General features: G+C 40.9%; 5 long non-coding RNA genes across 6 annotated transcripts; 1 reads left to right on the top strand and 4 right to left on the bottom strand.

Annotated features, from left to right (window-relative positions):
- Nucleotides 1-20,302: 20,302 nt before the first annotated feature.
- Nucleotides 20,303-22,273, bottom strand: LOC109500079. Its single transcript, XR_002157742.3, has 2 exons — nt 22,065-22,273; nt 20,303-20,498 (listed from the first exon to the last, which is right to left on the bottom strand). It is a non-coding gene; the product is annotated as an uncharacterized LOC109500079 (long non-coding RNA).
- Nucleotides 22,274-58,676: 36,403 nt separating this feature from the next.
- Nucleotides 58,677-62,418, bottom strand: LOC109500076. Its single transcript, XR_002157740.3, has 2 exons — nt 62,200-62,418; nt 58,677-59,285 (listed from the first exon to the last, which is right to left on the bottom strand). It is a non-coding gene; the product is annotated as an uncharacterized LOC109500076 (long non-coding RNA).
- Nucleotides 62,419-120,623: 58,205 nt separating this feature from the next.
- On the top strand, nt 120,624-219,784 carry LOC123385608. Its single transcript, XR_006598484.1, has 4 exons — nt 120,624-121,281; nt 212,600-212,764; nt 218,344-218,419; nt 219,564-219,784. It is a non-coding gene; the product is annotated as an uncharacterized LOC123385608 (long non-coding RNA).
- LOC123385610 lies at nt 212,764-219,470 on the bottom strand. 2 transcript variants are annotated; one of them, XR_006598490.1, is made up of 5 exons: nt 219,421-219,470; nt 218,319-218,406; nt 216,245-216,381; nt 215,760-215,912; nt 212,764-214,174 (listed from the first exon to the last, which is right to left on the bottom strand). It is a non-coding gene; the product is annotated as an uncharacterized LOC123385610 (long non-coding RNA). The 2 variants fall into 2 exon arrangements; XR_006598489.1 differs by lacking the exon at nt 215,760-215,912.
- Nucleotides 219,784-269,101, bottom strand: LOC123385613. Its single transcript, XR_006598493.1, has 3 exons — nt 269,069-269,101; nt 220,484-220,676; nt 219,784-219,977 (listed from the first exon to the last, which is right to left on the bottom strand). It is a non-coding gene; the product is annotated as an uncharacterized LOC123385613 (long non-coding RNA).
- Between the last annotated feature and the right edge of the window lie 19,257 nt (nt 269,102-288,358).

Here is a 288,358-nt window from a genome sequence, read left to right as displayed (position 1 = left end):
TGTTTGTGGAATACCTGCCATGTAGCAGATACTGCTCTGAAGTCACTTACATTGTCTTAGTTAATCTTCCCCACCATTCTGTAAAATTGTAGGTATTACACGTATTTACATCTGGGGAGAAAAAAAAGAAAGCTATAGAGGAATTGTGGCTGTCCTAGGGTCCTATGGTGAGTTAATGGTGGCATGGGAATTTTATGACCCGAAATAGCCAGATTATTAAATTGAGCATTGGTCTTTCTGTTTTTGAAAATTAAGTTTCAACCACATTGTTGTTGTCATAAGGAAGTATATAATTGAGTGGCATTTTAGCACATGATATCTGAAGTCAGAAAGAGAGATCACTGAACTGTGGAGGTTACTGGCCCTGTGAATTTGGGTACATGACCTATTTTCCTGTGCCTGGTTCCTCACTTTTAAAGAAAGCCACTAAATCCAACTTAGAGGGTAGTTGTGAGCAAGACATGAGATAATACATGTGAAGTTCTCAGCATTGAACTTGAGACTAATACAGAGTACGTGGCAGCTGATTCTCTTCTTTTATCACCACTCTCATTTCTGCAACTTTGTCTCTCAACAAGTATCTGCAGAACCAGTCATACGTGTATATGTGAATGCATGAATGCACACGTACACACAACCTCTTCCATGAACGTGGAAAACTCATGCCTCGTAGGCACAAAAGAAGTCAATAATACAGCATTGTGCTCTTGGTGGGGAAAGATGTGGAATGGTGGATGAAGAGAAAAGTTGACAACGTTAACGACTGCTATGCACTAGAACCCTTTCCAGTTCTATTAAGCTTAAAAGCTGCTGTTTTCTCGCCAAAATCTACGGCTGAAACTATGTAAATACTTTATTTTGGAAAAATTTTAGTTTATGGGACACTCGCAGAAATAGTACAAAGAGTTCCCTTATATTCTTCACCCATTTGCCCCAGTATTGACATTTATATAACCATAGTATATTTTTTTTAAGACAAAGAAGTTAATATTGGTACAATACTGTGGACTAAACTATGGATTTCATTTGGATTTCAACTGTTTTTCCACTACTGTCCTTTTTCTATTCCTGGATCCAATCCAGGATCCCACATTGCATTTAGTGTGGTTGATTTGGAATCATTCTTTTCCTTTTATCTCTTACTTCCTCCTCCAAACCACTTCCTGGCTTTTCAGAACAGAGAGTACCCAGTGCAGAGAGAGAGAGAGAGAGTCTGCACACAGCACACTCAGGTTGAAGAGGTCCTTCCTGAGAAGTAGAGAGGTAGAACTAGTGATTTGGGTTGCCTTTATGTTGCAGTTTTTGCAGCGGTGTGTTAGGAAGAAGGCTAGCTTGGACTAAAGAAATGTGGTTGAAATGAGGTGGGGGGGAAAATAATATAAATATGAGCAATGCTTGCTGTTTGTAAAGTTTGTTTCAACATATAGGTTAAAGAAGTCTGTACGTTAGTTTATAGTTAATTTCTTAGTTTCAGCAAATATACCATGGTTATAGAGATGTCAACAGTAGGAAAAAATATGAAACTCAAATGGTTATATAGGCAAGTTATATTTAATGGTCAAGTCTCTGAATGTTTCTCTGTTACATAAAACCTTCCATGGCATGGAAGCTGCAGGAAAAGCTTCTCAACCCTTTCTGTAAGGGTACTGTTACATGCACACACGCTCTAGGCCAATCTCACTGAAGAACAAAGATACAAATACTTGAATAAATTATTAGCTAATTGAAGAATCACTTCATAACGAAGTGTTTTTTGAGGGATGTAAGAATGGCTTAACATCAGACAACCTATAAATGCAATTCATCAATTAATAGATTAAATAGAATATTAACTGGAAACACCCATTTGATGAAATAGATTCCTAAATAACTTGATTTGATAAAATTTTGTTCTCATTTTTTAATTAAGAAATATTTACTAAGGAGTAAATCAAACACATTACCAAAGTGTAGCAACAAGTATCTACTAGAAACCTATAGTAAGAAAAATATTTGATGGTAAATCATTAGTAGCTCTCCCACTAAAGTCAAGATGTACAGAAAAATACTTATTATCACCCCTCGTTTTCAACACTGTACTCAAGGTCCTAGCCCCTGTAATAAGAAAGAAGTGTTGAGGTAATGATGTTGGAAAGGAAGAAAATAAACTCTCACTATTTGCAGACATTAATTTTGGACCTAGAAAATCCATAAGGTTGAAAAAAGTACATTAGAGATAGGAAGAGAAGTCAGTAAGTTGCTGGATATAAGATGCATATACAAATACAACAGTTTTCCTGCTTGTCAAAAATAGTCAATTTAAAAATGTGCTGCAAAACAAGCCTATTTATAATAAGCCAAAAAACCCCCACAAAATATCTGAAAATTAACCTAACAAGCAAGGTGTAACATGTGAGGAAAATTATACTTCTTTGTATTGATGGATAGTATCAGGAGCTGATGATGATGTAAGGCCTAAAAGAAAACTTGAACAGATTGAAACATTTTTCCTTTTAAATATTAATCCCCATAAACTTCTGTATATGTAATGCAAACCTAATCCAGTCCCAACACTTTTGATAATGAATATTGGCAAATTGATGAGTTTGTATGTTAGAGAAAATATACACAGTCAGTGATATGTTTTTAGATTCAGATACAGTTGTTACATAACATTAGTTTTAGGTATACAGTATAATGATCAGTGTTAGTATCTATTGCAGAATGATCACCACAGTAGTCTAGTTAACTTTCATCACTATTCATAGTACAAATTATTTTTCTTGTGATTAAAAATTTTAAGGTTGACTCTCTAAGCAGCTTTCAAATATACAGCATTATTAACTATAGTCACCATGTTGTACGTTCTATCGCGTGATTAGTGGAACTTTGTACCTTTTGACCACCTTTGCCCATTTCATCCACCCCCTACAGTCTGTGATATTTAGAAAGATAACAAAGTAGAGGAATTGTCCTTGCAACTATCAAAACATACTTTAAAATTAGAGTAATTACAACAGTGTGATCTTGGTACATGAATAAATATATAGATCGTAAATGGAATAAACAGCCTGGAAGCAGATTGTGTTGAAATAATATTTTTGAAAAATGTAGAATTTCATATCAATGGGGACCAAATAAAATACTCAATACATAATTTATGGCAAGTGGATAGTAAAATTAGGCCTTTAGTTTCCACTTCACACAAGCAAATATCTGTTGAATAGAAGACCAAAGCGTGAAAAGTATGAAAAAAATAACATAAAAGACTATCTAGGATTAAAAAATACCATATTGAGATGTATATCATCTTGAGTTGATAAAAGATGGTAAAAAAAAAACCTTCCTAAGTAAGGCAGAAAATCAGAAAATAGGATAGATTTGACCTGACAGAAATATGAAATTTCTTCACCGAAACTACTGTCATCAACTTAAAAGGCAAGTGAGAGACGGAGAGAGAAATAACGTCCACATAGTTCACAGACCCTGGATTAATTTATGGAATATGATAGAACTCCAGAAATACCAACTACAAAAAGACAAAAAAAATTTTTTTAATGGACTGATGATTCAAAGTGCAAGTTGAGGAAAAATTACAAAGAAATGGCACACCTATACAAATTTTTCTCAACTGCATTTGTATTCACTGTAATGCACGTTAACAATAGTGAGTTAATGACACCATTGTATTGATGGATAGTATCAGGAGCTGATGATAATGTAAGGCTAAGTGCAGCCCTACAACACCATTGATATGATAGGCAAAGCCATTCTGCAGAAAGTCAGAGCAGCGTCTATCAACAGTTGGAGGCTGTGACTCACAATTCTCCTAGCAAGCTCTTCTGTGGAAAACCACACCCTGTAAATGTATTCCCAGAGCTATTCAGATGGTATCATTTGTCTTTTCAGAACCATCGCTTAGGAAGGACTGGCAAAGAATTAGAAAAATTGTAAAAATACATCAATAGGGATTAAATGCCTTCTTATATTTCTGTATTTGAAATAATACTCCATCATTAAAATAATGAGATTGATCTTTATGTGCTGATGTGAAAAGACATCTGAGGCCTTAAAATTTAATTGAGAAAATGTCTACAGCATGATTCTCTTTAAGTTTTTTTTTTTTTTAAATCCTAATGCTTTTGTCCAAAAGAAACTTCTAAAAAGGGGAGCCAACTGAAAACAGCATTTTGATGGGCAGAGGTGTGGAGGGGGCTTCCGTGTTCAAAACTTTCATGGTGAGAGGGTATTTCTGTAACTTATTCCTTATATAACTTAATGTTTTTCATAAAGCCCTTTATACTTTAGAGCTACCATAAAACCAATTTTTCCCATAGCCTGTAGTCAAGCTAAGACCTTTCCAGCAGGGTGGTGGAGGGAGGGAGGGAGGGAGGGAGAAGGTTGTGCGTTTCTTTATTTTTATTTTTAAAACTTTTTTTAATGGTTGTTTATTTTTGAGAGAGAGAGAGAGAGAGCACAAGTGGAGGAGGGGCAGAGACAGAGAGGGAGACACAGAATCTGCAATAGCCTCCAGGTTCTGAGCTATCAGCACAGAGCCCGATGTGGGCTCGAACTCAGGAATGGTGAAATCATGACCTCAGCTGAAGTCAGGTGCTCAACCCCAGCTGAGCCACCCAGGTGCCCTGAAGGTTGCATGTTTCTGCGTACTCCCTGGAGGCAGAATTCTGAATTTGTATTGGCATCCATTGATAACTTTCTTTTGCCTTATTGGTTACCAAGTAGAAGTTTTCTGCCCAGTTGAGTTATAGAGACATGCACAGCAAAATACGGATGTCTACACATACGGGCTATTTTTCAGGTATTTGAAGGTTTTCCCTGTTGCAAAGATGCAACTTACCTCTTAGCAAGGGAGGATTGCTTAGGTATGTTTTACTTAGGAATTGTGATCCCGTTCTATGGTCTGATGTATTTCCAACAGTCTCAAGATTTTACCTGGTGGTGCTGCTTATTCCGAAAACTCTGCGATAGTAGACTTTTAATAAATTCAGATCAGATGTCTTATTCACCCTGTATCTCCACCAGTGCCTGCTAGCTGCACAACAAATACTTATTGGATACATGTTAGTGAAAAATTGAGTAAATGAGGAGAGGTGGATAATGGAACCTTAAAAAATGGATTTGCAGAATATAAGTATATAAACATACATATTAGCTCATATATAACAATGAACATAGTTCACGATGTTAGGTGAACTGTGTACAGTTGATTCCATACTTATTGTCTTTCAAAATCACATGTAAAGAAACCCTCCAGGTATTGTTAAAGATTGCTTCTTCACTCAGGTGTGTCAAAGGGAGAAGTGTTAAGCAAACCTCACACCTCGAGTCAAGAGCCCAGGTGGGCAATACTCCTCACTGCCAGGAACTGTGATACCTTCCAAATTAGCTTTTGGGTTACTTTATGCTTCGTAGATTTCACATTTTAACACTACGAATGTCTCCCAGATTAATATACCAGATATTTTCTGTTTGTCTGTTTTCTTATTCATTTGAAAAATTTAACAAGACAGTATTTTCCTTACTTATGTTGGCCCTGGCAAAGGGAAGCAGGAGAAAGCAAAGAAACCTGATGTCTAAGTTTTATTTCAAGATACCCGTGGGAAACATTTTGAAAAGGGGGTGAGTTTACTTGTATCCCTCATCACTTCTCTTTTAACATTTTATGGCCACGTGACCGCTTCCCTTAATGGATAGTATCGCTAGCGGGCTAATTACTGCTTCTTAGATTCAAATCTGCATAGCATGCTTTTTTTAAATCGGGTATTTTTGCCCCCTAGGAATGGTTTTTGGGGATTCATTCTACTCATAGGCCGAGAGAGAAACAGTCATGAACTTAGACTCCCACCTAAAAACCCTGGATTGTTTGCTTAGCGAGGGCGAAGCTCTCTGTAGCAGATAGACCAACAGTTCTGTTATTTATTTATTTATTTTTATTTTTTTTTTTAATTTTTTTTCCAACGTTTATTTATTTTTTTTGGGACAGAGAGAGACAGAGCATGAACGGGGGAGGGGCAGAGAGAGAGGGAGACACAGAATCGGAAACAGGCTCCAGGCTCTGAGCCATCAGCCCAGAGCCCGACGCGGGGCTCGAACTCACGGACCCCGCGAGATCGTGACCTGGCTGAAGTCGGACGCTTAACCGACGGCGCCACCCAGGCGCCCCCAGTTCTGTTATTTAGAGTGCTCTAGATTCTCTTAAAAAAATTTTTTTTTTACATTTATTTATTTTTGAGAGACAGAGACAGAGCGTGAGCAGGGGAGGGGCAGAGAGAGAGGGAGACACAGAATCTGAAGCAGGCTCCAGACTCTGAGCGGTCAAGCACAGAGCCCAACGCAGGGATTGAACGCACAAACCTTGAGATCATGACCTGAGCTGAAGTCGGACGCTTAACTGACTGAGCCACCCAGGCACCCTGAGTGCTCTAGATTCTTGTTCAAGGTTTACCTTTTACTATGTACATGGCTTCTGAGCTTTAGCTTCCTGTCCTATAATGGTAGATGGTAACGCATTATCTCCTAGGATTACTGTGAGGATTTACATAACCCCAAGGAGTTTTAAAGATCCTTGGTCCATGAGTTTAGTTTTTAAGATCTTTGCTCTTGTTTTATTTATTTGTTTGTTTATATATTTTTGAGAAAGAGGGAGAGACAGGCAGAGAGAGGGAGACAGAGGGCGAATGGGGGAGGGGCAGAGAAAGAGGGAGACACAGAATCCAAAGCAGGCTCCAGGCGATGAACTGTCAGCACGAAGCCCAGAGCGGGGCTCGAACCCAGGAGCCGTGAGATCATGACCTGAGCCAAAGTCAGATGCTTAACCCACTGAGCCACCCAGGCGCCCCATTGCTTTTGTTCTTGGCACTCCTTTGGCTGTAAGAACACAGAGTGGCCGAACCCCCCTCCCGTAGACCCACACCAAGCCCACCCCCAGCTCATTATCATGGGAAAGATTAGCCTGAACTAGTTGTATCGTAAGTTTATCTCTGTGCCCACCAGCCTACAAACAAACCCATGTATCTCTGCAGTATTGAGATTCGTCTGAAAACATGAAGGACGTATGAGCAGATTTTAGTTCTGAGAAACTCCATAAACTCCTATTACTTTAGCTCAATGAAAAAGTCTCGGAAGCTTGAAGAGAAAGGTTTCATCAAGGGCAAGAATGCAGGCATTCTCTTGGTATAACACTTCTCACATTTCCTTCTGTCTCCTAAGTCATTAAAAAAAAAATTATTCATCAAGTTGTTTTGATCCATCTGGATAGGCTTTTAAAATATGTCCCGAGCTAAATCTTAAGACGAGGAAAGAAATAATTGTGAATTAGAATGATTTCAGAAGTCTTGTGGACGAGTAGCACAGACAGCAGAGTATCTAAAATGAGTATTTAATTGAGACTTCAGTGGTCAAGGGCTCTAAACATTGCTTCTACAGCATTGATTATTAGGAATGGTTATTGAATTTTATTAAGTAATATATATGGAGCTACTCCTTAAGAAAGTGGAATTAGCCAAGCAATAAATACATAATTAAATTTCTATTAATTTATAACAGTTGCATGTTTTTAGGCATATTTAATAAGTTAAAGGCAAATTCATGTAATGGAGCGGTATTCCTACTTTGACAATAGACATGCACTGTTACATGCTGTTGTGATATTGATGAGATTTGAGCTATATATGTCATGATTACATAATTTGGGATTTGCTACAGAGTAATGAGATTGGCCTTTATAACAATAATATCAGGGTGTTTAAACTTACTGGGTGTAACCTACAGCTGGTCCCATTCTAATAATGCTTCAGGAGTCTGAACGCACAGTTGAGCCTTAAAAATGCACACCACCTTTCTTCTTTTGGCCAATAGGCTCTTGTAATGCAACTCCCTGCTAATCCTTGCGTACCAATGCACAACATGCAGAGTACTTTAAAAAATTCTTAATTAAAATCTAATGAAAATCTTGTCATGTAAACTTAAAAAAATTTTTTTTAATGTTTATTTATTTTAGAGACATAGCACAAGCAGGGGAGGGGCAGAGAGAGAGGGAGACACAGAATGGAAGCAGGTTCCAGGCTCTGAGCTGTCGACACAGAGCCCGACGCGGGGCTTGAACCCACGAACGACGAGATCGTGACCTGAGCCAAAGTCGGACGCTCAACCGACTGAGCCATGCAGGTGCCCCTTGTCATGTAAACTTTAATCAACACATAGCATGATGCATAATGGGTATAACACAACCACAGCAAATGCCTCCGATAAAATATATCATACTCTAGTATTGCAAAAGTATTTTTATGCTGCTTTTATGAAATTTGCCTTTGTTTATACATATGTATGTATAGGTACATAGTAACATATTTACTGTATGGCTTGTATTCTCAACCTCTTTTAACCATAAGGGTATTTAAGGATTATGACTTACTCAGCTGGGCATCTGTGTGGTTTCTACAACAGTGTCTTCTCTGCTTCGGATTCTGTGTTTCCCTCTCTGTGCCCCTCCCCAGCTTGCACTCTGTCTCTCTGTCTCTCTCTCAAAAATAAATAAAACATTAAAAAAAGAAAAAGGGGGGCTTCTGGGTGGCTCAGTCAGTTAAGCGTCCGACTTCGGCTCAGGTCATGATCTCACGGTTTGTGAGTTTGAGCCCCGCATCGGGCTCTGTGCCGACAGCTCACAGCCTGGAGCCTGCTTTGGATTCTGTGTCTCCCTCTCTGTGCCCCTCCCCAGCTTGCACTCTGTCTCTCTACCTCTCTCAAAAATAAATAAAACATTTAAGAAAAATAGAACAGTGTCTTCCAAATAATTGGAGTTCAATGAATATCTCTTGAGTTGAATAAACAATTCAAAGTCTTTAAGAGATGAAGCTGTATATGTGATGGTCCAGGCAGAGGTAAGTACAGGCTACTCTGTAATCAGTGCCTAAATACATGTGTCGTTCATGGGTAGATTTTATCTTTCTTCCTTTAACATCATAATTACGTCTGAGGCAAATCTGAAGGCATGCTTTCTAATGGTAGCCCTGACTCATTTCCAATTGTGTGTGTGTGTGTGTGTGTGTGTGTGTGTGTGAGAGAGAGAGAGAGAGAGAGAGAGAGAGAGAGAGAGAGAGAGAGAGGGAGGGGGGGAGAGAGAGAGAGAGGGAGGGAGGGAGGGAGAGAGGGAGAGGGAGTGAATTATGGTATGTCTGCACATTCTATAAAATCCAGCTCCTCTGCTGGTTTCTGCTAATGAGGACTCTGAACACAGAAGAAATGTTTCTATAAATCCAACCGGAGAGTGATTTATTTGGAATTGATGCCTTGTTTTGAGTCTTTCCTCTGATGTGTAAAGCATCACCTTGTATAAGCTGCTGTTTCCTCCTATTGGTTGTCAGACATTCTCATGAGACTGAGCTCTGCAGACTGTTGGAGAAGAAGTTTCCCAAAAGTAGAGCAATGTGTTTCTAAGAGAGAGTGGGGAGAGGGTGGAGAGGAAGAGAGAATCTTATCTAGGAGACAGAATTTCTCCAATTAAATGGAAGACTCTCTTCCTCGGTGTAAAAATACACAGGTAAAACCTCTCAGCTACAGACACCCTTGGCTGATACCGTGGGTGCATTTCTGACAAGAAGAAATGAAGTCTGACGCAGGGATGACTTAGGTCAAGATCATAAATAATTAAGTTGATTTGGAAAAAAAAAAAAAAAACCTTTCTGTTTTTTTCACTCTGTGAAACTTAACAGCCTTTCATACTTGACCACTCACTTCAGACACAGAGTCTGAACACGCACATATTTTCATGTCATCTGCCCAGAGGAAGGGGATTACCGTAAAACTGAAAAAGAGGCAGATGGAGTGATTATGAAATAGATCACGTTCTTTATAAGATGAAGATTAGTCGTCACATGGAAAGTCACCCAAAAGGAGAGGGTAATGTTAGCACAAGTCTTGGCGGACAGATTAGATTATTTGCCGAAGAGTGAGCACGACACTCGAGACTGCTAATGAAATACATTCACATCCTCTCCACAAACAACATCGAAGCGTTGTTATTAAGTACCTGCTCACTTCTACTTGGCCACCTTTTTATCTGGTCACAAATAGTTCTGGTTGTTTTTGCCACAGAAGAATACAGAGCATTTAGAGAAAAGGCCCTTGAAAATACCCTAACCCACCCTAGACTGGGTACCCCATGGTTCCGTGTTTCCATTCCTGTGGAATAATAGCAAGGCCCCCAGAGAGGACAAGCACCCTTAACGCTCAAAATAAACAGAGATGAGAACCTTTTCCTAATAAAAGCCTTGGTTCAGCTGCACTTGCTGAAACCAAATAAACAATCTCGAATTGACAGTCAGACAGAAATGTGTATAAATTATTCAGAATGAAATGTTCAAGTAATATTAACCTAAAGGTATAGTCATCAATTTTGCTCTGACGGATGGCATTGGGTAGTTAGTATTCAAGTGTTACTACATAAATAAAATTGATTTATGCTAACGGAGAAGCCTGAGAAAAATTTTTATCAGGATGCCCAAATTCTGTTCCTTCTGGCTTGATCAATCACCTCCCTACTGAACTGTGTATCGTTTTCTCGCAAAAGTCTTAGCCGAGAAATTGGGCTAAGGCAAAATGAATAATACATTTGCTGCAGTGTTAGACTAATGACCCTTAAGTGCTTTAAAAAAAATGAGCAGTGATGACTGCTTCCCTTATATGAACAGATTCTGGCTTTTCTCTTGCTCTCGCGCTCTCTTTTTCTTAGAAAGAAAATAATTAAGTCTGGAGTTGGCTGCCTGTTTTGGAGGTAGAAGTGATGAGAGGGTGAAGGAATCAATAAAGCCAATCAAAGCCCATATGGAGTAACAGCCATCGGGTTTCCTGTCTTACTCCTTCCCCCTCCATTCTGCTGCCCCCCTCCCCCGCTTGCCAGGCCTATTTTGGGTTCCAGAGCTCTCGTTTGTGTTAATCATCTTCATATTTCCTTCTACTGTTTTTATAACGCTATTGTGTTATCATAAAGACATTGATCAAACAGTGACAGGCAAGACAGAAAGCTATTTACTTTGCAAAAGTAGAAGGGCTCTCCGACAGGGAATGCATAGTTAAAATCGGTGTCGGCGGGTGCTCGTAATGTGTGAACAGTCTTCATCTCTCCCCAAGTGGGTCCCCAAAGAGACACGTAGAGGCTCCAGTTCCAGTACCCGAATGTCTTTTAAAAATTTGCATAAAGCCACAAAGGAAAGACAAATGCCTATATTAAGCATGCCTAAAAAAAAGAGCTCGCACAAGCGTAATTAAAGGGAAAGGCAAAACCTCTGGCTGAATAACATAGGATTACTTTGAATTAACGTGTCCTAAAGTCACTGCAACAGCACTTGAGGTGGAAATGAAGTATTTTGGGATTTAGAAAGGAAGAGACGCAGCCCCCATCGCGTGCGTGTGTGTGTGTGTGTGTGTGTGTGTGTGTGTGTGTGTTTTGAGAATGCAGTTGGGTAGGCAGCTGCTGAAATAGAATTGTTCACTAAGAAAGTAGTCATTTACAAACTAGCGTGGGGTCAGGTAACCTCATTATTCCCTTTGCGGTTGCCATTAGGTCAAAATAACAATCCTCTTTCCACTCCTTGCCTCTTAAGAAGCATGGGCTAGTTTTGCCCTTTTAACTTGAGCTTTTCATTCTCGGGAAGGATTAGACACCCCATCACCCCTGTTTCTTTTTCATTTCATTGCCATTCTGTCTTTAGGGGAAATCAGCCACACACTGTGTTATTCTTATGTCCCTCAGTAATGTTTCTCAAAAACAAAACAAAACAGATGAATCCTTTTCAGTGAAGCAGCCCCAGTTGGATGGAGCTACCAAAGTAAAAAGAAACCAAATAATTTCACTATTTGAAAAAGGCACAGGGCATTATGGCTGTCAAATCCCCAAGGTCTCATGGTGAAGTCATTGATGCATTATTATTCTTAGGCTCCTCTTCTTTCAAATAAAAATGTAAAGGAAATGATTTAAAGCCTAAATGACACAACTGGATAGGAACTAAAATACATGTCCTGTGTTCGCTAATGCTGCAGCTCATAAAACATACAGCCTAATGGCCATGCAGCCATCAGGCCTTGGAGTCCTCTTGGTCTCAGCTAGAAGCACTTATTCACAAACAGGCAGACAGATAGACACATACGTATATACACACACCACTAAATACACACACAGCCTTTCAGGTGGACCTACTCCCTCGTCTTGCCAGAGGCTACTTCCCCACTTCGCCCTGGTGCACGTAGAAGAGAATATCGGCAGGTATTAAACTCGTGGCATAATAAGACCTTCTAGCTACTAGTAACACAGCAACTGCCACCGGCCTTTCCACGGAGCTACATAAATGTCTTTCAAACACCTGTCTCCTCCTCCAGCTTTCTCGTTTTCATCTGTCATTACGGTCTAATGATTTTGTTATAAGGGTGAGTCTTTCTGCAGAGGTTGAGTCTAAGTTACATATAATGATATCATGGTGGGGATGGCAGAAGTGAAAGTCCTACTATAAATGCATATTTTGGGAAATAAGAAAGATAGACTATTAGCCAGCTAAGCATCGTACAAAGAGGTTAAGATGAGGACCAACAACAAGCAACCTAAGGCCAAAGAAAGAACAAGAGAGGACATAATCAAACTCTGAACAGTTCCTATTTTCTTCATTTATAAGGAAAGCAACAGAGGAGGTAATCAGCTGAACCCAAAGCTAGACCTCAAAATATCATTAAAACAGACATTTTGGCAAGATGGGACCGGCAATAAGAAAAGAAACAACATGAGAAATCAAAATAGGGGAAATGAAGGATTGCTGGTAGGAGACAGGAGGGAACAGTCTGAAAAATCCTCTCTTGACTGTTCCACCTCTACAGACAGGATTGTTGCAATGAACGCTAACCTCCCACTCCCTGAATTTGTCTTGGAAAAACAGCAAGCAGCTTATTAGAAAGCTGTACCCAGCTCTGCTGCTTTTTAGACAACCCAGGCTAGCACAGTAGGTGTTAACCGCAGAGAACAAACTGGGGGTTGCTGAGGGTAACATGCAGGGACAAGGGAGAGGAGAAAATGGGTGGTGGGCATTGAGGAGGGCACTTGTTGGGAGGAGCACTGGGTGTTGTATGTAAGCGATGAATCACGGGAATCTACCCCCAAAACCAAGAGCGCACCATATATACTGTATGTTAACCAACTTGACAATAAATTATATTAAAAAAATTTTAAATAAAGAAATAAAACAGCAAAAAAAAAAAAAGAAAAAGAAAAAAAAAGAAGTGATGCTAGGAGTAATTGATTTACTAAAACCCCTTCCCAAATTCCAAACAGTGTAAGTTCCTTTGCTGAAGTTATTCCTGATGAAAAAAACTCTTATTAATCTTTACTGAAATAAGTAAAGTATTACCCAACTTGGATAATACTTATCTATTATGAGACCATGTAAAACATCAGTTATAGTTTCGTTTCTTAACGCCATTCTTTTTGGAAAGGACAGATTTTTTTTAAAAAAATTTTTTTTACGTTTATTTTGAGAGGCAGAAAGAGTGGGGCAGAGAGAGAGGGAGAGAGAATCTCACGCGGGCTCTGTGTTGCCAGCACAGAGCCCGACGGGGACTCAGACTCACGAACCGTGAGATCATGACCTGAGCTGAAACCAAGAGTCAGATGCTTAACTAACTGAGCCACCCAAGCACCCTTGGAAAGGATAGATTTTTAACCCGATAACAAAATCAGTTCTCAGTTACCTCTGGTGACAAGAAAGCTGGGTTTTCTAAGTGTGTGGGGGGAGATATAAAAATCTGACATAACTCGGCATTTCAGGGTTTTGTTTTGTGGGTGGACTCACCCGAGAAGGAGGAAGGTCAGTGGGTCTTCTCCAAGAATGGGAGAGATGGATGGTTTTGTCCAGGGTTTTAGTGTTTTGTTAAAGGAACACATGATTAAATATAAATCACTGAAACCCCCAGAGATTTTTTGGAATTTTATTGTCATTCTTCTTGTAATTTTATCAAAGGTGTGTCCTAAATGAGTATCTCAAGTAGTAGTGACTGGAATAGAGTTCTCTGTTTTTAGGGAATAGGATTTTAGTCCCTAACATCTAAGAAGTAGGTGTACCTGGTTGCCTCTTGTGGGCAGCACAAGAGCCATATTTGAGCTCCATTTAATTGAGCCATATTTGATATATAGCATTGCATACATTTAAGGTATACAACATGTGGAGTTGATGCATTTATGTATTATAATGTGATTTCCCTGTGGAAGAAGTCTATCCTGCCGTCTGAGAAAATGCGGATGGACCTTGAGCATAGGATGCTAAGAGAGAGAAGTCAGAAAAAGACAAGTACTGTGGGAAGCAGGGTGTGCTGGTGAGACTGGCTGCTGGTAACGTGGTCGCTGTCCATTTCAGAGGAAAACTGACCTAGTCCCATGAGTTCATTTCCTCCCATCCCACCGCGTCATGCAGAAAGTTCCTGTCGTAAAATATCTTCGTGGTAGCCATTACATCGGTTCAGTTGCATCTTATTTTCGCTCAGTGTTTCCTAGAGGGAAATTGCAAAACCTTCCAGTGTTGTTAAAGTGTTGGAGATGCCTTCATCCTACCAGCAAAGCATACACAAACCCCCTCTGAGCCCCTCTGTTGCTTTGCCTGAGGCTCATCTTTGCCACTGTGTGTTGAAGTTCATTGGCTTTGGTTTTAGAGGTATCTTAAAATCTTGTGTCCAATTCAAAGGGCCTTCACTCTTGTGCCTAATGTTTTCCACTTTACACACACAGACACACACACACACAACTGTTAGAATAAATGAAATAAACAGAAAACCATGTGATGCTTGGAGGCAGAAAGACTAGCATCCAAAAGCATTGTTGGTATTCTTTGTGGATCAGGATTCAGTGCAATTTTTTAACCTCCATGTGGCTTCTCCAGTTGAGATAACTTCAGCCTCCCACTGCTCTTTTCTGCATACCCCATTTTGCTGTTAATGGTCTCCAGCTGTAGTTGGCTTACTTGAACAGTTTATTCTTGTGCTCTCATCTCTCATCTCGGAAGTAATTGCAAAGACAATGGACTTGAGACACTGCTTAAGTGAGGAATTAATGATAAGTTTGTCCCCTGGCTAAGTAGCAGGCCACCCTCCAGCCTTACCTGCTTTCATAAATTATACGAGAAAACAGAAGCATCCAAGCAAGAATTCTTGCTTGTCCTTACTCTGCAAAATAGAATGTCTAGCCCTTTATTAATGTTATTGAGAACACATTTGACTATGTGCATTCCTTTGACGGTTGTACATTGAAGCTGGGCAGTGAATGAGTATGGACGCTAACCCCAGTGGATGCACAGACGGTCTCAGATGTTTCATGTTTTAAGACTGCACACCATTGAACATCAAGTTTTGCAAGCTTCTTTTTCTTTGCTCACTCTTGGAAAGTCATTGACTCTATGACTTGCACTTTTATGTGTTAGACAACCATTTACTGATGCTCCATCAAGGGTTAGGGACCATTTGGTGTACAAGTCCTACAGACATGAACCAGTGGCTCAAGAACCCTCCCCTGTGGTGGCTTATAATGTGAGGGCAGACAATGAACTTACCAAGTTATAAATAAATACAGTGATTTCGGATAGCATTAAGTACCAGGGAAAAAATAAAACGAGCTGAGGTTGCAGAAGAGGACTTGGGGGGATGGGGAGGGTCTACTTTAGATTGGATGGTCAGAGAAGGTTGCACAGAGGAAGTGATACCGAGAAAAAGTGACATGCGAATGAACAAAAGGGGGAAGCCAAGTGAAGATCAAGAGAGAGAATCTAGGTGTAGAAAATCTCTATGTGCCAAGAGTTTAAAGTAAGAAAAATTGGAGTGAAAAAAGAAATAGGGCTTTCGAGGGAGGATTTTAAGTGGAGAGTAAGAGAAAATGAGGTGGAAGAAATAGTCAGGAACCGGACTGTGTCAGTCCTTGAAGCCTCGTTCAGGAGTTTTGAGTTCTACTTCAGTGGAAATGAAAAGCTATTGGAGTATTTTAAGTAGAGATGTGCTGTGATCCTGAGTTAATTTGGAAAATGTAATGACTACCGAGAGACTACAGGCTGATGACAGGCTATTGAAGCAGTCTGGGCCCGAGACGATGGTGGCAACCACAGGCGGTGAGAGTACAGAAAGTGAGTGGATCTGGACCTGTTTTGGAGTCAGATTTCAGAGAAGTTTCGTGTGGTTGGATGGTGGTGCCATTTGCTGAGGGGAACCCTGGGGGAGTGTCAGTAACAGACGAGGGCGGGGATCAAGACTTATTTTGAACATGCCCAGTTGAGGGAACTCTTAGGCACCTGAGTGGAGAGGCCAAGTAAGCAAGCATAGAGACCGACCTGGCGTATAGGAGATGAGACCCTTTTTAAGGTTTCTCTCAACTAATTCTGTGTATTTTTTCTTCACTCTGTGCCTAGCTTCCTCCTTTGATACTTGGGATCCTCCTGAAAATGCCTTTTGCCCGTAAAGCTTTGTCTAGATTTAAATGGAAACAAAGTGGGGCGCCTGGGTGGCTCAGTCGGCTGAGCGTCCGACTTCAGCTCAGGTCGTGATCTCACCACTCGCGGGTTCGAGCCCCGCGACGGGCTCTGTGCTGACAGCTCAGACTGCTTCGGATTCTCTGTCTCCGTCTCTCTCTGCCCCGACCCACTCACATTCTGTCTCTGTCTCTCTCAAAAGTAAATAAACATTAAAAAAATTTTTTTTAAATAAATAAATACATAAATGGGAACAAAGTGTAAGTGGTAACTCCCTCTGAAGTCTTGATGACAGTATGGTCACTAGTCATCCATCAGATACCAAGACAGTAAGGTCTAGATACATGATAATCAGTAATTATCCACATGTCATGCCTTAAGATGGTCCAGTTGGGTATTTATATCCCACCCTAGGCGTATTTCCTATTGCAGTATGTGTGTGATTCTAGTATGACTTGTGGAGACTGGTGCAGTCTTGTGTGTGAGGAAGTATAATAAATACTATTTAATACAGACAGTGATAAATGAATCTAAATAAGTAGCTTACAGTTTCAAAAGGGCCTTCAAAATATTGCCTTCATCAAATGTAAAATCCAGTTTGTTTGCAGTATGCTTTTACTTTGAGTCACGGATAGTTTTTATTAAAAGTTTGTACAATAAGGAGTCTTTTATCCCCACATTTGGAGGAACAGAATTGTTTTTAGGTTACTTACCAAAACAGTTGCTTACCTACTTTATCAAGTAATGACTTATTCCAAATCAGCAGGAGAATGAAAAGGACTGTACCACCTGTGTATTTTTATGAAGTTAAGCAAACGGATAGACTTTTTTTTTCACATTTTAAATTTATTAGCAATCATTTCTCCTGGTTCTGCTGGCTTGCCTCATCCTTGCTGAGTATTTCTAATGAGCATCGTATGGATTGTAATTTTGTAATGAAGAAATTAGCCAACAACATTTCACCCTAATACAAAGCACACATCACTTTTAAGCTCTCTCCTTGCCCACCTCCTTATTTGCAAGGCTAATCTAATATGGTATCCTTGAAGAATGACCAGGCGGTAAAGAATTTAGTATAAATTTCAGCTTAGGCTGTTGTTGATGTAGTAAGAACTAGCCAAGGCAAATATACACAAGTAAAACACTTCACGTACAGGAGTGTGCGTTTCAACCATGGCAGAAGATAATGCCACTCGAGAGACAGTGCTGGAGGAAGTGAAATTCAATGGAGCTGAGCCACTCGGTGAAACAAATCATTTGACTTTCAAATGAACAGTCTGGTCTCATGACTTGCAAAGAGTTGCCGAATCTTGGAAACTTTATGGAACCTAGATTTTGTAAAACCATTGTATTTAGTGCCCATACTTGAAGCCATCACAAGAATACTGGACATGTCCCAGTGTCACAGTAGAAGGCACTAAATGTCAGGATGGACATTCTGAAAAAGATTTGGAGATCTGTGACCTGAAGGCAGCAGAGCATTTGGGTTAAGAGCCTGCATTTAGAGATCTGCTTTTTTTAATTTTTTTTTTAAGGTTTATTTATTTTTGAGACAGAGACAGAGCATGAATGCGGGAGGGTCAGAGTGAGGGAGACATTAGAATCTGAAACAGGCTCCAGGCTCTGAGCTGTCAGCACAGAGCCCGGCGTGGGGCTCGAACTCACAGACCACGAGATCATGACCTGAACTGAAGTCTGACACTCAACCGACTGAGCCACCCAGGTGCCCCTAGAGATCTGCTTTTAAATCTTACTGTTTTCAGGGGCGCCTGGGTGGCTCAGTTGGTTAAGCTGTTAAGCGTCTGACTTCAGCTCAGGTTATGATCTTGTGGTTCATGAGTTGGAGCTCTGTGTCAGGCGCTGTGCTGACAGCTCAGAGCCTGGAGCCTGCTTTGGATTTTGTGTCTCCCTCTCTCTCTGCCCCTCCCCTGCTCACACTCGGTCTGTCTCTCTGTCTTTGTCTCTCAAAAATAAATAAAAGTATTTTTAAAAATTTAATCTTGATATTTTCACTTACCTGCAGACACTCGTTCTATACCCTTCACAACCTCAGTGACTCTCTCACATGCAAGGTGGAGGAAATACTAGTACTTACTTCACAGATGTATATGATAGTTAAATTAGACGTTGCAATGAGTTGCCTATCACAGTGTCATACACATAGCACTTATAAATGTTTATTACTGTCATCATTAATTATGCTGACTGGACACTATAAGAGGTCATTTTGAGAGAGAGAGAGAGCGCGCGCGCGAATGAGACTGGGGGAAGGGCAGAGAGAGAGGGAGACAGAGGATCCAAAGTGGGTTCTGTTCTGAAAGCAAAGAGCCTGATGCAGGGCTCAAACTCACAAACTCTGAGATCATGACCTGAGCTAAAGTCGGACACTTAACTGACTTGAGCCATCCAGGCATCCCATAAGAGGTCATTTTGAGAATGATCTTAAAGCTTTTGAACTCTAAGAAAATATTTAAAAACTCTAGGTAGGAGACATTCTTTCATATACATGGTTGAAATGTTTTTGTTTTGTGTTTATTGTGGACTTGCCTCTTGAAGGTTTTCTTTGCTGCCACCAGAGTTGGACATGTATTCAGTTAACATCCATCTGCTCTGTTTATTAAGAAAGATCAAGCATTTATGCTTAACCTGAGATAGATCATGGTAATCCCAAAAAAAGCAGAACTGAGTTTCTTTCATGTAGGAACTAAAAGATGCGGAAGGAAATTATTCGAGTTATATGAGAAATGCTCTAATTCAAAATAAAGTGTTAAGGCAACACAGAAAGGCCAGTGCTTGATTAATTCTGCAAAGGGATGTAAAGAGAACCTTCCAAGGGAAGTGATTTTTAACCTGAATGTGGGAGTTTGCCAGGGAGACGAGAAGAAAAAGGCCGTTTCTAGTAGAGAAAATATCACATCCAAAGGTGAAAATAAAAGCAAGTTAGTGGTTTGACCTAGCTAGAGTTAGGTGGGGAAGGAAGAAGGAAAACTGGAAAGTGAACAAGGACAGATCTGTGTTTTGTTCAGGAATTTCAGCTCTGTTCTGTAGCGACTGAAGATTTGAACATAGGAGAGACATGATCAGGACTGAGTCTTGGAAGGAGCATCCCGGCCCCCGAATAAAGCTCTCATAGGAGAGAAAAAAAACTAACAAACATAAAGGGAGTCCAGGTGAAAGTTCATAAGATTCTAACCCAAGGCTCTGGTCGGAATGGTGGAGAAGTGGTAATTGAGATAAATTTAGAGAGGAAACAGACAGGACTTAGTCATTCTTCGTTTAAAATATTTGACAGAAAGTGGAGAGTCAGAGACCATTGCCTTCTTTGTTGGGTACAAGTCCAGCAAGTTATGGGAAAAATAACTATTAAAAATGGTTTTGATATCATTTCTTTAAAAAAAATTTTTTTAACGTTTATTCATTTTTAAGAGAGAGAGCGAGAGACAGAGCACAAACAGGGGAGGGTCAGAGAGAGAGGGAGACACACAGTCTGAAAAAGGCTCCAAGGTTTGAACTGTCAGTGCAGAGCCCGACGCGTGGCTCGAACTCATGGACCGCAAGATCATGACCTGAGCCAAAGTCAGACATTCAACCGACTGAGCCACCCAGGCGCCCCTCTCTTACTCTGTAGACAGTAAGAATGGCAGGAAGACCCTGTTCCCCTTTGCCCAGATCCGCTTTTCATTGTAAGCATCAGCCTGAACTAATGAAACTAGAGTTTTGGTTACTATTCCCCCCCCCCCCCCCACTTTGCTCAGCTGTTTTAGTAGACACATGAGCTATGCGTTTGGGCACAAGTATAAGGAATTGAAGCAACACACAAATACAGTATCAACTTACGTACATGTTATTCACTAGTGAAGTAGGAGAAAGACACAAACCTTCAACATCATTGACTCAGGGAGGTGGGGTGGAGAGTAGTGCCGGGATTCAAGCTGGCTGGGATTCAAGCAAAGGGGAACATCGCTGGAGAAGGCTCAGGGGGAGAAGAGGCTCCCCGATAGCCTGTTGCATGGGATTCTGAGGAAAGAGGGAAGAGATCAGCTGAGGCTTACAGATGAAATCTGTCATTTAGATCTAACCTCCCCCCCATCCCCCACCTCAGACAACCTCCATATTTTTCTTTGCCTCGTGTCTCTTTTTCCCTGAAACAACAATCAACTTGCGACTTATCATTTCAAAAGGAATCCTACTAGAGGTTGTCTGAACCACTGGGAATTCCTGGGCTCAGCTTGCTAATTAAAGTAATCATAGGAGCGCCTGGGTGGCTCAGTCGGTTCAGCCTCTGCCTCTTGATTTCGGCTCAGGTCACGATCTCACGGTTGGTGGGATCGAGCCCTGTGTCAGGCTCTGTATTGACAACGTGGAGCCTGCTTAGCATTCTCTCTCTCTGTCCCTCTCCCACGCGCCCTGCCCCATCAAAATAAAATAAATAAACTTTAAAAAGGTAATCATAAACAATAAATACATTTACAACAGAGAGAAGTTGTAAATAGAGAAATGGATGACATTGCCAGAAAATAAATGAAGGAACACTTTCCACTCTGTGTTGGGAGAAAGGAAATGGGTTAGGCCAAATTATTCGAGAAACTGGGACTCTAGTTCAGAACCACAAGGAGAGAATTAATGAAGCAGTTGGGAGCTGACTGAGTACGATGGAACAGGGACAGAAGTACAAACGAACTTGGTCTAAAGGACCCCATACATGAAAAATCTTCACTGAAGAATTCCCAAAGGTTAACAGGCTGGACATAGTAGATGGTGAGCACCCGCTCTAAACATTTTCCCAGAAAGTATGAGTCGCGCATAGGGATGCTTTCCATCAGCCTTCTCTCAAAAGTCGCACCCTGAGCAGAACTGTCTGAGCTATGGGACATAGAATAACATTCGCTGCCTGTCTTCAATGTGAAGAAAATTCAAGCATCGCTTGACCAAGTCATCTACAATGAGAATATCAAAAGTAAACAACCCCGCCTATGTATAAATAGACATTTAAGGTCTTAAGACTCACACAAATGAAAGCGTTCCTAGAAAGTGGAGAGAAAGAAAGTGCTAAAATACTAGGAGCTTATTACTTTCCAGAGTGCTACGTGGCTTCTGGGAATAAAAGCTCGAAGAACACAGCAAGCAACAAACAGTACCGTGCTTGGTAAATTTTAACTGTTACTCAGATCTGCGCTTGGCAAAAATGAAAAAAAGAAAAGGAAAACCAAAACCTTGCTTTTTCTGGGGGGTGTCTGGTTGGCTCAGTCGGTTGAGCCTCCACCTTCGGCTCAGGTCAAGATGTCGCGGTTTGTGAGTTCGAGCCCCGCGTCGGGCTCTGTGCTGACTGCTCGGAGCCTGGAGTCTGCCTCGGAGCCTGTGTCTCCCGCTCTCTGCCCCTCCCCCACTTGTGCTTGCGCATGTGCTCTCTCGTAGATAAATACACATTAAAAAATATTTACAATAAAATAAAAGGTCCCTCTGTACAGCGTGTTGGGAATGAGACAGTGTGAAGCTCTGCCTCCTCTCGCAAAGGAGGCAACAGATACTGATTTGAGCATCTGGAAATCACGCCCGGGGGAGACCATCAAAATGTTTTGTAACCTTAGACAGAGGGCAAGACGAATGCCCAAGAAAGTGCTTCTCTGGCTCGTGCAGCCTCACTCGGTGCGCGACATTGCTGACGGTGGCAAAACCTGAGGAGAAACAGAAACACGAGCTCAAGGTGGGTGAAATGAACTCTTATTTCAGTCAGCAGTACTGAAATGATTTTCATCTAAAGAAATCACCCACCCCACGACTCTTCCGATGCTTTTAAGGAAAGTCTTCGAGATGGTGTGTCTTAAGGTGAAGAAGCAGTTGATGGCCTGTGTCCAAGTCTACAGGAAAAGTCCTCATACGCTCAAAAAGATAGACCCTGCAGAGGGAGAGTAGGTGTTCTGTGACAGTGAGATATTCCCCAATTAAATGAGCGAACCACCTGATTTTCGAGTGGATTTCAACCACTAGATCGAGGTTGATCTTACCCCTCCCGTGATAGTGACATCAGCCCAAAATTAAATGCCGCATTTCCATGAACACAGAGATTGATTTTTAAATTGCTGTCTGTATGAGGTATGATTAGCACTTCTTTGCGAGCTGAGAGGCATAAACTCAGGGGCAAATTCAAGTGGAAAATGCTGTGCCATGACGTTTAGTGTTGATTCGTGTCAGATGAGTGATTATAATGCCGCCCGTCCCACCTAATACTGCAGACTGTCAATATGGGGTGAGCGAGTTGTCTGTGGCTCCTGGGCCAGGCTTTCGTCTGAGACACCCAGGTGGTGCCTGGCATCCATTTCACCATGAGCCCGAAATGGTCGGGCTCCTGGGTATCAGACTGGTGATAAGCCACATTGTCTCAGTGACTCAGTTACTCCCTAACTACTGGTAGACAACGTAGGGAAAATAGTGCTTAGTCTTCCAGTTGACCAGGCTAGCATTTCAACAGGTTTTCATTTGAGTAAATTGTCTTCGGTGTACTGAATTGTACCCTGGGAGATTGGAAATACTGAACAGAGCTTTCTCAAAATGCCTTGTTGATAATCAAGTAGGAACCGAGACATTATAAGAACGTGAATCTACCGAAGAACAACAGAACCGAGGGGTTGCAAAGACTCGGTCCACTTGCCCCATTTTTCCCACCTCCGGGGACCAAGCAGGGGTTCCCTCTTTGTCCATTCACTTCCTCACTTACTTGGCCTGTAGCTCTGAGGCATGTGGCTCTATAGCTAAACTCTCCAGCGTTGTGTCCTGGTACCATTTGGAGCCAAGGCAAGTATTTATCTTACCTGTGTTGTGGTTTTCAACTGTGAATAGAAATAAAAGCACATTCCTAAAAAAGTTACAGTTAAAACTAAACTTGTCAACATGTACAGCTCTTTGAGCATGGTGTTTGATGAGTGTCACCTGTTATTGATCGACAAGGATTTATTGTGCACCGATGACACACATTTACTGACAAATAAAATTTAGTCTTTAGAAGTCCCCCCGGGTCTCTGTTCCGTCGTGATACCCATACCTTCTTTCATTTAAATGTCATCGTGTTTTAAGTAAAGTTTTAAGATATGTATAATAAATGAGGTAGCCTGTCTTTGAAAGAATGTTATGTCTGATAATCATTTGGGAGGGGAAGAAAACTCAAGGTAGAATTTTATAACCGAATGAAAACTTGTCATTCCGATATTTAACGGTTCTCAGATAGTTGTGAAGTTTCCGGTAAGAGTCATATGATGGGAAGAAACAGTCCCCTTGTGTTGTTCAGTAGTCATGATCACTCTGTAGTTAAGCACCCAGGGAGCCTGGAAAATGATCCTCATATAAATTTCTCTCCCTTCTATATCATAACTTACTTTTGTCCCTTTGTTATTTCTATTTTTACCTCTTTGGCCATGTGCATAGTTTTGTTACTTGAGGATCAGTTGGAATTCTTTGTGTTGCAAGGGGCAGAAAATTCAACTTCAGGAAAGAGAGTTTCCTGTCTTAGGTACATGTGAAGTTTAAGGGCAGGGTTGTTTAAGTGCCAGCTCATATAACATCACTAGGACCCAGGCTCTTTGCTTCTGTGAACTCTATTCTCTTCCATGCTGGCTTCATTCTCAGGCTTCCCATGGTGGCAAAGATGGCTGCCGGCAAATCTAGGCCCACCTCCTCGTAGATTTGGGTCTCACAAGAAAGACGGTGTACCTTTCTCCCAACAGTATCAGCAAAAGTCTCCTTGGCTCTCCTTGGCTCTTTGGATCACATGTCCATTCTGAAGTAGGCTTGGTGTTGGGGAAAGTAATCCTTTGGGTGTCATGTCCTAGCCGCAGAGCTGCCCTTGGAGCTGGGGTTAAATGAATCCCACCGGAAGCATAAAGCCCAAGATAGGCGTAAGGAAAATTTACATAGAGGAAAACTAGTGGCAGCAAAAGCAACCTTGACTCACCATATCCATCCTGTAGTTGGGATCCTGCTGAAGCTCTACTGAGAGCGCCCAAATGATCCTTTTTACCTCTTGCATAAAATCCAGGGTCTTTATGTGGCATTCAAGGCTTTTGGCCATCCTAATTTGTTTCTTACCATATTGTCTCTTGCATCATGCCCTCTAGTTTGTTTCTTTTTTTATTTTAGAGAGTGCGAGTGGGAGAGGGGCAGAGGAAGAGAGAGAGAATCTGAAGCAGGCTCCATGCTCAGCACATAGCCCAACACAGGGCTCAGTCTCATCACCCTGGGATCACGACCTGAGCCAAAATCAAAAGTCAGATGCTCAGTCGACCGTGTCGCCCAAGTGCCCCGAGAAGCATGGATTTTAAGTCCAGTGGGAAGCCATAGACAATTTGAAGCAGGCATGCATATTGAGATTTTAACAAGATGATTCTGGACGCCAGGCAAAGGTGGCAAGCCTCCTGTCAAGAGGGAGTTGTCTAGTGGAGGGCTAGAAGGTAGAGGTGGACATGACTAGAGGTGGACATATTTGAGAACCATTTGAGAGGTAGTATCTAGAGTGATGTCTAATTTCTTATCTTTACTAGGAAGTTTGAGAGACCATTTACTAAAAATCATGTCTCAAAGTAGTCACATCTTTTTTTTTTAAATAACATTTATTTAATTTGAGAGAGCGAGTGCGTGGGGGAGTGACAGAGAGGGAGAGAGAGAGAATCCTAAGCAGGCTCTGCATTGTCAGTGTGGAGCCTGACACGGGGCTCAAACTCAGAAACTGTGAGATCATGACCTAAGCTAAAACCCAGAGTCAGACCCTTAACTAACTAAGCCACCCAGGGGCCCCAAGTCGAAAGATCCTTAATGAGTGGGGCAGGTAGTCAGATCCAAAGTACATTCATTTCCCAATGAATGTTCTATATTGGATTCCCCTTCTAGTTTTGAATAAAGACCACATGCAAGAACTTGTTCTCTGGCTCCTGGAGTGGAATATAATCTTTCCCAAACTGATCCTTTCCTGCCTCCACATTGTTTTCCTTATAATTTCCGGCTGAGAACCAGCTGGAGAAACAGATGCTATCTGTACTGAGAGGTTTCTCTTGAAAGTCATGACATTTACTGACAGTCCGCATATTAGAGTGGTCCACGGTGTTCCCATCTGCGGGCTTCCCCCAGAAGCAGCTGTCCCTAGGCTTCTTCCAGAAAGGTTCGTTCTTTGCTCTTAGGCCCTCTGTGTTTTATCTGGCTAGTCTGTCCCTGCCCAGTGGGAACAGGTATGTGAAACTCATGTTTCAGCACGATTCTGAACTTGTAACCACACTTTGTTTGCACAAAAGACTGATAACCTTTCCTCATTTCCCTCATTCTAAAGATAAACCCTTGTGGATTTATGTTGTTCTGTCTGAGAAATTCTGATTTCATTTTAAGGAGGCATTGTGATTAGGACTCTGAAATAACATCTTTTGTAACTGGCTCTGACTTTATAAGAGTATAACATTGTCAGAAAACGATTAATAATCCCAGTATTGTGAAGTTTATAATTCTCTCTCATATACACTGTTATGTTCTTGACTATCTCCATAATAATTAATGGGAGACATTGGTATTACTAATTTTATGAGACATTTGAGTCTCAGAGGGTCTAAGTGAACTGTCCAGTGTTATGCAACTATAAAATGTTGTCTCAGGTTTTGAATTCACCACCAACTCCAATGTCCTTATTTTTTGTTTTGCCACAATAACTCATTTGCTGTAAGGGGTGAAGACGTTTTTATTGCAAGGTAGTCTACATTCTATTTGGATGTCAAGTTTTTTTTTTTTTTTTTTTTAATCAAGGCCTCCAGAAGTATTCATAGCATTTTCTGTAATGGTTCTAGAACATTCAGAACATTGGACACAAGCTCGTAATGCCTAGAAGGGTTAGTTCATTTTGAACCAAGAAAAACTCTCTTCCACAAGCAGCATTCTTGACTCTTCAGGTAATTATAAATGTGTTTCTTATTACAAAAAAAAAAATAGGAAAAGAATGTAGGCTGTGTACTCCAGCCAACAAAATTCAGAGTACAAGCTTTACAGCCAGTAGGTGAAATATTTTCATGTAGCAAAGGCCACACTTCCCTTACCGCATGTCACAGCCGCTACCTCAACTCACGGGAAACAGTAGCCATTAGGACAGCCTCTGCTGTAGAATGCAGAACATTGCTCCAGGGAAATCTCACCAACCCTCTTCCAGAAGTCTAAATTTTATTTTTGCTTTCCATGTTTTGAAAGCACGTCATATGAAAACACCTAAACTCTTTGGAAATAAAGCCGTGTCTTGTAGCACCTCCGAACGTTTATGTTGTTATTGCAATGCTCGAAAATTATTTTAATGTTACAATTCGAGTAACGGAAATGTGGAGGTGAGAGTCTGACTGGGATTGTAGAGATGACGTCATCTCCCTGAGGAAGAAGGCTGTGCTAGAAGTTGAGTCCAGGAATGCTGAGCTCTACTCGAGTAGCCCGAAGGGTGAGAGTGGGTGGCAACGATGAATATGTTAATACAGGTAAAGTCGATGTTAGTTCCTCAACTAGCAAATGGACATACCTGCGTGATCTCTTAACATCATTAATTACTTCTAAAGATTTTTATATATAATCCACTTGGGACCCCCCCCCCCCCCCCACCAAAGTGTCCATATTAGATTGAGAGGAGATATGTTTAGAACAACCAGAACTATTTCAGGAGAGTTCACCATAGGCCACGGTCAAGCATAATACTCTTTTTTCTTAAATGGTTATTTTTGAGAGAAAGAGAGAGGGAATGCGAGTGGGGGGAGGGGCAGAGGGAGAGGGAGGCAGAGCATTCCAAGCAGGCTCCATGACATCAGTGCATAACTCGCAAACCGCAAGATGATGACCTGAGCTGAAATCAAGAGTCTGACGCTTAACCACCTGCATCACCCAGGTGCCTCTCAAGCATAATAGTCTAATGAAGCCTGTTCGTTACCACCTGTTGTGATGGTTACTTTTTGGGTGGCTGGGCTCCGATAGTCATTTATGTAATCAAACACTAATGTAGGTTTTTCGTGAGGGTATTTTGTACATTAGGTTAACATCTACCTACCTACCTACCTACTTGTCTACTTATCTATCCTTCTCTTTCCCTGGAAACCTTAATTTATAAAGATTTTGGTACTAAGAGTGGTTCTAGAAGGACAGAACGTTGTCAAAGAGGAATTTTCTGAAATAGATCTTGAGTGTCTGGAATTGCTTCTCTAATGTGATTAGCTTTGAAGACAGTAATGACTGTGTCCAGCGGCAGAGAGGACCCTGATGGTCCATGGTTTCATATGGAAAAAGAGGTACACAAAATATCACCATTAGCTACTCCTGGTCAAACATAAAAGGCAAGGCTCCAGGCGGCTGTCGATCTCCTCAGGACCTATCCCTACTACCCCCCCTCCACACCTGCCTTTAGACCTATAATTGGACTCAAGTCCCAGGAGGTTCCAAAGGGTGAGATACTCCATACTCCAAAAAAAAAAAAAAAAAAAAAAAAAAAAAAGCGTGTTTACAATATGGAGGCAGAAGGCTGGGGAATATATGGGGGAATGGACACGAAGGGTGTGCAGTAATAGTGGAAGGAATGTAAAGTTGGACAAGGCTGACTTGATGGCTGTGGGAGCACTAGGCAGAGATCTTGAATTTAGTGATGCAGCTTGGGACTGTGGCATTAGCATTCTGATAGTTTGGTTGGTGGGCTGGCTGAAACTTGGCACCGAAAGTTTGGTACACTGTACAGGAAGGGATTCAGGGGCTTAGGAAGATTGACTTTTGGAGTGTATTTACCATTTAATACCTGCTCACTCACCATGGAAGGGTTCAGAGGATGCACCTCTCACTACGTCTGTGAGAAAGACATTGTGAAGGGAGCCCAGTATCCTTGAAGTGCTCCTTGATCGCTCTTCTTGTCATAAATTATAGTGGGAACTGCTACATCTGATTGAGGGAACCTAAATGCAGTGGGGTTAACTGTATCCCCGGGTGGTGGGGCCGAGTGGCAACAGTTGAGAGCCGGAGGCAAGGTGGACATAGTTTCTGTAATGGACAGCAGAGTCAGACAACAGTGAGAATAGTCTGACCGATAAGGACCTGTAACATCGGCTAGTTGATCATGGTGTTCGTAGAAGTGAAACCCATAGCAAGCCTACTAAGTCCTTACTTGATTCGTATCAGTGGAACAGTTCTAGGTCAAGGCAACAAAAGTCTAACTTGAATCACAAAAACAGAGTCAGGGCTCCTCAACCAGTCCACCCACTTGAACCAGTTCTCAGACCCAGAACCTCTTGAATAAAGGAGGTGGTGGATCCCCTTGAGGAGGGACCATAATGTGCTATCAAAATGATACCATTAATCTTTATCCCAGCCCTCGCAAAGGGACTGGCAGCCTTTGACGAGTGACTGCGTACTGGGGAAAAGGGATCGATCAGGCCTTTTCCCTGTACTGCTAGATAGGGGCTCTGAGCTGACACTAATCCCAGGAGACCAAAACTGTCCCTCTGGTCTGCCAGTCAGAGTAAGGGTTTATGGAGGGCCAGTGCTCAGGGGTGTTTTAGCTTGGGTCTGTCTCCCAGAGGATCCAGTGGGTCCCGAAGCCCATCTTGATGCCTCCTAGAAGGCATAATTGGAAAAGATGTATTTAGCGATAGGCAGAATCCCCACATTGGCTCCTTAACCTGTCAGATGAGGGCTGTTAGGGTAGTGGAGGCCAAGTGTAGGTCATTTAAATTAATTGTTTAATTTACATTTACACTTATAGATTACTTTTATGAAGGTTAGAGCAGTGTATTGTTCTGTCAGTGAAGTATATATCCCCATGTCCTTACCAGCTCTGGATGTTAGTTTTCAATGTTATGAATAAAAAAAGAGATCGTGTTTGTATTATATTTTGAATGTCCTTGGTGCCAACACGATTGACCACATTTTCATGTGGTTAAGAGCCAGTTGATATTTCTTTTTGTATCACTTGTTTCTTCTTTTCCTGTGCCCATTTTTTTTTTTTTTTTGCATAGTTCTACTTGCCTTTTTGTACAAAAGCAGTCTCCAAGAGACTTTGGTCTTTGTTGAATATGGCCCTTCAGTCTACATAATGTATCCATAAGCATGAAGAAATCAGGTCAGTGTTTATGTAGATCATTGCAGTCTAATTGCACTGACAACACCCCCCCCCCCCGCCCCGGTGAGAAACAAAAGGACCAGCAGGAAGGTGATGATGTGGACCTTGAAATTTCTGTTGGTGGCACGGCAACTAAAGAAATTCTCAAGAAAAATCATCTCGTCAACTTCCTCAAACCAGAAATGTATTTAGACTGCAATATAGATCGAATGCCCAGCTTGCAGAATTGCAGAATTTTCCAATTTGGTCTTGCTCCAGGTTAAAAAACATACCAGCTGAAAAATGTGAATTGGAATCATTTGCCATCCGTTCGTAATGTAATGACTGATTTCCCACTCCAGATTCAGTGAGCTGCAGGCGGTGGGTTTGAACCGAGTCCAGGTGGAAGGGGGCCAGACATATTAAATTTAAGGCCTCTATTGCACAACTCCCTACAGAAATTGTGCAAATAATGTAGCTGAAGTGCTCTCTGCATGCTGTGTAACCCAGCTCTTTGGGCAACCTGATTAATTCCTTGCCCTTTTCTATACTATGCACAGTTAGGAAATATACTAAAAGGTGACAGAATCCATAATAGAATCTGTCAACGTTATCCTCTTAATTTTCAGGTTAGAAAAAAATTTTTTCGAAGTAGTCCTCTTGAAGCTAAGGTATAATAATTACCCACCAGTGCTATCTGCCTTTGTTAATCCCGCTAATGTCGGTCATGTCTAAGTCCAACCCAGAGCTGCTGGTTACTCTCCATTGATGTTGTATTCTACAAAGATAAAGATAAATAGACACCCAGGCTCATAAAACAACTGGCCCCATCCATTTAAAACAGCTTTTAATTGGACTACTTGAAATTGGACCGCCAACCACGTCAATGCCGATTTCTCCGTATAGTGTAAGCGTATACACACAGCCTTCAGAGACTGAACTTCCACGAACCCTGACCCTGATTTTCGTGTCTTCTCTCAAAAGGAGGCCATGAAACAAGAGTAACTTGTGGGCATAAGTAATGAGATACATTTAATCCAAAACTTGTGGTAACTCCAGCGTGAGCCTTTACAAAGACGGAGGTGTTGATGCTTTCAAGGTTCCAGGGAGAAAGGCATGCTAGGAATGACCTACCCAACTCTACTCAAGTCCTTGAAAGCTGAGGCATGTCAGAAGGAACTCATGTGTTAAGTGGATACATTTCTTCCCCCAGGTAGGAACATTTTAGAGGTGCCTTCTATCCTACTCCTTTTTTACTTGTGAATTCTTTTCTAATTGCACTCTAGGAACCAAGGGATAGTTCAGTATTTGGCAAACGAAGTCTAACATGACTTAGAAGTCAATTTGGCAAAAACAGGGGTGCAGTGACTTGGTGCATTGGTGATCTGGGGTAATGAATGTCTTGGCAGCTCGACGGAGGATTGTGTTACAAGTACTGGCGGGATTTAGCACCATTGGAAGCCGAAGAAATGAGTCAGGATGGATTTTATTAAGGCAACCTGTAGTCAGAGTCTGGTTTTGCTTTTGTTTTCTGGATTTTGATTTCTAAATGCTTCCTTAAGAGCAGGTGACTTAGTTTAAATGGGAATGAACAAACAGCCCCAGGAATTAGTCCCCAATTTGCTTTTAAGTGTCATATTTCATGTTATACTTAACAGGTATCACATGTTCGTGCCGGGCTTTTTTGTATATTGACGTTGCTTAGGGGGAAAAGGAATTCCAAATAATAAAGCGCCGGGACACGTTGAGATGGTGCGCATAAATCGTGCTTCGCTGTAATAGCAGTGTATGTGTGAGATGTAATCATGCAGCATGCCACGAAATATTTGCGTGCGTGTGTGTATTGTGTGGGTGCGTGTGTGTATTTCATGTCTGAAAACGCTCTTCTTATGCAGTGTTCTAGCGGCGGCTTGCTGACCTAAGGAAAAACATCTGGCAATTAAATGGAAAAAATTGTAGGGTTAATTGATAGGGGAAGACTAATAGGATTCTGGCTGTGCTTGGGGTCAGAATGTGACCTCTGAGATATCATGAATTGGAAACTGGAAAACATTTTAGTTCTTGCACTTGAAAAAATATTTGAAGCAGCCCAACATGCCACAGCTAATCAGCGTCAAAATGTATTACTCCGTGTCTTCCTCGTAGAGGTAAGAGGTAAGGGCATGAAAATAAGTTTGGTCTTTTGTTGTAGACTGAGTTATGTTCCCCGGCCCCCAGAATTGTTGAAACCCAAACTCCCAGTGTCACTGTATTTAGAGATAGAGCTTTTAAGAAGGTATTCATGGTTATAGGTAGGTTGTGGTTAAATTATGATAATCATGAGGGTGGTGCCCTAGAACTGGTGTCCTCATAAGAAAAGAAGGCATGTGGGTGGCTCAGTCAGGTAAGTGTCTGACTTTGGATCAGGTCATGATCTCACGGTCCGTGAGTTCGAGCCCCGCGTCAGGCTCTGTGCTGACTGCTCAGGTCCTGGAGCCTGCTTTGGATTCCGTGTCTTCCTCTAAATATCTCTTGCCCCCTCCCCCACTCGAGCTCTGTCTCTCTCTCAAAAATAAACATTAAAATACAAACTTTAAGAAAAGAAAGAAAAGATGCTGGGGATGTACACACAGAGAAAAATCCATGGGGGACAGAGAGAGGAGGCAGCCATGTGCAAGCCAAGGAGAGAAGCCTCACGGGAACCCAGCCTTAGCCAACATCTTGATCTTGGACTTCTAGCCTCCAGGACTGTGAGAAAATAAATTTCCATCACTTAAGCCATTCAGTCTGTTGTATTTTGTCATGACAGCCCTGGCAGACTGATTAATGTACCCCTACCCTTTTTTTTTTTTAATCTGGTTGCCTGAAAACAGGGCCTAAGGCACTATGGGTAAATAATAATATATTGAACTATCTGTGGTGCCAAAACAGTCATCTTGTATTATGGTGAATTTTCTGGAAGCGGACACAGCTCTGGCACCCAGCTCGAAATTCTTCTGATAGTGTTCAAAGTGTCTGTAAATGTAGTCAGAGGAAGTTGAGTGGGCATCTCTGTTGTTTGCTTGCTCACATGTGCTCGGTTGTCCCTGATTCCATCACCATGGCTTTCCTGTGAGGAATGGATCCTGTCTCGGTCTTAGCCCACATGATGTGGGTGTGGCTGATCCCACGTGATTCAGACCACCAGCCTCTTGCCAGAATGATTCCTCGGGAGTGGATATGTGACAGTCACAGCCATGTAGCATCAGCCCACCCACTCGTACTGAAACTCCTGCAAAAGAGATGTGCACGTTTTGCTGGATTCACTGACCCGACATGTTATCAGCCTGGACCCACTGGTGGCCATTTCTCAGAGGATCAAGTCAGGGTAGAAGCAGCCCCAAGTCAAGAGGAGGAGAAAAGTATGTTTCTGTTAGCATTCTTAGAGAAACATCATTAGGTCATTCCTGGGCTTAAACTTGGATTTTCCCATTACTGGAACTCATCAGTCAGTCTGTTTGTGAATAAGCTGTTTGTGTTAGATCCCTGGCTCTCACCAATGTCTCAGCCAAAAAAGCCATTCTGGCCACTATTGTAGCTTCAGATGAGAAGAGAGATTTAAAGCTCTTGCCTTAAATGTCCGTCTCCTTGGTCTAACTCATCCACACTTCCGTTAAGCTCCTAGTAAGGCTGAGTTCAGGTTCCATCTTTGCTTTGGATGGCCTCCTGTAGTCTTTCACCTCCTGGTACCAGTCTTGAGGTGCCCAGCCTATGCTCCCTTGCTCTGTTATTTTGTGTGTGTCGATGTCCTGAAGTCCACAACCTAGAGTCTTGGAATATAGATAGCCTGGAAAATCAGCCGTGAGGCAGTTCTCTGCAGTTTACGGGGATGGCGGGCTGAGGACAGATGGAAAGGGAAAGCCATCACTGGACAGAAGAGGGTGTCCTCAGGGCCTACATGCTATGTAGTAGTGGAAGCAAAGCCATTAGAGGCTGATATCCACAGTCTTGCAGAAAATCAACGGGGTGTTGCTAGTGGAGGATGCATGTCATTAGTTGCCTGGATGTGGGGTACAGGAGACTTCAAGAGTTCAAGAACTCTACGAATAGACATGTACTTATTGTAGTGGGTTGAACGGTGATCCCTCCCAAATTCAGGCCTGCTTTGGAACCTCAGAATATGATCATATTTGGAAATGAGGTCTTGGTAGAAGTCATCAAGAGGCTCAAGACGAAACCGTCCTGGATTTTGTTGGGCTGTAAATCCAGTGGCTGGCGTCTATATGCAGAAACCCAGGGAGAGGGCCATGTGAAGACACAGACAGAGGCTGGAGGGATGTTGCCCTGAGTGGAGGAACACCAAGAGCCAGCAGGATTTGGAAGCGGCAAGGAAGGATTCTCTCCTACAGCGTCCGGAGGAAGCACAGCCCTACCCAAACCCTGATTTTGGACTTCCGGCCTCCAGTACTAAGCGAAAATAAATTCTTACCATTTGAAAGGCCTCAGGCGTTTGGTCATTTCTTACGGCATCCATAGGAAGTGGGTGCCCTCGTGCGCCTGTAAGTATGGGAAAGTGGGAAGAAAGTTGGAGATGCCGGAGATGGCTTTTCTAGAGACGTGGGAGTTTGTGTCACATTTCATGAGCGCAGAGATCACAAAGACCAGTGCTGTTCCCCGTGTAAGTTCTACCTTGTGCGAAAAAGTCCTCGTTCATCAGACGCTGACAAGCCTTGTATGGTACCTGCTAGCCCTTCCCTGAAAGGAAAAGCAGAGATTTGCTGGGCGCTTTTTGCATTTTTTGAGAAGGGGACGGGATCCCATGAAAGGGAGCACAGAGCACAGTGATTTTGCTGTGGACCTTCTGCTGTGTGCTCTGGCATCGTGACAGTTTGGCCATCTGTTTGGTGGAGGCAGCCCAGCTCCGTCAAAGAGACAATATAATTTCTGTCAACTTCTTAGAAAAGCACCCTTGTAACACAACAGCCATTTAGCGGGTTCATTGTACGGCGGCGTCCACGTGCGTGACTAGGGTCACCGTTGGGCCCCCTGGCCTCCCACAGTCCCAGTTTACAGGTGTTGTCTCTGCCTAATTAATTACAGCCCTCCCCGTTTCACTTGGAAGACTGTCCCTCTTTGGATGGTAAGTCACATAGCAACCTGACACAAGCCTTCATTTTTTGGAAAGCTCTAAAACTTCGCCACTTGCTTGACTTTCGTCTTCTCGCCAGCCCCACAGATTACAGAGTTTCAGTGGTTTGAAAACAAAGATGGAGGGTTTGTTTTGTTTTGTTTTGTTTTGTCTTTTTTTGGGGGGGGGGAGGGAATTTTGCTTGGGAATGAGAAGAGGGAAGTTGTGATTGATTTGTTTCCTGAAGACTGATGGGTTCCTCCGGTCCCCCGCTCCTCCCCAGCCCGCGTTCCTCCCTTACCTGCTGTTGGCTTTGCCCTGCCTCTTTCCAGAGGAATCTGGCCGCTTCAGCAGGGTGGCCAAGCACACACATCCGTGTCTGCGAAGCAGGTGTAAGCTGGGCCTTTTGCCCAAGCTTGGCCAGACAGCTTCATAAATCCTGCCCTTCCTGCAGCCCCGAATTACTTTTCATGACACAAAGCCAAGCTGTGTTATTCACCTAATGCCCCGATTTACAGTTCCCAGGACAAAAGAACGTACAGATAGAGTTTCAGGGCTCCGTTGGCCTTCACGTTTATCTAAAGGTTAGTTTCAGGTCAGGCTCGAGAAGCCTGACGAATGGTGGTGAATAAACCTAAAAATAAATTACGTGCAAGTGGGAAACTGAAGCATTCCTTGTTCTTGTGCCAAAAGCACACTCAACCCAATTTACGTTCTTTTAATGTCTGAGACAGGCTGCTGTTCTCTCATTTGTGGCGTGCTGGGGAATTAGCATGCTCCCCTTCAGCTCACGCACATGTGCACGCGCGTCTGCACAAACGCGCGCGTGTACGCACACACGCGGGTCTGCACAGTCTCCATTTGGGTGTTCGTTCCTGTGTCTTCAAGGGCCTGACTCACTAAGTGGCCTTAGCTAGTTGGAACAGAAGGAGAAAAGCGCTTCTCTGGAAGGGTGCTCTTGGGGCCCAGGAGTGCCACCCACTGTCCGGCCAGGGCCAGGAATAAGAGGACTTCAAGTTAGAGATCTCATTACTTTAAAAATAAGAACATCGGGGGCACCTGGGTGGCTCAGACAGGTAAGCATCTGACTTTGGCTCAGGTCCTGAGCTCGCGGTCTGTGAGTTCCAGCCCCGCGTCGGGCTCCGTGCTGACAGCTCGGAGCCTGGAGCCTGCTTCGGATTCTGTGTCTCCCTCTCTCTCTGCCTCTCCACCATTCATGCTCTGTCTCTGTCTCTCTCTCAGAATAAATGAACATTAAAAAATAAGTATCAGCATTGTTAGCCCACGTTTTGCTCCCCTGTGTCTCGCCTTAGTCTCTCTCCGTCTCCTTTCTCCTCACCATCCCAGCTCTCAGGAAGCATTCAGATGGTAAGATAAGGAGAAATAGGATGTAATTAACAATACCGTATTAACTCATCTCTGGGCAGGGCCAATGATTTTCTAAAAGTAAATAAATGGAGGCCCTGCAGCCAGTGAGCCTCTTAAAATCAGTCTCCCTGGCACGGGAGCATCACCAGTTGCAGATGCCCCTGCGGAGACCTCAGGAACCCAACAGAATCCACCAGCAGGCTGTCCACCCCCAAGGCGCTGCTAGGACAGCACTGAATTCTCCAGGCCCGGCTAAAGAGTATTTCTAAGAAAGACAGTAGCCAACAACAGAAGTCCACTTTCCCTCCTTCAGAAAACTGCAACCAACTTTGAGACTGATCCTACTACTGCTAATTTTTCTTTCTAGATGCATGCTTTCTCAATGATGTAAAACTTGCCTTGTTCCACAACCACACACCCCACCCTGCTTCATTTTTCTGTTCATGGGATTGGGATAGAAATCTAAGGGAAGTAACACATTTGTAGGGAGTAAACGCACTGATCCCATCCAGATTTCACCGTGGGTTTGTAGATTCTAGCTTTCTTCATTAGAGAGCTACAGAATAAGCCCAAGATTTTTTTTTTGATGTTTATTTATGTTAGAGAGGGGGGGGGAGGGACAGAGAGAGAGAAGGAGACACAGAATCTGAAACAGGCTCCAGACTCTGAGCTGTCAGCACAGAGCCTGATGGAGGGATCAAACCAACAGACTTCAAGATCATGACCTGAGTCGAAATTGGACACTCAACTGACTGAGCCACCCAGGGGCCCCCCAAGCTATTTTTAAAGTTTTATTTTGAGACAGCAAGAGCAAGAGCGAACAGGGGAGGGGCAGAAGGAGAGAGAGAGAGAGCGAGAGAGAAACTTCATCCAACAACCCTGGGATCATGAGCTGAGCTGAAATCAAGAGTCAGATGCTCAACCGACTAAGCCATCCAGATGCTCCCAGCCCAAGATTTTTTTCTAAAGACCAGGTCAGGTGAAACGCACCACAGGCAAACCTCTGGGGGCAAAGAGGAAGTGTGGCTGATAAAGGTGTTGTAGTACCTGGCTTGGTAAATCTGCCCTGGGACTCGTGGACGGTAGCATTTGGAGGGAAAAGGAGCTTGTTGAGTGAATGGTGTGAAGGAAAGATGTGTCCCATGTAAAGATGTGTCCCATCCTGCACAGGCTGATGGGGTTCTGCAAACCCTCGTCTGTCCTCCTAACAAGTTCCCTTGATCCACAAACAGTACAATGAATGAAATCTCAGGGGAGCAGCCTTTGGCCTCTGGCTCGTGGTGGTTGGAGAGTGAAGTGCCCCAAGTGTGGATAACGGAGATGCGTTTTACACAGGCTCCTGACACGTCCCAGTGGGAGTGCATCCTCATTGCTCACGACAGTAACTTGCTCTCTTGTGTTCCCTGTCTCATTTCCCCTCCCCACTTCGGGAGCTTCATGGATCCCCTCACAAATAAAGTTCTGGTATTCATACTGTTGTCTGGGTCAGCTTCTGGAGGATTGCAATTAATGAAAACCCAACATATTTGTAGAAGGGCGAGATGAGACCATGGGCCTTAGGTGGCTTGTTTGTGATCCTCATAGTAGATTTGGAAATGGCACAGAGGATGTGGTCCAGGAGTGTCTAAGTAGACGGGTAGGGGTTACATAGAATGTTAATTGCCAGGTCGAAATGTACCAATAAAAAGCCTAGTGTGTGTGTGTGTGTGTGTGTGTGTGTGTGTGTGTGTGTGTGTGGCGTGTTCACGGGCAAGCAGGAGCGGGCGGGGGTCTTCTGGGGGGAGACTAGGTAAAGATTTCTAGTCTTCCACTATTAGCACCATGACAGGGAAGACAAAGCATCGCGTTGAGATTTGTCTTTGTGTTTGAAAAGGCAGTTGAATGTTATTAATGTATTCCAGGAAGTACTGAACACCAACTTGAAGCTTTTATCAGCTTTTCTTTGCCCTAATTTCTAAAGCAAAAATGCCTTCCCTCCAAATACTCTATTAAAAGAACATATGAAATTAATGAAACATATCATTACTTTTACAATGGCCGAATTGTAGATTTGTCACAGTACAGAGACAGAAACTCATTAAACCATTGTGCTTCTCCTTCACATTTTATAGTGTATTAAAAGAAAAAGAATTTTCTCAACTCACCAAACCTTCTTTTTTTTTTCCCATTGTTTCTCTGAAACTTCTTTTATAGTTTGAGCTGCAAATCATCTGACTTGTCTCTCCTGTGCCTTGCCTGCCGGGGGAACAGAAATTAAGAATGGATGTGGCTGAACAGGAGAGACTCCATGTGGGCTTGTGGATTTCGTGGTTTATTTGAGAAGTAGGCTGGAGCTGACAATCCTTTGCATGCTTTGAAAGCAGAGGCTAGTAGTATTCTTCTTTAACAACCCGTCACAGCCCTTCCCTCATCTTTCAGGTAAACTGAATAATTTATCCCATTGGGTTTGGGCGTTTTAGCAAACGTCAGCACAGTTGCAATGGAGCCAAGCTGATCAGTTACCCTCTACGTTATATTGAAGAGCGCTGCATCTTTTGAGTGGATGCTGTGGATACAGGAAAGAGTGATAGGGCAAATCAAATGTGAATCAAGGTGGAACCAGTCCGTTTTCCTTGGAGACTCCATCCCTGTACTTAACTGCAATTGAGCTCTTCGAAAGAATGTGAAAATCCTCTTAAACCTATGCAAACCAGGGCTCCTTGGTTGCCTTTTATTTGTCAAAGTCAGTCTGCGTTAAAAAAAGTGCAGCACACGAACAGTGTGGCGTGGATTACTTGTCAATATTCACACACCCTTTTCACTTTGGAAAAAAAAGAAAGCAAACAAAATTTCTCACGAGGCGCTTGACAGAAAAAGCATCTTTATGACCCTGATCATGGAGCTCTGTCCTTCTTGTCTTATTCTGGAAAGTCGTCAAGAAAATGATCTGTTGAAGGAAAGTAAAAAAAAATGTCCTTTGGTCTTTTTCTTATTCTCTGGGTGGCCTTCAGTTACTTTTTGTATCAGTGAGAGTTCTTCAGAGAGACAGTATGGATGTAAACTGAGATATACAGTTATAGATAATATACAGAATATATATGTGCAGAGATATATAGAATATATATATATATATATATATATATATATATATATGCAAACTATATCTCTATGTATCTCTTTGTCTCTCTGTTAATTGAGAGAGATTTAAAGTACTTGGTTCATAAGGGCCAGGAAGTCCAAATTCCATAGAGCAGACCAGCAGGCTGAAAACTCAGGCAAGATTTCTGTGTTATGGTCTTGAGACAAAGTTCCTTCATCTGTGGGAAACCTCAGTTTTTGCTTTTAAGGCCTTCAACTGATTAGATGAGGCCCACCATGCATGTTATGCAGGATCATCTACTTTACTCAAAGTCAACTGAATGTAAATGTTAATCATATTTACAAAATGCCTTTACAGAAACATCTAGACTAGTGCCAAAGCCTAGCCAACTCACCAAACTGACACATATAAGTTACCATCACATCGTTTGTAAAAAAACCAAACCAAACAAAACAAAATTTGCCTTTGTGCTTCGTGTTGTGTTGGAAGAATATGGTATTGTGAGTGAGAGGGACTTGGATTCAAAATCCAGGTCTGCCCCTTCCTGTATGTCCTTGAGCAAGTATAAAAGTTCCTTGAGTCTCAGTTTTCTTACCTTGAAGAGCATGCATTTCAATTAAGATTCCTTCTATTACAAGTTACAGAAAAGCCAGTCTACACAGGCTCAAAAACAGAACAGGAAAGTAGTGATTGCAGATTTGAGTTGGCATGAATTTGGAATTCACTTTGGTCCAGCCCGCACATGTCACAGGGGCTCAGTTAGGGTCCTGTTCATCTCTCTCCGATCTCAGCTCCCTTTGCCCTGTATTGGTTTCCTTGTCATACATTTCTCTTGCTCTGGTGGTAAGCCCTTACTGGCTCTTCCATATACAACCCTTCAGGTTAAAGATCGTTTAAAGGGCACATTTCTTTTCTTTTCTTTCCTGTTTGAATATAATTTATTGTCAAGTTAGCTAACAGACAGCATGTACTGTGTGCTCTTGGTTTTGGGGGTGATTCATTGCTTACATACAACACCCAATGCGCATCCCAACAAGTGCCCTCCTCAGTGCCCCTCACCCATTGTCCCCTCTCCCCCGCCTCCCATCAACCCTCAGTTTGTTCTCTGTTTATTTAGGAGTCTCCTGTGGGTTTGCCTCCCTCTCTGTTTGAAACTATTTTTTCCCCTTCCTTTCCCCCGTGATCTTCTGTAAAGTTTCTCAGAGTCCACGTTTGAGTGAACATATATGGTGTCTGTCTTTCTCTGACTGGCTTATTTCACTTGGCATAACACCCTCCAGTTCCGTCCACGTGGCTACACATGGTGGGATTTCATTCTTTCTCATTGCCGAGTAGCATTCCACTGTGTATATAAACCACATCTTCTTTATCCATTCATCAGTTGGCGGGCATTTGGACCTAAAGAGCGCACTTCTGCGGTCTCAAGGCATGCCTGTCCTACCACTTTGTGTCCTGTGGCATGAAGCGTTTAGCATGGCAGGGCTTGGCTACATTGTTCGTTTCCCGGAGCTGAGCATAGAGCCCTGTCCAAACAGATGGCCTAAGCATAGGAAATGGCTGGATATACAGTGAAATTTTGGAGCCTGCTTGTCCAGAATGGGAGAATAGATGCTGGGGAGGCAAAAGCAAGTGTCCACTGCATGATGATTGTAATGCCTAACTCACAGGGTGGTTATCAGAATTGGATGTGTTTTGATAGAGCCCAAGGAGAATAGTGGGAATTCAGTGAAGGGCTGTCGCTGTTGTGGATATGCTTCTAATAGTACAAGCTCGGGGGCCCTCTGAACTGGTACCTCTCAGCTCTGCCTCTCCCACATCGTTCCCTTTCTTACTCCCCGAATGTCTTTCTGAGATATCTGGCCTTTGAAGTTCAGATTCCTTTCATCAAATCAGCTCCTATTGGCCTATATACCTCCCTAACTAAATATTCTCAGGCAACGGGGCATACTGTGTTAGGACAGGAATGGATTTTAGGGGAAAAAAAAAAATCTCAGATGTGATTTTTAAAAGATGAGCTATTAGGGGATTTGTCTTAGATAGTCTTACCGAAAGATGGCCAACATCATCTTGGTATATCATGTATGTGTAATCAACCTGTCCTCAAGAGAATGAATAGAACTGATTGGAAGTGAAATTTTGGCAAATTGAAATGACAGTAGAGGATAATTTTTAGTTGCAATTGAAATGAAGAGAGTTCAAAATAAGAAAAAAAAAAAGTGCCATAATGGGAATTCTGAAAGGTTCTGTAATCAGCTTATCTTGAGCGAAAGAATTAAAAGCAATTAATGAAACAGATTGGCTCCTGGGGTAGAGTTAAACACAACGCCCACTGCGCTCAGCTCTGTCATACATTCTTTTACTTCGGTGCCCAAAGTTTGTCCCTACTTCTCCTCAGCAACTTCTTTTTCAGCATTTTTCTCTATATTCCGCTTCCAGTAACACTGTTGGGCTTGTCATTGGCACCTACCCGTGCTTGTGACTTAATCTCATTTTGCCTCAAGGAGAAGTGAAGGGTGTGTGTGTGTGTGTGTGTGTGTGTGTGTGTGTGTGTGTTTGGTGATGGTGGTAGGTCATATTAGACATGCTGGAATTAGAGATTCTGAAAATAAAAAAGTGTTCTTTTCTGAGCACATTGGAGTGGAAAAAACAGTACGTAAGAATATTCTTAGAAATCGACTTGGGTAAGCACCCAGCAAAACCTTAGACCAAGAGTTAAGTGTTCATTTTAATGCAAAACAAAAGGAATATCAGTATTTGTTAAATGTGTATTTATTTATATTGAGAGAGAGTGGGGGAGGGGAAGAAAGAGAGTAAGGGAGAATCCCAAGCAGGCTCTGTGCTGTCAGCACACAGCTTGACATGGGCTTGATCTCACTGTGGGGCTCAGTCTCCCAAACCCGGAGATTATGATCTGAGCCAAAATCAAGAGTTGGACATTTAAACGTTTAACCGACTGAGCCACCCAGGCGCCCGAAGGAGTGCACCATTTTTAACAAGTGCAGCTACAGGAAACAAAGGAGGAAGTCACTTTTAGAAGACAGGGAGCAAGTTGAAGTGGCAAAAGACGATCCATTCCTAGGAAGAGTTTAATGATAGCTATAGAAATTCTTTTTTTAACATTTTTTAAACGTTTATTCCCTTTTGAGAGACAGAGACAGAGCGCGAGCAGGGGAGGGGCAGAGAGAGAGGGAGACACAGAATCTGAATCAGGCTCCAGGCTCTGAGCTGTTAGCACAGAGCCCAATGTGAGGCTCGAACCCATGAATCATGAGATCATGACCTGAGACGAGGTCAGACACACAACCGACTGAACCACCCAGGCTCCCTCAGAAATTCGTTACTGACGTATTTCTGAATACTTTCTCAAGTCATCCTTTTTTTTTGTGTGTTTTCTGTGTTTTTCCCAGTTTTTGAGACTTGAGGCCATTTGCATAGTCAGTTTTTTCTTCTCTGCTGTGCCAACAGCCTGGTCAGATGGGTGAGGACTACCCTTGCTTCCTGGGCTGCTGGCATCAGCCTTCTGGGGGTAGGGACTCATGTGCCCTGAAATACTGACTTGGAAAAAACCCTGGAGTTTTTTTGAACAAGTGTTTAGAAGCAGATCACATTTGAGTCTTCCCAGCCTTGGCAGAGCTCCATGTACATGCAAGTAAATTAAAATCGAGAATAAATCAAATGAGGGGAAAGGGAAGAAAAAGTGTTCAAGGAAAGAACCGTGTCGGTATTAGAGGAGTCATATTTGCTTTCTCGGGTACATCGTGAGTCATAAGTAAACAGTGATGAGTATAAATTCCCATCCCAAAGTGTTAGTCGGCTAGCAAGCACTTCCAACCTTTTATTATTTTCTAAGTATCTCTGCAAGACCTTTTGTCCATCTGGCCTGTTCCAGGGCACCATTGTGAACATGTACCAGCTTGGTCGTGGCACCTTTCATTGGAACAAAGCGAAGAGGTCAGTGTATTGGCAATAATTGAATTTCACCATGATCGCAGCTGCCGTCTAGACAGAAAGCCAGAGAGATGTTTCATTTATATCAACATAAACAGTATTTATGGTGTGCTTCTTAAGGACTCAGTGTTTTTTGTGAATTATTCTAATCAAGATTTATATCGACTATCTAACGTGATTAGAACTATCCCCACTGCTTCAGATGAATAAACTGAGGCCCCACTAGATGAAAGTGATCTGGCTCCTAACAGCGTTCTATCCCACGACCTTCTGAATCCAAAGCTCATCTTTTTAACCACTCAGGCTGTACTCAAGAGGAGACTTTAGCTAATACTTTGGTTTTTAAACAAATCGTCACAGTTGTGGCCTGATTTGGAGATGGGACAAGTAGGCACTTCGAGGTCATCACACTCTTCTTTAGCTGTGGAGGGAGGAATGGAAGGGCCTTTTCCAGCTCACTCGAATGCCCTATTAGTCAGTTTACGGAGTATTTTAATTGTACCTTCCCCTAGTTGAGCTGTGGTGACAGTGCCGGTTTTCTGTAATGAGATCTCGGCCAGATTTCTTGGTTTTGCAGATGTTTTGGTTTAAGACATTCTCAGTTGCTATTGAAAATTCAGTCTTGTTCGTTTTTTAAGATTGGTCTCAAACTCATTCCCGTGCTTGACTCCTTCTCCGCTCCTCCCACCCTTTCTCATATCGCACCAGAGCCAGCCTTGGCTGTGGACATAGTGGGGGGAATGATGGCACAGAGGAGAGGCATGATCTCTTCCTCCATACTTTCTCTAGTAGACATCGTTCCCTCCTCCCTTTGGACTCTCTCTTTCTGGTGCCCCCTTCTTGTCTCATATCAATGAAAAACAGAAGACTCTGCTTAGGAGGCCACAGCATGTCAACTATGGAAAGTGTCACCAGCTTGTTTGAGTTCAGTCTGGTCTGTTTGGTACTGGAGGCCACGATTGAGTTGCAGTCCCCTGTTCCATGGAACAGTATCCTTCTTTCTAGCCTCCCCTGTTGCTAGAACCTGGAAGAACCTTCCTCACCTCAAAGGGGCAGTGAGCTCCCTTTTGTCTCTGCCAAAGCCAGTTAGAATATGCCACAATCCATTTCCTGGGTTAGGTGTCCACTTGCTTGACCCTGTGGCCACCCAGATTCTACACTGTTCCTGCTCTGTCACCCTGAATTCTCTAACATAAGGAGGCATAGGAGGTATTTGCATTCTTTTCTGGGTTCTTCTGAGGCCAGTGAAAACTGGGAAGATGCCCTCTTTTTTTCAGGCACCTGACATTGTGGTTCTTTCAAATCCTGATAGAGTGAGCTACTCCAGCAGCCTCATACTGGTAGACCTCCCTGGGCTAGGTTCTGTATTCAACAATTCTCCAAAATGTTATGGTATCATTTCATGCCTCTCTTTTTCTTTCCACTGGGGCCGAGGGCACGGCATTTAGTTTCACTGGCAATGGATGTGCTGGAAACTGAGGCTTCTAAATATCTTTCCCAACATGGATGTCCTCATGCTCGCCTCTGCTAGCTGCCCCAGGGTAGACCTATGGGTTCTGCACCTCAGCAAGCACCCTTCCAGGGTATGAGGTGCCAGTGTCCCCCTGCTTTCATTACCCCTCCTCTTTATGAGTGACTCTTGGCGACACAGGTGGTGATGAAGGCCATCGTGCTGGTAGTTGGAACACACTGGTCCCCTTGTAGTAGGACACACAGGTGGATAGCTGTTCCTAACTGCTGGGGGCTCACTGGTGTCCTTCCAACTCAGATTGTGAGACAGGGAGCTTATTTTCCTGTGCCTTAGAGCCTCGTTCCCAATTAAAATATAATAGAGGGCTCCTGGGTGGCTCAGTCGGTTAAGCATCCTACTCTTGATTTTGGGTCGGGTCATGATCACACGGTTCGTGAGTTTCAGCCCTGAGTTGGGCTCTGTGCTGACAGTGTGGAGCCTGCTTGGAATTCTCTCTCCCACCCTCTCTGCTTCACCCCTGCTCGCATTCTCTCTTTCTCTCTCTCAAAATAAATGAATAACCTTTAAAAAATAAAAAGTAAAATATACTAGAAGAAAATCTAGTTTGATGTCTTCAGTTTCTGACAGTTTAGAAGATTTTCTAATAAATTACTCTCTGAGCCACAACCTGGTTGTGTTAGTTAGCAAATACTTACTAGATGTATGCTTAATGTGGGATATGTTTTCAGGGCCTGCCACTCTTTAAGGAGGATAACATTTTATGGCGGTGGATGAGCCTAAATTTAACTGTGCTTTTTTTCTGTAATGATCAGTAATCTGGTAATAGTGACACTAAGCAGAAGGGTCCAAGGGAGCCAACACTTTGTATGATCTTCTTTACCCAAGAAGCCTTTAACGTGCATCACTGACATAGATTTTAGCCCTATTCGCTAGTGCTCTTTTTAGAGGAAATTCACCTATAATCGTTAGGCACAGTTAAATATGCATCTAATGTTGGTACTTTTTCTTTATTACACTCAACTTCTACTAATGACCTAAGAAAACATGCTAAAGACCGTAGCCCTGTACTCCCAATGGCTTTCTTGTTAGATTTTCTCTATTATCAATCTAAAATGATTTCTCTTGAAGCTTATGAGACCTAAGAGATGGTTTCCCCCAGAGCTTTCAAAGGTTACCTTCCACTAATCAAACCCTCTGTTTTTATTCTTAGAGTGAGCTAGAGCACACGCACAAGTAGGGGAGAGGGGCAGGGGGAGAGAGAGAGAATCCTAGGCAGGCGCCAAGCTCAGCATGTGATACAGGGCTGGGTCTCAGGATGGTGAGATCATGACCTGGGCCGAAATCAAGAATCAGATGCTTGATGTACTGAGCTACCCCTGCGCCCCAAACCCTCTGTTTTTAAAATTTTTTTTTTCAACGTTTATTTATTTTTGGGACAGAGAGAGACAGAGCATGAACGGGGGAGGGGCAGAGAGAGAGGGAGACACAGAATCGGAAACAGGCTCCAGGCTCCGAGCCATCAGCCCAGAGCCTGACGCGGGGCTCGAACTCACGGACCGCGAGATCGTGACCTGGCTGAAGTCGGACGCTTAACCGACTGCGCCACCCAGGCACCCCAGCCCTCTGTTTTTAAACCACGTTGTTCCACTCTAGGCCACGCGTGTTTTTCTCCACTCTCTGCTTGTTCAGACTCTTTCTTTCCATTAAGGTACCGGTCAGGTGTGACCACTATCTCTGCATGGTTAATAGAAACTACTTCTCTGATGAGGTTAGTGACGTGTAAATGGAAGAGAAGGTTTAGAATATTTGTTGAAAAAAGGCTTTGATCAGTCACTGCAGTTCTTTATAAAGAAAAGTGAACCTGTATCTACCCTCCTGGCACTTTTGCCCTGTTGTTGGCGATAGTTTTAAACATTGCTTTGTAAAGCAAAGTATGACGGGTACAAAGCCATGCTTCAGATTTTCTAAAAGCTTCTGGGAAAGAGACAAGAGTAAACTGGTCAAAAGACAGGAAGGGGGACTAAAAGAAGGAAACCTCAAATGATAGCAACTACAAAGAAAGAAGAACTATATTAATTTTTATTTAAGTTGGAGTAAAGGTACCCGTAGACTGAAAAGAGGCATTAGATAAAGTTGAATTTGATAGGAAAAAAAAAAAAAAAAACGGAAAAGGAAGTTATTGGACTAATGCTATTAATATGGAGCCGAGATATTTGGAAATTTCAAAATTGATAAATTCAAAGATTGGTACCTACACAGTAAACAGTAGAAGTCTTACCAAGTATTTGTTGTTAATTCACAGAAAGAGATGTATTCACATCTAGGCATGGAACAAAAAAGATGTTGGAATGCAAAGCTCACGATAACAAGGCAGAGACTCAGTCTGTTTGAGGGCTTGGACGGGGAGGAGATCACAGAAGTCTCCTGATCTTTGCAAATGGATCAGACCCCTGACTTTGGGAATCCCTGGGGCCATCTTGTCTAGTGATTCTTATTTTGATTCCACAACTAATGATATAATGTATTTGAAGGAAACAAATCAGTACGTTAAGAAAACAATGGAATTATTCTCAAATGGTAGACAGCTGTGAGCCCGAATCTCCAAAATGTCAACTGGAAACAAACAAAAGTACATTAATGTTTGAACAGAAGGAGGAGGAGGAGGGGGAGGAGGAAGAGCACACACTTGCTTTTGGTCAGCAACTTTCTTTTTTTTTTTTTAAAGTTAGAGAGAGAGGGGGAGAATGTGAACGAGCACGTGAGCTGAGGAGGGGCAGAGAGCGCTACAGAGAGAATCCTAAGCAGGCTCCATGCTTCAGAGGCCAACTCAGCGCTTGATCTCATGAACCATGAGATGATAACGTGAGCAGAAATCAAGGATTAGATGCTTAACTGACTGACCCCCCCAGGCACCCCTGACAGGCAACTTTCTTAACCCCTAGTGAGTATTTTTTAAAAATCTTTTTATCTTTTAACCCCCACCTGGGTGGCTCAGTCAGTTAAGCATCTGACTTGATTTCAGTTCCGGTCATGATCTCATGGTTGGTGAGTTTGAGCCCCGCATGGGGCTCCGCACTGATGGCACAGAGCCTGCTTGGGATTCCCTGTCTCCCTCTCTTTGCCCCTTTCCCACTCACACTATCTCTTTGAAAAATACATAAATAAATTTACAAATAGATAATACATTATTAAAATAATAAAATAAAAATCTTTTTATCCTGATGTTTTTTTTGTTCGAAAAAATAATTCCCTTTATATCGATTATAGAAAACCTAGAAATACGGTAAAATACCATTTCCTCTCTGTAAAAATAATCTTATTTTAAAAGTTCTGCCTTCTGCTTTACTTTCCAAATAATATTTTATAATTGATATGCTCTCACATATTCTGTAAAATTTAATTACATTGTCTTCGTCTGCTGTTTTTAGGAAATCAGTTCTCACTCATATTTAAAACAAAACACTATCATGAACATCCTTTACTAAGATTCTTGTTTTCTTCTTTATTTCTAAAAGTTGAATAACTCAAAGATAAGGACATGAAAGGTCTTTAAAGCTCTGACTTTAGTTTGCCCACACTTTGCAAAAATCTTAATTTAGGGCCTGATATGGAAACGTTTTATTCTTTGTTGAGAGTCTTCAGAGTAATTTGGGCAACCTGAAATACCCGAATTATACAAATAACTCATATTCCTGACTGCCCCTCTCTCCGACTCATCTTTATGTGTCTTCCCTCAGAGAAAAATGGGTTGATCAAGACTTTTTGTCCATCGGCAGGCATTCCTTCCTAGAGAAGGAGGTGTTGGTGGGTTAAATTAACCTGGACACACAATATATAGCACTTCCTCTAAGTATTTTGGTTTCGTGAGTAGTTTTATCCACTGGATCCAGGCTTCATGCAGGTTTTGACCCCCTCCCTTTTAAAAATGCCCCCTTGAGGGACGCCTGGGTAGCTCAGTCAGTTAAGCATCTGACTCTTGATTTCAGCTCAGGTCATGATCTTGAGGTTTGTGAGATCAAGCCCTGCATCAGGCTCTGTACTGACAATACAGAGCCTGCTTGGGATTTTCTCTCTCCTTCTCTCTCTGCCCTTCCCCTGCTGGTGCTCATACTCTCTCCATCAAAATAAATAAACTTTAAAAAAAAATTTTTTTAATAAAAAGATACTCTTGATCGTTTAAATGTAAATCTTGGAAGATGTATTCAAATCCACTAGCTTCCTATAATTTTCTCTCAAGTGAGGTATTCAGAACATAGGGAATTCAGTGATGTTAGTAAAAAATTGTATCTTTAAAAGGTGTGTCCAAAAACTGAGTTATCTAACCAGATTGTAGGATATGGGCAATTTAAAATTGTCCATATTTGTCACTGGAGTCCTGACTTAGAAACTTAGAAAGGAAAAAAAAAAAAACCAAAAAACAAAAAAATACCAGAATGTGTTTTGGAACTTGGTTTTTCCTAAGATCTAAACTCAAAGATGACTTTGTAGACAGAACCTTCCATTTACCTCCTACTCTTTGACATATCAAATGCTGGCAAGAAGGCAGGACATTCTAGGATCCATTCTGTTCACTTTTCACATCTGCTGTTCAGAAAGCTCGTGTCTTCTTGTCTGCTCTTACGTATCTTCTTTTAGCCAGTTTGGCTTCCTGCTCTGTTCTTGACCTCTCCCACCTGCTTAGCTTTGCCCCATCCCTCAATCCCAACTGGCACGTTCCTCCAGACTCCCCTCTTGGCTAGTCTTCTTTGGAAAGCAGTATATTCCCCCACTTTGAGTCCTCACATGTGTTTTCTTTCTCCTGTGTGAATCTCAAGACCGTTGCAAAAACACTGTAGCCTTTTCTGTGAGTGGAGTAAATCATCACTAAGATGGACGGTGTCTGACCTGTCGAAGTGAAACCTAACTTGGGGAAGAACAAAAGTCTCCTCTGAATGTTCTATCCTGTATTTGTAACTATATAAGCAATTGTCTAGTTTCCTACCCTGGTTAAAACCAACATGTGAATTCACAAGGCTGTAGACGTAGCAAGTTACAAAAAACCAGGTCTCTGCTAAAATTAAAAGAACATTCCAGCCTGACCTGCTTATATCAGAAGAGTTTTAGTTTGGCTGGATGTAGTACCATGTAGCTTTGAGAGCATATTTTCATAGAACACTTTGCATTTTTTATGTCCACCATGGGGGAACTCTTTCAAGAAAGCTGGCTCATACGGTTACCTCGGTGCTTTTGAAATTCAAGATGCAGAGCAAGTTTTGCCAAATAGAGCACTGTCTAGTTCAGTGATCAAACACCATGTATTTGAAAAGCAGAACTGAAAGTCTGCTAATTGTTTGCCTACATTCATGACAACCAGAGAGAGCATCAGCAGAACCTTTTTTTCCATATGATGTGTTGCTTTCATTTATTCTTTTTGAATAATTAATTCTCTGCATATTTACCTGTACCATTTATTCCACCAAAAAAGGTGTTGATGAACGTCGTCACAGGCACATACCTTAAAATTTTAAGTGGTTGTAAACTTCAGGGCAGACTCTTTTGGTGACGTTCTGTTCTGCCCTGGAAAGTACATGAGGCCTAGGAAAAACACATATATTGATTTATTGATTTTATGTCTGACTAGCAGTCCCTTTTTTGCAAATTAGTTCCTGTTAATTCCCTGTTCCACTTAATTTACATTCTTTCCTCAGTTGCTGAGTAGGTGTACAATTGACATATTTAAGAAGCAAATCCTAGGGCTGTGGGTCGCAAATTGGCAGCCGATAGGTGGAATCCAGCAGATATATTTGATTTGGTTTGTAACACATTTAAAATAGGAAATCTCCCAGCTTTGTCTTGAAAAACCCAAAGGTCTGTCGTCACTCTCCCCACCTCTCATGCATGCTGAGTGGCAGGTGCCTGAAACAGATAAAGGCAGGATTCTTCTGGTGACCCTCGTGGGCCCTCACCCTGGCCTCCCTAGTCATTAATTGCCCATCTGTCTCCTACAGGCTTTGAATAAACTAGTTCTGATTTTGAATACTCGAAGACGCTTGGATAGAAGTCCCCACGAGATAAATCATGGTCCTTTAAATAGTCCAGGCTTTCCTAGCAAGATAGTGCTGATTTGGATCTTCACTTAGATTAGTAATTATAGTCCATAGCTACAATTTTCTGACCAAAAGTTTAAAAAAAAACATTACTTATTATTCGTGATTTGCATTGCAAATAGTCATAAATACGTGGTATTCAGAGCCATGTTTTCTACATCTGTGCTCTACAATTAGAAATTGATTTTACAGGATGGGGTGCTGAAAAAATTTTATAACTTTTTCAGATCTTTAAAGAGAAAGTTAGAAGCCGTGAAATACGATGTTCACTTGGGTCAAATAAAGCCTGTGGGCCTTTAAGGGGGAAAAAAAATCCCTATTCCCTGTTAAACTGAATCTCAAGTGTGTTTCGTGTGGAATGCTTTACAAAATACATCTGTTTGCTTTGGATAATAAGTTGCTAGAGAGCCTACTGGGCATAAATAATTTTGTACTCAGATATCCCCAGTTCATTCAGCAAACTTTGATCTGGTGTACCAGACGTTATCCAAGTTAATAATCCTTAGGCAATCCTATGGCTTTAGTCAGTACATTGTGCTTTTGTTATTATTATTATTTTTTTTATCAGTTTCTAAGTCCTGGAGGATGTCCATCAGCAACCGGGAAATATGTGTCTGAGTGAGCATACCAGAATGCAGGTGTATAAGTTTCAAAAACTAAAATAAACCCACACAAAACCAGTGGCTTTGTAACCAAAAATTTGTCCGTTCACGCAAGTCATTCCAGACTTATTTATAAAAATTTAAAAATGAGAAAATAAGCTAGCTGTCCAGTAAGGGCTTGGCCACATAAATCATTGTGTATTCTTAAGGTGAAATACTCTGTGTATTTCTGTTGCCATGTAACAACGTTAGCACAAACTTAGTGGCGTAAAACAACACGTATTCATTATCTTACAGTTTCTGTGAGTCAGAAGTCTTGGCATGGCTTGGCTGGGTCTTTTGCTTGGGATATAATAAGGCTGCGGTCAAGGTGTCAGCAATGTCTGCAGGGTCATCTGAGGCTTGACCGGGCAGGGATCTGCTTCCAAGCTTACTCAGGCTGTTGGCAGAATTCCAGCTCTAAGACTGAGAGCCCCAGATGCTTGCTGGCTGTCACCTGGAATTTTACCCTCAGCAAACAGTGTCCACCTGCAGTTCCTTGCCACATGGGACACCCACCATGGCCGTGCACTTCTTCAAAGCTAACAAGGGAGAGAGACCCCTGAAAGATGGATGCTACCAAGTTATGTAGCATCATAACATTCACGTACGAGTAACCTCATACACCCTGTCAATTTCACTGTGCTTTGTTGGTTAGAATCAAGTCCCAGATCCCGCACAAACTCAGAGGACACATGGAGTGTGAACACCAAGGGATGGGGATAATGTGGGCTACACTTAGGGTCTGTCCACCGCACTCAGCAACATGAAAATTATGTTTTGAAAAAAAAACATGAGATGTGGCAGATTTCTCCAAGCATGATACTAGGTTATAAGAAAGACAAAACAGTAGTAAGGCTCTTAACAACAGACATTGTTGATTACTGGGTTATAGGCATTGTTTCTTTGTATGTTTCGATGAATTCCACTTTACCTACAGTCAACATAAATTTCTCTTATTATTGGAAATAAAAAAAGGGGTGCCTGGGTGGCTCATCTGGTTAAGTGTCAAACTTTGGCTCAGATCGTGATCTCGTAGTTCATGAGTTCGAGCCCTGCATTTTTATTGTAATTAAAAAAAAGAAAGAAATATATTCTTTTTAAACTCATAATTTTGAGAATTCAAGATTAAGTTCATTTCATTACAAATTTCCCTTATTTTCATTATCAAAATAGGCCAAGATTTTTATTTAGTTTTTATTTTTTTTATACTTCTTTATTTTTGAGAGAGAGAGAGAAAGAGACAGCATGAGCAGGGGAAGGGCAGAGAGAGAGGGAGACACAGACTCTAAAGCAGGCTTCAGACTCTGAGCTCTCAGCAGAGCCTAATGCGGGGCTTCGAGCCAGGAACCACAAGATCATGACCTGAGCCTAAGTCGAACATTGAACAGACTGAGCCACCCAGGAATCCCTAGGTTCCTATTTGTTTTTAAGAGTGTTCTTTTTTAGCTGGTGATAAAGTCAATGTACTTCTTTTTTTCTTCTTTTTTTTTTTTTTTAAAGTTTATTTGAGAGAGACAGAGGAAGAGAGCACAAGCTGGGGAGGGACAGAGAGGGAGACACAGAATCCGAAGCAGCCTCCAGCCTCCCAGCTGTCAGCACAGAGCCCGACGCGGGGCTCGAACTCATGAACTGCGAGATCATGACCCGAGCCGAAGTCGGACACTCAACCAACTGAGCCACCCAGGTGCCCTTCAAGTACTTCCTTTAAGTGGAACACTTGCTTGATGGGTGGAACGTGGTTCTTCCATCAACTGGAGCTGACTCCTTGTCAGATCTAGAAGCCTTTGTTTGTAGTTACCCTTTTTTTTTTTTAAAGAATTTTATGAATCAAATAATTTTGGGGGCACCGGGGTGGCTTCGTCGGTTAAGCGCCCAGCTTCCGCTCAGGTCAGGATCTCACCGTTTGTGAGTCCAAGTGCCACATCTTGTCTGCTGGCACGGCAGAGCTCACTTCAGATCCTCTGTCCCCCACCTTTTCTCTCCCCCTCCCCCCACTCACATTCTGCCTCATCAAAAATAAATATTTTACGAAATTTTAAAAAGCATGAGATAATTGTTTGAAAAAATTAATTTCTTTAGTATGTGATCGTTTGCGGTTGCTGTTACCTCTTATTCCTTTGGGGGTTTCATCCTGAAAACAGTCATGCTGCCCGACACGGACAGGATCATGGGTTCCTCAGGCTCTTGTGTGCGGGACATAAGGTTTGCTTTGGAGATGGTGTCCCGGCGGACTAGAACCCCAGGTGCCCTTTGTTTAGTAGCTCCTCTCAGAAGTGATGAGTACTTTTTTGATAAGCTAATAACTTCAGCTAAACCAGAAAGCACCTATACAAGCATAGCGTCCTCGGGAAAGAGGTATTTCAACACCCATGCTGTCTACAGTAGATTCTTATCATGTGTTGGTGGTTGGGATTAGCTAACCGATAGACATGTATTTAGTGAAAATCTCCAGTATTCTCAGTGACAGTGTGTGTGTGTGTGTGGGGGGGGGGGGGGGGTTAGGCCCTCTAGTTGCAAAGACAAAACAATATGTGATCTTATTAGATAATCGTCACAGAATCTCTATGAAAAGGTCACAAAACTGCTTTTTCTTTCCATTTTTCAAGTTAAATGTTCTAGTCCTTAAATCTCAAAATTATTGCTTTATCTCCTGAACCATTAGAGTATTCATTCTGTGTACATGTCAGGAAAGTATACTTTGTTTCCCAAATCAAGATTTTGTAGAAGAAACAGTATTTTTTTAAGTGTTTATTTATTTTGAGAGGGGGTCTCCAGAGATAGAGGGAGAGAGTCCCAAGCAGGCTGTCTCACAGCACAGAGCCCGACGTGGGGCTCGATCTCACGAACTATGAGATCATGACCTGAGGCAAAATTGAGAGTTGGACCTTTAACCGACTGAGCTACTCAGCTGACCCTGCAGAAGAAAGAATGTTAAGAAAAACAAAAAAATAAACAATAAAGAGAAATTCTTCTAGTTTTATAAAAGTTTTAAAAAATGAACTCAAGAACTCTTTTTGTTGTTGCTGATGTTTTGGCTTTGAGATCTTAAATCAAGAGTTGTTACTTTCCCCCATAAGAACCTTATTAGAATATCGGACCACAGTTCTTAGAAGACACGTTTGGTACCGTTTGGGAACTAACCCTTGTGTGTCAGAGCTTCCTGCCAAGTCTGGTTGTTCTTGGCAATAAAGCAAACGAAAAAGATCACTTGCGTGTGAATTCAGATTGAAGCTGGTGTCCCAAGTCCGTGGCCTACATTTTTGAGAGAAATCGTACAGGAACTAAAGCACCTCATTGATGGATCCGGAATTGTAGCATTTTCTTTTTAAACTGCAGGCCGTTAGAAGAATTGTCCTAATCTATTTTCCTTATTTTTATGCAGTTCCAACTTTCTGAACTTTGTAAAACTCAGAGTACAGGATACTGAATTTCCAGTTGCTCACATATTAATGTTAAAAGGAAATTATCTGTTTGGTTTAAATTAATTTTTCTGTATAATTTTCATCTTAATCATGTATGGCTCCTCCTCAAGTAATTATCCTTTTCATGTGGTTCACTAGTTCCGTCACTGAGTTTTATGAATTGGGGGGGCTAAACAGTAATAGTTGGGTGATATATTTGAAACTAAGAGCCACTGTTTTTCCAGTTGACTAGCGTGTGTCCATGCTTGGCACATGGTAGGCATTCAATAAATATCTCTTAAATAGATGTCGAAAAATGAATGAATGAGTGAATGAAATTACTACTTTTGTAGGTCAAAATTTCATATAATTCCACTCCACAGGGGTATTGGAGGAATTAAAATGTCAGTTGGAAATTGTGTTGGCAACAGAAATGCAAGTAACATTGGCTTGAACAGTTAGGGTTTCATTTGTCACAACATGATAAGCATGGAATTTGGCAGCATGGGAGCGGGGCGTCTACCAGTGTGTGTTTAATATTTTTGGTTGCGAGACTGTGTGCATTACTACTGGTTAAATGAGAAGGAGGTAACGTCTCCTTTTCTGAAAATCTTTTGAGTTGGTTCCTGCTATGTCTCAGAGGCTATTACTGCATATCATGGCCATCCCTTGTAATGGAAGCTAGAAAATTAGGAGATTTTTGGTTGGACACATTTCCACTCCAAACAAAATCAGAGAATACTTACTGGCTGAGCACTTCAAATGTTTGCCAGCGGGTGAAATGCCCAATGGCTGCTACAGAATTACCACTGAGGAAATGGGACCTCTTATTGTTTATTCATCAACCAGTATTCTTTCCTTCTTGCAACTCTCCCAGTCACCAAAACCAGAAGTCTACATTCCGTGATGGGTTCACCTCTTAACATTTTTGCCTCCCATCCATGAAATTCTGGGAAGCCAATGGCATTTCTTAATTTAGCAAATACTGTCGATGTCTTTGCTTTTTCGTTTTAACGTTGCAGAGTATTTCAGGTGTTCAATCTTGTCACTCTTTCCTCTTTTTTAGAAGAAGTTATTGTATCCTTATTTGAACACGTGTTAAGATCCAGACGTGACAGTAGGTACTCAGGTACGTTGAATGTTGAGTAAGACGTGGCCTCTGTCGTATGAGTATGGTAATCCTGTAATTCATTATCCAAACTGGACCCTTTGTCATTGAAAGAGGGAATTAAAATAATTGTCCGGTGTTAACTGATCTGAACGGAGTGAAACCAATACTCGGTCAAATCCCGAGGTAAGGTCGCCCTACTTAAGGAGTTCACGGTCTTTTGGGGGAGAGGCAGACATATAAATAACTAATTATGATTCAGTGGGTTAAAATCATAATATTGGCATATATCAGGTGCTACAAAAACACAAAGGAGGGAGTAAGTGATCCTCCCTTGGGTGATCAGCTTTCTCATTCTAGACTTACTCTTTGTACAGGGCCAATTTCGGCACTACTCTAGATGCACACATTTGCTTGGCTTGCTGGTGTAGCCCTGGAGATAAATGTCACTAGTTTTGCAGAGGTGAGTGCAGGTTTAGAAACCCTTCACGCAGTGTTGGTCATGGCGCATGCGCACTGGCGAAATTAGCGCCCTGGGGCCTCTAGCTCATGCAGTCCTTACCCAAAACAGCCCAGAGGCAAATAGATAAATAGAAGGATATGGACGTTCCAAAGGGCAGACTTGGATCGGAGGGAATCACTGAATGAGAAGGAGCCATCGGATTTGTCCTTTGTCTTCCTTTCCTACAGACAATCTTGAGACACAGTAGTGTGTAAGGCCTCTCTGAGAACCTCCGTCCCATTTGGGAAATCGCCTGCCCCTGTTCTAAGGGTAGACAGGGAACTGTTGGAACCCTCACACGATTTCCCTCCTTTTCTGTCTCACTCCCCACCCCGCTTCCCTTTTGTTCCGTTCCTCTGGGATTGTGTCAAAGCTAAAATATGCCTGTCTTATTCTTTCTATTCTGCCCGTCAGCGCACTAACTCATCTTCACTTTTAACAATCTCTCCAGTGCCTCTTTCCCAGAGAGGACCTTTTACAAGCAGTGTGAGTGCTTGTGGTAAAGGAATGCATTTTCTTTGCATAACTGAGATCTGGAACTACCTGTAGGCACCCTCCTGTGGAGACACGGAGACAGGATACAGAAGTCTCATAAAGATATAGATGTACATGCAGTGGCTGTGCATCCAGATGGGTCTGCTCTTCTCCTGTAGTTTTAGATTCTGCAAATAGGAGAGACCCCAAAAGTGGGAAGAGAACTCTTGGGTCACCGCGTGCCATTCTGAAGTGTGGTCAGCTCTGGAAGAAGCAAATTCAGCAAGCACGCTTTGACTATGGAAATGTTGATAACCAAGGCGGTTTCCTGCCACCCCCTGCCCGATCTGGGCCTCACGTTCTTGTTGTTCATAACAGACAGTAACGCTGGCTAAAATGTACTTCAGAGATTGGTGATAACGTAGGGCAACAAGATTATGAAAAGCAGATGTCTAGGGGCTATGCCAATGTAGTGAACATTTCTAAAACTTGTTTTGCCCCTTTGGCAAAGATGTCATTAGTAGAAATAAATAGCAAAAATTCAATATAGACAGATGATACAAGGTGTATGCGATATTTCATTGCTTTATATAACATGAAGTGTATGCTATTTACATCACTTTAAATGAATTCTATTTATAAAAAACAGGACATGACCTTGAATCACAAGGAACGATTCCTTCTTTAATGTGTTGTTCCAAGCCCCTGTTAAATTTCTGACTTGTACACCTATTTGCTTTTATGTGAAATGTGAACATAGTTGCCCCAAAGCATTTTACAATTTTAATCAGGAACAGTATAATTGGTATAGTATAATCCTCCAAAAAATTTATATGTTATAGACTTAACACAGGCAACATTTCTTATCAAATATTTGAGAAGCAGGGAGTTGGGTTGATTTTTTAATGGAGCTAAGCTCTTTTCAGTAGCTTCCAAACTCATGACAACCTGTCTGAAAAAGGAGGAGAAAGAAAAACAGAGGAGAAATCTTAATGGAGAAAATCAGAAAATTACTTTGAAACTCTAGCTGAGTTTTTCTACTTTGAAAGTAGAAAAAAAGTGTTTCTACTTTGAAACACTAAGTGAAGAAGCAAATATAGAAAAATAGGAGAGGGAAACTGGGTATTTGCTTTTAATTAAGACCGGATCTTCTTCTTTGTTACCTGGTGTGTATTTTAGATTGGTCACATAGCTGAACTATTTTCCTGGTCTTGGGATCTATTTCATTGCTCACAGCAAATTTCAGGGTGGTTTTAACGAGATGTGTACGTCTGATACTGGAGCCATTGCATGTACATCTATATCTTTATGAGACTTGTATATCCTGTCTCGGTGTTTCCACAGGGGGGTGCCTACAGGTAGTTCCAGATCTGATACCGGAGGGGTTAACAGCCTCCTAAATTAAATTCTCAAAAAGGAAAAAGGAGTCCTTTCAGGTAAAATTTCATCTCATTTAAGTGAAACAACTCACAGTTTTCCTTTTCTTAGTGAGAAATCTTTGCTTCCACAAGTTTCCAGTACTGTAGAGACAAAGGTGATCAAAAAATTTACCTTCTTTGTGGTTTCTTCTCAATATCCTCTGCCAGAAATAGTTCCATTTTTAGGTGTCACCTAGGATTTGCCCTAGGCTTGGGGTGTTCTTTTTTTCTTTAACAGTGGTTTACAAGCTGGAAATAACCAATTTGACTTCTTTAATGTATAATTTTCATAATGGGAAGGGTTTTTTTCCCCCACGGAGTATTTGGGAAACTGACCCCAAGAAAATGGGTGTGGCTTCCCTAAACAGAAATTAGAAGGCTTTGGGTCATCATTGACTGGGGGAAAAGAATGGATTTGAAGTTCTTCCTAGAATTTTCAGTTTCCTTCCCAAGGACATAGACGAATCCCTGATACTTACGCATTACCTGGCATATAAGGGATTCTTGGTAAATGCCATATGCCTGGCGCATGAGAGATACTCAGGAAATATTTATTGAACATATGTCCAATGAATAATAAATGATGAGCAAACATTTAGTAAGTGAATGCCCACAGCTTATTTCTTGCCACTGTCTCCTAGAGATCCAGTCTCTTGATCAGGGAAAAGATTTTGCTAGGGAGGACATTCATTCCTCCTGAAGCGGGGAGTCTTAGACGGTCTTATTGTTTAGCTGGTTCTTCTGTATACCTCCACGATATTCTGTCCTTGTCTTCATCAAAGCTTTTTAGCGTCTCTTGTCTTTGCCGGAATATACAGGGGGGAATAGCTTGGTACGGGGTATGGTACATATGACCTGGATGGTATAGTGACTCCTGTCCCTTGAAGGCGATAGCCATATACTTTGAATCTGTTTTTCTCTCTTGGAAAATGTACATACTTTTTCCACTTAGCTGAAGACATCGTGAGTGTATTTTGTAATTTATATAGCTTCCTGTATTTTTCATAGAGGTGTCACATGTTCAGTGGTACAGTTTGGTGAGTGGGTAGGGAATGAAGAGGAGGCGTGGGATTGAATTCACTGTGTGAATCCCCATTTCTAGAATTTCTTCAGGGTGGTTTTTATCTTTTGAATATCTAAAAACCTGTAACAAATTAAGTACCCATTAAATATTTGTTGGATTACTATTAAAAAAACAGATTGAAAAGATTTAAAGAAAAGACATTTTTTTTTTTTAATTGAGGACAAAGCCATATGACTTTGGCCACATTTTCCTACACGTTTGTCTTTGTGAATGAAACCCGTGGGATAATTGCCCAGCATTCTCCTTAGTTTTATCTGTGAAGACAGAGCCACAGTCCTCAGGAATATTATAGTGATTATGAGTATTTACTTAAGTATTTATTTCCACTAAGTGTGATATAGATGAAGATAGTGGAAATACATAGACATAATTTTGGTTGGTAAAGAGGCAACTGATTCCACTTTCATTTCTCATGCTACCGAACTAGCCTGTTTTTTTGGAGCCCACCTACATCTCTCACTGTGAAAATTTGAGTAGTCTCCTTGTCAAGGTCAGGTTAAAAGACACAGCTAGGTTTTTATGCAGGCTAAAAAAAATCGCGGTCATGATGAAACTCCGATGTATTTTTCCACCATGAGTGGAAAAGTGAATGCAAAAACAGAGAAATTAACTAACATGATGAAAGTGGGGGAAACATGAAAAACACCAGATTGGAAAAAAAATAGTTGAGCTGATGTTTTCAGTTCCCTTAACAACCAAGAAGGCAAGTTGATGAATGGTGCAGATTGTGGGCAATTCAGTGGCCACCTGAATGGATATAAGCAGATTATAATCATCTGACAAATTGTGGTCCAAACGAACGTTTGGCTTGCCAAATGGGAACAAGAGACATTAGACACCCTCGTTGAACCAAAGCACCCATTAACCTCAAATTAGACACGTAGAGAAAACAGGTTTAAAAACCTCTACGACACAATCTGGTTAAAATATAGTACTGATCTCCTGCCTTATCAGAAAATAAATTAAGAATAGAAATTGACTTGTAAATCAGAAGCCCCAGGCAGGAAAATACAGATTCTCATCAAATCGTTGCCCTCTTTCCCAGAAACAGGCGCAGGATTGGGCTTACATTTCTGGATCACTATTTGTATATGCTGTGGTAGTTGTTGATTTTGCTCTATTTTTATATTAGCACCCATTCATCAGAAGCTAAGGAGGCCTATTGATCATTTTCTCTAACTGCTAAGCTGCATCACGTATCAGTTGTAGTCTTGAAATAAAAATAAGATAAATGATTTGACATGAATCGTGGCCCGATGAACCAAGAACAAAGATTGGACACATGGTGAATCTAATAACGCCTGCCTTATGTTTAAAATGCACATTTACCAGACTCTTCTGATTTGCCATTTCCTTCATGTTGGCATTCTGAAAGAACTACAGATTACTGAATGGGGAAGTTAAATCCAAATTAAATTGCATATTGCTTGTAAAACAAGAATAAAAGTGCTGGCTAACAGTAATGCTCTTCTTTTTACAGTCTTTTAGTCTTTCATGAAGGAAGTACCCAATCTTGCCTGTACAGAGTACATTAGAGTTATTATTGATCTTATGTATGAGGCCGGCTTCTCTGCACGGTTACTCGGCACTGTGGGCTGAACGATGCATTTGACTGAGTGACCAAGGACTTTTAGTAAAAACCACTGTTTTGTCTGGGTAAGCCCAGAAAAGAACATGTTGCTATAAATACCTTTCAGAAGAAGGATTATTTACCCACTAAGGGTTTATTGTAATTGAATGGGCAATAAAAAATGATTGGGAGACCTTTAAAAATATGAAAGTAAAACATAATGAAATAGCTAATTTACAGTGGCTAACACGAGGCAACATTTTTCATCCTGATTTGTGCAGAGGGCTAAACAGTTGCCCAATGAAACTATGACTTTCTCGAGCACCAACTTGGGTCACTGAGGGATAAACCAGAGTTGTCATTTTCTCATTCCCTTGATATTTTAGTACATGGCTGGTCAGTACATTTGCCATCGTCTCATGCTTCTGTACCCACACACTGTTAATGATATTGCTAGGAGATTGTGACCTTGTTTCTCACTTAGCCCAACTGCCTCCGCATTTTTCCCCAAACACTCCTCCACTTGAAGCAGAATCAGCATAGGCTCGAGGGATCAACCCCTGGTCGTAGATTGTGATCTAGAGCAACAACTTTTTATGCCTCCGTTTTTTTGCATCTGGTACAAGATTAAGAGAGGTTGTGATGAAATAAAAATATCACATGCAAAATGCACATATTCGGGATTTGGTGAAGAACTCAGAACCTACTCTTTGTGTCTCAGGTATAAAGGATTTTTTTTTTAATTTTTTTTTTCAACGTTTATTTATTTTTGGGACAGAGAGAGACAGAGCATGAACGGGGGAGGGGCAGAGAGAGAGGGAGACACAGAATCGGAAACAGGCTCCAGGCTCTGAGCCATCAGCCCAGAGCCCGACGCGGGGCTCGAACCCACGGACCGCGAGATCGTGACCTGGCTGAAGTCGGACGCTTAGCCGACTGCGCCACCCAGGCGCCCCAAGGATTTTTTGTTGTTTTTGAGAGAGAGAGTGAGAGTCAGGATGAGGGGCAGAGAGAGGGGAAGAAAGAATCCCAAGCAGGCTTCATGCTTAGCACAGAACTCTACACAGGCTCGACATGGGGCTCTATCCCATGACCCTGGGATCATGACCTGAGCCAAAATCACGAGTCGGATGCTCAACCAACTGAACCTACAGGTACCCCTAAAAGTTTTTTTTTATATTTATTTTTGAGAGAGAGACAGAGCATGAACCAAGGAGGGGGAGAGAGAGAGAGGAAGACAAGAATCTGAAGCAGGCTCCAGGCTCTGAGCCATCAGCACAGAGCCCGACTCAGGGCTTGAACTCATGAGCTGTGAGATCATGACCTGAGTCGAATTCAGATGCTTAACCAACTGAGCCACCCAGGTGCCCCTGACGGGTTTTAATATAACAGTTGGAGGCTTACATTGGAAGAACCCGAGAAGCAAAGATCAGAAGAATGATCTCTGATATCAGCCTGAAGTTATAAAGCTGTTGGTTCTCAATAACTCCCTGCTAAGCTGCTGTGAATGTCATCACTGTCCATATTTCTGGTTGCCAGTGTTTCAGGAGAACCATGCCCATCCTTCCATCTCCCACTCTCTTGCTGTCATGTAAAAACCACTAAGTTGGAATCATGGAGGGAAGGGAATTCTGGGAAATGTAGTTCCTCCTCTGTGATGCAGAGAGCTTGCAAGGTGTAATAATGATTATGAAATAAGGATGGCCTATAGTTAGACATTTTACCTCTCACAAAATAGGTACTCTGGAGGCATTTGAGTAGGAAGATCTGTGTGGTACAAAAGGCACTGAAGTTAGAGTCAAAGAGGTCTCTGTTACTATGTTGATTTTACTACTCACTACCTCAATAGCTTTGAACTACTGGCCTTAACTTTGTAAGTTTCAGTTTTTTCCATAGGTTACACTGTTAGGAGGATTCAATGAGATAATGTATGGAATGCAGCTTGATTTCGCTGTGTACACATTGTCTGTTGCTTTTCCCGATAGTTAGTGATATCACAGTACTTAAAATCACATTTCCAAAGGCTACTCAAATATTTTTTTAGTTTACATTCCTATTAAGAAACACTTCAGAGGCTCCTGGGTGCCTCAGTCGGTTGGGCGTCTGACTTCAGCTCAGGTCATGTTCTCACGGTTTGTGGTTCGGGCCCCACATCAGGCTCTGTGCTGACAGCTCAGAGCCTGGAGCCTGCTTCCGATTCTGTGTGTCCCTCTCTCTGGCCCTCTCCCGCTCACACTCTGTCTCACTCTCTCTGTCAAAAATAAAATTTAAAAAAAAATTTAACAATTTAAAAAAAAGAAACACTTCAGAAAGTATTTAGTTGCTAATGGCACTGCTGCCATTATTTTAGTTCTTTTTCTTTCATCCCTTCTTTTACTCCGCAAGCATTAGCTCAATGTCTTTATGAGGCTTACATCTAAGAGGGTATAGTTTCCTGTGGCGACAAATAAAATAAGGTCTATTTCAAGTAGATTTGTCACTTTCTCCCCTGACCTCTAACTTCTGAAAAGTCAGTATTTGAGCAGAGGCTTGAATGAAAGTGAGAGACAAAAGCCAAGAGAAAATTTAAGGGGATGTATTTCCAAACAAGGAGAAGAACAAGTGTAGAGATCTTGAGGGAGTGTGAACATGGGGTGTTTGCAGCATAGCACCCAGAAATGTGAAATATTTAGGATTTTTTACTGGAGATATTTATACTCTCTACGGATAATAATAAATAAGTATATATTTTTGTAATTTATTTCTTCTTATCATTTCTTACCTTAGTTTTACAACTTAGAGCTTAGTTTTACATTTTAAAAGTAGTTGTCATTTCAGCTGTAGCTAATTAAATTTACTGATGCATTTTTAATCAGTTTCTCTTTAACATTATTTTATATCCATTAATTTTTCACTTTATTTTTCTTCTTGCTAAAATACATGCTTTATACTCTCTTAAGTTAGCTGTTGTTCTTGTTGTTGTTATTATTATTCTTTCTATTTTTCTTAAGTGATAGATTAGCTGGGTATAAAATTTTAGGTTACTAGTTACTTTCTCTCCGCACTTTGAAGATAGTATTGAATATTATTAGATGGTCTTCTAGCCTCAACTGTTGCTGCCTGAAGATTTTCCCAGACTTAGAATTATTCCTAGTACATATGCAGTCTTTTCTCTTTGGTAGATTAAGGTTTTTCTTTTTTCCTTTATATTCTGCAATTTTGCAATGTGTTTCTAGATGTGGAATTTATTCTTATGTATCTTTTTTTGGCATTCAGAATATGTTTGTAGTATAAAAATTTATGGATTTCTTCAGTTATTCAGCTATTTATCTTCAAATATTGTTCATCTGTAATTCCTTCCTTTTTTTTTTTTTTAAGAAATCAGTTTGGAATTACTTTAGAGTCTCTCAGATTATCCTCTGTTTCTTACCTGCTCTTCATTTTCTTTCTTTCTCTGTAATGCACTTGAAGTGAATTCATCAGTTCTTAAAATTGTCTAGTTCTGCCTTGGTGATTATTTCAGCAGTTATACAGTTTATTGAGACTTTTCTGTTCATTTTTTTCATTCCTAAAGTTTCTAATAAGCTTTTTACATACCCACTTTTTTCATTATTTATTTTTCCACGTTTTATTTTATAATCCCTTTTGCACATCGCAAAAGATGAACCGAACATTATAAGTCATTTTAATGACTGCCCACCAGGCTCCTACCAGATTGTTTATAATGAACCATTGTTTTAGTTGTTGGTTTTCTTGGTTGTCAAAAGGGATTTTCTTTGGCCTCTTTTCGTGATGTGTCTGGAGAGAGTCCTTACTTCAAATTCACTTTAGATATTAAGGTTGGCTGCTGCCTGCCATCTCTATTTCTAGACCTGTTACCCTTGATGGAACCACAATTCTGGCCAAACTGTCCCAGAACCCAGAGAGCATGGAGTTTCAGCTCTACTGCTCCTTTGTATTTCTCTAATTTGAGTACATGGAAATGTTTATATTGTTTTTTGAGGTGACTGATTTCTAATTGATTTTATCTGTCATTGATTTATTTTTTGGAAAAGAGGTTATGTGTTTAAGTGTGAACTTACAGAGCCATCTTAATGAGACATCTTACTGAAACTTATTTAAATGTCTCACGTTTCCAAAATTCATCTTCTTTCTTCAGAGATTTTAATAATTCACGGTCTTTGGTTTCCTGTTGAATATATAAACTGAGCTACACATATTCTGGGACAGTCTTGTTTTTAACTCCTTATTCCGATGAAGAATACACATGTAGTAACTAAATTTGTTTATTAATATCATTCTTTTTGTTCCCCCAAAGATTTTAAATGTAATTTAAATGTTATTTAAGTTGCATTTCTTTCTTAGAATTTTTAAAATGAATTCAAAAATTAGCATGATTTCGTGAGCTAGAATGATTAGACAGAGTATAGGTTTTTTTTGGTTCTGTAAAAATAACTTTATTTAAAATCCAAAGTCACACTACACAGCACTCATGCCCCAGACAATTGTTTTCTCATTGGTCACTCAAGTTTCAGCCCTTTCCACACCAAAATAACCCATTAAGTTGAAAATGGGAGCTCCCCAATCCAGTGAGTGCATTGAAGTCTGCTGATCTTCCATTTCACCAGTAGTGTAGCGTTCACCACTATGAATCATGTGACAAACCAAACACCGCTCACTGGTAATAACTGAATTTGAAAACCTTTTTAGAAAAAAAGATTTATTTTCATCGCAACCCAAGAATTGTACATACTAAAATGGGGAAACGTGACGAGAGATTATTTGGACCTCTTGGTTATTGTCATTTCAGTGCCCTGAAAAAGCAGGTACATATGGGGGCACCTGGGTGGCTCAGTTGGTTAAGTGTCCAACTGCAGCTTAGGACATGTCTCACGGTTTGTGGGTTTGAACCCCATGTCAGGCTCTGTGCCGACAGCTCTGAGCCTGGAGCCTGCTTCAGATTCTGAGTCTCCCTTTCTCTCTCTCTGTCTCTCTCCCACTCTCACTGTCTCTCTATCTCAAAAATAAACATTGAAAAAAAATTTTTAAAAGAAGCAGGTACATATGAACACCTTTAATTTGTGTGAGTAAAGATGTCTACCTCATTTGGAGCAAGTCATCTGCTGCTTTTGGATTTTTTTTAGGTTTTTTTTTTTGTTTGTTTTGTTTTTGTTTTTTTTATCTGTCCTAAATCATTTAGGCCATTCACAATTTTAAAAAGGTAAAAGGTTTTCAAGACATGTATGTATGTCATTTGAGGTAAAAAAAAAAAAAATTGCCATATCATTAGTTGAATGTGTAGCAAACTTTGACAGGCAAATGCATCAATATAAAGGGAGAGATGATTAATTCCTTAAAAAAAAATGTTTGTTTATTTTTGAGAGAGAGAGACAGAGAGACAGAGACAGAATCCCAAGCAGGCTCAGCACTGACAGATACAGGGCTTGAACTCACAAACCATGAGATGGTGACCTGAACCGAAACCGAGAGTCAGACCAACTGAGCCACCCATGCGCCCCTGATGTGTAATTTTATTTTTTTTAAAATTTTTTTTTCAACGTTTATTTATTTTTGGGACAGAGAGAGACAGAGCATGAACGGGGGAGGGGAAGAGAGAGAGGGAGACACAGAATCGGAAATAGGCTCCAGGCTCAGAGCCATCAGCCCAGAGCCCAACGCGGGGCTCGAACTCCCGGACCGCGAGATCGTAACCTGGCTGAAGTCAGACGCTTAACCGACTGCGCCACCCAGGCGCCCCCCTGATGTGTAATTTTAAAAACGTGTTTTGTTTTTGAAGTTGCTCACAATCGTGATAAACAGAACTGTAAGATCTTAATAAGAAGGAATCAGGGAGTGTTACCTTGAATTTCTTGTGATGAACCTGCATCCCGGCCAGAACTTTTGCCTTCATTCTTCAGTGTGTAAAATTGTTAAGTATTTCCCCTTTTGAATACATATTTCTGATTGATCGTGGCCCAGGCTTTATGGTGGAAAAACCTAGCTCAGTGTCTCAGATTAAGGAAAGTGTATAGGATTTTTAGTTTTTTTCATATCGAATTGGCTCGAGTGTCTTAAATGTTTAATGAGCGTAAAGTCTGAGGTAGAACAGAGCTTTGAGGAATCTCGTAGTGTATGTCCACCGACCGTTAGTGACGGTCCATCATTTGTAGACCAGGGGATCCTCATCACTGGGCTCAGCGGGCCATAGGAAACTGCCCGGCCGATAGCATTTCTGTTATCTCTTTTAATAAAAACTTAATTTCCTTTCTTCCTTCTTACGCCATCAGATACCGGCCCCTTATTCATTTTCCTGACAGCTGCCGGCCGGCTCGTGAGCACCCAAGACTTGCCGTGCCGATTCCCACGATTTCTTCTTCCCACCTCCCCATCCTCCTTTCCTGGCCAAGCCATGGGAGAATGTGAGTCTGGGGCTGTTCCCTGGCAGGGCCTGCGGAGTTTCCATAAACATATCCCAGCTTGGCACAAAGAAGAAGCTGAGGGAGCAGCCACAGCATGTACGGCCAAAAAGCACTTGTGGAAATCCGAGGAATGTGAACCAAAAGAATCGCCCCGAGTCCCCACACACTTTTCTCCCGGAACACTTAGCACACTGTGTGGCTGGACAAACGGCTCTTTCAGCTGCGTGGGGCTTTCAGCCTGTGGTTTGAAGCCTGACAGGATGTGGCAGTCCTGACTCTGGATAATGTAGTACGATGCAACAAAATGCATCAAATTAGAAAATGGAAACTTTTCTTTCCCCGAACTGTAATTTAGCTGTCACTTGGCTTTAAAGCAGCTGAAAACAATTTTTTGAAAGTGAATGTTTATTTCCTGAAGTTTTGTGAATAATTATAGGCCTATTCTCTCCATGTTCCACATTCCACCGCCTTTCCCATAACTGTCTGAGTGGCGGGTCCCAGCACAGGCATATGGCGGTCCTTTGCCTTAAGAGGCCGCCATCGAACGCGTGGCCCCTTTGATCTGTGGCTTGTGACGTGCTTTACCTACACCTCTCTCATCAGACTAACACATTCTGTCAGTGTGTGTGTGTGTGTGTGTGTGTGTGTGTGTGTGTGTGTGTGTTTCCAAGTTCATTTTCTCAGTGCCGTGAGAAAGATCTACAGGGAAGATTGCTGATTTTACATCTGTCTTACCACAGGAAGAGAAGGGCAATATAATGAATTTTTTATGAGCCCTGTTGCCTAGTGTTCACTGAGAAACCTTTGCCTTTCTAGGGGAAGCTTTTGACCCCACGTGGTGAGGGGGTTTGTAACCTGATGCTATTGTTAGAATAATTATAGTCTAAGGTTTTCCTGTCAGCGCCCAAGTTAGCTCAGTTAAGGTTATATATTTTGAAATTCTTGTGCCTCGTCCTCTTAAAATACGTGCTCTGCAAAATTAGGTGGCTGAAGGCCAATGAGTTTGTCATAAAACAGCTTTTATGTCGCCGCGAGTAAAGACTTTCATGTATATGTTTGTGTCGAGTTTTGCAGAGTCAGGTGATATATACATGTAATGGAATTATTGATGGCGCATTTATCGGGATTTCCTGATACAGAATTGAGTATTATTTCTGTTGAATATTAAATTAGTATTTGGAAATGATTATTATAATTGAGAAAATAATTCATACCTTGGCATTGTATGGCATTTTAGGTAAGTATATTTTACCGGGGTCTTTAATATAATCTGTTTTCACTACCACTTTTCAGGGAAAATGTTGTTACTGTTTTAATTTTCCAGAGGGGGAATCTACAATGCAGAGAAATTTCATAGGTCTTAGACTGAACGAGCACATGAGGAGATTTTCAGGGTGCTTCTCTTAAAATACTAGGTTGGCTTCCCAGCAAACACCTTTAGCATATCACCAAATCTTGCCTATGACTCCTCGTGTTGTTTTTATGAAAAAGTGACGGTAGTTTCCTGTGTTTTGTTTTGTTTTGTTTTGTTTTGTTTTGCTTTGGCATCCCAGGACAGTAAAGATTTGTTGCTCTATCATGTGTTATTTAGGAACATTTTCTACAGCTCCTAATTATTTAAAGATAAATTTGGGTTCAGACTTCCTGTGCTGTAGAGATAGAACTTTTGACAAAGAGAAGGGGTTGGTTTGTATAACTCTGGAAGATTACAGGTACTTAAAATTGGCATCACTGTATACTGGCTTCAGTTGAACACTACCATCTTGACCTGGTGAAGTGAACATGTACGTTTTAGAAAATCACTCTTTGGGGGCACCTGGATGGCTCAGTCAGTTAAGTGTCCGACTCTGGCTTAGGCCATGATCTCGAGGTTCGTGGGTTCGAGCCCCGCGTCGGGCTCTGTGCTGACAGCTCAGAGCCTGGAGCCTGCTTCGGATTCTGTGTCTCCCTTTTCTCTCTGCCTCCCCCCTGCTCACACTGTCTTTCTCTCTCTCTCTCTCTCCAAAATAAATAAACATAAGAAAAAAAGTAGAAAATCACTCTTAGGAAAAGGCATCCCTAACTTTTATTTCCATAACTGTGAACAGGAGCAGTGTTTTACTTTGACTCATTCATTTTACTGTTGTATCAGTGAAATTGATCCCGTGGTAATACACTGGCATCCAAAACATACATGTTGTAGGTGTATAACATATATACATGCACATATATGTGTACACACACACACATACACATACATACTTACAGGAAAATCTGATCTCTGTGCAAGTAAGATACTGGTACACAATTAGGAAAGCAGACTTTTGACCATTGCTCAAGAACACCCGTAAAGGAGTGATGGATGGTGGTCTTTCATCCAAGTTACTCTCATAGGACCTACCACTTACATTTTCAGGGAAGTATCTTTCTATGATGCTTCATTTTATAGTACTCCACTGCTTTGGAGAAAATGCAATTTGGAGAGTGGAGGGTCGGTTAAGACGTAGATTTTTCTCTTTAGCAGTTATTCACAATACAAGTAGAAGGTGATGAAATCCGATCTACGAGCTGTCTCTCCTCATCAGAACCTGGATGATTTCACACAAATTAGTGTGGACACCGAGCTGTCATATACTGTCGAACTACTTTGCAGTCAGAGAGTGGGTTGCTCTTGGCCACTCTGGTTTAACACCATAACCGTGCTCCAGCTCACATCTTAGATCCAGACTTCAGACTTGTGTATCTAATTCCTTACGCGATGTCTGTTTAGATATATATTAGAAGTTTTTAATTTAACATGCCCCGAATGGAGCTGCAAACCTTTCCTCTGCTATTGGTTCTACCTGAGGGGTCCCTGTTGTTAGTTACGTGGAGCCTGCAGCCTTCCACCTGCTCCAGCCAAAATTCTTGATGTTAATCCTTGCCTCCTTCCTTTTCTCCAACCCCAAGTGTATCTATCAGAGCATTTTCCTTTCTTTTTTTTTTTTTTAAGTAGGCTTCATGCCCACTGCAGAGCCCACATGTGGGCTTAAGCTCGTGACTCTGAGATCAAGACCTGACCTGAGATCAACAGTTGGACGCTTAACCAACTGAGCCACACATTTTCTTGATGCTGCTTTCCAGAATATTCTTAGAATATCTAGAATCTAGGGGCGCCTGGGTGGCGCAGTCGGTTAAGCGTCCGACTTCGGCTCAGGTCACGATCTCGCGGTCCGTGAGTTCGAGCCCCGTGTCGGGCTCTGGGCTGATGGCTCAGAGCCTGGAGCCTGCTTCTGATTCTGTGTCTCCCTCTCTCTCTGCCCCTCCCCCGTTCATGCTCTGTCTCTCTCTGTCTCAAAAATAAATAAAAATCATTTTAAAAAATTAAAAAAAAAAAGAATATCTAGAATCTAAACTCTAAACCTACGATCTAAGTGGCATTCCACTGTCACCAGGGTTCAAGCCACACCCGCCTGTCAACTTTATTACAGTAGCCTGTTCATTTGTGTCCCTGCTTTGATTTTTGCCTCACATAAATAAAGCAGGGTGAATCTTTTAAAATGAAAGTCACACTCTGTATTCCTCTGCTCAGAACCTTGCATTAGCATTGGCTTTCCATTTCACCTGACTAAAACTTCATTTCTTGGCTTAAAATTTCATTTCTTTAATTACCTAACAAACCCACATGGTGATGTACCACCCACCTGGGCACCCATGCACGCACACACCCCTAATCAGTTCTCTCTGCTCTGCCTCTACTCTTCTCCCTCTTGCTGACTCTGCTCTAGCCACATTGGCCTTGGCCTTGACATCTCAGACTTGAGTACGCTTCGGGGGCTTTGCACTGATTGCCACCTCTGCCTAGAACACGCTGACGCCAGCCTGTCACGTGTCTTTACCAGAGACCTGACATCTCCTGCCACTGACTCTCTCTGGTACCGTTGACCCTGTTTTTTCTCTTTTCTCCTCCATAGTCTTCTGTTACATCTTGTAATGGTTTATTATGTTTATGGCGTCATGTGTGCATCATTGTGCTTCAGAGCGAGCTCCCCAGGAGGGGGAGTCTTGCTGTAAATTGTGCACTGATACGTTCTAAGCACCTAGGGTGATGTCTGCACGCAGTAGGCGCCGAACAAATACTAGTTAAAGGAAAGAAGAAATAAAAACGAGCCAGGTTGGCTGAGTCATTTAAGCGTCCGACTTCGGCTCAGGTCACGCTCTCACGGTTTGTGGGTTCGGGTCCCGCATCGGGCTCTGTCCTGACAGCGTGGAGCCTGCTTCAGATCCTCTGTCTCCGTCTCTGTCTCCCTCTCCCTTGATCACTCTCTTCCTCTTTCTCTCTCTGTCAAAAATAAATACACATTAAAAAAAAGTTTGGGCCTGTATTACTTGCAGTTTGGAAATTCCCGGCTAGTACGTTCTGTCACTATTTTGGTGACTATTTTTCACACTCCTCCTTACCCCCTGGCCGACATTAATTGTTCAGTAGATATGTGAATGCTGGTTCACAACTACACTTTTTCCAGTGTGCCATATGGTGGAGATGTAAATTATGACAGGGTCCCTAGTCTTAAAGACGGACAGGCAATTGACAGTCACAAACAAAGCAGAACATGCACTGTACCATGCGGTGCGAAATTTTAATTTCTGTAAGGCTTCAGAGGCAAATGGCATCAGTAATGGTTAGAATAATTCTACAAGGCTCCCTGAACAGGAAAGGATTTTAAAGTTGGATCACACGGTACCTTATATAGTTGTTTTTATAAGGCTGTGTCACGTATTATATTTATTTACTTTGTTGTTTCATGCAACTTGAGTTTTTCATAAAAGGAAACTGGCTGGCAAGGGCCTCTAACCAGAAAGGAAGGCTTGTCAACAGATTCCACATTCCGCTAAAGTTACTGACTTCAATAATAAGCCGTGGGGGAGAAGCAGAAGGGTGTATGTGATTTTCATTTGGTACGAAATCAACCAAATCGAAAGTCCAGGGATATTGCATGGCAAGGAGTATAGGAACCTTAGGCATGTCAAGTGTTCCTTGGAGGGAAGCAGCTTCATCAGGCAAGCACAAAAGCCACATAATCACCATATTCGTGACTTTGAGTTCATCTCCACTGGTATCGATTGGCAAGCACTTTCAAAGGGAAAGTAGTGGATGTCACTCTCAGAGAAAAGCTTAAATATATTAGCTAGTTAATTGAAAGGCTTCGACGCGCACCAGGCTTCAGGCAACCCACGAACAAAACTGGTTGAAATGTATCAAAGGTGGAAATAGAAGCGAGTCAAGATCCTCCCCCAGTGCCTCTGTTTTAGCACTTGTGCCTTTTAAGTGTTCCACCCTGTTTGTTGCAACTCTTGTCTAGTGCGTACGTTTATGAACATTGCCGTAGTTCACTGTGCTTTAATCATAGAACCATTTGGAGCAAGAAAACGTCTTCATGAGAATGCAACCGTGAGAAATGGCTCGACTCAACCCTGCTGTGTACTGGTGGGAATCACATGCTGCAATTTATGGTTTCCTGGCTAGTTAACCTGAATTTAAGTAGCTGGGTGACTCGGTGACCCACCCGAACCAAATGGCTATAATTTATTAACATCATAAAGATAGGAAGTAACTATGGACTTGGTAGAACGGTAAAGACGCTGCTTGGCCGGGGCATAGAATACATGTCCCTTCATTTATTTATTCACTCAACTGATTTTTATTCAGGCCTTTCTTCTGCAACAAATGATTTGATAAATGGGGATGGGAAAAACATGAGAAAGTTCAAAGAAAGGATGAAGAATTAAACATCCTGTGGCTTAACGCGGGGAGTGTTAATATTGTGAACAGAAGGGTGTCTTAAAGGTACAGTGAAGATCCCAGAGAGGAAAGAGGGAGTCTGGATGCGGGGCAGGAAATGGAAAAGGCCGGGCTAGGGATGTAGCCCGGAGGGGAGAGGGAAGGAGGCATCAAACATAAATAGGCCAGAGTCACGATTGCCAGAGAACAATGTGGAATTCGTTGCTGCAAACTAGTAAGAACAGAAGCCCAGTTCCGGGATCTGGCAGGGACTATGGAGGCAGCAGATAAGGGCTGCTTATTTGAGCAGATCAGCAGCAAAAGGGAAAAAAAAAATTACAGCAGTTATCTAGAGAGGGCAGCTGGGTCAAGAGAACATTTTCTAGGAGAAAAGAGAACTCTACGTGTTTGTAGGCACAGGGTAACAGCTGTGGGCCAGGTTGAAGATGCCTGAGAAGGCAGGCAGACGGGCAGAAATTGAGAATTAGGGTCTTAATGGGACCGGAAGGAGAGGACCACAGTGGCACAGAAAGGGGCTCTGAGCGGGGTGCTGGCTGGCTGAGTCAGTAGAGCGTGTGACTTTGATCTCACGGTTGTGAGTTCAAGCCCCACATTGGGCATGGAGCTTACTTTAAAAAATGGATGAGGGGCCCCTTTAAGTTTGCTAAGCATCCAAGTCTTGATTTTGGCTCAGCTTACAATCTCATGGTTCGTGGGATCGAGCCCTGTGTCAGGCTCCGTGCTGGCAGGATGGAGCCTACTTGAGATTCTCTGTCCCTCCGTCACTGCCCCTCCCTTGCTTGCACACACGTTCTCTCTCTCTGTCCCTCAAAAAAATAAAAAATTTAAATTTAAAGATTTTTTATAAAGAGGCTCTGAGCTTCAGGGGAGGAGAGGACTTGTTTCGTAAGGTGGAGACAAGGATACGAAGTGAGAAAGTCCTATCCCTGAGTCTTTGTAACTCAGTGCACCTGCAGATGAAGAGCTGCTCTTACCAGTGATAAAAAAGGTAAAGGCAGCATCTCAGGGGGATAATAACTCTCTTCTATTTTATTACCACTGTATCGTGACAACAAAAGCATCTTCTTAAGCCTATCCATAATTAAAATATATTTTTTCTTCCTTAGTTTGATTTCCACTGAAATTCTTAAAAAAAATTTTTTTTTTTAATGTTTATTTTGAGACAATGCGAGAGACAGCGTGCAAGCAGGGGAGGGGCAGACAGAGGGAGACACAGAATCCGAAGCGGGCTTCAGGCTCCGAGCTGTCAGCACAGAGTCCGACACGGGGCTCGAACTCATGAACCCGGGAGATCATGACCTGAGCTGACGTCGGACGCTTAACCGACTGAGCCGCTCAGGTGCCCCTGATTGCCACTGCATTTCTAGTTCTCATTTTTACCGAAATTTGCTCTCATCAACCGCCTTATTCTTCCTCTTCAGTTTTATCTGTTTGCCCAGCCAGCCGCGTCAGTCTCCCACATGCTGAGTTACCTCTCCCAGAGTCACCTCTCCCTCTCCTATGTTACTCTGGTTCCTTCTCTTCTAGGAAAGTAGTCATCCTGTCTCTTTCGATAAATATCACTAGAAATTAATGTAGTTTGATCCTCACCTGTGTTGTCATCTTGTCTTGATTTTTCAATTTGGTTTGTCCTCGGAGCACAACGTATTGAGGAATTAACAATCGCACTTTCCTTTAGTCATGTTCTGTTTTTCCATTTTCGGATGTAAGTCATGGCAGCCAGTGGGCTCCAGACTGGGGGCACATGGCCCAGTGGGTGAACCAGATGGAATACAGGAAGAAACTATTATAATGTCCCTCTTTGCTGTCTAAAAATAGGAAGTACATTAATTTTTCCTGATTTCCTAATCACCGCGCTTGTGAAGTGACCCAGACCATCTTACCTAGCTCGTACGTCACACTGTCGTGTGTCACACGTGGTGCACAGATGTTCATTGTAGTTTCTGTGTGCCGGGTTTAAGAAGTCCGTGCGTTCTACCACCCACTTTGTTGAGAGACCATTCTTCATTAAAAAGGGCAAGTGACTTTAAGAGGTTATGGCAGAAAAACCATGAAGTAGAAGTTGCAATTGTGATGCAGACCCCAGCAAACAACTAGACATTGGCAGAGGTATCACTGTTGCTTTTCAAGTGAGCTCAGCAGCCGTCAATATTCATTTAAGGAAAAATGCCACAAACCAACCGTAAAAAGATCTGACAAGTACTTAGCCAACAAAATTGGAATTATTAAGAAGACGGTTTCAAATATGGTTTTATGCATATCGTTATTAGAAATGGCTGTAATCTCAAATGTATGTTCTGCCTTTAGATACGAGTTAATAATGATACTACATGCATATAATTTATGAATAAATAAATATGCATGTATTGCAAGATTTTTCTCAGCATCGTTTTCCTTTTAGGCATCCCACTCTCTTTTGATGTTCATTTATTTTTGAGAGAGAGAGTGTGAGTGGGAGAGGGGCAGAGAGTGGCGGAGACACAGAATCCGAGGCAGGCTCCATGCTCCAAGTTGTCAGCCCAGAGCCTGATGTGGGGCTTGAACTCATGAACTGTGAGATCTTGGCCTGAGCTGAAGTCCGGTGCTTAACCGACTGAGCTACCCAGGCGCCCCAACACCATTTTCCTAATAGGTATATACTGTAACAGTTTGGAGACCTCTGATCTAGTGCAATATTTATCGGCGAATGTAAATAATTTTTCTTATGAAATAACAGAACATTAAGGTCCCTCTAGCATTAAAATGTAGGTTTGAGAATCGAATATTTTAAGAACTTTAAAAACTAGACTTATTTCTCCTTAAACTACTGCGCAGCGAAATTCGAAAGCAGCCTCTCTATTGACAAAGATTAGTAAAATGCCCCCAAGATGAGGACAGACACTATGGTGAACTACCACATGGCACAGGCACTGATTTTTTTTTAAATTTTTTTTTTCAATGTTTTATTTTATATTTGGGACAGAGAGAGACAGAGCATGAACGGGGGAGGGGCAGAGAGAGAGGGAGACACAGAATCAGAAGCAGGCTCCAGGCTCTGAGCCATCAGCCCAGAGCCCGACGTGGGGCTCGAACTCACAGACCGCGAGATCGTGACCTGGCTGAAGTCGGACGCTTAACCGACTGCGCCACCCAGGCGCCCCATGGCACTGATTTTTAGGTTGGGTTACTATTCTGTCTGCATATCATGGAATGTTCAAGTAGCCACTGCAGAATGTGGGCTTTGATAGAAGGAATGATGAACACTCTTTAGAAATTTAATTTCCCCTCTACCGTGTTTTCTATGTCCTGATTCTAAAGTAGCATTCTTAGGTGCTTCAATAATAGATATGCCTATCTGTAGCCTCATTTTTCTCTGTGGAACATTGTCAAAAAAAAAAAAAGCCTTCTCAAGGGTGCTGCTGTGCTGGGTGACAAACACTCTAATAATTTTGTCCTCAAAGGGAACAGAGCCCTTACCAAGACCACCAGGCACACTTCATTTTCATTTTCCTGTGAGTTATCCTGGGAGCAAAATCACACATGGGATTCCATGGACTACCATTGTTTCGAGTGGACTAATCACATCTCGCCGGATTCTGTAAACTCTCTTTTTCCTTCCAAGATTTTAAAAGCTGTATGCAGGGTCCCTTGTGTAGATACCATTATAGTTTAAAATTAAAGTGAACCAGTTTTGTATTTTATTAGTGTTTTGTTTAGAAATGGAGACACTAGATCCACGAATCATTGGCTTGTTCTCATCTGCAGGGTCATGAATACTATACAATTGAAAAGACTATTACAATTTTTTTAGTTATAAAAATAATGTTTAACGGAGACAATATTTATGGAAACGACTGCCTAGATTTACATAGTTCCTTTCTGAAAGTTTTCAGGATACTTTAGAGATGTGTTAATGCTCACATTTCTTCCGGGAGTGGATAATGAACAGACGGAGAAAATTGAAGCAATGAAGTCACATGGCCCTTCCAAGCTTCATTAGTAAGTGATGAAGAAGCAGAGAATATAATCAGGAATCACCTTGTGGCAGGGTTCCACTAGACCAAAAAACTTCCTAAGCAATAGAGAGTGTTTAAAATAATGATATTTTAATAATTCTTCACCTAATAAAACTAGTGTCAGCTGGCTTATGTACTGTCAAACCATCATTGTATGGATCGCATGATTTTTAAAAACAGACATCTTCTGAAGTACTAATGTGATGTTATCTCTGAATGATGACTCTGAGGCATATCCTATTAGCCTAAAAATTTTAGTTAAACAAATAAAATAAACCTCATGAGGCAATCTAGACTTTTACATTCGACAGTTGGCCTTGCAGGAGAGCTCGAAGAATGCCCTCTCTGCCCAAGAGATCCAGGCTTTACTTATCAAAAGTTGACCGTAAGTTGAAGAGCTAAAAGAACCAGTCTAAGTCCCAGAGGCCCATCATAAGTGTAAGTCCATCTGCTTTCTCAAGAGTGGAAGAAGTTGGGGGAAGGATTGCAAAATATCTCCTCAGGTACACAAGTCCGTCAGTGGTAAGACTAGAAAGGAAAGAGACTCTACAGAGGAATCCCCCACATCTTGTAACTGGGCAGTAAAATAGGGTGTTACTTACAACAGATCTGATAGCTGGTGGCTTGGCTGTGCGACACAGACATATCTGTGGAAAATTGTCAGTGCTCAGATCTCAGGTCCTGTTGATAAGAAATTGGTAATCCCACCCTCAAAATAGTTAGAGCCACTGGTGGACTGAATCAAACTAAAGCAGCAGTGAAGTCCAGACCCAAAAAGCTTGCCCAGCCCACCTCCAGTAGACTGACCAAGAAAGGAGCCTGCACCTTCTGAAAGTAAATATGACTTGTTTTAGATTCTTGTGTTTTCTTGTATATAATGTCTGGCATATCTTTAAAGGTTGCAAGATACACAACAAGGTAGGAAAATGGCATCAATGGTCAAGAGGTGAAATAGTCAATAGAAACGGGTCCAGAGATGGAACAAATGTTGGAATCATCAGAGAGTGGCTTTAAAATATATATGATATAAAATGATAAAAGACATAGTAGAAATGGTCCACAACATCCACAAAGAAATGGGAGATGCTGGCAGAAATACAAAAACTGTTTTTAAAATCAAACTAAAAAGAAATGCTGGAAAAGAAAAGTGTAACATCAGGAAGAATTCATTAGATACTCTTGAGACCAGATTACACACAGTAGAGGAAGATTCCAATAAACTGGAAATAGTCAATAGAGAATACCTAAATTCATAAAACAGTAAAAAAGAAAAGCAAAGACCATCTGCGATCTGTGGGAAAATAACAAATCGTTCAAGGAGAGGAAGAGGAAAATGGGACGGAAGTATTATTTGATGAAATAATAGTTAAGAACTTTGTAAAATTGATGAAAGATACAAACCACTTAGCAAATTTAAGCAGAAAAAATACAAAGAAAACCACATTGCAGTCAGTTACTAAAAAAATAAATAAATAAAAAGCAGTGCTTAAAAGTTGCCACAGGAAAAAAGACACGTGTGTAATTGAACATCAGTAGAGAGGATGGTTAAGTTCTCAACAGAAATAGTTGAAGCCATAAGACAAAGGAAAGACCTCTTAAAAGAGCTGAATGAACACAATAGACCTGTCAACCCAGCATTTTGTATCTTGCAAAAATATCCTTCAAAAAAGGAAGACAACATATGTATTTTCAAGCGGGAAAAAGCTGAAATAATTTATCTCTAGGGGACCTTCACCAGTGAAATGCAGAAAGAAATTCTTAAGGCTGAAGCAAATAATAATAAATGGAACTCAAGACCTTTTTTTTTAATCCTTTTATGTTATACTTGTGTGTATTTCTTTCTTTAAAAGACCAAGTGTTTAATGCAAAAATAATAACAATGTATTGTGAGGTTTTTAACATATATTAAAATAAAGCAGAAAAAGTGATGGGGTGAGAGGTACATGGAATACAATTTTTATACTCTTTATGAATTGTATACTATTGTATGAGTGAAAAATAAAACTTAAAGATGCATATTATATTTAGATCCACTATTAAAACTACACGTAAAATGTATAGCTGAACTGTCAGTACGTGAAGCAAAATAAAATTCTCAGTAATATCCACTTCTCCTCCAAAATGGCAGGAAAAGAGTTGCAGAGAGGTAAAGAACAAATGGAATAAATAGAAAACAAATACTAGTTGGGGAAATTAAAGCACAATATTAAGTGTTATTACATATAAATCTACCAAATGTTTCACTTAAAAGAGATTTGTAGACTAGATTAAAAAGTAAAACCCAACCATGAGCTGCCTACAGAAAACAAAGATATAAGTGAAAGGGAATGAATGAATGTATTTACCATGTAAATGTTAAATATAAAAAGTTAATGCCTTAATGGTTAAAGACAAAGAAAATTACCAGAGATAAAGAAGGACATTCTATATCGGCAGAAAGGTCAAGTTGTTAAGAAGGCCTCATTTCTCAGGATACAAATCATTATATAATAATCAATTACATTTCTGTATAATTGATATAAATTGATACATATTGATTCTATAAAATTGATAATAACATTGAAGTAAAAATTGAATTTATTGTAACATTAAAAGCATCAAATACATAGAAATTTACAAAACACGGAAAAGTGCTCTTCAATGAAGTTAGAAGACGTTGCTGAATGAAACTAAAGAATATTTACTTCAGAGGTGCCTGGGTGGCTCAGTCACTTGAGCGTCTGACTTCAGCTCAGGTCATGATCTCACAGGTCGTGAGTTGAGCCCCACATCAGGCTCTGTGCTGATGGCTTAGAGCCTGGAGCCTGCTTCCAGTTCTGTGTCTCCCTCTCTTGCTGTCCTTTCCCTGCTCATTCTCTCTCTCTCTCTCTCTCTCTCTCTCTCTCTCTCTCTCTCTCTCTCTCAAAATTAAACATTCAAAAAAATATTAAAAAAAAGAATATTTACTTCAGTGGAAACATACTACATGTTTTGGATGTGTAGAAACAATATTGTTCATTTTCCATAAATTGATAAACATTCAAAACATTGTCAAAATTCCAGCAGACTAATTTTTTGGAAGAAATTAATAAACTGGTTCTATATGGGATGCAAAGTATCTAAAATAGCCAAAATAACACTGAAAAAATAATTCCAGAAAGTTACGCTACCTGATTTTAACATTTTAAAAAGCCATGACAGTCGAGACTATGTACTTTGGCACTATGTTAGATAATAGTTCAATGGGAAAGACCTGGAATTCCAGAAATAGACACATACACATATGGCAAATTGAGTTTTGATCAAGGTACCAAGTCAGTCCTAAAGGAATAGCCAAGTAATTTTTAACAGATGTTGCTGGGACAGTTGGAAATGAACTGCAATCCAATTCTCATTCCATATGTGAACATTCATTTGAGATGGTCCTACATGCAAAGGTGAAACTCAAGAGTCCTAAAACTCTTTGAAGAAGATAGTAGGAAAATACTGTCATTACCTTAAGATAGAGTGTTAATCACGCTTCCAAAACTCAATCAGGAGGAAATAGAAAGCTTGAACAGACCCATAACCAGCGAAGACATTGAATCAGTCATCAAAAATCTCCCAACAAATAAGAGTCCAGGACCAGATGGCTTCCCAGGGGAGTTCTACCAGACGTTTAAAGCAGAGATAATACCCGTCCTTCTCAAGCTATTCCCAAAAATAGAAAGGGAAGGAAAACTTCCAGACTCATTCTATGAAGCCAGTATTACTTTGATTCCTAAACCAGACAGAGACCCAGTAAAAAAAGAGAACTACAGGCCAATATCCCTGATGAATATGGGTGCAAAAATTCTCAATAAGATACTAGTAAATCGAATTCAACAACATATAAAAAGAATTATTCACCATGAACAAGTGGGATTCATTCCTGGGATGCAGGGCTGGTTCAACATTCGCAAATCAATCAATGTGATACATCACATTAATAAAAGAAAGGATAAGAACCATATGATCCTGTCAATCGATGAAGAAAAGGCCTTTGACAAAATTCAGCAACCTCTCTTAATAAAAGCTCTCAAGAAAGTCGGGATAGAAGGAACATACTTAAAGATCATAAAAGCCATTTATGCAAAGCCCACAGCTAACATCATCCTCAATAGGGAAAAACTGGGAGCTTTTCCCCTGAGATCAGGAACACGATAGGTATGTCCACTCTCACCGCTGTTGTTTAACATAGTGTTGGAAGTTCTAGCATCAGCAATCAGACAACAAAAGGAAATCAAAGGCATCAAAATTGGCAAAGATGAAGTCAAGCTTTCACTTTTTGCAGATGACATGATATTATCCATGGAAAATCCGATAGACTCCACCAGAAGTCTGCTAGAACTGATACATGAATTTAGCGAAGTTGCAGGATACAAAATCAGTGTACAGAAATCAGTTGCATTCTTGTACACTAATAATGAAGCAACAGAAAGACAAATAAACGGATCCCATTCACAATTGCACCAAGAAGCATAAAATACCTAGGAATAAATCTAACCAAAAATGTAAAAGACCTGTATGCTGAAAACTATAGAAAGTTTATGAAGGAAAGTGAAGAAGATATAAAGAAATGGAAAAACATTCCATGCTCATGAATTGGAAGAATAAATATATGCAAAATGTCAGTACTACCCAAAGCTATCTACACATGCAATGCAATCCCAATCAAAATTGCACCAGCATTCTTCTCGAAACTAGAACAAGCAATCCTAAAATTCATATGGAACCCACAAAAGGCCCCGAATAGCCAAAGTAATTTTGAAGAAGAAGACCAAAGCAGGAGGCATCACAATCCCAGACTTTAGCCTCGACTACAAACCTGTAATCATCAAAAAGCATGGTATTGGCACAAAAACAGACACATAGACCAATGGAATAGAATAGAAACCCCAGAACTAGACCCACGAAAGTATGGCCAACTCATCTTTGACAAAGCAGGAAAGAATATCCAATGGAAAAAAGACAGTCTCTTTAACAAATGGTGCTGGGAGAACTGGACAGCAACATGCAGAAGATTGAAACTAGACCACTTTCTCACACCATTCACAAAAGTAAACTCAAAATGGATAAAGAACCTGAATGAGGTGAGACAGGAAAGCATCCAAACCCTAGAGGAGAAAGCAGGAAAAGACCTCTCTGACCTCAGCCGTAGCAATTTCTTACTTGACACATCCCCAAAGGCAAGGGAATTAAAAGCAAAAATGAACTACTGGGACCTTGTGAAGATAAAAAGCTTCTGCACAGCAAAGGAAACAACCAACAAAACTAAAAGGCAACCAACGGAATGGGCAAAGATATTTGCAAATGACATATTGGACAAAGGGCTAGTATCCAAAATCTATAAAGAGCTCACCAAACTCCACACCCGAAAAACAAATAATCCAGTGAAGAAATGGGCAGAAAACATGAATAGACACTTCTCTAAAGAAGACATCCGGATGGCCAACAGGCACATGAAAAGATGCTCAACGTTGCTCCTCATCAGGGAAATACAAATCAAAACCACACTCCGATATCACCTCATGCCAGTCAGAGTGGCCAAAATGAACAAATCAGGAGACTATAGATGCTGGAGAGGATGTGGAGAAACGGGAACCCTCTTGCACTGTTGGTGGGAATGCAAACTGGTGCAGCCACTCTGGAAAACAGTGTGGAGGTTCTTCAAATAATTAAAAATAGACCTACCCTGTGACCCAGCAGTAGCACTGCTAGGAATTTACCCAAGGGACACAGGAGTACTGATGCCTAGGGGCACTTGTACCCCAGTGTTTATAGCAGCACTCTCAACAATAGCCAAACTATGGAAAGAGCCTAAATGTCCATCAACTGATGAATGGATAAAGAAATTGTGGTTTATATACACAATGGAGTACTACGTGGCAATGAGAAAGAATGAAATATGGCCCTTTGTAGCAACATGGATGGAACTGGAGAGTGTGATGCTAAGTGAAATAAGCCATACAGAGAAAGACAGATACCATATGTTTTCACTCTTATGTGGATCCTGAGAAACTTAACAGAAACCCATGGGGGAGGGGAAGAAAAAAAAAAGAGGTTAGAGTGGAAGAGAGCCAAAGCATTAGAGACTCTTAAAAACTGAGAACAAACTGAGGGTTGTTGGGAGGTGGGAGGGAGGGGAGGGTGGGTGATGGGTATTGAGGAGGGCACCTTTTGGGATGAGCACTGGGTGTTGTATGGAAACCAATTTGACAATAAACTTCATACCTTCAAAAAAAAGGTAGAGTGTTAATCATTAAGACAAAATTAATAGATTGGGCCTCCTCAAAATTAAGAATATTTGCTCACTGAAAGACACCATTTAAAATGTAGGGACTCTTGGGTGGCTCAGTCAGTTGAGCATCTGACTTTGCTCAGGTCATGATCTCACAGTTTGTGAGCCCCACATTGGCCTGTATGTAGTCAGTGCACAGCCTGCTTCAGATCTTCTGTCCCCTGTCTCTCGTTGCCCCTCCCCACTCATGCTCACTCACTCTTTCTCAAAAATAAATAAACTTTTAAAAAATTGCATAGGCAGTTCACAGACTGGGAAAAAACATTATTGCAGGAAAATTATCTGAGTACAAAAAGATACCCAGGATACCTAACAAGCACTTACAAATCAATAATAGAAAGACAAATACCCCCACCTCACTAATACGTAAGAGAAGAACTTAGGCAACTTGACAAAAGAATATGTGAATGGTCACAAAGCTCATGAACAAAGTCCTCCATGTCATGAGTCATCAGGGAAATGCAGTTAAAAGCATCATGAAGTATCACACAAAGGATCAACAAAGGCTTCTAGAACTATAGAGCAGTAGCTGAGATGGCTCCAATACCTTAAATTTTGATCACGTCTCTCAGTTAACCCGAGAGTCTGATGCAAAGGGGTCAATTGTTAAAAAGAAACCACAGACCACATAGGTTAAGGTCCCCAGTCAGTCAGCTGGGATTTAATATCTCATCTAATTGCAGTTCTAACCTCACCTAGAACTTTAGTCTTAGTGGTCAGTCAGGAATTATATGGTGAGCGCCAATGAGTCTGCCACATGGGCCCTCTCCTACCCGCAAAGGGAGATGAGGTGATCCGTATTCTAAGACCCTCTACCCCCAGGCCCCACCCCCAAGGAAATCAACCTTGCCTAAAATAATCCTTTTCTTTGGCTCATAACTTTCTTACCCCAATCTCCTCGTAAAACCCTTCCATGTATAAATGGAGCTCTTTGGAGCTCTCTTCTTCTTGGTAGGTAGATTGCTGTCCAGCTGAATCATATAGTAAAGCCAGTTAGATCTTCAAAACATACACATGCACACGGGCCACCGTTCCTAGTCACAAGAATGACCAAAATAAAAAAGGAGAAGAGCATCTCTAAATGGTGGTCATTGAAACTAAATTAAATGTTTTTGTTTTATGTCTTTAGGTTTATTAGAAAATAAATTGCTCATGTGTATGCTCAGGCAGATGTTTTAGCCTTTGCCCTACTTCATCAACCTCAGAGTTTCTTATCACTGATAAACAGGCCCGGTTAAAAATCACTGGAAGGTATTAATTTTGTCATTTTAGCTTTTTAGGTCATGCATACACACAAAAGGAAACCATCGCAACGTAAAAATGTTTTTGTTTTATTTGGAGGGTCAAGTACAAGTACTTTGGGGGCACCTGGGTGGTTCAGTCAGTTGAGCCTCTGATTCTTGATATCAGCTCAGGGCATGATCTTGTGGTTGTGAGATCGAGCCCCACATCAGGCTCTGCACTGACCGCATGGAGCCTGCTTGGGATTCTCTCTCTCTGCCCCTCCCCTGCTCGTGTGTGGGTGCACAAGCTCTCTCTCTCAAAATAAATAAAAAAAAATACTTTGTCAAATAGGCAAAGTGAGTTTTAAAACATCACAGGGTAAAAATTTTACCAGAAGTTACTTAGAATTATTTTGTCTGTATGACTTATTTATCTGAAAAAAAAAAAAAGATATATGTGAACTTTGATACTTTGCCCACAACATACAAAAAGAATGGATGAATAAAATGGGGCAAAAAGTGGAAAAGAGTAGTAAATTAATTGTCTTAGAGCTTCAGAGAAGAAAATCAGAAAAAAATAAAAATCATTAAGAACTTAGTGTTTTTATGAATAAGATGAAGATGGAATGAAAGAAAAGAAGAAACAAAGGAAGACTTTGGTTTTCATTTATTCAGAATAGTTATCTTTCTCTTAGTGAGTCCTATTCTCATCATTTGGGGGAAGGACCTCTTAGTTGTTATCTGTAAGTTCACCTAGACAGTGAATCAAATCAGGGTTTGGGACGTTCCTCTGGTCTTGCTCCTTACAAGTGATCTACTACTTGACAAATAATCTGTGATGAGAAATATGAAGTATTTATTAACCCAGAGCTATTCAGAGTTATTGATGAAAAGGAAAGATCCATCATATAATTCCCAGGGCCCTGAAGGAGATTCTACTTTATTGATTCAGCAGTTAATACAATCAGTCATTTATATGACCTGTTAAAAATGATTTATATTTGAATGATGAATTTTATTTGGCCACTTTGAATTTTTTTGAAGGAAGGAAGGAAAACCTTTTGCTTAAAGAAATAATTTGTTCTTTTTTTTTTAAACTTGGTAGTGTAATACACATGACAAGAATGAGTTGAGCAGTAGTTACCACAGTCACAGGAAAGAAACGGGTCTTTAACAATCTTGACTTCAAGTAAAGGCGGGTAACCGGCTGCTGTATTTTGCTTCGATCGTAACATTCACCCTTCCTTTCATGCCTATCTTGCTTTTCATTGTATTAAGTACAAAAACTCAAAAGGGTCCCCAGTCCCGCAAATACGGTATCACAGTGTTCTCTCACAGAAGTAGTTTTATCTATTTACTTTCTCATACTAAAAAAAACAAGGTGATTTTTGGTAGATCTCTCTTATTTGTCCTATAAATAAGCATCTAAATTTGGGTTAGGAGAACCTCCAGAATGTGCTCAAGCGTTGTAAAACAAAAGTTTAGAGCATGCACTTTGTTTCTCGGCAGACCTATATCTGCTTTTGACAACCGTGTGATCTTGGCTAAATCATTTAACTTTCTAGCTCTTTATTTCCCTCGTGTGTAAAATGGGGCCATTGCGGTTGGCTCCCCAACGCCATTCCACTTTTGATAATTCATCTAAGATATTTGTTGCCATGCAAGTTCCTTACCGGTAATTGTTTCATGGATGGACAACCTGTGATACTTGAGGTCAACAAGGTACAGACGAGTGGCTAGTACGGTGGGATGTGGACAAGGAATTATGCTCCATTGCTGGCAGCAGATTTCTCATGACCATGAGGGTGTTGGACTTTAGGATGAAGCCAACGTGTCAACGGAGGATAAAGACAGAAAGCTCTTTGTTGATGCTCTTGAGGAGATGATAAACTTGAAGCCTTCTCTCTACTTCGGGTGATCCCATAGTTTGACTTGCAGTGTTTTTTACTTGGAGAAAAGAGCTTGTGAAGCTCTTAGCTTTATATAGTGTCTAATGCAAAGAAAATTCTCAATTAAATATAATTGTTGCTATTGCTGTTGTTATCCAAGCAAAGAAAACTGGAAAAAATGGCAACTTCTGTCTGATTTTGGGAAGGGATCTCAGAAGAGGAACAGTGTTTCAGCAAGATCTGATCTCTTAGCACCTCTCTTCTCACTTGAAGTAGGACTCTCTGAGGTACCCTATGATCTCACATCGTAATTCTTAACCTTTTCCTCTCTGTTCTGATATCCCTTGATTCCTACTGGGTTTTCTTCTCCCTAGAGTTTTAACTCTGTTAAATGTCTTGAGGTGAACATGGACTGGAGTTAACGATGAAGAAATCAATCAGTGCCTTTTCTTCTCTGCTCCGTATTTTCAAAGAATTACAAGGCGCTTTCTCTCATCCAGGAGATGCAGGCAGGGCTGTGGCCCATAGATTCTTTGCATTTTTATGGGTTGACCTGTAGGGACAAGTGAGTGTTCCTGGGAGTTGTGTAGATCTGCTCCTGTATAACTGCCGGGGATCCACGCCCTCATTCACAGCTCTCTGACCAACCTGTGTCATGACCTTGGAAGCTGGGTTTCCAAGTCCTTGTGGCTGCGCTTGCCATGATACTAGCAGAGTCACTTGCCTTTATGAGAATCACATAAGCCTAAACAAAGAGCATCGCAGTGGCAACCACCAAGACCTGCCATCAGAGGCCTCTCCACAATCTTCCTGGACACACACTAGCCCTGAACGTGCCAATAGGAAGGATACGGAAGTCATAAAACAGTAGCCTTTGCATGCACCTTGGCCAGTGGAGCTTGGAGATGGATTTGTGATTTATTTTAGAAATCGTAAGAGATGTTACATTTCATGTACCTAAAATGACATATGAAAATTCCTACCTGATTCAGAATCCTGAGGTGGCCTGGCCATCTAAAATCATCTAGTGTTTTTAGACTAGATGGAGTGGACAACTCTGAATACTGTTAGTTTTTATTTCATTCTTCTTACTCTTCTTATCTTCCTTTGTTTTAATGACTAGGAAACAGTCAAAAGGAAGATACTGATTTTTTTTTTCTTTCCTTTTTTTCTGTTTTCATGTCTCTCGCAATTTATGAACGAGACTTTAGGGTCAGATATTAGAAAGACAAACCAGTTTTCTGCACACTAAGTGGGAAAGCAGTTATTACACCGTCAGTAACAGATTCCATCCAGAGCATCTCTCTCCCTGACAAAGTAGTTAAAGAGGAAACACTTAGTGAAAGCTTTAAGAACAAAATGCATTTCAGCTAAGGCAGCGTGGTATGCCCTGCATCAAAATACGGAGATTAAAGCACACATCAATTCCTCTCTATCACAAAACTGTCCTGCTTGTCATTTTAAGAAACTAGCTATCACGCATATGCTTTGATCATTTCTAATAGATTCTTCCTGACTGGCTGTCAACGTGGAAATTAAAATGCCTAGTTGAGAAAGCAGAACAGTAACTTTGGTAAAGAAAGATTAATCATTTGTTCCAAATAATAAAGCCACCTTCCCTAGTAGAAATCAGTCTAGTATCATTTGGAACTTCTATTTTCTTTAGAAATCACATAGCACCTGTAACGTTCAAATTAAGGTAAACTAATTTTGTTTAATACCTATGATGTCTTCTTCACCTATAGCGTTCGACTTTGACTACAATACATCAATGTAGTACATTTTGTAAAGATGGTAAATGACTAGTGAAAGGTCCGTTCATGAAGAGCTAAGTTATTCACATGCTTAATTTTTATTGTTAAAAAAATGATTACATCTAATATCTTCCAGTAAATTAAGGAAGTGAAGGAAACAAGATCAACAAACGCAGCATTTAAGTATCGTCCTTCATTGACAGTAAACCTTAAATAATTTTGAAGAATTGGCTTTCTCCAATTTAATTTATGCTTAGAAATTTTTTTTTAACTCAACAAAATTTTATTCAAATACTTACCATATACCTATGTGCCAGACGTGAGGCACTTGGGATAGTGAAACAGATTCCTGCCCACATGGAGTTTATTTGTTCTGTCTATGCCAAAAGGAACTTTTAAAAAAAAATTGCAGTATAGTTAATGCAGTGTTATATTAGTTTCGGGTATACAGTATAGTGTGATTCAACAGTTCTATACATTACTCCGAGGTCACTGACATGAAATTTTAAATTTAAAGGAATGGCCCTACGAAGGAAGGAAAAAAATCAGTAACATGTTCCTAAAGATTTATTGTAACAATTAGAAAGTGCAACACATGTTAGCTAGTTAATATAATCATCCGCTATAAAAAGCTACTTGGTGAAGTTGTCGTGCGTGTTACCTGTCACGACTTTTTTCATTTCATAATTTTACTCTCGCCCAAATGATTCACATCACAGCCCTCATTTAGCACACATGATTCATAAGTGATCACAACAAATGGAAAATCTTGGTGTGTTTATGTGAACATAAAGCATTGAAGTGGTCATCACAGAGAAATAAGGTAGCCAGCTATTTAAACGAGAACACAGAAGATAAGCTCAGTCACTATGGAACACAACCAGATCCATCATTTTCCTTGCCATCAACTAGAGAGAGCGTTTTATATTTTATACCTTCACCGCATGCTTTACCGTGTGTCTTCTCACTAATCGAGGATAGAATTTCTTTTAACGTATTTATATTGGATATTAAACCAAATGCAGCTAACACCTAATGAATAGTTTTCCCCAGGTAGAAAAGGTCAGAGATGAAGTGTTTTGTTTCGTTTCGTTTTTTTTTTTAATTTTTTTTTTCAACGTTTTTATTTATTTTTGGGACAGAGAGAGACAGAGCATGAACGGGGGAGGGGCAGAGAGAGAGGGAGACACAGAATTGGAAACAGGCCCCAGGCTCTGAGCCATCAGCCCAGAGCCCGACGCGGGGCTCGAACTCACGGACCGCGAGATCGTGACCTGGCTGAAGTCGGACGCTTAACCGACTGCGCCACCCAGGCACCCCTCGTTTCGTTTTTTAATAGAGTAACACTTTCCAAACTCTGTGCTCCAGATAAGTGTTCTGTGTTCAAAAGGATGCCATCCATGGTCTATGATGTTGGAGAAATGCTGCGTGATGTTTGCAATCGCAAGGAAATCACATTGTAATGGCAAGAAAAGTTCCAAATAGAGAAAAGAAGATTTTAATGAACGAAATGACAAATCGGATGGGATCGAGTCTTTTTTTGTTGTTTTTTTGTACCTGAGCGGCTGTCTATTCCACACTGCCTTAAATCTATTAGCGATCTTAACAAAGTCTTAACAGCCACACACTGGGTTTGATCTGTGCCCCAGGCACTGTTTCTGTTTGAGAGTCTTTCCAGAATGAAGGAAATGAAAATGCATTTTTTCCAACCCAACAATTGCTCTTCAGCCCCTTTTTAAATTTTTTCTCAAATATCTGGTCTCTCCCACACCTCAGCTAAGAGAAGGCATCTGACACTTCTTACATTCTGCCTGAAAATCATCTGACCACGGTCCCAAGGTCTATTCAGTTGACTTTATTTTCTTCCCCCTTTCTGCCAGAAACTGCCTTCCGGTTGTTTTGCCACAGAGGAACAGGGGGCACCGTTTTTCTAACTTTCAAGAAACATTTTCTCACCCTTTTTCCAACTTTTGCTAGCAGTTTTCTTTCCATTTTTATAGCCATCACTCCCAATTGCATTGCTCTTGTTTCTAATTTTTTTTAATGTTTATTTATTTTTAAGGGAGAGAGAGAGACAGCACACGAATAGGGGAGGGACAGAAAGAGGGAGATGCAGAATCTGAAGCAGGCTCCAGGCTCTGAGCTGTCAGCACAGAGCCCGACGCGGGGCTCGAACCCAAGAACTGTGAGATCATGACCTGAGCCAAAGTTAGACGCCGAACCGACTGAGCCACCCAGGCACCTCCCCAACCCTTTTTAATGTTTATTTATTCATTTTTATTTATTTTCAATTTTTTAAATGTTTTTATTTATTTTTGAGACAGAGACAGAGCGTGAGCAGGGGAGGGGAAGAGAGAGAGGGAGACCCAGAATCCAAAGCAGGCTCCAGGCTCTGAGCTGTCAGCACAGAGCCCGACGCGGGGCTCGAACTCACAGACTCTGAGATGGTGACCTGAGCTGGTCGGACGCTTAAGCAACTGAGCCACCCAGGTGCCCCTATGTTTATTTATTTTTAAGAGAGTCATTGCTGGGGCGCCTGGGTGGCGCAGTCGGTTAAGCGTCCGACTTCAGCCAGGTCACGATCTCGCGGTCCGTGAGTTCGAGCCCTGCGTCGGGCTCTGGGCTGATGGCTCAGAGCCTGGAGCCTGTTTCCGATTCTGTGTCTCCCTGTCTCTCTGCCCCTCCCCCGTTCATGCTCTGTCTCCCTCTGTCCCAAAAATAAATAAACGTTGAAAAAAAATTAAAAAAAAAAAAAAAAGAGAGTCATTGCTGTTATTTCTGTTCCCGCAGTCTGCTCTCTGACTATAGGAAGTTGCCTTCAGGTCTCTGGAATGCGGGGATATTCTCATCAAACTTCTCGCTTTCCTTCTTGCCTGGCCATTGGATGGTTGGTTGGTCGGTCCTCTTGCATGTACTTTCTTTGCTATGTATCCTCAGAATGAATCCCATCTTTTTTTTTTTTTTTTTTGTATATTGACCACATAATTTATTGCCCTAATTTATTCACACCTTTGAAAGTGAACGTAGGCACTATTCATAATTATTCTCAGGTAACAGGCAAAGAATGAGACCCTCCGGGGCAGCACAAGATGTGTGCTTACCACATTTTTAGGAAACCTGGTTTTCTTTCCCCTATGCCAACATTATAAATAGCTGGAGAGAAAATGATGAATATGCTGATACATTTTCTTTTTACTAGAGGGGGAATAAAGCTTTCGAATACGTGGATGCAGTTGAGAGCTAGTTAAGTTTTGAAAAAACAATACTGGCTCCGAATCTTGAATATCTGGTTACAGATCTGGTTAGGGTTTCCTGTACACCTCATGAAAATCATGTATAATTTTGTACCTCAGCACTATTTTCAAAACTTCTGTTTGTAAGTAGTCAGGCCAATCAGGTTCTCCTTTTTTTATTTTTATTTTTTTTTTAACATTTATTTATTTTTGAGACAGAGAGAGACAGAGCATGAACGGGGGAGGGGCAGAGAGAGAAGGACACACAGAATCGGAAGCAGGCTCCAGGCTCTGAGCCATCAGCCCAGAGCCTGACGCGGGGCTCGAACTCACGGACCGCGAGATCGTGACCTGAGCCGAAGTCGGACGCTCAACCGACTGAGCCACCCAGGCGCCCCTCTCTCCTTCTTTAGATAGTATGTTTAATTATGAGGAAATCTAGAGATGATAATAAAGTCTGAACACATTAAGCTCAGTAGGGTTAGCAAGAAGATGATAAGGCATCATTTACTGTATTAATAAATCTCAAGAAATTTAATTTTATCATTTGATTAACCTGGCTTGCCTTCCTACCAGAAATCTGAAGATACGAGAGTAGAAGATAGTACCATGCGGAAAGAAAGGCATGATTCAATCCAGACTTCTTACTGTCAGCATTCAGATGGCTCAGCAGAATATGAGAACGTCATCTGTTTAGAGTAAAATGAGCCAGCAGAGAGTGGATTCTCTATTCCCATCGCCTCTGTGCCAATGCTAAGTGCTCACAATCCTATTTTTCAGAAACTCTAGGAACTAAGATTGTTATGTAAGAGCGTATAACTTTGTGAGAACATTCCTAAAGTTGCTAAACGCATGATGGACCGGGCATTAGTCTGCATTTCCATGTTTTATTCTATGCCATTTGATTATAGTAGCTTCCGTATATGCGTGTGGTGCTGGGAAATCCGTTGCATGCCTTACGTTGTATCAGTGCTTCCGGGTTTGGGCGAGTAAATGTGCCGGTCGTCACCTGCTAGAGGAAGCAATTTTGGCTGACAAAGCAAACTGTTGTTTGAGGAGATGAGTTTCTATCCTGGGAGGCGACCTGGACGCTGGAGAAAGAATAAATATGGAAGAACTTAAATTTAGGTGCAAGTTGCCTTATCTGAGACACAGCGTTACTCTTTCAGAGTGGCTGAGAATTAAGGGCTTGATAGTAAAGCATGGTCTATCTGTAGAAGCATGATTGACATGTAGTACCCTTTGAATTTCATCGTTGGATGTGTCTTTAAGGTTTTTAGGCACACAGAATGTGTGGTCAACGTGCAGCATCTTGGAAATGGCATTAGAAAGGGTACTGACCTGAACGCAGGAATCACTTAACTCCTCGTGGAACATTTACTCCAGTGACAAGTTTTATGTAATGTGTTGCATCAATGTTAAGTCAGGGGGCGTGGGGAACTTCAGAGAAGTGAAGTGCAGGCAACTATGAGTGAAGCAGTTTTCTCCTCTAAAAATGATGGCTCCCGAGACTCTTAAATACAGAGAACAAACTGAGGGTTGCTGGCATGGTGTTGGGTGGGGGGATGGGCTCAGTGGACGATTAGCATTATGGAGGGCACTTGTTGGGATGAGCACTGGGTATTACATGTAAGCGATGAGTCACTAAAATTTACTCCTGAAGCCATTACTACACTACAGGTTAACTAACTTGGATTTAAATGAAGTTAAAAAAATAAATTAATAAATAAAACATGATGTTGTTTCGTTTGACTTAATGACCTCACCGTGTCAGGCACGTCTGAATTTCTAAATTGTTAACGCATAGGTTGGCACACTTACTGAAAATAGAGAATTAAAATCAAATCACATCATGTGGTTTTTATCTCGGCAAAGTATAAGTCAGTATTTTCTTTATGTTTCCTCCCTAGAAATGTACTCCAAATGCAGCGCTTGTGTGTGCGTATGCGTCGCTATTAGGAAATATAATTATTTGCCCCATTATCTTTTTCTCTAAAAACTCCTTTTCCTTTTCTGGTTAACAGTGCAGAATTGATGTGGGAGAGGCCTGGCTTCGGGGTCAATCTGTTGCATAATTTGGATAAAATGGACCTTTTCGACAGATAGGTGGATGTCTGCTCATCTGCCTTACCTCCAGGGGGGTTACTGGGGAGCCCTTTCACTGGAGATGTTTCATTTTCTTGAGTTTATTCAGGAGTCAATCTTGGCTTATATGGATTCCCTGCTAAGGTGGAGCTATGTCCTTGGGGTTTACTCCGTACGAGTTACAGTATTTCAGGCTTTGCTTTTTGCTCTGAACAAGATTGCCGGGGCAGTCCCCAAAGACTCTGAAGTCCTAGAAGGATTTGGGAGGGGTTTCAACTTAAACTTACACGTTAACATACAAATCAGAGGGCTTTGTGCTATATGGTGAACATTAAGATGATTCTTCCCAGACAGATGATTGTCTGTAAACTCTGAAAATGATTGTCTGTCCACAAGCCCAGAGTCAGAGGAAAGTCAGAGCAATCTCCATACTTATCACTAACATTCCCTAAATTCCAGTTACATCTCCCCCTTCCCCCCCCTCTCACTCACACACACACACACACACACACACACACACACACACACACATACACACACACACACACACACACACACACACACACACACACACACACTCTGTGCAGCCCTGTGCTTCACATAATCCCAAAAGCCAAGAGAGATTCGGAGAGGCAACTTGTCTAACATCATACTGCCCTGAGTTGTTGAGCTGGGATTCAAGTCCAGGTCTCGCTGATTGAAAAGTCCAGATTTTTCCATTACTCCACACTCTATCTCAGGACATCTTGAAAAGGGAATTTTGAAGTCATCTAAGAAATCGTTTATCCCAAATCCTCCCTTCACTTCAAAGTAATGGAAAATGCAAGCCCTGTCCAGTGTCTCAGAGAGCAAACTCTAGGCTCCAAAATGCTAAGCCTCAATTTAGTATCCTTTTACTTAGTGTGTGATTCATGCAAAATTTCAGAAAAAATGGAATTTTTCTTGCACAATAATTATTTTCTAAGCAGCTGTTTTCTAAGCTCCGCAGTTGCCTTAACACGCAGCAGTTCTGTTCCAAGATTAATAGGAAATACAACCGAATGCAATTAAAATTATTATCACTCTCAGTGTGTGCGATTAAAAACCCACCCACCATTATGCATGCATCATTGGTGATTTTGCCCTTGGGATAATGGGGAGATCATTCAGATTGGAGAATGTCAGGCTCAGAAAGGGTCTCCGAGAAGCCTCATGCAAAATTGCACCTTGTGTAGGGAAGGAAGAGAGGCCCAGGAAGCTCATCCCTTAACGTCACATGAGGAGTTAGCACTGAAGTGTACCCTTTGATCTTCCGATTCTGTCTCCCGCCCCTGTCACCACATCACCTTTCTTACCTTTTACTAAATTTACTTGTTTTTATCCCTGCACAGCCACCTCTAAACCAAACAAAACACACGCACACTAAGGGGGAAAAAATGATACTGAATAAAAAAAAGATAAACCGTAGGGAAATCCAGATACGGTTCACGTGCTGGCTCTAAATCTCAGTGCAATATGATTGCTGACCCCTGTTTCCCTTAGTGGAGAGTTGACCGAGAGAAAAGCCTCATATTAGAGATGTTCCTTGAACTTGCTTCTGGCTTTCTGGCTTCGCTTTTCAGTATCCAAGAAACAGTGACCGGTATTAATAACTGGATCTCAGGCTGGCTTGCTTGCTTTTTTTTTTTTTTTAATTTATTTTTTATTTCCACCAGTTGTGGTTAAGGCATTTTCTTTTCACATTAAAAGAAAAAAATTCTCTAGTGTGATAAAGCGGTCTGAAAACATTATTTTAAGAAGGATGCCTAAACCTAACCCTTTATTTTCCAAACACCCTATCCTTCCTTCTGCAGGCATCATACACATTAAATCTTACATGTCCCATCTTTCACAGGACATGTCCCTTTTTTTTTTTTTTAATCTTAGCTTCTTTCTTTAGGAGAAAAGGGATCCTAACCGCTTTGTCTCACCTAAAGGAGAAGGTCTTCACGAACCTTCCTAATAAGTCGCAGTTATTGATTACCGTGAATGATGACTGAGTCCTTTCTGCATCAACAGAATTTATCTTCCTTAGGGGGGTGAGCATCTTCAAAAGGAAAATTACCCCCCCCCCATTCTCGGCTGAATTATTTTTTGTGAAGAAAGAAACGCCACACCTCTGCACACGGGCATTCACCCCCCTGAAGACCTGGCTGTACTTCATCCCACGAGGGCTCCTCAGCCCTCCTCTGACCTGGATCCTGCCACCTCCAGGCCTGGCCGCCACATTTCCCTTTCTCCTGCCTGTCCTTTTCTCCAGACTCTTATTATCTGCGATACGAAATGCTGTGCGCTGATAGATATTGGCAGAACCTGGTTAAAATTCATTTCACATCGCTTGCCCTTACTTCAAAGGAACAAAGGTTTTCTTTTCTTTTTTTTTTTCCCTTTCTTTCTTTTTTTCCTTTTTTTTTTTTTTTAATCCTAAGAACAGAAAACCAAGTTATCTTTGTGGTGTTAAGCATGAAACTGGGTCTTTGTTTGAAAAGCAACATCTGATGTTTCCTCTCTTTTCAACTCAAACAACTGGGCCCTTCTGTGTTACGTATCCCCGGTACCCCAGCTTTGGGATTTTATCATGTCAGGAGCTGCTGACAGCTGACAAACTGGCGTGTGAAGAGCAATGCCTTCTCCTCGCAACATTCCTGAGCCTGCAAGGCACAGAAAAGGCCTCTGTCTACAACAGGGAGAGCATGTTTGCCTCCGTTCTCTTCTGTTTTCATGCACCTGGAATTTATTGCAGGGTATGGTGGCTCCCTCCATCCCCGAGCAGAGCATTTATCTAGTACCCCTTTGTAGCCCTCTGCTTCTCCGGGGCCGCGTAGGTGCTGGAAATCGCCACCCACTTGGGCTGCCCCAGTCCCAATGCATTTCCAGCCAATTCTGTATCCCTGGAGTTCAGCCTGTAAATGATAATTGAAAGTGTGACATTTGATAAAAACATCAAACCCCCAACATGTAACAGCTAAAACATTTAAGCAGAGTATTCTGTACTGATTGATAGGCGCGGGTTGAAATACGCATCTCAGTTTGGGGCAGGATACTCGGCACAGACTTTTGCCTCGCCCTCCTGTTAGTGTGGTACGGTGCCTTCGTGTGGGTCAGTGGTTACAGTGCTAATGTCTAGCACACAGGAAGTGTGGACTTGCTTATCACCATCTGTCATTTAAAGAGATCTTATACGAACTCCACTGCTGCCGGCCTCATAAAAGGCTTAGTTTTTATCCTCAGCTTCTGGACAGAGCTAGGAAAGAAACATTCTTGAGGCATTTTTGATGGAGCCGTTTTTGCCCCCTTCCTCCAGGAAAAAGATGGCCGTCTGCCCAGATACACTGGCCACGTTGGACGTCACGTCCATGCCACCGTGTCATCGAGCCAGGGCTGGACCTTCTTGAAGACGGCGCGATTCCCTGTTGATCGCTTGCTTTACGTTTGATGCTATGCAAAGCCGCGTGTGAAATCCTTGAAGCCAAATAAACAAACAAAATAAATAACAGGCTGCACTTAACGTGCTTACAGAATTATAGGGTTTTGAGAGATGGCCTGGTATCCTGCTAGAAGCCATAAAAATACCCCAGCTGTTACATAGTGTGCAGGAAATATATTGGTTTTACATTTTATAATTTCAAACTCTGTTGTCAACAGGCAACTTATGTTACTTTATATTCCACTCATCACAACCCGCCGTAATTCCTCATGGCAGAGCAAAGTAAAATATATTCCTCTGTGCTGACACTACTTATTGTTTTTTGTCTCCTATAAATGATTTGTGGCCCTGCTTTGAATTTGGGAAGGAAAGTGCATTTCCAGAAGCTTTTATAAGAAACAGCACATTCTTCAGCACAGGAGACTCAGTCTCTTAGGAAACAGGAAAAGGCCATTTGGCTCTTCCTCACGAGCCATTTACGTTTTCTCCCGTTTCTTTCTGGCGGGGTCCTTCACGCCTCTCTTTTCAGAGAAATTCATCAAGCAGCTGTTGAATGTATTAATCCCTTGCCTTTGTGACCATCGGCCTGCCTCTTCCTCAGGTAATCATTGAAAAGCCCTCTCTACAGCATCCTCATAAGGCCCAGGTCAGAGTATCTCTTTCATTTTCATTTCATTGTCGATTCAGAGGCTATCAGGCGGTAATTGTCAAGAGCGTAAGAGGAGTTGACACCATTGTCCAGGAACCTTAAAAAGATTAGGAGCTCCTCTGTCCACTGGTTGTGAACATCCTACCCAAACATTGGCTATCCAAGTCATAAAGGAGGCCAGAATGTTTTTTTTTTTAAGGTTTATTTTTATTTAGTTTGAGAAAGATACAGAAAGCAAGCCGGAGAGGGGCAGAGAGAGAACGCGACAGAATCCCAAGCAGGCTCCCCGCTTTGAGCACGGAGCTGGACGCGGGCCTTGAACTCACAGTGGGATCATGACCTGAGCAGGATTCAAGAGCTGACGCTTCACTGACTCAGCCACCCAGGCGCCCCCAGACGTTTTTCTTAAGAGGAGATTTGTACTTCTCGTGTTGAGATGTTAATCTTCGTGGAACTATTTTGTGTTGTTGTTGTTGTTGCTGAGTCCTGAAGTCGTAACCTGTTTTGATAGCGATGTCTACCCCCAGTGCTTCGGGTTTGTGTTGAAGGTAGGGATTGAGAATGGTGTTGTGGATTGTGGCTTGCAGGGGGCAGGCAGGGGGTCTGTCTGCTTCATGGGGCTGCTCTGATCGTCTCCAGAGATCCCCTGTGAAGCGGAGAACCCCGCTTTCTCAAAATGGTCCGAAGTCAAGCCAGCCCTGTGTAAGCCAACTTCGTTCCTATTTGGGGCGCTCGTGTTTATCTAAAGAAATAAAGAGGTAATCACACAGACAGCCGATCCCATTAGTAATAAAATTATGAATCCCCATTAAAGTTTGCACCGGAAAAACATTTTTGAGTTTCCTTCGAATGACATGCGCTGTTTTAATCTTTTTGCAGATTTGGTTAATCCTCCATCAGTTCCATAATGTGGGTATTATTGTGGGCCCCAGTTTTACAGATTAGGAGGTGAGCCCCACAGAAGATCAGTAACTTGCTGGAGGCCTCCCAGCTAGTAGTAGCCGAGTGGGGATTTAAACCCCTGCCCTGCATCCAGTGACTACACTTCTCCCACATGGTTACTGTGGTCATTCCTTTGCGCTTTGCAGATCACCTACCGTATTTTACTTATTTCCTGCAATTTCCCAGTAAGTAGCTCCTTATTTTTTCACACCTTCATTTTTGATAGCAAACTTGTAAGTGTACTTGCAAACAGGGTGGACGGCCTTTCTACCTGAAGCTGAGGGGTGCTGTATTTAGAAATAGAAACAAAAGCGGCCATTCCCTCTTAGTGTGCTGGAGGGCGGGGGCGGGGTTTGAGAGGGGCGAGGAGAGTCAGATTTATCAACCAGGGGAGGCAGGGGCGCCTGGGTGGCTCAGTCGGTTAAGCGGCCGACTTGGGCTCAGGTCATGATCTCGCGGTCCATGAGTTCGAGCCCCGCGTCGGGCTCTGTGCTGACGGCTCAGAGCCTGGAGCCTGTTTCGGATTCTGTGTCTCCCTCTCTCTGACCCTCCCCTGTTCATGCTCTGTCTCTCTCTGTCTCAAAAATAAATAAAAAACAAAACAAAACAAAAAAACCTTATCAACCAAGGGAGGTGAGGCTGTAGGAATGTCAAAGAGACAACAGAGAGCCACTGGCTCCCATTCCTCGTGCCTTTACCAAACCCTCCATCCACCTTGTCTGGTTTAAATCTGCATTACAAGTGTTTGGGCTCTGTGTGTTTCCCTCATTCTAAAACTAGGGAAAGTGAGGCGTTTTTTTACACGGCAGTAATGATCCGGTTTCACACCCAGGTCCCTCTGCCAGCAGAGCCTACCTGTCCCCCTCGCCCCGTAGCGCCACATTGCCAGCAGCTAGGAAAGAACCCACAGAGACATCCCCCCTCCCCCCCCCCAAATACTCCCAGGTTCACCTTGCAGAAAGATTGCAAGCCCGAGAATTTGGTTTAAAATGCATTGAAGAAATGTCGTGCAATATATGGTAGCCTTAAATCTCCTGGGTGGGGAGTTATTTAGTTGTCTTCTCAAGGGAACATGTTCAAATTTATTTCATTAATCTGAGGTAAGCAGCTCATATTTTCCCACACCCTCATTTCCATTCACTCAGCTGCACTGAAGCAGGTTTCCGTGGTTGGCTTCTTCATTGTTCGGGAGAGATTTCATCAACTAATTGAAAAGAACACATCTCTGTCCTCAGCAGAGCTAAATACATACAACAATTTCACCACCAACGCCAGACACATTATCAGTGTCCTGATCTTTGGCCTTTGATACTTTCAAGAGATGTCCCAGGGGAAATCTTTCGCTGGAATGTTAATCTGTTGCTTCTCTGACCTTCTACACATGTACCACATTATTATTACAACCCACATGCTTCTCTTTTCACGCTGTCATTTTGACAATAGAACCATCGGGCAATTCATCTTTGGACTGGAGAGCGGGAACAAAGTGCATACCAGTAAGTGAAATCAGATTGGCTAATGGTATTGTTTAAATGCAATAACATTTCTCTTCCGAAATCCACCCAGATTTCAAATGATATGTCATTCCTGAGGGGGATGTTCCGCAACAATTAGCTACCGGTGATTCATCACAGGGTCCCAGGGTGGGGATTTCTTTTTAACTTTTTTTTCTGAACATGCTTTGGAAACATAAATTAGCCCCCGAATTGGATCGGTGTGGATTTATCACTCAAGTTTCCTGTCTTTACCTTCTTTCTTCTTTCATCTGGCAGATGTTTGTTTCATCTTCAGATTTACTGAAAGCAGTGTGGGGATCTGAGAGCATTTAGCAATACTGAAAAGCCATTTCTTTTAAGCCTCGCCTCGAATGTCAAATGTCACCTCCTCGGAGAGGACTTCTTTTGACCACCCCGCATGGAATAAACCTCACTCCTATCAGTATCTATCCTTATCCTGCTTTATTCATTTTATTCATTTATTTATTTTTTACAACACCTATCATCAGCTGTCCTAGGATATGTTTATTCACTGTTTCCCACAGCCAGAAATGAGTTCCGTGAGCGCAGGGGTAGGGTGGGGGGTTGGCGATCTACCCATTGCAATCTTCATTAGGGCTGAGACAGTGCCTGACTCCTAATGGGGGATCCAAAGATTAGAATTTGTCAAGTGATAGAGAATCTTCCACCATAGAGCAGACAGACAGAGACGATACTTTGGAGGCACAGAATCTGCAAATATCAGTGATAGCCGCCAGTCGTTTCTCTGTTCCGGCTTTCTAATGAAAGCACAGGAAAGAATATGACACACAAATGATTGCTTGTTTGTAGCCCAACCTTATCACCTGAAGCTTTTGAAAAATATGCTGTTGGAAGGCTCTAGTCTGTTTTGTTTTATAGGTTCCTTTGCTGTACTGGCCATCGTTTTCAAACATAGAGTAACCAAGGTTTATCTGCAGACATTTTTCATGTTAGATGCCAGGAAGTTGTGAAACTGTTCTGGAAAGAGCTTTTATTTATATTCTTGAGATATTATGTGTAATCATAATAACTGAAGAGTCTTCTAAGGTTGGAGCATGATTGTGTGTGTGTGTGTGTGTGTGTGTGTGTGTGTGTACAATTTCACCATCAAGCCCCTCCCTTGTTACCATCCAGAGGCCTGTGAATTGACCTTCTGTGTCACTGCTATCCATTTGCAGACAACCCATAAAAGCTAACATTGTAAGCCCTATTTACATAGGCTCATGGGATATTATTTGTTTTTGCAGGGTGCCTTGGTATCCTGAAAGAGTTCGTTCCCCTTCCAAAATTAACAAACTTACGAGTAACAGTTTTTGCAAAGGAAGTAGGGAATGCTTCGGGATGTAGTTAGGTGGGAAGAGTGTGAAGGATTCATCTTCCTTGGATCTTCCATAAACCATAGTTATTTTCTTTCCCTACTGAGAAAATGATCGCTCTTCCTTTGTAGATGGGATAATTACTACATTGGCATAATAACAATTAAGGAGAGTTGCCATGGGAATGTATTGTGTAATCCTAAAGTGGTGGAGAAAATGGGCCAGTGAAGGAGTCCCTAACAGGTGCAGCTTTTGATAGCTGATTATAATATTTCAAATAATATTCCATTCCTCTATCCACACACCTACCTCCCTACCTATTCTCTTCATCTCTTTCCCAAAACACTCCCTACACTCTCCTCAAAATATTTGCTTCAACTTCTCATCAAGATTAACGTCAGATTCTTACTCTCACTGACTGGAGGCAGTTAGAAACAAGGGAAGGTAAAGAACGTCAGGAAAGGCAGGAAGGAGACAGGAACTGTGAATTGTATTTAAAAATGTCATCTTCTTAGAATTTTTTTTTTAATTTTTTTTTCAACGTTTATTTATTTTTGGGACAGAGAGAGACAGCATGAACGGGGGAGGGGCAGAGAGAGAGGGAGACACAGAATCGGAAACAGGCTCCAGGCTCTGAGCCATCAGCCCAGAGCCTGACGCGGGGCTCGAACTCACGGACCGTGAGATGGTGACCTGGCTGAAGTCGGACGCTTAACCGACTGCGCCACACAGGCGCCCCAAAAAAATGTCATCTTCTTAAATACAGGATAAAATGCCTGGGGGAGGCAGAGAAAAGACGGTTCAAAACCACTGTCCATTAGAGATCAGGCAGCTTCAGACAGCGCTCTTGACGTTGGTGAAACATGTATCCTGGTCGGTAGTAGAAAGGAAGCAAATCTTGTGCCTCAGTTCAAATCATCAGTCTCAAGAAAGGAAAGGTGAATGCTGAAGAATGACGAGAATTCTGGGCCCTTCCAACACTCCTGGAGGAAACGTCACACTCATTTGGACTTTATCACAGGGAACTCTGAGGGTAACAGCAGTTTCTTTGAACGTGGAATTAAGCGCCCCGGTTGCTGCTTTCAAAGAATGTCAGTGGGAGCAAGAAATGAACACATGGAAGACCAAAACCTCAGCCGCAGGGACTTTTCTTTTCAAGCAGGAGGTTGTTGTGTCCTTTCAAATCCAGCTACAATATATACTTTGCAGGGTTATTGCGTTTAGTCTTGATTGTTCACTCCCTCTAAAGAAATCTGTAAAAGTGTAATGACAAATTCTGGAGCTGCTTAGACCTGCATGGAAAGCTCCTGATTTCTAATTCATCTCAATGGAGATTGAATTGTTCAGATCATCTTTTCATTCAAGGAAGACAGAAATGAAAGAAGGTTGGTTTGAATTAGTTCTTCTGCAGGGAGGAACTAAAATGCACATTTTAGTGTGTCCTTGAACTTTTAGTTGGCGTGTCCGCTTTTGTTTTATGCTCAACAAAAGGCATGAGATGAAAAATATTTCCGGAGCAAATAAAACAGCCTTTAAAATTTGCCCTTTTGGGGCACCTGGGTGGCTCTGTTGGTCAAGCGTCCAATTTTGGCTCAGGGCACGATCTCACAGTTCGTGGGTTTGAGCCCCATGCGGGCTCTGTGCTGACAGCTCAGGGCCTGGAGCTTCCGATTCTGTGTCTTCCTCTCTCTGCCCCTCCCCTATTCATGCAGGTGCGTGCTCACTCTCTCTCACTCTCTCTCAAAAATAAAATAACATTAAAAAAATTTTTTAATTTGGTGCTTTTGTATGAGCCCCTGAGGAAGTTGGAAAGACAGAAGTAAGATCACAGTGCAATAAAAAAAATTAATGCTCTGAATTATTAATTTATTCAGTATACATTAAGATGTTTTTCAGTTATTTATGTATTTTGAGAGAGAGAGAGAGAAAGAACATAATTGGGGTAGGGGCAGAGAAAAGGAGAGACGGAATCCCAAGCAGGTTCCACACCATCAACACAGAACGCAATATGGGACTCGAACTCATGAACCCTGAGATCATGACCTGAGTCGAGATCAAGAGTCAGACACTCAACTGACTGCACCACCCATGCATCCCTAGTTGGTACATATTAATTAAGCACCTCCTGTATGTCAGGCATGGTTCTCGATTCCTATCAGGTATGCTGATCAGGTATGCGATCAGGTATGCTGATCAGCCATTTGGCAATTATCTGGGCCACTGTTTACCCTGTAAGGGCTGCTCAGTCCAAGCCAAGTGTGATCCCTTAACATAGACTCTGGATCTCACTCCCCAGCATGCTCTTAAGGGGCTGTATCAGGTTTTTTGTGCGTGCTGTAACACATTATCACAAACTACACACATTTTACTGCAGTTCTGCAGGTCACAGGACTGAAATGGATCTTAGGGGACTAAAGTTAAAGTGCCCACGAAGCTGTTCCCTTCTGGAGACTGCAGAAGAGAGACTGTTCACATTCCTTGGCTTCTGGCCACATCACTCTGACCTCTGCTTCTGTGGTCATGTCCCCTCTGACTCTGACCCTTCTCCCTCCCTCTTGTAGGGACCCTTGTGATTACGTCACTCACCTTGATAATCTAAGATAATCTTCCCATTTTAAGTTCTGTAACTTAGTTCCTATCTGCAAAATCCCTTTTGCCACATAAGGGAACGTATTCACAGGTTCCCAGGATTAGAACATGGACAGTATTGAGGGGCCAGTATTCTCCTTACACCAGGGATTAAACACCGTGATTGATTTTTCCATTTCTTGTTTCATATTCAGCCTCATCCATCTCTCGCTTTCAGGACAGCTTTTGGCCCACTCGAAACAGCCCTCAACCCTCCCAACCACAATTATTTCTTCACAGAAACTGCTCTTTGTGAGGTCACCTAGATTCTCCCCACTGCAATATTAACTTGAGGCACAATCTTTCTTAATATGTAAGGGTAATGCATTGATGACCATTCCTGCCTCCTTTTTAATAACAATCAGGCAGCTCTCATTATTTAGTGTTTACTAAGCTCCAGGCACTAAGCTGAACACTTTATACACATTAATCCCCTGGATCTTTTCCACAGCCCCTTGAATCACACCAGGGCTTGGCTCCTCAGGTGCTATCTAGAACTTCCTAGCCTCTGTGTCTGACTCCTGCTTTTTCTGCCAAGTGATAAATCTAGACAACTCACTGGCCCCTGGGTGTCTTCCTGGGTTGCCTAACACTCATCTAATCCTTAACCAACAGAAATGCTACCGCTCACCTGTGGCCAGGCAGAAACAAGGCAGTCACCTCAGATTTCTCCTTCTGTCCCCACATCCCAGATGCCTGCATGCCCTGTTGATTCCATGTGCTAAGTATCCCTTGAACCCATCTCCTATCTCCAGTTTGATGGCTTCCACCTTAGTTTTGGCTTGCCTTGACTCCCATTGTCTTGTGTCGCTTACTGAACTAGCTTCCCAGTGACGTTGCACCTTGATGGTTCCCCTTTGGCTGTGTTCCAGTTTTTGCGAATTTATTTTGTACCTGGTCTCCAGAGTAATCTTAGGAACATGTCACTCTCATGCCGTCATTTCCATACTTAAAAATCTATAGTTCTTCTTCTCGTTTCTAGTCTTGCCTTCTCCTCTCTCTGTACCTCTTTTCCATTTGTTCACTCTGTTCCACGTATCCTCGCCATTTTTCCCTCCTCTTCCCCCTGTCCCAGGAGACCCGGGACTAAAGGCATCAACTTAGGAATAAATGAATGAGCATTTGGACAATTTTTTCATACTCAGTAAAAAATAAAAACAATTTTGAGGTGAAATTTTTTTTGATGATTGGAAAATTTGACGTAACAGCACCAGGAAAGGTCTGGCAAGCACGCAAGTGCTGAGGTTGTTTAAGGGCGTGTGACTTGGTTTTCCTTTTCTGAAAATCATTCTGTTAATATCTAACAAGACCGTTAACGACATACATTTGACCTTGTATTTCTATTTCTGTGAATTTATGCTAATACTCAAGCACTAAGTATCCAACTAAAGATTATATTCTTGAATATAAATCTTCCTTTTCAAGAATATTTCGGCTTTATTCATTAGGAGAAATGTAGAGACATGTCCAACAATAACCAAATGATTAAAAAATGAAGATACACTCCGATATGCTAGGATGTTTTCTACCCATAAGAAATCGTGTTTTGTAAGGTGGTTTAGTCGGTTAAATTTCCAACTTCACCTCAGGTTATGATCTCACACTTCGTGGGTTCAAGCCCCACATTGGGCTCTATGCTGCCAGCTCAGAGCCTGGAGCCTGCTTTGGATTCTGTGTCTCCCTCTCTCTCTGCCCTTCCCCCGCTCGTGCTGTCTGTCTGTCTCTCTCTCTCAAACCTAGACATCAAAAAAAAATTTTTCTAAAGCATAGCATCAGAAAATATTCATAATACAATTTTAACTGGAAAAAGTAGAATTTTTTATCCCATAAAATACATACATATATATATATATATATATATATATATATATATATATATATACACACACACTAGGAAACAAGCCAAATAAATCCAGTAGGTCAGTGTGTTAACCTAATTTATTTTATTACAGATTTGCATTGGCTTCAAATACTTTTTATGTACTTTAGGTTTCCTTTACAGGTTTAGGGATGGGGGATGGATGAACAGACAGAACACAGAGGGGCTTTAGGGCCATAAGAATATGCTCTGTATGAAACTCTCACGGTGGTCACATACCATCACACGTTTATCCAAAGCCATGGGATGTATACCAAGAGCGAACCGTAATGTAAACTCCAGACTTTGAGGTGATTATGACGTGTCAGTGAAGATTCATCATTCATAACACAGGTGCACCTGTGGTAGGCCGGTGTTCCATGTGTGGAAAGGCTACGCGTGTGTTGGGGTTGGGGGTCCATGGGAAATCTCTGTGCGTACCTCTCCTTGTGGCTGCGAACCTAAAGCTACTCTTGAAAAGTCGAGTCTTTAAAACACTACTTTCTCTTTATACTTCTCCGCATGTGAGCATGGCCTCTGGAGACAAATGGTCTGGATTCAGATTCTTTTCCTAGTTTCCTTTCTTACTTGCTGTGTGACCACAAGCAAGTCACATCACCTCCCTAAAACTCCATTTTCCCATCTGTAAATGGGAAAATGTAGAAAAATGGGTATGTAATGTTTATGTAATATAACTCCTAAAGATCGTAGTATAGAGTCTGACACAGTGTAAGTGCTCACTTGACTTCCAGCATGGCCACTCACAGGCTGTGAGACCACGTAGGAAGTTACTTAGCTTCTGTGAATCTTGACGAGTTCTTCTGGAGTGAATGCAAGGTGCACAGTCCATATACCTTGGTCAGTCAGTGGTAGATATGAATGACAATTAGTGCAAGGGTTTAGAGCTTGGGTTTCGGCATCAAAAGTTGACTTATCAGGGGTCAAACTCTGGTGTTGCTTCGTACTCTTTATAAAACAGGCAATCAATCAGTCAATCAATCAGTCAATGCAGTGTGTTTTAGCTTCAGGTTTTTGGTCCTGAATGGATACAGTATCTCTTCTGGGAGGGGATTGTGAAGATAAAATGAATATTGTATAAACGTATGTAGTTATTAGCCTGGTGCCTGAATAAGTCCTTAAAACCTCTGGTTAGTCTTGAAATGACTGAATGAAACCAAATTAACTTGATGTAAAATATTCATGATGTTTCTTAGTGAATTATAAATGACAGAGAGAATTCATAATTGATGATGAATTGGAGGTTAGCCAAACAACAAAACATGTCCTAGAATAAAAGTGAGGAAATAAATCTATAAGCTTAGAGAAGTTACGAGTAAAGAGTTGGGGGGGATGGGGGGGTCAGTCTAAAGCATCACTCATTATAGTGAAAAGCGTGGATTATTTGATGAAAACATATCTAGTAAGTGGCCTCTCCAGGCCAACACCACTTTTAAATACTTCCCATTTATGGATTGCCTCCCACAACAAAGATGCTGAAAAACTCATCAAATGGATCTCCTTTCTCAAGGTTGACGTGAGACATGCGGTTGCTCTGGAGAGACTAATAAATTGGCACCTCTTATAGCGTATTTTCATTCGTACATCCTTGTTATATAAAAACAGTCACTTCCTAACTTCACGAGCTGCAGAAAGGTGACCAAAACAAAAACAAGACCAAAAGAAACCCCAAAATATATTTTCCCCATTTTCTGTAGTTTTCTCAATTTTTTTTTTTTTTCAGTATTCTGGGTGAGACGATATCTTAGGAGGCACACTAAAGGATTTAACGTTTAGATAATTAGATTAAATGGCTTATTTTTGGTAAGCAAAACAACATGTATTATTGATTTTTGAACTCAACTGACAGGATGCTCATGTGACATTCACAAAAGTACTCAACCCAGACAGCTTGACACCAGTGAGGAGTTAACCCAATTTACATTTAGCCAATTTATTCCAGTGATGTTTCAGTTCCCCTTTTCGATCTCCATCCTCGGTGGATACCCAGCTTGCCTTCCCATTAATTTGGCTTTGAATTCTACTCTAAAATCTGTGGGTTGTTGAAACAGGATGAAAACACATTCCAGGGATGTGACTCTTCTAGGGAAAGTAATTCGGAAGATAACACTTCACAGGAAGTTCCTGCCATTGGCTGATCAAACGGTGCTGTGGGTTAATTGGCAGGAAGGCATTGGAGATGCAGTGACTTTTATGGTACGCACAGTAATTAGGCTAGGTCGCTTGCCCCTCCACTGAGCCCTGAGATGGAATCCACTGATTTCCGTGGTGTTTTCTTTCTTCCTCCCAAAGCTGAGTAGCTGAGTAGCATAATCTTCCCAAATGGAGGAAGACTATTCCTCATTCTTCGGACCACGTGCACTTAGGTCGGCCTTGCCTCCTTGGACAGCTTTGCGTTGCCAAGGTGGTTGGGGGTAAGAAGGAGAGGTTTGATGTAAATTTCTCTGATGAAGGGTGGCTGAGACCGAATATGTTCAGCTTAGAAGGAAACTACGTCACTAGATAGAGCTTCCTGTTACACTCTTTGAAATATTTAATAAAAGAATTATTTCCCCAAGGCTTAAGTGCCTCTACACTACTCCTCTGAATGAATGTGCCCCCTCACCCCTATCGTTCAGGCACAGGGGGGAAAATCGGGTTCAGAAGATTTCGTGCTCGTATGTTTCCCACAGTGGAGATTGGGAAGGAAAGTGGAAAGGAAGTGACAACACTCTAAAACCTGTTTCCTAATGCCCTGAACTGTTGTAACTCAGTCTGCTCTGAGCTGAGGTTAGTACTCAACAGTCTTTTGTTGCTGGGAGATTCACCATCTTAAAGGGGAAAAAAAATGATATTAACACTGGTTGTGCAAAAGAGGTAACAGGCCCTGGAAAGTCAACTGAATTATACACATTTTACACTAGCAGATTTTCCACGGTCTGGCCTGACTCCGTTTTAAAATCCTCATTTCTAAAGAACCTTTCTGCTTTTCAAACCAGTATGTCAGTTAATATGATCTTGATTTACCATTAATTGTCAGCTAGCCCTGGAACTCTTACCCTGTGACCCGGTTTGGGGAAACAATTGACTGAGGGAGCATCACCGAGAGCTGCAATTAACATATCAGGGTCAGTAAGCCTCCGCAGTGTCTGTTCTTTCTTTGTGAACTTAGTCTAGATTTTTTGAGAGTGAATTTGTTTTCATTCTTTTTACTTTTTGATACTTTCAGGACTGGGGCAAGGTGCTGTGACTATGAAACGTGCAAGATCTGTTTTCTAGAAAGCCTCTTCCAGGGGTAAGAGAAGAAAAAATGTGTACCTGGAGACTACCTTCTAGGAGACAATCTCTTACCAGACAGAAAGGATGAATAAGATAGAGACATTGGGTCCTTTCATGTGGTTTTGTGATTTCTCTCCCAGTCTGAACAACTGAGACTCTGCTGGTAGGAAGCAAAATTTTCTCTTTTCTGTCTTTGCTAAGTGATGCTGCTATAGGATTTGCTTTCTCGGCTTCTCTGCAGGGCACTTGTGTCCAGCTGGTCCATCCCATGCAGTGCTGCCTTTCTGTGGGCTTTCCGGTACCCACCCCGCACCCACACCACCATCACTACCCCTCCTTCTGTGCTCCCCCATCTCACACCGGTCCTGCCTCTGCTCTGGGAAGGAATCTGGGATCCAGCCAAAGTTGCTCTTTGTTCATTCCTGGATCAGCTCCCCTGAACTGATGCTCAGGGCTCTATAGTTCACCCTTGGGATCAGAAGGTGAGCCATCTTTTTACATGACCAGAAAGACCCCCCATTCTTCTCCAGAGAGAACTTGACTAACGGAGTTGCCTGAAAGGTATCTGTTTGAACATGACTTCTGTGACCCTAGGTCTCTTAACAAAGTAGGGTGGGGGACTGCTCAACTCCTCCTAAATAACTCATAACGACTCATCTCTTTCTTCTTAGCTCTGTATTTAATCCTTCAAGGAAGGGATATTAGCATCATAAAGTTATTATGGGAAAACCATGGTCCCTGAAACCAGATCTACCTGTGACAGATGATATTTTCAGAGTGGCCGCAAAAAGAGCTTCTGTCCCACGTGTCCTTCTAAAATCTTACCCCCTCCCCATAAAGAGCTGGAGCCTAGCTACCCTGTCCATCATACTCATCAGATTGTCCCTTGCTTATAACCCAGAGAATGGATGAAAGTGGCTCAATAATTTCTGAGGCCAGGCCATAAAAGACAGTGGTACTTCTGCCTTGTTTGCTGGAATACTAATTCTTGAGCCCTTCTTGCACCATGTAAGCAATCTGACAACCTTGAGGTTTCGTGCTGTTAGGGAATCCAACAGCCTGTGCAGAAAGATCCCACGGGCAAGGCCCTGAGCCTGTGTGAAGAGAGGGAGATGCCAGACCTCCACTCTTCCAGTTCCAGACAAAATTTGGCTGTAAACACAAGAACAGCAACCATGCCAGCTTAGCCCGTCCAGGATTTCTGATCCACAGAAACCACGAGAGATAAGAAAATGATTGTCATCATTTTAAAACACTAAGTTTTAGAATGACTCGTTATGTGGCAATGGCCAAATAGAACAAGGCCTATGATAGCTCGCACTGCCGTGAAAAGCAACACGGATCGGATGGCTTAAATGGCAGAAATTTATTTTCTCACGGTTTTGGGGGCTGGAAGTCCAAGATCGAGTTTCTGGCCCGTTTAGTGCCACGTGAGGGCTCTCTTTCTGGCTTGTGGATGGCTGCCATCTCCCAGTGTCCTCACATGGCCTTTTCTCAGTGTGTGTGCATGGTGGGGGAGGGGGAGGAAGGGGAGAAGAGAAGGGAGGGGAAGGGAGGGGAAGGAAGGAAGACCCTTAAGACCTCATTTAACATTACCTCTTTAGAGATCTCTTCTCCAAATAAAGCCCCCCCTCCGGGGTTGAAGCTTCAACATACGAATTTGGGGGAGAACCCAACATTCAGCCCACAACAGTATCTGAGTTCAGATGACACTCCACCACTGTAAAATATACTCAGACTGAGCAACTGTTCACTGGTAGGAGAGAACATGCTAGATAGTCGTTTGCCACTTCCTGGCTCGGCCAGAAAAAAAGGTTTTTTTTTTTGTTTTTTTTTTTTTTCCCCTTTCCTAAGCAGGGAGAAAAAGGACAGTCTGCTCTTCTGAGGTGGTAGAACTCGCTGTTTCAAAGCACAGAGGGAAAAAAAGAAAACTATATAGGACAGAGGGTTCTTTTTATTTTCTTTTCAAAGCGGGAGAGTGTAAGTGTGTGTGTGTGTGTGTGTGTAGAGTGTGCATGAGGGGTGTGTGTATGTGAGTGTATGTGTATGTATAGTGTGTATGATTGAAAAGGAAACACATTAATACAAATACATGCAACACATGTCTTTAAGACATAGATGTAACTGTGTTCGGTCCCTTTCCTCTGGAAAAATCAGTTCATATAAGCACCCACATTTAGAGCCTGAAGGACAAAATTTGGGAAGTCAGAGAGTTTTGTGTCTAAGATAAGTGTTTTCCCATATATTTTCTTAGAGCAATTAAGTGCTGGACCCGTTCACTGTAACATGTCACAGCAGGTTGAAATTTTTTCTTTGGCCATGAATCCATATTATTAAAAACACAAGACATAGTGTGAGAGAGAGACAAGTAAACTTTGGGGGGTGATGGATATGTTTATTATAAACATATTATCTTGGTAATAAACATTATTTGGTGATAGGATCACAGGTCTCTGCATATGTCCAAATTAAATTTACAGGATTTTTTTTTTTTGTATGTCAGTTATATATCAATGAAGCTGCTGAGGAAGAAGCCAATCAGTATTTCAAAAATCATTTTCCTTTTTTTTAAATATGAAATCTATTATCAAATTGGTTTCCATACAACACCCACTGCTCATCCCAACAGGTGCCCTCCTCAATGCCCATTCAAAAATCATGTTCCTATTTCATGTACACGTTAAATCCTGTCCCGTCAGGATGATTTTTGTTTCTAATTTCCCCTTCAATTCCATGGAGTAAAAAAGCATGTTACAGAGGGATACGTAGGACCCCTTAATGGTGTATACAAATTTAGCTACTCACGGAAACAACTACAATTTGTGCATACCAGAAAACTCCACAGAGTTGAATAACCAATAAAGGAAAGTAGTTGGTCAGTTGGGTTGCTTAAGGTCAAGAGATCTCTTCAGCTTCTGAATATCCAGGTTCCCATTTGTCAGATAGAAAAATGCTTTCTAGGGGCGCCTGGGTGGCGCAGTCGGTTAAGCGTCCGACTTCAGCCAGGTCACCATCTCGCGGTCTGTGAGTTCGAGCCCCGCGTCAGGCTCTGGGCTGATGGCTCAGAGCCTGGAGCCTGTTTCCGATTCTGTGTCTCCCTCTCTCTCTGCCCCTCCCCCGTTCATGCTCTGTCTCTCTCTGTCCCAGAAATAAATAAACGTTAAAAAAAAAATTAAAAAAAAAATAAATAAAAAAAAAAAAAGAAAAATGCTTTCAACTCCCTTCATTCTTTCTATGGAGGAAGAGTTTAAGAAATTACAGAAGGAACTTTCAACCACTTCGTTCCAACAGACTACACAAACAAACTGTTTTAACGCTACTCAATGACCAAACGATAGATGGTTAAGATTTTCATATGATGTTCGGTTAGAATCAGTCTAGTGAACTAGATTGATCTCTATTTAAATTTATTTCTGTTTATTTATATTTGAGAGACACAAAGAGAGAGAGACAGACAGAATGCAAGTGGGGGAGGGGCAGAGAGAGAGGGAGACACAGAATCCGAAGCAGGCTCCAAGCTCCGAGCTGTCAGCCCAGAGCCTGACGCGGGGCTCAAACTCACAGACCACGAGATCATGACCTGAGCTGAAGTCAGATGGTTAACTGACTGAGACACCCAGGTGTCCCTAGATTTATCTGTATTTAATCATTCGTTTTAGTTCATGGTCAAATGAAGAATGAAAAAAAAAAAGAAGGAAAACTTTAAAAATAAACCGTAATTAAGAGAATGAAAAGACAAACCAAAGAGTAGGAGCAAATATTGGGAAAAAAATCTGATAAAGGACTGTTATCCAAAACACACAAAGAACTCTTAGAGAGGAATAACAAGAAAGTGAACAATCCCATTTAAAAGGGGGCAGAAGGGGCGCCTGGGTGGCGCAGTCGGTTAAGCGTCCGACTTCAGCCAGGTCACGATCTCACGGTCCGTGAGTTCGAGCCCCACGTCGGGCTCTGGGCTGATGGCTCAGAGCCTGGAGCTTGTTTCCGATTCTGTGTCTCCCTCTCTCTCTGCCCCTCCCCCGTTCATGCTCTGTCTCTCTCTGTCCCAAAAATAAATAAAAAAACGTTGAAAAAAAAAATTTAAAAGGGGGCAGAAGATCTGAGCAGACACCTCACCAACAGTGATTCACAAATGGCAAGCAGCGTATGAAAAGATACGTTGTGCTTAGGGAATTAGAAATGAAAACAACAATGAGATACCGGTAGACGCCTATTAAGATGGTTAAAAGAGCATTTGACATACGGACAACACCAGATGCTGGAGATGATGCGGGAATCAGAAAGTCATATTTACGTTGGTGGGAATGCAGAATCCAATAGCCGCTCTGGAAGACAGTGTGACAGTTTCTTACAAAAGTAAACATACCATACGATCAATCAGTCACGCTCCTGGGTTTTTACACCAGTGAGTTGAAAACCTCTATCCACCTAGAAGCTCTGCTCAAAATTGCCACAAGATGACCTCTGTTAGGTCTCTAGGTAAATAAATGAAGTAAAATAAATGAAGAGGAAGGGGCTACAAACTGTATGCTTCCAACCGTATGGCATTTTGGAAAAGGTGTAACTATGGAGACCATGAAATGCCTGGTGGTTGCCAGGGATTGGTGAACAGAGAGGAACGAATAGGCAGAGCACAGAGGGTTTTTAGGGGAGTGAGGCTATTCCGTATGATACAACAGTGGTGGGTATATGTCATTATACATTTGTCAAAACCTGCCGAATGCACAACGAGTGAACCATAGGATAAACTATATAGACTTTGGGTGATAATGATGTGTCATTGCAGGTTTGTGAGCCGTAACGAATGTACCCTCCGGTGGGGAATATTGATAGTCGGGGAGGCTGTGCATGGAGGGGGCGGAGGTAAGTGAAAAATCTTTGTACTTCATGCTCAGTTTTTCTCTGAACCTAAAACTGCTTTTAAAGTAGCATCTATTAAAGTGAAGGAGCGACACCAACCCTGTTCCTAATTGCCTTGTTCATCCCAACGGCTGACTTCTCGGAAGTAGGATGTAGGACTGTCATTATCAGCCTCACACGAAAACAAAAGAAGGAAGCATCATTTCATGAACACAAGGTGTTCTCATTTCCTCTCTCCAAAAAGTGCATTCTGAATTTCAGTGTTTCCAACTTTTTCAAGAGGCTCACATCACCCTTTCTCTAAAGGAGATACTCAAAATGCTTGCCCTGATTGGGGCATTCAGGTCTTTTTTGTTTGTTTGTTTTTGTTCTTATTTATTTTTGAAGGAGAGAGAGAGAGAGAGCATGAGCGGGGCAGGAGCAGAGAGAGAGGGAGACACAGAATTCAAAGCAGGTTCCAGGCTCTAAGCTGTCAGCACAGAGCCCGATGGGGGGCTCGAACCCACAAACTGTGAGATCATGACCTGAGCTGAAGCTGGACAGTAAACTGACTGCGCCCCTGGGGCGTTCAATTCTTGATTTCAGCTCAAGTCATGATGCCAGGGTCATTGGATTGAGCCCCACATTGGGCTCTGCACAGAGCATGGAGCCTTCTTAAGATTCTCTCTCTGTTTCCCCTGACCCTCTCCCCCACTCCTGCTCTTTCTCTAAAATAATAATAATTAATAATAATAAACACTTTCACTGATTAAGTCTTTAATATGGAGTCCTATGTTTTAGCTGCTATTATATTTCATAGAAGTAATCATGGTGGAGTGAGGCAAGGAAGAATAAAGGTGGACCCATGAATTAGTGGAGTTACCAGCAGGTGGCCAGTTTAATCCAAGCTGTTCGCTTTAGAATAAGCTGAGAACCACGGAGTCTTCAATTATGATGGCACAATTTGCTTCAACATGTTACTCAGCCATAAAAAAGAACAAGATCTTGCCATCTGCAAGAACACGAATGGACCCAGAGGGTATGATGCTAAGTGGAATAAGTCAAAAGAAGACAAATACCATATGATTTCACTAATAAGTGGAATGTAAAAACCAAAACAAACACATTAAAAAAGAAACAAAAACCAAAAAAAAACCCAGACTCTTAAATGTAGAAAACAAATTGGCAGTTGACAGAGGGGAGGTGGGTGAGGAGTTGGGGAAAACAGGTGAAGGGGATGAAGAGAACACTTATCACGATGAACACTGAGTAATGTGTAGAATTGTTGAATCACTATATTAAACACCTGAATACTGTCTCTTTTTTTATAGACATAATTTATTGTCAAATTGTTTTCCCTGCAACACTCAGTGCTCATCCCAACAAGTGCCCTCCTCATTGCCCATCACTCACTTTCCCCTCTCCCCTGCCCCTCCCCCCATCAACCCTCAGTTCTCTGTATTTAAGAGTCTCTTATGGTTTGCCTCCCTTTCTGTTTATAACTATTTTCCCCCTTCCCTTCCCCCATGGTCTTCTGTTAAGTTTCTCAAGGTCCATATATGAGTGAAAACATGGTATCTGTCTTTCTCTGATTGACTTATTTCACTTAGCGTAATACCCTCCACTTCATCTACATTGCTGCAAATGGCCATATTTTATCCTTTCTCATTGCCCAGTAGTATTGCATTGTATATATAAACCACATCTTCTTTACCCATTTGTCAGTTGTTAGACATTTAGGCTCTATCCATCATTTGGCTGTTGTTGAAAGCTCTGCTATAAACATTGGGGTACACGTGCCCCTATGCATCAGCATTCCTGTATCCCTTGGGTAAATTCCTTGCAGTGCTGTTGCTGGGTCATAGGGTAGATCTAGTTTTAATTTTTTGAGGAACCTCCACACTGTTTTCCAGAGCGGCTGCACCAGTTTGCATTCCCACCAACAGTGCAGGAGGGTTCCCGTTTCTCCACATCCTCGCCAGCATCTATAGTCTCCTGATTTATCCATTTTAGCCACTCTGACTGGCATGAGGTGGTATCTCAGTGTGGTTTTGATTTGTATTTCCCTGATGAGGAGTGATGTTGAGCATCTTTTCATGTGCCTGTTGGCCATCTGGGTGTCTTCTTTAGAAAACTGTCTATTCATGTCTTCTGCCCATTTCTTCACTGGATTATTTGTTTTTCGGGTGTGGAGTTTGGTGAGTTTTTTATAGATTTTGGATACTAGTCCTTTATCTGATACGTCATTTGCAAATATCTTTTCCCATTTCGTCAGTTGCCTTTTAGTTTTGTTGATTGTTTCCTTTGTAATGCAGAAGCTTTTTATCTTGATCAGGCCCCAGCAGTTCACTTTTGCTTTTAAGTCCCTTGCCTTTGGAGATGTGTCGAGTCAGAAATTGTTGTGGCTGAGGTCAAAGAGATTGTTACTTGTTTCTCCTGTAGGGTTTTGATGGTTTCCTGTCTCACAATTAGGTTTTTCATCCATTTTGAGTTTATTTTCGTGTATGGTGTAAGAAAGTGGTCTAGTTTCGTTCTTCTAGATGTTCCTGTCCACTTTTCCCAGCACCATTTGTTACAGAGACTGTCTTTTTTTCCACTGGATACTCTTTCCTGCTTTGTCAAAGATTAGTTGGCCATACATTTGTGGGTCCAATTCTGGGATCTGTATTCTATTCCATTGGTCTATGTGTCTGTTTTTGTGCCAATGCCATACCTGAAACTAAAACAACATGGTATGTTAATTATACTCGAATGGAAAATTTAAAAAAATAAAGTTTTAAAGAGTTTAAGTCTATTTTATGAAAGAATACTCTAGCCAAAACTCTTTGTCCTCTTTGACACATTGTTTACTTGGGGTGGAGGTAGGAGAGAATGCTGGGAAAAAATGAGGAATAGGGAAATAGGGAAAAGCATATATAAGAGCGTATAAAATCCATGTGTATATTAATATGCAGTTGGAAATATTTATATGACTGCATTTAGCTTCATGGCTTCTTTGTCTCTATGCCATTCCCTTTTGAATATTTAAAAATTTTACTTTAATGTTTGTTTATTTTTGAAGGAGAGAAGGAGTGTGCGCGAGGGAGGGGCAACGAGGGAGGGAGACACAGAATCCCAAGCAGGTCCCAGATTCTGAGGTTTCAGCACAGAGCCCGCACGGGGCTCCAACTCAGACCACGAGACCATGGCCTAAAGTCGGCCACTTAACTGACTGAGCCACCCAGATCTCCCACCTTTTGGAAAACTTAAAGCATTCAAGAAAAATTACACAAAAAAGGAAGTCCTTTTCCTGTAGCGATTCACGTTATGTGTCAAAATCTGTAGTCTGTCGACTGGGAGTGTTTACATGCAGAATTAAGTCCTAGAAAATAATCATCAATTCTTAGCTTGCTCCCCCATTTTTATAGGGAGGTTTGAGGGCATAACCGTGTTCAGTCCCATGCTTACTGAGTTCTCTGTTCTGATATATACATGTATATCCATCCATCTGTTTCGCATGGGCTGTGCGATACTGGCTTTGGGCTTTGCTGAGCTCTTCAGGGCATCCTCACGTGATCTTTGTGTAGTTGTGGGAATTCTTGAAACTTTCAAAAGGAACGGCTCCTTAGGCTACACCCTCCATTGGTTGTGAGAGAGAATACAAAGTGGGATATCTTCACATCTAAACTCTACCTCTCCTGGCCTGATAACCATCCTTGAGTGTGAATTAAATATCAAATAGTGTGACGAGTACATTAGTTAACACAAACTGGGACTTCACTGGAAGCCTCAAGACTGAGTGTTGACTCTATGTGAGCGTTTCCTCTCTCAGGTCACCCCAGAAGGTCTACTGGGATGGAGGCGCTGATCCCCTGGTTTAGGACTGGGGTATGGTCAGTCTAGGTTCCCGGTCCCGCTTCCACCTTCCTTTAACAGTATGTGCTGAGATTAACTCAGCATTTTGCTTCCGAAATTCAGGAATACCCCGGGAGGTGTATGATCAAGAGATGTGGAACTGTCTCAATTTCACTCACGAGCCAGTAACCTCTACAGTACAAAGCAAATGGCTAGTCAACAGTCTGTCTCAAATTCGATACCACACAGCTTCTGGTGGTGGCTGCTGTGAGCATTTTGATTCTGCAGTCCTGTTGCTGGCTTTCACAAAGCATGAATGGGAAAATAATGAGGAAGAAAAATAGTCTAATGCGAAGTGGCTCATATCAGAACAAGGGCAACTGAGAATAAGAAATGGCACGCACCTGCCTCTCAGGGCTTGTCTGTAGGGGGGCAGGCCAGCATGTTTCTCTTCTAAGGGCACAGATAAGGGGCCAGCCGTTGAGAAGAGAAAAAATGGTGAATTGAAGGAAAGGTTTTAAATTTTAAAAGACCAGTTGAAAGAAGGTCCCATTGGCTGCCGGAGAAATACATGAACCGTGGAGGAAGGGAGATGGGTCCACAGCTTCCTTGCTCTATTTCCAGGTTTCTTTCATCAGCAAGAAATCATTTCTTCTCCCCAAACCCTGCTGCACTAAAATCAAGTTTTCATTCTCATTGGCCATGGGGATAGCAACATCTTTGATCTTCAGCTTACTGAAGCACCTCCCTCCTGTTCTCCTGCAAAGTACGCTTTTATGACTTAAGGGCATCTTGATAGAGTTCTCCCAAACCCAGTTGCGTATCATCTGGAATAGTAAGGAGATGTGTCACTCATCAGGTGATACCATGCTAGAATCATAAGGAAACTTCTGTGAGGAAAAAAAAATAGCCATACATGTTAGAGAGAATAGCTTTTTAAACATTTGTGTTGGCTTTGTAAGGGGACACGCTTCCTGTATCATGTCCCGTCTGCTTATCCACATGTCTGCTGTTGAGAAATCAAAGTTACACTCTCAAAATAGTATGGAGTGGGTTTGAAAGGTTTCCATTCTGAAGGACGTGTGAAAGTACGACTTAGAAAAATCTCCGTGGTGTACATCTGACGTGTGAAATGTCTAAAATGTGGTAGAAGTCTTTTAGGTCAAACAACAATCTTTTCTGTTATGGAACGTGGTTTACAAACAAACAGTTCATCAAATACATCCATTTGGACCCAGGAGAGAAATTGCCCTTTTTTTTTCTTCAGCTGGGCAGAGGAAAGAAGGTATCTCCTTAGGTCGGAAAGACAGACACTCTCTTGCTGTATCCAGTTTAACCATCTACTTATTAAGGGAGCAAAACTTCACTGAAATATTTTTCTTAATATATTTTTTCATGTTTTATTTATTTTTGGGAGGGAGAGAGAGAGAGTGAGCGCAAGGGGCGGAGGGGTAGAGAGAAGGGGACAGAAGATCCAGAGTGCGTCCAAGCTGACTGCAGTGAGCCTGATGTGGGGCCTGAACTCATGAACTGTGAGATCATGGCCTCATCCGAAGTTGGACGCTCAACTGATTGAGCCACCCAAGCGCCCCTCAGTGAAGTCTTGAGAGAAGGATAGAGAGAAAGGTTTCTAACTACAGAAGTTCGTGGTAGCCAGATAATTCAAGTCTAAGTTGTGAAGCATTTAAGCCAAGTTCAAAAATCTGTCCATAGACAGACATCTAATTCACAGACAAATAATTCACCAATACGTAGAAGGAAAAATGTCAGCTCTTTAGCAGATTGAGACTTCAGTGTTTGGTCAAATATTCAAGACCACTGAGGAGATCATTGATGCCCTCTGGTGATACTGACCATGCACATGGCAAGAATAAGCAAAAAACTGGAACCTTTTGGTTAGTTTCACCAAACGTTGCTATTTTTATCATACTCACTTTCGCTATTTTTCTCTACATACCTTCCCACACACACTGTATGCACCTCCCTTTCTTCCTGCTGAACTGTCGGAAAGCACACAGAAGGCACCATGGTATCTCACCCCTACATGCCGACTCTTCAGAGCAAGGGCGTTGTCTCACATACCCACAATATCATGGTCGTATGTAAACATTTAATATGGATAAATAAATTCTGCTTGTCAAACAGATCAGGTTTGAAATTCTCTAATTCTCAGGGAGCCTGGGTGGCACAGTCGGTTAAGCGTCCGACTTCAGCCAGGTCACGATCTCACGGTCCATGGGTTCGAGCCCCGCATTGGGCTCTGGGCTGATGGCTCAGAGCCTGGAGCCTGTTTCCAATTCTGTGTCTCCCTCTCTCTCTGCCCCCCCCCCCCCCGTTCATGCTCTGTCTCTCTCTGTCCCAAAAAAATAAATAAACGTTGAAAAAAAAAAAAAAGAAATTCTCTAATTCTCTAGAAATGCCCTTTTGCTGATTTTCCTCTTCCATTCAGGATCCCATCGAGGGTAGCTCATGGCATTTTGCTGTCACATCTCTTTGGGATCCTTTTAATCTTGAACGGCTCCCTTGCCGCTTTTTTCTTTCATGGCGTTGAAAGTTTTTGAAGAATCCAGGCCAGTTGTAGTTAGAACGTGTCACAAACTGAATTTGTGGATTTCTTTCGTCATGCTTTAATTAAAAAAAAAATTTTTTACATTTATTTTTTGAGAAAGAGAAAGAGAGAGAGAGAGCACAAGTGGGGGAGGGGCAGAGAGAGAAGGAGACACAGAATCTGAAACGGGCTCCAGGCTCCGAGCTGTCAGCACAGACCCTGACGCGGGGCTCGAACTCACAGACATCGAGATCATGACCTGGGCTGAAGTCGGACGCCCAACCGACTGAGCCACCCAGGCGCCCCTCGTCATGTTTTAATTAAGATCACATGTGTTCAACAAAAATGTTACATGGGTGAGTTAAGGGTCTTCCTATCGCTTTATATCCAGAGGCGCATTTCTCCCATTACTGATGACGCTGTGTTTGAGCCCTTAGGTAAGGGCTCTGTGTGGTAAAGGGACTTTTCATTCCTTTTTAAGAATCACTAGCAATCTGAGGTTGAAAGCCTTGCGAGCAGGCAGATTTCTCCCCTACCGTGGTAGACAGCAGAAGACCACCCCCATCCCCACATCCCTAAAGATGTCCTTGCCCTAATCCCTGAGATTTGTGCATCTGTTAGGTTAGAGGACAGGGAAGGGGAATGAAGGTGGCAGGTGGAATTAAGGTTGTTAACCAGCTGACCTGATTATAGGGAAGTTAGCCGGGACTATGCAGGTGAGTGCAGTGTGTAATCACAAGCGTTTTTAAAAGAGGAAGATGGTAGGGCGGGGGCGAAGTCGGCAAGAGATGTGTTTCAGGTAGGATGATTGGAGGTATGAAATATGCTTGCTTTGAAGGTAGAAAAAGGGAACAGCACGCCCAAGAATGCAGCATCTTCTGGAAGCTGGCCATGGCCAGGAAACTTTGACCTGTAGGGCTTCCAGAAAGGAACGCAAGCCTGTCGATACCCTGATTTTAGCACAGTGGGTCCACATCTGACTTCTAATCTACCAAACTGTAAGTTAACAAATTCATCTTGGTTTAAGCTCCTGAATTTTTGGTAATCCGTTACAAAAGCATTGGAAACCCAATACTCCTCCTAAAATTGAATCTGTTTCATTGCAACATTTATTGGTGATCCTTTGTCTGAATCATTTCTTATTTGGGGACATGTAAATGATGGTGTTTACTGTGTCACTTTTTCCTCAGTCCATAACTGGCATTCTTCAAGAAGAGCTTCCCCCTTCTTTTTTTTTTTTCTTCTCTTTCCCTTTTTCTGTCTTGAGCATCATTACAAATAAATAGATCTTTTTTTTATTTTTTTCAGCTAATTAATTTATTTTGAGGGGGAGAGAGAGTGCACACTAGTAGGGGAGGAGCAGAGGGAGAGGAAGAGAGAGAATCCCAAGCAGGCTTCGCACTGTTAGCGCAGAGCCCAACTCAGGGCTCGAACCCACAAACCAGGAGATAACGAGCTGAGCCCAAATCAAGAGGTGGATGCTTAACCGCCTGAGCCACCCAGGTGCCCTACGTTTGCCAGGTATTTCTAATGTGCTTAGCGGATTGAAAACCCCTGAAATAGATGTAGTAAAACTATTTCTCTACATTGAAAATATATGCACAAGAGCAACTAGATCAAATTTTAAAAATTCCTAATACATCATTTTAATGCAGTCCCAGTAAACATACCCCCAAGGTTTCTGCATGCTTAAATGTACACGAAGATCTAGGGGTGCCTGGGCGGCTCAGTCGGTTAAGCGTCCAACTTCGGCTCAGGGCATGATCTCACGGTCCGTGAGTTCGAGCCCCGCGTCCGGCTCTGTGTTGACAGCTCAGAGCCTGGAGCCTGCTTCGGATCCTGTGTCTCCTTCTCTCTCTGCCCCTCCCCTGCTCATGCTTTGTGTGTGTGTGTGTGTCTCTCCCTACCCCTCCTCCCTCTCTCTCTCTGTTGGTCTCTCTCAAAAATAAATAAACATAAAAAGAATTAAAAAGAGATAGCTGGCAAACTTCTGATTCTTAAGGCCCAGCTATATCCCAGACTGACTCAGTATCTCCACATGGCACACATAGGTAGCATCAGTGCCTCTGAAGTTTCTAGGTGATGGCGATGCCCAATAAAAGCTGAGAACCACTGATTTATTTGGGAGGGGGGGTGGGGAGAAGGATCCTTTAGAAGCTTGATATGGAGGGAAAGAAGGGGGGGGGAAGTGTTTTAAAATCCATAGTATTGGTGCCATTTTTTCATTTGCTTCATGTATTTGTAATAGTTAAATCTTCTTCGTGAGCTGGTTCTTAGCATTATAAAGATGTCTGTCAAATTCGCTGCTTTTTGGTCTGAATTCTGCCTCGTCTGCCCTCAGAATTGCTGTCTGTGGTGTCTTTTTCTTTTATTTTTTCGCCCACGTTTTGTTGTGTTGAGTTGGTGGTGTGCATCTCAGTTTTTTAGGTTAAGATAAGCCCATGTCATATTGTTTCTGTAATGTGTCATATATGGTCATATGTATATACACACACGCTATTAGGTGCCTTACTGTATATCTGTGAGCTACAAGCTGGGAGCAGAGCCCCGGAGTTCTTCACCATCTCTTCATCCCCTGAGAGTGAGGAAAGCCGAGTTCTGATCTCAACCTGGCAATTCATGCCGCAGCTTAGAATAAAGTTAGAAGAACCCCGAGTGGAGACTGTTTGTGTCTTGCAGGGAAGGGAGTCCTCTTTGAAGCCTCAACTCCAGCTGATTATGAAAATTAGTGTTGGGACAGATACTGAAAATGCTAAGACAAGGCAGAGCTAAATGAATCACACCTACCAACCCATGCCCTGCCTTAGGAAATTGGAAGTGAGGTCTGTGGTCTAGTTTCGAAGATCAGTGGTTACCATGACAGTGGCAGCGTCCCTGCATGGGGCCCAGCTTGTGGGGAAAGTACTGAGGCGTGTGCACGCTGGCACGCTTATTGATCTGGCTCCTTCTGCTTTCCCCAGCATCCCAGAGTGACCAGGGAGAAGTCAAGTAGAAGATCTTTCTCTGATATTAAAGTGCTAATGCATACTTATTTTGAACAACATATATCTACCTTATTTGAACGATACATTTGGTCCCAGCTTAATCCTAAGAAGCTATATTTACCGCTTTTCTCTTTCTCTGTGCTCTATTTTCTTTGCTGCTTTTTCCAGAGCGCCCTTATGTATTAGGAAGAATTGGGATTTTTTTTTGTGCCTCTGATTATATGGATGTTAATTATTTGTATGCTACCCTTAGTTCTCTTTCCTTTATTTAGGTACCTACTGTTTGTTTTGACAGACTTCCACCTGTTTGATAATTCGTGAGCTGCTCTAACGTCTCTTCGTGTTTCTTTCTCCTTTCGGTTTTTTTTTTTTTTTTTTTTTGGTGTTGAATTATGTCTACTGGGTCAGAATCTGTCACCTTTATGCACCGTTTCTCCACCTTGACCTCTCCTGTTTCCTTTAACCGTCAGGCTGTCATTAAACATACTTAATGCTTCCTAGTCGCCCTTTTGCTCCAGTTCACTCTGGCTTTTCCAGTGGTTTCAAGCTGTGCCTTCACAGGTCCTTAGGAATTGTTCCTGAGGACAGCGTTCCCTGGTGTTAACAGGTTCCCATTGTTTGTAGCCTTATTGTGTGAGGCAGAGCTCCGCTGGATGTGAAATTCCTGGCTCACGCTTTGTTTTCGGAGTTTCCTTAAAATGGTGCTCTCCACGGTCATGGTTGATGATTGTTGAAGAGCCTGATGCCAACTTCATTTTTGTTTGCTTGTTTGTTTTTAAGGAACTTAGTTGTTTCACTTGGAGGTCCGGAGGATTTCTTTTCTTTATCATTAATATCTAATATCTAGGATATGCCTTAGAACTCATGAGCCTGGTTGCATTTCTTTTTTTTTTTTTTAATGTTTACTTTTGAAAGAGAGAGAGAGAGCATGCATCAGAGTGGGGGAGGGGCAAAGAGAGAGAGAGAGAGAGAGAGAGAGACAGACAGACAGACAGAGTCTGAAGCAGGCTCCAGACTCTGAGCTGTCAGCACAGAGCCTGACTCGGGACTCGAACTCACGAGTCGGGAGAACATGACCTGAGCTGAAGTCAGACGTTCAACCGACTGAGCCACCCAGGTGCCCCTAGTTGCATTTCTGTGAGTATTATCATAGAGTCTTGGAATGTCTAACATCATTTTCTTTGTTTCTAGAAAAGTTTTCTTAGAGTGCATCTCACGACACTGGGATAGAGTGGTTCCTAAACGTCACAGTTCTCACTCTCCTGGAGTTGACAGTCTGATGGGAGAGAAAAATAGTAATTCAGAAATCCCCCTGTTGATACAAAAAGGGGAAGTACAAACTCAGATCAGTAGTCTGAGGGAAAAAATGGGGGGGGGGGTATAAGAAACTCATGTGATTTAACCTGAGAGCATGGAGAAGGCTTCCCTGAAAAAAGCTCACTTAGCTGAGACCTCGAAGGTGAGGCTGCTGATTACTCAGCAAGGTTACAGCATGTGCAAAGGTCCTGTGGCAGCAATGGGAGTGGCGTGTTGGAAGGAGAGGAGGAAGAGAAAGATGTGTGTGGCTGATCATGAGAGCTGTGAATAATATGTTGTGGATTTTAGCCTTGATCATAACAACAGAGGAAAATCGCTGCTAGATCAAATGCTTTGTGTGTGAGTGGAGTGTGAATACTGTGTGCCCTGATTAGAGTTGCATTGTTCAGTGATAATTCCAGCTTCTTCGTGGAAAGTAGATGGTCAGTGCACCAGAACGAGTGTTAGAAATGGTGGAATTTCAGACAAGGATGGTGTGGCATTAAAGAGAAAATTATACATTGCAGAGCTGTCTCAGACATACAGTAGAGAGGAGTTGGTGATAGAATTGAGTTGGGTTGAGGGTTCAGCATTGATGTGTTCTCACACATAATGTCTGTTCTGGGGGCAGTTATGTGGCGGGAAGTGTGATTCATTGGGATTGAGCCATTGAAGTGAACACCGTGTAGTGAGGACGTTACGATCCATTCTCGAATATGTTGAGATGGGAGGTCCATTTTTGTTACCAAAATGGACTTGTTGAATCGGCTGTCGTATACGTCAATCTGGTGGTCTCTGCTCAGGCAAGACAGCGTGATCCTTACCATTGCAGGGTGTCCCGCTAAGAGACAGTGCCCCCAGAATGAACCCTTGGATGATGCCTTTGGCCATTGAAGAGGATAGCTAAATATCAGGATTATTGGCATCTCTCCTGCTGGTGTCGTCTATTCATTAAATAAAACAGGATTTTAAAGAGCCCAGATAAGGCCAGGAGCCCTCGGTGTTGTGGTGAACATGCTTGGCCGTGTCTGTGGTTGTACTACGGTGATTTTTTTTTATATATATAATGAGGTAGCGTGTACTCTCTCGTGGGAGCTGAAATGACTTCAAAGAAATCTTCACCCATCTTCCTTTCTGCAGGAGAGGAGGCAGGTGCCTGTGGAGCGAGTGAATAGGATACGGAAGGTGGAAAAGCAGCCCAATTAAATTGCAGCGGGCTGATGGAAGGGAATAAAATTTTGCAAAGAAAAAAAAAAGGCACAGTATCTCTGGTCAGCCAGTAAGTTTAAAAAGAATTGGGAAAATACAGTAAGAAAAAAAAAAAAAAACCAGCCCACCAGCTCTGTTAGTTTTCCTGTCTGACCATCGCTGTATTAATTGATTGGCACTTGGTGATAAGAAGTGTTTTCATTTGCTCCATTTCCCGATAAAAATGTCACTGGCAAAATCAACGTTGATTTCAGAGAAGCATCTGGAATTAGAACGCTAGGGAGTCTGTTGCACAAATGTCTTGGCCAGTTGGCTATAGAAAGGAGTGAGAGTGGAGGTTCCTTGATGGCTTCCAGGGACCGATGAGTTGCAAGATCCCTGTCATTTCACCAGGAATAGAGAGTTGGCTGATGGCAAACTGAAAGAAATTTGAAAGTTACGCCCAACAACTGCTCTTTGGCCAGATTCCCCCTCCCTACCTTCTTTTCTTTATCACAATTTTGGATATATAGTGATTATAAAACGGGACTGGTTTGGTTGGAATCTTAACCAGCTATCTAGCCAAAATACGGTATTTTTTTTTAAGTTTTTATTTAGTTGGGAAGGAGAGAATGAGAACATGTACACACAAGCAGGGGAAGGGCAGAGAGAAGGATAGACAGAATCCCGAGTGGGCTCCGTGCCATCAGCTCAGAGCCAGATGCGGGGCTTGAACTCACAAAACTATGAGATCATGACCTGAGCCGAGGTCGAGTCAGATGCTAAACCAACCGAGCCAACCCCCAAAATCTGGTATTTGAATGATTACGTTTGGCGTTCTCTTTGCTCGCACCCACTCACACCCGCTGGCCTCCTGTTACTCTAGGAGAAAGGACGTAAGAGAGGTGAGCAGAGTAGTGGACACACACAGCCACCAGGAAAACAGCGAGCCACTTCAGGTGCCACCTCGCTGCGTGTTTGCCCTGCGCATCTGGGCTGGTGGCTCGACACACACACCTTGAGTTTCCCCCCTAATCCATTTTGACTCTGCACCGAGGGCAGCCTCTCTCCGTGTTCTCGCTAATTGTCTCTGACATGCGGTTGGCAACCCTGTTTGTGAGGCTCTGTCTATATTCTGTGCTAGGTTGGCCTCACCCCTTGGGAGATGAGAAGATGTGTGTCTTTGAATGAAAAGATCTGAGCATGCAGTCAAGATGTGCTCCTGTGATCCCTTAATATACTTGAAGCCGGGGCCCCTTTTATTGTCTCTCAAACACCATTTCCCAAACGCGCTGTCAGCCTAGTCTTCAAAGTGCCCTTACAGACAGAGCTCCTGATGTCTCCGGCTGGAAGACAAAGCTAAGGACAGACTCCACCCTGCTGCTCTCCGCTCAGGGCCTGAGAATATGTCAGGAGGAAGCACTGTTTTTCCCACTGAGGTGGGGGGTAGATGCAGGATGTTTGAATTTTAGAGTCTTCCAGTGTTTCCTGAAGACGGTGGGGGTGGGGGGAAGTGTGGGTGTCTTCTCAGTGCAGTGCTGATTGTACAAGTGAGAACACACGTGGAAAATGAAACACGAAGGAGCTCAGATGTTATCTTACTTGGCGGTTGAGGTATTTGAGTCGGATGATGCTCTCCTGCTCTTAGGATCTTTTCAGAAACGGAAGGCAATTCGTGAGTCAAGAGCCATCCAGAACAGCCTTTGCAGGCCAGACTGGATTCTCTGACTGTAGTGAGAAGACATAAGTCTTTGATTGCCTGGGATCATAACTGCAATACTACCTTGACTTTTCATTAGAATATCACAATACACAATGCGGTACAGGGCACCTTATTCTCTATGTCTCGTGGATCCTTCTGTGTTCTTGGAGCTCCGTGCCCTCCAGCACCTCTGGCCCCCCTTTTGCTCCTTTGTTCACTCTGCCTTAGGGAAGGGCAGTTCTGATAAGATGATACATTTGAGAAACACAACTGAGCTTGCTTGGCTCAACTCAGCCCTTCTTCCTTTGAGCTAGGAGCCAGCCATTCATTCATTCCACAAATAGTATTGGGAGCTTATGTATATCAGGTACCATTCTAGCCCCTGGCGTTGAAGCAAATAAAATAGACAAATGTGAATAAAAAAGAGCACTCTTACGTTCTAAGAGGAGCTACAGGAAATAAATGTAATAAACGTAAGTGCTTTTAAAGTGGCGTGTGTTCTCATGATGAGTGCTGAACAGTGTGTAGGATTATTGAGTCACTGTCTTGTACACCGGAAACTGATAAGACACAGTGTGTTAACTCAGAATTAAAATGAAAAACTTGATACAAAAAAGAAAGTGGCAGGTGTTGAAGGACAAAAAAATGCAAAGCAGAGGGAAGAAATACCGAGCGGTGGGTGTTGAAATTTTAGAACGGAAGGCCAGGCCTGAAGCAGAATTCCTATAGGTTTGGACAAACAGCAAGGATCCAGATTGGCTAGAGCGCAGAACTAACCTAAGTTGACCAACTTCCCCCACCAGGGAAGGTGGTCAGGAAGAATGGGATTCTGTGTACACCTGAAGGACAGATGGCAACACTTGCTGACAGATGATAGGCACACGAGGAAAAGATCAGCCTCAAGAATGTAGATCCACAGGAAAGAGTTTGAACTGGGTAACCGAAGAATGGATTTGCAGTTAGGCGGAAGGACTGGGGAAGCGGTTGGCAGGGGTGGTGGGGGAGGGTGGGGGGTAAAAATCAGGAGTTAGGTTTTAGACACCTTGAGTTTAAGATGCTTACTGGACATCCATGTGGAGATGGTCATCAGGGGATTTGATGGACGGTTCTGGTGTTCAGAGGGGAAGCCCAGACTTGACATCAGCTCGGAGATGCGATTGAAAGTCACGGGCCTGCATGAGACCATCTAGAAGGTGAGTGTAGTCAGAAAAACAAACGTGGTCCGAGGGCTAATCCCTGGACACTCTGATATTTAGAAACGCAGACAGTAGGAAGGAGCAACAGAGGAGCCCGGGAGAGGTAGGAGAGCTGGGTAGGGTGAAATATGTCTGAGCACGGGATCCATTGCTTATCCTCTGGGGGACGCCTCCCTGACCCACACGGGCCTGGATCTGTGTGGGCAATGCTGCCTCGTTCCGCTTTTGGGCGTTCACGGTGCCGCTTGGCTAGTAAACTTGAATGGCGGCGTGTGCTTCAACCTGGTCCCCAGTTGTGCTTGAATTTCTTGTAAAACTGTTGAGAACCGAGTGGGAGAGAATGGTGTTCTATATCAGGGCTCCTGATAGGAACCTAAGAGAAAAACTGAAAAAATGCATTTGGTCTGGAAAATTAAACAATTCTTTTTATGATTTTTGGTGTTTTGTTTTTTTTTTTAATTTTTTTTTTCAACGTTTATTTATTTTTGGGACAGAGAGAGACAGAGCATGAAGTGGGGAGGAGCAGAGAGAGAGGGAGACACACAATCGGAAACAGGCTCCAGGCTCTGAGCCATCAGCCCAGAGCCTGACGCGGGGCTTGAACTCACGGACCGCGAGATCGTGACCTGGCTGAAGTCGGACGCTTAACCGACTGCGCCACCCAGGCGCCCCTGGTGTTTTTTTTTTTTAAGCCAAGAACCAAACAATTCTTTTTATGATTTTTGTTTTTTTTTTTAAGCCAAAGCCCACTTCATTTATTTTTTAACAAATGAAGTTAATACATTTTGAAAATGTACCGTAGTATTTCTGTACAATATTTCTGTATTTCAGCATGTTTTGGGGTGGTTGTGTGTCTGAGGCCTTGGTAATGAAGTGATCTTGTTTGAATGTTGACGTTTTCTTTCTAGTAGACACATCTGAGCAGATTTACAAAGTCAGCCTGTAGCCACTGCTTGAAGTCACTTGGGACCAGTAATCAACGTTGTCTGACAGGATCACGTATCGTGTGTGGGTTTGGAATATGTCAAAGTGTGAAGAGAAGGCAAAAATGCAAAGGCGTTCCCCACCTAACAGAATCTCACATCTTTACCATTGTGGTCCTAACATTTTATGGTTTTCTCAGGGAACGGTGCTTCTTCCCTTCTTTTGGAAAAAACAACTATTTAAAAAAAAATTACTTTGGTGAATTTATCCAAATGCTAAAATTAATCTTTCTAGTAACAAATGACCATTTCAATTAAGTTCATGCAAGTTCATTGTAAAACATGAGCTTTATACTGAGGTAGGTAAAAAGGAAAAAGAAAACCAAGTCCTAAGATTTGCTTTTCTTTTTCTTTTCTATCCCAAGACTGGAATATAAATAAATAGGTATTAATAATTCGCTGTCTATACTTATTTTTTTGACCTACACAGTATTTGAATGTACTTCCGAAATGCAGCCTGTATACACACTATGAAAACCGATTTTAACCACTTCCTGTGGTATACACAATTCTAGTAAATATTCCGTGAATGCTACATGAAAAGAAGATGCTTTTTCTGTTTTCAAAAACTAGAGCTTGATAAATACCACTAATTAAAATGACCTTCCTGGGGCACCTGGTTGGCTCAGTTGGCTGAACATCCAACTTCGGCTCCGGTCGTGATCTCACAGTTTGTGAGTTCGAGCCCCGCGTCGGGCTCTGTGCTGACAGCTCGGAACCTGGAGCCTGCTTCGGATTCTGTGTCTCCCTCACTCTCTCACCCTAACCCACTTACATTCTGTCTCTGTCTCTCTCAAAAATAAATAAACATTGGGGGCGCCTGGGTGGCTCAGTTGGCTGAGCATCCCACTTAGGCTCAGGCCATGATCTCGCGGTTTGTGGGTTTGAGCCCCATGTCCGGTTCTGTGCTGACAGCTCAGAGCCTGGAGCCTACTTGGGATTCTCTCTCCCTCTCTCTCTCTGTCCCTCCCTGGCTCACAGTCTGTCTGTTTCCCTCTCTCTCAAAAATAAACATTTAAAAAAATTTTTTTAATAAAAAATAAAAATAAATAAACATTAAAAATTTTTTTTTAAATATTTAAAATGACCCTCTTGATTGTATATTCATGTAGTCTGTCTTTTTCACTACCTTTTGGTTCTGTAGGATAATCTTAGGTTTTCCTTTTTTTGCTTTAAATTTCAGTTTTACTCAGTTTTAAAAAGTTTCTAACATGCCTTGGTTTTAGGGAGTTACCCTTCCTCAAAAGGTTATAGAAAAAAAGGTGGAAGTATCACAATCCCTGATTTCAAACTGTCCTACAAAGCTACAGTAACCAAAAGAGTATGGTCCTGTCATAAATAAACCCACATATCTATGGTCACTTAATCTCTGACAAAGGAGTCAAGAATGTAATGGAGAAAAGACAGTCCCTTCGAAATAATAGTGTTAGTAAAACTGGACCACTATCTGATGCCTTAAATGAAAAATAAATTGAGAATAGGTTGAAAAGCTGAATGTAACACCTGAAAGGGTAAAATTTGTAGAAGAAAATGCACAGTAAGCTCTTTTGACATTGGTGTTAGCTGTGTTTTTTGGACCAGTCCCTTCAGGCAAGTGCAACAGAAGCTAAAATGAATGAGATCACATCAAATTGCAAGGCTTTGCACGCTGAAGGAAACTATCAACAAAACGAAAAGGCAACTTAGTGCAAAGAATAGTACAAGTCATACATTTGATAAAAGGTTGATATCCAGAATATATAAAGAACTCACATGACTTCCTATTTAAAAAAAAAAAAAGTTTAAAAAATAGGCAGAAGACCTGAATAGCCATTTTTCCAAAGAAGACCTACAGATGGCCAATAGGCATATGAAAGATGCTAAGTGTTCCGAATCACCAGAGAAATACAAATCAAAATCACAGTGAGCTATCACCTCACACCCACCAGATTAATTATTACTAAAACGGATGAAAAATAACAACTGTTGATGAGAAAATGGATAAAGAAGTTGTGCCATATGTCTATGTTTATATTTTGTGTGTATACACACATATATAGTGTGTGTATATGCATGTGTGTATATATGGAATACACGTTTATGTATAAGATGGAGTATTTGTGATAGAAAAGAATGAAATCTTGGTGTTTATGACAGCGTAGGTGGACCTAGAGGGTATTATACTAAGTGAATTAAGTCTGATACAGGAAGACAAATACCGTATGATTTCATTGATATATTTCACTGATCTATTTCCTGATATAACACAGGAACAAAGGAAAAATAGATAGATGGATAGATGGATAAGGAAAACTGCTGGTTACCAGATGGAGGAGGTTGCAGGGGGTCCAGTGCAATAGGTGAAGGGCATTAAGAGTAACAAACTTATAAAGTACGTCATGGGAATGTAATGTACGACGTGGTCAATAACATTGTAATAACTTTTTATGGTGACAGATGGTAACTAGACTTCTTGTGGGGATCATTTCACAATGTATAAAAGTATTGAATCACTATGACATACATCTGAAACTAATAGGATATTGCATGTCAACTCTGCTTCCAAAAATTATCCTTTTGAATGGTTTTTATTTTGAATTTCACTGGATCTGTTATTAATATTGTGACCCTTGGTTCTTTATTTCTTTGCATTTCCCTGGTGCATTTTATCCATTTTCTGAATCACCTTCTTTTAAGCACATATATAGAAGATAACAAGCAGTAGTCGGAATTTTTTGACTCAAGGCATCTTATGTTTTTCTTACAAATAGGTAAATGGACTCCTATTTATTCTACCATGTAGTAAGTTATATTTGTGCTTAGAAATTTTTATTTTGTTTTTTTTGTAATATTTTGACTTATTTCATTCTTTGCTCATAACTTTCTATGATGTATTTGACATTTTTACTCCTGTACCCCAGCCACTCCTTATGTTTAATTCTACTGTGATACTTATGTTTTGAAAAAATGAACACAGTCCTAGTACCGTTAACATTCTAAGTAGTGAAATAGTGGCAGTCAACTTTCTTCTCAGTTAAGGTCTTTTTAGAGCAATTTTAGACTTAACTCAAGCTTGAATGGAAGGACGGAGACTTCCTTAACCCCCCTCTCCTTACACACATACAATCTTCCTGATTATCGGCACCCCCCACCAGATGGTACATTTGTTACTATCCGTGAACCCACGTTGGCACATCATTGTCACCCAGAGCCTGTAGTTTATATATGGGTTCACTATTCATATTGCGCATTTTATGAGTTTTGAGAAGTGTATCCACTATTGTAGTAACACAGAGAGTGGTTTCACTGCTCCTCTGTGTTTTGCCTATTTGTGCCTCCCTCTCCCCTCACTGCTGGTAACCAGTGAGCTTTTTACTGTCTTCATAGTCGTGTTCTTTCCAGAATGTCATATAGTTGTGATCATACCACTTGAAGAGCTTTACCAACCGGCTTCTTTCACTTAGTAATAAGCACTTACGGTTCCTCCATTTCTTCTCAAAACTTCATAGCTTATTTTTTCTTCAGCCCTAAATATTATACCCTTGTATGGCGGTATCATAGTTGATTGACCCATTTACAACTACTGAGGGATATCCTGGTTGCTTCCAGGTTTTGGCAATTATGCATAACACCGTTATAAGTCTGTGTGGGCGGGTTTTTGTGAGGATGTAAGTTGTAAGTTCATTTGGGCAAATTTCAGAGACTGTTACTGCTAAATCATACAGTAAAATCATGCTGGGTTTTCATAGAAACCACCAAAATGGTTTCACAGTCTCAGAGGGTGGCCGTACTCTTTTGCAGTCCCACCAGCAATGAGTGAGAGTCCATATTGGTCCCCTTCCTTGCCCATATTGGTCGTTGTCAGCGTTCTGGATTTTGGCCAATCTAACAGGTGTGGACAGAGGTATCTCATTTAAATTTGTAATTTTCTGAGAACATATGATAAACATATTTTCATACGCTCACTTGGCATGTGTATATCTTCTTTGGTGTGGTGTCTGTTGATGTCTTTTGCCTACTTTTTAAATTGGGTTTGTTTTCTTATTGTTGAGTTTTAAGGATCTTTGTATTTCTTACATAACAATCCTCTATTATATATACCTTTAAAAATACTTTCTCTCAGTCTTCTCTTCACATCGCATTTAGCAGAGCAGAAGTTTTTGATGATGTCCATAATTGTTAGATATTTCTTCCAGGGATGATGCCTTTGGGGTTGTATCTAAAAACTTCCAGCCATACCCAAGGTCTCCAAGATTGTCTCCTATGGTATCTTCTGGCTGTTTTATGGTTTTTTTATTTTACATTTAGGTCCCTGATTCATTTTGAGTTTTTGTTTTTGTTCTTGTTTGGAAATGGTGTAAGATCTGTGTCTACATTGATTATTTTGCATGGCTTTGTCCGTTTGGCCCGGCACTGTTTGTTAGACAGTCTGTCTTTGCCCCATTGCATTGTCTTTGCTCCTTTGTTAAAGGTAAGTTGACATTATTTATGTGGGTCTATTTCTGGGCTCTATTTATGTTCATTGATCTATTTGTCTATTCTTTCACCAGTAAAACACTGTAGTACCAGAGGTAGATATGCTACATATAATAAAAAAGTTAGCAAAGTTGGTTTTGAACACCAAAAAAAAAAAAAATGTAATGAGAAAAATACACTCCTTTAAGACTAACTGTAAAGCTATATAATGAAGATAGCGTAGCTTTATTTTAAGTCTTGAAGTAAGGTAGTGTCAGTCCCCTCCAACTTTGTGCTTGTCCTTCAATATTGTATCCGTGTTCTGGGTCTTATGCCTCCACATAGAAATGTTGGAATTAGTTTGTCATTATCCACAAAATAACTTGCTGGGGTTTTGATGGGAATTGAGTGGAATCTCTCAGTCCAGTTGGTAAGAACCCACTACTGTGACAATATTGAATCTATGCATGAATATGGACTATCTCTCTATGTAGTTCTTTTTTGATATTTTTCATCTGAATGGTCGTCAGAGATGTCTTACGTATATTTTATTACATTTATACCTAAGAACTTTATTTGGGAGTGTGCTGAGGTAAATGGTAGTGTGTTTTTAACATCAAGTTTTACTTGTTCGTTGTGTTATGTAAGAAAGCAGTTGGCTTCTGTATATAAATGTTGTACCTTACAGTCTTGCTATAGTCATTTGATAGTTTCAGGAGATAAGTTGTTGATTCTTCCAGATTCTTTACATAGATGATATTGTCATATACTAATAAAGGCAGTTTTATTTCTTCTTTCCCAATGTGTATATCTTTTATACCCTCTTATTGTCTTATTAAATGAGCTTGGGCTTCCAGGGCACCTGGGTGGCTTAGTCGGTTAAACGTCTGACTTCGGCTCAAGACATGATCCCATGGCTTGGTTGGTGAGTTCAAGCCCTGCATCGGGCTCTCTGCCATGTGCAAGCCCAGGAGGGGCAAAACGAGATTAAATCCCAAGCAGGCTCTGCACTGCCAGCACAGAGCTAGACTCCGGGCTCAGACTCAGGAACTGTGAGATCATGACCTGAGCTGAGATTAAGCGTCGAATACTCAACCAACTGAGCCACCTAGGCATCTAGGAGATAGACACTCAGCAAAGTTTGGGGTGTGTGGTACAGTATTGCTGCCCAGTGATAGAGTGTTGCTCTTGAGATCTCTGAGAATCAATTCCTTTTAGCTGAAGCTTGATGCCAATTGATCAGTAACCACCCATTTCTTTCTTCTCCCAACACCTGGCAACCAGTTCATTGAGCCTACCTATGATACCTATACAAGGAGAATCACGTAGGACCTGACCTTCCGTGTCTGACATACATACCTTAACGTAGTGTCCTTCCGGGTTTATCATGTTGTCACATGTTTTCTTCTTGAAAGGCTGAGTAGTATCCCATCATGTGTATATGCCACATTTTCTCTGATATTACTTAGACTACATTTTATCTCTTGTGTGTGCTCAGGTGGTCTTTACGTCTTGGCTATTGTGAATAGGGCTACACGTAATACAAGCATGCTCATATCTCTTCAAGGTACTGCTTTGTCTTCTTTTGGAGAAACATCTAGAAGGGGGATTGCCGGATCATATAGTCCTTTTAAAGTTTTAATTCCTTGAGAAGGATTTCCGCTTAGCCTTTTGCATTCCTATGAAAGGTACACAGAGGTTCCACTGCGTCCACATCCTCACCAGTACCTCTTATGAGGTGATGCCTCACAGTTTTTATTTCAGTTTTCCTAATGATTCATGCTATAGAGTCTTGTGCATAGCGCTTTTGGCCATTTATAGCTGGGTTGTTTTTTTTTTTTGAGAAAAGTCTGTTCAAATTTTGTCTCTTTGTTTCCTTTGCTCTTCAGAACCTTATAGTGTGATGTAGTCCCCCTCGTCTCATTTTGCTTTTGTTGCCTGGTTTTGTTTCTTATTTTCCATGTTTTGTGGGCATGTTTTTTCATTTTTATTTTTGGTGTCCTATCCATGAAAGCATTGGGAAGACCAACGTTGTGAATCTTTTCCATTATGTTGTCTTCCCAAAATTTTAACCATTTAAGGTCATATGTTTAAGTCTTCAATCCATTTTGAGTAGTTTTTAGCATATGGTGTGAGATAAAGGTCCATTTGCAATATCTTCCTTGTGGCTGTCTCATTTCCCCAGCACCACTTGTTGAAGAGACTGTTCGTTCCTCATGGTACATTTAGGGCACCTTTGTCAGAGCTTTGCTGACCCTTCATGCTTGGGTTTATGTCAGCGATCTCTGTTCTTTTCCATTGGTCTATTTCGTGCCAGTACCACACTGTTTTGATTACTGTAGCTTTGAAATATAGTTGGAAATATCAGGAAGTGTGATGTCTCCAGCTTTGTAACATATTTTGAAATCACGAACTGTGGTGTCTTTAGATTTGTTCTCCTTTCTCAAGAATGATTTGACTATTCATGTTTTTCTGAGAGTCCATATGACTTTTTTTTTTTTTTTTGGTAAATTATGGCACTAGGATTTTGATGGGGATGGCACTGGATCTGCAGATCATTTTTAGTGGCAGGGATACTTGAACAATATTTGTCCTTCCAAACCATAAAAACACGGTGTCTTTCCACTTGCGTCTTCTTTAATAGCTTTTTGTGAAAGATGCAGTTACATAATTCAACTTCAGTTAAAAATTAAAAATTATTTTTCCTGAATTCACAGACTGCATTTAGTTGACATATCAGGTTAATACACTGATTTCCTTTTACTTCCATTTTATTTATTTATTTATTTTAATTAATTAATTAATTTTTTCAATATATGAAATTTATTGTCAAATTGGCTTCCATACAACACCCAGTGCTCATCCCAAAAGGTGCCCGCCTCAATACCCATCTCCCACCCTCCCCTCCCTCCCCCCATCAACCCTCAGTTTATTCTCAATTTTTAAGAGTCTCTTATGCTTTGGCTCTCTTCCACTCTAACCTCTTTTCTTTTTTCCCTTCCCCTCCCCCATGGGTTTCTGTTAAGTTTCTCAGGATCCACATAAGTTTTACTTCCATTTTAATATTACCTGGTTCTGAAAGTGAATTCCCATTCATAGTCTTGTTTTGTTTCTTTTTTGTTTTTCTTTTCGTTTAATTCCAGTTAGTTAACATGTAGTGTTACATTAGTTTCAGGTGTACAATATATTGATTGAACAATTCTATACATTACTGAGTGCTCATCATGAAAAATGTACTCTTTAATCCCCATCACCTATTTCACTAATCCCCCGTCTACCTCCCCTTTGGCAACTACCAGTTCTGTATAGTTAATATTCTGTTTCTTGTTCTCTCTTTTTTTTCTCCATTTACTTGTTTATTTTGTTAAATTCCACCTATCAATGAAATTGTATGGTATTAGTCTTTCTGACTGACTTATTTCACTTAGCATAATACTATATCACTCCATCTATGTCATTGCAAATGGCAAGATTTAATTCTTTTTATGGCTGAATAATATTCCACTGTGTGTGTATATATGTATATATATACATATATATATACATATATATACATATATACACATATATACACATATATACATATATATACATATATATACATATATATACATATATACACACACACACTATATCTTTGTGATGGACACTTGGGCTGCCTCCATAATGTGGCTATTGTACATAATGCTGCTATAAACATCAGAGTACGTGTATCCCTTTAAATTAGTGTTTTGTATTCTTTGGGTAAATACCTAGTAATGCAATTGTGGATCATAGGGTCATTCCATTTTTAACTCTTTGAGGAACCTCCATGCTGTTCTCCACAATAGCTGCAAAAGTTTGCATTCACACAAGCAGTGTAAGAGGATTCCCCTTTCTCCACATCCTCATACAACTTTTGCTTTTTCTCATGTTGTTGATTTTAGCCATTCTGACAGGTGTGAGGTGATAGGTCATTGCTGTGTTGATTTCTATTTCCCTGATGATGCGTGATCTTGAGCATCTTTTCATGTGTCTGGTGGCTTTCTGGATATTTTCTTTGGAGAAAGGTCTGTTCATGTCTTCTGCCCATTTTTTGTTGGATAATGTGTTTTACTGGTGTTGAGTTGTATAAGTTCTTTATATATTTTGGATACTAACCCTTTTTTGGGTAAGTCTTTTGCAGATGTCTTCTCCCATTCAGTAAATATTGTTAATTGTTTGCTTTGCATAAGTTTTTTATTTTGATGAAGTCCCCATAGTTTATATATGCTTTTGTTTCCCTTGCCTCAGGAGACATAGCTAGGAAAATGTTGCTACGACCAATGTTTAATTTCCTTAATCAATATTTTGTAGTCATCAGTGTACAAGTCTTTGGCCTCCTTGGTTAAATATGCTCTTGAGAGTTTTATTTATTTATTGGTCCTATTGTAAATGGAATTGTCTTCCTAATTTCCTTTTCAGATAGTTCAATTGTTAGTGTATAGAAACACAACTTAATCCGGTGTGTTGATTTTGTACCCTGCAACTTCACTGATTTATTAGTTCTAACAGTTTTTAGATGGAGTATTTAGGGTTTTCCATATAAAGATAATGTCATCTATAAACAGGAACAGTTTTACTGTTTCCACTTCAGTTTGTATATGTATTTCCTTTTATTTTCCACCTAATTGGTCTGTCTGGGACTTGCAGTACCATGTTGAATGGAAGTGGTGAGACTGGGCATCCTTGCCTTGTTCCTGATCTGTGAGCGGATCCTTTCAGTTTTCATCCTGAGTGCAACATTGCTAGTGCGATATCATATTTATTATGTTGGGATGTTTTTCTTCACTCCTAAGTTTGAGAGTTTTTATTATGAAAAGCGTTGAATGTTACCCAACTTCTTCTTCATCTTTTGAAACGATCAGATGATTTTAATCCTTCATCCTATTAATATGGAGTGTCACAGTAAGTGATTTTTTTTTAAATTTTTTTCAACATTTATTTATTTTTGGGACAGAGAGAGACAGAGCATGAACAGGGGAGGGTCAGAGAGAGGGAGACACAGAATTGGAAACAGGCTCCAGGCTCCGAGCTGTCAGCCCAGAGCCTGACGCGGGGCTCGATCTCACGGACTGCGAGATCGTGACCTGAGCCGAAGTCGGCCGCTCAACCAACTGAGCCACCCAGGCGTCCCACAGTAAGTGATTTTTGTACGTTGAGCCATTTTTACTTCCCAGGGATAAATCTCGGGTGGCCGCAGTGTGTGGTCCTTTGAGTATGCTTTTGAATTTGGTTTGCTGGTATTTTGTTGAGGATTTTTTGCATCTGTGTGCATCAGGGGTATTGTCCTGTAGTTTGCTGTTCTTCTGGGATCTTTATATGGCTTTGGTGTCAGGTTCCTGTTGGCCTCATAAAATGACATTGGAAGTGTCATTGGAAGTTTTGGTTCAGTCTCCATATTCAAGGTCTGTTCAGATTTACTGCTTCTTCATATTTAGTCTTGATAGGTTGTATGTTTCTCAGGATCTACATATTAAGTTATCCTGCTTGCCAGCCTGTAATTATTCAGAATAGTCTTTTTTGCTCTTTTTTTTTTTATTTCTGATTTTGAATCTTTTTTTTTTCTTAGCCTAGCTAACAGTTTCTCATGTGTTCAAATGTTGTCAGCTTTAAGCACAGTTAAAATATTTTTTCAGGATAGATGGCTGAAAGTGGAAACTGAGTAAAAGTGTATAAACATTAAATCGAGAAATGGGATATGTTTCAGCATGGTAAATTTGGTTATGTTGAGGTACTGGTTTTTGCCAAAATGATTAATTAGCTGAACTGTATTTTGCAAGAATTCCAGTGGGGACCCTCCACTGCCAATTAAGATACAAAAACCCACAAAAGACTGTTGCTTCTCTCCTAACAATGGGAAAGCAGGGGCGCCTGGGTGGCTCAGTGACTTGAGCATCCGGCTTCAGCTCAGGTCATGATCTTCCGGTGCGTGGGTTTGAGCCCCGTGTCAGGCTCTGTGCTGACAGCTCAGAGCCTGGAGCCTACTTCCAATTCTGTGTCTCCTTCTCTCTCTGCCCCTCTCCCGCTTGTGCTGTGTCTCTCTCTTCCAAAAATAAGTAAACATTTTTAAAAAATTAAAAAAAAAAAAAAGAGAATGCAGGCTGGCCAAGTGACAAGATTCTTTTTGTTTAAAAAAAAAATCAAAGCTGAAGGCACATAGATAACCAAAGGAACTAAATTTTAAACACGTTGGCCTCATCCAGAGGATTAAGACCTGTGGATATTTAAAACATGGCTGGGGCAGTGGGAAGAGAAGCAATCCACCACAGACAAAGGAATAAACCTGCTGAAATTTTAATTAACTCTAAATGGTCTTGTGGGCAGACAAGATGGAGTACAATACCAAGAATTGCCAGTCATAGAACAAATCTGCACCTTCCCAGTAGCTATTTCCTAAAGGCCTAAATGAGTGTATGGGAGTGCTGTGTTGAAGCTTGTTAGTGAAAAAGGAGAGTTGAGAAAATTCTCCCCAATCGCTTTGGGGATTCATTGCCATGGCTTGCTAACAGCAGGATATCGGGGAGGGGAAACGAAAAGTCTCCATTGACCTGGCACCCCCGACGTTCACAGATGCCCAGCAGTGGTCTGCCAAAGGTTGCGATCAGGGCAAAAGAAGGAATAAAATTTCTCAGAGGTACACTGAACCCTCACTTATGGGGAAGGCAGCATGTTGTGAATGCTGGAGGCAGAGGAGCAGGGTTGAGAGAAATCTTTTAAGGCCCAGAAAGCAAGGAAGGATGGAGAGGAAAAAAGAAACTCCCTAGTGAGCCACAAAGCTGTCAACCAGGTTGTATAAACAAAGAAAGATCTGGCATTTAGGATGTAAAACATTAAGAGACATCTAAAATCTAGTTAGGGCACAAATCCCAAGCATTTTGAAAGTAAAAGCCTTAGTTTCACCTTCAAACCATTTGAAGTCATTGATCTACTCAATGTGTCTAAACCAAGTTCAGCTACAGGGTAGATCTGTCCACATGAGCAGCGTGACGAAAGAAGGGGGATGCCCTTTTCTAAGGTTAATAATATTTACTGACTAGCATATGATTAAAACACCCCATAAACTGGATTCATGAGTTATCAAGTACTATTTACAAGTATCTAAAGTAATATTTAAAGACACTTTGAAAGTAAAAGAGTAAAAACAGTAAAAAGATAAACCACTGGAACTCAAAGCATACAAAAAGGTGGTGCTGAGGGACGCCTGGGTGGCTCATTCGGTTAAACGTCCCACTTCGGCTTAGGCCATTGATCTCACAGTTCACAAGTTCGAGCCCCCCGTCAGGCTCTGTGTTGACAGCTCAGAGCTTGGAGCCTGTTTCGGATTCTGTGTCTCCCTCTCTGTCTCTCCACCTCCCCTTCTCGCACTCTTGTCCATCTCTCTCTCTCTCTCTCTATCTCCCTCAAAAATAAACATTAAAAAAAAAAGGTCGTGTTGATAATTTAACATCTGATAGTGCAGGTTTCTAGGCAAAAAGTATTACCAGAGATAACGAGCATTTCATAATGATAAAAGCTCAAATCATCACTACAATGTAACCGTCTTACAGTTGAGCTCCAAAGTAACTGGAGGAAAAAAAAAGAAAAAGAAAAAAGGGAGAAACACAGGTCCAATTATAGCTGCAGATCTTGCCAGCCCCTCTGAGTAACTGATAGAATAAATAGATGAAAATTAGCATAACTATAGCTGTCAACAAAGTTGATCTAATTGACTTTTGTAGAACACTACAGCCACCAGCTGCAAAATACAGATTCTTTTCAAGAGCCTGTGGAATATTCTCCACGATAGACCACAGTAAATTTTGAAGGCCTGAAATCGTAAAGTATGTTCTTAAGCCTCAATGTTAATAAATTTGAAATTAATGAGAATATATAGAAAATTCTAAAATTCTTGAAAACTAAATAACTGTGTTGGGAAAAAAAGGCACATAAAATCCATGAGCTAAGCGTCTACGATAAAAAGCTAGAAAAAAAAAAATTGAGAGAAAGTGAAACCTGAAGTGTGAGAAATGAAACAATAGGAACAGGACTAAAAGGCAATAAACAAGAAAAGTAAGAGAAAAGTGACAAAGCTAAAAGTTGATTCTTGGGTGAAATGTGTGACCTCTAGCAAGCCTGAAGGAAAAAAGAAATAATACACAAATTATTAATATCTCCAACAAAAAGCACTTGATTACAGATCCTACAGGCATTAAAAGTATAAGAAGGGGACATTATAAACAGTGCCCTGCGAGTAAACTCAACAGCTTAGGTGAAATGGAGAATCTTCTTAAAAAGTAGAACTTACCAAAACGGACCCAAGAAGAAATAATCTAAAAGGTTCTGTGTCTCATAAGGAAATGAAACACATTCTCATGAAGAAATCTCCATAATTAGGAAACAAATTCCATTAAAGTTTAAAACAATAAAAACCCCAAAGTGCAACTTCTTTCCAGAATTTAGAGGAAGACACAGCATTTCCCAGCCCATTTTTGAACTGTAAAACCTAATGAGGATGTTACAAAAGAGAAAACTATAGACCGGTGTCCCTGATAAACAGATACAGAAGTCCTTAACAAATAAAATGCAGAATTGCTTAAAAAGGGTAATGTGTCATGACATTTATCCCACCAAAGCAGTTTGGTTTAACATTAGAAAATCAGTACAGGGAATTCACTGTATTAACAGCCTAAAAGAGAAAAAAAACATATGATTAGAACATCTCAGTAGAGAAAAAAATGGAACACCCGTTCTTAATTTTGAGAAATATTCCTCGTAAACTAGTAATAGAATCAAACTTCTTACAGTTGATAAAAGACAACTGAAAAGCTGGTAGTTAAAATTATACTGAATAGTGAAAATACTGAATACTTTTTAACTAGAATTCGAAACAAAATAATCACTCTCCTATTGTCAGCATGACCTGGAGGTCCTAACAATGCAATACGCCAAGAAAAAGAAAGAAAAAGCAGACAGAAAGAAAGATAGAAAATTGTTAGCATGACAGAGACCATGATTGTATACGTAGAGAACCCTATAAAATCATACAACAAAAAGAACATGGAACTATGGTACGTGAATTTGTTAAAGGCACAGTACACAAGTCAATATACAAAATTCTATTTTATTTCTGAATACTGGCAACAGTTGGATAAGGCAGTCGAGACAACCATATAACATAGAATAGCATCATAACATTAATCACCTAGTAATAAAATGATCACTGCATGTGCAATTTCTGAACCCTGAAAACTTATACAATATTGCTAAGAGACATTAAAGACATAAATTTATAAGTGGAGATACATACCATATAAATGAAGTATAAGACTAAATAGTAAGATGTCCATTATTTCAAAGTTGCCATGAAATTCACCACCAATCAAAATGCAGACTTTTAAAAGAAATTGATGAGTTGATTCTAAAAATTACAAGGAAATATGAAGGAGTTACAACAAAGTCTTGTAGAATAAAGTTGCAGGATTTATATTAACTGTTTTCAAAATTGACTCTAAAATTATAAGTAACCAAAAGAAACCAAAAAGCATTGACGTAAGGACAGATAGGGGATGGAACACGGTCAAGAAATAGACTCACCCATGTATAGTCAACTGAACCTTGCCCCAGGCGAGGATATATTTATGGATATATTTATGGAAGAAAAAAAATGAACCTCTATAGCTACCTCATAACAAAGTGTAACTCACTGTGAGTCACAGACCTATACATAAAAGCAAGAACCATAATGTTTCTAGAAGAATACATAAAATAGTACCTACAAGACATTGGGATAGGTAAAGGTTTTGTGGAATACAAAAGCTGTACGTATATATACGTGTATATATACATGTATATGTGTACGTGTATACATGTATACGTGTATATATACATATATATACACGTATATATATACGTATATATACATGTATATACGTGTATATATACGTGTATATATATACGTATATATATATATATGTGACATATATATATATGGTGGGAGGAGGCAGGGGCTTAAAATGTTCTTTTGATCAAATAATTTAACTTCTAGTAATTTCTATTAAGGAAGTTATCAAAGCTGTGGGGAAAATGCACATGTATTTCTTCTATATATGAGATGAGATAACACTATTAGAATTTAAAAGCAGAATCTGTCAGAAATTCTAATTGTTAAAACCAGGATAATTATTAAAGTATGGGGTCTCTGGAAGATAAAATACCACGTGAACTTTTACAGTCCTGTTTTATCAACTAAAATGTGTTTCAATCATCTATTGAAGTCTTAACCCCCAAGGTGACTATCTTTGCAGAAAGTGCCTTTAAAGAGGTAATTAAGGTTAAATGAGATCTTGAGGGTGGGCCTATAATCAAATAGAGCTGGTGTTCTTTTCAGGAGAAGAAGAGATAGCAGGAATATGTGTGTAAAGAGAAAAGGCCATGGGACACCTAGGTGCCTCAGTCGCTTGGGCGTCTTGCTCTGACCAGGTCTGGATCTCAGGATTGTGAATTGAGTCCCCACGTTGGGCTCCATGCTAGGTGTGGAGCCTACTTTAAAAAAAAAAAAAAAAGAAAGAAAGAATAAATGCCATTTGAAAACACAGAGACAAGGTGGACATCTGCAAGCCAAGGAGAAAGGCCTCAGAAGAAACCAAACCTATCAGCTAATTGATCTTGAACTTCCAGTTTCCCCAACTCAGAAAAAAAATTTCTGTTGTGGAGAGCACTCAGTCTGTGGTATTTTGTGACAGCAGCCCTAGCAAACTAATATATCATGTTTCTGGAAGTATGTGATGTCAGAAGAAAATGTATTTGCTGTGATACAGACAATATGGAAAACCAAATATTCCCTTCCTCTCCCCCCCCCCCACATACATGCACACATGCGTACACACACAGGAGAGATTTACATTCAAATTTTACATGGTTTGGTAGAGGATGACTTTTAACGTCTTTCTTACAGTTCCATTTTCCTAAGATGATTTTAATACTTACACACAAGTTAAACACTTAGAAAGTTACTGAGTTCAGATTCTCAACTGTTGCAAATTTTAAACTCCTCATGGAAAATGAGCGTGATCCTGTTGATGTGATCATGAACTTTTTACTACAAAGCGACATTGCCATCAGTTGCTTTTGGCTCCTTCCAGTACAGTTACTGCCATAAAGCAAGTTTCTTGTCTCTGCAAAAATTTTTTAAAATAACAAAAGGTGAAATAACTATTGGAAAGAGTTAGTAAAGATGAAAAAATGTGAAAGCCACACTACGGTGCCAAAATAGCTATTCTAAACATTTGTCCTAGCTCTGGCTTGCAGTTAAAATTTAAAAATAGCACTTAAATATGCGTGTTAATAACATCCAGAAGGCATTTCTTTCAAGCCTGTTTGGGCTGTTGAAGGGTTTAATTTAACCACAGCCTTCATTTATGTCTAGCAGTTAAGTTTTTTCTTTTAAGCTCAAAGGAACTGTGAGTTGTAACTATGATCTAATTGGTAAGGAATGAAGAATGTTTTTCATGTTTTATAGACAACATGAATCCTGATCATTTTACAGCAGTAAATTATGAAGCACTCCACTCGCCGTGTCTCCCCGTGGAAGCCAGGGCCTAGCTCATTAAACTATAAAAATAACTTGGTGGGTTCTACAGCTCCTAGAAAGGCTCTCTGACAAGGTGGGTTATTTTTATTTCGCTAATGCACGTTCACTAGGCAGTCCAGAGCAAGTGAGAGTCTTTACGGTCCCGAACTAAATCAATTTATAACTACATCTACATGTCAGAGGGGACGTGCAAAGAACCAAACTGCTGTATAGGAAGATAATTTATTATTGATTTTTTTTCAACTCTTTTTTAAAAGCAGCTACAATTCACTGGTTCCTTGGTTCCTTTCTGCAGCAAAAATGATCTCTGCCACACTTGTGATGCATCACATGTGTCAAAGGAAAAGAACGAAGGCGCTGGGAGCGTCTGGCTTCCTGATGACTTCAAGAGAAAGAATGATCGTACACACATTTAAAAACAAGGAGCAAAAATCATCTGTCAGCTCTGCCCTCTTGGGAAGGATCTTTCAAAATTAAGTGCAAATGATATGTTGTTTAAATATGCATGTTAAATTAGCTCTTAGCTAATAAATCGCGTCCTTTAGTTAATTTTGCTGGCGGAAAGATTGCCGTCAGTTGTACACTTTTCTTCTGGCCTGAGTCACATTTCGAGTTGCGAGTAATTTGACAGCTATGTCTACAGCTCAGGACCAGAGGAAGTTAGAAAAATATGGTGACGCAGAGTCTGCATCCCGTGGAGCTTGCTACTGAGCCCTCTACCTATTGATTCTCATCTCTTTACTCTGGCTCTGCAGTGAACACATGCTGTCGTGTGGAGTTCATAATTTCAATGGCAATTTCAACAGAACATGGTTCCTTTTCCATGACTAGGATCAGAGCAATGTATATAAGACAGGTGGTTGTAAATTTCACCTGCCACAGGGTTACTTTACATTTGATCAAGTCAAATGAAAACAGTCTCTGCCATCAACACTGTTAGGCTTTCCTGACAAAACATCCACTAGTTGGGGTGCCTGGGTGGCCCTGTCGATTGAGTATCTGACTTCGGCTCCGGTCACTCTCTCGAAGTTTGTGAGTTGGAGCCTCACATCGGGCTCTCTGCTCTCAGCCCAGAGCCCGCTTCCGATCCTGTTTCCCCTTCTGTCTCTGCCCCTTCCGGACTCGTGCTCACTCACTCTCTCAAAAATAAGACGTTGCAGTCTACTTGGGCAGAAAATCCACCAAAATGTATAGCTGCCACTCTCACACCCCAAGTAGCCCCCACTGATGGTGGTTTTTGTTTGTTTGTTTTTAATGTTTGTTTTCGACAGAGAGAGAGCACAAATTGGGGAAGGGCAGCAAAAGAGGGAGTCAGAGGGTTTGAAGCAGGTTCTGTGTTGAGAGCACAGAGCCCAGTGTGGGGCTCAAACCCAAGAGCCACGGGATTGTGACCTGACCTAAAGTCAGACGCTTAACCCACTGAGCCACCCAGGTGCCCCAGGGTTATTATTTCACACATTTTTTGGTAAACTTGTGAAAGGCTAAAACTTACTCCAACAAATAAATTGTCTGTTGCTTCCCTTAAGTTGAAAAACTTGGAAGTCCAATGCTTTCACCAGTAAAGGGAAATAAGGGAATTTAGCACCCCCCCCCCCACATTGTGGCATAATCTGATGCTTTTGAAATCGGAATATATGAGTTTGAATCCTAGATTCTCCACTTGATAGATTTTGTTTGGTTCTATTTTTATCGCAGATATACCACTGTATTTCAGTTTCCTCATATATGAAATAGTAAAAGAAAACAACCAACTACCTCCCATTCAGATTTTTTTTGAAGATTAAATCATGTAAAGTATATGAAATGTTGGAACTACACAGCACTATACAAATAGTTGTATAATTAATATAGTGGCGCTTAATATTTTACTTATTAGATGGTCCTATTTTGGCCACCCAAGCCATCTGGAAAATTGTAACAAACCTGTGAACAAAGACAAAGGAGGTCTCTGCGCATCACCATCGAATGTGCGTTTTGCTCATCGAGAAATGTGGGTCTATGTGGAAAAACCAAAACAGAGGATGACTTACATAATTAATCTGGTTTCTGAGGATAATATCGGTGCTGTTGATCCAGAGAGCAAGCATAGACTTGGGACTTTCATGACCTACACAAGTGATGGTTATCCCAGAGGATGATGACATAAGACTTGCTTGCTCACCCCATTCCAAAACTTGGGGACCTCCCATCCCCTCTCTGCAGTTCACAAGGGACACCTGAAGCAACTGGTAGATTTTTTTTCTCCCTGTCTGCTGAGTTACTGCCAATAGCAATCAAACGTGTTTTTGTTTTTCCCATTCAAGAAGCAATTTGTCTGTAAACCTCACTCCCTGCTCCCTGCTAGCGATCACTCATTCCACGTGTCTCCTTACCTTTAAAATAAAATTTGAGGGGCGCCTGGGTGGCTCAGTCGGTTGGGCATCCGACTTCGCCTCAGGTCATGATCTTGAGGTCCGTGGGTTCGAGCCCTGCATCGGGCTCTGTGCTCACAGCTCAGAGCCTGGAGCCTGCTTCAGATTCTGTCTCTCTCTGCTCCTCCCCTTCTCATGCTCTGTCTCTCTCTCTCTCTCTCTCTTTCTGTCTCTCTTAAGACTAAACATTACAAAAATTTTTTTAATAAAAAAATAATAAAGTAAAATAAAATTTGGGATTTTTTTGTGTGCTGGAGATCTCCAAGTGTTTTTCCTTCTTTTGTGAGACAAAATCAACATAAAACGTGTTGCAACAGGGTTTCAACATGATTTGATATGTGTATATACTGTGAAATGATCACTACAATGAGTCCTGTCATCAGACATCACCGTGCATAGTTACACAATTTTTTTTTCTTGTGGTGAGGACTTTTATAATCTGTTGTAGCAATTTTCAAACATGTCATACAGAAAATTATTTTTATGTATTTTTTTTAATATTTGAGAGAGAAAGAGAAAGACTTTGTGGGGAAGGGAGCATGGAGAGAGGGAGACAGAATCCAAAGCAGGCTCCAGGCTCTGAGCTGTCAGCACAGAGCCCGACGTGGGGCTCAAATCCACGGACCGTGAGATCATGACCTGAGCCGAAGTCGGACGCTTAACCAACTGAGCCACTCAGGCACCCCTATTTTATGTATTTTATATTTCATTCTTCTGTACCCATTTCATCCTCCCTATACCCCCTCTCCCCCTGCCTCTGGCAACCACCGTTCTGTTTGCTGTATCTCTAAGAATGGTCTGTGTGTTTGTTTTAGATTCCACATATAAATGAAGCCATTGTGAGCCTGCTTGGGATTCTCTTTGTCTCCCTCTCTGCCCTTCCCATGTTCTCTCTCTCGCTCTTTCTCAAATAAATTCAACTTTAAGAAAAAACAATAGGGGCACCTGGGTGGCTCAGTCGGTTGGGCCTCCGACTTCGGCCCAGGTTATGATCCCACGGTTTGTGAGTTTGAGCCCCACGTCAGGCTCTGTGCTGACGGCTCAGAGCCTGGAGCCTGCTTCGGATTCTGTGTCTCCCTCTCTTTCTGACCCTCCCCCATTCATGCTCCGTCTGTGTCTGTCTCAAAAATAAATAAACATTAAAAAATAAATGAAGTCATAGGGCAATTTGTCTTTCCCTGACTTCACTTAGCATAATGTCCTCAAAGTCCATCCATGTTGTCACGCAAGGCAAGATTTTATTCCTTTTTGTGGATGAAAATATTTCTTTGTCTCTATCACATCTTCTTTTTCCATTCACCTTTCACTGGTTGCTTAGGCTATTTCCACATCTTGGCTATTATAAATAATATTGGAATTAACATGAGGTTGAATATATCTTTTTAGCTTAGTGTTTTCATTTTCTTTGGACAAATACCCAGAAATGGAATTGGTGGGCCATATGGTAGTTGTATTTTTAATTTGTTGAAGAACCTCCATATTGTTTTCTGTAGTGGCTGCCCCAGTCTACATCCCCACCCACAGAGTGCAAGGATCCTTATCAGCAGTTGTTAATTCTTGTCTTTTTGATGCTAGCTATTCTGACAAGTGTGAGGTTTCTCTCATTGTGATTTTGATTTGCATTTCCGTCAGGGTTACTGATGTTGAACATTTCTTCATGTGCTTGTTGGCCATCTGTAGGTGGTCTTTGGAAGAAGGTCTATTTATTTAGATCCTCTGCCCATTTTTCTTAAATTGAATGGTTTTTTCTCTTGAGTTGTATGATTCTTCATATATTTTGGGTATTAGCCCTTTATTGGATAAATGATTTCCAATGATTTTTTCCTATTCAGTAGGTTTCCTTTTCATTTGGTTTATGGTTTCCTTCCCTGTGCAGAAGCTTTTTAGTTTGATGCAGTCCCACTCATTTATTTTTGCTTTGGTTGCCTTTGCTTTAGGAATGAGATCCAAAAAACCATGGCCAAGACATCAAGGAGTTCAGTGCCTTTGCTTTTCTCTAGGAATTTTAAAGCTTCAAGGTTTTTTTTAAGTTTATTTATTTATTTTGAGAGAGAGAGAGAGAGGGAGGGAGGGATAGGGGGATAGAAAGGGACGGGGAGAGAGAGAATCCCAAGCAGGCTCCATGCTGTCAGTGCAGAGCCCAACGCAGGGTTTACTCTGTTTCATAAAAGTGGCTGGAGTGGGCATCCTTGTCTTGTTTCTGATTTTGAAGGAAAAGTTTTCAACCTTTAAGTATGGAGGATGATGTTATCTATGGGCTTGTCATTTATGATCTTTATTATGTTGAGGATTGTTTCCTCTCTGCCTGCTTTGATGGGAATCTTTATCAAAGCTGCATGTTGAATTTTGTTGAATGTTTTTTCTGCATCTATTGAAATGATCATATGATTCTTATCCTTTATTTTGTTAATGTCATTCGTTACATTGATTGCTTTAGGGATGTTGACCCATCTTTGCATCCCTGGAATAAATCCCACTTGATCATGTGTGATGTCTTTCTCTGATTTTGGTATCAAAATAATTGTGGCCTTGTAGAATGAATAGGGAAGTATTCTCTCCTTTTCTATATTTTTGGTCCTGGACTTGGGTTTGTAGGGAATTTTTTTTATTACTACTCATTGTATTTCCTTCCTACTAATTTGTCTGTTTCTTCATGATTTAGCATTTGAAGGTTGTCCAACCTGTTGGTGTATAACTCTTCATAGTAGTCTCATTATCTTTTATATTTCTTTGGGTCTGAGTTGTATCATCTCCCTTTTTGTTGATTATTTGAGTTCTTTTTGTTCTTGGTGAGATTAGTGAAAAGCTTGTCAATTCTGTTTTTCTTTTTTTTTTTTTTAATTTTTTTTTCAACGTTTTTTATTTATTTTTGGGACAGAGAGAGACAGAGCATGAACGGGGGAGGGGCCGAGAGAGAAGGAGACACAGAATCGGAAACAGGCTCCAGGCTCCGAGCCATCAGCCCAGAGCCTGACGTGGGGCTCGAACTCACGGACCGCGAGATCGTGACCTGGCTGAAGTCAAACGCTTAACCGACTGCACCACCCAGGCGCCCCTCTGTTTTTCTTTTCAAACAAGCTCTTGGTTTCATTCATCTTTTCTGTTGGCTTTTTAGTCTGCATTTCATTTACTTCTGCTCTAGTCTTTGTTATATCCTCAGTTCTACTTTTGGATTTTTGTTCTTGTTTTTAGGTACTTGAGGTGTAGGTATTCAATAGCGTGTTGTTGAATGTGCATATATTTGTGAATTTTCCAGTTTTCTTCTTGTAAATGGTACTTGGTTTCATGCTATTGTGGTTGGAAAAGATGCTTCATAGGGTTTTAGTCTTCTTCAATTTGTTAAGACTTGTTTTGTGCCCTGACATGATCTATCTTTGAGATGTTCCAGATGACCTTGAGAATAATGTGTATTCTGGTTTTTGATGGAATGTTCCATGCAAAATATATAAAATATGTATAAATAGGTGTTCCTATTTCAGGTGCATAACTGTTTCCAAATGTTAAATCCTTTTGTTGGATTTGACTCGCTTATTATGTAATGCCCTCCTTTGTCTCTTAATACAGTCTTTGTCTTAAAGTCTATTTTGTGGGGTATCATTATTGCTACCCTAGGTATCCTTTCATTTCCATTTGCATGGAACATCTTTTCCCTGTCTTCATTTTTAGGTGTGTGTGGCTTTCGATCTGAAATGAGTCTCTTGTAGGCACCATATAGGTGAGTCTTGTTTTCTCATCATTTGACCACTCTGTTTTTTTGACTGGAGGATTTAGTTCATTTTAAGTAATACTTAGAGAGTTATTGTGGGTTTGTTAATTGTCATCTGGATGTTTTGCAGTTCACCTCTGTTTTTTATTCTTCTCTTCCTTTCTTCATTTGTGGTTTGATGAGTTTAGTGATATCCTTAGATTCCTTTCTCATTTTGTGTGTGTGTATATACTGTAGGGTTTTGCTTTGCGGTTACCATGAGGCTTACATTTAACAATCTATATTTGTAACATTCTGTTTTAAGTTGCTAATGCCTTAAGTTTGAATAGGCTAGACCTCTCGATGTTTATGCCATTTATCTTCTTACCTTCACAATAAGACGTGTAATTTTTCTTTATACTGGATATATCCAATTTCTCTTAAGCCCACAGTACAGACATTTTTCCCCATTAAGTCATCAAACTGCTCTTCTTTTGTCGAAGATATCCACATTGCTAGGTGGCTCAGTTGCTTAAGCGTCTGACTCTTGATTTCAGTTCAGGTCATGATCTCACGGTTTGTGGTATAGAGCCCCGTTTTGGGGGGCTGACAGCACAGAGCCTGCTCGGGATCCTCTCTCTCTCTGTCCCTCCCCTACTCATGCACTCTTCTTTCAAAATAAATCCACTTAAAAAATTTTTAAAAAGACATCCACATTGCTAAATCTAACCTTAGTTGTCATTTATCATGCCGCGTGATTCTTTACACACCTGTCCCTCCTCTTGAAATGTTCTTCCTTGGGTTCAAGGGTACACCTTATCCTGATTTTCTACCTAATTCTTTGGCAGCTCCTTCTTAATCCGTCTTGTTGGCTCCTCTTCACTCTCCTGGTTGCTACATCCTGGAGTGTTCAAAGCTCAATTCTAGGCCTCTGTTCTATAATCTCACCCACTCTCGTGGTTTTAAATACCAACCGAATGCTGGTAAAATCCTGATTTTTATCTCCAGCCTAGATTCACTCTCTCCTGAAATATGGGACTATATATTACATAGCCTACTTGACATTTCCATTTTTTTTACTGGTCTTTTATTTTCAACATGGTGATGTACCTGCGTATAGATTTCTTTCATTTATTCTACTTTGGGTTTGTTGAACTTTTTGAGTAAGTGGATTAATTTTTGCATCAAAATTGGGAAGTTAGCCATTAATTTTTTTTTTTTAAATACATGTGTTTTTTTTTTTCCTGTTCCTTTCTTTCTCTGCTCTCCCCCTGGTCTCTAATTAAACATACATTAGTACGCTTGATATGGTCCCAACGAATCTTGAGACTCAGTTCATTATACTTATATCTTTGCTCTCTCTGTTCTTCAAACTGATTCATTTCTATTTATTTCCTAGTTCATTGTTTATTTTTTCTTCCATGTCCCATCTGCTATCGACTCCCTCTCCTTCACTTTTAAATTTATTAATTGGTCTTATCAGTATCAGTTTCTGTTTGGTTCTTTTTTCAGAATGGTTGTTATCTTCTTACTGACATTCTCTGTTTGATTCATTATTGTCATGTTTTACTTTAATTCTTTCAACATGATTTCTTTGAGTTCTTTGCCCATATGCGTAATAGCCCCTCTGAAGTATTTGCTAAATCCAACATTTTTGGGCAAAGTGACCTTATAGTCCTTGTGGGGTTTTTTGTTTGTTTTGGTTTTCTGTTTGATTCCCAGTTCAGCCATTCTTTGGATAGCTTATAATTTTTTTTTGTTGGAAGTGATACATTTAAAGTCATACATAATTCCAACTACGATTCTAAATGGTCCCCTAAAGTTTTTACTATTGCTGCTTGTATGTATTTTTTGTTTGTTTTGTGACTTGTTGGGTCTAAATCTGAGATCTGTCTCACTTGTTCTGAGTGGCCACTGACCTCTCTGCTCAAGTTTTACAATTCATTTTGTTTGCAATTTTGGCTTCCTAAGGGTTGCCCCTTCCCCCCCTCCCCCGCCTTTTTTTTTTTTTTTTTTTTTGCATAGCTTAGTTGCCATACACTGAGTGGACAGAAGTTGTTGGCAAGCACTTCAAGCTAGTAAGCCTTTGGATCTTACCCAGTGGATCACGATTGTCAGTAGAGCAGCACATTTAAAGTTCAGTCTTCAAGGTTGCCTTGCTTTTAGTTCCTTCTGGATCCTTTTGCATTTCCTCTATGTCTACATTGAGATACAGAAAGGGGATTGAAGAGAGATTTATAAATCTGTATCGTTTTGTCATGTTACCTGGAAATTTGCGTTTTTGTGTCTCTTGATACTCTAGAAGGTAGTATGAGAGGGGACGAATCCAAAAGCAGCAGCCCTCCAACCCACTCATGATGGGGGAGACTCCTTCAGGCCCTGAGCATATACCCTTGGTATCTTCTGTATGTGGCACAAGGGACTAAAGTGTGAAGACAGATAGGTTCCCTGTAAACAAAGGTGTCCTCATAGATGACAGTCGTGACGAAAATCATGTCAAAAATCACAGATGCACCATGCCAAGTTAAGAGAACTTTGTTCAGGAGAGAAGAGCAGCCCAAGAAAAGAAAACAAATCTTTCAGGTTGAAAATAAGCAGTTTGAATTGGTTCACACTCCACACCCTCTCATTTGAGGTGCCAACTCTTTAATTAGAGATTATGAAGAAATAGAAAATGCTAAGAATGTTTTTCACCCTTTATAAGAAAGCTGTTCAGGAAAACCTTAAAAAACTGTATTTATATCTCAGACTGGGCCACCAAAAGAGAATTTTCTCTAACTGCTCTTGGAAAAAGCATATTTTGAAGTGGACATTTCTCACTGGACAGCGTGGAGGGCCATGTTCTTGGATTTCACTTGCTCCTGACTTGAAGCCTCATTTGCATGTAACTGATACATGTATGTATGTTTTCAGTGAACTTTTAGTAAGTTCCCGCTCTGTTCACATTAATCAGAGGTTTTTGCACAGTTTCCGTAGGTAACAAACAGTCCATGCCCCAGTTACTAAAAGCCACCAAATGAAATGTCTCTAAAATAAAAAACTTCATAGAGACCTAATAGAGCCTTTGTAAGGGTTTTAAGTATGCATTGGTATTTGCAAAGGTAACTTTATAGGAATTTTAAAGACTTAGAAATCAACTCTAAGTTATTTGACTCTGTTAGCTTTAAATCTAATGACATTCTTAAGACTGTGACAATATATTTCAGTGTTCCTATGGATCTCATTTTCCATAATGAAAGCCTCTTTCTGTAGGCTCTCTCGAAGGACCATTTCTTTACTCACAGCTCTTCTCTGAAATGTGAGAATGGCATAGTGACTGCTTCATTTCAAATTTTTAAATTGCAAAGAAACCACTTGGCTTTTACTTGGTACCACAAGCAATTTAAATCTCACTTGTCCAGTCCCCGATGGGACATAAGCAATACAGCTACCCTTCAAAGACATATCAATAACCATCTTCTTGGCAAAGTTGTATTGAACACATCTTTCTTCTGCAACAAAATGCAATCTGGTTTTGATGAGTGGGAAGGATGGTGGACAGAAAGGTGAAAGTATCACACAGTAACAAGTATTGGCCAAAAGGATAAAAAGAAAGTGTAGTTTAAATTATGGTCTGATTTGATGGGAGCGATGGGGCTAAGAGAGTGGTATCCAACCACATAATAAAAGCAATAGAGGAGTATAATTATCCAAAGAGCATAAGCACTAACATGACATACAGGGAATGAGATATAAATTTAGGAAATCTTGATTAATATTGGCTCAGCATTACAAAGCGTAACCATCAAGCATGAGCCAATGTAATTATGGTTTGCAAAACTGTAATTTACTCAAATTTGAAAAGGCAGTGACACAGTATGTCATAAAAATATGCAGATGCACCCACCGAAATAATCTTAGCACCTTAAACACTTACAAAGTGTATTTTAATTAATTGTGTGCATGCCCATATATTTGTAATCTATCTGAGATTTCTGTATGTGTGAGTCTGAAATGAGCTTAGTTCCAGCTGACTGAGATGTCTGCTGAATGTTAATGAGACAGATTGTCTGTTTTAATACACATTTTTGTATCAACTGATTATATTAAAGTATGTTGTCATTGAATTATTTTCTAGACTCACCTTTAGGAATGTATTCTTGAACCCTGGCTTTTCGCAGACCCATAGTGATCTTCAAGTGTTTAAAATAATAAGGTTTGTAACAGAAAGAAGATCCTATTACCAGCAGTGGTTACTCGTATAACAGGTAAAAATAAATCTCGTGGAGCATTTTAAATTTCTACTTGGAGGTTGTTTTCTCCACACTTTTTCACTGCAGCAAAATTCATACTCAGACCAGGCACCCTCTTCCCTTCAGTCTACCGCGAGCCAGGAATTTTAAATTAGTTAAATCTGTGGTCACATAAAAAGTGATCGTGTCGTGAAAGTTCTTACTTTATTCACCTACCGAATTCTCCCACATGGGCAGTATTCTGAATTAGAAGACCATCTGCATACATATAATTGAAGCCAGTTTCCCACAATTGGCTCTCTTAGTTTGTGAAAGTTGTGCTGTAAGCTAGTAAAGTTGATTATATTTGCTTCTGGAGAAGCAGCAGACTTGTGGAGACCTTTCTGATTTCCTTCTTAGAATAATGTTTCGAATGTGTCCCCTTCAAAACACACAGACATCTCTAATATAAGGGAAAAAATCAATAGCCAAAACGACAATAAGGTAGTGCTTAATGAGTGATTACCCTTTGTAGGTATTTGCGAAGTACATTATAAATAGTATTTCACTTAATCTTTCATTTTTTTTAATATTTATTTTTGAGAGAGACAGAGACAGTGTGAGTGTGAGTGGGGGAGGGGCAGAGAGAGAAGGAAAAACAGAATCTGAAGCGGGCTCCAGGCTCTGAGCTGTCGGCACAGAGCCTGATGCGGGGCTCGAACTCAGGAACCGTGAGATCATGACCTGAGCTGAAGTTGGATGCCCAGCCGCCAGAGCGACCCAGGCAGCCCTTCGCTTAATCTTTGGAGAGTTATTACTATCTCTCTTTTTACCATGAGGAAATAAGCTTAGAGAAATTTGATGGTATATCCGTTTAAACCAAGTAGATTCAGCCTGCTGGTAACAAAAAGAAAAAAGAAAAAGGCAAGCATGTGTCAATTTTGAAAGGAATATTGATAAACGAATAAGGAAACTCTCTAGTCTCATGATATATCATGATCAGAAATGTTCATGCTGTATTCTACAGGTACTTAACATCTCCCACAAAGCACTTGATGTAAATCTCTTTATATAACAATCCATGGGGCACTTTCCTGGCTCAGTTAGTAGAGCCCATGACTCTTGATCTCCAGGTTGTGAGTTTGAACCCCATGTGCATGGAGAGATTACTTAAAAATAAAATCTCTAAAAAAATGAATCCACATTAAATCTGTAAAAAGCACAGTTTATGACATAATGCATATTGACATATAGGTTGACTTACACTTTGATTGTTGACTCAGTTTGGGGTTAAAAACTTCACCTGCCATACTGGGAATATGTTTGGGTTTGTTACAAGTGTGTCATTTATTGAGAGCTTTATAGCTCAGGACTGGCACTTTTGAAATTTTAGTTCAAGGAATGTTGATGCTAGTAAAATTGGATGTCACATCCCCCTCTCTAGTCGTCATTCTACTCAAATAATGCTCAAAAAGGTTCAGGTAGTATCTGCTTGGAGAATAAGTTCATTCTATATATTAGTGTACAGGGAATCCCAAGAATGTGTCCATATTTAGTCATCATGTTACAGTCGATGCTTTTATATATTATGTACAGTTTGTATAGCTTATATTTTATAACATGTAATATTTATGTCTAAAAATAATCATAATATCTGTGGAGTGCCAACAGTGGGCACATTTTACTGATAAGAAAACGGGGCTTCAAAAAGTTTAAGTTGTTTGCCCAAGGTCAGTGTGTCAGAAGAGTTAATATTTGAAGACCAGCAGTATGATTGCAGAGTGCTTCTAACCCCTCACATCTCTCAAGGGCGAGGAATGTGAGCACCTTTTAGTTTTAATGACTGAACTTTGAACAAAATAGTGTTACCGTTCCCCTTTGAAGGTGGTGAATCAGTTTAATCAAAATGTTATGTACAGGTATATAGGTAAATGATAAGGAAAGAAACTTGATAGGCTGATAGGATGACTACAGATGATATTTATAACCACAGACTAAAAACTTGTGTTGAGCATCCAAGAAGCCTACTTTTTCCTATTAATTGATTTTGGAGTACATGTTTTAAATTTAACTCAGAAACTACACATTGTTTACTGTTAAGTGGTGCCTTCACCTCTTTGAGACATTGAGTTCTGTATATGGCTTAATGCAAGAAAACTATTCAGACTTTAAAGAGCACAACCAGTAGAAAGTTTTTGGTTTTGCAATCCAAAGAGCTGGTGATGAGTGTTAGATTCCATGGTGGTGCGCAGTTGTTAATTACTCTGAACTAGGGAAGGGAAGGAACAATTGTTAAGAGTTTACTGTAAGTCATTTTCTTAATGGGAGTGTAACATCTACTTGATGAGATAAAGGAGAAGATGCATAAAGGGAGGGTTTGTAAAGGGACTACCCAAGTCCAGCAGCCCAGGAATTATCCACTCACAGAGGATGGAGTACCTCCTGAGGAAAAGGACCAAGGCAGCACGCTGATTTCTAAATGTGTGCTGGGTTTGCAGGTCATGTTCTAACTCATGATCTCATTGAGATCAATTTGGGGTGGAATCCTGCAGATGGCTGGAGTTCAACGAAAACCACAAGTTTGATATTAGAAAGGGAGAACCTTTAAAAGTGTTGGACTCATGTCTGCCTCTCTGGGAGAGAAACGAGATGTATTTATCAGAGCCAGCTAGGTTACCTTGTATTCTGAAAAGTTTTCGTAGACAAGAAAAAAAAAAAGGCACAAAATAGACCTGCCTTAAAATGTTGGAAAGCTTGTCAAATTGAAGAAGCATTGGGCTTTTTCTGTTATTTTCCAAAAGATAGATAGAGACAGATGGTTAGCAATTGGTTCTAAAGACAGCTATGAGCTGAATACATAAAATCATTGTCTTACATTTAGATTCTTCAAGAGTAGAATGCTTTAGGAACAGACTCCTCTCAGGAGTTCCTGGGTGGCTCAGTTGCTTTAAGTATCTGACTTCAGCTCAGGTCATGATCTTGCTGTTGTTCATAGGCTCGAGCCCCGTGTCGGGCTCTGTGCTGACAGCTCTGAGCCTGGACCCTGCTTCAGATTCTGTGTTCCTCTCTCTCTCTGCCACTCCCCCCTCTCAAAAATAAACATTAAAAAAAACTCACTTCTAATGAAGTGAGGCTCTTGAGTTATTATTAGAACACATTGGCGAGGTTGACTTGGTGAAATCAATATAGTTACAATCACCTGAAAGACACCTGTAGAGGAATCAAATGTGTCCCTGCTGACTGTTAAAGGGTAAATGGAGTCCCTTAAATGCACTTTTCAAACAGAAAATTGCTGACATAGGAATAAAGGGCATTGCTCTTTGGAAGACAGAATTGTATTGTGGCTTGGAGCTGAGGATTTAGATCCCCCCAAATGGAAACCAGTCCTTTCTGTGCCAACCCTCTGTTCTCATCAACTGAATTTGAGGGAAGTAAATGCTTTACCAGTTAGCATCATTTTTCTCCCATATTTTTTTAAATTTTTTTTAACGTTTATCCAATTTTGAGAGACACAGCACGAGTTGAGGGGCGAGGGACAGAGAGAGAGGGAGACACAAAATCCAAAGCAGACTCCAGGCTCTGAGCTGTCAACACAGAGCCCGTCGCAGGGTTCCAACCCATGAATCACCGATCATGGTGATACTTAACCGACTGAGCTACCTAGGTGCCCCTCTTACCTATCAAATAGAGGTGATACCTATCTCTCAGGGTTGGAATAAGGGTAAAATGAGAAAATGTATGTAAAACACTGGGATGTCTGGCACAGAGAAAGCGCTAAAAATCATTGAAATTAGCAGAGGAGGAAGGAAGGAAAAGGGCTTTAATACTGATCATCCTGGGAGTGAAAAATCAAAATGGCTATCATTTCTGATATGTTTCAGAATTACGTATTCTTCGTTAGGCAGATGACACTGACCAAGACCGAGATCATTCCTACTAAGATACAGCCAGCTTAGAATTCTGTTCCTTGTCTGGGAACGAAGTTTACGCCATGCACTCTCCTAACCATTGTGTGATTGAGGACAAATACATAACTTTTTTGAATCTATAGTTGAGGCCATATTCCAAGTCATCTTTCATCTCTCCAGAAGAAGAAATAGAGACTTTCCTACATTTGACACCTGACAGCTTACTGAGTTTGTACAGTCTCTCTCTCTGTCTCCGTCTCTCTCTCTCTCTCTCTCTCTCTCTCTCTCTCTCTCTCTCTCTCTCTTTCTCTCATACACACACACACACACACACACACACACACACACACACACAAAGAAATGGAGCTGAATGTCACTCAGAAATATAAAGGACTTACCCTGTTGGGAACAACAAACTACAAATTGTCATCTTTCATCTATTTCTGACAGGGCAAACACAGTATTTTTATACTTCTAAAAAGAATGCATATGGACTGCCAGCGCTCGTTTCAAATACCAAGCACTCCTGACCTCTGACTGTCAAAATAGTGTAACTCTATTTTGAAACTCTTTTCTCCAGTGGGACTAGTTAGCATTGATGTTTTGACCTTTTAGTTCTTCCCTGCCTCTGTCACCAATAGTGAAGTGTTTGGGATTGTTTGACCATCACCCATGTTCCAGGAGCTGCTTCGTTCTGAATCTTTGCACATGGCTTTCACAGGGGTCTCCCTGTTAATGACGGTATCCCCTCTGTCCCCAGTCCAGTTGGTTGGAGACAGTCCTGTTCATAACTGTCATGTCTTGAGGTTCACCATTTGTCCAGGAGTTCCCACTTGTTTTGAGGGGTCATGATCAAGAGTTGGATTAAAATCAGCCAAGACGGGGGCCACCTGGGTGGCTCAGTCGGTTGAGGGTCCAACTCCAGCTCAGGTCATGATGTCATGGTTCTTGAGTTCGAGGCCCACGTCACGCTCTGTGCTGACAGCCCAGAGCCTGGAGTCTGCTTCAGATTCTGTCTTCCTCTCTCTCTCTGTCCCTCTCCCCCACTTGTGCTCTGACTCTGTCTCAAAAATGAATAAAAACATTAAAATTTTTTTTTTAAAAATCATCGAAGATAGGTTTGGTGGGCTCCCCTTGACGATCTGGCTTCTGCCCTGGCCATATCCAGGAGCACGTGAGCAGCACAGGCAGTGCATAGACTTCTCAGCACTCAAATAACTAAATCAAAAGGGTGATCAGAATTTACACTCCTTTCTTCAAAGGAAAAGAGAAAAGCTAAAAACTGGGATAATGAGAGCTCAAGCAGAGCATGAGATTTAATTTTCAAGGGCTGTACTTAGGATTTGGACTGTCTTTAGTGGAGTAAACTATTTTTGTTTTAACTTTTAATTTGGAAAAAGTTTCCAACTTGGAGAAGAGCACCCGTATATGCCTTCCTCACATTGATTTATTTTTACCATTTTGCCACACTGATTTTGTCAGTCTCCTTCTCCCTCTCCCTTCTCCTCTGTCTTTATCTTAAAGCATTTGAAGGTTTGTTACCTACATTGTGGCCCTTCACCCAAAATACTGCATTACGTATTTCCTAAGATCAGTGATACTCTCTTGTATAACCACAGTCCAGTTGTTCAAAGTTTGTCAATTGACCTAATAATGTTCTTTAGAGTGTTTTCCTCACCCCTTACAGGATCCCCTCTCTGGGATCATGTGTTACAATCTATTCTCAGTGGTCATGTCCCTTAAGTTTTCTTTAATCTGGACTATTAGGCATTTTCACAATTTTTCTTTCTTTTATGACATTGAGGGAGTTTTTTTGTTGCCCCCCCCCAACTTCTTTCATTTTAATCCAGTATTGGGAAGAGCATTTTAATAGATCTCTTTTTAATTGAATAAATGTGTATTCTCTACTGAAATCAAACAGAATTAAGAACGCCCAGGTAGGACATCTAAATTTGGAAAAGTATCCAAGAAGTTATAGTGATATCTTTATAGGTATTTATGTTTTAGAGTCGTTCCTCAGTGTAAGATAGTTTGAAATGGAAGCAGGAAGAGAGGATCTCCGAAAGTCTGTGTTTGTGGAACATTTTATTTTTCAACACAAAAAAGTTAAAATGAGAATATCTAGATTGGACAACCCTGATTTAGGCAAATTTTCTTCCTCTCCTTCAGGATCTATAGAGAGAATATTTTTTTTTGATTAGAAATATTGTGCTATATAAGGTAGAGCCAACGAAAGCTGCCAACAATTTCAAGTTTATTACCCATGAAATGCATCTTTTAAAAACCTACAGGCAAATTATACAAAAATTTAAAACTTGGGAGAATATATTAAAATACATTTTACAGAAAGATATTTCAGAGCCAGGTACCTTAGCCAGAGCTAAGAAATCATTAAATGTACCCAAATATGTAAAAAGGACAATTCTGGTCACTTGAGGAGAAGAAAAATACAAAACCTATTAAACATATGCTCTGGGAGTTTATAAACGCAAGTTCCTACATACCAACTAAGGAGACAAATCTAAAACAAAATAATTGGAGATGATCACTCAAGAAGTTAGATTTCAGCAGGTTACTCTTTGGAACCAAACCCTCTTCATCAGTGGAGAATGTGGTAGTGACTGACCTTTCAGGAAGTTTATTGAATCCAGTGGATGGTAGAATGTGAGATGTGGGGGCAGCACCGTGGGTCAGAAAAGCATGGTTACCTGTGGTATCAGAAAGGCCTGTCTGGGGGCGTCTGATTCTCGATCTCAGCTCAAGTCATGATCTCTTGGTTCATGAGATCGAGCTCTGCATTTGGCTCTGTGCTGACAGCATGGAGCCTGCCTAGGATTGTCTGTCTGAAATTTTCTCTTTCCCTCTCTTGCTCTGTCTCTCAGTAAACAAACTGCAAAAAAAAATTTTTTTTAATAAAACATGTTTAAGAAGACCTGTCTCACTCACTTGGTTACAGGGAATCTTTCAAAGAGGCATTGTCTCTCATCCAGAGATCTTCTCCAAGGATCTCTGAAAAGCTCACCAATTCCCATCATAGACATTAGAGCTGAGCAAGTGCTGGAATCCAGACTCAAATAGAAGATTTAATAACAGTTGTTGAATTTCTCCTGTTAGCAGCTCAGAGTAATAAAAAGTCATTGGAATTCTCAAATCTTTTTCATCCCTTTATCTGTCCCTTTATACGTACTCTGGGCCTACTCTTACTTGATCCTAAAACCTTGTGTGATTTTTAAATGTTCTGATAGTTGACATAAAGGCTTCATTTTCTTTTTTGCTTTGTTGTAGACAGATTTAAGTCATTCTTTTGGAAAGAATATTTTCTTGGGATAGTTTTGAATTAAGATTATTTTTTTTAATATTTGTTCTGAGAGAGAGGAGAGAGAGAGAGAGAGAGAGAGAGAGAGAGAGAGAGAGAGAGAGAGAGAGAGAGAGAGAATGAGTGGGAGGGGTCAGAGAGACAGGGAAAGGGAGAATCCCAAGCAGGCTCTGCACTGTCAGCACAGAGCCCAATGTGGGGCTCAATCCCACTAACTATGAGATCATGACCTGAGTCAAAATCAAGAGTCAGACACTCAACCGACTGAGCCACCCAGGCGCCCCTGAAAAAGCTTATTTTTAAGAGAGTGTCATTACAATGAAACCCACTTAGGGCTCAGTAAACCATAGTTCAAAAACTAAGTGGTTACTGTAGCACCCATTTGGGATGATATTTGATCACCCCTAAAATTAACACAATGTGACTCTGTCCATGGAATAAGGCTTACTCTTCTACAGGTCACCAATTGGTTTAATTTGACACAGCCAGAGTTCTTCCCTAAGGATTGGAGAAGGAAAGGACCAGTTGTACAGAGCGTGAGACAGAAACCTAAGCAGGGCAAAGCTCTTGCCTATGTTAAGACCCATGGATCCAGGAGAGGAAGGAGAAGGAGGAGAGAGAAGTTATTCTTGAAAGATTTCTGCTCCACACTATAAGCCACTGATAGTTCTCAATACTCTTAGACTGTGGCCTGACATTTCCCCTCTCACTCAATAATTCACATACCTTCTTTGTTGCATGTTGTTGTTAACGTGACAGGACCATCAACTTCTCCCTCCTTCCTGTAGTTTTAGATTGAAACTGGTAGGGCACCTGGGTGACTTGGTTAGCCATCTGACTTTGGGTCAGGTCATGATCTCACGGTCTGTGAGTTCGAGCCCCGCATTGGGCTCTGTGCTGACAGCTCAGAACCTGGAGCCTGCTTCGGATTCTGTGTCTCCCTCTCTTTCTGCCCCTCCCTCTGCTTCCTCTTTCTTTCTCTCTCAAAAAATAAATAAAACATTAAAAATGTTTTAAATGAAATAAATTTTTAAAAACCCTGGTAAAACTATGCGTAGACGTTCACCCTTCCTTTTCCAAGATAAGTAGATACAGTAGAGACTTGAATATGTTTGAAAAGACAGCTCTTGACGGAAGTAAGATTTACTTCCTCCTCTCTCATTCAATAAGTATTTATTGAGATCCCACTGTGTGTCAGGATCCTTCTAGGTTTGGGGATGAAGCAGTGACCAAAACAAACACCTCTGACCTCTTTGGCAGAGACTATAATTAAATAAAATACGTAATGTGTTACATGGTGGTAAAGCCAGTAAACAGAAGTTGAGAGAGGATAACATGAGCCAGGGCAGAGGCCCTGAGTTTGACAGTCAGAAATTGCTCCTTGTATATACCCTCAATCTCTACCTATTCAGGCTTCCTAGCAGTTGGGTTTTTTTTTCCTGCAAAAAATAAAATTTTGCAATTTATGTTTTTGCTAAACACACATACACATACATATAAACTCAGCAGAAAATTGCTTTCAGCGAAGAATTGCTATCATTTAGGCTGATGTTGATTGGAAAGTAAGATTCCCTGTACATTTTCTAAAACGGCATCTGAAATGCTTGAGCTTTCATAAGTATTGTAATCTCTGAGTGTTCATGTATTTAATGTCGTAGATTGTCTGGTTTTCAGAGGCTTTCTTTTTGTTAACTTTGACTATCAAAAACATTACTGTAAAATCAGCCTCCACAGTGCAAGTGAGGATAAGCATGCTTAAGACTCAAAACCTGAAAATTACTTCCATTTCAGAAAAATCCCAGGTTAAGATGGACGCTCTCTCTGTAGAAACTACATCTTCGAAGTTGAGAATATTTACTGGTCTTTCCAAGCTCTGTAAGACTAATACAAAAGAATTCTTAATTACTGTGATTGGTTGACCTTTCCAATGGGAAGTGGCTGGAAATAAACCCCATAGCTGTCAAGTGAAACCAACTCACAATCGCAGCTCTGTTTAGTTGACATTTAACGTACCGTGAACTCTGTTGAGTTCATTCTAATCATGGGCACCTGGGGGATCTGCCTTGCTTCCTGGAATCTCAACTATTTTCTTCAGTTTCTTATTCTTTCATAAAATTAGAGTTTGATAAAATAATATGAAGAACTGAGTGAACATTTAAAAAAAAAAATGTCCAGTGACCCTCGGTATAGCAAGTGGATTAGGACCAGATGAAATCTGAAAACTCATTGGCCTTTTGTCCTCACTTTGTAACTGGAGACATCTGCCCGGTGAAGTCAAGTCTAACCCAGTGTGTGAAGAAGGGAAGGGAGAAATATTTTATTGAAATTTTGAGGAACCAAACATCCCGACTTCTCAGCATCCTTCCACCCTGCCCCCAGGGCCACACAGCGTCCACCTGTTGAGGGACTTTGCACACTGCAGTCCCCACTCTGTTGAGATCAAGTCCTGATTGTCTAGGATTCCTTCCTGTAACCCACGGTTACAGTCTACAACACTCATTTGACATAGTCGGATTATTGTATCATTAGCTACGGGCTCTTCCAAGTTTATTCTGAGTTACTAGATGACGCTCTGTGCTCTGTGTCCCGACAGGTGTTGAGATGAATTACGAAGATGGCCTAATGAAATGGTATTTCACAAAAATGAAGGAGAGTCATTAGGAATGAGCGAACATGTTCTAAAGGAAGTTCTTAGCTTCTCCAATAGAATCATTGCATGTCCCACGTGGCACCAATGCAAGAAAACTCAGAAGACAATGTTGTCCTTTCCTATAGGGAATAATAACCAAAACCAGCCCAGGGAACAGATGGGAAAAAGGACAGTGTTGTGTTTCTGTACACAGAAACATGGAATGACCATGCTGGGAAAAAATGTCCTTGAGGCAGAAAATATAAACACTCAATACGTAGCATGAGGCGGTAATTGTAGCGATGGGTTTGTGCACACCCCAAGTAAAAGGACAAATGAAACTCCCTACTGGGTGCATTTCAGTGCCAACAGACAGTTTTATCTGCATTGTGTATGCAGTGCCCAAAGTAGAAATTAAGGTTAGTAGATGAGGCAGGTGTTTTTTGGTTTTTTTTGGGTTTTTTTTGGAGTGGAACCGCTGAAATTAGTAACGATGTCTGTGTTGAGTCAGAGATGGTGTACCCTGAAAGGTAACAGGTTCTGTTACCCTCCAGTGTGCTTTGGCACACGTCTCTGCAATCTGGATCGCAAAAATTTCAAGCTTCGCACTGGAGTGTCAGTGTAGTTTTCCATGCCGTTCTCACTGAGACTGCTCAAAGCTGCCTGTCAGTGGTAAAGGTATTTCAAGGACAGCTTATACATTTTCTCGAGACATTTCATTTATTAGCAGTGACACGAGTGTCAAGATAAGGTAAATTGATATTTGAGAATCAAGAGTCTTACTCACGTTTTCGATTCATTCAACAAATATTTATTGAATACCCAGCATGTATTGTGATATTCCCGTATAATGAAATGCAAGTTACTCGTATCGGTGAGGTTCTTATTTGCAACCAACAGAGACTCATGCAGGCTTATTCAAGAGAAAGGGCAATTATTGAACTTGAAAAGCTAGGTCACAGATTCACCGAGAATAGGGGCCAACCTGGCTCAGAACAGAGGGAAGCCATATAGCCAGTGCCACAGCAAGACCTGCCGGGGACCCAGTGCAGTGAGAACACTGTGACTACTGTGACTGGCTAGTGTTGTCTATAACTCGGGTCACCAACACCAGTGACTGGATGTTACATGCCGTAGCTTGCTCCGCTGGGTAAGGCCATCCCGGAAAGTGGGTGCTGATGCCTTCACCAACACCAACCGCAGAATTTTTTCCTGTCCATCATTGTCTATGTCCTCAGCTTTAGAAGTGAAATTAAGGGTGGTGTATCTGATTAGCCGAGTCCCGTCAAAATGAGTAATGGGCATTTTGAAGCTTCTGTTTTTGGCAATAGGCACGATACTGAAACCATCAATCATTGGGATCGGCTCTCTCGTTTCTAACTTACGATAATCCTAATGGTGCTCATAGGAAAGTAGCATTTTGAGGCATAATTATATGAACTCCACAAAACCTATTTGGACTTACCTTTCCTAGGAAGGCAAAAGCAGGTGTTTGGATGATCGCTGCTTATAGAAATTTCTCCCTAATTTTTTTCCTTTTCATTGAGGTCATACTGCCACATAGACTTACATAATGACTCTGTAAACATAGATTAAACATTCAATACTTACATACCTTAGTCAGCAAACGTCTGAGACTTTATTGATGCTCAGAAAACCTGAGAAACAAATACCACAAAAACGGTTCTCTTAAATCAAGCCTGTTGAAACAACTACTTTTTTCCAAAACATGATGATAATGGGCCTTTGAAAGCTGTGGCTTATAAAAAATTTTCTCTGGGCCATGGAAGAGAACCTTCATTTTTATTTCTTGGCTAAGCGGTTCGTGCCATTTCTTTAACTACCTCATTAATAAAAATCAAGTCTTTTCTTTTGAAGCTGATGCCATTTCTAGCAGTTTCTTCTCTGCTCGCTGAGTTTCTTTCATTTCCAGACGTCTTTTCCCCCTTGCCTACTGTTACCAAGTTCATTTAATATCAACTCTATTAATGGAAATTCCCACTAATGGGAAAGTTCTTTTCTCACACTCCAAACTATTTTTTATTAATTTAATGTAAATGTTAATTTAATATCATTTCACAAACTTTTTCTGTTTAATGTCAATTAACAAGTCACTGGTTTGCTACTCAAAACAGCACTTAATGTCAATTATTGCAATCAGCCTTTCATTTGAAAACTGAATTTTTAAAGTGAAACTGATTTTAATATGTCTTTAAATTTTCTCAGTTGAGCAGATTAGAAAAGACAGTTCTTTAAACTCTTCATTATTTTAAGGAACTGTAAGTGGCTATGGGAGTTTTCTAACTGAGGAGAACTGTACACAAAAGAAATTCAATAATGCGAAACCTCCAGAGTTAACTCGAGGGGCTCTTCAATGGATACATCATCTACCCTGTTTCTACAAAATGTAACTTAGTTATATTTTTAGTTTTTGTTTAGTTTTGTTTTTGTCAAGGTTCTTTCTAAACCTTTATGCCTTACAAAATTGTGGCCATCACATTGGCTTGGTTTGATGAGAAGGTTGAACAAATATGTTCTGCCTTTAATCATGTAAGCTAGTAATGAATATGTTTATTTGCATCAAGCTTAAGAACAAATTATAATTCTATCACACAAGGAGATGAAATCATGGGGCATAACACCAAACCTATACCATCGCAAATACATGAGAATTAAAATAGAAAAATAACAAGGACGTTTTTATACCAAAAATGGAATGCTTCCTCTCCTCCACCTAATTGGACCTCTCCTTAACATAAAAATGAATGTTAATTATTTTAACAGCTTCTTAGTAAATTTTGATTTTTGGCTCCTCAAAGAAACATAATGTCAGATGATACAGAGGTTACCCCTTTCTCATGCATTAAGCTCTTAGCCTTGAATCCAAGGACATGTACCAAATTTTATATTTTCTAATATTATTTGGCCATTTTTAATTTGGATACCATGTATAGCTTCAAAATTAAATCATGTTAAAAATAGCTTTTGATTGGGTATAAGATTTAGTCATTGTTCCTCAAAACCACACATAAGTCTTATATATCATAATACTTAAAAACAACACAAGAATCCTCCAATTTTAGTGAGTCTTTTTTTTTTTTTTGGATGTTTATTTATTTTTGAGAGAGAGACAGACAGAGCATGAATGGGGAAGGGCCAGAGAGAGGGAGACACAGAATCTGAAGCAGGCTCCAGGCTCCGGGCTGTCAGCACAGAGCCCGATGCGGGCCTCGAACTCACAAACCACGAGATCATGACCTGAGCCGAAGTTGGACGCTCAACCGACTGAGCCACCCAGGCGCCCCAACTAATTTTAGTGAGTCTTGACAAGTGTCAGAATATTGTCAAAATTGTTAATGTCAAGACATTCATGAGATTAGTGTTATCCGTTTAATGGCCTCCAAGTTATCCTTCCTGGTAAAAAACAAATTGTTATAATCATAGCAGCAAAGAATAGTTTTAATTTAACAGTAAATGGTCTTCCTAAAAAATAATTGCTTAGCAAGACAGCCACGAAACTTGAAGTATTTACTAAATCAACGTGAGGTCTCTGCCTCATGTCTGGTTCTCTTCCTCAGTCATCTGAAAATGAAGAGACAGGAAAAAATGAAGACCTAAAAAGATACCTTGGCTTGCCAGTTATTTTTTTTTAATCTTTATGACCCTTTATAGCGCTGATATATCTGATTATCAAGCTAAAATGAAAAGTGTGAAGATACGGATCCTAGTTCCAATTGCTTAACCTTTATGGGACTCAATTTCATTCTTTGCAAAATGGAAAAAAATACACTCATACGGTTAATGTAAAATTTTAAAGCTGAGAAGTTCAAGTAAAGTAATATAAGAGATTATGATTATAATGCTAAGAACTGCACACATATGGAATAATAGATAGTGTCAAAGTCTGATGCGAGATAGGAAATTATAAACCTGTATCAATGTGCAATATAAATGCCCAAGGATACCTATAATATTTCACTTACTAAAAAACAGACATTATATTGATATAGCATCAATTATTGTACCCATTCAGCACAACAGTTGTTCCACAAGTATACTTTCCCAAGTTCGAAATTCCCTTCGATGGAGTCAAAGTGATTCATTAAGCAGTTTAGGAATAGAATCAGATTAGGAGTCAGGTAACTCAATCAAGCCTCATGTTGCCTCGAATTACCACTTTTGGCTTCACACGTTTTCTTTCATCTTGTGGGATGCTGCTTCCTCATCTGTAAAATCAGGAGTTTGAATTATATAATCTCCGCAATCCTTTTCAGTGCCACAATTTGAAGATTGTGTAGGACCTTGTGTTCAACTTGACCACTTCAAGCTACTTCATAGACACTTGTGCATTTAATTCAGGAACGTAGTTTTCTTTCAATTTCTGTCCGTTATCTAACCTTGAGGATTGGAATGAAAAGTGCAAAACAGGTTCACAGCCTTTGTATCAGTCCTTTTCCTTCAAAACATGGCTACAGTTTTTCTGTCATGGAAAATACCCACAATCCCAGCACTCAGGCAGCGAGAATAGTTTAGCTGAACGTGTCAGATAGCTTTCTACTGATGGATGTGTCACAGTCAGAGAGTAATTTGGATTAGTAACATTCTCTCTCTAGGTAACATGAAACAGCTTGGCCAAACATAGATCCCCTTTTCGATCCCTGAGATATAGGAGGCTATAAGCCAAAAAGAGATCCATCTCTCAAGTTCATTGCGGCAGCTATGGATGAGAGAATTCCAAGACATGGCCTCCCTCTGGTGGACCAAAGCTGGGGTCACTGAGAAGCTTTATGGACCTGGGTGGAGAGAAGCATAATAAAAGTTTGAGGTGTAGTCGGGTTGAGGCAGGTTCAGTCGACATTCATTGCCTCAGTGAAATATCAGCTCCATTTGTACTCGAATAGTTGCATTCCGAGGGAGAGAATTCTAGAACCTAGATCCATACAACAAGGGATGAGCATTTAGAGTTTTGGGCATTTATTTGTTGTCTTTTCTCTCCACACACCAATAGCAAAATCTTTGTTTTCATTTAAGTGTGGGAGACTAAAAAATGAAAATACTTATAAAGGCTTTATGTAAATTACCAGAAGCCATCCCTCACTAGTTATAAAATAGATTAGGATGTTTTCATTTATGTTATCCATATAGTTTCTAGCACTATTAGTATCCTTGGTATGATTTTACGAGGTTATTTAGACAGATAACAAAGTTATGAACTCTTGTCATGTCTTCTGGAAAATCCCAGCTCAATATTAACTTGCTGAGTACATAGAGGAAGAATTATTTTGGTTTGATGGCCCAAGTTAATAAAGCAGCTAAAATTAGATAGAAAAACTTCATAAGATTCTCTTGGGATACTATCTGGACTAGATCCTTTTCCCTTTGATAATTTAAAAATCACCTTTAGGATCATCTAGGATGGGATCTATTATTAAAATATCAAATACTCTTGGTTCATACATTTTAAGTTTAGTCCACATAATGACATTTAATTTCTCCTCGGCCCAGAGAATATAAGGAACAGAACTCTTAGTGAAAAATGAGTAACTCAAAGTCAAAGAATATCTAGGAGCAGGAGTCTGGTAAAAAGAATAAACAAGTCTGGAAGAGTCAGGAGAAGAAGAAAGACCATAAAAACTTATGGAGGAACTGAGAGTTAGGGAGAAGCACGAGGTACTACAGAAATAGGAGAAGGCAAGGTTAATTGGGCATTCCTATCCGTGCTGCCCACGCTGTTGGTTGCTCTCTTCCAAATACATTGCTTACTGAAGTTGTTAAAAATAAATGAAGCCTGTTTAACCATCGTTGGCTTATCTTAGGAAGTGTAACAATATGGCATTTAGAGACATCTTGGGTCTTGACCTTGGCTCTGCCATTTGCCAGTAGGGTGCTAGTGGATTAAGTAATGATTATGGAATGTGTTTCTTCATCTCTGACAAGTGGATTACACTGTTTTATCTCAGGGACTGGCATGAACATCCCTAAGTAGAATACCTGACACAGCAACAGACATATTCACTCAATAAATGATGGTTTCCTTTTGTTTCTTTCGTCCCAATTCTCTCCTCACTTCACCCACCAAAACAGTGTTTAAGGGATATCCATTAAGCAATAAGGTGTTGTTTAAGCTTTTACTTTATTTATTACATAGTAAAACACAAATATGTTACCACCGTAAGAAATAACAATACAGAATGACATAAGGTTAAATGCCTTCCTACCCCATTCCTCAGGCTCCGAAGCCTTCACCACTCCAGAACTAACCATACTTACTATGATTAAATTTATTCTTCTACCTTTTCTTGCTATGTACATACATGCATAACACATAAATTTGGTGTTTCACATATGTGGAATTTTAATTTTTTTCTGCAACTTGCTTTTTTTAACTTAACTACATTTTAACAACCTCTTGAAGATCTTTTAAAGTCTTAGATATAGACCTGTGCAACATAATACTTAGTAGTCCAGATTCTGGATATTCCTATCATTTATTTATTACCCTACTAATCAATATCGAATTATTCCCAGTGGTCCACTGTTACAAATGAACAATAGTGCACTAAACACGTGTATATGTCTCTGTGCTCATGGTTGAACGCTGCCCTAGAACAGATATTGAGAAATAAAAATATTACCATAATGGAATGACCACTATAAATTTTGGTAGGTAATACCTTTTAAAATTGTTAGATATGTTTATTCTTCATGCTCCCATGCCATTTCTCCTCACACTCCATTGGTCTGTGCAAACTGTATGGCCGCCTGTGGTAAGAACTTGAAAACACAGGCTCTTTCATATACTTAGACACAAATAGCACGAGTCTGAATGATATTATTGAGCTTCAAAAATAAATTTCTTTCCTACCTAGGTTTTAAAAAAATAATAAAGTCGTGGGATGGGAAGAAAGGAACCAGGCTCGCTAGTAGTAGTCAATGCCAGTAGCCACAGGTGAAGATCTCTCTGGGAAAGAATGTATGCTTCCAGAATGCTCAGAGAAGTCAGAATTGTCTGTTGTGACCAGGCGTTATTTTGACCCTTTTATGTAGCCCACCCCACACCCCTATTTTAAGGCATCAAGACTGGAAATACTGTTTTCTCCCATCTCAGCCAGCCAAGTTCCAGACTGGATTCTGCCAGGAACTGGCACAAGATGTAGAAGGCAGAACAGGTGCAAAAGCGACCATGGCTTCGTGCTGGCAGCAGGCAAGCATGTGGGTTCCAGCCTATGGCAACTTCTCAGCATCCTCTTGAATATCACTTACGTGGATGCTAGAGGCCACTGAAGTTAGCAGTGGTGGCTTCCTCTGGTTTCTGTCCTTCCTGCTTTCTTAAATGTCGGCTTCCTTGACTTACAGCGCTCTTTTTCAATAGTTGAGTAAACATCTAACTCCTTCCATCAAATTCCACCCTTCTTGAAACACCAGGACTGATTGTCCCAATTCCCTGGTATACCTTGATTGAATATGTATTGCACTGGATACAAAACCTCAAGAAATACCCATCCATGAGGCATTCTCATAAAAAGTAATGAAAACATCAAAGTTTGTTCTAACTAAATAAAAACGGAGACTTTAAGAATAGAGAGATGGAGGGGCGCCTGGGTGGCGCAGTCGGTTAAGCGTCCGACTTCAGCCAGGTCACGATCTCGCGGTCCGTGAGTTCGAGCCCCGCATCGAGCTCCGGGCTGATGATGGCTCAGAGCCTGGAGCCTGTTTCCGATTCTGTGTCTCCCTCTCTCTCTGCTCCTCCCCCGTTCATGCTCTGTCTCTCTCTGTCCCAGAAATAAATAAACGTTGGGGAAAAAAAAGAATAGAGAGATGGATATATAAAAGTAGAGAAATATGCCATCCATACTTTAAAAACTAAGGAATAGGATTACAGAATACAGTGCAAATGTTATAAACCAGGAGGTAAGGAAGAAAGAATGAAACGGGAATTTTTTAATACCCTAATATTTGGATGTCAACATCTTTCATAGGAGGCCATGGGTCAATACTGTCTAAAGTTAAAGAATTTGACTTTTTAAAAAAATGTTTTAAATGTTTGTTTATCTTAGAGAGGACAAGTGGGTAAGGGGCAGAGAAAGAGAGAGAGAAAGACTCTGAAGCAGGCTCCAGGCTCTGGGCTGTCAGAACCCAGCACAGGGCTTGAACTCACAAACTGTGAGACCATGACCTGAGCCGAAGTCGGACACGTAACTGACTGAGGCACCCAGGTGCCCCTAAGAATTTGACTTTTAAAATGAACTCCAACCTCTTTAGGTTTTGCATAATCTTTTTTCTTGAAGTGAAACATGCGCTTGTGATGTAGCAATTCACATTTTTCTTCTTTTCCTTGAATTAGAAAAATTAATCTCATGCTTTTGAGAAAATAAGGGTTTTCATAAAATTCTGCCTCTGTCTTTATATATACTTTTATTTGTATATATCCATGCTCATCAAATTGTTCCATTTGTAATATCTGGATAACTATTTTGGTTTATTTAAAATTTTTAATTTAGATAATTTTCTCTACTGTTTAATTTTAATAATGTCATTAGTAAAGTCATTATTTTGTATACAAACAGAAACTAAATAATAGTTTTAGCCCTTTGTATCACCCCTGCCAAGTACAGTATATATTGCCTTGGTTATGTCCATAATCTTTTCTTTATAGTAACATTCACTTCTATAAAATTGATAGAATTAGTTGCATTTGGACTTCAGCTGTTTATTTGTGTGTGTGTGTGTGTGTGTGTGTGTGTGTGTGTGTGTGTAATACAGTATATTTAAGGGACTCCACAGAGTTTATAGGGGAAAAAGTGACCAGAGAAATGAAAGTTAAGTTAATAACAGAGCATACCAGTGCAAGAGAAAGTGTTGTTTCTCATTATCAATTATGGATGAGTTATAGCTAGTAACTTATTTAGCAGTTTTTATTCTAATTAATTTACAAGTGCTGATAGAGTTAAAAACAAAAGTAATAAAAACTTTTAAGTCATTATCTTGATAAAAAGGATAGTGTGGGGACAGACTATTTGCAGCTCTAAGAAAAAAAGGTCATTAAATCTTAGATAAATGACATTCCTCCTCCAGTCTAGTATCTTTAAGCGAAGCGAAGAAAATCCCTCTTTGTCTCAGCAACTCCAAATTTTGAAAATCAAAGCACAACAAAAATAATATTCAATTTTGTGTGTTTTTCCCATAACATTTATCCTGGTATATCCTGTCAATAAATATTTAGAAAATGTAGTGAGTCCTTGACCTGCATTAATCTCCAAGGGATAAGTTAATGGGAGTCACAATGATGCATCTATATTGTACTCTTAACTGCTAACTCAATTCTATAGGGAAGAACTTGACATCATTAATAAGGTGTTATTGAGGTGAAATAAAGTATTAGAAATTAGTCTGCAGGTCTGCCACTCCCCAGATTTCCTTCCAAAGTAAACAGATGGAGAAGAGTACTTCATTTTTTGTTCAATGTGACTCCACTTGTCAGATCACTAATATATCAGACATGGGGGCGGGCCATGTGACATTGTTTAGCACAAGAACTCTGTTCATGGGGAGAAATCTGAATTAGAGGTTGTCTTACTTGATCTTTCATTAATTTTTGAGCTCCTACTAAGTGCCAGATGCTCCATGGGGAATTGGTAGCACAGTACTTAATCCAGGCAGACAAAGGCTCCACCCTCATGAGTCTTAAAGTTTAGCCAGAGAAATAGGAAAGTGTATTACTAATATGTCAAAATGTGTCCTTGTCACAACCGATTATAAGGAGCACGGAGTCTTAGTGAGAGGGAGGATGGGTCCAGTGTGACTCAAGCAACACTTGAGCTGATATGTGGAGGAGAGAAGCAGCTAAGCAGTTGAAATTACATGGGTGTGGACATTAGTCAAAGGCAAGAGCATGGTTGAATGACATCACCTGGAGGACAACAGAGCAGGAAATGAGAAGGGAGGCAAGGAGTGACATTCACGAAACCAAAACATGGAATGACCGTGAAGACAGTGAATCTGGGAATGAGTCCACAAAGAAGCAGCAGCTTATGATGTTGATGGAAACCTAGGAAAATGATAACATCAGTCTTAGCCTTTGTCTGGAGGAAGGCGGGTAGTTGTTAGAGAAGTTAGGGGCCAAAATACATAGAATCAAAAATAAGCGATCTCCCAGGCTGGAAAACCATGCATAAGCACCAGCTTCAAAGTGAAGAGGAGTACAGAGTGGCTTTTGTTGGTAATGACTCAAAGACAGGGATAATGTCACCCAAATATCAGGACAACAAGTAAACAAATATGTTCACTGGGGACATAAGGTATTTTAAACAATTGTCCTATTTCTTGAACGGCATTGCTTTCTGATGACGTCGGGATATATAACAGTTGAAATTATTTCTTCCTTACTTTCCTGTGTATCCTTACAGTAAATACCTTTCCGTTGAGGTTACCCACGCATATCTATTTTCTAAGCAATATGAAAGAGCCTGTGTAGCACATTTCGAAAGTCTATGCTTAATAGAATGAAGTCCTAGTTCTCATCACGGTGCAGAACTACAGGGAATTGTTCTTGCTCTCCAATCTATTGTCTAGGTGAATTTTTAAAAATCCAATTACAAAAACTATAAAAGAATCTTCAAAGCGTAAATAATCTCAGTGTGGCTCAAACATTAGGGCTACTGGATGATAGCACATGCCCTCAAGAGATGGTCACAGAAACGGAAAACCTTCATGACACATGAAAGAGACATAGCTATTGTATGGGTTAGATATTTAGAGGTGGAAGCAGGAGGCACAGAGAGGGATTTAGCTTGTGGCATTCGTGATGGGACAATACAACACTGGCTGTGTCAGTCTCACCAAGATACCGTGAAACAAAACTTCAGCTACAGTCGTGCCATGGCAGAATGGTTTTCTTCCCATCTTCGGGTTCTGAATTGAATCTGAACCAATACTACATGAGACAAATGTATGTTTACCTTTTGTTCACCTGTGTTTGTTGTAAGACCACCCCCCCCTCACCGCACCCCATCTGATTTTTATTTGAACATGACTTTTCTCGGCAGAGAGTAGGAGAACTGAGCTTTGGATTGTGGTTCTGCTTTACAAAGTGACTATCACCCCTAGTTTTGAATGTGCGTTTCGATTTGTGAAAACACACAAGTATAAGTGTCAACTAGTTAGAAGCTTTGATGCCATCAGTCCTACTCCTAACCCGTTTCCCTTTATGTAAACTTAAGTGAACTTGTAAGACCACGGGGAATTTGAAGTCTGTAAAGTGGAATTTATTAATAGGTAGTGGTGTTTACCCAATACACATGTGGACCGTTATTTCCTCTCTCTCCTGTGTCATGAAGGCTTACCTTTTTTCTAGATCATTTTCATCAGTATCCAAATGTACTGTAATACCTCCCACCTTAAAAATAACCCTACCCAGACCCCTCTCTAGGTACTGCTCCATTTTTCTACTTCTCTTGACTGTAAAACTCCTACAAGACTAGCTCCTTTCCTTCCTTCCGTCTTGTCCTCCTCACTCCACCGATGGTGCTCTAGCTGAGATCGCCATTGACCTTCATAGTCTAACCCAATAGCCATTTTTCTGTTCTCTCCCTTTCTTTATCAGCAACATTGACATAATGCATTACACCTTCCTTGAAGCATTTCCAGTCGACTTCTGGAATAAATCTCTTGCTTAATTATCCTCCCTAGCTTACCAGCTACCTTTCTTGGGTGGTTTTGCTCGTCCTCCCCCACCTCTCAGCCTTCTAAACCTCTGAGTTTTCCAAGCCTGGCAACCAGAATTCTCCACTGTCTCCACCTACTTTTCAGGTGAGCTCATCCAATGTCATGGATTTAAGTGTCATCTATATTCGAACGACCTTAAATTTGTGTCTCCAGCCTGGACCTCTTCCCTTCATTCCAAGTTCATGTATTGAATTCTCTTGTTGACATCTCCAATTGGAAGTCTAATAGGCATTTTGAACTTGAGTCCATTAGCAAGCTTTTACACCCGCCACTTCCCATCCCTACTTCTTGCTCCCCGAAGTCACCCCAGTCTCTGTAAATTGCAGTTGTATTTTTCCAATTTTACCAGCCAGAAGCCTCATGGTCATCCTTATCTCAACCCTGCATCCCATCTTACAGTAAATTCTTGACGCTCTTTCATAATGTATCTAAAAACTGAGTGGTTGTCACCTTCTCTGTTGCCAACACTGTGGTCTAAGCCATAATAATTTCTTCTTTAGATGATTGTAGTCCCCTGACTGGTCTTCCTGCCTTTACTCCATCCCCTTAGTCTGTTCTGCAACAGCATAGTCATGCTTTGTCATGTCAGACCACCATATGCCCTTTCATAGCACTCAGATTACTCACGGTGGCCTCCAGGCTTACTCACAGGTCATCGTAGAGCCTCCCACCACCTTTCTGCTGTCATCTCCTACCACTTTTCCTCTAGCCCAGCCATACTACCTTCCCTGCTCTTCTGAGTACCTCAGGGCCTTTGTGATTGTTGTTTTCTCTGTTTGCAGTGTTCTCCCCCTATTTATATACATGGCCGACTCCCTTACTCCATCCAGATAGCTGCCTAAATGACACCTTCTTGTGAGACTTTTCCTGAGCCCCTTAAATGTGTCCTCCCCCACCCCCACTTTCCTTGGTAGCAGTAACCTTTGTTGTGTGTGTGTGTGTGTGTGTGTGTGTTTGTGTGTTTGTTTATTTTCCTCTCCCACTAGAATATAATCTCCATGAGTATGTGGACGTTATCTGTTAACTCCCAAATCCCCAGGGCCTAAAACTGTGCCTAGTAGGTACCCATTGTGTATTTACTGAATAAATGAGTTCACGAATTTGATGGCAACACATACTATGTGAAGTATCCCTTCCTCTTTCCCTCCTCCACTTGCACGGTGGTTTGCTAGTGAGGTGTAGAATAAGTTACTCTTTTCCTGCTTAGGTATTCTTTATGATACCTACCTCTACTGCTCACAGAGATTTTATGGCAAATTTTTGTGGAGCCACTCTTATTTTGTGAACTGGGCTTTGTTTAGCCCTTAATCGTAGTGGCTTGCTAATTGTCTCCGACTAAAGGTGATAAAACCCAATATATTTTACAGTATTTGTGTACAAAGAGCACTGAAATGAGTTTGGTTTAAGTGGGGAAGAAAAAAAGAATGTGTGTGTGTGTGTGTGTGTGTGTGTGTGTGTGTGTGTGTGTGTGACATGTTTAATATTTTTATCAGAAAGTTTAGTTTCCTTTGACCTGGACTAACCCTGATGTCTGAGACACTTTTTCTGTTAAGTAAAACTAATTTGTATTACATACATTTTTCTATGTTTTTACCTGGTAGGCAAGAAATTATAAGGCAAGGGTCTGGTCAGATACTATGCTTAACTCAAATGAGCAGAACAGATCCCACTGAAATGTTAAAAGAAGGGTGGTAAGAAGTAATATAACTTATGGAATATTATTTTGAGAAATATGAAACCAATGCATCTCATTAGACCTGTTTTTTTTTTAAGTGAGTATGGGACAACAGTATCCCATGTTGATTGCAGCATCACAGAATTAGATTGATTGAGTTCACCCTATTTACAAGTTATAATGAAATGTAATTGTGGCTTTTCTTTTAATTTTCAAGTGGCAAATAGTAATCTCACCACTGACATCAATGGAGAAAAAGTGTTTCCGCTTGGCAGGAAGCATTTATGGCTGTATATAATGCAGATAAGTTTGTTTGAGAAGGTAGACAGCTTTCTAGACAATCACTAGAGATAGGACCTTAATTTAACCCCAAGCCTGAAGCATTTCCTCTGGGATGTGGATGACTGATAACATGGCGGAGGGCAGAGAAAGTATAGATTTACTGAAAAATAGATGTTGCAAGCAGGGGGTGTTAAATTTCTTCCTCTAAATCATTGTTTAAAAGGACAAGCTTAGATTTCTGCTTCGGAATGAAAACCCTCAGTGTTAGAAGAGAAATTTTTTAAATCACAGGTAGTTGGCGTTTTGGACATTTCATTTCAAAACCTTAGTGATGTAGTTACGTCTGGCTCATCTTGCAATAAGATGGCATGACTACCCTTGCTTTTAATATCCTCCACACGGGATACCTCGGTGATTTCTAATTTAAAGAAAATGAGTCCTTTACCGACAGCTTGATAATCTTCCCCATGGGAACGACAGAAAAAAGTCTCTTGTTCCTGGCCCTCGATGAGCATCATATAATAACCAGCTTCTTCAAATGGAGTAAATAGATCTTTATTAACAAAGATTACATATTATGTGCTTCTATATCGCAATCTTCAAGAAGAACCTTTTAACAACATGAATAAATAAGCCATAATAGGTTTCTTGGCCTTTACCAAGCAAAATATCAAGAACTTCTTTCTGCAAGGGCAGAGGTTAAGTGACTCCTTTATTTACTAATGATAAAGTTAATTGTGTGAAACCTAATTCTACTGGGCTAGAAAAAGGATTTGTCTTTTAACTAATTCCTGGGCCTCGCAGCGATTTTTTTTTTTAAATGTTGCAATTCTTTAAATGAAGTTTACTCTCATCTTGTCCTGTAGTTTTAACTAATTCATGATAATCAAAGAAAACAGAAACCACTGGGCATATTCCAGTAGAATGTAAAATGGCTCGCTGAGAACAGTAAATAACTGTTCTTTACTGGAGATGCTCAGAGTAGTAGTTTCAATATCCATTAATAGTAAACATTGTGTATTACCTCTAAAATCGGGTTGAACTAAGCGAGTGACACAATTCTGCAGCTAATTATAAAATAGCCTACATTATAGAAGAATTAAAAACAGCAAATGAATCATCTGGAGAGCTGCCATGGCCGTTCTAAAATCCTACCCACACTACATGTGAATTTTAATATATAATTTTAATTACGCAATTCTTCCCAGCGAAGCCTTCTCATTACTTAGGCAGTGTGTGTGTGTGTGTGTGTGTGTGTGTGTGTGTGTGTGTGTGTGTGTTTCCTTTACCTTGATTACAAAGTCAGACCATTTTAGCTGAAATTAAAAATATCTGTGTATTTATAGAGAAAACAGAGGGCTGTGTTTTGATAAGGCCTCTTGAGGAGGAGGGCAAAACGTAACCCTGTAAGAAAGAAAGGCTGCCTGGTCTTCGTATCAGACGCCAGCTAACAAAATCCTAAGAGGGTTTGTTACATGAGCCAGTGGGCTGAGGCAACCTTTAACATGCAGGAAACTGGAGTTAATTAAACCGTTACCGGGATCCTATCTGTCATCCTAGCCGTGTGTTCTACCCCCAAGTCCATTTACATTTTAGAATTGAAAAAAATGTTCTCAGGACTGTTGATAAAGCGTGTTTACTGTCTCTATTGATTTGCTACTTTTGCATAACCTTTATGTTTTAATTATCTTCTAGTATTTCTTGAAGGCTCTTCCCTAGCAGTTGCTATCTGATTAGACTTTACTGGCAATTACTAAACACTAGGAGTACACCTTCTAATGGATTAATCTACTTCAAAGTTATGAGATAAGTGCAGGAGCGAAACCGCGAAGACAAAAAATGATGTTACGTCGCTGAAAGGCTAGTTTCCAGCCACGATTGTGCTTACTGTAGAGGAGACATACTCAGATTATCTGCCTGCTTTATTCATTGGAATGCCTCAGGGGGGATTATTTTACATATAGCCTGTCAGAAAGAGCATGCGCCAGGAGGCCATCAATTGGATAATTAAGATACGCATTTAACACCTGGTGAGTGCACATTCTGTGAAAGACCCAGTGCCAGACCTTTTTCTAATATAAATATTTTTATTGAATGAAATTTTTATTTGTTATAGCCTATATGAAAATTGCACACGTGTTTATTCATTTACCTAACACTCCTTGAGTATTTGCAATGTACGTGGCACTGTGCTAAGATCTAAAGACACAGACCACCTCCTGATCTTGGGGCAATATTAGAGCAGTTTACACAAGCAGAGTCAGAGTCACAGGGAGGTTTAATAATTAGCCTTGGGTCACAGAGCCTACAAGTGGATTTCCAACTTAGGCTGTATGATTCCAGAACTCTATAGCCTAGCCCCTGAGTAACACCCTATGCAATATATTTCAATAATGGATCCTGAGTGCCATTAAAAGGAGAATGATGAGCCCCTGTTAACACTTTTAGCTTTTTCATATCCAAATACTGGCCCAGAGCCTTAATTTGATGATGCCATTGTGACAGGTGTTTCTGAAATTCAAAATAACTCCAACCTAATTATAATATTAAAGTTGATGTACACATAACCGTATTTCAAGGAGCTTGATCATTCTAAAATTTTTTTTTTTTTTTGGGACAGAGAGAGACAGAGCATGAACGGGGGAGGGGCAGAGAGAGAGGGAGACACAGAATCGGAAACAGGCTCCAGGCTCCGAGCCATCAGCCCAGAGCCTGACGCGGGGCTCGAACTCACGGACCACGAGATCGTGACCTGGCTGAAGTCGGACGCTTAACCGACTGCGCCACCCAGGCGCCCCGAGGAGCTTGATCATTCTGAATGGGTTTCCATCAGGGGTTATTGTAAGGAAAACAGATGAAGACTCAAATAATTTATATCCTGTCTTCTCTTTGGAAGCAAACAACACATGATCCTGAATTCTCTGATTTGTCACTAATGCCTTAAAGACAAACATTAATGTTAGGAAACAGCATTTATTTACCCAGGGTTTGTTGTTGTTTAAATAGACCTGATAACATTTTCCCCAAACACTCCATAGGGAATCTTGAGTGACCTTCCATTCATTTATTTTAGTTGTGTATTTGACGGGAAAGGAAAACCATGATCTTTCTTTTTTGTTAATTTTTTTAATGTCTATTTCATTTATTTTGAGAGAGAGAAATAAAGTGTGAGCAGGGGAGGGGCAGTGATGGAGGGAGAGAGAGAGAATCCCAAGCAGGCTGTGTACCATCAGTGCAGAGCCCAAAGCAGGGCTCAGACTCACAAACCATGAGATCATGACCTGAGCTGAAATCAAGTCAGACACTTAACTGACTGAGCCACCCGGGCACCCCAAACAATAACCTTTCTGTTACAGACAGAGGAGTCAGAGCCACTAAGGTTCTGGCCCCATATAGGATCGGACACATCGTACTCACTAAGTCACATAAGCCACCGCTTACCCTCTCCTATTCATCCATCTATCTATCCTGTATTTAGTCAGCAAAGCAGAATAGCATAGTATTTCTGAGCACAGACCCTGAAACCCAGCTGCTAGGATTCTCAAAGCTCTGCTTCACTCTAGCTACATGATGTAGGCCGGTCAACCACTCAAGACTTAGTTTCTTCATCTGTGATATGGGGATAATATGTATATGAAAGATAATTTATGGTGGGGAGTAAATAAATTACTAATATAAATTAATATAGGTAAAGAACTTGGAAGAGTGACCCTTATATGGTAAGCACAGTATAGTGGTCACTATTGTCATAACCGTCAGGAGTAGAAAAGTGTCCTGGGGCACTGTGGTAGCCCTTAGATAATACTCGATGCAAATTGTCATATAACTTTGGTCTACTGAGTGACTTGCTGAATATCTAACAACAGTACTAACATGACCTATTCCTTCGTCCCACACTCTCATATATTTTCTTTAATTTTCCCAAGCAATACTTACAGGGAGTGTGGCTGAAAATAAAGATGATCCTGAGTGAGTTGTTGGTCTAGAGCAGCCCATTTCCCAGGCCCTTCAAGGGTCACCCTGGATATGATTGGCATGTGCTCCCCCACCTAAAATCAGTGCCATGGCAGCATGCAATCTTCTCTGCCACTCTTGGGCCAATTGTTCATGTCTTTTCAAGATAATATTAGGCTCAGCTGAGAACTTTTGCAAAATCTATACATCTCCCAAGAAAACACCCATCTCTTTGGTCTTGCTCATGGACTACAGGCACAAAAGCAGCAATCCCTTATTTAGCTTTCAGTATGGATTTGTCCCAAAAGAAAAAAGAGACATTCATTTTTTTTTAATCAGCAAATCTCGTTCTGTTAAAATTATCACTGCCAGAAAAAAAACTACAGTTACTCACAAATGCAAAGGAAACTAACGGGTAGTATAGAGGAGGAAAAAAGTATTTTCCTCTACCCATCTCAAGTTCTCTGAAAATTAGACTGACAAAAGACAACAGGAGACAAACAAATAGAAGTTGATTAGTATGTGTATCACATATACACCTGGGAGTACCCAGTGATGAGTAGTAACTCAAAGGAGTGGTTAGAACTTCAGCTTATATAGCGTCTTAACAAAACAACACCGAAACAAGATGTGTAGAGAAATACCAATACAAAGGAAAAGGACTTTGAGCTTGTAGGGGGAGCAGATTGTAGGAAGGTAAACATGGGGGAAAGTAATGATAGATGAGGGTTTTAGCAAGATTTTTTTACATAGATATCTTGGGTGCTATCTCTGGGTTGATAGAGGTCTAGAGTTGTCTCCAGTAACTAACTTCTGTCATTGCTGGTAAAGAAGGGAGTGCAGGAGACATCTTTACAAGTTTATGTCATGATTTTATATAAATAAGGGGAGGGCAGAAACCTCTTCTTTTATCTGCTTCTTCTCAGTTGCCTGCAGCTCAAAATGATCCTCATGTCAAAGTGGCATATTTTGGGGAAACGTCCTCAAATCCTTACATCAAAGTGGCATATCCTGCTACTCTTCAGCAGGCTGTGTCTGCTTCATCCTCCATAAGTAATTGATTATCTCTGCAACAGCGGTGATCCAGGACAAATAGTAGGAATGTTGGACCACAGTGCTTCAGTGACAGGTCTTCATACGTATGGATTCAGTAGCGCACTTGCTTTGGTGCTCAGCCTCCCCCAGGAATTTCTAAAGAAGGACCAGTTCCCACTCCTCCTGGTCTGCCCAGGGCCCCAGATCTTCTTCCTTGCTACTCCATGCCCAGCTTCATCCTTAGGAGTTACTACAACCTACAGAATATAGGCCATTGAACCCACCTCCTCCCTCTGTGTCTAATTCCTTACTGGCCATGGTAGGACATGATGTAATCTGTTCATAGCTGTTTTATGTATGTTTGGGGGGTTTCTTGTACTTTAATAGTTGTGTGCTTTTTAAAACATACTTAGAAACACATCTCAGTGTGTTTCTGTCATATCAGAACTGTAATTTCTTAGATATTCTTGGTTGGGAAAAGCTCAAGAAAACAAAAATACATTCAAGGTATACAATTAAAAATAGGCACAGGTGGTATATGAAGATAATACACAAATGTGTGACGTTCAAGGCTGTTGTTCTTCCCTGACTTTATGGTGGACAAAAGATTATGACTAAGACCAAAAGTATTATTCTGCCTGTTTTGTAACTGAAGAAATTAATTACGGAAAAGAAGAAGTGGTTTCCATTAACACCCAAATGTAAACATTAAATATTAGCTGCTTCATTAAAACCTTTTTAACAAACATTAATGAAATGATACAAATAGAAGGCTGATGTTTCCCCTGACTTGTTTTGTTTGCTTAGGTTTTGTTTTCATTTGTAAAGGGGAATGATTTGTTGCATTGTTGGAAAAGTGCTGCCAAGCCCCTGCAAGCAGGGGTCTGTCACATAGGCCTGAGAGTGTCCCTGTGCTAAGGGACGACATCGTAAAACCCAGCAGGAAAATGGCCCATTGAACAGACATACAAACGGTTAAGGCTTTTCCTCAGTACTTAACTTGTAAGGCTTTGCCTTATGCCTCTGCTGCCACTTAATTAAAATCTCTTATTTCCACAAGGGTGAGAAGAGAAAGATAATTTCGGTGAATCTGGGTAAATTTGCATTTGCAATTTGCAATCAATTTGGATTTCTCGCTAGTGATTTGTTAGTAACTCTATTTTACATAGCAGAAGGGGGGAAAATCATCCCAGGGGAGATGCTAAAGCAGGTAGGGACACAGGTAGTTAAGGTGCGAGTTAAGGTAGGGACAAAGATGGAAGTCACCAAGTTTTCCTTTCTGTTAATTCTTTAAAGGCAGTGTAGAAGCACCAGAAGAAGGGTGACACTCCTCTTAGATCGCCTTGCCTGTTGTTAGTTAATTTGGAGTTAGGACTGAATAAGGAGACACCAGTTAGAACGGGGCTTCGAGCAACTCATTTTGTAACGATTTTGTCAGGAGCTGGCCCGAGGTCCATGTTCCTCAACTTGGACCCTGCCCATGGGCACGGAGCCATATGTGGTCACACAGTAAACACGCACCTCTTACTGAAGCTCAGATTAGCCTGTTTGTCATTTTCAATCATTTTTATATCAAAGCAAACATGAGCAGATCCTGGAATTGAAAATAAGTTACTCGTGATTTTTTTAAAGATAAATCACCACATCTGAAAAAAACTGTGAGCTTTTAACTGGTCTCTTGAGGCTAACCTCCCCTCTACCCCCTGCAGTTCCCATGGGTACACGCCCCTTCTCTCTCCTCTCTGCTCACAAGGACTTGGGTAGAAACATTTGAGAAACTCTTTGGCTATCTCAGGTGCTTCTAACTGCCTTCTCCTAGTCCTCCCTCCTCCTTGCAACCGGGCGCCCTTGGCCTTGAACCAGGGTTTGCAAAACCTTTGGAAGGTCCATAAAGATATCCTCAGCATCTGCAAGGACCTAGATTTAAGGAACTCCTCCTTGGAGCTTTCTCTCCACCACATAACAAAGCTCAGATAGCAGGTCTTTTCTATCTACTTCAACATGAATTTAATTCTCTTTCCTCTCGAGCCTCACTTACATTTTCCACTTTATCTTTTATCAAAGAATTGAAGACTTTGTCCCAATTAAAGAGATTTTGGCTCCCATAGGCAAGAGAGAGGAGCTGCTGCTGTGCATACCCAATTGCCTAAATAGCCCCTTTGCTGGCACTCCCTTCCCCTACACTCCAGAACATTACTCTGAAGGAAAGCTCACTGTTTAGCAGTGGGCTTAAATTTGGATTTCTGTCCTGCTTTACCAAGATAAATGCAAACTTCTTGACCTTCAGACTGTCCTCTCTGCCCATCTCTTACTCCTTGGGTTCAAAGACTATCCCAAATGAACTTGACTTGTTCTAGTTGGTGCCTCAGCATAACTCATGAGGCACAGCGTCCATTAAATATTCATATTCTGCTCCTGGGGTGATCATTACTATTCCAGATCAGAACTGTTCCAATGCATTTAAACATCAGTATTTCTCAGCTTAACTCATCATGTACCCATTCAGGTAGGCGATCATATAGCCAGTCTGTATATATGCCAGGGTCTCCCCTCCTCTGCCAAAAGGGGTGATTCCTTAGCAGTGAGAAAATTGGGATATGCTTTTCTTTATTTTTAACTACAAACACGAATTAGACGCTTGGCACACGTTAATGATTTTTAAAACGTCTTTTTTTTTTTTTTTTTTGGTAATTGAATCTGTCACAGTGTCTTCATCACCATGCCAACTGGAAGGACTTTGCTGTTCCCTCTGCTAGGAAAGTTGAAAGCAAGGACTAAAAAGAAACCATATTTATTGACATTTTGTTACCATAGTGGAGGGAGCAGGAAACAGTTTGGATGTATTAACGAGCAAGTTGTGAATGCAGAAATGTCAGACCTCGTTACGTATTGGCTCTGGTGTAAGAATGGTGACACAGAACACTGGTGACTTGGCTGTCTTGGGCTCAGGCTCAGAGGCCAAATGTGTCCATACTCAGTGCTGCGAGGAAATGTTTCTGTGGCTTGGTTACAAATCAGCCGTCCTCTGGCAAACTTGCCCAGAACGGGATTTTAATTATTTTTTTTTCAACGTTTATTTATTTTTGGGACAGAGAGAGACAGAGCATGAACGGGGGAGGGGCAGAGAGAGAGGGAGACACAGAATCGGAAACAGGCTCCAGGCTCCGAGCCACCAGCCCAGAGCCCAACGCGGGGCTCAAACTCACGGACCGCGAGATCGTGACCTGGCTGAAGTCGGACGCTCAACCGACTGCGCCACCCAGGCGCCCCGCCCAGAACGGGATTTTAACCAGCTCTTCTTCCAGGGTCTTTGTCTTTTTTGCGTGCCCAATCATTACTCTTGATTTGCCTTTTGATTTTTTTTTTTCCAAGTTCTGTCTTTCCCAAGGGATGTCTGTCAGCAGACCCTCTCTAGGTCACCCTTGTTACTTGTACCTGACGTGAGGAAACCTCACCTCCCCTTCTGTAGCCCTCCCCATACTCTACTGGAAGCTTCACTGCCGCCCCTGTTGTCACAAACCCAGCTGATGGAGTAGCCGACTTCTGTGCTCAGGACTGCGAGCTAGAGGTGTGAATCTGGCAGCAAGGACTAGGAATGCCTGCCCTGTGGACAGCACCAGTCTCCATCCGCCTCTGCTGTCCAGGCTCACTCTCTTCCTCCACGTCTACCCTCCCCATTCCCAACAGCATGCAATGCTGTGTCTTTGGACTTGACAGGGCTTCAGAATTAAAATGCATGCACCATTGTCAGGGAAAGTACAGGACACGGAGAAGGATGACCTATGTTCATCACCTTCCGCTTCCCCAACATTAAAAGGCACAGCATTTTCTAACAAAGATAATTTCTGAATACTGAGCTCAGATGCCTTTTTACATCCCAAGCATAGAACACAACAGATAAAATTTACATGGAGCATTTGTGTCTATAAGTCCTGAGAAATTTGAGAAATTAAGAAGGCTTCCCCCCACCTTCCTTTCTTTCAGAAAGCATGTGAAAGCATTCTTTTCCTACTAAATGGATTTAGTCTAACTGCCTAATTCATTATGCTAAAACCATGAAGCAATTTCCTGTTCAAAGCCCGGCTCACAGGCTCTCTGTTGTCAAGTATTTGAATTTCAGATTAGAAATGTGTTCATTTGGATAGCTTGAAAGGAGAGCTTTGTTGTCAGCTTGGCTTTATGTTCTGCCAGAAGCCAAATCCCTCCTCTTCAGCAGTCACTAGCAAAATACCAGACCTCGACTCTGGATCCAGCGTCTTGAAATAAACACAAACATTGCTGGCCTCTGTGGTCCGAGCTGTGGTTACTTGCCCCAATAATGCAGTCTTCTCAGATGACCGTTTCTGACACATAGAGGAAATATTTAGGGTCTGCACTCTGCTCCACCCCAACTTTGATAGCGCCATCGCATATCACAAACTGTAAAAAAAAAAAAAAAAAAAAAAAAAAAAAAGCGTGTATGTGTCAGAATATCCTCGAGAGTAGATTAGCTCTCTTAGCAACTGAGCCGTTTGTGACAGAGCAGTGACCTGGATGGAGGGCTGCATTTCTTGTCAACCTTTGACTTGTCACTAGCCATCACTGATGCTGTGTAACACTGTCACAGCCACCTGCCGTCCCTTGTGACGGTTTCCCCTTACTGATCTTAGAAGAATAGAGATGGTGGCTTAGAAAATCAGAAATCATGATTTTGAGCTGGAAAAAAAAAATGAGCACGAGGGAGACAAAAGTGGCCTGATACACCTGGAGGGAAAACAGGAAATAAACACTTGACTGGCTAATAATCATGGAGCTTCTGACCTGTTAGAAATTGAGGCAACCTTTCCTTATACAAATTTGGCATTTTTGAACCAGCAAGATTCTACAACATTGTCACCGTTGGCCACTATGATTCCACTGTGACCGTCTAAGTAGCATTAATTAATAAATATTTACTGAGACTCACTGTTTCCAGTTATCAATATAGTGCTCATGTCTCATAGCACCATGTGGTATTTTTGGTTGTCACTCATACAATGACGAATGTGTTTGGTGTTTTACAGTTTACAAAGTGCTTGTCATTAACATTCCTTCACTTGTGTTCTCTCAGATGCATCTTTTTTTATAATCCTTTTTTAAAAATTTTTCTAATGTGTATTCATTTTTGAAAGAGAGGGAGGGGCGCCTGGGTGGCTTGGTCGGTTAAGCGTCCGACTTCGGCTCAGGTCATGATCTCATGGCCCGTGAGTTCAAGCCCTGCGTCGGGCTCTGTGCTGACAGCTCAGAGCCTGGAGCCTGTTTCAGATTCTGTGTCTCCCTCTCTCTCTGCTCCTCCCCTGTTCATGCTCTGTCTCTCTCTGTCTCAAAAATAAATAAACGTTAAAAAAAATTAAAAAAAACAAAAAGGAAAGAGAGGGAGAGACAGAGTGTGAACAAGGGAGGAGCAGAGAGAGAGACACACACACAGAATCCAAAGCAGGCTCCAGGCTCTGAGCTGTCAGCACAGAGCTTGACGCGGGCTCGAACTCACGAACCGCAAAATCATGACCTGAGCCAAAGTTGGATACTTAACCAACCAAGCCACCCAGGCGCCCCTATAATTTTTTTTAATTTACATATGATTGACATACAGCGTTATAACACTGTCATGTTTATGACATCATGGTTCCGTATTTGTATATATTGCAAAATGGTTACCACAGTAAATCTCGTTAACATCTGCCACTTCACGTAGTTACAAATTTTTGGTGTGTGATGAAAACTTGTAAGATTTACTCTCTGAGCAACTTGCAGATATGCAGTGCAGTTTCATTGTAAACAATGTGCTGTTTATTACATCCCCGTTTCGCTTTTTACTCTTAAATTTACTCTTTTACTTCTTTTTGGAGAATAGTTAACACATTGTTAAAATCGTTGGAGGTGCACAACATTTGACGACTCTGTATTATGCTTTGTTCACGACAACTATAGGTGCCATCTGTGACCATACAGCATTACTGCAATACCGTTGACTGTATTCCCTGTGTTGTACATTTCTTCCCCATCAGTTATTCTTTCCATAACTGGAAGCCTTGTATGCCTTACCTCCCTTTATCCATTTTGTCCTTTCCATATACTCCCCTCCCCTATTGAAACCATCAGTTTGTTCTCTGTGTTTATAGTGTTTGTGTGTAAAACACATTTGTTTGTTCATTTGTTGTTTACATTCCACATATGTGTGAAATACTGTATTTTTCTTTCTCATTCTGAATTATTTCAGTTGGCATAATACCCTCTAGGTCCATCCATATTATTGTAAATGGCAAGATTTCCTTCTTTTTTTATGGATGAGTAATATTCCAGTGTGTGTGTGTGTGTGTGTGTGTGTGTGTGTGTGTGTGTACATCACTCCTTTTTATCCATTCATCAGGATGGAAACTGGGGTTGCTTCCATAATTTCACTTTTGTAAATAATGCAGCAATAAACATAGACATACATGTATTTTGTTGAATTAGGGTATTCATTTTCTTTGGGTAGATACCCAGCAGTGGCATTACTGGACCATATGGTATTTCTATTTATAATTTTTTGAGGAACCGCCATATTGTTTTCCATTGTGATTGCACCAATTTACATTCCCACCTGGGAAGAGGGTTCCTTTGTTTCCACATCCTCATCAACACTTATTATGCCTTGTCTTCTTCGTACTAGCCATTCTGACGGGTGTGATGTGAGATCTCATTGTGGTTTTGATTTCCATTTCCCTGATGATGAGTAATGTGGAGCATCTTTTCATGAATCTGTTGGCCGTCTGTATTGTTTTCTTTGGAAAAATGTCTGTTCAGGTCCTCTCATCATTTTTAATTGTTTTAATTGTTTAATCATATTTGTTTTTTGGTGTTGAGTTGTATGAGTTCTCTGTATATTTTGGATATCAGGCCCTTATTGAATATATTTTTTGCCAATCTGTTCACATTCAGAGGGTTGTCTTTCATTTTGTTGATGGTTTCCTTCGCCATGCAAAAGCTTTGTATTTTGGTGTGGTCCCAATAGTTTATTTTTGCTTTTGTTTCCTTTGCCTAAGAAGACATACCTAGAAAAACGTGGTTACAGCGAATGATATACAAGACATTGTATAGGTTTTCTTCTAGGGGTTTTGTGAGTTTAAGTCTCATATTTAGGTCTTCAGTCCATTTTGAATTTATTTTTGCATATGGTGAAAGAAAGTGGTCCAGTTTGATTTTTTGGCATGTAGCAGTCCTTTTTCCCAGCAGCATTTATTGTCTCCTCCCCCCACCCTATATGTGTTGCCTTCTGTATCATAAATTGACGGTACAGTGCAGGTTTATTTCTGGGCTCTCTATTCTATTTCATTGATCTAGGTGTCTGTTTTTGTACGAGTACAAGTATTCAGTTATTATAGCTGTTTCAATTATTATAGCTTTGTCGTGTATCTTGAAATCTAAGCTTGTAATGTGGCCAGCTTTGTTTTTCTTTCTGATAATTGAATATGTACATTGCTTTGGGTAGTGTGCACATTTTAACAGTATTCTTCCAACTCGTGACACGGTATATCTTTCCATTTGTTTGTGCTATCTTCAGTTTCTCTCATCAGTCTTTTCTTGTTTTCAGAGTAGTAGTCTTTCACCTCCTTAGTTAAGTTTATTCCTAGGTATTTTATTTTTTTTGGTTCAGTTATAAATGGAATTGTTTGCTTTTTCCTACTTTATTATTAGCATGCAGAGGGGCAGCAGATTTCTGTATATTAATTTTGTATCCTGTGACCTTATTGAATTCATTTATTACTTGTAATAGGTTTTTGGTGGAATCTTTGGGGTCTTCTATGTATAGTATCATGTCAAATAGTGATGGTTTCCCTTCTTCTTTGCCAATTTGGATGCTTTTTATTTCTTTTCCCTGTCTGATTGCAGGGGCAAGGACTTTCAGTACCATTTTCAGTCAAAGTGGTGAGACTAGACATCCTTGTCTTGCTCTTGATCTTAGAGGAAAAGTTCTCAGTTTTTCACCATTGAGTATGATGTTCACTGTGGGTGTGTCATACATGCTTTTTATTATGTTGAAGTATGTTCTCTTTAAACCTGCTTTGTTGAGTTTGTATCATGAATAGATGGTGAATTTTGTCACCTACTTTTTCTGTACCTATTGAGATGATCATATGATTTTTATCCTTCACTTTGTTAATGTCTGTATCATGCTGATGGATTTGTAAGTAGGGAACCATTCTTGCTTCCCTGGAATGAGTTCTTTATTTTACAACCAGAAGGTTCTACCTTTTGACTCACGTCAGCCATTTCACCCACCCCTCTGATAGCCAGCTATATGTTCTCGGTATCTCTGCCCTCATTTTCTTTCTTTCTTTTTTTTTTTTATTTTGTTTTTTAGTTTCTACATGTAAGTGAGATCGTATGGTATTTGTCTTTGTCTGTTCATTTCACTTACCGTAATATCCCCAAGATTACATTGTCACAAATGGCAAGATTTGTTTCACTTTTGTGACTAATATTCCACTGTGTACCTATGACACATTTTCTTTACCCATTCATCCATTAGTGGACACTTCACTTGCTACTCTGTCTTGGCTATTGTAAATATGCTGCACTGAACACGGTAGTGGGAGAAATACATATATCTTTTTAAGTTACTGTTTTTGTCTTTGTTTTTGTTTTTCAAATAAATACACAGAAGGGGAATTGTTGAATCATATGGTGTTCCTAATTTTAATTTTTTGGTGAACTACCATACTGTTTTTCCAGAGGCAACAACTTTTTATACTCCAGCCAGCAGTGCACACGATTCCCTTTTCTCCATATCATTCTCGTATTTCTTGTCATTTCGGTAACAGTCTTTCTAAGGGGTATGAGATGATATCTCATGGCCGTTTTTATTTGTGATTTCTTGATGATTAGTGATGTTGATCATCTTTTCCTGTCCATGTTCAACACCTCTCTGTCATTTTGGGCAAAATGTCTATTCAGATCCTCTGCCTGTTATTTTTTTAAATATGAAATGTATTGTCAAATTGGTTTCCATACAATACCCAATGCTTATCCCAATAGGTGCCCTCCTCAATGCCCATCACCCACTTTACACCCCCCCCAACTACCCTCAGTTTTTTTTAATGGATTCTTTGAGATTCTTTGCTGTTGAATTACATGTGTTCTTTATATATTGTGGATATTAATCCCTTTTGAGGTATACAGTTTCCACATATTTTCTCCCATTCAGTAGGCTGCCTTTTCATTTTGTTGATGGTTTCGTTTATTGTAAACAATTCTTTTTTAGTTTGATGTTGTCCCACTTGTTTATTTTGCTTTTGTTGCCTTTGCTTTCGGTGTCAAATCCAAAAACTCATCACCAAGAGCAATGTCCAAAACGTTTTTCCCTGTTTTCTTCTAGGAATTTTATAGTTTGAGATTTTACATTTCATTCTTTTTGAATCTCAATATTTGTGAGAAGTGTCAATGGTTCTCCCAGTCAAATGGTTCTCCCAGCACCATTTATTGCAGAGATTTTCTTTTCTCCTTCATTGTCTGGGCTCCTTTGTTGAATATGAGTTGACCATATGTGAGAGTTTATATCTTGACTCTCAGTACTGATCCACTGGCTTATGTGTCTATTCATAACGCTAGTACCGTAATATTAAAACATCTTTGTAATAGAGTTTGAAATCAGGAAGTATAATGCCTCCAGCCATGTTTTACTTTCTTGGGGTTGCTTTGGCTCTTTGGGGGTTTGTGCTTCTCTACAAATTCTGGTAGTATTTTTTTCCAGTTCCCTAAGAGTTGCCATGGAATTTCCATAGGGATTGCATTAATGCTATAGATGGTTTTCTGTAGTATGGACATTTAAGAATATTAATTTTTTCCAGCCCATGAACATGAGATATCTTCCCGTTTGGTTCTCTTTTCTTCGGTTTCTTTAATCAGTGTTTTCTAGTTTTGTTTTGTTTTTTTTTTTAATTTTTTTTTTCAACGTTTATTTATTTTTGGGACAGAGAGACAGAGCATGAACGGGGGAGGGGCAGAGAGAGAGGGAGACAGAATCGGAAACAGGCTCCAGGCTCTGAGCCATCAGCCCAGAGCCTGACACGGGGCTCGAACTCACGGACCGCGAGATCGTGACCTGGCTGAAGTCGGACGCTTAACCGACTGCGCCATCCAGGCGCCCCAGTGTTTTGTAGTTTTGAGTGTACAGATCTTGCACTTGTTTGGTTAAATTTATTCCCAGGTATTTTATTGTTTTTGATACCTGTGAAAATGGGATTGTTTTCTTTATTTCTTTTTCTGAAAGTTCATTGCTAGTGTATGGAAACACAACGGATTTTTGTATGTTGGTTTTGTATCCTGCAACTTTACTAACTCATTTATTAGTTGTAATGGTTTTTTGGTGGGGTCCTTAGGGTTTTCTATATCATGCCATCTGAAAACCGTTTCCCTTCTTTTTCTGATTTGGATACATTTTTTTTTCTTTTTTTTTCTTGCCTGATTGTTCTGGCTAGGACTTCTAGTACTACGTTGAGTAGGAGTGGTCAGAGGGGGCATCCTTGTCTTGTTTCTAATCTTAGAAGAAAAGTTTTCACCGTTGAGTATGATATTAGCTGTGTGTTTGTCATATATCATCCTGATTATGTTGTGGTACCTTCCTTCTGTATCCATTTTTTTGCAAATTTTTATCAGGAATGGAAGTTGAATTCTGTCAAATGTTTCTTCTGCATACATTGTGATGATCATATAATTTTAACCCTTCATTTTGTTGTATCCCACAGATTGATTTGCAGATGTTTATCATCCTTGCATCCCTGGATTAAATCCCATTGAATTGTGGTTTGTGATCCTTTTAATGTTGTTAAACTCTGCTAATATGTTATTGAGGAGTTTTGCATCTATGTTCATTGGGGATATTGCCTTATAATTTTCTTTCTTGTGTTCTTGTCTGGTTTTGGTCAGGGTAATGCTGGCCTCATAAAATGAATTTCGGATTGCCCCTTCATTTTTTTTTTGGAAGAATTTTTTTTTTGGAAGAATTTGGAAGAATTTTGGTAGAATTTATTATCTGATCCTACACATTTCTTTTTTTTTAATTTTTTAAAAACTTTTATTTATTTTTCAGAGACAGAGAGACAGAGCCTGAATGGGGGAGGAGCAGAGAGAGAGGGAAACACAGAATCTGAAGCAGGCTCCAGGCTCTGAGCTGTCAGCACAGAGCTTGAAGCAGGGCTTGAACTCATGAATCACGAGATCATGACCTGAGCTGAAGTCGGACATTTAACCAACTGAGCCACCCAGGCACCCGTGTCTCTTTCATTTATTTCTGTTGTGATCTTTGTTATTTTCTTCCTCCTACTAACTTTGGGTTATGTTTGTTCTTTTTTTTCTAGTTCCTTGAGGTGTAAGTTAGATTGAGATTATTCGTGTCTTAAAGAATTTAAAGCATTTATTGCTATGAACTTCCCTCTTCCGCTTTTGCTGCGTTTCATTTTGTGTTTTGGTATATGTGTATCTCATTGGTGTCAAGTTATTTTTTTATTTCTCTTTTAATTGCTGATTTTGATCCATTCATTTTTCAGTAGCATGTTGTTTTGCTCAACCTACTTGAGATTTTACCAGTTTTCTTCTTGTAATTTGATTTTAGTCTCATATCATTGTGTTTGGAAAAGATCCTTGCCATGGGTTCATTATTCTTAAATTTATTGACACTTGTTTTGTGGCCTAACATAACTGTTCTGGGGACTTTTCCTGTGCTTTTGAGAGAAATTCTTATTCTGTTATTTAGGGATGGAATGTTTTGTCTATATGTCTTAAGTCCACTTAGTCTAATGTTTCATTTAAGGCAAGTGTTTCCATACTCTTTTTCTGTCTAGATGTGTTTTCAGTGGTGAAGGTAAGGTATTAAAATTCTCTACTATGTTGTTATTCCTATCTGTTTCTTCCTATAGGTCTGTTAATACTTGTTTTATATATTTAGTTGCTCCTAAATCTAGCATCCTATTTATGCTAGAGGCATAAATATTACAAGTATTGTATTTTCTTTTTTGATTGTCCCCTTTGCCGTTATGAAATAGAGATTTTTGTCTTTCACAGTTTTTGTCTCTTATATTCCTAAAGTCTCTTTTGTCCAAGTGTAGCTAAGTTTCTTTGTGTTCCTTTTGTATATAATATCTTTAACCATCCTTTGACTTTCAGTCTTTCTTTAGAAATGAGTCTTTTGTAGGCAGCATATAGATGGCTTTTAAAAATCTATCCACTCTTTGGATAGAAAAAGTAGTCCATTTGCCTTGAAGTATGATAGGTGTGTACTTACTGCCATTTTGTTCATTATTTTCTGGGTGGCTTGTAGTTATTCTATTCCTTTCTTCTTGCCCTATTCCTTTGTGATTCACTGGTTTTCTTCGGTGGTATGTTTAGATATTTCTCTCTTTATTTTGTGTATCTACTCATTTTTTTTTTGTCATTACCATGAGACTGACATAAAACAACTTGTATTTATATAGTCTATTGTATGTTAACAACTGATTTTGAACTCATTCTAAAGTGCTGCTTCTTTACACCCAGTAATTTATGTTTTGACATCACCATTTACATCTTATCTTGTGTATCCCTTGTCAAAATTAATATAGTTGTGGTTATTTTACTACTTCCGTCTTTTAACCTTTGTCCTAGTTTTAGAAGTGATGAGCTCATCACTGTTACACTATTAGATTATTCTCAACTTTAATATGTTTTTTAAAATATATTTTTATATAATATTTATAAAAATTAGCTGTACCCATGTGATGTATCCTCTCATATGTTTTCCCTTTATTCATTGACACCCTTTCATTTCAGCTTAAAGAAGTCTCCTTAACAGTTCTTGTAGGTGTATAGCTTTAGTTTTTGCTTGTCTGGAAAATTCAGTATCTCTCCTTTAATTCTGAATGACAGATTTGCCAGGTAGAATATTCTTGGTGAAAATTTCTTTTCTTTTAGCACTTTGAATATACCACATTCCCTCCTCTCCTGCAAAGTTTCTGCCAAAAGTCTGCTAGTAGTTTTCTGGGGGTTCCCCTACACATTACAAGTAAATTTTCCCTTGCTGCTTTTAAGAGTCTCTCCTTGTCTTTACTTTTGTAGACTTTATTTATCTTGTGTCTTGATGTGGGTCTCTAAGTGTCCATGTTATTTGAAACTCTCTGGACTTCTTGGATCTGGATGTCTTTTCCTTCTCGAGGTTAAGGAAGTTGTCAGCCATTATTTCTTCAAATAAGTTTCCTGCTCCTTTCTCTTTCTCTTCTCCATCTGTGACCTTTATTATGTGACTGCTGATGCTTACGCTGTCTTCATCTTTTTTGTTTTGTTTTCTTTCTGCTGCCCTAATTGGGTGACTTCGACTGCCCTTTCTTTGAGTTCACTGATCTGTTCTGCTTCATCTAGTCTACTGTTAAAGCCCGCTGGTGTATTTTTCAGTTCAGTTATTTTATTCTTCAGCTCATTGACTTGTCTCTGGTGGTTTCTTATATTTTCTGTTTCATGTTTGAAATTCTCGGTTTTCAATTATCTACCCTTAACCCAAGTTCAGCAAGCTACTCTAGGAACGTTATTTTAAGGAACAATATTTTGAACTCTTCATCAGGTAAATGGCTTGTCTTTATTTCCTTAAGATTTTTTTCTGAGGTTTTACTTTGTTCTTTCATTTGAAACATAGTCCCGTGACTTCATTGGGTTCGACGTTCGTTGTTTTGATGTACTAGAAAAGAGCCACTACTCATAGTCTTGAGATAGTGGCCTCATGTAGGAAATGAACCTCATTGTTCAACCCTGCCCTAGCTCTTGGTTGTCTCTCAAACCTTTGGGATTGTCCAAGGAGCCAATTTTATTTTTCATGGCCCTCAGTAGTTGAAGGTGTGCCACAACTTATCAGTGTCCCAAAGGGGAGGATCTCAGTTAACACCTGATTGAAAACTACACCCTCAACAGCAGCTTTTAAAGAATTTAAATATATATAGTCTTGTGGAACTGCAGGCGTAACCCCCACTGGCCATTAGAATCTGGCAATCTAAAAGTATCCCCAAATGGCAGGTGCACATATTGGGGTGCCAATATGTCTCTAGCTAGGGACCTAAAGCAAAACAGACGGTGACATCAAGATGGCGTTCACTGGCCTCCATCCCCAGAGAGCATCTCAGTAGGCTCCTGGATAAGTTCCAAACCAGAGTCCTGCTCCTTAGGCCAAAGCTCCAGAAGAAGCAGTTAGGCCTCTTCCACAGAAAGACTGGGAGTGTGTTTTAATCTGTTATTGGTGCCCTGCCCTGGAGGCGGTGGCCAACCCTGAACTTTGTTTGTTATGTTCCCAGGAGACCCGTGACTGTAAGCCCTGCTGAGCTCTAGAGCCAGCTGACTAGGGGCCATTTCCCTGGGCAGCAGTCACAACAACTGGAGCACCAGACATAAAAGCCAGGCTATCAGGCCTGGGTGACCCCCCCCCCCACCATTGGGAGACACTGGAACTCTGGAGCACGGTGGACAAAGGACAGGAAGATGATGCCTACCCTCTAGGGTCACTGAAGAGGAGTATAGTATGCCTTCAGATGTGGGTTTATTTAGAAGCCAGCCTTGCTGGCCACAGCAAATAAGATCTCTTTCAAGGAAAGACAGCATTTCAGTTTGCTGCCTCTTGCTGTGTGATGGGAATGGTAGCCACTTAACTCTTTCTCCATTTGTTACCATCCTGGCGGGCTCTTGAGCATCAGACCCATTGGCCAGCTGTGCAGGGGACACCTGTCAGTGTTCCCTGGGCTGGAGCTGCAAAATTCAGGGTGCCCGACAAGGAAGCACCTTTCAGGGAAATACTGGTGACCCAGAGTGAGGCAGAGGGACAGTGTAAATAGGGTGGCCACTGGCCTCTATCCCCAGAGCCTATTTCTGGAGGCCTCTAGATAGGTGGTAAGCAGATGCCTGCCCCTTAGGTGAATGCTGTAAGATAAGCAAATAAGCCTCTGTCGCAAAAAGTGGGCATTTTTTGGTCTGCTACCTCTGTGCTGTGCTCTCAGGCCAGTGAGTCCCTGCATGAGTCCTTTAAGAACTGCTTCTCAGGGCACCTGAGTGGCTCAGTCGGTTGAGTGTCTGACTTCGGCTCAGGTCATGCCTTGTAGTTGACGAGTTCGAGCCCCACGTCGGGCTCTGTGCTAACAGCTCCGAGCCTGGAGCCTGCTTCGGATTCTGTGTCTCCCTCTGTCTCTGCCCCTCCCCTGCTCATGCTCTCTCTCTCTGTCAAAAATAGGTAAATATTAGAAAAAAAAATTAAAAAAAAAAGAAGAGTTGCTTCTCAGTTTGCTGCACTCTCATGGGTCTCCAAGACAAAAGCCCTCTAACAATCAAGGTTCAGTGTTTGTTTCAGGGGATCACTTCTCGGATGCAAGTCTTAAAAGTTATGGCGCCCAATGTAGGATTCACCCCCTTTGCTCCTCAAGTAGAAGCTCGGGGTTTTGACCTCCCTCCCAACTGTGGATTGCAGGCCACGGGTAGGGTTTATGATACGATTATGTTAGTGTCTCCTACCTGCCTCAGTGTGGGTTTTCGCATTCACCCATTGTATTCACCCATTGTTGGCCGGCTACTTTGGCAGGGAGTTATCCCCCCAGTTTCCCATGGGGGAAGGTAAGTTCAGGATCTTCCCATCTTACCGCCTGGAACTGGCACCCTATCAGATGATTCTTACTCATATTTGGTAAGCGAAGAAACTAGTTGCAATCGTTTATGGCACAAATAGAATTAAGTGGCCGAGGGAGGAGTTTTAAAACACACAACTTTGGCTCTAAGCTTTATTAAACCACCCTGATTCTGATAGTGATCTCAGCTCCCGAATGGAGTTCAGCTATCACCATATCCTCTCTGTGGTGGTGTTTTTATTTTGAGGACAAATGTGATAGAACCTTTAGCCTTGCATCCATTTGTTTTACGTCAAATGATAGAATGGAGGGATTCTAAGGAATTTTAGTATAATCATTGCTTCCAGTTTGAAAATAGTTGTATTACTTTTCTAGGGCTGCCCTAACAGGTGGTTTAAACCACCAACGTATATTTTCTCCTATTTCTGAAGGATAGAAATCCAAGATCAAGGTGTCCAAAAGATTGGTTTCCTCGGAGACCTCTCTTCTTAGCTTATAGAGGGCTGTCATGTACGTGTCTGTGTCCTAATCTCTTCTTATAAGGACACCTTATAAGACACCTAATCTCTTCTTATAATCATACTGGATTAGAGTAGACTCTAATGACCTCATTATAATGTAATTGCCTTTTTAAAGTCCCTGTCTCCAATACTGTCAGTCATATGCTGAGGGACTGGGGGCCAGGACTTAAACATGCAAATCGGATGGGGCACACAGTTCAGCCCATAACACTAGGCTGCATGTGGATTTAAACTACAAACCAAATTGAGCTATGCTAAAGAAAAGTAGAGCATTTGTCCTGTCTGCTGATAGAGAATACTAGTCAATGGAATGATCTATTGTGGAAATGATCCAAGCTTTACACAAGGAACAGAAAATTGAAATGAGGGGAGAAATTCAAGACAAGAGTTATGAGGGTTCTAAAGGAAATACAATTGAAAGAAAGGAACAGTTACTCTCAAAGCATGACCCACATCATGGCCTTGGATTTCCTTGTAACCCTTGACCTATTTTATTCTCCTTGGTCATTTCTGGAGCTTATTTATTTTCCAGAATTGGCAATTGAAATTACAGGATTTTTTGAAATAAGGATTATGATGCGAATTATGTTCCAGTCCAAAAAAACTGTATGCTGATTCAGAATTACAGTTTAATTCTGTGTGTTAACCCAGAACCTGACACATGAATCATTTAAAGACACCTTTTGGAAAAAGATTATTCCTACCACAAGAAATGGCCACTTTCAGGCATAGTTGTTGTTACAAATTTCTGTGAAGATTCCAATAGGTATTCTATTCCTGTGTCCTTCATTTTCTCATTGTGTAATCTGTGAGCTACTATTCTTTCCTGAGTTACTCTGATTTTAGTCCTTAAGGTTTGGTTTTGTTTTTTGTTTCTTTCCTTCTGCAGAATTAAATGGTTTGGTTACTTGAACTCCTGAAGTCACCTATGCTCCCTTGATTTCCAAGACTGACTGACCATGAAGGCAGTGTTCATCGTATTGTGTCCCTCCCACTCCGCCAGCCTTTCTCATTTCCCCCTCCCCTCCCAGAACCCTTCACTCCCAGAGCTGTTCCATTGAGGGTTTACATCCTATAAACGTGGCATTTGTAAAAACCTCATTTTTATTTTCTCTTGCTATTAATGTTTAATCTTCCAGAACTTTGTCATCCTCTTCCTCTTGGATGGCCGCTGTCTTAAAAGCAAGCAACTTCACATCTCTCTGTCTCTGAATCCTTTTCCCTGCATGATCCCTGGCTAAGAATTGTTAGGAGTTGGAGAGACACAAATGAAGCGGCAGCCATTACTCTCTGCTGCTGCCTGTGGTGAATGGAACTAGCTTGTCCTCATTGTCCTCAGCTTTGTGTCCAGCCCTTCTTCATGAGTGGCAGTACTGCTGACCCATAGCAGCCCCAGGCTCCCCACCACACGTTTGGCTGAATACCCCACAAGCAGTTGGCACCACAGATGGTAGCTTTCCTTCGGCTCTTCCTCACCTTCCCCTTATGGTGCTTCCTCTCCCTACTGGGAAGCTGGACATGCCTGCTTCTCAAATTCCCCTGCAAGCTCTGACTTGTCCACCTGCCCCAGTGCTTCTGGAAAGGCCCTGGTGACGTTCTCTGGTCCTTCCTTTCTCTCTCCTTCATCCTTACTTCCCTAGCTTCTCTGACAATCGTATAAGGTCTCATTCCTGTCAGGTGCCTTTATTCCATTATACGCTCCTACACCTTCCCCTACTGAATGCCAGTGGGTTCAGGAACACATCTAATGAATGTGCCCTTTCTTGATGAGCTGTGTCAGAGAATGTTGTGCTGTCTCAGCAAGTGACAGAGGTAGGGGAGATGGATAATTTTACCTCAGCTCTGTTCCCTCACCCCTTTGTTCCTTGTGGCCAGATGTACTGATTTAGGATAAAATCAACTGGTGGAAGTCACGAGTGTTTCAGTGGCCGCTAAAAAGGCTTTTCGTTCATCTGATTATAACAAAGATCAAAGCGGGGACTACTTTTCGACTGCCTCGGCCAACTAAAATAATGTCTCTGTAGAAGATTAATGACCAGAGATCACCCTCTGGACCAGCTGAAATGAATGATAAGTGTCCTTCATATCATTAGCAGTATAGGTTCTTAACCTGTGCATGAAAAACACAAGTTAATATATTTCGCCTCGTGACCCTGTCCATTTCTAGAATTTTGAGATACTTCCCTATTCCTAAGGAAAGTTTTCTCATTAGTAAACCAGGCTTTTAGCCAATCTTACCTCACAGCTTTTCTGTGTGGACCTGATTTAAATAGAGGGGAGGATCAAGGATGGGGTGAAGGTGAGTTGTACTGAAGTCCAAAGCTGGAAAGACTCTGAAAGTAAAGCTGAGGCATGAAACAGAGAGAGATGAAGCTCAAGGGACCACAAAGCCATGGTGGGAAGCTCCTCTGTGGCACCCTCCTGAGAATGGGTGAGCGAGGGCAGCTTAGATGGGAGCCCCAAGCAGTGGCCTGGGCTTTGGGCATAGTCCACCATGGGCTGTTATCTCTCAAAGAGGACAGACGTCAGTGGAAAGCTGGCTGTGTGCCCTGAGCTGACAGGTGAGACTATCCCCCTCCACGGATGCTAGCTGACCCGCTCTGCAGCCCCGATGAAAAGATCGGGGGTCTGGTCTTCCTCACATTTTACCCCAGCCCATATCCAGTGCGGAAGCTAACCCGTTAATGACCGTCACTAAGTGTTCTTGTCGTGCAGAGATCTGTCCTTGGAAGAGGTACAAGTAAGGGATGTAAGTCAGGTGAGGCTCCAACTCATTGAAGAAGAGAGTCACATACTTTCCAGACCTGTTCAGACCACCGCCTACCCCTTATTTGTGGACCGCCAGCAGCCTTCTGCACTTGCAGAGCATCATCAAACGAGCAAACCTTTTTTGCTCTTAAGTGTTTTTGGAGCTTAATATATTAAAGACCTACAGAACTTGACAAGAGGGGATTAATCCAGATACAAGTTCAATATTGCGTTTCTATAGGTAGAGTTGCCAGGCAACCATCACACTACAATACACAGGACTGTCATTAGGGATCAGCCTGCTTCTCCTGTAACTCCTTTGCTGCCGAACTGAAAAGCAGTGCGGGCACCGATGTCACTTAAAAGCACTGATCTTCCAGGTGCCCTTGCAGGCTAACACCTTCTCTTGCAGCATTTGCGGAATACTCTGGGGCTGGGAAAATGACTCCATGGGACAGTCCTTTGCAGTACAGAAAAGGCGCTCACGTGACGAGAAGACGGTGACTGAAAATATAATGCAGATTATTAAACCTTGACATTAGCGATGTAAATTATTTATCATAAATTACTAGAAGATGCCAGGGATCCCACGTGGAGCAGACTAGGTGCCGTCTTATTCATACTCTGGCCGCTGTTCAGCCTCCCTCCCTCCCTGGTAATTTCATCCATACCACTCACAGGATGACAATTTTATATCATAAGAGGTCCCCTGGTAGTGGATATTAATTTATAATGGAAGGGAACAGGAGGGAGGATTTTTTTGTGTGCTCTTTCCCAGTAAAACACACAAACTGCTCCCTTGAGGCACATACGGTTATATATTAAAACATTAGTGATGGCACTAGAGTTAATAAGAGATATAATATACAATATAACCATATACAGTATATATTAAAAATCACAAAGAGATACCATAGATCCTAAAAGAAAACGCCCAGGATCAATGGTCTTGTACACTTTCTTGTGGTTAAAAGACGTATCATCGCTAAAAATATGTAGTGCATTTTCAGTGGATTCACAATCATCTGAGGTCAGATATCTGAAGACTATTTTTTCTTCCAATGAAGCATAAACCATAAAATCTTCCACTGTTGTCTCTAAACCATAATGGAACTGCCAGTAACCAAGGGATGAAATAAATGTTTCCAAAGTAATAGAAAGCATTACATTAGATTAGTGGTTTCCATATTTCCTTAAATGGTTCCTAGTCCACATGCAAAATATCTTCCATTTGGTTCCTCAAAATGAAAAGTGTATAATACAACTGTTTCAGGCTATTAAGAAACAATAATGTAGGGATCTATTTAATGTAAGAGACCTTTGGATTTTGATCAAGATCTATCTATAATCTTAACTATATAAAACTAACATTTTAAAAATCTGTCCCGTGTAGTTCAAAGATTTAAATATTTTGCTGAACTCCTTTTCCAATGGGAAAATAGTGTTCTCTGTTTAGGATTGCAAAAAGCACTTATTCCCAGGCACAAGTTAAGTGGTTGATGAAAGTTTACATAACAAAATAATGGGAGAGTCAAGAACAAACCTGGTATGCTTCATTCAAGGCAAGCTATAACTTCATTAATAAGTCAGAGTTTTTGTCCTGTACAACACGATTCAATATTTGAGTATATTGAGAAATGATCCCCACAAGAAATCTGGTTAACACGCATCACCATTTGTAGTTACACATTTTTTCCCCATGTGACAGGAACATTTAAGATCTACCCTCTTAGCAACTTTCAGATATACAATACAGTGTTATTAACTATAGTCACCGTGTTGTACATTACATCCCCATGACTTCATTTATTTTACAACTGGGAGTTTGAACCTTCGACCCTGTACCTATTTTGCCCATCCACTATCCACCCTGATCTCTGTATCTGTGAGCTTGGTATTTGTTGGGATTTTTAGATTTCCCACGTCAGTGAGATCATACGGTGTCTGTCTTCCTCTGACTTCTATCACTTAGCGTAATACCATCAATGGTCCATCTATGTTATCACAAATAGGAAGATTTCTCTGTTTTCATGGCTGAATACTACTCCTGTGTGTGTGTGTGTGTGTGTGTGTGTGTGTGTGTGTGTGTACATTTTCTTTATGCATACATCCATCGTGGATACTTAGTCTGTTTCCGTATCTTGGCTAGTGTAAATGATGCTGCAGGAAACATAAGGGTGCCTCTATCTTTTCAAATTAGTATTTTCATTTTCTGTGGATACATACACAAAAGTGGAATTACTGGACAATGGTGGCTCTAATTTTAAGTTTTCGAGGAACTGCCATACTGTTCTCCTGGAGGCTACAACAATTTACGCTCCAACCAACAGTGCACGTTGCTCACTTTTCTTCACGTCTTGCCAACACTTGTTATTTCTTTTTGGTAATAGTCATTCTAACAGGTATGAGGTGATACCTCATTGTGGTTTTGATTTGCATTTTCCTGGTAATTAGTGATGCTGAGCGTCTTTTCTTAGATCTTTTGGCCATCTGTATCTTCACAGTATGTCCATTCATATCCTTTGTGTGTTTTTGTGTTGCCTTTGCTTTTGGTGTCAAATGCAAAAAATCATCACCAAGACCATTGTCAAACAGTTTACTGCCTATGTTTTCTTCTAAGAGTTTTATGACTTTAGGTCTTAAATTCAGGTCTTTCACTCACTTTGAGTTAATTTTGTATATGATTTGAGAGAGTGGTCTTAAATGAGTTTGCCCAATACCCCTTCTTGAAGAGATGGTCCCTTCCCCATTGTGTATTTTTTACTTCTTGATCCTAATTAACCAGATAAGTATGGGTTTACTTCTGGGATCTCTTTACATTGATCTATGTGTCTGCTTTTATGCCAATACTATACTGTTTTGATTAATACAGCTTTGTAATAAAGATTAAAATCAGGGACTGTGATGCCTCAAGGTTTGTTTTCTCCACACTGCTTTGGTATTGGGGGTCTTTGTTACTTCCATACAAAGTGGAGAAGGGTTTTCCCTGTTTCTGTGAAATATACGTTAGAATTTTTTATGGAAATATTTTTTTAATTTTATGTTTTCAATTTACATCCCAATTAATTTAGCATGTAGTGCAACAGTGATTTCAGGAGTAGACTCCTTAGTGCCCCTTCCCCATTTAGCCCATCCCCCCTCCCACAACCCCTCCAGCAACCCTCTGTTTGTTTTCCATATTTAAGAGTCTCTTCTGTTTTGTCCCCCTCCCTGTTTTTATATTATTTTTGCTTCCCTTCCCTTATGTTCATCTGTTCTGTGTTTTTAAGTCCTCATATGAGTGAAGTCATATGATATTTGTCTTTCCTGACTAATTTCACTTAGCATAATCTCCTCTAGTTCCATCCACGTAATTGCACATGGCAAGATTTCATTCTTTTTGAATGTAATACTCCATTCTGTGTGTGTGTATGTATATATACGTATGTATATATATGTGTGTGTGTGTGTGTGTGTGTATATATATATATATATATATATATATATATATATATGTATGTATATACATACACATCTTCTTTATCCACTCATCCATCGATGGACATTTGGGCTCTTTCCATACTTTGGCTATTGTTGATAGTGCTGCTATCAACATGGGGGTGCATGTGCCCCTTCAAAACACCATCCCTGTGTCCCTTGGATAAATACCTAGTAGTGCAAGTGCTGGGCCATAGGGTAGTTCTATTTTTACTTTTTTGAGAAACCTCCATACTGTTTTCCAGAGTGGTTGCACCAGCTTGCATTCCCACCAGCAGTGCAAAAGAGATGCTTTCTCTGCATTCTCACCAACATCTGTTGTTGCCTGAGTTGTAATGTTAGCCATTCTGACAGGTGTGAGGTGGTATCTCATTGTGATTTTGATTTGTATTTCCCTGATGATGAGTGATGGTGAGCATTTTTTCATGTGCCGGTTGGCCATCTGGATGTCTTCTTTGGAGAAGTGTCTATTCATGTCTTTTGCTCATTTCTTCACTGGATTATTCATTTTTTGAGCATTGAGTTTGATAAATTCTTTATAGATTGTGGATACTAACGTCATTTGCAGATATCTTCTCCCATTCTGTTGGTTGCCTTTTAGTTTTTCTGATTGTTTCTTTCACTGTGCAGAAGCTTTTTATTTTGATGAGGTCCCAATAGTTCATGTTTGCTTTTGTTTCCCCTGCCTCCAGAGACGTGTTAAGAAGTTGCTGCGACCAAGATCAAAGAGGTTTTTGCCTGCTTTCTCCTCAAGGATTTTGATGGCTTCCTGTCTTACATTGAGGTCTTTCATCCCTTTTGAGTTTATTTTTGTGTATGGTATAAGAAAGTGGTCCAGGTTCATTCTTCTGAATGTTGCTGTCCAGTTTTCCCAGCACCACCTGCTAAAGAGACTATCTTTATTCCATTGGATATTCATTCCTGCTTTGTCAAATATTAGTTGGCCATATGTTGGTGGGTCCATTTCTGGGTTCTCTATTCTGTTCCACTTATCTGAGTGTCTGTTCTTGTGCCAGCACCATATTGTCTTGATGATTACAGCTTTGTAGTATAGCTTGAAGTCTGGGATTGTGATGCCTCCTGCTTTGGTTTTCTTTTTCAAGATTGCTTTGGCTTTTGAGGGTCTTTTCTGGTTCCATACAAATTTTAGGATTGTTTGTTCTAGCTCTGTGAAGAATGCTGGTGTTATTTTAATAGGAATTGCATTGCATATGTAGATTGCTTTGGGTAGTATTGACATGTTAACAATATTTGTTCTTCCTATCCAGGAACCTGGAATATTTTTCCATTTTTTTGTCTTCAATTTTTTCTCATAAGCTTTCTATAGTTTTCAGTTATACATTAGAATTTTGACAGTAATTGTAGTGAATCTGTAGATTGCTGTGTGGGGGATGGACATTTTAATAATTTTTGTTACAATCCAGGAGTACTACATATCTTTCCATGTATTGGTTTCTTTATCAAGTTCTTACAGTTTTCAGGAGTACAAATCTTTCACCCCCTTGGTTAAATTTATTCTTAGGTATTTCATTCTTGTTGATGAAATTGTAAATGGGATTGGCTTATTCATTTCTCTTTTTGTATCTTGTAGCTTGACCAACTTTGTTAGTTCTAACAGTGCAGATATATAGTGACAGTTGTACTCCTTTCCAATTTGGATGTCTTTCATTTGTTGCCTAATTGTTCTGGCTAGGATCCCAATTACTGTGTTGAATAAAAGTGGCAAGAAACCATCCTCGTCTTATTCCTGATCTTGGAAAACAAGATTTCAGCTTTTGCCATTAAGTGTAATGTTAGCTGTGGATTCATCACATATGGCCTCTATTACTTTGAGGTACATTTCTTCTTCTGTATCATTTGGGTTGATTTATGGATGTTGAACCATCCTTGCATCACTGGAATAAATCCCATTTGATCACAGTGCATGATCTTTGCAAAGCACTGTTCATTTTATTCAGTATTTCTGTATCTTTGTTCATGAGGGATATTAGCCTGTGTGTTCTTGGCTTTTGATGTCCTTGTCTGGTTTAGTACCAGGATAAAACTGGTTTTGTAAAATCGGTTCAGAAAATCAGTTCCCCCATTCTGTTTTTTAGAAGAGTTTGAGGAGGATTTGTATCAATAATCTTTGAATCTTTGTTAGGATTCACCAGTGAAGATACCCCAGCCCTGTAGTTTGGTGTGTTGGGATGTTTTTGATTACTGAATAAATTTAATTTCTATTAATTGGTGTGCTTAGGGTTTTTTTTTTTTTTTTCATGACTCGGTGGTGGTAGGTTGGATGGGTCTAGAAATTCGTTTCTTCTAGGTTGTCCAATTTGGGGTGTATATTTTTCCTAGCAGCCCCTTGGAGTCTTTTATATTTCTTTGGTATTAGTTGTAATGTGTCATTTTTCAGTTTTCATTTTATTTATGTGTGACTTCTTTTTCTTAATGAGTCTAGCTAAAGATTTCTTTTCAAAGAACCAGCTCTTAGTTTCATCGATCTTTTCTATTTTCTTTTTAGTCTCTATTTATTTCTACTAACTTTGAACTTCATTTGTTATTTTTCTAGTTCCTTGAGGTATACATTTAGGTTGAGATTTTTGTTTCTTGATGTAGGCATTTCTTGCCATGAACTTCCCTCTTGGAACTGCTTTTCTGCATGCCTTATGTTTTGATATGTTGTTTTCATTTGTGTATGATATCTTTTAATTTCTTGTTTGATATCTTCATTCATTGTTTAGTAGCATGATGTTTAATATCTCCATATTTGTGAATTTCCCAGGTTTTTTTCTTATCATTGGTTTTTAGTTTCATATCATGGTGGAAGATCAAGATATGTTCTCAACCTTTTTTAAGTTTATTAAGACTTGTTTTGTGGTCTAAGATCTATCTTGGAGATTGCTATATGTGCATTTGAGAAGAATGTGTTTTTTATTGCTTTCAGATGAAAAGTTCTGTATATGTTGTCAATTAAGGCAAACACTATTGATTTTCTATCTGGATGATCTATCCATCGGTTAGGGAGGGGTATTTAAGTCACACATTTTATTGTCTATCTCTGTCTTCTTGGTTAATATTTGCTTTACATATTTAGCTGCTTCTATGTTGGGTCTATAAATATTTTCTCTTGTTGGACTGACCCCTTTATCATTATGAATGTCCTTTGTCTTCTATTACATTGTCCTTTTTTCTCACTTTAAAAATATTTTCTCATTTCTTCATTTTTGTTTACATATAGCTATAGAAACATATGAAGTTTTGAATGTCACTGATTCACTGGTTGCTTAAATTTGTGCTTTTGTTTCCTTATGTGTAAAATGGGTATAGTATTGCCTCATAGAGTTATTGAGAGAACTGGATAAATATTTTGGTTTTTTGTCTGAAAAATAGAGCTACTCCATGTTCCTTTTACTTTCCATTTGCATGGAATGTCTTGTTCTATCCGTTCTCCTTGAGTCTGTGTGTGTCCTTACACCCGAAGGGAGTCTCATGTAGTCAGAATGGAGGTGGGTCTTGTTCTTTATATCAAATCACTCTCTGTCTTTTGATTGGAAGGATTAGTATTTTAACACTTACATAGGATAGATATATACTGACCGCCATTTTGTTGATGGTTTTCTGACAATTCTGGTATTTCTCTGTTTCTTTTCCTCATGTTCTCTTCCTTTGTGATTTCATGACTTTCTCTGCAGTGGTGTTCATCGATTCCTTTATCTTGCCTTTTTTTGGTTATCTGCTATTGACTCTTCAACAAGGCAGAGGTTAAAGGCACTGATCCCCACCCCATGCTTTTGACTCCCCCAGACCTTAACTACTCACAGCCAATTGCTGACTGGACATGCTACCAATATTAACATAGTTGATTAACACATATATGAATTCATCTGTGTATTTGCAACCCATGTTGTTCAAGGGACGACAGTATACTTAATTGTAAGTTTTATGTAAGCCTCATTGTAAGTGCAATCTATTTTAAGCTGATAATGACTGAAGTTTCATTGCATTCTTAAACTCTTAAAATTTTGCTCTCGCCCATCCACATACTGTATTTTTTCAACTTTTGTCCTCTAATGTTGATACTTGCTTGTAAGTGATTTTTAAAATGATATACATGATCCACCACCTTTGTTATCTCTTTCCCTTTAATAGTATGATTTATGCTTTAATATGTCTCGTTGTTACTAATTAGTGCCATTTCTTTCAAGCTTGTAGAAGTCCTTTTAACATGTCTTATAGGTTTGTTTAGTGGTAATGAAGGCCTTTAGCATCTGCCTAACTCCTAGCATCTGGTAACTCTCTCTGTCCTTCAATTCTGATGACACCTTTGTCTGATAACAGTGTTCTTGGTTGAAAGATTTTTTATTTAGCACTTGTAAGATATCCTGCCACTCATTTCTGGCCTGCAAAGATCTGAGAGTCTTTTGTGGGTTCACAGATCTTAGCAAGATTTTTCTATTGGCACTTTTAAGATTCCCTCCTTATCTTCGGGTTCATCTTATTTGAAACTCTCTGGGCTTCCTGGATCAGATGTCCTTTTCCTTCCTGAAGTTGGGGTGTTTTCAGACATTCTTTTTTCAGATAAGTCTTCTGCCTCCTTCTTTTTCGCTCCTCATCCTGGGAGTCCTGTAATGGGAATGTTGAGTGTGGGTATGCTTGCGTTGTTCCTTCAGTTCCTTAAGCTGTTTTTACTTTTATTTGTTGTTTTTTCTTTTCCTTTTGGCCGTTCTGATTGGGGGCATTCCACTGCCTTGTCTTTTAGTTCACTGACTTTTTCTTCTGCTTCATTTAATCTGCATGGCATCCCTCTAGGATCATCTTCATTTCAGTTTGGTGTTCTTCAGCTCAGTGACTCCTATTTAACAGCCGCTTGTCCCACTGTTGAAGGAGTGGCCTCCGGTAGGAGATGAACCTCATCTTTCTCTAGTTCTTTATGGTCTCTCAAACCGTTGGGATTTTCCAAACAGCTCATTTTATTTTTAGTCACTATCAGGAGTTGAGGATGTGCCACAGCCTGTCATTACGTGCAGGTGGAGGATCTCAGCTCCTGGCCTGGGGCTGATTAAAAGCTGCTGCCTGAGTGTCAGCTTCCAAATTATGCAACTATATACAGTCTTCTGGGGCATAAGCCCTGCTAGTCACCTAGAGGTGTCCCTTGGGTGGAATTTGCAAAAATTGAGGCACCAGACGAGTCGAGAAGTTTTCTGGGAGATACCCATAAGCCAGAGCCCGGCTAAGGGACGGTGCATAGCTGGTATCCACTGGCCTGTGGTACCTGAGAATGCCTGTGTAGATCCATAGATGTGCGCCAAACCTGACCCTCAGGCCAAAGCTGCATGATAAATCGGACTCTTTCACATGAAAAGGGTGTGTTTCAGTCTCTTGATGCAGTACCCTACGGGTTATAGCCGGCCAAGAACTTCCTTTGATTATTTTAGTCCTGTGGGACTTAGGAAACCCCCGTCCAGCAGAGCTGGGTACCTCCTGGCTGGGAGCCACAAAAAATTAAGGCACCAGACATAAAAAAATGGGGTACCAGATGCATGTAAAAGTTCTCCCGGGGGTAGATCCTGGTGCTACAGAATCAAAGCAGCCATAGAGCATGAAAATGGTGCTTTAAAATAAGCACATGAGCCTCTTTCCTCACAGGTCCTGGGGCAGGTGAATGCTGGCCCCGGAGCCCTTGAAGAACTACTTCTGTAGCCTTAGGGACTTAGCGGATGTAAGCTTCATCAGTTTTTTTTTTAATCTTTATTTTTTAGAGAAATTGAGATTGATAGAGTGCAAACACGGGAGGAGCAGAGAGAGGGAGAATCTGAAGAAGGCTCCAGGCTCTGAGCACAGAACCCAACACAAGGCTCCATGTCAGGAACCGGGCATTGGTGACCTGAGCCGAAGACGGACACTTAACCAACTGAGCCACCCAGGTACCCAAACCCCAGTGGTTTTTAAAGTTGGGTGCTAGTCTCAAGAGTTGGGGTGCTTGATGGGCAATTTAAAACCCTGAGCTCCTCAGGAAAAAGCTGTGGATGCTGAATTTCCTTCTGATAGTGGCTCCCACAGCCAAGTAGTCTCAGGGTCTCCTACCTACTTCCATGTGGGTTTTTTTCTTCTTTGCCTCACGTGTAGGGGCTACTTAGCTAGTGTTTAGGTCTTTTTTAGAGCAAACTATTCCTTAGGTGGTTGTAGGTTCATGTCCTTGGGAGGAGGTGAGTTCAGGATCTTGTAACCATGTTGAACCAGAAATCCTATTTTCAAGGTAATAAACTGTGTGTCCTTGACAAATCTGGGCCAGCTGGAAAGTCAGAATTATCATGAGAGGAAATTCGGATAGGCCAATTATACCAACACCAAATATGGCTACATACAGTATTCTTCTTTCCATTTAACATCTCTGACATTTCCTTTAACATTGCTTAACACACGGTAGTATTTGTTCCTATTCAGGATTTATCCTAGTCAGTGTCACATATACTATGATTGCAGCTGTTTCATCAACAATGTGATGTGTCCCAAGTGCCCAGCACCCGTCCGCATCCGTCTCCAAAGCCTCCCTCTCCCCTTTTCTAATGGCGTACTGGTGAAGATCCATTCTGTGCCACACTGGCAACTTCAGACATTCGACGTGGATTCATGGTATTATCATCCACTGAAACATTTTCGTTTCTTATAATTACCACGGTGATAATAACACCTGCTTCTGGAGATTGATGAGGTCTCTAATCTAGTGTCAGAGAGTAGGGACCCACTGTCTGTCAGCTGCCATTATCAATAATACTAATTATTAATTAAACCTCAAGCATCTTAGACCCTTCCCTCTAAGTTTTAAGTGTCCCAAATGCCTCCTTTGTCTCCGTTTCTCTACATCTGCCCTCAACTGTTGCACTAAACCCCTGACTTCCACTGCTTTTGCATTTCTCCTCCCTTGCCACTAATAGCTATTTTCTCAAACATGAATTGGATCGTGTAACTCCCCTCAAAAATGTTTGTCCATGGCATCAATTTCCAAGTCCTTAGTTTGATACCTAATGCTTAACAAAATGGGCTCAGCCGTCTGGCTTCTTAGCCTCACTGACTACATACAGTCCACAATGCTCCTCAATACTTTTTGTCCTTTGATACCGCAGTGCTTTGGCAAATTCTGCTCCCTGGGCTTGGAGAGCTCACCCTGCTTTCTTTCCGTGGTTGGTAGTGCTTTCCTGTTTTCCTGCATCCCACCAACATCCAGTCTATGTGCTATTGTTCTGTTCTCTCTGGTCCAGGAGGCTGACTGCTCAGGACTAACTTACTTGCATTGCCTCGCTTTTCCTCTTCTTAAGTCCAGGCAATGGAAACACCTGTAAGAGATCCAAGGACAGGAAGATCCCGTCAGTCCTTGTGGTGGTACTGGAGTCCCACTATTTACTGGTACCTTCATTACCAATTATTTGGCTTACCTTCCCAAATAGATAACCCAAAGGTAATCATGAGGACACACCAAGGTAGGGGGTATATCTCAAAATGTAACTGTTCTCTCTCTAGAAAATGTCAAGCTCCTTTCACTCACTCTTTTCCAAAGAAAAGCCTGAGAAAATTTTCTAGGTTTCAGAAAGCCATAGGAGCATAATAACTGAATGTGACTGAATCCTGAAGTGAAAATTAGGTGAGAAAATGTTTTCAGGAAATACCTCCTAATATATTCAGGGACACAGCTGCTTGGGTCTATGAATTACTCTCCAAGTGTTCAGGAAAAGTGTTTGTAGATATATAGATATAGATATAGTTACAGGTATAGATTTAGATATAGATATAATGTGTGTATATACATATATCCTGTAACTTCCCATTACCTTCCTTTGAATAATGGTAGCTGTCAATTGACAGAACATTCTATGCTTCTGATGCTTTATGTCTAGTTGTCATTTTATCCATGTGTTCATCTCCAGCATGCAGGCTGGGAAGCCTGATTCTGTCCCCTTTACTAGGCAATTCAGTACCCTCTGCACTACGATGGATACGATACATCCTCACTGTCAATATGGTAGCCACTGGCCACATATGGCTGCTGAGCGCTTGACATCAGGCTAGTACAAACTGCTGTGACTGTAATACGCACATAAGGTTTATCATGAAAAACCATGAGGTACTCTAGTACCTCAGTTTTTTTTTCATGTTGATTACCTTCTGAGATGCTAACATTTTGGATGTATTATTAATTTTATCCTTTCCTCTTCCCGGTTTAATGTGCTGAGTGTAAATTTTCCACTACACATGTAGCTCTCATTATTTCTTTTGGCTAGTGCTGGTCTACCCAGATGAGCAAGTCGCTAGTTAAGCTGCTTTGCTGATTCTCATTATTCCTCTGTGACAAGAGCACCAAAGTAATTCTTGCCTTCTCCATCTCTTTTTCAAACTGAGGGTGAAGTCTACTGGGCCAGTGTTCTTGCACTTCAGTGGACAGATCACCATCAGACATCTTGTTAAAATCTGGATTCTAGGATGCCTGGGTGGCTCAGTTGGTTGAGTATCCAACTTCGGCTCAGGTCATAATCTCGCTGTTCTTGAGTTCAAGCCCCGCGTTGGGCTTCCTGCTGTCAGAAGAGGTCTTGTACCCACCCCCCCCCCTCAGAAATAAAATAAACCTTTAAAAAATATATGGATTCTGACCAGTAGGATTGGGGAGGGCCTGTAAATCAGCATTTCTAACAAGCTCCCAGGTGGTGGTCTGGGACCACACTGGATAGACAAAGACATGCCAGCCTTTAATTTGATGCAGGTGTTAGCATATAAATGTTTCATTAACTGCAGGAAAATCAGTATTTTAGGAAACCTAATTCCTGCTAACCACTTCTAGTTATATCAAATAGTCATAAGAATGATTTTCCCAAATCCACAGTACGAGTTACCGCACTATTAATGAAATGCTTAGAAAAGTAAACAAACCTTTCTATTAAGAAGATACTACTGCCTTTCTGGAAGCACACCGTATGTTCACAACCCCAGCTCAAAGTCAGCTGGACTTCAGGTCCCCTGAATTCTGGATACACTTTAGAAATTCCCGCGAGATGGAGAAAAGACCAGCTTCCTCCTTTGTGCCTAGAATTTCATCAGAATTTTTCTCCATTTCAGTTTGTTTCAAATGAAAGAATGTGTTGTCTTATCTGTCTGTAGCTAATAGCACACCCAGGTTCATGTGGGCCAGGAACTGTGTCTTACCACAGTGTAGCCATAACCACCAAGTTCTCTACCCTGTCAGACACCAAAGCAGATACATCAGAGCTCCACTAAGGGGGCGCAGGGCTGGCTTGTCACACAGCCTCAACAATAAGGAATGTTCCATAGTATTGGGCTGAACATACTACATTTTCCCTTGGGAATGACTGTAAGAGGGATATTTTTGTGGACTTAACTAATAGGAGTACTATTACCTTCCATCACGTTGGGCTGGATTGACTCACACTGGGAGGTGATGATGCTTCTCATCTTGTAGAAGATGGAACGGATTAGATGGGAATCCACACCGGAATCCAGGACTTGAGTCCATTTCGGCCACCACCGTGCAAACCTTGGGCAAGAAGCAGAAGAAACAAGTGGGCGCAGGAGGTCGTGTCAGTTACGCTCTATGGTTCACTCTAGGCTTCCTGTCTTGTCCTCCCCTCAAGGAAATGCCCGATCAACACATTCATATTAAAGGAAAAATGGAATTGCTACATTTCCCGAAACATAGCAAGATGGAGGCAGGGCAGAGCACAGGAGGAAGCCTGCCCGTTACCCTGAGTTCGTGTCCCCTCAGGCAACATAAGCCAAGCCCTGTCTCCTTCATTCAGACCCCCAAGCAATTCTCATTTACCAACAGAAAGAAACATCTTTTTTTCTTTTATAGTCAGTGTGAAAATAAATTCACTGACGATCTAAAAATGGACCTAAGATTCTATACAGATGATCCTTTTTGCTTCTTCGGGTTATTTTTTGCTTCCTAGAAGTGCTTATTAATGAGCAGAACTTTAAATAGGTACTTGCTGAAGCTTGAGACCTATTTTCTCCCACCGTGTGATAGGCACAATGATAAATTACAAGAACAACCAGGACGGGTAAGAAAGAAGTGGGTGTTACTGTCGAAAATTAGCAGGCCATGAAGATTTTCATTTAAAAAGTAACTTCTTCACACTAATCTTAAAGCCCTATTAATTGAAATGAGGTTTCCTGAGACTATCCAAACAATGTACTTAACCCAGTAAGATATGATCCATAATTGATGATGTTTCTTACCTGCCTGAAAGAATAGTTCTTCTCTTGCTAGATTTTGCCATCCCCTTCCATGTTACCATAATGGCCAAAAGGGGCTATCTATTAGTGGAAAACTATCATTGAGCAATAGGAAAGTAGCAGGTCACCTCCCACGTGAGTCCGTGTGACAGACTCCCTCAGCACAGGTGAGATTCCAAATCCTGGCATGCAGATCCCTTTGAGCATCCTTCGCATGGCTCTTTGGTGTGCATTTATGAGGACCAAGAGTCCCCCTCTGTCCTACAATGAAGCTCTCCTCCCTGGAGTTCTGGAATGCCCAAAAGAGAGGCCACCGGGAAACGGATGTTGGCGTCAATCGTAACAAGATAGAGTTTTAAGTAGCAAGAGATGGAGACAATACTTTCAATATAATGAACCTATTTCTCAAGGTCAAGTAGCTCTGTCAACATCCAGAGATCAAATTTCATTCTACCAGGACAGTTTCACATTTTTAAAAGAATTCTTCTACAAACTCCTGATTATCCCCAGCTGGGGTTCTTGCAGGGCACAGTCCTAAAAAAAAAATCATACCTGCCGACATATTGGTCACTGACCTACCAGAATGCTGAACTCTCTTTTCTTGACCCACCCTCAGGCCTCTGCCCTGCTTCTGGGAGACAAACAGCTGGAAAGTCAACTGTCTAAACAGTAGCATAAAAGGCAGAGAGCACAAAAGAAAGCCAGGCATATTTATTAACCCAGTTAAAAGCCCATGGTATGTACATAAAACCAGAAAAAAACAGAGTTGACCGTACATAAACATATGTGTACAATTTGGCCGTATCATCAAGTTCTCTGACTCCACATCAAACCTTTTCCTGGAGAACATGCTGGGGCCTTCTCCCCTCAAATGGCGTGGAAAGATGCTAATGAAAATTTGAAGTTCTTACTGGGGAGCCATCATGCTGATTATGCTTTTATTTCTTTGTAAGTTTATTTATTTCGAGACAGGGAGAATCCCAAGCAGGGTCCGCACTGTCAGCACAGAGCCCAACACGGGCTTCAAACCCACGAACCCTGAGATCATGACCTGAGCCAAAATCAGGGCTTAACCCACTGAGCCACCCAGGCACCCACTGATCGGGCTTTTTATATCTGAGCACTTACCTGTCTGTAAGAAGTAAATGACTAGGATCTAGGCACATTGTTTCCATTAATGGTACAGAACTGTGTTCCCTTTAAAGCCAATTGTGTGAGAATTGTGCCACGACTTACCTTTTCTCTGCTTCCTCTTACACAGTAGCTCCAGCTCTCCCTGAGGAATGAAGCTGTGGACTCTGCTTGTGGCAAAGCTCAGTAAGCCCTTAAAAAATCAGGTAAAAATGAAAACATTAGTAGGGTGAATGTGTACATCCAGTAACATGGATATTTCTTTAAATCGGTGTTAAGGAAAATACAAAAAGCAAAGGGATCAAGTCAAAAGGGGAAAAGAAGAAACGGTGAATATTGAGAGCTCAGTGCCCTTTTTGTGAATTACACACACGTCACCAGCACCACCCTGGTCCGCACTTCCCATTATTAGACCGCACCGTTACCTTGTTTACACCTGGCGTGGAGCAGCCATTTAAACCTAAAAACATTAGTGAACCAAAGGCTTTACGGTCTCCACGGAGAACGAGACTATGTAAGAAAAGACATTAGCCCCACAACATAAGGTTCGAAAAGGAAACTGGGATTCTTTGTTCATGTCCCCAATGGGAGTAAAACACAGTATAGAGACCACTTGATTTCATGAGAATGGCCAGGTTTTGAAAACCGGGTATTACCAAGTGTTGGTGAGATAAGGACTCAGGTCAACAGCTCCTCGAAGTTAAAAATCGGTAAAGCAGGGGTGCCTGGGTGGCTCCGTCGGTTAAGTGTCTGACTTGGGATGAGGTTGTCTCAGTCCTTCTCTCTTGGCCCCTCCCCTACTCTCACATATGTGTGGTCTCCCTCTCAAAAATTGTGTTTTAAAAATAAAATCAGTACAGCAGTTCTAGAAAGCAGTCCACCTGTATTTGATGAAATAAGTGAGCTTAAGCTCTGTCAACAATATCACTCCTGGGGAAATACCTCAGAGAAATTCTCAGCCTGGTAAGCATCACGAAGAACGTGTTCATTATGGTCGTATTTTGTTTGTCATCATAGAGATTGGGCAGCCATCCGGGTGCCCACAATGAGGGGGATAGGTAAGAAAAAGAAGATATATGTGTTCCATGGACAATGGGCAGGAGTTAGAAGCAATAAACTTGATCCCTAGAGCAATATTAATAGAGCCTAAAAACAACATTAAGTGACAAAGTTTTTAAAAATAGACATAGAGAACAACACTACTCACTTCCCAGGAGTGCCAAATGATGTTCCAATGACAAGGACAACAGAGGGGCAGCCTATGAGGGGAACACAAGGGACAGTAAGAATGAAAGAAGGCTTTTTTTAATTAATCAAATTATTATCCTATATGTATTTTCCTCTCCACAGGAAGCAGTCGTCAATGCTCAAGTTAAATCTGTATGGCCAGTAGCAAAGAGCAAACTCCGGACTCGGGTGGCCTATTACTCAGCTCAACAGTGCCAGCTACCAAGATGGTTTTGGCCAGTAGTCCCTTTATGGTTAGACAAGATGCATCCAAATTACTGATATCGAAAAACACACCTGCCACCCCAACCATCTGAAATAAAATGTCTATCCTCCCATCTCGACACGCCCATCTCCTTAATCACCTGGAAGGCGGGGCTTGCATGTAGAATTCTTGTCCTTTTCAGAGTTTGCTCTGAAACATGGGGGCCTGGAGCCGGCTCTCCACAATCCTCCCTTCTCTCTGTCCTCGGTTCTATCTTGTATTCATGCCTAGGGCTTCCCAGCTAGTACTTCAAGTTCCAGCCAGTTCTTCCCCTGCAATCACAATGGCCATCTCTTGAGCAGAGATTCTACTCTGGCAGTATAGCCCGCAGTCAGGAGCAGGGTCCCTAAGGAAAGGGCTGTGCCATCCCATGAACAGGCTGTTTGGACAGGCAGTTCTGGGTCCTGAGCCTCAGTAGCACCTGGAAGGGATGGTGTGGGCTCTGAGGATGCATGTCCTCTGGGCCCTGCAGATCCTCACCCCAGGAGGAGGAAAGCCAGAACAAGTCCCCAAGAGTGAGGTGGGGGCCCTCTTGTGTAGGCCAAAGCACTTCTAGAACACTATTCTTATGGACCAAGGATTTGTATTCCTCCCAAATCCGTAGGTTGAAGCCCTAACCCCCAATGTGAGGATAGGTGGAGACAGAACCTATTCAGGGCAGTATTTAGGTTTAGATAGGGACCCTCCCCCCATGATGGCGTTAATGTCTTTACAAGAAGAAAGAGAGAACAGAGCTTTTTCTCTCTACCATGTGAAGACACAGGATGGAGGTCCTTACCTGGGACAGTCTGCGGGCACCTTGGTCTTGGACTTCCAGCCTCTAGAACCCTGACAAATAAATCCCTGTGTGTTTAAGCCATCTGGTCTGTGGTATTTTGTCACGGCAACCAAAGCTGACAACGACATGTTCCGTCAGAGACTCCCCATCAGCTCTGTGGGTCAGATGAATAATACAGGCCAGCAACAAGTTTCTGATAATAAAGAAAACATTAAAAAGAGACAGTACTGTGACAATTATAACTGAAATTCAGACTCCCAGCATCTGGAATATCATACTTACGGGTAAATGATTACAAACAGCAGCCTAATACCTTCCAGCTTCTTCTGTGCTTTATAAATAAAACTTGAAAATTATCAACATTAATTGATTCTTAAGTGGAAAAGGGAAAATGTTGGAATATTAAATGAAGATGGTTTTGGCCCACTGTTTGTCATAATCCATAATTAAACAAAATCTGTATTTTATTATGATTGCAATCTCTAAAAATCGGTCTAATACTTAGAAATTTATGACAAAATTGTGATTTTTCTTCTAGCCTTTGGTAGTAAATTAGTGTGCAGTATTTATTAAATCAACAGTTATTATACCTTTTAAATATAGTTAAAGATTATGAGATTAACACTATATTATGACCATTAATATATTCACGTAGTAAAATAGCTTAGAATGTTTTTAATAATTATGCAAAAGAAGAAAGTATGATTACCATAATCCTTAGTAGGCTCATAAGTATTTAATCTGGTGAAAGGAATAGACCCGAATAAAACAAACAAAAACATTGAAAAATGCTGGTACAGCAGAAAGAGTATGAGTTTTGTGGAGTAACTTACTCCCAAAAAGTTTTAGTGCTGCATCATTGGTGAAGAACTATAGTTTCATTCCTGGAATTTTTTTTTTAATGTTTACTTTTGAGAAAGATCAAGTGGGGGAGGGGCAGAAAGAGAATCCCAGTCAGGCTCCATGCTGTCAGCACAGAGCCCAGCGTGGGGCTCGAACTCAGGAACCTCAAGATCATGACCTGAGTCGAGATCAAGAATCAGATGCTTAACCAACTGAGCCACACAGGTGCCCCTCTTCACCTAACTTCTAACAGAATCACATGGACAAGTTAACTGACCTAGCTGCCAGGCTCTACTAAGACATTGTTACTTGCCTGGTACTCCCTGTCCCCACCACCCAGCTCTCAAATGTGCTACCGTAGCCCTCAGTGAATCTCATCTGCCTCTCTATTGTATTTATCACTCATGCCGAGGAAGGATCTTTGGAAGAGGTGTCTGGAAGCTGAAACTAGACTGGCAGTTACCCAAACAGCAACGGTTTTGAGCAAAGCCTAGCAAATTTCAGTATGTTACTTTCTTTTCTTCGCGGGACAGATGCAAAGAAGAACAATGTTCACAGGATTTGTTCCTACCGCCTGGCATCCTTCAAAGACCTCACGTAGATGGTCACTGAAGGTGCTTTTTGATTAACACAGTGGTCTCTAGATATATTCACTAGGACTAGTGTCGGCGGAAGGGAGTTCTCTGCCACACCACCCCCACCCCCCACCCCCCGTTTCTGTCATTAAATGTGATTAGTCATTTTAACTTATCACCGGGATCTCTCAGGTCACTTAAGGGCAAATTTAGTATTCTTGGAAAAGCATTTGCTCGACACAAGCTGCTTTAGAATAAACAGAAAACTGATTCTGCATCTTCCTGAATACACAACACAGGCATTAATTCAATCCGACATGTACTTAGCACAGTCTTGTGCCAGGCCCTGGGGGCACAGGAGTGAACTAGAAAGACCCGGTCTCTGCCTTCACGGGGCTCTCAGATTAGGGGGAAAGTGCACACGTGAATCAGAATGGCAGAGGCTGGACATTTGTTACCCATTTCATTCGGCAAAAAACGGAGTGGGAAAGGTGTTTTCATGACTTGTATTCAGATGTCAGAAGTAAGGATCCAAAGTGCAGATGTCACCGAGGTTCAGAAACTATCCCCTCCCCGCTGTTCCCACAGTGCACAGTGGGCTGATGAGCCTCCTGTCTTCCCCACATCTCCAGTGCCCACTCGGGCCACAAGGGATGACTGGGGAGGGACCATGCCACAGAGGAGCAGTTCTACGCTAAGGGGGTCTGCATAACACCCACCAGGAAATTAAGACGAAAAACATCTGCCTTTTTCATGACTGCTTTTATAATAAATGTTTACTGTTTTCATTACACTCTAAGGCAGAAAGAGATTCTGTGGCCGTCTTCTCAATTTGCCTATGAATGCACTTCCTTCTCCCAAAAAACAACCAGAGGTTTGATCGTGAGCCTGTCCTATTCCTTGAAGGGGAGGGAGAGAAACTTGCCACAAGTTCTACAAATAGCTTATTTCACCGCACGTACACATTCCAACTCTGTACAAGTCTTCCCGAAACCTTCAAGGACCTATTATCTCCATTTATCCTTGGTTAGATTTTTCTATTTTGCTTCCTCATAAGCTCTTCATTTCCCACCCTATCATCTTTCCCTGCAGCCTGAGAGTCTTTGTTCTGCTATGCACTTGTGACAACTGGGGACGCTACACTTTCCTGGCTGCCAGCCATGGAATTTGCAACACTTTTTAGAAAAGGCTTTGGCAATTTTTACTCTTGTCATTTGCTTCACATCTGTGGCTGATGTGGGAAGAACAAAGCTCAGGCAATTTGTTCCTGCTATCTAGCTTACGGCAGTGCCTTCCAAGTTTCTGCTCGCCCTATCCGCCTCCCGGAACGTTGCTAAGTTTCTTCTCTAGCCTGGGCAGCACCACTGCATGAATAAGAGGCCATGTCTCATGCTTTCAAGGCTTTTGAACCCGGCCAATTGATCTGGATTCCAAACAGGTATTTTGAACATTTTTTCAAGCAGAAAATCCCATGCATTTTATACAAGTGTAGTGGCTTGGAGGTGTTTGCTGTGAAAGAGACAGGAGTTGGAGTGCTCACTCTGCCAGGTACTAGCTGTAAGACTATGGCCCAAAGTTTTAACTCTCCAAGTCTTAATGGGTTGAGTTTTCCCCCACGTGTACAAAAGGAAGAAAAGCACCTGTCTCCTCATGTTACTGGGACAGTGGCCCGAGGCGGTACTCGATTCTGGCATATAATAATTGTTCGCTGAATGTTACGCAGTATTACTTAGAGACAGTGGATGATATACACATCCCTGAACACCTATGGGCAAGACCCATGCCAGGCGCAATGTGAAAGAAAAAAAATACTAAGTCCCGCATACGTATTATACGCCCACCCTCTCTTATGTGCGTTTTTAAATCATCACGTAAAGTGAATGACTGCTGTCTTTGCAAAGCTTAAAATGGCACGCATGCAGTAATCATACTGTGCAATGTGTGCGAGAAGTGCTATACTCACACGCCGTCACAAGGAACTCCACTAAAGGGACAGAAGGAGGAGTGGAAGTGCGTAAGCCTCATGGACCTGATCTTGCTAACGTTCATGTCTCGACCCCGAATACAGAATCGCCTCTGAAATAGGCATTCAGGAAACACTGTATTGAGGATAAAGATAGACTCTATACTTAACCAGCGATAGAAATCTAACTCAGTCTGCCTTTGAGCCAGAAAGGCAACTGCTTGACTTACGAAACTAAGAGGTTGTAAGGTGGAGTGAGGATCCATCTTGCGATATGGCTGAACCCCGGGCTCCAGTGATGGCGTGAGAAAGCAGACACTGGGCTCTAATTTCTTCTAGGTTGGCTTCATTCTCAGGTAGGCTTTCACTCTGTGTTGGCCACTGTAGTGCTGGGCTGACAGCCTTATGATTCAGCAGGAACAGCTAAAAGATCATTTTGGGAACATTCCAGGGTTCCATCTCACTTGACCAGCTCAGGGCATGTGCTCAATATTGAAATAATCACAAGGCTAGGGAGAGGGAATATGCCGACTGGGTAAGTCTGGGCCCCTTCCACGCCTTAGACCGGAAACTCAAGTTCACCATACTGAAAGCCTTTGGATACGGTGCTAGGAAGAGGTGTTTCCCCCAAAGAAAATCAGGCTACTGATTTTTCCAGTGCTCTTGGATATGGCCAAAGCCATACACATAGTCATTGTGTGGTCTGAATTACGGACCCTGAAGAATTGATAGGATTTACATGAGCATAGGAGGAACAAAATACTACTACAAGGCTCTGTACTGAGATGGATGTAAGGAACCATCACTCATACTGTGGGAAGCAGTGCATGAGTGATGAGGCATCAGACTATGAAGCTAGGTCAAAGCTAGATGTCAGTCCATACTGAGGATAAAGCAAAATGTATCTGGTTTGGTAGAAATGTGGAAGTGACTGCAGTTTTCTCTTGCTGTGTGTGTTTAACAAACCACACCAAAACATAATGAGTTGCTTAAAGCAAGGGCAGCTCATTTCAGCTCCACTTGGTTTCAGTCGGACCGCAGCAAAGGCTGGGGACAGAAATAATCTCACGGCACGCTCACTCACATGTCTCGTAGTTGATGCTAGGTAGTGGCTGGACCTTAGTTGGGACTAAGGCGGGAAGAGATGGCCTCCTCGTGCTTGTTTGGCTTCCCCATGTCATGATGTCTGGGTTCCAAGAGGGAGTGTCTCAAGGTACCAGGTGGAGCCATTCATGACTTAGTATTGGTTCCTCTACTGGACTCCAGTACTGGTTTGAAGTGATTACTGGCCCCTCTAAATTTTGTAGTTGACCTAAACTCTACAGGTCCAACGACAAGATACAGTGCTACCTGAGAGGGCAAGTACTGAAGTAAAAAAAAAAATCCATCAACAGAAGATTTATGATGATTTAGGAAAGAACAGTAAAGGATATGTGTGCATAAGATATTACGATAATAGAGACAAATCCAAGAAAATATTAAGGGGCACCTGATCTCTTGAATGTAATACATGAGAAGTGAAAATGTGATTGTAAATGTTGAGGTAATTATTATTTCTTCAGAGTAGTGACTCTTTTTTCTGCCTCCCTCTCATTTTTAAGGACCCATGGGATCACACGGAGAGCACCCAATTTCCCCATATCACGATTCCTACCTCAGTCGTATCTGCCAGCGAAACATGCTTCCGCCTACCACACTTAATTCTAAGCTTGTAGAAGAATGCAAAATTCTTGGTAATGCCTAGGGATTGAATTGTGTCCTCATAAAAAAAAATTATATGTTAAAGCCTTAATCCCCAATGTGACGGTATTGGGAGGTGGCATCAGATACTGGAGATAATTAGGTTTAGATTATGTCATGAGCATGAGGCCCTGACACGCAAAGACACCAGAAGTTTGCCATCTACAGAGCAGGAAGAAAGTTGTCACCAGAAACTAACAATGCTGGCACCTTGATTTTGGACTTCTAGCCTTCAGAAATTTGAGAAAATGGGTTTCCCCTTTATAAGCCACCTGCTATAAATTTTGGTTAGGGCAGCCCTAGCTGACCAAAGCAGTCATTAAAACTACCCTAGGGATGCCTGGGTGGCTCAGTCATTTAAGCATCCCACTTTGGCTCAGGGGATGATATCATGGTTTGTGAGTTCGAGCCCCACATCAGGCCCCTTACTGTCAGCATAGAGTCTAGTTCAGATCCTCTGTCTCCATCTCTCTCTGCCCCACCCCCACATGCACATGCTCGCTCTCTCTCTCTCTCTCTCTCTCTCTCTCAAAAATAAACATTTAAAAGCCTACCCTTATGTAAAGCGTGATGGCCACATATTTAACTATCCCTGTCCTAGTTCTTTTATAATTCATATCGGTTTTCCTAAATATTTTCTTTCCAAGTGGGAAAGGCAATGTAATAATACCAGACCACTATTATCTTCAACAGCTTTTGTTAAGTTCTCAGAATGTCATTCATTTATTAAGTAATAGTAATTGTGAATTTTAGCAACGTCAGTCACCAAGTTAGTTAAAACAGAAATTTCCCCCAAAATAAACAAGAGGAAAATAAATGGGTGTTGGGAAAACTGGAGAGATACAATACAAAAGAATGAAATGAAACCACTGTCTACACCATGCATAAAAATTAACTCAAAATGAAGTAAAGACCTGAACTTTAAGACCTGAAACCATAAAACTCCAAGAAGAAAATATAGCTGGTAGGCTTCTGGGCAGCGATTTTTTTTTTGAACCTGACACCTAAAATAAAAGCAGCCAAAGCAAAAAATGAAAGCTTTTTTAAACTAAAAGGCTTCTGCACAGCAAAAAGAAACCTAAAAAATGAAAAAGCAACCTACCAAGTAGGAGAAAGTATTTGCAAATCTTCTATCTTACAGGGTGCTAATATCCACAATGTAAAAAGAACTTATAATTCAGTAGCAAAAAAAAAAAAAAAATTCAAAAATGGGGAAAGGTTCTGAGTAGACATTTTTCTACAGAGATACAGAAGGCCAACAAACACACAAAATGATGCTCAGAATCATTAATCGTCAGGTAAATGACAATCAAAACCATATGAACTATCACCTCACACTATTTAAAAAAACAAAAACAAGAATGGCTAGGATCAAAAAGACAAGATATAACAAGGGTTTGAGAGGCTGTGGAGGAAAGGGAAGGCTCATGCACATTACTTTCCCTTGGTGGGAATGTCAACTGACATAGCAACTATGAAAACAGCACGGAAGGTCATCAAAAAATTACAAATGGAACCATCATATGATCCAGCCATTCCACTTTGGGCTGTCTGTATGAAGGAGATGAAAACACTAACTCAAAATCTATCTGCACCCCCATACTCAACATTTAAGAAACAGTTAACACTCTTCTCCAACTATTCCAAAGAATAGAAAAGAAACCTTTCAAATATATTTTATAAGACCAGAACTACATCGATACTAACACCAGACAAAGATACTACCCCAAAAAAAAAAAAAAAAAGGACACTACAGGCCAATACCCCATCCGGGAGAACACAGATGCAAAAATCCTCAATGAAATATTAGCAATCCACGTTCAACAATACATTAAAAGGATCCTTCATATGTATCAAGTGCAGTTTATTCCTGTGATGCAGGGATGATTCAATAGTTGCAAATCATTCAATGTGATACATCACCTCAATAAGAGAAAGGAAAAAAAATCCTACGATCATCTCAATAGGTGCAGAAAATTCATCTGACAAAATTCAGCATTCATTCATGATAAAATGTTTCGGCAAAGTGGGTTTAGAGGGAACATACTTCAACAGAGTAAAGACCATATACAACAAACCCAAGCTAACATCATGCTGAGTGGTGAGAAACTTAGAGCTTTTCCTCTAAGCTCAGGAACAAGGTAAGGGTGTCCACTCACACCATTTTATTCAACATAGTGTTAGAAGTCCTAGCTGCATCAGGTAAGAAAAAAGAAATACAAGGCATCCACATTGGTCAAGAAGTAAAACTATCTCTGTTTGCAGACGACATGATACTGTATATAGAAAACCCTAAAGACTCCAATAAAACACTATTACAAGTAATGGCTTATTTAAGTCAAGTTACAAAATATAAAATTAATATACAGAAATTTGTTGCATTTCTCTACAGTAATAACAAAGTAGAAAGCGAAAAAAACAATTTACATCTGCACCAACAAGAATCAAATACCTGGGGATAAACTTAACCAAGGAGGTGAAAGACGTGTATTCTGAAAACCGTAAAACATTGCTGAAAGAAACTGAAGGTGATACAAATAAAGGGCAAGATATTCCATGTTCTTGGATTGGAATAACTAGTATTGTTAAAATGATTATACTACCCAAAGCAATTTACAGATTCAGCACAATCTCTATCAAAATGCCAATTACTTTTCACAAAACTAGAAAAAAAATATGCTAAAATTTGTATGGAATCACTGAAGACCCCAATTAGCAAAACCAATTTTGAGAAGAACAAAGCTCGAAGTATCACAATCCCGTATTTCGGTATACGCTACAAAGGTGTTATAATCAAAACAGTGTGGTACTGGCACAAAACAGACACCTAGATCTCTGGAACAGGAGAGTCCAGAAATAAACTGACATTTATATGTTCAGTCAATCTGTGTCAAAGTGTTGGGAAAAATGGACAGCTACATGCCGAAGAATGAAAGTGGAACTCTCTCTTAAATTTATACACAAAGATAAACTCAACATTTATTCAAGGTCTAAAGATGAGCTTCAAAAACATAAAATTACTAGAAGAAAACATAATTAGGCAGTTACGTCTTTGATGTGAGCCTTAGCACCATTTTTCTAGATTTGTCTCCTCACAAAGGAAACACGAGGTAAAATTATTGGAAATACACTAAAATAAAAATCTTTTGCACAGCAAATTGAACTACCAGCAAAATGAAAAGGCAACCCATGGAATGGGACAAGATATTCACAAACGACCTATCAGATAAAGGGTTGATATCCAAAAACTATTAAGAACTTACACAACTCAACACCAAAAACCATACAAGAAAAAAGTAATCCAATTTAAAAATGGGCAGAGGACCGGAGTACATGTTTTTCTGAAGAACAAATCTGCATGGCCAACAGACACATGAAAAAATGCTCAGTATCACTAATCATCAAGAAATACAAATCAAAATAAAAATGGCCAATATAAAAAAGACAAGAATTATTAAGTGTTGGCAAGGATGTATAGAAAAAGGAACCTTTGGGGCGCCTGGGTGGCTCAGTCGGTTGAAGGCCTGACTTCGGCTCAGGTCATGATCTCACGGTCGGTGAGTTCGAGCCCTGCATCGGCCTCTGTGCTGACAGCTTGGAGCCTAGAGCCTGCTTCGGATTCTGTGTCTCCCTCTCTCTCTGCCCCTGCCCTGCTCTCACTCTATCTCTCTCTGTCTCAAAAATAAACATTAGAAAAAAATTTAAAAAAGAAAAAGGAACCTTCATGCAGTGTTGGTGGGAGTGCAAACTGGTACAGCCACTGTGGGCAACAGTAGGGAGGTTCCTCAGAAAGTTAAAAATACAAAAATTGTATCAACCAGTAATTCCACTACTAGTATCTACCCAAAGAAAATGAAACCACTAATTTAAAAACTCAACATGTGTGCCCCTGTTTATTGCAGCATTGTCTATACAAGCCGAGATACGAAAATAACTTCAGTGTCCATCAGTAAGTGAATGGATAGAGATGTGCTGTGTGTATATAAAGAAATGCTACTCAACCATAAAAAAGAAAGAAAACTTGCCATTTGTGATAACATGGGTGGACCTAGAAGGTAATGTGCTAAGTGAAATAAGTCACAGGAAGAAAATATCATAGGATTTTATTTGTATATGGAAAAAAAAAATCTAACAAAACACCAACAGACTTGTAAGTACGGAGAACAAAGAGGTGGATGCCAAAGGGCGTGGGGTAGGAGGATGGGCAAAGCAGGTGAAGGGGATTAAAAGGTAAAATCTTCCAGTTTTTAAATAAATAAGACATGGGATGTGATGAAATAAGACATAGGGAATTTTAATCAGTAGTATTTTAACAACTTTGTATGGTGAGAGAGGCTAACTAGACTTATTCTGGTGACCAATTCATAATGTACATAACTATCAAATCATTGTTATATACTTGCAACTAATACAATGTTGAATGTCAGTTATTCATTTAAAAACCTACTCCTCGGGTGCCTGGGTGGCTCAGTGAGTTAAGCGTCTGACTTCGGCTCAGGTCATGATCTCACAGTTCGTGAGTTCGAGCCCCGCGTCGCACTCTGTGCCGACAGCTCAGAGCCTGGAGCCTTTTTCGGATTCTGTGTCTCCCTCTCTCTCTGCCCCTCCCCCACTCATGCTCTGTCTCTCTCTGCCTCTCAAAAATAAAGAAACGTAATAAAAAAATTTTTTTAAATAAATACAAAAATAAAAAATAAAAACCTACTCCTGAAATCTTTGCTGCACTATATGCTAAGTTGGATGTAAATTTTAAAAAATAAAAAATAAAATTAAAAAAATAAAAATGTAATTTCTGCTATATATGTAAATGTATATGTGTGTGTGTGTGTGTGTGTGTGTGTGTGTGTGTATCGACTTAATTGTGTGATCACTTAAGCTTTTTTTCTTTACACTATTCCTCTGGTACCTTAGTACATCTGCCAATGAGGTATCCATGAAATAATAAAAGAGCATGTTTTAGATGCAAAGAATTCCAAAAGAAAATCACAAGATTCTTTCCAGAGTAAGAACAAGTAGGAAATCCTGGCAGCTACCCAGATTCTCTAGCAAAAAGCCAGAGCTTTCCTGATCATTAGCAAACCCCATGGTGTCAGTTTTATCCTAACTGCAAGAAGTGAAGGGAGAAAGTCATCCAGACGAGGGGAAAATCGATCTAACAGTAAATCTCAAGTCACACTGCAAAGAGTATCAGATGTGCCGAACATAGGTGGCTGCAGTTTGGCGGAGGGGATGAGCCTTCTTCATTCTCTTCGTACTCCCTATCTGCACCGAGCTTCCTTTGAGTGTCTAACTGTTAAACCTCTTTGTTATATTCAGTGCTGTTTATTAGAGCAAATAACAAGAAATAGTATCCCGGAAACTAAAAAAACCACCTAGAGGATTTTTACCTTTTACATCTTCTGCCAAAAGTTCTCACCTTCTTCTCATTCAGCATCTCTGAAGCAGTTCAGTGCATGATGGGGATGTCTTCCCCGAAATTCTAACCCTCGTTAGAACCCAGGCTTTGCTACAGAGAACCTGCTTCCATTTCACCAGGAGAGCCTTTCACATACTGATTGATGCCCATCATACACAGCCTGTTCAGTCTTTGCTCAAACTAGCATCCTTCTAACCAGTCATGTTCTCCCCACGCTGCCCGGAAGCTTCCTGACTAACACGGCCTCCTCTCAGACCTCTGCTGTCTTCTGGACCTGCTCAGAGAGGTAGAAAGCTCTCAACGAGGAGACTCCATGAGAGCCTGTAATAATTTCGTAGGGTTTGTAGGATAAATAACCACAAAGGAAAGAGCTCTAACTACGGCGATTTAATGTCTGACTATTCTAGGGGCCAGAAGTCCAAAAGCAAGATGTTGGCAAGGCCATGCTACCTCTGAAGGCTCTAGGGAGACGTTTGTTCCAGACCTGTCTCCTAGCTTCTGGTAGTTGCCAGCCTTGTCCTAGGACAACTCCAGCCTTCAGATGACATTCTCCTTCTGTGCGTGTCTCTGTCCAACTTCCGCCTTTTAATAACAACACCAGTCATATTGGATTGGGGTCCATCCTACTCCAGTATGACCTCACCTTGACTAGCTACTCTGGCAACCATGCTATTTTCAAATAAGGTCACATTCAAGACAGTGGAGGCTAAGGCTTCAACATACGAATTTGAAAAACACAATCCACCCCATAGTAGAACACTACAATAGAGAAGTCCCGATGCTGTTCAACTCATTCGGCATTGATGGGAAAGGCAAGCCCTCTGCTTTCATGTTTAACATTCCAGACACTCCTCCTCAGTCCGCTGGCCTGAGTCATGTACTGCTCATGCCCCATATCACCTCCCACTCCCTGTACCCACCTTTCTGTTTCCCAGCCAACTTGAATGGCCCAGAGACGATGTTTGCTATCACTTTCACTTAGCCTTCACGTGTCATTTTATACAGTCCCTTTCTCCAGGTCAGCCTGCTGAGAGAGTCTTTTCAGAAGGAACTTTGTGTATTTGGGCTTATTTAAGTCTAGTTTGCTCTCAACTGACAACTCAGCTCTCTGTCTCTTAATTGGCCTTTCGAGTTTAAGTCCTTTTTCAAAGCTTATGAGAATGAGAGTTTTCTCAGGCAGATCGTGATTCACATTTACCATTCACAGCTTTCTCACACGGGGTTTCTATTCTCAGCACAGGTTATGTACTGCCCTTTTCCTGTCATGTTCTGTCTGCTTTTTTTTATTGTTTCTCTCTATTGTTCTGACGCTAGAGTCCTTGGACATATTATAAGCCAAGATCACTCCAACCTCTATGACTGACAGGATTACATCCCCTAAGAACTCAATTTATTTCTTCCAAGTCTCTTATAAAAGGAAATCTAATACCATGATTCACTCCATTCTCCTTCTCTTTGGTCACATATTTAGTAAAGTCTCAATTTTCATCTACCTAGATTTTTGGATTTCATGTGTACGGTCAGTGATCTCAGATGGCATGCTTATTAATTTTCTTTTTCTGTTGGGTTCCCATTATCCCAAAGTGGAACCCAAATGCAACTGACAAGCATTTTTGGTTTTTAGAGGGTATCTTGCCTGGTGCTGGCTTCACAAGCGGATATTATAGTCAATACCTCAAAGCATGAGATACACAATGTACGTCGTTTCATGTGGAGAAGAAAGTCACAGATGTATTCATAACCTTTTTCTTTTCTTCCGTGGCATTCAGATTCAATTTAGGTCCTGTGTTGAGTTGGTCTTCCAGAACAACCCATGTGCTCTTGGCATAGCATGTGTATTAAAAATTCCCGTTTTCCTCCTGCGTTACGCCTTTGTGGTCCAGACTTTGATTAAAGATAACCATTAGCAACATTTGAAAACCAAAATTGCTCCCAAAAATATATTTTCCTGCTCAGCCAACTTGTTGGGGCTCTTGGCGAAAAGCAATGGCTCAGAGGTAGGTAACTCTACGGTAGTGCAAACTGCCAAACGTGTCTAATCAAAAGTAAGATGACAGAACTTGAATTAATGATAGCATTTCCAAATATCTAAAAAATTTCATAAAACTCTATTGCACTAATGTTCAATTCAGGGGCAAGAGACTAAGCGAGGGAGGAACTGATGTAGACAAACTCAGAATGTTGCAGTATAAATCTCAGATTTATAACATCCTAGAGTTACAACAATTTGGGTTTGCCCTGGGCAAGATGGTTATTACTTGCTAACTTAATCAGAATTACTTTAGGAAAGTAATGAACACAAGCCAGAGTTCACTTGATCTAGGAGTGAATGAGCACTATTACAAGACAAGTCGTTATAGACTAATCTTTGGGGATGTGGGCTGGAAGGCAAAGAGGCAATGGTAGCCCAAAAGACACCAAGTTAAGTAGAGTTTAAGAGAATTATATTGATCAAGACATCAGTTTTCTACCTGGTCGCTCCTATTAGAAAGGCAGAAATTCTTCAAGATCCAGGGTTAAATAGGTCTCCAAATTACTGGAGACCTAGTGCCTCTGGACTGTGGGCTCTCAACACTGCTATGCATTAGAATCATTTGAAGAATTTCTAAAAACGGAACAGAACAGAACAAAACAAAACAAAACAAAAAAAACAGCAATGCTCTTTTCACCACGGAGATTCCAATGTAACTGTTCTGGTTTGGGACTCAATCATCAGTAGGTTTAAAGACTTCCCAGGCAGCTCCAATCGAGAATCACTCATGTGGGGTAACATCTCCCAAATTAACCAAGCACAGGGCTGGCCCTATGGGATCCTGGATATAGGATACAAATAAAGGCCCTGTGTACAGTACATTTATGGAGCTTCTTAGGGTGCATGTGCTCGTGGCATCTCACAAATATGTGAGCCTTCTAAATGCTCCGAAAAGTCCTGCAGAAAAGAAATTGCCTTTTGTGGAGTAACTTCACTTTGAAGAAAGCTGTCCAGAGTGGAGGTTTTCCACCTTTTAACTTTTATTTGCCCATTTTCCCTACCCTCTGCCTTTGCCAAAGGTCATCCTGAACAAGTTTGAAGATACTCAATTTTCATACATGTGGGTATACAGGTTTATAGTAAGGGTTATCTAACAAAAATGTTTAAGACATAGTGCATCTTTGGGGACAGTCACAAGTCCAGACTCTGCCAGATATCCCTTCTGAGAGGCACAGCGGGTCCAGTACTAGGACTGGAGAAGACCAGAGTGAGCAGGGTCTCATAATGCTGGTTTGGGGGTCGTTTCCCCTCAGTCATCAAATACTAGGGAAGCAGGAACACAAGGCTCACTTGTCAAGAAATGGGCAGTAGACGGTGCAGCCCATCAAGAGGCAACATAGAAGTGATGGTTTGCACAATGCCTGGTGCAAATGGGAGCAAGATCTGTTTATTTCGATTTTGGAGCATGTTAGGGGACTTCTCTGGTAACGAAGATGCTGACGGGCACCATTTTTCCGCCCCCTGCATAAACCAGAGCCACCTGTGGGAGGCAATGCTGCACAGACACTCACTACCTAACCTGCTAGTAAACGGCCCCACCCTCCTGTGGTCACTCTCCTCCGAGCTGGCCTTCCTGGGTCTCACTAACACCAGAGAAAGCAAGCAGAGCGTCAAGAGGCAGTGTCAGTATAGACATCTGACTCAGACTCAACAGCAGGACTCAAGCGATACACGCAGGAGATTCCCCCGAAGTGCCAGGTTCTAGTGAGCAGGGGACACTGCCCTACAGGACCTCTTCTTCATAAAGCCGTTACTTTCAAGAGCAGAAGACATAGCTGACTGTCCTAACACACAGAAACCCACACAGAGAGGTAGATAACAATGAGGAAACAGAGGAGTATATCCTAAATGAAAGAATAGGACAATATTGAGCAGATCTGAGCAAAAGAGAAATAAGTCATATTCCTCATACAGAATTTACAGTCATGATTATAAAGATACTCACTGAACTTGAGAAAAGTGTGGAGTACATCAACAAGACCCGTGACCAAGAGATCAAAAAATAACAGAGATGAACTCGATAAATGAAATTAAAAACATAATAGATGGAGTAAGCAGGAGGCCACACGAAGTATCCATGACCTGGAGGATACAGTAATGGAAAGCAATCAAGCTGAACAGGTGACAAATACCGCGTAATGAGAATAGTCTTAGAGAACTCAGTGACTCCATCCAGTGTAATAATATTTGCATTTTAGGGATCCCAGAAGGAGAAAATGTGTTTGAAGAAATAACAGCTGAAAACTTCCTGAATTTGGGGAGGGAAACAGAGATCAGAATTCAGAAGGCACACAGATCCTCCAACAAATTCAACCTAAAGAGGTCCACACCAAGATACACAGTAATTAAAATGGCATGTATGTATATATATAAATATATATATATTTGTGTATATATATATGCATATATATGTATATACATATATATAGTACATATATATAGTGTGTGTGTGTGTATATGTATATATATATATATATATATATATATATATATATATATATATAGTGATAGAAAAGAATTTTGAAGGTTGCAAGAGACAAGAAGACAATCTAGCTGGGAAAATTGGTCAGCTACATGCAACGTGCCGAAAGAGAAAAATCTACAGCCAAGGGTGCTCTAAGCAGCAAGGCTATCATTTAGAATAGAAGGAAAGATAGTTCCCCAGACGAACAGAGTTAAAGGAATTCATGACCACTAAACCAACCATACAAGAAATGTTAAGGGGGACTGTGTGGTGGAAATAAAAACCATAAATAACATTTAAAAAATAGGAATCACAAAAGCCAAATCATAATAATAATAATAATAATAATAAACAACCTATAAAATAAGTCAAGAAAAGCACAAAATAAAATAATGTCAAATATGATACCAAATATCTGAATCATGGGAGAGGAGAGTAAAGAATGAGTTTAAAATCAAACCATCAGGGGCGCCTGGGTGGCGCAGTCGGTTAAGCGTCCGACTTCAGCCAGGTCACAATCTCGCGGTCCGTGAGTTCGAGCCCCGCGTCGGGCTCTGGGCCGATGGCTCGGAGCCTGGAGCCTGTTTCCGATTCTGTGTCTCCCTCTCTCTCTGCCCCTCCCCCGTTCGTGCTCTGTCTCTCTCTGTCCCAAAAATAAATAAAAAACGTTGAAAAAAAAATTTAAAAAAAAAAAAAAAAATCAAACCATCAGCTTAATATAGACTGCTATGGGTAGAAGATGTTATATATAAACCAAATAGTAACCACAAATCAAAAACTGTAACCAATATACAAAAAATAAAGAGTAAGAAATCCAAGGGTTATCACTCAAGAAAACCAGCAAACCATGAGAGAGAAAAAAAGAACGATCAGAGCAAAACCACAAAAACCACCATAAAATAAGTAATAAAATGGCAATAAATATCTGTCTACCAATAGTTAGCTTGAATGTAAATGGACTAAATGCTCCAATCAAAAACCATGGAGTGCCAAGAGTAGATAAAAAAATAAGACCCATCTATATGCTGCCTACAAGAGACTCATTTCAGACCTAAATGAGTCTGCAAATGGAACACTTATCATGCAAACAGATGTGGGGGAAAATAGAATAACAATACTTACATCAGAAAAAACAGACTTTAAAACAAAATCTGTAAAAAGAAACAAGGAGATTTGACAGTTGTAAATATTCATGCATCCCAACTGAGATAATCACACACATAAAACAGTTAATAACAACATAAAGGAACTAATCAATAGCAATACAGTAACAGTAGAGGACATTAACACCCCACTTAAAACTGATGGACATATCTTCCAAACAGAAAATCTGCAAGGATGTAGTGACTTTAAATGATACACTGGGCCAGTTGGATTTAAAAGATATATTCAGAATTTTCCTTCCTAAAACAGCAGCATACACGTTCTTTTCAAAGGCATGCAGAACATTCTCTAGAATAGATCACATATTAGCCACAAAACAAACCTCAACAAGGGAACCTGAGTGATTCAGTTGGTTATGCATCCAACTTTTGATTTCGGCTCAGGTTATGATTTCGTAGTTCATGGGTTTGAGCCCTGCATCAGGCTCTGCACTGACAGTGCAAGCCTGCTTGGGATTCTCTCTCTCCCTCTCTCTCTGCCCCTCCCCCACTCATATGCACATGCTCCCTCTCTCTTTCTTTCAAAGTAAAAATAAAAAAAAAAAAAACAACACCTCAACAAATTAAAAAAGATCCAAGTCATACCATGCATCCTTTCCAACCACAACACTATAAAACTAGAAATCAACCACAAGAAAAACTTCTGGAAGGACCACCAATATGTGGAGGTTAAATAACATGCTGGTACACAATGAATGGGTCAACCAAGTAATCAACGAAGAAATGAAAATGTATGTGGAAACAAATGAAAATGACAACACAACAGTAGAAAACCTTTGAGATGCAGCAAAACCTCTTTTAAGTGTAAGAGGGAAATTTATAGCAATACCACCCTATATCAAGAAGCAAGAAAAATCTCTAACAACCTAACCTTACATCCAGAGGAGCCAAAAAAAAAAAAAAAAGAACAACCAAAACTCAAAATCAGCAGAAAGAAAGAAGTAACAAAGATTAGAGCAGAAAATAAAAATCAGAAGAAGGAAGTAATAAAGATTAGAGCAGAAAATAAATGATATAGAAATGAAACAAAAAAAAACAATGGAACAGATAAATGAAACTGGGACCTGTTCTTTTCAAAGATCAACAAAATTAATAAACCTCTAGCCAGATTCATAAAAGAGAAAGGACTCTATTAAAAGCACAAATTAAAGAAATAACAACCAACACCACAGAAATACAAACAATTTTAACAGAGTATTACGGAAAATTATATGCCAACAAATTAGGCAACCTAGAAAAAATGAATAAAGTCCTAGAAATGTACCCAAACTGAAAACTGACGCAGGAAGATACATAAAAATTGAACAGACAAAATACAGCAAGGCGAGTGAATCAGTCATCAAAAACAAAAAAAAAAAACAAAAAAAAAAAAACCTCCCATTAAACAAAAGTCCAGGATCAGATGGCTGCACAGGTAAATTCTACCAGACGTTTAAAGAGTTCATACTCTTCTGAAACTATTCCAAAAAGGTAGAATAGGAAGAAAAAGTTCTAAATTCATTCTATGGTGCCAGCATCACCTCCATACCAAAACCAGATAAAGAGGCCACAATAAAAGAGACCTATAGGCCAATATCTCTGACCAACATAGATGTAAAAATCCGCAACAAAGTACTAGCAAACTGAATACAGCAATACATTTTAAAAATCATTCACCAACATTAAGTGAGATTGATTCCCAGGGTGCCAGGGGTGGTACCATATTCACAAGTCAATCAATGTGATACCTCATATCAACAAGAAAAACGATAAAAATCGTACGATAATTTCAAAAGATGCAGAAAAAGAATCTGACAAAATACATCCATTCGTGATAAAAGCCTTCAGCAAAGTAGGTTTAGAGGGAACATACCTCAATGTCATAAAGGTCATCTGTGAAAAACCCACAGTTAACAGCTTTCCCTCTACAGTCAGGAACCAGACAGGGATGTCCACTCTCACCACTGTTAATGAACATAGTACTGAAACTCCTAGACGCAGCAATTAGACAACAAATATTTATAAAAGGCATCCAATTTGGTAGAGAAGAAGTAAAACTTTCGCTATTTGTACATGACATGATACCGTATATAGAAAACCCAAAAGCCTCCACCCAAAAACCTACTAGAACTGATCAATGAATTCAATAAGGTCACAGGATACAAAATCAATGTGCAAAATCTGTTGCATTTCTGTACATTAATAACGAAGGAGCAGAAAGAGAAATTAAGAAAACGATCCCATTTATAGTTACACCAAAAATAACAAAATGCCTAGGAATAAGTCTGACCAAAGAGGTGAAAGACCTATAATCTGAAAACTATTAAACACTGATGAAAGAAATTGAAGAGGACACAAAGAAAAGGCAAGACATTTGGAATCATCTTCATGGAATGAAAGAACAAATATCGTTAAAATGGCTATACTACCCCAAGCAATCTACCGATTTAATGCCATCCCTATCAAAATAACACCAGTATTTTTCACAGAGCTAGAACAAACAATTCTAAAATTTGTATGGAACCACTAAAGACCCCAAATAGCCAAAGCAATCTTCAAACAGAAAAGCAAAGCTGGAGGCATCACAATTCCAGACTTCAAGTTACATTACAAAGCTGGAGTCATCAAAACAGTATGGTACTGGCACCAAGAGAGACACAAAGATCAATGGAACAGAAAAGAAAACCCAGAAATAAATTCACAAGTATATGGCCAATTAATCTTCGACAAAGCAGAAAAGACGACCCAATGGGGAAAAGACAGTCTCTTCAACAAACAGTGCTGGGAAAAGTGGTCAGCTACATGCAGAAGAATGAAACTGGACCACTTTCTTACACCATGCACAGAAATCAATTCAAAACGGTTAGAAGCCTAAATGTGAAACTGGGAACCATAAAAATCCCAGAAAAGAACACTGGCAGAAATTTCTCTGCAGCCTTTTTCTAGATCTGTCTCCTGAGGCAAGCAAGGCAAAAGCAAAAATAAACTATTGGGACTACATCAGAATGAAAAGCTTCTGCACAGCCAAGGAAACAATGAACAAAGCTAAAAGACAAACTACTGAATAGAAGAAGATAGTTGCAAATAACTTATCCTATAAAGGGTTAGTATCCAAACTGTATGAAGAACTTACATAATTCAATACCCAGAAGCCAATAATCCAATTAAAAATGGGGAGAAGACATGAACAGAAGTTTCTCCAAAGGAGATGTCCATATGGCCAACAGATGCTTCTTAAAAAGATGCCCAACATCACTCATCATCAAGGAAATGCAGATCAAAACTACAATGAGTTACTGCCTCTCACCTGTCAAAATGGCTAAAATCAAAAACACAAGAAACAAGCATTGGCAAGAACATGGAGAAAAAGGAACCCTCTTACACTGCTGGTGGAAATGCAAACTGGTGCAGCCACTCTGGAAAACAATATGGAGGTTCCTCAAAAAGTTAAAAATAGAATTATCTTACGATCCATGAATCACACTACTGGGTATTTTACCCAAAAAATACAAAAGCACTAAATCAAAGGGATACACGTACCCTTATTTATAGCAGCATTATTTGCAATAGCCAAATTATGGAAGCAGCCCAAGTGTCCGTCCATAGATGAATGGATAAAGAAGAGATGATATATATGATATATGATATATGTATCCATGATATATGGATATATATATATCACATAATATATGCATTACATATATGTATCACACATATATGTGATACAAAATATATGTATTATGTGATACATAGACATATCCATATATCATGGAATATTACTCAACCTTCAAAAAGAATGAATTTTTCCCATTTGCAACAGCATACATGCATCTAGACAGTATTGTGCTAAGCCAAGTAAGTCAGTCAGAGAAAGACAGATACCGTATGATTTCATTCGTATGTGGAATTTAAGAAACAAACAAAGGGGCAAAGGGAAAAAAGAGAGAAGCAAACCAAGAAACATACTCCTAACTGTAGAGAAGAAACTGACGGTTACTAGAGGGGGGGTGGATGGGGAGACAGGTTCAATAAGCATTGGAGATTAGGGAATGCACTTGTGATAAACACCGGGTAATGTATAGAATTATTGAATCACTGTATTGCACACTTGAAACTAACATAACACTGTATGTTAACTATACTGGAATAAAATAAAATTTAAAAAAACACGAAAAAGCAAAGAAATAGGCACTGGGGTAAAAAGACGTCAACTCAGTGTCATTTGCTCTTTTTATCAGAATGCACTTAAGCAAAGGATCAAATCTGCATCCCAATTCACTCTTCTATAAAACAGGAATAATACAGTATAACTCCAAGGGCTGTTAGTAAGACAAAATTAAAAGCGATACTGCATTTAAAATCTCTATAATCCAGATATCCATGAGAGAAGTTAATGTTGGGCTTACCATCCCACTACATCCAAATTTCATCTGCGTGATATATTATTTCTGGAAATCATCTAAAGGATCATCAGTCTATCCATTCTGTCTGTCCAGTTGCTAAAAACTCTCAAGTCCGCTCCTGCATTAAGCTACGGTGTCAGAAAGCCCTGTGTCTGCATCACACTGGCCTTACCCATGTATTTCTTTTTCCTCAATGCCATTTTGGGGCAATGCCATCAGCTCACATGGATGGACACTGGGAGTGAGATCCCTCCCGACACCTTCCAGCAATTTTCCCTGGAGATGCTGGTGAGGATTCTGCTTGGTATTCTCCAAAGTCCCGTGTCTTTAAGGGGCCTCAGAAGAGCAATCTTTCTTAGAGGCAGGAAGAGCTCTGTTTTTTCCTGAGTACCAGGTTTGTTTTCCTCTCAAGGACACCCTAAGACGTAGAGCTGATCATGTGTGGCCTTCACTGCCGGTTTCTGGGAGAGCCCAAGAGTGAGTATGTGTTCCGTCTCTGGTGAGCGTCCAGAACACGGATGTGAGCTAAGACTCACTCACACTCCCCACCCTTAATGTTCTCAGTGCATCGTTATCCTTTCCTATTTTAAGTGAATTGAATCTCGCATGTATTTTTTAACTTCCTGAAAGCATTTTCTAAAGATAAATAACCAAATATATAAATGCATGCAGGTACTTGGCAACAGAGCTTAGCTTCCATTTGCTTCTACCACAGGTTCCCTCACACCCTGCTGAGTTTGGAAGAATTGCACGGGGCCTCATGGCAGGCTGAACTGACGGAGGGTCGCCAACCTTGACACCACCCCCTCTCCAGCGCTGGAGGATTCTTGGTGTAAGAAATCTCAGAAAACCTTGATTACTCCCAGGCCACTCCAAGGACACATATGATGGTAAAATCAGCGACAAAGCCCAGGGCCCCAGGAGCCTCCAGTAACAATTACTGTGTGTTCTGATGACTCAGTTGAAAAGCAAATTGCCTAAAATGATTTCTTACCAATCTGCTATCGAATTATATGGGGTCCCTACATAAACTAGCCACCTTCCTCTTGCTCATTCCACGACATACACTTATATGAAACACGACATACACTTCTCAGGCCTGCATTCAGCCACATGCCGCCCTTATCAGATACCACAGGCTAAGTGCCTCCTTCAAGTGCCATTCAGCTAAACATATTTTTCAACAAGCGAGTTCGCCTCGCCATCAACAGAGGAAGCCATTTTCTTCTTAAATCAAACACATATGGCTCCCCATTGCGTGAAAATATGAGAGTTTATCCTGGGTGCCACAGACTTGTGCTAAGAAAGTTAAGCGTTTCTTTTTACTGTCCATGTCAGTCTTTAATTTATAAATAGCAGTCATTTTTTTTCATTATTTAAGCAACAGTACCAAAAGTACAGTTAGTGGCTATGTGCATAGTCAGTATATTTTTGGGGTTGAGATCCTTACTTCCAATTTAGGAATGATCCCTGAAAGACTGGCATAACCTGACTGCCTACCAACTGCGGACTTGCTGATGTGCAGTAAAGTTCAGGAAGGGCAACACTATTGTTTTTCTCCAACCTTCTTCACCTCCAGATATATCATCTGGCAGTTCCCAAACAATAGAATGCCCAGGGCACTCAAGTTCATGACAGGGTTATTTTGGAGTTTGAGCACATCCCCAGGGCAGAAATGCCTGATGGAGACTCAGAATCTAATACTGGACCGCGGTAGTCTAATGAGACAGACCTCCTTCAGTCACTCTGGCGTAAGGTCACAACAGTCTCTCTCTCAACAAAGCAAGTTGACAGATGTGAAAGAGCACACTATAAAACATGACACAATTCAACATGTGAATTTCTGACTTCTGTTACCAAACACTCCTAGGACCCAATGGTGTGCTGGTCAATACTTAACATCCGGTTCTCTAGAAGAATTCGTAAGAAACAAGCTCTGATTCACATCATTTGCCTATTTCTGTGAGATAAATACTAAATACTTCTATGATTTCAGGCTACCTTTTCGATCCCACTGAATGTGGAGTTGGGAAGGGATGTGTCCAGTCGGCTCCCACCAGCCAGGGCTGGCTGCAGCCTTCCCTGCTGGGAACTCTGCCCCTCTACCCCCTCAACCCCTGCCCCAGCTCAGCAGGCAGGGTTAAGCATGGAAGAACAGAATTTCTGTTCACCCATCCTGCCTAGCAGAGCGCCCCCCTTTAGATATATTTATATCCAGACTTTCCTGTTTGTCTCTACCTGCTTCTTGCTTCAGATCATCACATTCTTACCCTCTGTAAGGATACTTCTGCTGACTGAACGGTGAGATCATCCCTTGCTTGGGAAGACTCTCCCCTAGCTTTGTGATGCTGTTAAGTACTTGTTAATCCTAGACACATTCCCTCCATCCTGTAGGCACTAACCCTGAGGCTTCTGGTGGAAAGGTTTTTAGGGAGGAGGCGCTTGGTCACCCTGAATGGTCGGAGGCGGCACATCACTCCCATGACAAGTGTGGAAGCCAATGAGTCCCAACCTCTGGGGGTTGTGCACTGTTCCTTTCTATCATTATCCACCCGTTGGCCCCTCCTCCATGGGCCAGACTTCCGGAAGGGACAAGAATCTCGTCTTCTCTGAACTACCACCTTTTTTTTTAATTCCACAACTTTCTCAATAAAGCTGTTTCTTAACCTCAATCAGGAGTAAATTCTAATATTTTGTTCCCCTAATGCAGCCATTCAGAACTGTCCTGAGGCCTGGGGCCTCTATTAATGTAGTTTAAGATATTTCATAACTTTTATCAGACATATTTAAGAGGACATGACATCCATATATGTACTACATATATATGTGTAAATATGTATATATATATATACACACATATATATACACATATATATAGTGTATATATATATATATGTGTATATATGTATATCTATAGTATATATGTAGTATATATACATATATAGTGTATATATAGTACATATATAGTATATATGTATATATAGTATATATATGTATATATAGTATATATGTATATATAGTATATATATGTGTATATATAGTATATATGTGTGTATATATAGTATTACGTCTGTATATATAGTATATATGTGTGTATATATAGTATTATGTCTGTATATATAGTATATATGTGTGTATTGTATAGTACTATATATATAGTATATATATATTGTATATTGTATGTGGACTGTATTTGTGTATTTCTATTTTGTATTCTGTATTTGTATATATTGTGTATATTTGTGTTTTGTATGTATACTATACACATTTGTTTACTCATGTATTGTATACACACTAGATGTATATTGTATATATGCCATATGTAAACAATATACATACTCCTAAAACTGTATCAGCACTAAAAACTCAAGTTTGAAAATGGGGTATATGGTCCCACTCTCACAAGTGACTTAGTTAACAGAGGCCACAGGCATCTTTCTCTCAAACTCCTGGGGTCCTTATGCCTTCTAGGCTGATATTTGCCTATGTATAGTTTGTGGGCCTGCAGAGGCCACAAAAGTCAGCAGAGATAGACTGATTACTATTCTCATTGTCCCTCCCTTCTCAGTTCTCATCAAACAGATTCTTAAGTTGGAGACAAGACCCCTTAAGGAGACCTGAGGCTCCTCCTGGCTGTCCTCCTCCCGATTAAGCTCTCTATGATATGACTGAATTCTCAGATTCAGAAACAATCCCATTAAGTACATGTCCATTGTTTTTCTAGTAACATCTCCATATCCCACCACCCAAAATATGAGGTTTCTGTACTAGGAAGCTTACGATACAACCTGGTCCCACTGATTCCTCTAAGCTACCAACCCAAAGATCCAATATGAACAGGAAGTTGGCTTAGATCTTCCCTGATGCAAACTATCCAGTTTTCTAATGTCCTCTGGATTTGAAGTAACCGAATAACCCATCATTCAAATTGGGCCCCATGAAAAATGAAATAAGGCACTGAAAGTGAATAACAAATACAACCTGTACAAACTGAGACTGTCCTAAGAGACATAGGGTCTCCTGAATTACCACTTTCTCACCATGGACTATCTTCAGTCGTGACCTCATGCAGAAAATTTCTGCTGGGATCAGCCTGATTGGTTTACCCAGGAAATAAGAACCCTGGCTCTCTAGGTAAAACTTCTGTTTTTGAACTTTGTGCTCCCTTAATGACTCTAGTATCACTGTCTTTCTACCTCTACAATTCCTCTTTTTATCATTGATGCCATCAGAGAATAGACTTAGAGTTGAGGCATACCTTCTTCCCCTGCCTTTTCTATGTCTCTATCCCAGAGTGCTAATTCCACCGTGGAAGCATGTTTCAAAAGCACAGAAATGTTAATGACTACAGTCCTGAGTTCCACTATAGAAGAACCAGGAACCGTCCTTTCTGGAAGAGGCAAGGGAAGAAAAGGATTTGCAATTAGTGACGTGAAAAAGACTATGGGAGAAGCATTTTTGTTAAGTAAGATCTGGAGTTTAGTTTAGGAAATGTTAGGAGATGAGTGACAGGATGTGCCTCTAGTCTAGTGACGTACGTTTGGAAGTCAACAAAACAAAGAGGGTTTTTAAATTCATTAAAATGTTGGATGACATGTAAGGCTGGTTCAGTATGCAAAAATCAGTAAATGTAATCCATCACAGCAACAGACGCAAGAAGAAAAATCCTATGGTCATATAAATAAACGCAGAAAAAGCCTATGACAAAATCCAACCCTCATGATAAAAATGGTCAATAACTAGGAACAGAAGCGAACTTGCTCGACTTTATAAAGAACATCTACAAAAAAAAAATCCGCATCATCATTATCAAATTATTAATTATCAAATTACCATTATGATGGTAATTTCTTACCATCATACGTAATGGCAAGAAATTAGGTGCTTTTACCCTAAATTTGAGAACAAAGAAAGGATGCCTCTTCTCATCATTCCCATCCATCATAATGGAAGTCCTAGCTAACATATTTAGGCAAGAAAAGGAAATACAAGGGAACTTGTATTTTCAGACTGGGAAGGAAGAAATACAACTGTCTTTGTTCACAGATGACATGACTATCTATGTAGGAAATCCTAAAAAATCAACAACAACAAGAAAAGAACACAAAAACAGGTATAAACTTCATGGAATTATTAATTACAGCAAAGCCGCTGGATACAAGGCTAGTATATCAAATTATATTGTAAATACTTACATGTAAACAGCTTTCCCATCTATCAGTGATGAACAGGTGGAATGTGAAACTAAAAGCACAGTATCATTTACAGTAGCACTACCAAATGAAACGCTTAGGTATAAATCTAACAAATTATGTCCAAGATCTATATGGAGAAACATAAGAAACTCTAATAAAAGAAACCAAAGAACGAAGTAAATGGAGAGAGATGCCACGTTCATGTATAGAAAGGCTCAATAATGTTAAGATGCTGATCCTCTCCAAATGAATATACAGATTCAGTGTAGTGACAATCAAAAGCCCAGAAAATTATTTTGTAGACATCGTCAAACTGATTCTAAAGTTTATCTTAGGCGAGGGAGGGGTGGGGTGGGGTGGGGCGGTAGGGAAGGGCCAGTATAGCTAACACAATACTGAAGGAAAAGAACAAAAGTCAGAAAAGTGATGATGCTACCCAACGCCAAGACTTACTATAAAGCTACGGTGGTCAAGACAGCATGAGAATGAAGTAATAGATAAACTGATCAATGGAACAAAATAGAAAGCCCAGTAATCGATATGCACAAACGCAGACAACTGATCTGTAACAAACGAGCAAATGGAATCCAGTGGAGGAAAGCTAGTCTTTTCAACAAATGGTGCTAGAACCATTGGACGTCCGTATGCGTGCAAAAAATAGGAAAAAGAAGAATTTAGAAACAGCCCTCATACCTTTCACACCGTTTCATTCAAAATAGATCAGAGTAGAGACCTCAACGTAGAATTTAAAACTCTAAAAATTCTAGAGGCTAGCACAGGGAGAAATCTAGGTGACCTTGGGTTTGGAGGTAAGCTTTGAGCTAGAATACCAAAAACCTAGCTATGAAAATAAGAAAAACAATAGTAAGTTGCACTTCCTTAACATCAAACATGTATCCTCTGTAAAAATAAGGGGACAGACCAGGAGAAAATATCTGTAAACCACGTATCTGGTAAAGGAGTGGTACACCAAATATATGCAGAGTTCTTTAAATGCAACAATAAACAGCAGTACTTGAAAAGGTCACTTGAATGGATGTGGATATGGAAATCACCAAGAACTGTTACTCTTCCTGTGGCACGTACTGGGAGGTGAGGCAGACTTGCTCATGTGAAAGCTATTAATGGAGACACATTCAACTCCTGAAAGATGCCATTTCTGTCACACAAGCTTCAGAATCCCTGTGGCTTGACTGCTGAGAAGTAGATATATTTTGCCTTGTATGCTGTGCATTTCAGGAGCCAAAAAAATGATGACACATTTCACAGGGGAACAGGACCAGGATCAAGGTTATGGAATTCAACAAATATGAACTGTCAGATGCTAGAGGATTGGCTTAGTAGTAGAGACCTCGGGGTCAAAATACTCAAGTTTCCCTGGAACCAGAGATTCCAATCTCAAAAGCTTCAACTCAGTCCTTCACCCTTTGAAGGCAGATAAATTGGGTAGCACAAAATTGATTGGCTAGGGTCTTTGAGATGACACCTTAAGACCAAAAGCTCCATCTGCTTTTTCAGGACATCAGGTAATTCGTGGCTTTTTTAGGAACAAGAATTGACAATAAAAAACGTGGCCAAAGAAAGACATCGATTTTCCTCTGGAAAATATTCGCATAGAAGTCAACCTACAAAAGTAAACAGGGAGAGCAGTAATACGCTATCGAAGCGAAGAAGTCCTATATTGCTACCTAGCTCAGTAACGCATTCTCAATGTGTATGTGTTTGTGTGTATGTGTGTGCGCACACACACATATTTCATATGGAGAAAAATGTCAACCCTGAATGAGGGAGACGTCGGTTTCCTTTTTTAAGGGGAAGAAAAACAGGACTTCAAGAAACAGAATCAACCTAGGTATTTTCATAGTTACCCTCATCATTCTCCTCTCATAATTCACTGTAGGCAGGTATCCAACAGAATTAGTTGTCCTAGTTATTTTTCAACATGGTCTTAAAGTACAATTGTCCACTGAGGGAAATCCATAATCTGTAATGTGTACAATTAAGAGAATCAGAAATTCCAACTGCTTGCATTGGCATCATAGCTGATTAATATAAAACTGAACACACCTGGGACACCTGGGCAGCTCAGTCAGTGGAGCGTACAACTTCAGCTCAGGTCATGATATCACGGTTCGTGGGTTCAAGCCCTACGTCAGGCTTACTGCTGTCAGCACAGACCCTGCTCTGGACCCGCTGTCCCCTTCTCTCCACCCCTCCCCAACTTGCACTCTCTCAAAAATAAACACTAAAAAAACAAAAAGTGATCACTTGGAAAGTGATCATTTCCAAAGTGCAGAAAACAAGTCCAACACATGGAAATATAGGCAAGTTTATCACCAGGTTAGTAAGCAAATATTGCACTTATAAAGGGAAACATAACTAGGTATTAGGCAAAAATGTAGGTAAAAGCAATTGCTGGGTTTGAGCATCCGGAAAATATTCCAGATTGCAGAGAAGAAATTGTAGGCAATACTGGCTTGTCTTGCACATGGGTTTGTGCATGTTTTGAAATGCATTACTAGACATGAACCAACATACCCCCCACCTATGCAGACCCTTTCAGGAATTTCTGTGATAAAAGTGGAACAAGGTTTCCAAGTAGGACACAGCTGCAGACCTATAAAATCAGTGACCAGTAAATGAATATTTTTAATGATGTCAAGTATAGTTGTCTTCTTCCAAAATTCCCGGTGTAGAAAAGTCTATCACATACTCATGCATATTCTTCAATGAAAACGTTTTTCCCCAACACGGGAGGATTAAATGCTGGCCCAGGCTCAGCGCTACTAAGTGACCAGTTAAAGATACTCTGCCTTCCTTCCATGTACTAATTTATATCTGGCAACGGTAACTGAATTCACAGTCTATGGATTAAATGTCAGCTATGAAAGTTTAGATCTGTCGGAAGTGGTAGTTATTGCCATATTATACAGTTTTTATGAGACCAATAAGTGTAGTTTGTATGGGGGTAAAAAGCATTTGGAGGTGATTAAATATGAAAACATCTCACCAGACTGAGAATAATGAATGTATTTTTATCCTTAGTCATATGTGACTATTCAAGGTACTAGTTGCGACCATGTTCCAGTGTTCTCCTGTGCTTTCGTATGGGCTCTAAATTAGAGCTAAGGAAGTTTGGCAGGGACTGGAGACCCTCTTTTAAGATAAAATAATACTTGATTCTATCCATGCAAATGGTGCTGTGCTTCTTGGTCCTTAATTCTTTAGTTCTCAGATGCTAGCTCACTACTCCCATTATGATGCTTAGAGCGCTAACACTCCCCTTGACGTATTATGATTGACGGGTCCTGAACTAGGCAAAGACAAAGGACTTAACCACAATGTTGACCGGATGGGACAGCCACTGGAGTGTCCTCAGAAGCAACACTTTCAGGCAAGGTAGAGAAGGGATTTTATGCCCTCAGTTACGTTTTTTAAATCTAGACGGAATGGTAACTCTGTTCTGTTAGTACCTAGTCCTCCACTGGTGGTAGAGACAGACACAAAGAGAAGACAACACTGTGTAGTCACTGATTATCTTTAGTTTACATTTTTGCTAAAAGCCAACTTATTTTCCCAACATCTGTTAAGTTCTAGCAAGGCAATATTCATCCAAATGTTATGAATGTGAAACTAAAAATGACAGCATTGATGGAATTAAGCTGAAATTGAAAACACATTTTGGACCTTCCAAGCCCCTTGCCTGTTCTTTCAACCCAACAGTCAAAGTTAGTTATTCTTTGGCTCCATTTCAAGTAACTTTATATACGTTCTTAGGGAGCAAAGAGGAGTTATTTGAACTGGCCTTTTAAAAAATTCACTGATTAAACACTCATAGCAATGCCAGTTCTACATCCTAGAATATTCCCCTAGCCCCAGGCTGAGCTAGTAGCGTTACTCAAGCTTTCTTGCCTCTGAGATGATAGTTGATCCATCTCACAGAAAACATCTCATGAGCTAACTATCACTGGCATCACCCGTCCGTATCTCAAAGTCGCATATTCATGAAAACTTTGGCATTCATAGATCAACATTATCACAGGGCTGTTATTAGCCAAATTTGAATCGCTTTGAGAAATGTAAAACTTGCTTAATAAAACATTAATTGCAGCTTCTTCAACTTTATCTAGAAATTCTATGTGATCAGGCTCTTGGGGGTGTCTTCTCTTACAGCAGCCAATTCTTCAATTCTTGGACCCCAAAAGGGTATCTAACAGTTTAATTCCATGAGGATACTACTCAGAGCGCAGACTTAAATGGTTAAGAATTAGTCTCACAAAGCTGCTCCCACAAGTCCAGGACCACCTTCCGACACACTGGTCGGGTTCCCATGGCCCTGTCCTCAAGTTCAGTACTTGGCTAGAACAGCCTACAAAACTCAGGAAGACACGTTACTTGTGCTTACTGGTTTATAATAAAGGGCACAAATGAAGAACCAGATGAAGAGGTACATAGCGTGAGGTCTGGAAAGCTCCAGGAACTTCCATCTCTGTGGAGATGTATGCACCACCCCTTTCAATACATGGATGCGGTCGTCAATTCAGAAGCTCATAAAATCTCACTCAAAAGTTTTTGAGCTTAATCCAGATCTTAATCCAGATCCCCTCCTTACCTCCTGCAGGTAGGTGGATGGGACTAGAAGTTCCATCTCTCTTATCACTCAGGCCTTCGGGTGATGAGCCCCATTCTGAAACTACCTAGGAACCATACCTTCAGTCATCTCATTAGTGTAAGCTCAGGTGTGATCAAAAATGTCTCCTTATGAACAACCAAAGATACTTCTCAGAAAATTCCAAAGGTTTCAGCAAGTCTGAGCCAGGGACCAGGGACAGAGACTTAAGGTGTTTTTATTCCTTCTTCTACCACAACTCTTCATTTAATAACTATTCGTTTCATAGAATAAATAGGTATAAAACTATATGTATAACTGTATGTATATAGTTATTAAATGAACCCTGATTTATCTGCACAGCGTATATTTCAGGTCTGGGGATACAGTGGCGGGGAAAAACGATACGATAATTGCCCTCCACCCGCTGAATTCTAGTGGTAGAGGGAACTCACATGAGTCAAATAAGCACAGTGGGAGAACATGTGAAGCAACAAGTGTGTCATCAGATCTCTAAAGGAAATGATGAGCCGTACAGTGGCCGGATTGGCTCCCCAAAGGCTGTGGGGGTTGGGGAAGTCTTCCTCAGGAAGACAGCTTTGAGCTGAGTTCATCAGACTGAGAGGTTAAGGAGAAGGAGACAGGCTGAAGAGGCTAAAAGCCAGTTTGAAGAGGAGTTTGAGCTACGGACAGGGAAGATTGGGTTTTCTGAAAAGGAATCCAAGCGGGTGCTTCTTCAGATGTTAGATCTTCATTAGTATGGCCATAGATCTTTTTACTCATTACTCTGACACTAAGTAATTTTAATAGTATCAACAGTCGCGACTTACTTACAAGGACTCGCTGAGATCACGGAACTAGTCTCAAATATGTTCCTTCGGGTCCAAGAGAAAAAGGAACAGGGCTCCGAGTGAATGGACTATGCGTTTCCACCAACTGTGCCTTAGTTAGCAACACAGAATGAAGGTGTGAGTAAGTGTGTTATTCACGACGTTTGCAGTAACAAGTCCTCAACGACAGTCGCAAAATATCTTACGCGAGAAGGGAAAACATTGGCTCCCTCTTCGTTCTCTCCTTTTGGTTTTTCTTCACGTTGGATTCATTCCTAGACAAGCTCTCGCTAGACAGTGTCAAGGCTAGCCCGTGGCAGCTTAAAACTTTATAGCTTGCAGTGCCCAAGGAAATGGAGTCGTCTTTGCTGAGGTCTGGCCAAATCCTCAGGAAAGGTTCTCACTGGCCTCTAATTGGTTCACGTGGCCGTATGGGAGCCAATCACTGTGGCCTGAGGAATGGAACCCTCTGGGGACCAGCGGAAGGCGCATACACACTCCTGGGGCTTAGGCCATGGAGCCATCTGCTCGTATCCTGCCCAAACAAAGGAAGGACGATTTCTGGAAGGAGACGATGCCACTCGACAGATAAAACGCTCGAATGACCGCTATACTGAATTTGCCATCTTTTCAAGATTAATGTTCTACTACTCTAAATTTGCTGAAGCGACACAAGGCAGCATGCATATTCTGAGGCTCTTTACAACCAGGCGTATGTTTTGATTTCTTGAGAAAGCTCTAATGGCCCTTGCCAACACACTGAATGGCAGTTTGCATTTCCTGTTTGTTCTGTCATGAACATAATGTGCGTCTCGTCTCTCCTCAGTTTACACATCTCCGTGTTTAATTGGCCACTCGTGTTTTCCGACCATCGTCCCCTTCTTTTGCAGCCCACCAAAAAGGGAGATTTTACCCTCGTACGCTCATCCAAAGACTCTCACGTCTCAGAATCCCTAATTGGTTGGCGCTGCTAAAAACATTAGGTTTCCAAATGGCCACAACACAGATGAAGAGAGGACAAAGGAATAAATGCTCTCTGGCTGCACCACCCCTTTGACCAAACATAAGTGAGGAGGTGAAAATTGCCTTTGGGGTTAGCGCCAGGACTGGTTTCTGTCTCTCAGGGTCCACGGAGCCCTGGCGTTTCGAAATCACCCTCACTTCCCAAAACGCACTTTATATGCCGCTACTGAAACCAAAGTTTTCTGAGAAAGCAGAGAATGAAAATACCAAGAAAGCGTTCAGTGATTTATTTTACATTACAAAGGGACCTCCTATCGGTAACAATAAGGGATAATTAATTAAAACCTTGAAAAATCGTCCTTGTTCCATGTTGTTCCACTGAATTATTTATCACCACATCATCAACCAACCCAAACACAACCACAGTATCTAAGAAGTAGCCTTCCAGCTTTGATTTCACTCTCCCCACCCCGCCCAAGCCCTAACCACCCCCCTGCAACCGCCTCCCTCCCGGCCCCTGAATCCTGTGGCCTCACGGACATTTTAGTGCACACTACCATGGTTTTTAGTAGTTCTCTTTTAAAAACTTCAATGGCTCTTAACTAGCCAAATGCAGTCCTTTGCATGGGCCTTCAGTGGCTCTGAACCACATAAAAGAGACCATATGACTTCGTTTCTCAAGAAGGACAGATCATCCCCAAACAGCCCCGGGGAACCCACGGAGAAGCTATTCCTGACCTCTGCCTGGCATTAAGTCTCCCTCCACGGCTTTGTTATTTTTGGGCACTGAAATGACAGAGTTACATGCCAAACTCTCTCTGGCAGCAGGTTAATTTAGCGATATTGGCTGCTGAGCTCCTACGTCACCCAGCTCGCCACCTAGATGCTTAAAGACAAGTCTGGGGCTTCAGCTCCTCCCAGGATGGCCTTCTAAGTGCAGACCATTAAAATGACACAAGGCCAATATTATCCCAGAGGCACCAGCTCTTGTATCAGAAGCCAACAACAAGGTTCTCACCAACAAACGACCAAATACATGCCACTTCCGATGTCCTTTTTTTTTTCTTCCCCATCCCGCAGTTTTCAGGTTTTACCCACACATGAAGGCATTTTAATACAACTAGAGATGCCGGGGGGGGGGGGGGGGAACCACACAACACATTATGCAAATGCAGTCACAAATGTAAAATGATAAATTAGCAAGCAACTATTTAATTATTACTGTGACTAATTCCTGTAGAGGGTGCCACGGCTAATGAACCTGAACTTGTCCTGGGTGACTGCAGTGTGCCGTTGCAACGTTTCCATTTGGTTTGTTTGCTGCCTCTGCAGCTCGGTGAAGTACAGAGCATCTGTTTAATGAGTTCCCACTTCATTACAGAGCTGCGCCACTCACGGAGTCACTCTCCTTAAGCATGCAGGCTGGGTACTGTGCTGTTGTTTTAAAGCAAATACTAATTTATGATTACCTGTCACATTAGGCCATTGAAAATTGTACTCACACTGGCTCCCATGAGCAGAATGCTAATGAGCCGATTATGGACTACGGTGGTGTCCCTCGCTTATAATCCACGGACATCAATTCCAATCCCCCTACAATATGGGCTCTGGAACAATAGACGCTGTTTGAGAGGACGGGCTGGGGAGAGAAAGGGGTGGTGAAATCATCACATGTAAACGCACAGACTCTCTCAAAGGCCGACAAACGCGGCAATGACCTAATTCAATGTGCAGGGAGCGTCAGAAACACCCGTCACACTGTGTCATGTACGGAGGAAGATGAAAGAATGACTCCCCAGCTAGTCACTCCCTGCCATGGTCATTACCTAATTGAAGTCTGATGCCCAAGCAAGGCGGATCCTGACACGGGGACTGCAAGCCTCTGTCGTACGTAAAAAAAAATCCTGTAGACGTGTCCTAAAATGGCACTTGCAGAGAAGATTCCCATCAGTAACACTCGGCCAAAATGTAGCTTTTCCATTTCCAAGCCTAATATTTACCTGCAGCCTTTAGCACAATGCTAGTTTTTTTTTTTTCTTTCTTTCACCAGTTTTTTTTCTTTCTCCATTACAAGCATGCCGTTTGCACTTTAAAATACAGTGTTACGCAAAATGCCTCATTAAGCCTGTTGTGTTCGGTTTCTTAGTTTGTCCCCTGTCATTTGGCTCCCTAAATTAAAACTATGGGAAGATGCGACTTTGCCTTTTTATTGGCTGTCTGCTCAGTTCGTTTTTATAATCCTGACTTCATTCTGCCTGGGGACACTGTGGTTTGTTTCCCAGGCTGCTGCCCTCGGTGCACAGAGTACTACCCAACACCACTTTGTGGGCACCGGTGACAACCCGCGCTTATGAACAACGCTCCCAACATCCAACACGAGGCCCCGCACCACGACAGAGGTGGCCAAGGAGCATTCGCAATGTCCCCCGCACAGATAATCCTCAGTTAGAGCTGCGATAGGCGGCTGGGCTCATTTCTGCAACAAGGCAGCCATGTGCCCTAAATAAGAACACAAAGATGAGTACTGTTTTCGACATCTGCTCCCCCAGCTTGTTTGTTTGGTTTTTTTTCTTTTTTTTCTTTCTCTCTCTTTTTTTTTTTTTTTTGAATCCCCATTGAGAAACCGTAGCTTTCCTCCTCAGAGAGTTTCGAACATTTTTCCTCTCGTTTTTCTATGTTTAGCTGCCCAGGACCGACAGCTAGACTAAGAGAACGGAAGAAAAGAAAGACCAAAAAAAACCACCGTCCACCTGTGACACGGTTAAAGAAAGAAGCAGGTGTGAGGAAGCAGGAGTCGGAGTCTACGTATGCCTGCTCTAACTCCTAACCAAACATTGCACACCTCCACCGCACCATCTCTAGGATTCTGGGCGACATTTCTCTGAACAGGGTGGTATTTATGCCTTATGTCTTCCTCGCTGCAGGGAGTAGAGCAGACCCGCGACAGACAGGAGGAGACCTGGCCACTCACGGTCCAGCCACCGGGCAAAGCTCGGACTGTGGTCTCTGCCACATTCTCCTTGAGACGAAGAACAGGACCAAGTGTGAACTTTCTAGCTCTGCTATTCTGCAACTCTGCCTTCTTAACAATGATTAAAGGAGCCCTAATCAGCAAGGTGTCCGAGACAATTACATTGCTAATATTACTTTTGACCACCTTTCAGGTTTACTCTAGGAAGACGAAAACAGCGCTTGAAAATTAGCAACGTTCCTCGGGGCACAAAGGAAGCGACGTGCCTTCTCATTTCAAATAACGCCCGGTTTACCCCCACGGCAACCTTGACCCACTGTTTCTCAAAAGAAACCGAGTGGAAGTCGTCTTTGCGCTATACAAGTCTGACTCTTCCTAATTACAAATTATAAATTATTGGGCAAACTGGCATATCGCTTTTTTTCTCTAATGGAGCTTGAAGAATCGAGATACCCGGTTGTTCATTTTATTGTCTTAATACCGATACGACATGAAAAAATTGGGGTGATTCCAAAGAATGTTTTTCACGGTACCGATATTTAAACTGCAAAAAATGGAAGCAAATTAGTTAATTACTGTCTCCCATTGTATGGGTGCTAACAAATTCCTTTTCCTCACCTATAATGAACTCCCAGGGCTCGCCCAGACGGGGGAGGTGTGGGCAGCAGCGTGGATTTTCTCTGTACAAGTAAATTGCTTTTCCTGATTTACACCGGGATGGGGGGTGGATGTGGGGAGGCAGAGTGCCTATTTACACACTGGATAATCCAATTTGCTTATTTTGCAAAACAGTTTCTTTCCCCTTATTGGCAGCACAAAGCATTGTGCAGGCTCTCAACTGAGTGAAAAAGGATAGGCATTAGGTACAAGGCCACACAATGACTGTGCTCCATTTAGTAAATGCGGCAGGCTTCACTGAAAAAGAAGGCCGTCAAGCAAGGTTGGGAGAAACGTTTTGTTTTATGCTTAGAAGAGGTCTATGCATTAAATGCCCACAACGATGACTAATAGGGACGAGAAATCTCAGGGAGAGGTGGGGAAAAAAAAAAAAAGAGAGAGAGACTTTAAGTTTTCATTTGGGGTCTGTTAAGAGACTTGCCAAATAGGATTTTGCACATTTGCCCAATTCCCAAAAGTCATTCTTTGGAGCCTGGAAGAGAGCTCACGGCTGTTAAATATTCTTTCATGAGATGAGTCAGATAAAACACATCCAGATGTGTAGATACAGATGAAAATGCAGAAATACACATATCCATAAATCAATACCAAAGGCGTTTGGAAATAGCTGAGCAAGACCAGTTGGAAAACGAGGGTGTGAAGGAGGGACAGAGAAGGGCTTTGGGGGTTGGGGGGACGGGGACTTCTCAGAGGCCTTGGTTTTCTTGTTTTCCTTAGCTCCCCAGAAAGGTCACATGCAAAATCCTTCTCCGAGCGTTAAACCCCTGCTTTCACACTGCAGTAGGCTGGGAAAGAGAACTCCACCTCTTAAAAATGTGATTTTCATGAGAAAGGGAAATCTGCAATGGTCAAGTCGGGCGCCCAGAGCTTTCTACGCAGGCAGTGACCCTGCTGTCACGGAGTCATCATCATACCAGCCAAAGCAGCCACAAAGACAAGAAGAGAGCCTGGAATGTGCAAAGACAAAAGTGACCAGCATCTCCGCTCCCAGAGGGACCCGCCAGATAGCACGCGATGGCAACGCTCTAGCCTTCCCGGCCATCATGGGATCCTGTGAATAAGGAAAGTGACAAGCAAAACTAATTGGAGGCGGCAGTTGATGAACATTCCCCCGTGTTAAGAGCCACCACCAAGGGTTTGCTTTCTCAAGGCTCTTGGGAACAAGCTAGGCTGATGAAGGGGGCTCTGATCGCAGATTCTGTGGGTCCATACTCTCACACACGGGCACACATTACAAAGCAGAGCACTATCTGAACTCTGCCATTTTACGTTCCTTCTGTATTCATGTCTTATTACGTAGCACGCTCACAGAGAAGTCAAAATGCCAAGTTTGAGAGTCTACTCAACCATGTTTTGTGATCCGATGCTTCCTGGGAATAAAGCCCGCAGAATGTGACAGTCAGACCCGGTCCTTAGAAACTAATACGAAGGCAGGTGTAGACACATTGGAAGGCTGCAGAAAAGGTCCCGTGTTCCGAAAACAGTCCTACTCCCTCGAAACCCACCGCCCCTCCTCCCCCTTTGCTGGGCAAACAGTCACAGTTCTCGCTGACATACGAGGCAAAAGGCAACGTTTGCAGACTGCAGGCTTCTCCCTCTGTTAGATCGGCCCCTCCCGCCTGGCACCCAGGAGAACGTCCACCCGTCATGTGGTTGACACGGGCTGGCCTCCAGGCCCCGGACCAAGCCCAACTGTACCGGGGTCAACGGAGAGGAGATCCCTTATCATTTCACCGCGATGAGGACCCTTGCGCTCATCAACCTTTCCTTAAGTTTTCTTGCACCCTTACTTGGAGCAGCGGCCAGGCCAGCCGCAAGAGAGGGAAAAAAGACGAGCTCAGAAACAACCGGGGTTGTCGAGGAGGGAGAGAGCGTCCCAGGGAGAGCCGGGGAACTCGTTCTTACTCCAAGTGTTCAGACACGCCGAAGTAATGCTCCTGGCCACATGTTAGCGAAACATTAGCAACACTTTGGTAAGCAAATAATTTAATTACAGGCTTCTCGGAGGCAGTTTCTCTTGCTGCCCCCTGACCTTTCCCATCGCGGGGCCTCAACTCAGCCTGGGATCCACGCTTCCTATTCTTGTCACAGAATCTCTCCATCTTGTACCATTTAATAGAGTGTGCTCCAGGTGTTCTGTGGTGAATGAATAGTTATATTACTACCTGTCAGACACAATCACACTCTATTCATCATTCTCGGCTGGCTGCATGAAGCCCAGCTTCCAGCGGCTCCCTCTCTATTTCCTTGTTCAAACGTCTGCAGTGCTTTTGGCCCATCTGTCAAGACTGTCATTTAGAGGGAAAACAGTATCAGCGCTTTAAATATATGGAGTTCTCTATTGAAACAGTGCTGTGATTGAACTGTCAGTGTTCTCAGTATCACAGACAGTAATTCACGACTGGTCAGGGCTCCACTGACATCGCCATTACCGTGGGGGCCCCGGAGGGTCACGCTGAGGATTTTTGCTTTACAGTGGGGTCTATAAATAGTGCAATTAACCTTTCACGAATTACAAAATGCTCTTGAATTCTTTTTACGTGTGCTTCGTGCTCGCGCGCTTTAGAGCAACGGGAAGATGAAGGAGAAGAAAACAAAAACGTCCAAAATTGCCGAAATACGTGCCACGTGAGTGGAAATACACATATTGTTTGGAAAGCAAGCATTTGAAATGCATGAATATATTTCAAGCCCCCCTTTGCTGTTTTGGAGCAAGATAACATATGCTGAGATTTCTGAAATTAAAAGGTTTCTGCATCCAAAATAAAATATGATGGATGGGAATGAAAGGGCTTCTGTTCAGCCTTATGGAAAGGAAGCGAAGGTTTTCAGTTCTCCGAATTGTTACCTTTCCAAAGCAGAGGGGTTCTCACGGCTTCCGGCCCCAGTTTCTCAAGCAAAACACCTGCATTCCCAACCATACTGGGAGAAAACACTTTGAGGAGCCAAATGCTATCTCTAAATCTCTAATCTTACAACACAATCCCCAAAACAAGAGAATTTCGGATGCTGGTTAGGCGGCCTTCAGATGACTTCCCTGCATTTGAAAGGCTCCAATCACTGAAAGGCTTTATCATTTCTTCTTCAGGAAATCCAAGCACTTTCTAAAAGCAGCGCAGAAGGCCAGCAAAGCCTCAGAGACAACCCCAAACCCCCAATCTCCGCTTTCTGCAAATCCTCGTCTGTCAGGCCACCGCCCCGCTTCCTTTCTGGAAACCCAAATAGTAAGACAAGCCTTTTCGGGATCTCTCTACAGACACACTTAGGCGTGTACATCTCATATGCTCACATGGAAGTGATTCAGAGTAGTCACTTGGACGGCTGCTGAATTAGGGCACTGGGTTTTACTCTTTATCCCAGGGACGTCTCCTAACACAAGAGTGTACGGGGCCACACGGATGCCCCGCAGATGAGTGTGTGATATGCTTTCTCTTCCGCAGGATCATTTCAGCACGAAGAGCACGATTTTGTTTTGCTAGGTACCACATTGTTCCGCGGACAGAGCCAACGAGCATTTTTAATTTGCGAACCAAGATATGCGGCTAAAAATAACCACTGATTTCTGTCACAGCATTTGTCTTGCTTCAGAGGTAATTTTACCCACTTTCTTTCCTGAAGGGAAGGAAAGGGATGCGATGTGGGGCAGGGGGTGGGGGGTTTCAGCAGAAGAAAGCCACAGACCTAGCAACTGGTCCTTCAGGACACCTACTTATGTGGACCATCCTCTAAAAGCACAATAACACATCATTTTCTTAAACATCCTCATCACCAAAGGAGGAGGATTAAGGCGGTATTTCAGCTAGCTTCCAGGCTTGCAGGAGGCAGAGAGAAGAGCAGAGAGCTATAAACCTTCCCATTAGAGCTATTTTCTGGGAATGGCTCTCCCACCAATCCACAGCTATGCAGAAGTAAAAGCCTTTGCTTATCACAGCCACGGAACAAGGATAATTAAGAGGTAATTTCTTCCAGTTAGGGTGCACTTTCCTTTTCGGAGACAATCATAAAAGGCAGACGGAGGTGCCCAGGAACCCCGTGTTGTCATTGTTTTCATCTTCTGTGACTGCGCCCTTCTCTTCCTGCCCTCAGTTGGAAAGCAACAACAACAACAAAAAAAACCTTTGCTTATTATAGAAGCAGAGTAAGAGAGTAAGTGCTGGTCTCATCCCATTAACTGTCATATTACCAGGCTCGGTGCCATCACATTGGAGTTTCACTGAGCATTCAGAACTGCTTAATTATGTACAGTAAAGACAGTCTGCTGAGACTTTCCTTCTTGATTAATATGGGAGGGGGAGGGGAGGTGAAGGGTCACCTCCAAGGCTTCCTCCTGCCTCGCGCCCAAAGTGACTCGGTGTGACAAAGGCTTTTGTGAGTTATGAAATAAATTAAAGCGCCTTTGGGAGGCAAGATGCTCGCATCAAGGGATGAGGCTACTTTTGATTTTGCAGGCTAGCGGCAGATATCTGCCCCCCCACCCCCGTATTGGCGTTACACTCTATAGTACATTCCTTATAAATTACACCACCCCGTGTTAATTACAGCGTGCTGACAGTGCTTGTCATTACCAGGCCTGCTACAGGCTTTGTGCGCTCGGACTGTAATAGCTGTTTGTTCTGAGGAATGTGGCAGAGCTGCCTAAGTGGCTGAGCTGGGTCACTGCGAACATCCCTCTCTCCAAGTCTCTCACACTGGCTCTATTTTTACAGCCTTAATCCCTCCGCTCGGTGGCAGCGCCCGGCCCCTCCCCCCAGTCAGGCAGATGTATAGGTTACAGTCTAGAAGCACCAGGGCATTCAGTGAGGCTCAATAAACTGAGGCGCACATTGTTCTCCACTCATTGTCGGCCTTTCAAAGCCTCCAGCTGAAATGCGCTTTTCTCCTTTGTCCGACCTCTGGAGGAAAAACAGGACCTGCTCTCATCTAAAGGGACAGTTGGAGGTTCCTGCCCCAAAGTCTAATTCAGCAGTCGGGCCTCAGGCAGGAAGCTCTGTATTCCTGTCTGACAGCCTGTGAAGGAAGAGGCTAGAAATTCGGAAGCCAAGTCACGACCCAGGCTTCTCCTCTTCTTCCCCAACTGAGATGCTGGGTCAGACATTTCTAGAATCACCAACAAATACAAGCATAGAAATCGGTCTTTTAGCTAGAGAAACGACATTAATAAAAAAAAAAAAACCCAAAAACACCAAAAACCCACCCACCATTCAGTGAACACCTACTTATGGGGATCAAAGGTCAGGTTCTGGAAAAACCATGATGAATACAATATAGCCCCCGGTCTGCAGGGCCTCAAAGCCTAGGAGGGGAAGCAGAAGGGTAAGTAAGTAGTTCTAATTCTGTGTGAAGTACAATAATAGAGGTGAAAACTGAATTTCTCTCTACCTCCCCAACCTGTGGGGTCAGGTGTGGTCACATTAACAGTAATAACTCAACTTTCTTCTGCTTTATGCACTCACCCATTTCTTAGAGTCCCCAGACAAGGCCTCCTCCTATGTGCTTCTAAGAAATTCCTATCCTGCTGGTACTTTGACTGCTGGGTCAGGCATCATGGCGTCAAAGGGTCATGGCTTCCGTCCCCTTCTGTCTTTTGAGTTGTCCCCTATTAGAGGGTTACCAAGGCAGTGCCATTCAGGCTACAGTCTCTTCCAGGATTTGTAGTACAAGAGCCTACCCTGTTCTCGAAAGGAATCAGAAAAAAGATCCACAAAGGGCCAGGCTATGAGACAGTCCTGAGTGAAAAGTCACTTTTCCCTGATAGTGCCACAACCAAGCCTTTCTTAACTGTGACACGCCGCGTTCCCGCTGCCGGACTCCTTCCTCCCTCAAGGTGACTTTTCACACCAAGTTCCTTTGTCTTCCTATCCTGCGGCTGGGCCTACTCCCACGGTGGACAGGACATTCCAGACACGTCTTTATCCTCCTCGCCCTCCAACTCTGAGACAGGTGTGTACAAGGTATCTTGAGACACTCAGACACTGCATCTCCCCCGCTCACACACACCCTAACACACGCCATGCCCACTGAACGTAGGAAGAGAGACTGAGATGGCTGTCACCATCTCTACAAGTCAGTCGTGTGGTGAATCAGGTCAACCAGTCAATCAAAGGCTACTGACTTAGGGAGATAAAACCCGCCTTCCGTTCACTTGCCAACACAGAGTACGTGCAGGTATATACAATGCAGAGAAAATTACTTCCAAAGTCAAACCACCTTAACTCAAAGTTTATTTTCTCAACCTAGTCACTGTACCACATATTCCTTGGCCTTTTGCCCAGATTTTGGAATCTAACGCCAGTAAGTTGAGATACCATTGTCTCTTTTAAGCCTCATCCTTACAGAAATAATAATAACGGTTATTCTTATTAGTCCAGAAGCTTACTATTAAGACAAACTAGAGTCAACTCTGCCAGAAGGAAGAAATCCCTTAAAGTCACTCACCCATCACCTCACTAGGGACTTGAAAGCTCTTTTCGATGCCTGCCATTCATGCCAAGGGGAACAGTTTGAACATCTAAACGTCAGCATGAAGATATTTGCTTCAGTCTGGCTTGTTCTGTGCACTTTACAGCTTCAGCATGCATGCATGTTACTATAAAAGCCAAAGTGTGCATCGTGTCTTTGAGTGACTTCGAACATTTCCAAGGATAAGCCTATAATGGACTTCCACTTTACTTGTTGACTCTTGACTATCACCCCAACGTAAGCCACAACTCAAGTGTAAACACTGCTGTGTGTGTTTGTGTGTGTGTGTGTATATATGTGTGCAATGTGCACACATACTCTTTGTGTATGCACTCATCTATAGATAACAAGACACAAATTTATGACTGTACATTATGAAGCTTCCCTGGAAGACAGAAGATCACATAATACACATTAAACATGCCATATGAGGCGCACCTGGGTGGCTCCGTCAGTTAAGCGCCCGACTTTGGCCCAGGTAGTGATCCCCTGGTTCGTGAGTTCAAGCCCCATGTCGGGCTCTGTGCTGACAGCTCGGAGCCTGGAGTCTGCTTCGGATTCTGTGTCTCCCTCTCCCGCTGCCCCTCCCCTGCTCACACTCGCTTGCATGCTATCTCTGTCTCCTTCTCTCTCAAAAATAACTAAGCATTAAACATTTTTTTTAATACGAGATTTCTAAAGAATGCCATACTAAATTATGAGTTACATAGTATGACCTTTATCTTGGCTGCTTCTGGCAAACTGATACATTTGACCCTCATCATTTCCTTACAAAACTTCTTTGCATGAGGAACAGGGATTCTTTCTCTGTCTCTTAGTTTCCAATGTTGTTGATAAGGATAACGGTAATGTGTATCATGAGAAAGAGAGAAATCTTTCCCCGGAAATTAAGAATTTTGTAGTCCTACTTTATACTCATAGCCCCCAACCCCTAGTGGGGAGGCTTCTGGAGCCACTCCCTAGTGAATACGTATTTAAGTGAACCTTCCTTCCATTAATTTTTCCTGTCATAGTGTTGCCCTCAACTACCTCAGACAACTCAAGCAAATTAGACTCAAGCGTCTTCCTACACGAAATTTTTTTTTTTTTTCCAAAGACCAAGATCAGTTTTCAAAGATCCATTCTCGGTAAGACCCATTTTTGAAACGTGCGCACACATGCAGCTTTCTGTCTTAGCCTCTGAACTCCCGGAAGCCCCTCCGCCGTCATCTTGACCATCCAGCACCAGCGACAAACATTCTCGGGCCCTTGCAGAGGGCTTGTTTGTATCCAGTTGGGCGCAAGGACCCCTGAGCCACAGCAGCACTTACCAGGCTTTGCAAAACTGCTGTGGGAAACGCAGGGCCCACGACTTCTTCCACGTCTCCTCCACGCAACTAGCCGCCTCAACGTCACATTCAGTGTAAGTGCCTCGAGGCCCCTCGGCCAGACCCACCTGCGAGGACCCAGCCCTCTTGTCCAGAGATGCTGTAACACACCTGGAGGGCAAGCTCCGACCTCCGGTGTCAGCATTATTAACCACAGACAATTACCTTGGCACGCCGGCTTGGCGGTCACGGGCTCTGTGGGACCGAGAGCTGAAACGGGCTTTTGTTTCTCAAGACAACTCACGCGGGGCGTTTTCCTTTCAGTTGCAACCGGGGACTAGAATTAAGTGACTCGGGGGCACGACCTCAATCATACTGCAGTAATGAGGTGTTTGGGGCATCACGTCAACAAGCACCAGCCATGAGCCCGCTTTCCAAAGAGGGCAAGTCCAATGTGCCTGAAGACCTTGCTGATCCGTTCTGCTACCCTTTCCTGTTCCCAAGGACTAGCCCATGCCAGTCTTGGCTCTGCAGAGCCCGCCCTGGGCCTTGCGCACTACTGCTCAAGAATCCCGGAGACGTTTATCTACATCCAAATGTCCAGCTCCGTGACTGAAACAGGACGGTGCTGTCAATCATTTCTTTCGCTCCCCCCAGGAGAAAACCGCATTGGAACTAAGCGTTTCTACATAATCCACGAGCTTGTCTGACAAGGACCACCAAACGTCATTTTTTTTTTTTTTTTTTTTTTTGAGCTTCAAACTGCATTTAGCTCAACCAAGAGTCAATCCGTTTCCACATGTCATGAGCCAGGCACAGTTCCATGCGATAACTCCAAGTACGTAAGATATCCAAGAAAATACGTGGTTTTCAAAGCAACTTATTTTTTTAGAATGCTGGACCCCTTCAGTATTTAACAAAAATTTCTACTGTTCTAAGGGAAAAGAAAAAAAAAAAATCCTGACAATAAAAACGAGGAGCGGACTGCAATCTAGTTTTGCCTTTTAAATATGTGCCCAAAGCTGAACACGTGGTAATCTGAGCTTGCTCCACACATTAGGCTTGTCGGGTTGGAGTCTCCAATTTTTATCTCGTGGCCATGATTCTGAACCTGTTTCACAGCATTTCTTGGTCTGGGGTGACCACGTGCGCAGGCATCAGCAACGCCACACCGATGAGATATACTCAGCCAGCCCCCGGACGGCTGGGAGCATCACATCGTCTGTTCGAAGCACTCTGAATACAGACAATTACGGCCAATCAGATAATACAAGGCAAAACTACCCCCCCCCACACACACACCTTTTTAACTGACACATAACATTATATTATTTTCAAGTGCACAATGTAATTCCCTTTTAAAGTAATGAGAGCCAAGAAGGGACACCAGAGAACTATGTATTTCCTGGTAGAATTGTTTGCACCTTCCTCTTGCAAATCGCAACTGCCAAAAAGGCAAATCAGACATGGATGATTGTTTGTTTCGTTTTGTTTTTCCCTATCAAGATTTGAGAGCCACAGCCTGGCTTTCTCACACCCACTGACTCCAGACCAGGACTTTTCTGTGCAGAGGCAGCAAAGGAGAGCAGGCAAGTCTACTTAGAAAAAGTTCCCCAGGTCATTCTAACATTCCAACTCCCTCCCTTCCCCAGGAAGAGTCCTGGAGTCGATGGACCATGAGAATGAATGAGTTGAGACCACTGGTGACAATGAGGTTTAAAAGGGGAATCATGGGGTCTAGGTTGGGAAAGCAAAGGGGAAGGTCAAGTTTGGGGAACGCTTGATCAATGAGGAGGACAAACTTACTGGACAATTATAAAGAGATTTCTACTTAGCTCTGTTTGTGGGATGTATTGGGTGTGTCTAACCCCCCTTTCGTATTATTGTCCTAACTTTACAATAGGAAAGCAGAGGAGTCTACTTTGCGGTAATAACTGACCAGGGGAAGAAGAGGTCAGTGAAGATCAGAGCTAATGTTTCCAAGATACGAGTTTCTAGAGAGTTCTTGTTACTCAGTCCTGCCAAAAACCTCCCGGAGGATGTAGTAAGATTTCAACTGGCAAGATAAGGGGCGCCTGGGTGGCTCAGTCGGTTAAGCATCCGACTACAGCTCAAGTCATGATCTCACAGTGTGTGGGCTTGAGTCCTATATCAGGCTCTGCACTAACAGCTCAGAGCCTGGAGCCTGCTTCAGATCGTCTCCCCCGCTCTCTGCCCCTCCCCCACTCACGCTCTCTCAAAAATAAACAAACATGAAAAACAATTAAACTGGCAAGATAAAACACAGAATGCCCAGTTAAATGCGCATTTCAAATGGAAAAAATGAATAATTTTTTAGCATAAGTAAGCCCCTTGCCATATTCAACATTTTACTATACTAAAAAGTATGTGTTGTCTAGATGAACTTTACATTTAATTCAACACCCTGTACTTGCATTAGCTAATTCTGGGGGACTGAGTCAAATAGATCCTGAATTTACCAACTAACACAAACCGTTAACTGGTGAGATTTTTCTTGTAATCCTTAGGATTCTAAATGGGAAGCTGTTTTACCAAGCAATTTACATCCTTCTGGCCGGTCAGTCAAGCCTATGAGTGACTAACCTCTTTCTTAAACAAAACCCAAGTGTCAAAAGCCATTTCTACTTTGATCTAGGTTGGACTGTACCCTGAATCGAAAGCTCCCTTCCATTTAACTAACAGGATGACAGGCAACAAGGCGTTAACATGATCTGTGGCTCTTTGGCAGTGGATTTCCTGCCAGCAAGTTTCTGAAAACTTCCATCATTTTTGTCACGTTGCTGGAACGGGCTCTATCTGGTTTCCTCATGGCCCTGACTTGTAATTTAAAAAATTTGTTCCTAATCTGCATATGCAGTGAAACTCATTAGAAAGATAAATATGATTTCTGTACCAACTGGCAATAAATGGAGCACAGCATTATTTCAAAGTGTTGTTTACCAAAGTTGGGGAATGTGGGTTCCTTGAAACATATGTAAGATGTAAAACCCTCATACAGACATTAGTTGATGTGGGCTTTATGGCAAAACAATTAGTAATATCTCCACTCCTAAAATATAGGTTATACTAGCCCAAGGACTACACCAGTCATTCTCAACCCATGGTACACTTTGGAAGGACCTGGGGAGTTATAAAAAGAACACTAATGCCTGGACCACAGATGCATTAAATCCAGATTCCCTCAGGTGCATCCAGGGTCCAGCAAAAGCTCAGAACCAGAGCCACAGACATTATAGAAACGCACAATTATTTGTTTCAGATGAGCTTGACTGAGGGAGATTAGCCATCCAAAAATGGCCACAGCTACCAATCGTAAGACAGTTTGTTTCTAAATGTATAGGTATTAAGAAGATGCTGAACACAGGAGAAAAAATATACTAGAAGTATTCAATTTTCAAGTCTATTTGGGTTGTTTTTTCCTTCACAAAGTAGCCTTCATTGTTCTTGACTTTTAAGAAGGTTTTAAGTTTGAAAGCTTCTGAATTTTGAGCCATTTTATATCCCATCTATCAAGAATGCTCAAGGTTTACGATTCATTGTCTAATACCTTACTTTACCCAACTAAGCCTTAATATCATGTAAGTTTTAAGATTTCACATCAGCCTAGATGGGCTATCAGAGTATTATTATCTTTTTTAATCCAGTCTCTTGTGTTTACAGGCAAGGGCAACTTATTTTGTCTAAGGCAGCATCAGTATCACCTGGGAACAGACTGTCAGCCTTGCTCCAGAGCTACCGTAATGGAAACTCTGGAAATCTGATTTCCTACGCTTTTCGGTGTTTCTGAAGTTCCAGAGTGTACATTCTTGTGTTTGCACTACCCGATTCTTGTTTTTTCCCCCTCAGTAGTCTTTCGTTGTGTTGTCCTAACTGCTAGGAATGCCCAGTTCAGTGCTGGGGGCCTTGGGGGTGGAAGGAAAGCGTTTTGCCCCCTAACACTTCATCATCCCTGAGTTGAGCTTCATGGGGAGGCACCCTCCGGGAGTATTAAGAGAGGTCCATGCACAGACTCTATGACAGATGATGGAAGGTGCAGCTGTATAGGACAGAGCTCAGATGGGGACCCGAGCCCCATCTTCACAAAACAAGTGCAGGCCAAGTTTAGAGCAACCTGGGGGACTCTGTGAGACCCTTAAATGGTCATTAAGGGAGGAGTGACCGTATCTAGCATTCTTCACAAAAACCACAATGAAACCACCATCGCTCTGTTCTTTATTCATGACCCTCTTCTGCTTGGGGGACTCCCCTTAGACTCCTTACACCTTTCCTCCACTTTGAAGACTTCTCTGAAGACTCCTTCCCCTCATCCACACTCAGCTTCAGTAAGATGAGGCAATGCCTGTCCACACTCACACTTAACACCTTTGCTGCCCATTTTCAAGTGAAAAGTGTTTGCCTCTACCACTCGCTTCAAAATTTTTCAAAACCGAGGACCATACCATAGTCAATACTCAGTAAATGTTGACTGACTACATGAATTATAAGGAAGGGGTCAAAGAAACTTTGGGGTGATGACTACAGAAATCAACATTATCAACAGTCACATGCTCCAGCATCATCACCTACTATTTGTCTTTACAAATAACAATTTATCAGACACCAGAAAGAACGGAGTATGATCTTCAACAAATTTAGAATTGGTAATTCCCAGTTCTTTGCCATTTGCCTCAGTGGGGTACTGTGTCACCTTCATGAGGTTTACGTTCCAAATTATGGTTTTAAGAAATAAATTATATAACCACTTGAATGAAGGAAGCAAAAGCTTCCTAATGTTAGCATTTACTTCAAGATTGTTAAACACAATTTTTTAACCAAGTATCTCTCAACCATATGTTCAGTCACATCATGCAAAATGTTTAATTTTCTTCCATAACAGAATGAACTTTCATAAATGTAATATGCTTGGTACTGATTACATATTACATTATACAAACGTAATATTAATATGCTTGAAATATACTGAAGAATACTTACATTCATTTTCATAGAGAAGAGTGAGAGTGACCACTGTGAAAAAAAAAAGAAAGAAATGGGTTAAAAAAAGGAATAAAAGGGCTTCCCATGAAAGACAAGAGAGGATTGATTCAGATCTCAAATTCCAAGATTATACATTGTTCCTTTCTTGGAGATATTTTTAGTGTTTACATTTCCATTTGATTTTTTTAATACATTCCTCTCCTTTTTTAATACATTCTCCATCTTGTCATCTATTTTTCTGAACGTATTAATCACAGTTATGGTAATGTCTGTGCTTGAGACTTCCATCATCTCGGACAACTATGAACCTATTTTTATAATTTGTTTTCTAGGTTTTTGGTACATGTGGCAATTTGTGATTAACAGATTAACACTGCATAGGAAAGACACATGAAATACAAATGAAAAAGAATAGCTCTAGAAATTATCTTGCTTCCAGGTGAGCTCACCCTAGCCTCTCCTGAGCAGGTGAAAGGGAGCCTTTTATTTTAATATAATCAGGGACTGGGCTCACCTAGGCTGCTTCACATCTTTTGGCCTCTAGTTTGCCTTCATTTCTAGCATGTGGCTCTTCGGAGATCTCAACAATGACTGGGAGCGTTTAGTGTTTACTACGTTTCCTCCTCCTTATCAGGTTATGCTCCCCAGTTTATGGGTCCCCGCCCCCTTGGCAGAGTGAGAATTTCAAAAATTTAATTCAACCTAGCCTCTCACCTCCTGCACTTGAAGAACTTAGCAAATGCCTCAACAGGACAACTACTGAGCGTAGGTCTCCCTTTTCTGCAACTCATCTGATCTAGGGTCTTGCCCTATAGGTCTTGGCTGCCTGAGAGCTCTCTGACGCCTTTAACGGGATTTTCTATGGATGTTGTGTCCATTCATTCAAGAGATAAGTCAAAGCAGACAAATCGGAAAATGTAAAAGGACCAATAATGACCACCCATATGGCATTCTATATAGATTAACATCAATATAGATTTCAGTGAGCATTCAATAGAAGACTCAGACTCAACACTTGTGGCAATTGTTTTTATAGAAGGGAGGGACCTTGGCAGGGTAATTATAAAATACATCAAAAGTGGTTTATATACACAATGGAATACTACGTGGCAATGAGAAAAAATGAAATATGGCCTTTTGTAGCAACATGGATAGAACTGGAGAGTGTGATGCTAAGTGAAATAAGCCATACAGAGAAAGACAGATACCATATGGTCTCACTCTTATGTGGATCCTGAGAAACTTAACAGAAACCCATGGGGGAGGGGAAGGAAAAAAAAAAAACAGGTTAGAGTGGGAGAGAGCCAAAGCATAAGAGACTGTTAAAAACTGAGAACAAACTGAGGGTTGATGCGGGGTGGGACGGAGGGGAGGGTGGGTGATGGGTGTTGAGGAGGGCACCTTTTGGGATGAGCACTGGGTGTTATATGGAAACCAATTTGACAATAAATTTCATATATAAAATTAAAAAAAAAGTTAGGAGCAGGGAAAGAAAAGGGACAATAAAATGGTAAAGGTTTCATAAGAAAATACTCTAATTTTTGTAATAAACAATCAACTAGCCCTGACTAAATCTGAAACAGACAAAGGGTGAAAAAAAGGACTCTAATTTCTGAATTTACATAATCTTGCATCTTATCCCTAGCGAGATCTGTTGGGATTGCTACAACCATTTGCAATTGGAAAAAAAAAAAAAAATCAAGTTTCACCAGTTCTTTTGCTGTCATTCTTGTTATACAGTTTTCACTTACATTCAAATAAAATTAAGTTCAGGAATTTTATTGTTCACATTTCAGAGATACATGGCACACTACTTGGGCCTCTTCATCTTTCTGCCTGTATCTCCCCATCTTACTTTCTATTTTGTGTGTCCATAGATTCATGGAATGATGATGACCTCATGGTAAAAGCATTTATTTCAACGTGGTACATTTCTAGGATGTCCCCCCCTTTTTTTTCTTTATACTTCTCTGTATTTCCCTATCTTCTAAACAATGTGTATTATATTGATCTTTGCTGAAATGGACACTGTCTTTTCCTGTCCTCGAGTGTTAGTAAATCATGAACCCTAAGTTCCCCCCCAGCAGACTCTTCTTTCCCCTTCAGCACAGGGATTTTTGTCTTATTTATTATTCTTCATGTTTATTTATTTTTTAGAGGGAGACAGGCAGACAGAGCATGATTGGGGGAGGGACATAGAGAGACGGAGACACAGAATCCGAAGCAGGCTCTAGGCTCTGAGCTGTCAGCACAGAGCCCAGCGCGGGGCTCCAACTCACAAACCGTGAGATCATGACCTGAGCCGAAGCCAGATGCTTAACCAGCTGAGCCATCCAGGCGCCCCTCATTTATTATTGTTGCATCAACTGCCAGTGCAGGCACAGCCCAAATATAGAAGGTACTAAATAGTTGTGGCATAGAAGTTTAGTTCACACTCTTTATGGAAGTTGAAGCTCGAATCCTAAGACAACAGACTGGGTATCCTCCATTGTTGAGGAAGAATTGGGCTCAAAGAAACTAAGGGAAACGTCTTTGCCAATCCTGTTTCCTCTGAGCTTTCGCTAGTATAGTCACCGATGGGCATCACACATTTGCTTCTCCCTCCTCAGTACCTCATCTCACTGACTCTCAATATGTTAAAGAAAAAGTATCAAACTCAAGAAGTGGAAATCCAGCTGAAGTCATTAAAACAGCAAATGCGAGTCTACAATGGCACTTGACCCTGCACTCGGAAAGACAAAAACGCTATAAACCCAAGAGCTAAAAATAGGCAAGTGACTCCAAGTCCTCAATCTCAATCTCCAAGATCACCTGAAAGTATTTCCTTGGAAAAGTTGAACAAAAGGAGCTCTGTCACTGCCTGGAAGAGGACCTACATGTACAAAACCCAAAACCCACTACGATAAAGCCAAAGAATCTGACTCTTCCATGTGCATCAACTCAGAAGATGTACTAACACTTTCTCCATCGGAATTTATACACCGTTCAGAAATGCCTCCCCTCTTTGTAATACAATGGTTCTACCTCTTGAATTCATTTGCCTTGTTTTTTTTTTTTCTATCCTGCACAACAGAGACTTTTTCCTGAACAAGATCTTATCTCTAAGTTTGCTTTCTTAGATTTAAAAATCCCCGCTGTCCATCTATTTCTCCAATCCATGTACGAGAGCACTGTTTTCAATTTCCCGGGGCTCCTTTGACATGGGCTAGATCTATACACTCTCACATCCTTCTCCAGCTCTCAGAACACCAGAAAAAAGGAAACCGAAAGATCTCTGTTCAACCCACTCATCACCCCTTTCCTAGAAGCAGTGCCAACTACACAGGTACACAGTACAAATTTTAAAGAATGAAATTTGGTAAGAAATATGCCTAAAGTAGCAACAGAGGTCATTTCTGGGTCATGAAATTAAGAATTAGGATCTACATGATTCTCTGTAGTCGGTATTTTCTGATTTTTTATCTACAAGAAACATCATTTACTTCTTTCCTTTTTAAAAAAAATAGAAAACATGGTAGCACAAGGTAATATATTGCTTACGCATATGCTATTGTATTCAAATCTTGGATGAAATGAATCATTTTAAGGAAACTGTGAGTTTCAAAAACTTATTTAAAAAGGTTAGAAAGCGGGGCGCCTGGGTGGCTCAGTCGGTTAAGCGTCCGACTTCAGCTCAGGTCACGATCTCACGGTCCGTGAGTTCGAACCCCGCGTCGGGCTCTGGGCTGATGGCTCAGAGCCTGGAGCCTGCTTCCGGTTCTATGTCTCCCTCTCTCTCTGCCCCTCCCCCCGTTCATGCTCTGTCTCTGTCTCAAAAATAAATAAATGTTTAAAAAAATTAAAAAAAAAAAAGGTTAGAAAGCTCAAACAATAGTAAACAAGGGGAAACTGCAAACTGTCAAAGAGTCGTCTTCTCCATTCTTCACCATCATCACCAACAACAAATAAGCCCAAGTTGATTTCTGTCAGTATATCACAAGGAAAAAAAAAAACTGCCCATGTCATTTTAACTGTTACAGAAAATAAATCAGGCTATCATTAATCTAAAATCTGGAAAAGTTAGCAGACAAAAAGGTAACAAATGAAACTTGTTTGTATATTTTGGGTCAAAAATCTACTTATGAACAAATATTTAGCTAATAAAGCATAAAGTCAGCAATTAAAAAAAAAAGCCAGGTTAATCTAGTTAGGTTTACTAAAAATGCAAGGGAGATCAGTGTTAGAATGTCTAATTGTACAAATCACCAAATTAATAATTCAGTGAAGACAAACTAGAGAACAATATTTATGGAGACCAAAAAATATTAGATGTAACATTTGTCAAATTTTAACTTAAAAAATTAATAGAAAGGATATATATAACTCAATCATTTAAGGTATCATGATACTTACACTTGAAATACCATTAACTTTGGTGATACTAATCGGGACGCCTGGGTGGCTCAGTCGGTGAAGCGTCCACCTTTGGCTCAGGTCATGATTTCACCGTTCACCAGTTTGAGCCCCACATCTGGCTCTGTGCTGACAGCTTACAGCCTGGAGCCTGCTTCATATTCTGTGTCTCCCTGTCTCTCTGGCCCTCCCCCACTCATGCTCACTCACTCTCTCAAAAATAAATAAAAACATTAAAAGTTTTTTTTAAAAATTGGTGATAGGAAGAATGTTTTAATTTTTTTAATTTTTTTAATGTTTATTTTATTTTTGAAAGAGAGAGAGCGCATAAGCAGGGCAAGGGCAGAGACAGAGAGGTACAAAGGATCCCATGTGGGCTCCGTGCTGATGGCAGAGAGCCAGAAGCAATCCTTGAACCTTAAGATCATGACCTGAGCCGAAGTCTGGCACTTAACTGACTGAGCCACCCAGGCACCCCAAGAATGCCTTTAGATAACAATATTCTGGAAGTACTATCTACTATAATTAGACAAGATAAATATATCAAGTATGTTTGAAATGTGGAGTTAAAAAATTGCTTAAACCTAGACAGTTAAGATGATAAGCTAGAAAACTAGGGGGGAAATGAGAAGTCAAAAGAATTGGTTAGAGTTAAAATACAAAAACTACTTATTTCATACAGATAATGGAGATGTACAAAATACAATAAAGCTCATCCACAAGAGCAACAAAAATAATACATTTTATAATGAACTTACAGGTGTAGAATGTATGTTTACACAATTATTAAAAGTGAGGAACATAAAAGGAAATTTGATTTAATGTAAAGATATACTTTTTCTTAGAGTTTACAGTATATTGGAAAAAATGTGGATTATCCCTAAACTAAGCCTAAATTTAATACTGTCCCAGTCAAATCCCAATAGAATGTGTCCCAACACGGCAAAGTTACCCAGAGTAATACATGTAATATCCACACACAAAAAAACCAAAGTGATGATAATGTTTGGGAGAACACATAGAAATGCCTTTGTAACAGGTATTAAGACACGGTAAAGCTAATATGTGAGTCTTCTGCGTTCACCTAAGATGGAAGAGAAGGTATCAACCATACCCTCTCACTGAACAAGAGTAAAACCATCGTCTATGAGGCAACTGTTCTTATGAATCCACCAACAGGCAGCCCAAAGTTGTGATCTCTGAGAGACCAGGTGAACCCCCTGTTACCTTGTTTTCCTGCTTTGGATCCCTTTCTGGACCATGGGACGAGAAATGCCGCCCAAGCAAAGTAGCCTGAAGTTCTGCAGTTCTAGTTGAACTAGAACATGTTCAAGTTCTGGCCACATCAGAATAGAAAGAACTCCCTGACCATGGTAGATGTGCGTATGAGACCACAAAAGGTCATACATGAGTAATGACCACAGTCTACAGTAGGACTGGTATTTACGATCAAGAGCAAAACCCAAATGGACACACACAAGCATATCACAAAACAACATCTAAAAAGGCCAAGAAGACGTGCTAGGAATTCGACTGCCTGCATGAAGAAAACTCAACATCTCTCCCTTAAATGTAGGATTATAATTTCCAGCTTGTAATAAAAAACTACTGGATAGAAATAGAAAAGAAAATAAGGCGCAAAATTCAGAAATAAAATAGTCAACAGAGGACTTCCTGTTTCCAGGCTAGCATGTGGAGAACCTAAAAGTCTCTACTCCGTCCTAACAAGTAAAAAGCTGAGCAGACTGAAAAATCAACAACGCTTCTTAGATCCATCACCAAAGTGAGGTCATAGGACAAACTGCTGTCCCAAATATAGGACAGACAAACATGGATATACAGAAACACAACTTACTAGAGCAGAAAACCCACAAATAGAAATCTTCATGGGAGCCAGGGCTGAGGAAGGGAAAACTGAACTATAATTAATGAATCTCCAGAGACTGAGTGTAGACAAGACTGAGGATTTAAAAAAAAAAAATCACGGAGTGGGGGGCTCCCACACTGAGTTTTATGTCCTGGAACCCTACCAGGTTTTCACGGTAAATATTCAAGAAAAATCTTCTTGGGCTTCTAGCAGAAGAAGGGGGGAAAAGTCATTTTTAAATACACCAGAGTTTTTTGTAACTCTTAATAAGACCTTCCCTTAAAATAAACTATCTACCAGAGAAGAACCTTTTGGAGTTTTATCAGAGACTAACTAACCTAGGGGAAGAAAACATCCAACTCCAGCTGGCTCTAGCCTTCTACACGTGTTAAAGAAAATATGCAAGGAAAATCCCTCTATCTTCTGCATGGAGGAAGGGAATTACCAAGCTCCAGCACCCTCTAGTCATGTGGTTCCACCTAAGTCTGGGAAAAAACTGAGAGGCACTTGTGGAGTCCAGAGCCCAGGGCCACTGATTCCCTAAAAACCCTAGACATTGTCATAGGACAATATAATTACTAAAAGCCTATTTACAAATGTTCCTTTCAGTCAGTACATTATGCAACAATATTCACAATCGCCTCAAATGCCAATGTATAAATACATCAATTAAAAGATTATTAGGTGAATCAAATAATAAGACCTAACTACATGCCAGCTGTAAGAAATCCTTTTTAAATATAAAAGACACATATAGATTAAAAGTAGGGATGGAAAAATACATACTATGATAACACTAATTAAAAGACAGCATGAGTAGCTACATTACTTTAAGACAGGAGATTTCAAAGCAGGGCAACTTATGCGGGATAAAGATGGCATGATATAATGATAAAGGGGTCAGTTCTCCAAGAGGACCTATCAATCTTTAATGTGTATGTGCCTAACAACAGAGTGTCAAAATACATGAGGCAACAACTGATAGAATTGCAAGGAAAAATAAATGAGTATACTATGATAGTTGGAGACTTCAATACACTCCATCAGAAATAGACAAATCCAGTGGGCAGAAAATCAGTAAGGACAGAGTTGAACTTAACAGCATAATCAATCAACTGGATGTAACTGTCATTGATATAGCACTCCACCCAAAAATCATCACAATACACCTTCTTCTCAAGCTCAGATGGAATGTTCACCAAGATAAACCACATTCTGGGCCATACAACACACTTTGACAACTTTAAAAGAATAGGAACTATATACTATGTCAGCTTTTCAGAGCACAAGAGAATTAAATCAGAAATTAGTAACAGAAAGATAGCTGGAAACATCCCCAAATACTTGGAGGCTAAACACACTTCTAAGTAAAACATGGGTCAAGAAGCAATTTCATGAGAAATTTTAAAACCCAAAATATGATAATAAAAATACAACTTATCAAAATTTGTGGAATTCAGTGAAAGCTATGTTTAGTGGGAAAGTTATGGCACTGAATGCATATATTAGAAAAGACAAAAATTTTAAATCAGTAATCTAAGCTTCAATCTTAGGAAACTAGCACAAGAAGAACATATCAAATCCTAAGTACAAGCAGAACAAATAGTAAGAATTACAGAAGTCTATGGCATCGGAAACAAAAACTCATTAGGGGAAAAATATCAATGAAACCAAAATCTAGTTCTTTAAAAAAAAAAAAATCAGTAAAATTGATAGGCCTACAGCCACATTAAGAGAAAAAGAGGTGACACAAATTATTAAAATCAAAAATGAAAGAGGGGACATCACTACAGGTCTCACTCATACTAAAAAGTTACTATGAGCAAGTCTATGTACCAAATTTAGCAACCTAGATGAAATAGATTTCCTGAAAGATAAAATCTGCCAAAATTGACACAAGAAGAAACAGACAATATAAATAGGCTTGTATCAATTAATGAAATTGAATCAATAATAACTTTCCAAAAGAGAAAGCACTTGGCTCAGAGGCGTCACTGGTTATATCTATAAAAAATTTAAGAAATTATACAAATTCTCTATCATCTCTTTTAGAGATTGGAGCAGAGGGAATATTTCCTCAGTCATTCTATAAGCCCAGCATTATCCTAATACCAAACCTGACCAAGATACTAAAAGAAAACTAAGAAAACTATAGACCATTATTTCTAGTGAACATAAACGTAAAAATCCTCAACAAAATATTGGTCAATCAAACCCAACGTGTTAAAAAATTATACATCATAACCAAGTGAGAATTATCCCATGTATGCAAGCCTGGCTCAAAATTAAAAACTCAGTTAATGTCATTCTTCACATCAACAGACTAAAGGAGAAAAACTGCATGATACTATCAATACGTACAGAAATAGCACTTGACTAAATCCAATACCCATTATAAAAACTCTCAGCAAACTAAGTATAAAAGAGAACTTTCTCAACTTCGTCAATAACATATACAAAGAAAAAAAAATCTACGGCTAGCATCATAGTTAATGGTAGGAAAATGGAAGTTTTCCTATTCATACAAAGACCAAGGCAAGGATATCCCTCTCATTACTCCACTTCAACACTGTACTTGAAATGCTAGCTGATGTAATCAGACAAGAACAAGAAATAAAAGGCATACAGATAAGAAAAGAAGAAATAAAACTGTCTTTATTTGCAGACATTCATCATACATGTAGGAAATACCAAAGAATTAAGAAAAAAAATGTGGGAATTAAGGGATTACAGCAAGTTTTCAGGTTAAAGGATTAATATACAAAAGTCATTCACTTTCCTATATACCAACAATGAACTGAAATGTAAAATAAAAAAATACTATTTACATTAGCACCCAAAAAAATTAAATACTGAGGTATATTTCTAACAAAATACATACAAGGTCTATGTAAGGAACACTACAAAACTCTGATGAGAAAAATCAAGCTCAGTGCAGAGCCCAATGCGGGACTTGACTTCACCACTGTGAGTGGAAATCAAGTGTGTGACGTTCAACCAACTGAACCAGCCAGGGGCTCTAAGATACTATTTTGAAGCCATGATGCTGAACCAACTGGAGATTCTCATGTGAAAGAAGAGAAGGAAGGAAGGAAGGAAGGAAGGAAGGAAGGAAGGAAGGAAGGAAGGAAGGAAGAAAATTATCAATTTAGACAAAGACCTTACACGTTTTAGAAAAATGAGCTCAAAATGGATCATAGACCTCACTGTAAAATGCAAAGCTATAAATTTTTTTTTATTTTTTAATGTTCATTTGTATTTGAGAGAGAGGCAGACAGACAGCACATGAGCAGGGAGGGGCAAAGAGAGACAGAGACAGAATGTGAAGCAAGCTTGAGGCTCTGAGTTCTTAGCACAGAGTCCAACACAAGCCCAAACTCACCAGCCATGAGATTGTGACCTGAGCCGAAGTCTGATGCCTAACTGACTGAACCACTCGGGTGCCCTAAAGCTATAAAACTTCTGTAAGAGAACATAAGAGAAAATCTAGATAAACTTGGATTTAGCAAGGACTTTTTATATACAACACCAAAGGCCTATTCCATGAAAGAATTCCATGAACGAATTAGTAAGTGTAAATCAAAATTTATACTTCTCTGCAAAAGACAATCTCAAGAGAATGAGAAGCCGCATACAAGAGAAAAATATTTGTAAAAACACATCTGAAAAAAAGACTGCAATCCAAAATATACCAAGAATTTTTCAAACAGTAAGAAAATAAAAATCTAATTCAAAAAACTGACCAAAGCCATAACAGACAACCCATCAAAAAAGACATACAGATGGCAAGTAAGCATAGAAGGTGCTCCACATTGTAAGTCATAAGGAAAACAGACATTAAGACAACAGTGAAATATCACTACACACCTATCAGAATGGCCAAAATCCACACCAAGATGCCCCAAATGCTATCAAGAAAAGGGAGCAACAGATACTCTTGTTCATTGCTGATGGGATTGCAAAATTGTATGGCCACTTTGGAATACATGTTGGTGGTTTCTTACAAAGCTAAACATACTCATACCATATGATGTAGTAATTGTGCTCCTTGGTACATACTCAAATGAAATGAAAACTTATGTCCAAATGAAAGACTTTCCATAAACATTGTAACACTTTCATTCATAATTCTCAAAACTTGTGGAAGCCGCCAAGCTGCTCTTCAGTAGCTCACTGGACAAATTATGGTACAGCATGACAATGAAATAGTCATCTCTAAAAAGAAATGAATTATCAAGCCATGAAAATACATGCAGGAAACTTAAATGCCTGTTACTAAATGAAAGAAACCAATGTGAAAAGGATATATATGACGTAATTCCAACTATATGACATTCTGAAGAAAATCAAGACTACAGAGAGGGTAAAAATGTTTAGGGATTGCTAGGGGGTGGGGTTGGGGAAAGGATGAAGAGAAGGAACATAGAGGATTTTTAGGGTTCTGAAACTACCCTGTATAACACTACAGTAATGGATACATGTCATTATACATTTGTTCAAATTCCCAAAAAGTAGAATATTGGAAATGAACCCTAATGAACTTCAGGTGATAGTCATGTGTCAAGGCAGGTGCACCAACTGCAATAGATTTAAGACTTTGATGCAAGATATTCATAGTGAGGGAGGCTGCAAATGTGTAGGGCATGGATCTATGGAAACTCCCTATACTTTCTCTCAATTTTTCTGTAATCTGACAAGAGCTGTAAAAAATAAAGTTTACATTAAAGGGGGAAAATCGTCAATAGAAACAGACTTCCAGATGACAAAGAGGTTAGAATTAGTAGAAAGGGGCTTAATAGCTAGTACTATCAAGGAGTTAAAGACATAATGAGCTAACAGAAAGGAAATATCAGCAGAGAAACAGAAACCATAAAAAAAGAAATAAATTGATGTAAAAAGTTAACTAAAAAGGTTAATAGAGGGTAAGAGACTGCATATTACAGAGTCAATAAATTTGATGACAGATCACTAAAAATTACTCAGTATGAAGAACAGAGGTTAAAGGATTGAAGACAATAAGCAAAGACTCTGAGGTTTCTGGGACAATGGCAGTTTGGTACATTTCATTGTTGTCCCAGAAAAACCAAAAGATAACAGAAACAATCTTATGAGAAAATAATGACTGAGAATATGGAAAGTTCCATTAAAAATATCAACCTTCAGATTTAAGAAATTCATCAAGCCTCAAACAGTAAAAACAAAAAACCTATGACATAGGCACATATTTTCTTTATCTCTTAAGATAAAATTTTAAAATCTGAGGAGATAAAAGAAATTACTTGCAACAGAATATAGACAGGCATGCTATTTGTCATCCAAATGATGGAGGTGAAAAAAAACAGCGTAATGACAACTTTGAAGTGTTGAAAAAAAATGTGTAAACTCATACATGCATATGCAGCAAAAATAACCTTCAAAAATCAAAGTTAAATGAGACCATTTTAAAACAGAAACAGAAAATTGGTTCTCAGTAGACCTAAACCACAAGAAAAGGTAAAGATATGTCTTCAGGCTGAAGGGATGTGATGCCAGGCTGACATTCAGACCCACAGGAAGGAAACAAGAGCATGGAAATATAAGCATATTGGAAAACATAAAATATTATCTATTTTTTCCATTTTTGAATTGTATTAAATGCAAAGGTTTGAGAGAAAAATAACAATATTGTATTGTGAGAGATCATATTAGATGTAGAATTAAAATATGTCATTAACTGCACAATGGATAGATGTGAACATAATTATACTATTGTACGGTTCTTTAAGTAAAATAGTACAATATTAATTTTAAGTAAATCATAATAATTATACATATGTTAATCTTGAAATAAAGCAATGGGAACTTACCAAGAAGTATAGCCAAAAAGTTAGAAAAAATAAAATGTAGTCAATTAACCAATGAGTAGTAAAATAAAAACAAAATACCAACAAGAATCAAATTGTTTAAAATCATAAATATCAATAATTGCCTAAAATATAACTAAACTACATATTCCATTTAAAAGCAGAGAATGTCAAAATGGATAAAGAACAGAAAAGACCTACCTATTATCCTCTCTATAAAAGACATTCTCTAAAGATGCACAGAGTTGTTAAATAAAATGTTGGAAAGAATATTCCATGCAAATAGTAAGCATAATAAAACTAGTGTGACTATTGATAAAGTATTGATAAAGTAGACTTAAGACAAAGAGCATTACAAAAAAAGGCAAAGCGTATTACTAAAGATAACAAGAGGATATCTGATAATGCTGGTATTTTACTGATGAAAGATAATATATCAAGAAAAAATAAATCTAAATGTATATGCACCTACTAACATTCAACTACATAAAGCAAAAAATGACAAAAATGAAGAGACAGAAAAATCCAAAAGTATAGTTCAATATTGATCAGAAAGGTACAGAAGTTACCAAAGATTTAAAGAAAATTATCAACCAACAATACTGTAAATGACATTTATGTAACACTACATACAGCAACCTTCTTTTCAAGAGCATATGGTAGACTCAAGTTGAACCATGTCCTGAACATAAAAACTCCAATAATCATCATTTGATATCTGGCAGAATATGATCTCCAACAACAATGAAAGTAAATTAGAAAATAGTAGCAAGGGGATTCTAGCATAGTTCCAAGTATGTGGAAATTAAGGTACATATTTCTAAACGACCCATAGGTCAATGAAGAAATCACAAGCAAAATTAGATTATATTTTGAGATGAAAAGCAATAGAAACATTATGTGCCCATTTGTGGGATTCAACAAAAACAGTGAAACTTGAGTTTCACTTGAGTGAAACTTATGGTTTTAAAAACAAGTAAAGTTTCAAATAAGACCCATCCTAAGAAAACAGAAAAAAACAAGAAAAAATTAAATGGAAGTGGAAGAAATAAATGAAAGAAAAAAACACTCAATGGAAAAAAAAAATACCAAAGCCAATACTGGTTCTTTAAAATGACTAATAAAATTATATTCCCCTAGAATGACTGATAAAGGAAAAAAGGTGAAAAATCAAAATAACAATGTTCAGCATGAAAGAGACACATCACCACAAATCCAGCATATATGAAAAGGAAAAAAATTAAGCCAGTGCTAATTTGTGAATTAGGCTAATTTCTTTAAAAAACACACCTTACCGGGGCGCCTGGGTGGCGCAGTCGGTTAAGCGTCCGACTTCAGCCAGGTCACGATCTCGCGGTCCGGGAGTTCGAGCCCCGCGTCGGGCTCTGGGCTGATGGCTCAGAGCCTGGAGCCTGTTTCCGATTCTGCGTCTCCCTCTCTCTCTGCCCCTCCCCCGTTCATGCTCTGTCTCTCTCTGTCCGAAAAATAAATAAAAAACGTTGAAAAAAAATTAAAAAAAAAAAAACACACCTTACCAAAACTGACACAGAAGAAACTGAAAATATGAGTAGCTCTTTACCTATTACATGAAAACATTCACGCAACAACAACAACAAAAAATGGCTAAGATGGTTTCCCTAGTGATTTCTATCAAATATTTGAGAAATAATATCAACCTCACACACAGTATTTCAGAAAATAAATGTAAAAATATGTTTACCAATATTCATAATGCCAGCATTAGCTAGACACCAAAGTCAGACAAAGACATTTCTAAAGAGGAAGAAACTACAGACCAGACTACCTCATAAGCAAAGATGTAAAAACCCTTAACATGAGCAAATTTGATTAAGCAATACATCAGTTAATAGAATATAACCTAGTGAATTTTATCCCAGGAATCCAAGTTTGGCTTAACTTTTCAACTATGAAGGTAACTCATTACAGTAAGAGAACACAAGAGAACAACGACATTATTTTCTCAACAGATGGACGAAGACCATTTGACACAAGTCAACATCCACTTGTGAGAAAAATTTTAAGTCCACAGGAGCTGAAGGGAGATTCCCCGACCCAATTAAGTGCATCTGCCTAGAATCTATGCTAAAGCCACATTTAGAGGCACAACACTAAAGGCTTTCCTCCCTAATATATCAATGAAGAAAAAATATATAAAAAATTACTCCATTATCTTTCAAATTCCAAGGATCTTTATCATAAGAATTATTTCCAGATTTAATATTATTTTAAATCAAAGTAAAACCGTTGAAAATAGTGAAATAAAATGTGAATGAATGAATGAGGTGTGACACAGCCCTTTCTAAGAATTAAATGAAAAGAAGAATCTCTACAAATAATGCATTCAAATTACATAAAAAGATCAAAGTCTTGAAGAGCATGGATAGACACACACACACACACACACACACACACACACACAGAAGCTCTAAGTATGACAAAAAGCTCAAGGACACATGAACATGAGCTAACATATCTGCACTGCTTAATTCTGTAAATCCACAAGGAACTCTAATTTTTTTAAGTTTTTTTTAATTTATTTTGAAAGAGAGAGCATGCGAGCATGAGTGGGGGGTGAGGGGGGGAAGAGAGAGAATCCCAAGCAGGCTGTGCACTGTCATCACGGAGCCTCATGACTCGAATTCACAAACCATGTGATCATGACCTGAGCGGAAATCACTGACTGATTAAGCCACCCAGGGCCCTGATAAGAAACCCTGCCAATTAAAAAACAAAACCAAGGACAAAAATATTGTACATCATAAAATGATCAAGAACATGTTTTGTTTCGTTTCTAATGACCAACATTTTCACAGATACCAACCTCAGTCACAATGAAATACATGAAAAAAAGCAAGTTGTCTATTTTTTTTAGGGAGAGGAAAGCGGGTAATACAACTGTAGAAAAGATATGAAAGGGTAACTAAGCTCAGTGACAGACCAGGTATGCGAAAATGGGCAGTCTTAGAACTGTTGATGGGAATATAAAATTGCAAAACTTGCCTAAGAAACAGTTTCACAGCAAAGACATAATAATAGTATAGCTGTCGCTTATGGTGGTTTACCGTACATCAGTCACTTGGCAGTCACATCAAGTGCCCTGCATCCATCATCCTGTTTTGTCTCCACCACAAACTTAAAGTGTAAAGGGTTTTCTTTTTAGCCCTATTTTTAAAATGGCAAAACTGACACGAAGCATTAAGGAACTTTACTGAATTAACACAGGATAGGCGATGGAAATGAATTCAAACCCAGGCAGACTAATTCCAGGGTCTGTGACCTTCACTAATTATATAGTTATATCCTACCCTAACATTTAACGTTTTATTTATTTTTGAGACAGAGAGAGACAGAGCATGAACGGGGGAGGGGCAGAGAGAGAGGGAGACACAGAATCGGAAGCAGGCTCCAGGCTCTGAGCCATCAGCCCAGAGCCCGACGCGGGGCTCGAACTCACGGACCGCGAGATCGTGACCTGAGCTGAAGTCGGACGCTCAACCGACTGAGCCACCCAGGCGCCCCTCCTACCCTAACATTTAAATCCACGTAGTCTTTAACCCCGTTTAAAAAAATTTTTTTTCCAGGGTCGCCTGGGTGGCTCAGTCGGTTAAGCGTCCAAGTCTTGATGTCAGCTCAGGTCATGATCTCACAGTTCGTGGGATCAAGCCCCACGTCTGGCTCTCTGCTGTCAGCATGGAACCTGCTTGGGGTTCTCTCCCCCTCTTTCTCTCTCTTTCTCTCTCTCTCTCTCTCCCCCTCCCTCTCTCCTCTCTGCCTTTTCCCCACTCACACTTGCTCTCGCTCTCTCTCTCTCTCAAAATAAACAAACATTTAAAAAATAAATAAATAGGGGCACTTGTGTGAGTCGGTGGGTTAAGAGTCTGACTCTTGATCTTGGCTTAGGTCATAATCTCATGGTTCATAGGATGAAGTGCAAAGTCGGGCTCTGGGCTGACAGTGTGCAGCCTACTTAGGATTCTCTCTCCCTCTCCGTCTGCCCCTCACCTGTTCTCTCTCTGGCTTTCTCACAATAAATAAATAAAGATTTAAAAAATAAGTAAAAATTAATTAATTTTAGGCAGAGATGCAAAAGGGAAGGTATCTTTTTCACCCTGTTAGGATGTTGATTCAAGTATTATTCATGTATTAGTGAAACCCCAAAACTTAGATATCCATCAATATGGAACTAAAGAGATGGGGTTGATATAAATATCGCCATATTAGACAGCTTTTTAAAAAACTGGTAAAAAAAATAAAAACCTAGCAAAAATAGTAAAGTTAGTGACTCAAAGATAAATTCCTAACATTCTTTCTCATAAAAACAAGTTACTAAGCAAATTTATTATGATCTCATGTATCTAAATTCCAAAAGGACAGACGTGTATATTGCAAATAGGTAGATATGGTGAGATGTGTGAAAACATATCCACCAAAATTTTGAAAGGTGATTGACTTTCCTTGAAATTTTTGGGTTGAAACTTTTTACAACATACTTCTAATTAAAGCCTATCACAGCATGGGCTTTGGAGTAAGATTCCATTCAGATCACAGCTTGCGTTGCCACGTTTTTTAATCCCTCTCATCTTCAGATTCTTCTCTTATTAAGATACAGATAATAACACCTAACACATAGGCCTCTATCACACAGGGATAGTAAATGCGATCTCTAAAATGCGAATCCAGGGTTCACTAGTGAGTTCAATAAATGGTGAAGCCATTTGGCTCCAAGAGCTTTTCACACATCCTCGTCAAACTTCCCAAGCAAATGCAGACAGCAAAATCCGTCAAGAAAAACAAAAAACAAAAACAAAAAAGCCCTTCAGCGTCCGCATCGTGAACTCTGCACACAGAGGTCAAATCAAAGAACAACACAGCCCCAGCTATTTCTCCCCCAGGAGACTTCAGATCTCCACGTGCAAGATGAAGATACACAGAAAACAGGGCACAGGGCTCCTGCCCGGAAACTGTGTGCTGTGGGGCTGAGCCACGGAGGAACCCTGTCTGTCAAGTATTTGGCTCACCTGCTTCCATATGTTGTCTACTAACAACCGAGCAATCTGTGTTCCTGTATGCTGTGAGTCATCTAACATACCCACATCGCACGCGTGCCAAATAATGAAATTTTCAGAGTATGCAAATTTAGCAATTTTAACAAGCACTGGCAGATCCGATTCCTTAGTAACCTGATGCAGTGTTAGAAGAAAACAGAACCATAAAAGACAAATTCAGACAGTGCCTAAATGGATTAGGAGCAGTTGCAGGGCTCCACTGGTCTCTCTCCTTAGTCAAAAACTCTCATTAAAATAAATGAGCCTGCTCATTTGAGAAGAAAAAAAAAAAGAAAGAAAAAAGGTTTGGGGCATCGAGTTGGAAGAGCAGTTCATTCCCACTCATCAAAAGGAGCAGAAATCCTTATCCTACAACACCCACAGCTGCACATCACTCAACCCATCTCTCCTTATTAATGTTCTTATTAAATGCATTCTGTCCATCGGTGTTCCAGTTCGTCTTTTCCATTCTGAAACGCGACCTTACTTTTCATGTATGAAATGATTCCATTTGTTTATCTGCGTCTAATGCCAAGTTGAGCTCAAAGGGAGGAAAAACATTTGGATGCTTGCTTTGCGGTCACCTAGTAAATTTCAAATTCTCCCCATACCGTGAACACTGCAGCTGGTCTGGTGCTGTTCCTTTCCTTGCAATTCCAAAGCTTCCGGTACTGTTCACATCACTTGGGGCAGTGCCGAGTGCCACGTATGATCTGCTTGCAATGTAAGAACATGTGGGGAAATTATGTGTTTTTGTCACACCCTATTAAACGGTATTCAAAACACAATGCCCCAGAAACTAAATTGATTGTAGGTTTTATAACCCTTTTCAGGGTAATGGAAACAATTCAGGACCATGAAAGATCTGCATAGCTAGCCGCAGCTGTGGGAGTCTTGGACTGCTCAGCTCCGCGGTCCTGTCCTGGCTTTGCTGGCCACAGTTCAGTGGGATTCCGTTCTCCCAGATCTTTGACAAATCACTCCAGGTTCATGGCTACCGAGTCTTGCACATTTCATGCAAAGGAGGGGTTTCTTGGAATGCTTCTGAATTGTGTTAGAGGCTGGGAAATGTCAACAGGTACAAAGACAGTTTCAAGCCACTGTGATATCATTCCACGTATAGTACATGTGTTTGCTCTTTCTACACATCCAGCCAAAGCATGCGGATCCAAGCTCAGAAACCAGGAAGCACAGAGTTAAGGGACACACTACCACTACTTGTGCATTCCCCTAGCTGTCATACTCGTGCGACTCTTCCAGCCTACCTACTGAAGCCGCAAGCCCGGGACCCAACCGCAAGTTGGAATCACGAGGCTGTTTTCGTGTTTTAAAAATAAAAAGGAGCGAGTCGTCTCTTAGGCGGCCCGGTAACCCTCACCTTCTGAGCTGCCTGGCCAGGCAGTGCCTTGATCCTGTCACCTATCGTAAGCGATCGCTCACTCAGTCATTACCTGCGCTGCACGCTGCTCCATCAGAAAAACATCTGTGAACATTATTTGACAAATTGATCGCTAAATGAGCCATTAGCTGAAGGGGCTTTCAGATTGCCTCTAGGAAGCCAGAGTGGCTGCAGAAGAAAAATGCTTACAGATGCAAAGCAGTGATTAGAAATGGAGAAAGAACCCTTATATCAGCGCTCATGGGACGGCGAGGGGGCCGGTGTGGGAAAGGGGGTGGAGAGGGGGCCGTAAACCATGTCTTGCAAGAAAATCCACCTTCTCCAAAGGAAACTGTTTATTAGAAGCAGTAGTAAAACTGCTTAATTCCCTCGGTGCCTCAAGGGAGAAACCTAAGCCTTTGTGAACTGAGAGAGAAGGGAGCCTAGCTGCTGGTGTGCTTGTCAAGAAGAGAAAGCTAGGAAAACAACGTTAGTCATTTTACCATCCGCGCTTGCCAAGAGCCGACAGGTGTGCAGTTTGCTATTGTTCTGACATGCGGCCAGATACCGCCAGTTTAGAATTCATCCTCTCCTCCAGTGTGTGGGAGAAAACAGCTGTCTCCCTGGCTCAGGATCCGAGGCGAGGCGAGGGGGGAAGGGTGGGGGTGGGACAGAGACGGGGAAACAGGGACACAGACTCTTCTCCGTTAACATCAGTTCGCAGGGCTTTGTTCGATTCAC

This window comes from Felis catus, chromosome A1 (assembly GCF_018350175.1).
Source record: "Felis catus isolate Fca126 chromosome A1, F.catus_Fca126_mat1.0, whole genome shotgun sequence".
NCBI classification, from domain to species: domain Eukaryota; kingdom Metazoa; phylum Chordata; class Mammalia; order Carnivora; family Felidae; genus Felis; species Felis catus.
This window is presented reverse-complemented; position numbering and strand designations above follow the sequence as displayed.